The following is a 288,358-nucleotide window of genomic DNA, read 5'->3' on the forward strand; positions in this document are numbered from 1 at the left end:
CAGCCATCCCTGTTGTTAGGCCAGGTGGATGACCTAGCTGCACATCCACTGTGAGATGCTCCCTGCCCACGGAGATCCCATGGGTTGTTGTAAGCAAGTCTGTGAAGCCTGATAATGGCCTGTGCCCCTCCACCTCCCCTGGATTCTGTCCTTCAACAACCTCACGTGGCTGGACAAGGAGAGCCTGGCCAAGCTGGGCAGTTTGAGCATCCTGTGCCTCAGCCACAACTCCATCAGCCACATCACCAAAGGTGCCTTCAAGGGACTCAAGAACCTGCGCATCTTGTATGGCATTCACTGTGGGAGTGACCAAGTGATTGGGTCCTGGGCAGGAGAGCAGAAGAGGGCAGAGCCGGCCCCTAAAGGCCAGTGCAGTGCCAGAACCTTGAGCAACTGGTGACCAACGAGCATGCAGGAGGGGTGTGGTCTTAGTCAAGAACAGGGACACAGCACAGTTTGGGAACAGGAACCTTTATGACCAGAGATCAGCCATCTTCTGAAAAGCTTGCCACGCTGATGGAAGCCCTCAGGTGGGATTATGCCATGTCTAGAGAACCAAGCAGACCACAGCACTGAGGCCCCAGAGTGAGTGTGCTGTCTCTTGATCTCTTGCAGAGACCCTGTCCTTGGTGGTACCCTTGGAAGACCTCGTGGTGTCTGTGGGGGAGATGGTGGCCCTCCAGTGCAGTGACTGGCAGCCCCTCCCCCCACATCACCTGGCTCAAGGGGAACTGCCTCCTGAGCCTCACCGACAGGCACCACTTCACCTCCGACAACCAGCTGCTGGTGGTCCAGAACGTGGTGGTGGAGGACGCGGGCCAGTACACCTGCGAGATGTCCAACACCCTGGGCACGGAGCCCGTTCACAGCCAGCTGAGCATCTTGCCCACGCCTGGCTGCAGGAAGGACCACCATGGCATCTTCACCATTACCGTGGTGTGCAGCATTGTTCTTATGTCGCTGGTGTGGGTGTGCATCATCTACCAAACCAGGAAGAAGAGCGAGGAGTACAGTGTCACCAACACAGGTGAGCACGGTGGCCGTTCATTTCCAGGGCAGGAGAAGCCAGGTCCACACTCTTCAAGAGCTCTCATGCTCTGGGAACACCAGGACCTCTGGGAATGTGGTTCTGGAGAACTGAACCCTTGGTCTTGCGGACACTGGGTTCATAGTCAGGGCAGAGCCAGAAATGGAGCTGCCTTGGGGCTAGGGCTGGGGCTCAGTGGTAGTGCACTTGCCTGGCATGAGTGAGGCACTGGGTTTGATCCTCAGCATAGCATATAAATAGATAAACTAAAGGTCTATTGACAAGTAAAAAAAAAAAAAAAAAAAAGAACTTCCTGCTGATGTCCTCCTCATAAACGGAGGTGGATTGTCCTTGAAGCATCACAGTGCTGTGGATTTATTAGTTCTGTCTCCCTTCCTGTCACTCGTCCCCGTCTTTTGTGGTCTCACATGCTTTTGACCTGGGCTCAGGTTCAGCTCGGGTCTGGGAGGGCCTCCTACCTGCACCAACTCCTGGTCTCTGCGCAGCCTCGATGGCTGTTGCCAGGGGATCCTGTTCGGGGCCTGACAGTGAATGCGCATCTGCATCTGTTGTCACCGCAATCCTGAATATTTCATTGTCTTATCTCCTTGAAGATGAAACTATTATGCCACCAGATGTTCCAAGCTACCTCTCTTCTCAGGGGACCCTTTCTGACTGGTGAGAAACCTCAATCAGGACTGAGGGTGGCCATTGGGCCAACAAGCACATCGAGAGCAACAGTAAGGCCTCTGACACAGTGAGATGGAGCTCTATCTAGGTGACTGTCCTCCGTAGGTGGAGATGGCCTCTAGCTCCCTATTCAGGTGTCTGGCGTTAGGTAGGAGGGAGCATCAGGTGAACGAGGCAGCTGCTGGCCCAGGCCTCTGTTGTTCAGCTCAGTCCTGGTCTGTGCAAGCTCTGCAGAGGTTTCAACATCCTGTCTCTCCAGAAGGTCACCATCTGGGCTTAGCAGTAAGCCTCCCAGTTCGATAAGTTAGGATCACTGTCAGAAACAGCTGAAGGGAAACCCCAGGCCCTGAAACCAAGCCCTGCTTCCACAGTTGGCCCTTGGTATCTGTGGGTTCGATTCTCTACACACTAGAAATATCCAGGGCGGAGAAGGTGATGCACATGGCAGCCTTCTTTTCCTTGTCATTATTCCCCCAAAACACAGTCCAATAGCTGTGCACACAAAGTTACATTCTACTAGTCACAATGCTTAATCTAGGGTGACTTACATGGGACAGTGTATTCAGGTTATGTGCAAATGGTGTGTTGTTATATACAAGGGACTTGAGCATCCCTGGATTTTGGGATCTGTGTGGGGGCTCTGGCACCATGAAGGTACCAAGGGATGCGAGTGCAGCGGCAGTGCCAAGACCTGCTCTGTATTCCATACTCACAGGGAAAGCTCTCTGCAGGGGGCGCTGTTTCAGTTGGTGGGAGATTGTGAGCGCTTGCTGAGCTGAAGGCCGGGCCTGAGAGAGCTGGTCCTCTAACATGGCTGCAGATGCTCAAAGAGTGCTTGCTGGGAAAATGGTACTAGAAAACAGGCCCATTGCCAGCTTCGTGGTGGCACAGTAGTAACTCACACTGATAGAGAGACTACAGCAGCAGCCCCACCTGTCCTGCTCCTCAAACTCACTGAGACCTCCTCTGCAGTTTCTAACCTGGGGAGTCTGTTGCAGGTGTGTGTCTGAGAGATGCGGGCCTCTTCCCAAAGGTTACATCCACATCATCATGCAGAGGCAGCCCAAGCTCTGTGTTAGATACAGTAAAGAGCCCTGGAAAGTGTCAGAAAAAGCCACTGGGACACCTGGTCCACCTACGATGGGCAGGTGATGCTTCCACCAGGAAAAGTAGTGTCTTTTTGAAATCAAGATCTGGGTTGACCCACTCACTAAATGAAGAGGGGAGATGCCTACATTTCAATTTAGCACTCTCTAAATTGGGTATTTAGTATATAAACAGGAAGCTCTTGCCTGGTGCCCTTTTAATTCTAGAGGAGTGTGTCTCTTAGTTACTATTTATGGTACAGTAAACCTGAGCAAGAATTTTCCAGAATAATAAGCAACATAGGGGGTTTTAGTATCTGTTCACCAGGGCTGTTTTGAGGTTAAATTTCTAATACTTCAGTAAACTCTTAACCCTGCATGGTACCTAATTGTTGGGGTTTTTCTTTTTTCTTTTTTTTTCCTCTGATCACAGTAGCGTGACTACAGTCACTAAGTACAAGATTAGCTTAATCTGGGGCATGTGAGCAAGAAGGACCCCATCTCCACTAACGGTGTGGCATGTGCCCAGCCTTTTCTGTGAAGGTCTTTTGGGAAGGGGCGTTTGCAGGCCGGGGGCAGGACCCCCACTTGGGTGCAGGTGGGTGGCCTGTTCTGTGGGGGTGGCTCTGACCTGGCCCATCTCTCCTTCAGAACCCAGTGGCCCTCTTGGGTGCAGTGACTGCAATGCTGATGTGGACAGTTACTCCAAGGAACAGGCCCCCCACCCTCAGCCCACATGCAGGGACAGCACAGAGCCAAGTGCACTATGTGGCCAGGATTCCAGCCAGGGCGACCAAGGAGTCTCTCCACATCATCCTCGCAGTGGGGCCAGGGACAGGTCCCTCTACCCCAGCAAACAATAGAATGCCGACATCCTTGAGGAAGCCGGCGGTGTCCCTAGATGGAAAAGGTGATCCCTTACTGTCCTCCTGGCCTCCCTGGCAGCTACACTAGCTGCCACAGCTGGTCATGCTGGAACTTGGCTCTGACGGCCTTCTCTTTCCCCAGGGGGCTTTGCCTGTACTCTATAGTGAGGCTGTGTGACGCGGACCCTGCAGACCTTCAGCCCTGCCCTGTGTGCCCTTCAGGCAGCACGGAGCTCCCAGACGCCTCCTTGGCCTTTCCTGCAGGTTGCTGTTTCCTTGGAGGGGGGTTAGGAATAGTTCTGGTACCTTAGTGCATGGTGGGAATTTAGAGACAAAAAAGACATTTGTTTTCTGGGGTTCCTGGTGGGTTAGGAAGGACGGGGAGTCCTTGGTGTTGTGTGCTCTTCGCAGTTACATTTAGCCTGCGTTGGTGGCTCCTGCAATGTGTCTTTGCCATGAGGGGCTTTTCCCTGGAGGCTTGCTTCTTTGAGGGATGAAGTGAAGGTTGCTAATCCACCACAAGCCATGAGTTAGGACGGTAGGCCTTTCTCCCTTCTCTGAAGCTCACTTTTTCTTAAAAGCAAATGTCATCTTGTCCATGTCGCCGGATTGTTAGCTGAGGCTTTTTATTAAGGCAAAGACTGCTGGTGTTGGTACCTGTGGATTTTTCAATAGTGACGTTTTAATTCTGCCAATATAATAGTACATTGGGGGTAAAAAAGATCAAGTTCTCACCTTCCAGGGCTAGCTCATGTCTACTGAGGAGCCTGAGCAGGCCCATCCATGCCCTCCCTTCACATAGACGGGACTGGGTGTGGACTACATAAGATTTAGCCCTAGACCTGGGTGTGTTTGCACTTTTGAGACCTGTAGTTAACTGTCTTGTGAGTGCCAATGTGTAATTCACTGAAAATTACATTGAAACAAATAAGGTCCTTAAAAAAATCTCAAAGTACATTTCTTTAGCCAAAAAGCTGAAGGGAGATATTAGCCAAATGGCTACCTATGTCAGATGTTCCTGTCAGAGGTCATCATTGTTCCAGAGGTCATCATTGATCCATTGTTTTGTCCTCAACAGTTAACTGATATATGTTACTTCCACAAAATATGTGAATTTGCTGCTTCTGAGAGGCAATGTGAAAGAGGAAGTATTACTTTTATGTACAAATTTATTTATTTATAGAAATTTTTGTACAATGTACATTGAAAACATGTAAAATATTGAAGTGTCTAACAAACGGCACTGAAGTGTCTTTAATAAAGGTTCATTTATAAGTGTTGAGCAAATGGCAGGAATGAAAATTGTGATATATGGTGTCCTTAGGGAGACAACAAATGGCTTCTTTTGGCTAGAAAATGTATGTGCAAAGCAGGTTTGCAGGTTAGAATCATGCAACTTATTCAGTAAATATTTATTAAGCATTTGCTAGACACTTAAGCATAGGATACCATGGTAAGCATGATAGAAAAGTTCTCTTAGGGAAACTGTTAGTCTATTAGGGCAGGGATATTAGTTAAGAGCTATGATAAGGACCACATGGTAAGATCTAGATCAAGTTTCAAGATAAATTGTCTTTGAGGAAATACTGTTTAAGCTGAAACCTGATGGTTGAATACATATCAACTAAGCACTGCTTGGAAAACAGTCTACCTTCTCTAATCCTCTAATGTCCAAATCCTGTTAACCAAATTGTGCATTATGTGTTCAATTGTCAATACAAATGAGTTACTGGTACTCTAAGCAATTGAAATTGGCATGAAAAAGAAGTATATTTTCCATTCTTGGTCTAGAAGATACCATGCCAAATATAGCATGACATTTCTTCATTTATAAATGCAAAAAAAGATAATGATTTTAAACATCTTACAACAGCAATTTGTTTCTTCACTCAAGCTTAACCAAATTTTGATAGAATAAGTTCAGTTTTTAACATAATATATGTCACTTGGATGGTAAAATAGTATCCAATTATATGTTCAGTATCTGATGAGAGTCCAGAGGTAGGATGGTATATATTTTAAGTTGTGGGTTTCTGTAGCAAGATTTGCCAACTGGAGTATATAATGAAATATATAATGAGATAAGCCTAATGGATTTACAGGAAAAGTAGAATTGATGAAGAGGTCTAGGCTCAATAGAAAAAAGATGAAAGGTCAGAGAATTGCTGATAGAGTGTGCAAAAAGGGAGATGCCCAAAAACTGAAGAGAAGACAATGAGTGACAAACATCACCAAAGAAAGTGGGTAAGGAATGAGGTACTGAAATATAAAGCATCAGAAAAGGGATAGTTTGGGGGATGGCAGGTTTTAGGGTGTGGCCATAGGAGTAGATGGATGAAAGAAATGGAGAAAAGCAAGTAACTGTGATTGTATCTTGACATGGGTGGAAGATGGTGAGGTTTAGTGGTGCTGTCAAAGCTTTAAGTCATGTGTGAATATTTTCAAAAATCTGAAAATTACCCCAGTTGGGGATCAAATGGGAAGTAAATCTCAGTAACAGGGTATATGCAAGAATCTGATTTAATAATCAGCCTACAATCCCCTATAGAAGGAGGAAGGAGGAATTGCTTAGAAGTGATGGAATGCAGACAGGATGCAGCTCTGGCTTAATCAAAAAGAGGTGGCCATACTTCAGGCAAGGACTTGTGAGCCTGGGGTGGACAGATTGAGTATGAGGTGGAGTTCAGTGGAATAAAATGGGAAGAAATAGCTAGGTGCTCAAAAGAACAAAGATTTGGAAACACAAGTCCTTGGTTGAGAATAATAGAAATGGAAAAGGAACTGCACAGGCTCAGGCTAATGAAAATGGTGATTAAAGCCAGGGATAAAGGTCTTGATGGTAGTTGATTTTCAAACTCTTTCTAGAGCTTGAATGTTAAAATGTTTCCCTATTGATGCAGACAGGAGTACTCAGCTCTATAAGCCAGACAATGATCTCTGCCCAGTGGCCCGGGTTCGATCCTCAGCACCACATACAAACAAAGATGTTGTGTCCGCCGAGAACTAAAAAATAAATATTAAAAAATTCTCTCTCTTTCTCCCTCCCCCACTCTCTCTCTCTCCCACTCTCTCTTTAAAAAAAAAGTTACACACTCTTATTAAATATTTTTTAAGAGAGAGTGAGAGAGGAGAGAGAGAGAGACAGAGAGAGAGAGAATTTTTTTAATATTTATTTTTTTTAGTTCTTGGCGGACACAACATCTTTGTTTGTATGTGGTGCTGAGGATCGAACCCAGGCCGCACGCATGCCAGGCGAGCGCGCTACCGCCTGAGCCACATCCCCAGCCCACACACTCTTATTAAAGTACATCTACTATGTTTCATAGGCTAAAACAGTATTTAGGTATCCAACTACCTTTTATTACTTATTCACACTTGGAGAAATTATTATCAAATATTATCTACATCATTCCTTATATGCTTCTTTTGAAATTATATTTGATAAATTCTTATCAAATATTATCTACATTATTTTTTATATGCTGCTTTTGAAATTATATTTATCTACACATTGTATTACATATATGATATTATTATTTTTGTTGTATCATGTATTGGATTTATATATTTGTGAATTGTAAAGACTCAGAACACAAGATCTACATTTTCAAAATTGTTCAAGACACTTCTAATACTAAAACTTATCATTAGACATAATTTAAATAAAGCATGTGTTTCTGAGATCAAACTATTTTCAAAATCACCAGATTATATTTATCATAAAATGTTGAAAAGACATGGAAATGCCAAATCAAAAGTTTAAGATCACCCTCAATTCTTCCCTTCAAATAAAACCTTTATAAAACTTTGGTTTTACTCAATGTTTTGCCTAGTAAAGAGCAGCTTTTTGCACATACTAAGAATCAATGGACATTAGAAAATGAATGAATGATGGGTGTCAATCCATGTGAATTCTAAACGAAAATTAGATCAATGTATATGTATTTCTTTTTAACTTGTCCTTTTTTCACTTAAAATATCCCTAGCAATTACATATATTCAGTATCTTCATGCAACACAATTTTTATAGCTGAATCATGTTCAAGTCATTCAATTGAATGAGTTACCTCATTTTAAATCTATGAGAAGAGATTAACATTTTTTGAATTAGTATGACATACCTCTACTGGATCTTTAAAAGTCCAGGAGTCTTCACAATTGGAGATGATGTGTCCATCTGGCCCTATTGCCTCTTCACTTTGTCTGTTGACCCCAACCCAATTTCTTCCAGAGAAATTATGTACCATTTCCCAGGAGTGACACCACGCTCTCAATTTGTGGGCCCTAAAGCACCCTCCTCCTTCCACCAGGAATGCTAGTCCTACTCCTCATCTGAGAACACATGTGTAGCCTTCCAAATCCAAATCCAAGATTTTACTACTAAATCCTGTATCACAGTGATCCTCAGGAATCAGCATAAACCACACAGAACAAGAAGTTGAGTAGAGATGAGGAGAACTGAAATTTTAGGTTAATTCAGGAGAAAGAAAAGAACATTTTGGTTTGAGTGAGCAGCCAACCCTCTAGACAGGGTTATTTTCCTGTTGTCCATGAACAAGAAAAAGCCATCTAAAGCAGCACATTCTTTTCTTCTCTTAAGGAAACAGTGGAATTCAGTTCCTCTCTTCTGAGGCCCCCAGTGATTGGAGAATGGATTGGTAGAGAAGAAAACGATGCTGATCCACTAGCTGCTGGAATTCTGCAGCCCCCAGTTTCAAGAAGTAAAAATGACCAATGGGAAAGTGAAGACAGTGGCTCTAGCCCTGCAGGAAGGTAAGCAGAGATGCCTTCCGGGATTCTATGACTGGTCACTAAAAGATGAATGGAAAATAAACCCAAGTGCAGGATTTTGATGAGATACCTCATAGTAATTTTATATAGAAAAACTGGTAAGCTTTGTGTGGGATAAAACATTTAGCTAGATTTAATTTTACCATGATATGTGTGTGTGTGTGTGTGTGTGTGTGTGTGTGTGTGTGTATGCTTCAAAACATCACATCACACATAATAAGTACATAGTTTTACATGTCAACTTAGAGTGTCATTAGGCTTGCTCTTAGTTTGGGTGTTTTTCTTCACATCTAGGTGGTTACCATCTTTTTGCTACTAAAACCAAAAGGGAAAATAGTTTCAAGGTTATAAGCTGTTAGTCAAGACCAACTATAACACTGGGCAGCAAGTGGCTGGCTGTTAAGACTTGGAGAGGGGATTCCTGAGGTATTAGAATGATGTAATTCATCATCAGGAAGAAAAAAAAACTTAAATGCATAATATAGTGTAAGAAGTAGATTTAATGTGAAATATAAGAAAATAGAAATCTTGCTTTAGAACTATTTAGGTTTATAGTTGAAAACTATGATTCAATATAATTATCCATAATATATTTAATTTTTAAAACTATTCTAAACTTGCAAGTACATATAACTCTTACTCAGAGCCCTGATGCCCAAATGGTGGCAGATTTGCCTTAAGCATCCTTATTCTGGTACAAGTGAAGTAATGTTGAAATGTCCAGATCATATTTATTAGGTAGAGCATATTCAAGATTATCTTGTTTTTGTTGTTGTTGTTTTTGTAATATCATTTTGAGAGTGCAACTCAAAGCAAAATGAAAACTTCAAGGAAGTTGAGGTGGAAAGCATTATGGGAAGCGTGGCTGACACCAAATTGAGAAAACACTTAAAAATTCATAATTAAAATGTACCAGAAACTTGTAATAGGAACTTTCTATGTCATTAGCTGACCACCACAAAAACCTTGCTCCTATGCATAAATCAGCCACACTAAATTTGTATTGCCTCTGTTAAATTTAGCAGCAGCCCATAAATACTTTTTTCCTCAAAGAGAAAACCATTTTCTACATGTAATAGCTTTCAGAGTTTCTTTGCTTTGACTTATAACTTGGGTGGAGGGAAAGAAGTTCAAAATACTCATTAATGTGCTTCAGACATATATAAAATTGATTCTATTTCCATGAGAAATAACTTTTAAATAATATAAATAGTTGAAGTGTCTTATGTAACAAGGAGAAAAACATTTTTAAAAATCCATTTATCTTCTTCTGTGAAACGCCAGATCAATTTCACCTATCAATGAGGGTAATTTTATTTTTAATATAAGACTTATAACACCCACTAGACCTTTATCTTTATTCATTGGTAGATATTTAGTTCTTAAATGTAAAATAGAGAAATGTCAGCTTTCATTTTATTTTTATTTAATCATAATAATAATCATGGCTATCTTACTGCTTCTATGTTCTTCCTTGCTTCAGTGAGGAAGCTCTTATTCTCTTTGGAATGCTGAATAAAGGGGAATCCTAATTGAATCATTTTCTGCAATCCTAATTGAATACCTTCCTCTGAAACTCATTATTATTAGTAGTAGTATTAGGGATTGAAACCAGGGGTGCTTATCCACTGAGGCTCATCCCCATTCTTCTTTTATTTATTTATTTTTTTAAAATTTTGAGACAGGGTCTCCTGAAGTGGCTCAGGGCCTTATTAAGTTACTGAGGTTGGCTTTGAACTTGCAACCCTCCTGTCTCAGCCTCCTGAGTCATTGAGATTACAGGCATGCAGTCTATGAAGAGCTTTCAAATATTTGTCTTGGAAAGTTGCTTTCACTTTTATTTTTCTTTGTGTTTAAGTTATGGGTTCAGACATACTTATGAATATAAGAAAGTGGTGAAATTCTACCTTGATGTTCCATTAGAGCAGAAAAAAATATCTGAAATACATGTAGAGAACAGTGGTAAATTCTGTTAGAAACTACATTTCTCCCTTTTTTCTAATTCAAGACAGAATTCCTATGTTTTTGCTACTAGCTCACACAGAATTCAGCTTGATTTGGATGAATAAGAAAGTGATGTAGATAAATTTTTAATGCATGTAGAGTCTGTACCTATAATATTAGTCTTTCCCCTTAAATAGTAATGAACATGTACAATAATTTAGCCTTATTAAACATTAGCAGACTGAATGATATTCTAGACTCCTCAAAGAAAATTTGATTTTCAAGCCTGACTTCATCCATTTTTCTTTCTCCCACTGGGGCTTGCATATGGTTGTTGTCGATAAGCTTCTGTTAAAGGAGTGATGGAGGTAAGGACTGTTACTAGACATCTGCAAGGTAAAACTTATTCACCAGCTTATTAACTTATTGTCTATCTTTAGTTGTTGCCCATATCCCTTGCACATTTTTTCCTACATCTATTGTTCATATTTTTCTCTGAATTGTTGTTATTACAATACTCCATATTTAGCAAGTAGCCAACTTTCCCTTTCATGCAGAATGATAGAAACATAACAGGCTGAATTGTCACTCTTAAATTTAAGAGAATTAAATAGATGTTATACTAAACCTTGAGAGTCTTATGGTTAGAAACTTACCTGAAATATTTTCCTAGAGAATTTTTTAAAATAATGTATTTCAATTAAACTTTTTTCCTTAGCCCCCCTCCCCCAAGTATGGCATTGTACAAAAAGGTTCAACAATTTTGAAATGTGTAACTGACACCTCTAATGGTTTAGTGCTGGTTAAAGTGAAGGCAGTTGCAAGGGTACTATGGGGAAACTAACAGAAAAGAACAGGAGACACTAATATGACATCCATGACCCCTAGCCAGTCTCTGGATGGGACTTAAGAGCTCTGTAAATCTCTTAAATTCCATGCAAAATTTTGTATTTTGTGTTGATGGACATTTTTCCACCTATTCTTTCTTTGACTTTCAAATTCATAATTGAGAGAGCTTTAAAAAAAGAAATTAAAAAACCCCTAAACAAGAGAAGAAAGGGTGTTTATAAAAGTGAGGGGGATGTGTTGGGGAATGCTTCAAGACTTCCTGTGTTTGTCAGATACCACCTATTACAGACAAGCTGTAGCTTGTCTGGACAGTTAGTCGGAAAGCATATATACCTACTGCACATGAAGAGTTATAAAAAATAATCACATGTTAACAAAAATAAATGTAAACAAAAATTTTCATAATCTTATATAATCTTACTTTAAACCATCTTAATTAGCCATTGCAATAGCTATGTAATGAATTTCCTAAAATAACTTGTTAAATCTTAATGTTAATTTGTAAATAGGCTCATCAAGCCTTGAAAACCTAATGAGGCTCCTTTGAAGCTGAACCACCTTACTAAAACAAGAATAATATCCATAAATATTATAGATCTGGTGAAATGGCTTTGTAACTTAGCACTGCTATTTGATTTTAAACATGCCATATAATTAATCTAAATCTTATTATTTAAAAATATAGGTTAAATGTCTCTATAGAAACTAAATTTTCTTCCTGTTAAGAAGTTTCCCTTTCTTTAAAGTTCAAAATGACTTCTGATATGCCAGTGAATAAAGCTAGGAAATGCTCCCTTTCCAGAGAAATAGACCAGGCAACTTACAAATGTGTGACATAAATTTAAGAGGTATTAGGTCATATGATGGGAAATGAAGCAGGATAAGAAGAACAAAGCAGATCAAAGAGAGGGTACTCTTTTACATGCAAAGACCGAGAGCAAAGAAATTGCCCTACTACTGTCATATTTTGATTATTGTGGACATCATACAAAAAATGTAAAAAACAACAAAGAAAAGTCAAACTTAAGTAATTTAGATATACTCTAACATGAAAACTTTAAGGGTATAAAATATTGATTAATAGTGGTAAATCTGTCAAAGAAATCCAAAAGAGAAGCCTTAATATCCAAAATATACAAAATTTGTACCTCATGACTAATAAATTTGTTTTAAAACTAGAAATATAAAGCACACACTTATTCCAGAATATCAATGAATTTATTTTCATATGGCTTAAAATTTATTTTAAGGTGTTTAGCAATACATTAATTTATTTGAGTAGAAAAACATGTTATTTTGCAAAACACAGTACTAGTTATCCATAGACTTCATGTGTGTTAAGCAACATTTGAGGCTTACTCCATATCTAGGTCTTCCAGACCTGTGCTATATTAATGTCAACACCATGTGTTTTCATGAGATTAAAAAAATACTTGCTTCAACCCTCCTGAAATCATCTTGATAATTGCAGGTTGATGCATAGAAGTTATGCATTTATAATCTAACTTTTATTCTTCATCTTCAACATTACTATCTATGTGTTTTTTTTTCTTCTTTTTAGTATCAATCTTCCTATTTACCTGGATTTTCTTATCTCTCATGTTGAAGACATATGGATCCCTTTAATTTTGAATTTATTTAATGTGTTTGTAAGAGGGAAAAAAGTAGTTCAAAAAGAAAAAAGTCAACTTGCTAAATATTTATTGAACATTAATAGCAGATAATGTGCTAGATACTGGGTAAGAGTAATGTGAAAGAAAAAAAATACTGTATTCAAAACATTTGCTTCTTTAACATTCAGGAAATGAGAAAGAAAGAGGGAAAGAAAGTAAGGAAAAGAAAAAGAAGAGTCTTACTTCTGCAATTCAGCTCCCACACTCTAGGCACATAATAAGCATTTAATAAGTGAACATTCACTAAATTGATTATAAAACATAGTATTTAGCTTTTTTAAGCTCTTCTACATAAAAACCTAAGTACAACAGCTAAGCATGAAACTTTATGATCTCTTCAACTCCCTGGGCTTTAATATGAAGGCAGCCACTTAATTTCTAATTGTAGTTAAGAAAAGAGATAGATTCTTTCTCAAATGCCATGAAGGTGCACTCTACAAGCTCAAGATTTAGTTCTCGAGAGACATCATCCAGATTTCTACCACACAGAGACACTGGGCCAGATTAAATGAATTTTACCAATCTGTGCTCAGAGACAGAGCATGATGCAGAGTGGAGCAAGGTTGGAAACACGGGAGAGACTGGAGACAGGAGGTGGGATATGTGGAGGAGCTGGAAGGGGTTTCACCAGGACTGATAGGCCCACGAGGGCTGAGGTAGGGGAGGTTGGCCACTAAATTTAAACTTTTATGTTTCCATTTAATCCAGTTTAGAAGTTACCCTTCTAAACCAAAGCAAAATGATTCTTTGAATATATTAACACCAAATGGAAATATTGACTGCTGCTTTTTTTCATAAGGTCTCCCAAAATGTTCCCTTTCATGTTATGTTGGAAGCCATGCAAATCTTCAGGATGCCACCTGGTGTTCTTTGAACACATGATCTATTAAATTACCACTTAGAGACTGCTCTGTGCATTCTATCTTGATTCACTTTATCTTTTTTTATAATCAACTTTTTAATTTATATATGACAGTGGAATGCATTACAATTCTTATTACACATATATAGCACAGTTTTTCATTTCTCTGATTGTATACAAAGCATATTCACACCAATTCATGTCTTCATACATGTACTTTGCATAATAACATCCATCACATTTCACCATTGTTTCTAACCTCCTATTGCCTCCTTTCCCCTCCCACCCCTCTGCCCTATCTAGAATTTGTCTATTCCTCCCATGCTTCCTCTCCCTATCCCACTATGATCAGCTTCCTTATATCAGAGAAAACATTCAACATTTGGTTTCTTGGGATTGGCTAACTTCACTTAGCATAATCTTCTCTAACTCCATCCATTTACCTGAAAATGCAATGATTTTATTCTCTTTTATTGCTGAGTAATATTCCGTTTTGTATGTATGCCACATTTTTTAATCCATTCATCTACTGAAGGATATTTAATTTGGTTCCACAGTTTAGCTATTGTGAATTGTGCTGATGTAACATTGATGTGGCTGTGTCCCTTTAGTATACTGTTTTTAAGTCCTTTGGGAATAGACTGAGGAGAGGGATAGCTGGGTCAAATTGTGGTTCCATTCCCAATTTTCCAAGAAATCTCCATATTACTTTCCATATTGGCTATACCAGTTTGCAGTCCCACCAGCAGTGTATGAGTGTATCATTTTTTCCCACATCCTCACCAACACTTATTGTTCTTTGTCTTCACAATAGCTGACATTCTGACTGGAATGAGATGAAATCTAAGATTTGCTTTATCTTTATGAAAGCATTATTATTATCCTTATTGTAGCAATGAGGAAACCAAGTCCCAGAGTGTTTGTTTCTCTGTTCCAAGGTTGGTTACCGGACTCTCTTGGTCCAAATTCTGTGCCCTTAAATGATTTACAGCCTCTCTCTGCACAAGAGTTCCAGGACTGAGAGCTGGAAAAGGGAGGGCCAGATGAAGGCTCTGAGAACCCTTAGATGCTCTTCGAAAGACCTCAGTCCTCTCTTCCTTTTATTTCACTCAACACTGCTCTCTGCATTCTGGCTGCCCACAACATTGTGCTCTCGCGCTCTCTCGCTCGCTCGCTCTCTCTCTCTCTCTCTCTCTCTCTTATTAATTACTTAATTAAATCTTAATTAGGTATATATGATAGCAGAACACATTTTGATTCATTGTATATAATTGCATCACAACTTTTCATTTCTCTGGTTGTACACAATATAGCATTGCACCTTATATGCAGTCATACATGCACTTAGGGTAGTGATGTCCATCTCATTCCAACATCTTTCCTTCCCCCATACCCCCACCCTACCCCACCTTCCCTGTGCCCAAAGTTTCTCCATTTTTATCATGCTCTCTCCTCCATTATGCATCAGCATCCACTCATCAGAGAGAACATTTGGCCTTTAGTTTTTTGGGATTGGCTTATTTTGCTTAGCATGATATTCTCCAACTTCATCCATTTACCTGCAAATGCCATTATTTTATTTTTTAATGCTGAGTACTATTCCGTTGTGTATATATGTACCACACTTTATCCATTCATCTATTGAAGGACATCTAGGTTAGTTCCATAGTTCAGCTGTTGTGAATTGAGCTGCTGTAAACATTAATGTGGCCACATTACCATAGTATGCCATTTGTAAGTCCTTTGGGTATAAGCCAAGAGTGGGATACCTGGTGAAATGCTGGTTCCATTCCAAGTTTTCTAAGGAATCTCCAAACTGCTTTCCAGTTTGGTAGCACCAATGTGCAGTCCCACCAGCAATGTATGAGTGTGTCTTTTCCTCCACATCCTCACCAACACTGTTGTTTGTATTCTTGATAACTGCCATTCTGACTGGCGCGAGATGAAATCTTAGAGTAGTTTTGATTTCCATTTCTCTAGCTGCTAGAGATGTTAAACTTTTTTATATATTTATTGATCAATTATGTATCATCTTCTGAGAAGTGTCTGTTCAGCTCTTTAGCTCATTTATTGATTGGGTTGTTTGCTTTTTTGAGTTCTGATCCTGGAGATTAATGCTCTATCAGACTTGCATGTGGCAAAAATTTGCTCCCAAAAGGTAGGCTCCCTATTCACCTTGTTGATTGTTTCTTTTGCTGAGAAGAAGGTTTTTATTTTGAGGCTATTTTCTTGTAATTATGCTATTTTTTGCTTCTTTGATCTTCAGCCTGTGGGGCCAGAGAAGAGGCAGGACCAGTCTTTGCTTCTCTGCTGCTTACAGATTTTGATCTATCAATTTACCTGCCACACCACCACCCCTCAAAAAAATTCTCCCTAGAATTGTGGCTTCCAGAATATCATGTTTTCAGCCTGATCATCATCCACATGTTCTTGAAGCCATGCTTGACCATCCTCTGGTCTTTTCCCCTTCCCACTTAGGCACTTTCCCTAAATCCTTATCTTCCTGGTGAAATCAATATAAACATCAGTGATTCTTTCCCAAATCTGATCCATCCTTTCCTTCACCTGCTCTTTATTATTGGTTTTGAATTCCACCTTGTCTGACCCACTCATTCGCTCTATCATATCCTGGACCCTCTCATTATCATTATCTGCCATTGCTATTGTCAATTTTAGGTATCTCACCCTCTCTCAGCCTTTGTCCTTGTTCATTCCTTCTGGCACCCAACTTTTGGGTGTGCCAAGTTTCCATCCTGATAATTTTTGATTGTGTTAAATTTCCATTGCTCCTGACCCACCACCTGGTTCCTTGTTTTTCTCCTTATTCAGCTTTTGTCCATGGCCCACTATTGTAGTCAGTCTCTTAAAGATACCTTCAACTCACTAGACTCTCGTTTCCTTTGTCTTAGTTTCCTTTTAACAATCCAATTCTTCTTTCTGTGGTGAAACCAGCAAAGGCTGGAGAACCTGTGGCTCCACTGGCTGGCGTCACTGAACTCATGACCTCCCAAATGCAGGTGCACGCTGGAGCTGCTTGGCGAAGTTGTTGCCAGTGGCTGAACAATCCACATATCCACTTTCCTCAGAAATGATTTCACGTCTTCACTTCTCTCCTCAAATCCCAAACTCTTCTCCTCCTCTTCTTCTCTAATGATGATGCTGCTTTCTGTTTCATGGAGGAAATAGGTTCAAAGACTCTTCCTCCACAATCACCCTCCCAGCACCATGGGTGGGCTTATTTCACCTGTGCCCAAATGGGTGCAGCACACACTCCCACCCAAAACAAGCCCCTCACTTAGTTCTAGATGCGTAGTCTCAGCCACTATGCAAGCTGCTTATTCCCTGTGTCTGCCTCTATTCTCCCTGCTAGAGCATTCCCATCACCATAAAACTCTGATGGGATGCCTCTCTACAAAAGGAAGCCTCCTCCCTGGCCACAGCTGTCAATGCTCTGTTTTTCATTGTTCTTACAGCCAGGCTCCTCACTGCCATTATTTTCTGTTCACTATCCCCCTCTACTTGTAATCTTTTCCCAAAAGAATTTTATTTCCACCACCTGTTGAAACCACCTTTATCAATGTCAACCAGAAGGCTTTTAATGTCTCCCATTGTCATTCCAATGACTTAACTTCTGCCTTCTGAAATTCCAGCATCAAGACTCATCAATGCTCATCAAGGCTCAGCCCCCACCTAACAGCAGCATTTGGGAACCTATCAATTGTGTGTTCTGATGTGTTCCTCACAGTCCTTATCTGTAATTATGAAATTCAAGCTGCTCAGAAAACTGAAATGGTTTTCATAACTCATGACAGCAAAACCAGATCTGAACACCGTAGATTCTTTATTTAACCTACTCAGTGGTGATGCTGATACATAACGACATAGAGAACTACTGTAATTGATAGCAAAGTCAAGCCTCAGACCCTCCTTGGAGGTGTCACATAAAATACAGTTTATGCAGCTGAGCACATCCAGCCCCAAGGAATCTAGAAAAACAGTTATGGACCTGGAGTAGAAATCTAAGATTACATTCAGGAAGATAAATTTATTTGTAACTAGGCATGTTTTGATCATATATTAGCTTTACAAAACAATGTTATTTTATGGGAATGAAAATAAACATTGGTGTTATGTTTATTTGTATCAAATAACATCTTTAAGATAGTATATATCTTAATTTTGCATAAAACATGTAATTTCTAGTTATTGTATATAATTTAGGTAGATAATAATAAATTATCTTGTCAGAATCTTCATAAAACACCTGCTTCAAACAGTATTACTTGGAGAATTATTATTTATTAATAAAGGGGAAAATATCTATAGAACTATAATTGAATTTTTGCATAAAAACAAAGTAATTTTATTAAGCATATGATATTATTCAATAAAATATTTTGTTGTCATTTAAGTTTACAGTATAAAATGCAAAATCAAAATGAGATCTTCAGTTGCTCTATTCAACAAGCATATTAATCTAGCTACTTTCCATAGTGCTACAAATATTAGCCCTTTTAAATTGTCAAATTGTCTATATAATAGGCAATACTATAATCTACATTACAGACAATGAAAGCAAGAAAAGAAATCTTGTATATATAGAATATCTTTTCATATGTCTTAGTGAAGCATATTTATGTTTTGCTCCTGTATAAATTTCTCTTATTTATTCATTTATTGTGGCATAAGGGATTGAACCCAGGGCCTTGTGCATGCTAGGCAAATGCTGTACCACTGAAATACACCCCTAACTCCCCAACACATAGGTAGTTTTTAAATTGAGCCTCACTTTGGAAAATCATGTTTTCAAAAGAAGAAAATGAAATTTTATTTTAGAGAGTTAGCCATCTGTAACACCATGTGTTTTTAATTCAGTGATATCAGTTTTTCCATATAAATATTTTAAATAATTTCTGATTTTTTTTGTGACAAGATACTACTATATTTAACTGGAAAGAGAAAAATAATGTAATACTTTGAAAGCTTCACATAAGTTTTACATATAAAATATGGAGTCCCAGGGAGAAAAAGAAATGTTCTAAAAATAGTTTTTTTCTAAATCACATATCTTGATTTAAAGTGTCAATGGTAGTAAAGTACTTTCATTATAATAAATGATGCATGTCTCCATATTTATACTTCAGAGGTGTTACATAGTCAATAATGGTAGGTTCAAAATGGTTCCTGGTGTAATAACTGCTTTAGTTCCACCATTAGGGAAACTGTATAGTGGCATTTTTACTACATGCAATTAATAATCTTTCTCTTTTTTTGCATTTTAAAGCAATTAACTCTTTCTCCTTCCCTCTAAATCATTAGTGTTGTAGATGTGCCAGATGTAGTCACAGTATCTACATTCAACTTCCATTCAACATTCAATAAACATTTACTGAGCATTTATGTGCTAGGCTGGGTTTGGTCCCAGGGATATAAAAATAAAATAATAATTGTCTGTTTGCAGGAAATTTGCACTCAAAGCACTCAAAATAAAAATGTAAATACATCACTCTAGTGGTGTTTTCTACCTGCAATAATTGGGCTAACACCCACTTGCATATAAAGGTGACATTTAATCCAGAAGTGAGGGACAGTGATCAGAGAATGTGTCTTAGACATGCTGATGCCCCTGGTTAGTCCTGAAGGACAAGTAGGAATAAGATTATTGGGTGTCGTGTTGTCATTACTCCTGTAGGTTTGTTCACAGAGATATGGGCTCTTCTGTGACGGGTCCTCTGTTTTGGTCAGTAACAGTGAGGGGGGATGAGACCAAGGGATTCTTAAATGAGACACAGGTTACTTCTCAGTGCTGGTATCCCCTACATCTCAACTGCTCTGTTATGACATTTCTTGTTTTCCAACTAGAGGATTGGGTTTTGGAGAATATGTAATGATAAGCAATTCATAATTGTCCTTTGTTAATTCTTTTTTTTTTTTTCATTTAGACAGTTTAGTCTGTGTACTGAGCAAGTTTAATATTTCAGTTTGGACTTTCTCTTTGTAATTCCACACATCTCAGCATAGGTTTGTGGTGGAATAATAATGTTGGTTTCTAAGTTATAAAGTTTCCCTGTGATGTACATTTTCTTAGTTTTGAAACTGTTTGTAGAGTAACATGCAAAATACAAATGTTAAGTTCTTGAAAATTTATGTGATATCAAATTTTAGGTCATAGGACTATTGTAAGATGCAAGAGAGACATTTGGTATTTCAAATATCTTCTTGAATCTATGATATGTTGTAGAATGAGTATGCTAAAACTTATGTGTTTTTAAGGGTTTAACTTGTTATGTATATCAGGCTATAACTGGCTAAAATTTAATTTATCATGCATGGGAAGCACTCTGTAAACCTTATGAGGTAATGCATAAGTCAAAGGTATAATTATTACCCAATATTAATATAAACAATGATTATTCCTCAATAAAATAGGTTGATATAAAGGGAAACATTTTTTACTTGTACTAGTAGATATTAGTAAAAGTGGTGATTCTTATTTCAGCCATGAAAATATCTAGCATTGTTAATATATTATTGATTAATAGTTAATTACTCAGTTGTTTAATTGTATATATGTGGATTTCTTTTTTAACTGTTTTAGGTATATGAAAATATTATATATGGCATCTCTAATTTTTAAAATAGAATAAGTGTTCTCTGTAAGATTGTTTTAAATACTGTCTATAAATGCATAGTACAAAAGTAGGTTAATGTAATATTAATGCTACCTATCAGGTAATAAAATAGCCAAACTTGTAGAATTTTAATACACAACAGTTTTAAACACCTTGGAAATTGATTCTGTAATTATGAGACATTGAATAATATATCTGACATGTAACATCAAACCATGTAGTTCTCAACCACAAATGCAAAACATTCTTAAATATTTATGTTGGCAATTAATGGCCAAAATGAGTAAAATATTTTACTAAGAATTTTTCTTAAAAATTATTAAAATCTAGACAGGCATGGTGGTGCATGCCCATAATCCCAGTGATTCAAGAGGCTGAGGTAGGACAATCACAAGTTCAAAGACATCCTCAGCAACTTAGAAAGACCCTAAGCAACTTAGTGAGACCTTATCTCAAACTATAAAAAAAATAGAAAGGGCTAGGGATGTGGCTCAGTGGTTAAGTGCCTCTGGGTTCAATGCCTGGTACCATTTTTTTAAAAAAGATGTATTGAAATCAGTTTTTTTTTGAAAATATGGTGAAAAGGTGTCATGATAGTAAAAAAGTAATTTATAAAAATTATATTTATTCCATTCTTCTTAAAGAAAATTTTGAGGGGCTTTATTAGTTTAAAAGATTTTTCAGTTTGTAAATATGAGCCCATTTTTATTACATTGCATGAATTTATCATCTTATTCTAGTTGAAACTCAAATAGCTATTATGTGTTTGATTTTTTCCATGTGATTTATTCTGATTTTTATTCATTTTTTAAATCCTCAGAATTATATTGGACAGATAACTAGCTTTCTACAGATTTTATTATGAAAGATTACTTGTAAAAATTTTTAGGCTTTCTTATAATTGGTGCTGAGGCATATATCTAATAGTCACATTCCAGAGATGTGTAAAAATTAAAACATTAGTCATGCTTTATGCTTTCCATCCTTAGCTCATAATTATATAAAACTAAAATTATATTGCCAACCCAAATAAAGTTATTACAAACAGATATCACTTGTTTTAAAATGAGTAATCATGAACAGTTTATAATTATACTGATTATTTTGCTGAATGTCGTCATTGAATTTCTGTAACCTCAATATCATGCCAAATTTTGTAAAATAAAAACTTAATTTGTTAGAGGGACTCAGTACCTTAAGGCATTCTTTTGGCAAATTGTTTTACATCCTGATCAACCTTCTAGAAAAAGGATATTCACTGTTGTTTTTTTTAAATCAAAGACCCCTGAAAACAAAAAGCTCCCCATCCTTGCAAATTAAGAACACACGTTTCACCTAGTGAAAAATGAATGCTTTTTCTCAATGATATCAAAATACAAAAAGGAAGGGGACCCTAAATGTTTTCTGAAAAATTATCTATGTATGTATGTATGTATCTATCTATCTATGTGTGTATCTATCTATCTACGTATCTATCTATCTATCTGTCTATAATTTAAGGTATATAGAACACTCTGAAATACAGAGTACCATACAAATGCACTTTTGTCAATTTTTTTTTCTTTTGAGTATTGATGAATAGAACTCTCGGGATGACAAAAAATTGTCACTTTAAAATGAGGATTAAAAGATTCTTGACAAAAGTCTGAAAATTTTAAAAAATTAAATCTGTGTATCCTTCAATATTGTCCATAAGATTGCTTAAAATACTATATGTAAAGTTATTCAATACAATACAAAAATGATTTAATATAGAATTAGTACATAGTGGAGAATAACATACCCCAACATGTGTTGTTTTAAGATATAACAATTTTTTTAAGAACCACTGAAGTTAGTGCTCTAAATCTCAGATACTGATAAAATAACTTCCCAATTACCTCAATCTGAGTAGGTCTCATCTTGAAATATATGATATTCTAAAAAATTCCAGTAATTATTGTGACTGTTGATGACCACATGTATTTTTTTTTTACTTTTCACTAAATCTACACATGTATTTTTTTTTTACTTTTCACTAAATCAATCTGCATAGTTGAAAAAAATAGGACTTTATGATGATGTATGAAAACATCTTTCACATGCTAAATACTGTTTTATCCTGGTAAGCCTGTGTTTTACAGTAACAGTCCTGTGAAATGTTCCTCACTACACAGTTTTCACTTATGTTTCTGAATCCTAACTTCAGCTGTTTTTTGTGCCATCTCTGCCTGCACAAATTCCAAATGAGTGCAGGTTGAAGTGTGGCCTTTGAGGAGCTGAACATGGCCCTGTGTTTGCCTTGCTATAATCCAATGATGACATTTGAGAAAATCCATTCAAACACATTCATTCAGCAAGTATAATGCACCTGGACTGAATCTTCTAAATCTATGAGGCAAAATACATCTTTTTTTTTCCTTTAAAAATTAATTACCAGGGCTGGGGTTGTGGCTCAGAGGTAGAGCATTTGCCTAGCATGCGTGAGGCACTGGATTTGATCCTCAGCTCCACACAAATATAAAATGTGTCCACCTATAACTAAAAAAATAAATATTAAAAAATTAATTCTCAGGTATCTCATTATAATGACAGGAAACTAATACATATCCTGCATCTCCAAGAGTTTCTTCTGCAAAACACACATGATTGTTATCCATCCTCTGGTCACTGACTTCAACTCTGAACTCAACTGCTTACTATATGATATTCACCAAGTTAATTACATATATTTGCCTTGGGTTTCCCATCTATAAAATACAAATAATAATATCTATTGCATGGTGTTGCTCTTAGGAATAAATAAGTTCATAAGGATTCAAACTTAAATAACTGCCTGTCACCTAGCACAATACTCTATTATCATTTATAATTATAACCACTTGAGGTCACAATTTTCTATTCACAAGAAAAAAAAATCCTTGTTTTTAAGTTGGCAAAGTTCTATACAAGCCAGTCTCTCTACTTCTCATTAAAAGAAAACATATTTGACCTTGAACCATCAAGAACTGAAAAGCAGGAACCAATCCAAGTTAAAGCAAAATGCAGGAATGAACCAGATCCATGACATGAATCATTCATTTATTGAAAATTTAAGATGGCAGCATTTAAAAAGATTTCATGTGACTCCTAAAGGTTCAAAATTCTCTGTAATTTTTTCCCCCTGTGGTCCAGGACTGGTCAAGCATGAAGTTTCCTGGAAGCTTCTTAGTTTTCTTTTGCCCACACCATCCCACCTCAGTGCCTGGGAATAAGTTAGCATCCAGCCACCATGGTGAGATCCATGTAATACAATAATGCAGCCAGTGGAAAAGTTAAGAACCCATCAAGTCCTGAAGATATTTTCTTGTGTTTCAGCATCTATTCGGTAACATTTTGTTATCGAGTGTTATGGGAACCCAAACAATGTTCTAAGCCACGTGCCAAATGCAGTTCAAGTTCCTAAGATGTTATAAGTAATAGTAAATGCATTTACTAAGTTTTTGAAAGTTTTTTATTCTCTATAATGTGAAAAAATATTTTCACGATCATTAGATTAGTCAGAGTTTATTTAAGTGCATATTTGTGCACAATGTACTATTTAAGCTAGAAGAATTACTGTAGACTCAGAACATAAATCTCTAAAACTAAACATAGAAGATAATATGGATTTTCCTTTTTAGACTGTCAAAAGGCCTGCACATTTTCTGGTTTTATTTTTCTTCTTCTTCTCCTCCTTTCTTAAAGAAAACCTTCCTTGGTTTTGCTTCAAACTATTATATTTGGTTGTTGACATAGTTTCAACTTGAGTTCGAACTTCATTATTTAGATGGGAATATCCAGAAATCATTTGCAGAGAATTATAATACATGAACATTAAAACATTCCAGTGATCCTTTGCAAATCTCCTACAAAGGAACTTTTAGTTATATTTTTAGTAGACATATTGAAGGGGAGTGTCTCTAATATGCTTTTGGTCATCTCTTCATTTGCATTAATATAAGCAAAAATTTCCTATTCCCTAGAATAATAAACAACAACAAAAAAAAACCTTCAGGGGTCCAGAGATCTAACAGTCAGATGTATCACTGCCATGCTGGGTACTTTGTGTTGGGGGGCATATGTGATACTATTTTTTGACAAAAAATAGTATAATATATGTTATTCTATGTTGCAGATGTTGGGGAAGAATCCTGAAGCTATAATACACACCATGAAGGAGTTGGAACATCCTTTGAGGTATTTATAGTCAAGTAAGAAATACAGTATGCAGTGTGTGTGTGTGTGTGTGTGTGTGTGTAGACACATATATACAAATATAATAGAAAGTAACCAATGTGATTCTGCAATCTGTACACATGGTAAAAATGGGAGTTCATAGCCCACTTGAATCAAATGTATTAAATATGATGTGTCAACAGCATTGTAATGTTTTGAACAACCAATAAAAAAACAAATATATTAGAAAGTTTTACAGAATACAACTTGAGAGTGTGAATTAGATTGATGGAGACAGGTAGTTAATGTCTGTGCAAGAAGGAAAGAATCGGAGAAAAGGAAAATAAAGTAACATTTATTAGGCAGTGCAGTAACTATGATTTCACATGGCTCATCTCATTTATTTTGCATATCGACTCTGCATAGTCAGTATTATTTTTGATATGAGTTGAAAGAGATTTGAACCAAGGTCAGTATATTCCAAAACACCAGATTTTGTGCACTATGATAAATTAACTCACCATGCCTCACTCCTTGAAATTAGTTATAAAAACTATTTAAATTTTTTTTCTGCTAATCCTAACATCTGTGTCAGCTCACGGAACTTTTTTTATATGTGATATTTTCTCTTGTGGTTCTCATTTTTCTATCTGCTTTGCATTCTGGCAAAATTTAATGATATTCTACATGCCTATAATCCCAGCAACTCAGGAGTTGCTGAGGCAAGAGGATCAAGAGTTCAAAGCTAGCCTCTGCAACTAAGGGATGCACTTAGCAACTCAATGAGACCCTGTATCTAAATAAAATGCAAAAAAGGGCTGAGGTTCTGGCTCAATGGTTAAGCACCCCTGGGTTCAATCCCTTGTAGCAAAAAAAAATTTTTTAATTATATTCTGGTCATTTATAGATGATACATCATAGGAAGTCTGGATTATGTTGTCTTCCTATAAAGGATATTCTGTTTTATGTGTCATGCAGGCTAATTACTGGTGAATTGTTTTGATCATATTATATTTGGTATTATTATTATTATTACTATTATTATTATTATTATTATTATTATTATGTACCAGAGATTGAACTCAGGGTACTCAAGTACTGAGCCACATCCCCAGACCTATTTTGTATTTTGAGAGACAGGGTCTTACTGACCTGCTTTAGCACCTTGATTTACTAAGGCTGGCTTTGAGCTCATGATCCTCTTGCTTCAACCACCTGAGTCACTGGGATTATAGGCATATTCCACCGCGCCCGGCTAGGTTTGGTATTTTTCTTTTTTTTCCATATTTCATGGTGCATTATACTTGTACATAATGGTGGGATTTGTTGTTATGTTTTCATACATATGTACAATATAGTGATAAAACTTAGCCAATATTATTCTTGAGTATTTCTCTTTTACCTGCTTTCCTCTCTCCCCTGATCCCTTTCCTCTATTCTACTGATCTCCCTTTGATTGTTGTGAGATTCCTTTCACACACACACACCTTTCTTTTCCTTTTTCCTTTCTGGCTGCCACATACATTTTTAGCATGAGTCAATTTTGGTTTCAAATGTAGGTCTACCATTTTCCCTTTACTCTTTTGTGTGTGGTTCTTTTTGCTAAGGCTTATTTCTGAACTCTTAATTAATTACCTGATATATTAGTGAAGCTGCTGCAACCTGACTCTGCTGGAAACCTAATTTCTTCCAACATTGCCATTTAGCATCATCTTCAGTCTTTATAGCAGTCAAACTCTGCTAAGCCTTAAAGAGTCTCATCTGGTACATTCATTTCAAAAATGAATTTCCTCCAGGCTTTTAGTATTCTCTCTCTAACACACACACATAATCACATTGCACCCACCATACATAACTCAAGACATTCTTGTCCACAAAATTCCAACCACTATGATAATCTTGCACTTTGATAATTTTCTCCTTAACTCAGTATGACCACCATCTTACTTGAGCTTCATCTCCCTGTATAAGTGTGTTTTGTGCACCAGGCCTACAGTCATGTCTGAAATTAATACCTGAAAATGTTTAGTTTTTCTAGTTTTATACTCTTTTGTGTCAGGAAAACAAATCCAGTACAGTAGATCTATAACAGTTTCAAGTAAAAGTACTAAATTACTTATATCCTTGCCCATCAATAGTGGTAGAGGCACTTAGGTGAACTTACATAGAAACTGCAACATCTTACATACTCAACAACAATTTCATTGCCCAGGGAACCCAAAATTAATTGAAAGAGTAAACCCCAAAATGGATATCTGAATAATAAACTGGTCAAAATTAGTAAGGCAGTCAGACTTAAGTAATCATATATTTTACCAATAGCACTAGCTTAAAAGTATGGGTCTACATTAACTAGAAAAATACAAGTTAATGTCTAGAGTCATAAAAGTTTCTATTACAATCCAATAGGCAGTCTCATATGATGCTTTAATATTATATGATAGTTGTGAAATGATTACAAATTAATAATGAACATAATCTATTTGCAGATTAAAATGTTCTTCCCTGTATTATCTACAAAGTTTAGATACACCTCAAAATGTCCTGGAAAAGAAATTTCTTAACTCTCATCAAAATGAACTGCCTGGTTTTTTCCTACATTTGACATGACACAGTGTCAAGATTTCTAGTCCTGAATACACACTTTCTATAGGGAAGAGACATTTATCTTGGCAATTAACAGATCATTTATCTCATTTCATACAGCCAGTTTTCTTCGTAAGAAAAGAAATGTTTATGTATTTGTTCTGCTGACTTTAATCTATAATCTAATCAGGGATCAACAAACTTTTCCTGAAAAGAGACTGATAATAAATATATTAGACTTTGTAGGCAAGTCTTCATTGCTACTCAAGTGCCAGTGTAGCACAAAAACAGCCTAGACTGTGGGTAAATAATATAAGCTTCTGTGTTCTAATAAAACATTGTTTACAAAAGCAAGTGTTATTGTTGGACACCGTGGTGTACTCCAACAGTCGCAACTACTCAGAAAGCTGAGGCAGGAAGATTACTTGAGCCTAGGAGTTCAGGCCAGCCTGGGAAATATGAAAGAAAGAGAGAGAGAGAGAGAGGGAGGGAGGGAGGGAGGGTGAGAGAGAAGAATGAAAAATAGAAAGAGAAAAAAGGAAAAAAGAGAACAATTAAAAAAACAGTGTCAGGCTGACAGCTATGATTTGCTCATCACTGTTCCAGAGTATTAATTAATGTTTATGCTCACAACAAATGTTTGGCTAAGCTGTGTATATACATACATACATACATGAAAGCAATTTTGTTCTTTTTGTTTGCTTTCTTTTATTTTTTCCATTTTTTTGGTGATACATTATAGTCGTAAATCATGGCAGTATTTGTCGTTACATATTTCCACATGCACAATATAACACTACAGTTTGGCCAATATCATTCCCCAGTATTTTCCCTTCACTCCTCCCTCTCCTGGTCCCTTTCCTACACTCTACTGATCTCCTTTTTATTTTCACTTTTCTTTTCCCTTTTCCTCTCTTGCTTTCACATACGAGAGAAAACATATGCTCCCTTGACCTTAGGAGTTTAGCTTATTTTGTGTAACAGAATGTTCTCAAGTTTCATCCATTTTCCAGCAAATGACATAATTCACCTTTATGGCTGAATAAAGCTCCATTGTGTGTATATGCCAAATTTTCTTTATTTATTCATCCTTGATAAGCACCTAGTTTGTTCCATAGTTTGGCAACTGTGAACTGTGCTGCTATAAACATGGGTATGCATGTACTACTCTAGTATTATGACTTTAATACTTTAGGATAAACATTGAGTAGTTGTATAGCTTGGTTATATGGTGGTTTCCTGCCTAGTCTTTTGAGGAACCTCCATACTGATTTCAATAGGGGTTATATTCATTTACAATCCTATCAACAGAAAAAAAACTGTCCCTTCTTCTCCACATTCTCTCTAGCATTTATTATTGTTCATATTCTTTTTTTTAAGTAGTTGGACACAATACCTTTATTTTTATTTATTTATTTTTAATATGGTGCTGAGGATCGAACCCAGAGCACGTGCTAGACAAGCCATCTGCTGCTGAGCCACAACCCCAGCCCCATATCTTTCGCATTTTTGATGGCTGCTATTCTGACTAGAGTGAGATGAAGGCTCACTGTAGTTTTGATTTGCATTTTCCTAATTGCTAATGATGCTGAACATTTTCATAGATGTGTTGCCCATTTTTATTTCTTCTTTTGAGAAGTATCTGTTTAATTCATTTGCCCAATTAAGCTAGGTTATTTGAGGTTTTGATGTTAAGTTTTTTAAAGTTTCTTATATAGTCTGGATATTAATCCTGTGTCAAAAGAGTAGTTAGCGGGCCTGGGGATGTGGCTCAAGTGGTAGCGCGCTTGCCTGGCATGCATGCAGTCCAGGTTCGATCCTCAGCACCACATACAAACAAAGATGTTGTGTCTGCCAAAAACTAAAAAATAAATATTAAAAAATTCTCTCTCTCTCTTTAAAAAAAAAGAGTAGTTAGCAAATATTTTCTCCCATTCCATAGGTTCTTTCTTCATGTTACTAATTGTTTCCTTTGCTGTGCAGAAGCTTTTTAATTTGATGCCATTCTGTTTATTAACTTTTGTCATTATTTTCTGAGCTTTAGGAGTTCTAATAAGAAAGTCATTGCCTGTACCTATATGCTGGAGTCTCAAACCTATATTTTCTTCCAAGGATTTGCATAGTTTCTGGTCTAATTCCTGGGCTTTTGATCTCTTTCAAGTTTGTACAGGGTCTAGTCTTATTTTTCTACATATGGATAACCAATTTTTCTGGCACCATTTGTTTAAAAGCCTGTCTTTTCTCCCAATATGTTTTGGCACCTTTGTCAAGGATCAGATGACTATGAACTGTGTTGGATCTTTTTCTGTGTCTTCTCTTCTCTCCCATTGGTCTATGTATCTGGTTTTATGTCGGAGCCATGCAATGGTTATTTCAATAGCTTTGTAGTATAATTTGAAGTCAGGTATTGTGATGATGCCTCCAGCTTGCTTTATTGACTTAGAATCGTTTTGGCTATTCTGAATATTTTATTCTTCCAAATGGATTTCAGGACTGTTTTTTCTAGTTCTGGAAAAATGACATTTTTTATTATTATTATTATTATTATTTTAAATATATGTATGACAACAGAATGCATTACAATTCATATTACATATATAGAGCACAGTTTTTCATATCTCTGGTTGTATACAAAGTATGTTCACACCAATTCGTGGGTATTTTGATGGGAATTGCATCAAATCTGTATGTTGCTCATAAAACCAATTTCAAACATATACAATCATATTAGTAGTGATTTTAGTGTCCAAAAAGAGATCTACTAAACAATAATTACTGGGCTGGTTTGGTGACTTGTAGTCCTAACTACTCAGAAGGCCAAGCCAGGAGGATTGCTTGAGTCCAGGAGCTAGAGATCAGGTTAGGCAACATAGCAAAACACCCATCTTAAAAATAATAATAATTACTGATGTCAAAACACATCTCAATCATTATGATAGTCACTAACTCTTCAGTGTTTTCCTTGAAATTCTAATATACAATTAGTGAATGTCAATTTAGGACTAATTGTGCTGTTTTATAGAGGAGAAAGTTGATTATAATGGTAAATGAAATCAGCTATCATGAACTGATTTGTGTTTATTTAATTACAATTATCATGCTGATGACTCTACATATTAAGTCTCCACCTGTAGTCCCCTAGGTGCTAATTTTAAAAACATGAGTTTTCATTAAAAATAATAAAATAAACCCCTCCATATGCATTTCAATAATTCAAATTATATCATAATTTGACTATTAACACAAAGGAAAATCAGTGCAACTAATTCAGATTTAGATTTAAGATTACACAGTGCAAAAGAGGGAATAGTCTTGGAAAGGGAAGTAGAAAAATGTAAGATCCCTCTTAGATGTCAGAAAAACTAAATTCAAAAATGTGATTTTTTTTAAAGGTAGTGTTAACTTGAAGTGGAAAACAAAAAGCAAAAAACCTTTGAAGCAAAGTCAGTTGTGTTTACAAGGGCCTTTGGGTTTCTTTTTTGTTTTAGTGCTTCTGGTTTTTAAAATGTTGATTTGTGGAGGATGGGCAGAGGGGATTGAATCTAGGTGCCTAACCACTGATCCACATCACCAGCCCTTTTTTACATTTTTTTAATTTTGAGATAGGGAATCCATAATTACTAAAGGCCTTGCTAAATTGCTGAGGGTGACTTTGAACTCAAGATCCTCCTGCCTCAGCCTCCAGAGCCACTGGGATTACAGTGTGCATCATGAAGCCCGGCCTTAAATGTTGATTTTAGAATCCTTTCTTTTTAGCTGATAAGAGAAATTACAAAATACAGAATACTTGCAAACTACAAAATATAGGATACTTGCAACTAAAGGTGCTTTGTTAAATGATCAGAGTTTAACTTAAGTTTCAAGCAGTGACTCTCAAACTGGGAGAGTGATACTATTTTATCAAGAGAAATTTAGAAATGCCTGGGGGCATTTTGTTGTTGTTTCACCATGACTGAGGAAACTACTAACATTTTTTGGCCAGGCCCATAGATAGTATATAACCTTCAGATAGAAGGAAGAGTTCAAACCAAAGTACCAATAGAGTTCTATCAAGAAACCCTGGTGCAAAGAAGTAATCTACCAAGGTCTCTTACTTAACTGCAAGGAAAACACAGTTGCAGTTAAGTAAGAGAACAGAGCAGGTACTGGGTGCAGTGCTGCATGCCTGTAATCCCAGTGGCTCTGGAGGCTGAGGCAGGAGGATCCTGTGTTCAAAGCCAGCCTCAGCAAAAGTAAGGCCCTAAACAATTCAGTGAGACCCTATCTCTAAATAAAATACAAAATAGGGCTGGAGATGTGGCTCAGTGGTCTAGAGCCCTTGAGTTCAATCCCTGTTACCAAAGAAAAATAGACCACCCAGGTGACTTGTTTGTACCAGTAGGTCTACCTAAAACGAAAAGGGATTTTATGCAGTCAAATTGTTTTATTATCCATTTAAATATAATTCTTTATTTCTTTATGTTTGTCAAGAAGTAAATATATTTAAGATAAAAATGAAAAATAATAAAAGAATGACAAGTGTAGGAACCTAATGATGACTTACACTTTTTGATTACAGACTTGAGATTCATCTGAAATGACAATGCAATCCCTAGCTATTGCAACAGAAATCTTAACCTCTGAGTGAAAAAAAAAAAAAAAAGAGGGATGTTGAGATACCTTCAATCATCTTTTCTCACTTCTGTGTAAGTACCAAGAGAGGTTGGCCAAAAATATTTTAAAACCTTAAACATACTTTTAAACTTGGCTTTTCTTTAAAATAAGTGCAAATATATGATATGGCCTCGTGTTAATTTACAATCCCTACTTTCTTATGCTGCGACTATCTTTAAATGTGCCCAGTTTGAACTGAGATGTGCCATAAGTCAGATATCAAAGACTTATTATGAAGAGTGTAAAATAACAGTTATATTTTTATTTTGATTACAAGTTAAAAGGATGACATTTTGAATATATTGAATTATGTAAAATGTATTATTAAATGAAGCTCATCTCTCTTACTTTTTAAAATATGACTTCTAGAAAATTTAATTTACATGTAGAGTTAATATTATATTTCTATTGGTGGTTCTAAGGGATCAGTGAGAAATAAGAGAAAGATCATGTTCAGATTCTCTATGTCATCATTTGGGTTTGATGTCATTCACTGATCCTCTTATGTATTCCAAACCATTTCAAATTTCATGTGGATTTGGGTAAGACTGAGCTTTCATACTGTCGCAGAGAACTTACTTTCCCATATGTTTGATCAGTGTCCCCCGCTGAGTATAGTCTTCATAATAGTGTTTATGATCCTGTTTCTAATTTTATACTGCATGCATCAGTTAAAATGCTGAAGATTCAGGAGGGCTTGCTTTGCTTCAGTGTGTGCTCTGGTAGACTATATGTTATCCCAAAGAACATATTTTCTCCTCCACTCTCCCTGTCTCCTCCAAGAGGTGCTTGTGATCTTCCAAGCACACTTTGGGAGGATGGTATCAGCCTTACTTTGTTTCAGTGAGAAGAGAACAGTTTCCAGAGTAGGCACTATCTAAAAATGGCTCCTTAGTGATGAAAGCATTTATTGCCAAGACTTTTGTTGCTTTGTCAATTGTCTATATTGGCTGTAACAGCCAGGATTTTGCTGTTTAATTATTTAAATCACATAAATGGGCAATCTTTCATATATTATCTCATTTTCTTCTTAAAAAATGAACTATACAATTTTAACTTTGACCCATATTTGTATAGATGAAATATCTGAGACTCAGAAAAGTTAATGATTTGCCTATAGTCACACAATTAGACTTCTGACTCTTACTACAATCCTTTTGGCTATATTCCTTACTTCTGCTGTTATTCTGGTAAGGAAGTAACTTGTATTTCTGAAAACTAAATGTATCAATCCAAACAGTGCGGGGCTGGGGATGTGGCTCAAGTGGTAGCATGCTCGCCTGGCATATGTGCAGCCCGGGTTCGATCCTCAGCACCACATACAAAGATGTTTTGTCTGCTGAAAACTAAAAAATAAATATTAAAAAAAGCCAAACAGTGCACTGTGGAAATTGAGATGTATAGGCCACATGTCCCCAATATCTGTTCTGCATTTATTTCAACACACCAAATATTTGACCTCCATGAAAAGAATGCCAAGGTAAATTAGGGAGAACCAGAAACAGGAACTCATATACATGCCATATATTAGTGGCAATTTCAGATGTTTGAGTTTCTTTCTTTGTACAATTGAAAGTGGAATAATATTTGTCAGGGCTAGACAAACAGTAGATGCTGGCAGAAGACCTTGCCTTGTATATGACTCACTCCCATTAGTACAGTACACTTCGACATGACTTTTTAATTGTGGGTAATGCCTCAGCCCTACTGGTCATGCCCAGCCTAAACCTCCATCTTCCCTGGATTTAAGGACAAGATACTTGTTTAAATTCCACTGAAGTTATATGATCCCTTTACTTAAAGTCTAATATTTTCTGCATTTTTATTCTATTAAGTCTAAATCCTTATGCTTGATTTTCAAGGAATTTCATAATCTGACCTAAGCACACAAATATGTCATCCTTTATAGAATCCTTTCCTCTTAGCAAAATGATTTGTCTTTACTGTCCTTTAAACATATTTCTTTCTGCTGAGTCTTTCTTATGCTGTTTAATTCACTCGCTTTTTATTTTCTTTTTAGAATCTGATTCTTATGTACTTATCCAGGTCTAACTCAAATCCCAAGACTCATCTCTTACTTTTAACTCTTTAGTGTTTATGATTTGTATCAAAATGCATTTTAGCATTTATTTTGTGGCAGGGTAGGGCCCTTGCCACCCTCCCACTGCACTAACTTTTACCAAAGAGGAAACTGGTGTTACCAATAAAGACCTGTTTATTTTTTAGGAGTTCCCACTTTCGAGATTATAATGAGGATCTAGAGTCACCTCCACCCTTGGAGATAGATCCAAGATTGGGGTCCTTAGGCACAGGTGTAAAGGTTGATCCATTGCCTAAACCTCTTACACTGGCACAGAAGATGAAGTACATACACACACACACACACACACACACACACACACACACACACGCCAAAACTCAGGAAGGAAGGAAGGAAGGGAGGGAGGGAGGGCAAGGAAAGAAGGAAGGAGACCCTTTGAAATCCATTGAGAAATGATATTGTTCTGGTCAACCTGAGAGAAAATGGATATTTGTTGTCATTTTCTGACTTACCATATTGTGACCAAGCATCGTGCTCTTATTTTTATTAAGTTTTTACTAAGACCTTTACTAGGATTCACCTGGTTTATAACTTTCTACCTTTAAATATAACTGAATCTGCTGGGAGGTGGTGGCAGATATTTAGGAGGCTGAGGCTGGAGGATCGAAAGTTTGAGGTAAACTTGGGGAACTGAGCCAGACTCTCTTTCAAAATAAAAACTAAACTGGGCATGGTGGCACACACCTGTAATCCCAGCGGCTCAGAATGGTGAAACAGGAGAATTGGGAGTTCAAAGCCAACCTTAGCAACTTAATGAGGCCCTGAGTAACTCAGTGGGACCTATCTCTAAATAAAATACAAAAGAGGGCTGGGGATGTGGCTCAGTGCTTGAGTTCCCAAGAGTTCCATCTCTGATAGCAAAAAAAAAATAAATAAATAAAAAAATAAAAAAATAAATAATAATAATAATAAAAGAATAAATAAAATAAAAAGGGCTGGGGATGTAGCTCAGCAGTAGAGCACCCTTGGATATTTGTACTAGGGAGTACAAAAAAAAAAGAATTTTTCAATGCATATTACTTTTTGTCTAGTTTATTTCATTCAGAATCTCCCTGTTTTTGCTATTATCAATAGTTCTTTATTCTTGCTAAGTATGTTTCCAAAATTTATTATCTATTTTCCTATTGATATACATTGGGGATTTTTTTTAAGAAAACCAGGTTATATTTATACAGTGGAAAATTATTAAGCAATGAAAATAAGAAGTACATTCATATTCAACAACTTGGATAAATCTTATAAAAATACATATGGAGCTAAAAAAGCCACACACCAAAGAACACATGTGTATGATTACACTGAATAAAGTAACAAAACAGGCAAAACTAATCCTTGTTATTAGAAGTTAAAATAGTGCCTAACTCTGGGGGAGCGGAGGGAATAATTAGGGGAGCAATGAGAGAGGGCTCATGAAGGTGCATTTGATGTCCAATCTCTTGACCTGGGTTAGGGTTTAATGGATATGTTTACTTTGTGATAATTCATTGTGCTATACGTGATTTTCTTTTGGCTGTTATGTTTAATAAAAGAGAAGTTCTATTAACAGTAAAAAAATCAATCTCTACATTCATGGAATAGTTAATAATCAAATGCCTACTATATGGTTAATATGAGTATAAGGATTCTGAGGCATGACATGTTCCCACAGTCCAACATTGGGGATTTTTTGACTATTACAAATAAAACCACCATGAATAGTTGTGCACAAGTCTCAGTGTGGATGTATGCTTTTATTTCTCTGGAGTAAATATCTCGACAGATGTGATTTAATTTTTAAAGCAACTGCCAAACAGTTTTCTAACAGTTTGCCATTGTTTGTACTACATGGTATAGTCTGCAGTTCTAAGAGAGATACCATAGTCTTCATCTTTGTCAACATTTGTTATGATCAGTCTTAAATTTTGTCCATCCTACTGTATGTGTAATAACACTGCAGTTTTGATTTACATTTCAAATTATGTTGGATATCCTTTCATGTGCACATTCACCATATTTGTATCTACTTTGGTGAAGAAAAAAATCTTCTGCCCATCCTTTCAAATTGGCTCATTTTTCTTATTAATAAGTTGCAAGAATCATTTGCATATCCTAGATATCATTCTCTTGAGAGATATATGTTTTGCCAATACTTTGTCCTAGTCTGTCAGCTTACCTTTCCATTTCCATAACAATGAATATAGAATAGACAGTTTGTTGTTGTTGTTGTTTTTAGTACTGGGGATTGAACTCAGGGGCATACCACCACTGAGCCACATCCCCAGTCCTATTTTGTATTTTATTTAGAGACAGGGTCTCACTGAGTTGCTTAGTGCCTCACTTTTGCTGAGGCTGGCTTTGAATTTGCAATCCCCCTGCCTCAGCCTCTTGAGCCACTGGTATTACAGGTATGTACCACCACGCCCAGCATGAGACAAAGTTTTTAAGTCTGATCTATTTCTGAGAGGAGAGAGAGAAAAAAGAGAGCATGAGGCAGAGAGAGTCTCTGCCAAGCAGCTTTTTATATTTTCTTCCAGAAGTTGTATAGGTTTAGCTGCTACATTTAGGTCTGTAGTCTATCCCTACCAGTAGTGTGTGAGGGTTCCCATTGATCCACATCCTTTCCAACTTATTATTATCTTTTTGATTATAACCATCTTAATAGATGTGAAGTAGTATCTCACTGAGGTTGTACATTTCCCTAATGGTGCTGGGTATCCTTTCATTTGCTTATTGGCTTTTGCTTATTTTCTTCGGAGAAATGTCTATTCTAATTTCTTGCCATTTGTCTTTTCATATTGAACAATAAGAATTGCTTATGTATTCTCGGTAGTTATATTCTAACTACATGAATTGTAAATATTTTCTTCTATAATTGTATTTTCACTTTCTTCGATGGTAGCCTTTAAAAGTTTTAAATTTGATGAAGTTTATTACTTTATTATTTTTTCTTTTGGTGCTTGGGCCTTTGGTGTCTTAACTACGAAGTAATGACTTCGTAGTTAAGTTCTTCTCCAAGTTTTACTTATGTTTTCTTACATTTGGTTTTGGTTCTTACATATATATGTGTTGTCCATTTTGAGTTCTTACATTTATGTCTGTGGTCCATTTTGAGGTAATTTTTATGTGGGGTAGGGTTTAACTTAATTCTTTTGCATTGGGGCTGGGGATGTGGCTCAAGCGGTAGCGCGCTCGCCTGGCATGGGTGCGGCCCGGGTTGGATCCTCAGTACCACATACAAACAAACATGTTGTGTCCGCCGAGAACTAAAAAATAAAAATTAAAAAAATTCAAAAAAAAAATCTTTTGCATTAAAGACTACATCATTTTGAAATATATTTTCATTTGGAATGCAATTCTAGGATGTCAGTGTTTTTTTCTTTCAGAACTTGAAAATATTGATGTACTGTTTTCTGGTTTGCATGGTTCTTGAATGAATTTTGACATTTTACTCTCACTCCTTTGTACATAATGGTATCTGTTTTCTGTAGATGCTTTTCAATTTTTTTCTTAGCACTGGTTTTAAGCATTTAGTGTATATTTGTGTCATCTTTATCATTTTTCTTGTTCATTGAGCTTTTTGAATCTGAGTGTTCATCAGATATGGAACATTTTTATTTATTATTTCTTCAAATGTGTTTTTCTCACCTCTTTTAGGAACTACCATAACACATATATTGGACTGGTTGAAGCTGTGCATACTGATGCTCTGTTCAGTTCAGTCTCTTTCTCCGTGTTTCATTTTGGAGAGTCTTTATCACTGCATATTCAGTTTGCTGATATTGACTTCTTCAATGTAGAATTTGCTGTTAATCTCATTCAGTGTAATTTTCACCTTAGCCATTGTTTTATCTGAGTTTGAATTAGATCATTTTTATATCTTCTTTTTTCTCCTTTACATGCTTATGTTTTTCCATAGCATCTTGAACATATGGTATACAACTGTATTAATGTCCTTGTATAATAACTCTATCACAGTGTAATTAATGATCATTTCTATTAATTTTCTTTTCAACATGGGTTATATTTCGCTACCTCTTTGCATGCCTCATACATTTTTATTGGATTCCAAACATTGTGAATTTACCTTGTTGAGTATTGGATATTTTGTATTCTTTTAAATATTCTTGAGCTGTGTACAGCTTTTTTCTGAACTATCTTGGAAACATTTTTATCTTTTTAAGATTCTGCTAGACAGGAGTTACCTTCAATTTTGGGCTGATTTTTGCCCTTTACTGACTATGTTACTTGATGCCTTTTTATTATAGATTTTCCATTCCAGCTGGTGATTACAAAAATTGATCTCCATGCCAACAATCACCACCACCTTCCATCCTGTTCCTTTTTGAAGATTCTTTCTCTGGCCTTACATGTGTGCCCATTGTTACTTAATCACAGACTTCAGGGGAACCCTCCATAGATGTCTAGAGAGCTAGTACATGTACACACTCTCTCTCCCTCTGCAGTTCTCTACTCTCTCCTTTACTCTGATCTGTGACTTCTAGCTGCATCGGTCTCTTCAGACTTTAAAATCCATCTCTTCAACTCAGGAGATTTTCTATTTGAGTTTCCCTTCTCTGAATGTGGCCTGAAAAATTCTTTCCAGGGAGTAAATTGGGATAATCCTAGCACTCATCTCTCATGCTTAACTTTATCTTAGAGGTCACTCTTATGCTGCTTACTATCTAATATCTGAAAACTGTTGTTGTTTGTATTTTGTCCACTTTTTTCCAATGTTTCATATGCGAGGGTAAATCTGTTGCTCCTCTTGGAGAGATTTAGTCCTCCATAATGTTTAACACTATTCTCTGGCACATCATTTACAATAGATGAGGTTCTTCCTGGTAACGGCAGCGTTAGGCCTTCTGAATGCTCCTAGGCAAGTGCCTTCACAAGTTTCCAATGGTATATGTTATTATGCTGCCAATTATTTGTTTCAGATATGTTTTTCTTGTCTCATTTAGATTGTACTCTGACATTAGGAACCCTCATACTTAGAATTTTATGTCCCCTCCACCCAAACTGGATACATTTACCTTTAACAATTACTCAACCCTTACCCCGTAAGAATTCCCTTTGAGGTATTAAAGAATAATGCACTTGAGATTATTTATCTCCATGCCAACAATCACCACCACATTCTATCCTGTTACTTTTCTGAAGGTTTTTAACATAACCTTATATTAAACATCAATGCCACATATTTAAATGCTATGAGTAAAAGTGAATGCTGATTCATCCACTAATTGTATGTATCCTGGTAGAAAGAACTACCACTACCTTATTGTGGCCAGTTGAGAAATTTTCTTCTCATTATCCACCAGACTAGTTAATATGTCTTTAAGGCAATAATTTTAAAAAATAATACTGATAAATCAAAATATTGAAAACTCTACAAACTAAGCAGCTAGTTCTTCAGTAACTGGAAGCACTAACTATGCATATAAAATTATATCTGATTATGAGTCAAAGTAAATATCAAGAAGATAATATGCAATTAGATCATTTTGCTATTCTGATTTTTCCACCAATGAATTATCATTAATCTCTATTCTATAATAAGAAAAATTCTACAACATACCATATTATATAATAAGAAAAATAAGAAAAAATTAAAACTAGTTTTTAAAGAACTGCTTAAATATTCCAGTATCATTTAACCGAACAACTACTCTCCACAACAACTATGTTTTTATTCAACACAAACATTCAGGGGTCCATTCCTGGAGTTGAGATCATTGGAACCATGAGTTTATTCAACAAATCATTTGTTAACTCTCTCATACATTCTAGGCATTTCCCTAGTCACTGATGTAACAGTAGTGATCAAAACAACTAATTTCCTGCTCGTGTTGGAAATTGTGTTTGAGGTTGGGTTGGAGCACTCAAATAGATAAACAAATGTAAGGCAAGTAGTAAGAGAAGTCTAAAGTGGTAAGGCAAGTCTGAAGAGAAAGAAAGGCAGGGTGATGGGCTTGATAGTCATGGCAAGAGGCTCTATTTTGTGTAGGGTGGCCAGGGAAGGCCTTTATCACATGAAATGCCACTGTTGCAAAGACATGATAAAGTGAGGGGGGTAGTTAGCTAGTCAGATGATTTGGGGAGTTAAGGTTGAGGCAAAGTTGCAAGTGTAAATGCTCTGAAGCAGGGGTGGGCTTGGTGTATTTAAATGGAACTAACAGAGCAAGAGAAGAATGTTAGGAAATGGGGAGAAAAGGATGAGGGGAGTCACATTGATTAAGAGCAGTCCATTATAAGGCAGGGCAGTCCATAATAAAGTCATGGCTTTTTTTCCTTTTTTTTCCTGATACCAGAGATTGAACCTCCAGGGGCACTTAAACACTGAGCAACACCCACAGTCCTTTTTAAAATATTTTATTTAGAGGTAGGATCTCACTGAGTTGCTTAGGGACTCACTACATTTCTGAGGCTGGCTTTGAACTCAGGATCCTCCTGGCAGCCTCCTGAGCTTCTGGGATTACAGATGAGTACGACCAGGCCTGGCTAAAGTCATTGCCTTTTATTTGGAAATGGGAAGCTATAGGAAGATTTTGAACAGAGAGACACAATCAAATTTATATTTAAAAATATCAGTCTAGTTGCCATCAGGACAATAGATATTGGGGAAAATGAGGGCAGAAGCAAGGACAGAAGAAGGCTATGGAAATCATTCAGGTGACTTATGATGTGGGTTTGGCCTGTATATTGGCTTAGCAGATGCAGAGGAGTGGTCAGATTCTGGGCATGTTTCAAATGCTTACTTGGAAAGAAGGAAGTCAGAAAAATAAATAAATAAAATGCTGTATAATTTATATCAAATTCTAGAAAATGCAAAACAATCTATAATGACAGGAGATGTTTGGAGACAGCCAGAAAAGGAGAGGGGAGGGATTACAAAGAAGGATGAAAGACTCTTTTGATTTTGGTGATAGTCTCATGGGTATATTCATGTCAAAACTTATCAAATTTTACACCTTAAACATTTGCAATTTATTGTAGGTCAACTATATCTCAATAAAATTATAAAAATAAAGTCATAATATTGTCTAATGGACTGGAGTTGGAATGTGAGAGAAAAGAGATCAAAGATGGTTTGTAAGTTTTGGGCTTTGAGCACCTGGATAATGGGAATTAAATTGTCATTCTTATTTCTGAGATAGGGAAGACTGAAAGGAGCAGATTTTGAGAGAAAAATGAGTTCAGTTTTCAACATATTGTTAGAGATGCCTAGTAGATACATTTTATAACATAGTAAATACATGGTAGAAAAGAAATGAAGAATGACTCAGACAGTTTCTCTCTATGATCCACTGGTTCTCCAGAAAGCGCAGAAGTACACTGGACCAACGGGGACCTCTCATGGCCCCTGTAGACAAATGTTTGTGCACACCTTTTTTCCATTGTTTTCTTTATTTAACATTATGTACATGGTGGACTACATTCTTTTCTCTAAGTTTTAAAGATTCAGTTAATTTGGGGAAACAACTGATGGGTTCAGTGTTGGAGGTTGATGAATAACTTTAGCAGAGACTATAGTAACAAGCCCTTGGTCACAGACAAATGAGAATGGCTCCACCAAGGATGAGAGCATTGCAGACACTCTTCCTTGGGCTGGCTAGCTTGTGCCTTCCCCCCCCTTAACTGTACATATCAGTAATTCAGCTATATTATGATTTAAATCATATTTTGCTCCTCTTGTCAGAAAGTACAACATTTGCTTGTTAGTTGATGGGTTGTGATGAAAAGGAGTCTACTCCTTGGGTTTGAAACTTAGCTCCATTACTCACTGTGTAAAGGTCAGGCGAGCGTCGGAGGAAGAGACCACCAAGAGACTATCTCATGCAATGGCAAAGGGTTTATTGACCAGCATGCTGGGGCTCAGAGCTCTCTTGAACAGAGCAAAGAGAGAGCAAAGAGCCCTGACAACAGCTTAAGTAGAGCTTATATACCTTCCTTGAAGAGGGCAGGGAGGGAAGTTACATTCTGCAGTTTGGCAGTTGGGGACAGCACATTCTGGGAACAAGATTAGCAAACAGTTCGGCAGTTGGGGACAGCACATTCTGGGAACAAGATTAGCAGACAGTTTTTTAAGATTTCAACGGTGTTTTGTTGAGCATACAGAAAAACAGAGTAACAAGTACCTGTTTTATTAACCTTTCAACTGGATGTGTGACTGCCTCAATTTACTCTAAAATAAGGATTGGAATAGGAGCTACTACTACTGTAAGGTATTATTGTTATGAAGATTAAATGAATTGATATGTATAAAACCTTCAGAATAACAACTGGACATAAAGAAAGTGTTCAAGAAATGTTAGCTAATTGCTTTCTTCTCTGACAACCGGTTTTGACAGTTGGTTCCCACGAAGTTGTGGACTTTTTCAGACCAGGACCAGATATCTTGTCTTTTGATTTTCATCCACTCCCACACCGTGCTAGGGCTTTGTCCAGCATCTGGCATGAATGGTAGCACAAAATGAAAGTTAAAAATATGCTGTTGAATTAAATGATTTCTTCCCTTATGGATAAAGATAAGAATCTCAAGATCTTAGCCCGAAGACTACTGTCCATCTCTCTGCCCTCACTTGTCCCCGCCTTAAAAAAAAGCAGGCCATAGTCTCCAGTTTACACCCTCACTCACAGTTCCATTCACTTTCCCACTTTCCCCTTTCCTAATCAGAGGGATTGGGGTGGGGCTTCAAGGAACCTCTAGGAGTTTGAAGGGGAGGGAGCTTGGAACCATAGACTAGCTGTGACAAGTCATGGGTGGGATTTGGTAGTTCAGAAAAGGTGGTACCAGACCAGGAATGGGGGATGGGAGTGATGGTGAAGTGGAGTAGGCTAGTTCAGGATGGACCACAAATGAGAAGTTGAGGAAAGCCAGAAAAGACCGGTTGGCGGAGTGGCGGGGGATGGTGGGTGGCAAATGGAATCATGCGGAGGGTCGCTTGTGAGGGCACCGAAGCAAAGGCAGGTGATTGGACGAGAAAGAGAGTCCTAGTTGCCACGGCAGCGACTAGAGGAGAAGGTCTTCAGTTGAGGAGCAGGTCTCCACTAGAGAAGGACGGGGAGCTCTGGCTCCCTGCATTCCCCAGTAGAGCCAGTGCATCGACCCCAATATATCCCTGCTGACGTGTCAACCGGGAAAGGCTGAAGCCTTCCCGGGTGCCGCCCCTCCGCGCCTTGCTACCCACCCTGCCCCCTGAGCCCCGATGCCCGCCGCAGCCTACTCCACCGCGTCACCGGCTCCCCGAGGTGACCACAACATGGCTGCGGCACCGGGGCTGCTCTTCTGGCTGTTCGTGCTCTGTCCGACCTGGCGAGTACTGGGCCAACCGGACCCGAGCACTGGCCAGCGCTTCTGGAAGCACAAACTCTGTGCAGACGACGAATGCAGCAGTGAGTGTGCAGGCGGGCGGGCGGCCCGGGGTCTCCGCGGTGGCTCTTCAGGGCTGCATGGGGCTCTGATCTCCCGGTCCCCAGCCCCGCGGGCTGGGCTAGGGGGTCGAAGGACGACGGGTGGGGTGCAGGAGTGACAAGAGCCTCGGGACCCTGCGTGTGCCCACTCCGGCTCTGCCTGCGCCCCCGCCAGCCCGCTCGGGTTGCGGGGGTTTGGACTCCCACTTGTTGCCAGCATTTTATTTTTCTCTACTGACTGAGGTGGGGGTTGGGAAACACGATTCCCCAGGGACAGCTCTCAGTTTATTCCCTTCCAGGATTTGCCTAGGATCTCAATGGGTGATGGGGTTGCGCGCCACGCGCCCGGGGCTCCCCACACTGTAGCAGAGCGCTTTTCTGCCCCCGCCACAGGGACCTGGGCCGGTGCGGTATCAGGGCAGATGCTCTCCAGGGCTCGGTGGCCTTAATCCCAGTGGCAGGTTGATGGTGGGGCTCCTTGGGAAAGGCTCACTGGCCCCTTCCTTTTTTTTTGCTGCACTGGGGATTGGGCTGGTTTTGCCTTTTAACAGGGACTAGAGTTTAGGCTTGGGAAGAGCACCAAGTCCAGGCACGCAATGTGTTCCGAGGTCTCGGCCCCGACTCTGCTTCAACCTGTCATTTCTGTGCATAGAAGCCTCCCTTCATATTTGAGGTAGGGTAGCAGGTGGGCCAGTAATCTTTTGCTTTTGAAAGAGGCCAAGGATCTGCACTGGCCACCTGGGAACTGCAGCCTCTTCTGTGTGCAGGAAGCGGACAGAATTGCTTCCCAGTCCTGGATTGGAGGTGGGCGGTGGGGAGGATGTAGCCATTCAGATTCAGATGAAGAGGTTTGTTGCAATAACAATAATAAATACTCCAAGATTTTTATAAGCCAATTCAGTTTTAGACTCAGTTGCTAGTGTTGTTGGAACCTCTTTCCTCTATATATTTACTGGCCCAGAATTCTTCTTTTGGCCTCCTGCTTGGTTTCTAGTAACCTTGTAACTTGATGACCATGTTGTCCATAAATTGTAAGCAGTACATATTTTAAAATATTCATGCTGAAAAGGCCAAGAAGTTTACCATTGAGCTCTTTATGCCTAAATTGGTGTTACCAAAAACAAATTTTATAATTTGAATTGTTTGTTCCACTCCCATAAAGAAAAAAGATGTTTCCAATATATGTTAAGCTGTTCCTAGAGGTAACCCTAAGGCTGGAGTAAATAAACACTCAGAAAAGCAAAGCAGCTGCCATGATATTTCCTTTCAGTTTTGGGTGAACAAAATCAGGCTTCCAGCATGGTAGAATGTTTGCTATTCTTTGCTGTCAAGTGCTATCCTATGTGGGCTACCTGGACAATCTCATCACTGATGCTTCCTCAGTACTAAGACATGGTGTTGGTAAGGTTCAGTGGGGTAACATAACTTGAGAAATGGCCTGTGTCCAAACAGATGTGACCAAACACAACAGGTGGGTCTGTATTGTGTTGTAGGAAGTAGTGAGGTGTGTATGTCAGGTGTCCTTGTGTGCCTTCCAAATAAGTGCTCCAAAAAAAAAATAACTAAATAGGTGCTCCATAGTATGCATTATGTTGTCACCTAATATATTACTGATTTGTAAATCCTCTATGACCTAAGGGGGAACAAGAGAAACATTGCCATTTCCACTTGTGATGAGAATTCCCCACCTTAAAGTGTCTCTCACCTTCAACTTGGCCTCTTAATTATCTATGAATTAGGATGCTGACAGTTTTGAAAATAGTCCTATTTTAGCTTCAAAATAACAAGTTACCCTCTCCAAATCTGTGTTTGTTCCTCAGACATATATTTTTATAAAACACACATTCTTGTGTATTTTACTGCTAATTGGCCTTTAGAAAAAGTGTTATTTCCATTTCTTCTTTGTGCTTTTTACATACATCTATTGTCCATTTCATCTTAAATCAGAAACTGTGTATTTGGTCAACCAAAAGAAAAATGTTGCTTCTACCAGTTTCTAGATCAATTGTGATTCTAGTCCTGCATTTTAAGCATGAAGGTATTGCCTGACCTTTTCTCATGGTTAAACTTGTTCCTTGTCAGATAGGATACCCACTTTTGATTTTTGATATGAATGAGGATGTTTTGAAACAATCTTAATGTTGGATATAGTCAACAATATTTGCTCAGAGAAAATACATTTCCTGGTAATTTACCCAGATCCTGAACACAGAGACAGCAACTCTGCTGCAAATGAAATTGACAGTGTTTATGGCTGCATGGTAGCACTTGCAGCCACTTAAAGGTAATGTCTTTTAGCGGTTAGTTCAAGTTAATTAACCCCTTGGAGGTTCCTGGATATTCTTCCCTCTTCCCTCCCTATTACCTCTGCATGAAGCCATACTTAAGCCTGTCCGTGTCTACACTTGGATTTACATATTTGCAAAATGAAGCTTTTTATGATTATGAAACAGAAAAAAATTGAGGCCTGCAAGAACCAAGAGTTTCACTGAAACCAGCCATGATTGGTGGTAGCCACATTGCTTTTTATTTCTCAGCACAGAGAAAAATAGAGAAGCTTCCTTTTCCCTTGTCTAATTGCAGGGAATATTGTATTTTATAGCAATAAAATCTCGAAGAATTTTAGATACTTTGAGCAGGTGAATTAAAAGTGATTCCAGAGAGTACTGGAAAAACTTGATTTTTGTTCATAGTGGGATTCATATTTCCTGATGGGTCAATGTGGATCGTGAAAAATCAAATTCTAATGTTTGTTTTTCTTTTTTCAATGTTCATATACAGTGTTAATGTACCGAGGTGAAGCTCTTGAAGATTTCAGAGGCCCAGATTGTCGTTTTGTGAATTTTAAAAAAGGTGACCCTGTATATGTCTACTATAAACTGGCAGAGGTATCACCAGAACTTTGGGCCAGAAGTGTAAGTAAAAGTTTGACAGGTGTTATATTCTTACTTTTGATGGGTTTTTCAGCAGTGTAGATTTAAATGACTGATTTCTTGGGGTCTTTGTAGAGTTAACCTAACCTCTCTGCCAGGCCCTGTGCTCCTAACATGCCTTAGGCCTGGCACAGCATAGAAAGTCAGTAGACTTTCTGAAACAGAACTGAACTGGTTGTGGTTGCTACCCCTCACATCAAGTTCCAGAAGGCTCTACACATCATAAAGGTTGTCATGGTGAAAACCTGACAATTCTTAGCTTTGCTGTTTCAAAAGGGAAGGATTCAAGGACATTAGAGTTAATCCTGTAAATTAAGTCTGAGATAGTAACTCAGGCATGCATATTTAAAGTTGATTTTTTGTGTATTTTACCTAATCATTTGTGCTGTTTTTACTCTAAAAAAGCAGAATATTATGTTCATTATGTGCTTTTTTTTTCTTTTTTGCAACTTCTGGGTCATCCATTTCCTGCTTTTCCTATAATCTATGCCTGAAGGTTCCCCCAGGGGTTCTACTTCTAGCCAGTTGTATGGATCTTCTGATGAAAGACATGACATTGTTTATATCATGCTTTGATATTTTAAATGGGGAGATTCACAAGGAGTGACCTCATTGAGAGACTTATGAGTATTGTCCTTTTCATTTAAATGTGATATGTGGATTGTTTACTTAAAATAGTAGCAAGGGTCTTTGATGACTGTAGGAATGTTCCAGTTTAGAGACATTCTGGGTTGCATCCCTGAAAGTTCTCACCCTAAATAAAATACCACACAGCAGAAAATAAGAGTAATCCCTATGGGAAAACTAGTTTCATTTTGTTGCCATTTCTGATTCTTAGGGAATGATCTTGAAACTTGGTGCCTTTAGGTACAAACTTTATATTTAGACAGAGTCCCAGTTGCAGTACTCCATATAAAGAACCATCTATTGTTTCTTTCAAGTATACCAAATAGGATTCGTAATCTTTAAACTTGGAACTGTTTTTCCATGTACCTAAGTGGCATTTTTCATACAGTAGTCGTCTTTCTCCCCTTCTTTGAACTTTTGGATAAATGGGCTTGATTTACATTTTCTCCTGTCACATTGTAGCCTGTTAACTATGTTCATCCCTAGGACTCTTGCCATTCTGGGTGGCAGCACTCATCCTGTCTTCCTGAGGAGCCCTGCTTTCAGCACCTGACCAGAAAGGATCTTTGCCGACTGATGAGTGTTTGGGTGGCACTTTCTTTGCATTGCTCCTGTGGCATTCATTTGTCTTCTTTGCCTTCAGTCAGGTTGTGTTTTATCTTAGCTCCCTATAAAGTGAAAAACTCCGTTAGGAAAAAAACCCTGTCTAATCCATCTTCCTTTTGAATATTTCCTTTCAGGGCAGTGGCACTTAAGTAAATTTGTTCTGATAGTAGCTTATGCAGAATTTGTTCTCTTCTGGCAGTTCTTTGCTCCCCACCCACAAATCAAATCAGCAGCACCTCAGCAGGGATGATGTATGGAAGCAAAATTAGGTATAAAAATTATTTCCAGTCATGAGCCTCCATGATTCTGCATCATTTTTTTTTCATATCACAAGAAATGGGATACCACCCAGTGTGTAATTATGGAGCTTTATATAATCTATGGTCTCAATTGACACAGATTAATAAGAGATAAATGTGTTTCCTTTCTCCATACATCTCTGGTTTTTTTTCCTTTTCCAAATTTAACCTTAATAGAATTTTCATCAGAAGGGAAAAGTGTATTTCCCCTCAGACTCGCCTCTCATGTCATGAATGTTATACTTAGGAAATTAAAAACTCTTTAGTTTTCAAAATGATTCTCCTTTTGAGTTTTTAGCTTTCATTCTGCAATGTTGTTGATTTTCTAGAGTCTCAGACTTTATCTGCCAGTGATGAAGCTTTTAATTGCTCCGTCTTATCTAATCTTCATGGCAGTATTCTACCACTAATACTGGCTCTCAGATGGTTTCTAGATATAACAAGAACATTCATGAATGGGGATATTTTAGAGTTAGTGATAAGATGCCTTTTTTAATTTTCTTTTTTGGGCGTTTGATTTGCCTATCAGTTTCCTTTAATTATTGGCAAGAATCTTCTGTTCCTTTTAGTCAGTAGTTAGTAATAAGAGTGTCTTTCTCAAGGGGAACTTTATATACTTTTTGTACACTTTATGTAACTTCATATAATTTAGCTGTTGGTGCTGAAAATAAATGGGGTTCTTTTCTGCAGAGGATTTATTTTGGGTGAAACTGAAGCTTGATATGTGGTTTAGTATGCATTATATTGTAATTTTATTTTCTCCCCAAGTACTTGTAAAAGTAGATTTGGAAAAAGCTAGGAAAGCATATACTATCAATACATTTGCTATAGTGGTAATACATTTTAGAGATTTTGTATTGTTTTTACTTATTACTTTTCATGACTGTTATGTATTGGTTAAGAAAGACATAAATATTGGTTTATGAGCAATGCTACAAAATGTACAGGTAAATTCTTGCTAGAGGTTATTTGGAATTGCATTTATAACCAGCTTTGATTTATATACTTTTAACCATATAATATACAATAATCTCCTATGCAAATCTTTTATTTACTTCAGAAGTCTTAACTTTATATGCTCTGTGTTGAGAATTAAGCTAAATGTAAAAAAGAAAACTTCAGTGGTTGGAAATGTTGTTTTAACAGTTCTGTATTTGGAATAATAATCTCAGTGTAATTGTTATAGCAACTTTCTTTCTTGGTTATACCATATACCTATCTATTATGTGTATATTTCCTGCCACTTCTGAGAATCTCTTATTTATATTTCTTGTACAGAATTTATTTTATATTTGTCTCCTTTGCACTATAGGTTGGCCATATTTTTGGTTATTTTCCGAAAGATTTCATCAAAGTAGTTCGTGAATATACTAAAGAAGAGCTACAAATTTCAACAGATGTAAGTTATGGATTTCTTTTTTGTTCTCAATTGTAAACTGGCTTATAAATCCACCCATTATATTCAGTTAACTGCTTCTGAAAGTTTTATAATGTGTTTATAACATTTGTGTATCAGATTTTCATTTGAAATCAGACTACCTATAAAAAAAAGTTTGAAAGGCATTCAAGGGTGATTATATTATAATCTGAGAGTTTTCTAATATATTGAAACAGATATTCTTATAGAAGGCTGTTTACTCAACTATAGGGCTTTTCTCTTCTGTTTTATATGTGAAAAATAAATAATGTAATATATTTGTACTTGGCTATTAAATTTAAGAGGTAAATAATTTCATTTTACAGGCAAAAGGAGGTATTCCAACTTGAAAACTACTCATTGGATAGTTATTAGACATTTTAAGTATATTTAGGTTAAATTAATAAACTCTAACTTTAATACTAGGCTAGAAATACGTACTTACAAAGGTTTTCTTATTCTTAGTCATATATGGGATCGTAGTCATGTTATAGATTTGGAAAAGGGGACCTGAGTGTTTCAGGTGATGTTCAGTCTCAGATCTTTTAAGGCCCCAACTGCTTCCTTTATACAGCATTCCTGTATTGTGCTCTGACTTAAATTGATTTTGTGACTGAAAGGATTTCGTGTTCTAGAATTCTCACTTCAGCTGATTATTTTCTAGAGTTTTAAATTGTGTAGTAATTGATGCCCACCAACATTGAAACATCTTTGGGCAGCTCTTTGTAGTGGCTGTAGAATATGCAAGCTGCTAGGCTAGGATAGTTCTTGGATTAGATGGGGTGAATGGATAAAGTCATCCTGTTTGTTGTTGCTGTTCCTAAAATTTCTTCATAATCTCAGGGGCCATAAAGTCACTTCTGTTGCTTGTTGGACTTCATTGTTGGTAAAGAGAGTTAGTTCTTGGGATTTAAGCTGTGACAGCAGTTCACTGATTACAGAGAACTCATTTATTTTGAACTCTGCCTTTTCATTATGTTTCCCATTACATGCATCCCTCATGGCTTAGAAATGCATGTGATGGGGAGAGGAAATCACTCATCCCTACTACATTGAACTGCCTCCCCCACCCCCAGAACCCCCACAGAATATTATGAAGATTTAATTAGGAGATGGAAATTTTTAAAAAAATTTCCATTCATACTATGGCTCCTTTTATATGTCAATTTGCTTACTAGTGGCAAGAAGGAAGACTAAATAAATATATAGATAGTCCTGAGAGAGGTCTTAGTGACTGTGAAACCCTGATAAAGAGGAAGGTGTATAACTTGTGGAATCTTGTTTTCAGTTTGTTCTTGTGGTAATAATAATGTGAGGAGCCTCCTTAATATCATTCTTTATTTCATCAAATGTACTTGTATCTCAGTAAGATACTTTAAAACTGATTCATCTTTCTCAATGCTGCAGGATCTTCCAGCTTCTCCTGAGCAAATGATTAAGAATTAAATTCCTGAAACATAGGTGTAGATTTTAGAGCTTGAGGATCCTACAAGTGATACCTTGCCTTTCCCTACTTATGCTCAGAGCAAATTGAGAGAGACCCAAGAGTCAGGCTGTTGGAGACCAAATTGTCACCATTTTTACTCATTATGCTTTTTAAAGAATATGACCCATGTTAAAAAAAAAAGAAAGAAAGAATAGACTTTCTAACACTGTAGTCTAGAAAAAGACAGATTTACTCAGCCATAGAAGGAGTTAGCCAATGGGGGTTGGAGGAGGGTAATCTGGTTGACCCCAAAGATTCTTTAGAACCAATCCTGAATTTGGGAGCATGGATGAGTTTGCTTTTGTGACACTTTGTTATTGACACACTAATGTTTTCCTTTTCCTTACAGGAGACAGATTTTGTCTGTTTTGATGGTGGAAGAGATGATTTTGATAATTATAGTGTAGAAGAACTTCTAGGATTTTTGGAATTGTATGATTCTGCAAATGAAGATTCTGAGAAAGCTATAGAAAAAGTGGAACAATTTCCTGAAGTCTACCAGGATGTTGAACCTGAACCTAAACCAGTAGTAGCAAACTCAGAGCAAATTGAAAGTGCATTCTCAGAAAACACTATGGATCTTGAGGAACAATTTCTGGCTCAGAAGAACCATCCTCATGCAGATAGTCAAACAGATAATGCTCAAGGTGAACAAACTTCATTTGAACCCTTTGAAGAAATACTACAAGATGAATTGAAAGTGCCAGAAAGTGAAAACAACAAAACCAGCAACAGTTCTCAGGTCTCAAATGAACAGAAGACTAATGCTTATACACTTTTGAAAAAAGAAATGACATTAGACTTGAAAACCAAATTTGGTTATACTGCTGATGCACTTGTGTCTGATTATGAGACGACCAGACTGGTGACTTCATTAGACGAAGATTTTGATGATGAGGAATTGGATGCTGATTATTATGCATTTGATAAGGAAGAAGAGGAGAATGAGGAAAGCTTTGGGGAGCTCCCATTACTAACCTCTATAAGTGAAGAAGGCATGAAATTCCCAGTAGAGTTTGGAGTGGAGAAATATTCAATAGGTGAAGAGCAGAATTCAAATGAAGAAGATAAGGTTGAGGTAACTCTGCCCCCAGGCATCAAGGATGATGACAAAAATATACTGACAACCTTGGAGGATACTTTATTTATTGGCACAGGTGGTGACGAGAAAACAGATATGATGGATTTGGGGAATTCTTATTCAGAAGAAGAAAAAGAAGATGAGGAAGCTTTAGTTCCAGAAAGAAAACAGAAGAAACCACAAGCAGCAACAGATTATATTTATCCTGAAAGTGCAGAATATGGTCTTTTTGTGGAAACCTCTAAGACAGATAATGATGAAGAGCCAAAAGTGGACATCGAACTTCATATTAAAGGAAAAGAGACAGATGTTCAGGAGCCTAAGAAGCACCTGATGCAAGATGTTTCAGAATTAGAGGATGAGAAGATAGAAGGGATGATTGCATATACTTCTCCCCAAAGCAATAAGCTCAGCTCATTGCCAGCTGTTGAAAAGGGCAAGGACACATTAAAATCAGCCTTTGAAAACAAAGAGAATGACCTAAAAGAAGCAGTTATCCATATCTCAAAAGACTCAAAAGAAGTGAATGAAGAACTCTCTTCACCTGGAGAGAAGATTTTGGAAGATAGCTCAGAGAATAAATCTCTACATAAAGCTGTAGGGAGTCTGATGACCCAAGAACAGAGTAAACCACCAGAATCCTTGGGCATTGCAACATTCCTGGGAGATAATCAAAATGATACATCCAAAGATGGAATGGAGGAGCCAGGTTCAGTAAATACACCAACCCTGCACATAGACTCAGTGGAGCATCAACCTCAGGAAATTAAAGAGGGACTAGTTCTGAAAACTGAAAATCAATCTGGATTCTCCTCTCCAGATGGAATTGGTTTGTTAAGAGAACCGGAAGAAGAGGTCCACAGTCCCAGAAAAAATTTTTCTTGGCAACAAGAAAGAGATGTGATTGTTACAGTTAGTCATGTAAATGAGAAGATAGGGCTTTCCAAGGTCAAGGGTAAAGAGCAGTCCTTGGCTGAAGAATTGATTCAGCATAAGGCAACACAGGGGACACAGGAAATTAAAAAAACAGAGCAAACTGACGAGGTAGAAGTACCGGGTCTCCATACCGAAAGGCCAGCATCAGTAGAGGAGGATTATTATCCCCCTGAAGAGCTACTGGAGGATGAAAATGCTGTAAGTGCAAAACAGTCAAAAGAAAAACATTCTGGGATTCAGAATGTTAACCAGCACGTTCTTGAGAAAGCAATTTTAGAGACTATCAATCCTGATCTAGAAACCAAAGAAAACAAACAAGAAATGAGTATAATTTGGGAGATTTTTAAGAAAAGTGAAACCACAGCCAAAAGGGTAGACATGATGGACAAGGAACGAGGTGATATGGAAATGGGAAAGGAGGAAAGTCCTCTGGTAGATGAGGAAGCCCAGGGACTCTTTGACGGAAGTGATGAGGAAAACACTCAGACTTCAGGGATAAGTGAAGTATTTCAGGATAAAAATTCTGATGATCTTGAAAAAGACAACCCTAAGGAACATCTGAACACTTCAGGGTCTACAGAAAAGGCTACTGGAAAAGAAATCTCAAAAGAGGACCTTGAGGACATAGGGCATATCACGGATGCAGAAAGCCAGGGTCCTGCTTATGCAGATCTTGAAGATGATATACTCCCACAGAGTCCACATATAGCCCTAAAGCCAGAGCTTAGCGATCAGGAGGAAGACTTGCCCATAATCCGCAGCTTCTTTACAGAACAAAAGTCCTTGCAACGCTTCCTGAAGTACTTTGATGTCCAAGAACTGGAAGCCATGTTGCAGGAAATGTCATTAAAGCTGAAGTCGGCACAGCAGGAGAGCCTGCCCTATAACGTGGAAAAAGTTCTAGATAAGGTCTTCCATGTCTCTGAGTCACACATTTTGAGCGTAGCAGAGCAAATGCTTGATAATTGTGTGAATGATATTAGAGACATAGGAATAAAGGAAAGTAACATATTTGAAGAGGCTGCAGTGCTTGATGATATCCAATACTTGATCTATTTTGTGAGGTACAAGCACTCCACAGTGGAGGAGACTGCTCCATTGATAACAGTGCCTCCTCTACAGGAAATCTGGACTAAAGCTGAAGGTAAATACCTGCTTGCGGCTTGAGCTGGAGAAAAGGAGTTGTTCCATCCAGGTGTTTTTGTGTATTATTGTAAAGTTCTGTTCAGTTTCCATGTGCCTAAAGGAGAAAGAAGGCTGACTCAGGAGCCCCATATATTCCTTTATTCATTCTTTTGGGCTAGAGCATGAAAGGACATTGCTTATTCTTTTTTTCCTTTAGGACAGTTGGGATTGGTTAGCATGTTCAAAGAGAAATTTTATAAAAAGTTAGAGAAAGATATAAATGAGAAACTAATGCACAAAAGTAGACCTGTTAACAGTACAGATTTTATGTTAAAATTATAAAAGGGCTTTATTAAACATAATTTCTTAATCATAAAATATCTGTACTAGATCATGTGGGTGTGGAGTTACTAGCATAACTTTTTTTATTTTAGAATTTAATCTCTTTTTATGTGGTGCTGAGGATCGAACCCAGTGCCTCACCTGCACTAGGCAAGTGCTCTGTCACTCAAGCCTAGCCCTAGAATAACTTTTAATGGATAGCTTGCCTGAATTCCCCTCCCCAGCATTTATCTTTTGTGGATACCATGCTATTTCCAGTCTCTTGGGGGAGAGGTCACTTATTCTGGTTTTACTCCTCTGGGTTCTAAGGTCCTTGCATTCATATTAATCAAGGATGGAACCAGGATGACAAGCCTTATAATGTAGTGCTTGACACATAGAAGCCTTTCAATTAAATATTCGTCAAACTGACAATGAGCCCCAATATCCTGATAAAAGCTTTCTGTTTCCTGGTTTCATATTTGATCATCTCTATCCATTGTTTTTCAAAATGAAATATTTCAACTGAGAGTATATGATAAGAATTCCAGAAGGACATAAAGCCATTGGAAAATTTACATCCCAAGAATGCTAATTTTACCTGATAATTTGGGGAAGAAAACAGTTGTACATTTAATCAAAGCAGATATATTTTGGATAAGAATGCAAAGTACAAGTGAATGTTCAGGGTAGAATATGAAGCTGTGAAGAGATAATCTTTGCTCTGGATCCTATTGGTCTATGTCCTGAGCTCAGGAAGGAGATAGGTTCACCATTTGGCTCCTAGGTTACTTGGAACATATTTGAAAGTCACATTAGCAAGCTAGACTTACGGAATTCCCTTCTCTATACTGGCTCGGTGAGACCAGCACACTTGTAGATGAAAGAGTTCCTGTTATTTCTGAGCAGAATAGACATTTCACATTTTTGTTCTGGACCAGAATTCTCTTCTGCACATTTATTCATGTGGGTGTATGTTGGTTTGCCAAGGGAAGTTAAGTTATTGAAGCCTCTATCATAAATGTATTTGTTTATGAAATACTTTGGATTAAAGGCTTCTTTATAAATTTGACTGTATAGTTCAGTCATCCTTTAAATGGGATGAAAACAATGAACCCTCCCGTATCCTTGCCCAGTTGTTCTCATGGGCGCATGCCAGGACAAGGAGGGCAGTGTTGAGGTATCTGGAGCTGTGTGCTGAGGGGGAATGCTGATCATTGGGCTTAAGTGGGGGTAGATAGTGTCATCCAGCTGGCTCAATGCATTCTTCTCCCCTGTAGAGATGCAGCCACCCCATGAAGATGATTTTCCTAAAGAGAACACAAATCATCTTAATAGAAATCTTCATGAAGAGCCTCGCCTCCTGAGTCATCATTTAAATATGAACCATCCTGAAGAGTCCAGCCTCTTGAGTCAACCTGTGACTGAGGACATGGGTGTCTTAGAAGTGTCTCAGATCCCAAATACTGAGAAAGTAGACCCAGGTAAAGCTTGCCAATTTTTCTCTACAAAGTAGAGGCATTATCATAATGAAGGCTTTCAAGGATATTTGTTGCCAAAGGTACAAAATAGAGCAGAGAGTAATATAGGTACATGTGAGTTCAAAAAACAAAATCTCTTAAGTGAGAGAAAATCAAGAATAAAGATGACTAGAAATCAAAAATAGGCCAGAGACTGTAACTCACCTAAAAGCAAATGTTTAGCTATGACTAGCTTGTGTAAACCATTTACAACTAAAATATTATTCTTCAAAGGCCTTATGCTCTAAAACTGTAATTTTCAACCAGACCAACAGCATCAGAAACTCTGGGGGTGGGACCCACAATCTGTGTTTAGCAGGCCTTCCAGGAAAGTCTGGCCTGGTACAAGTTAGCTTGAGAATCACTGTTCATAGTCTCTTAAATTCTGTGTTTTTTCCCTTTTCTTCTAAATGGAATGTACTATACCTCAAGTCCTGTTTTGACTTGCTTCCTGGACATGGTAATTAAACTTTTTCAAATGCAGTCAATCGTCCAGATATTTATACTATATACTTACAGGAAGCAGTACAGAACTGCAATCCATTTTAGACTGACACTTATGAATACTTCATCATAGTGCACAGTATCCAGTGGGAGATGAGAAACAATTTTTCAAAAAAAATCCCCAATAATGGCATCAATAGCATTCTACTTTTGTGTTGCTCACTCTCATTTTATCAGTAAATTACATTATGACTAATTGTTTTATTTTATCCATCAAGTATGGTGCTATGAAGCCATAATTACTGTATTTTGTGTTTTTAAAGGTTTTGGTCTGTAAGCATAGCTATAGCATTATCCTGCACCAGTGCAGGGCTTAGCAGAACTGATCCTGACCCCGCCCCCATCTGCACACACAGAGTGTAGGAGAACTCATGGCAGGGGGGATTCAGTTAATTTGAGAAGGAATAACATATCAGTTCTTCCATTTTCCAGAAGACATTTCATTCATATATGAACACTACTGACTTCTGAACTGTGTTTAACTCCATAAGGTTCTGAAAATGAATCACGCACCATTAAGATTTGTTATTTTCATGCTCCAAAACTTTCAAGATTAGGGAAAACTTGGCTTACAAAATTAAGCATGAATTATTTCCCTGGCCTTTTAGGTTCCACCACAAAATGATGTCAATCACCTTTATATGTAAAATCTTCCCAAATGTCATTTAATGTGTCTCAAGTGCTGAGATGCTGAGCCAATGGGCAGACTTCACCAGCAGTCAAATTCATAGACCAATAGTGATTGGAGGGCCTGGGGTTGTAGCTCAGTGGTAGAGTGCTTGTCTAACATGTGAGGCACTGGGTTTGATTCTCAGCACTGCATACAAATAAATAAAATAAAGGTCTATCAAAAACTAAAAAAAAAAATTTAAAAAATTAGGCAAAAGCTTAAAAAAATAGTAGTGAATGGAATCTCAGGGTTGAGAAAGACCTTAGAGGCAACTGGTCCAACTTCCTTTTTTTTAGAGAGAGGGAGAGAGAGAGAGAGAGATAGTGATAGTTTTAATATTTATTTTTTAGTTATCTGCGGACACAACATCTTTTTTTTTTTTTTTTTTTTTTTTTATGTGGTGCTGAAGATCGAACCCTGGCCGCACGGCCAGACGAGCGCACTACCGCTTGAGCCACATCCCCAGCCCAACTGGTCCAACTTCTTAATAACTGCACGTTGGACTCCTAGCTGTTTAATCAAACGTACCCCAGGCTCATGTAACTCATACTGAAATTCCACCCCTACAAGCTCTCAGGTCTAATTGGAATTCTACCTCATTCACAGAGCCTCAATGCAGGTCTGTACCCAATATCCTTTAGTCTCTCTTGATATTACTGTGTTCTTTTTAAATAGCTGTCATCTGTGCACTCAATAAATAGTTGTTGAGTATCTCTGCCAGGTGCCAGATGCTGTGTTAAGCCTTGGCTCATTCCACCTGTAAATCTGCAAACCAAGACTCCCTCTCTTTCAGCTTTCCTAAAATTTTTAACACAAAGTTTCACCAGCACTAAATCCATGTTTGTTGAATGTCACCCTGTCTATATATCTCTGGTTTTAAAAATTTTCCTTTAGTAAATATTGTTCTGATAGCAGTTGTATGGCCATGGAAGTAGTGGAGAGTAGACTGGAAATTGTTCATTTTATAATTGAAGGGTCTGACAGCTCTAATTAGGATTTTGAAGTTTTCTTCTCTGTGTTAATTGTCTTTAGGAGAGCCACATATTCCAGGCACTGTGATTCATATATTTAGTGAAACACTGATGAATATTGAAACTGAAGAGAGACAATTCTTATTCTATAGCATAAAATAAAATAGCCATTTCCCCTTTCAATTTTAGAGCTACTTATAACAGAAGGTACTCCTGTTGATGATGCTGATACAGAAAAACAACTAAAGGACATAAAGTTAGAAGAGCCAGCAGATGCCACCCTTTTGGACAACGTGCTTTCCTTGTTATATTCATACTTGCTTTATTTCACTAAGATGGTAAGTTTGACATAGTTTCTTCAATTAGAATGTTGATTATTTATTAGTTTTTAAGTGGCTTCTGGTCATGAAGTGAAGAACTTAAAATGTCTTTATGAAAATGACTCCTGACCCTTTGAGTAGATAGCTCCTAAAACAAAAGCCATAGGGGTGTGGCTTAATGGCTACTTAGTTTAGCATATGAGGAAGATTTGCTGTCTACCAAGGCTGGACATTTGTACACCTGTAAAAACTTGGTTCTTCCCCTCAGAACCTTTCATTCTGGCAGGGAGATAATAGCATTCACTTGAAACACAGTAAGATAATGGCAGAAAGAGAGGTATTTATTTGATGGTAGAATATTATTGTCCATAAATGCATTTATTATGGTTGGAAGGGTGATCAATAAGGTCAGAAAGTAGTTGAGATGTGTTTGAAGCACAGGCCAAGGGCAAACAGTAGTGTGACATGTGGTTTGTTGTTGATTAGAGAGGCTGGGGTGGAGGATGGTGGGGGAAGCTGGCAGTCAGAAGAAATGTGTTCAGAGAAATGGAAACATGAAGAAAAGGATATTTGGGGAGGCCAGGAGAATGTGAATAGTTGGTGTTGTATAACGTGTGAAGTTGGAGGGGGATGGTCAGTTGGAGAGGCCAGCAAATCTTAAAGGAAGTCATGAGCCAAAGTAGCATTAGACCATTAATAGTGGGGATCCTTAGAAAGTTTTAAGAATGAAAGGAATTAGGTTAGATCTGTTTCTTAGAAAGAGTCACTTAAGGCTGACCTTTCTAAAGAAAATCATGATCCAAACAAGACATTTAATCTGTCTAGAAGCTTATCTAAGCATTTTAGGACTTACCTCCCCGTCATGGTATTTGTTGATGTTGGACTTTTAGAGTTTAATTATAGGAATGAGAAAGCTTTTAGAGCTTGGAGGATAAGATGGTCCTAGGGCCATTGTGACAGTAATCCTTCTCAACTGAAGTTGTTTCCTGTAAGTTGTGTTATTTCAAGACTTGTTTAAGAAAAGTGATGTTGTTGTTTTCCTTGTAAAATGTATAGATTTTGAAGCCAGGTACATCTGGTTTCAAATCCCAAGGTTATCATTTAGAAGTTTGGGCAAATAACTAAACTTTTGAATATCAGATTCCCCATCTGAAAAATGTAGATAATGCTTACTCCAATCATAAGAATTAAATGATTTGACAAGGTAAAGTGTCTGGTGAGATGTCTGGCATTTTGTAGGGTTTTACCCCCACGCACCCCCTAATTCTCATGTAGGCAGTCAGAGGTGGTATAAAGACAATGAATACCTGGGGAGGAGAGACCACCAGGGTGGAAAAGATGTGATGGGGAGAAATTAATCAGTTTTCAGTTGGCTCCATGTTTGTTCATGGTGGTGGCAGCCACCTGGGTAAGGAGTATGTACAAGCCAGGCAGTTAGAATAATGATATTTCCAGTGATTAAAGCCCAGTCTTCCACAGTCATAATTTGATTATCAGAATGAATCAACATCACTTGGAAAGTTTACAGCCTCATGATATGGGAAGGATTTCTTTATTCATATTTTTAGGTATGCACAGAGCCCTCCTCTAGGTCTAGGTCTGGGTACACGAATGTGGTGCAGGTATGGTCAGTGATTTTGCGGTGATAGGTAAGACATTGACGTGAGTGGCAAAGAAGAGGCACAATGTTACGAGACTGATTTGAAAGGAGCCTTCAAAAAGGCATTTTGATGGCCTAGTATGTACAGGACATTGTGCGAGGACTAAAAGAGTCTAACAGGTGTAAGGCATGATTGTGATTTTTGAAAGCCTTAAGAAAAGGACTTAACAAATATTTGCAAAAATTATGAACAAGTCAATGTAAAATCTTAAACAAGTAGTGTGATATCTGATAGGACTGGAGAGTAATAGGCTCTGATGTGTTTGGGAGATGTGCACCAATCAGATTCATTGATCAATGGAATCTTAGTAGAATCTTAGTGTTAGAAGAAACCTTGGAAGGCTGTTAGTCTAGTTTCTCACTCATTGCTGTAATTTTCTTTACTGTGGCCCTGACGAGTAGTTATGAGGCCTGTACACCAGTATTTCCTAGCAGGAGTCACTCTCTTACAAGGCTATATGTTCTTCTGTTGTCTAGTTCATCCTTGTATTGACTCCAAATTTTCCTCCACATGATTTCCTCTATAAAATTGAATTCTTTTCTACATAGAAATCCTTTAAATATTTGAAGTTATATCTTAATTTAAAAATTATTTTTAGTATTTTTATCATGGAAACTTTCAAATAAGAGCAGAGAGAATAGTAGGGGACTATAGGTAATCATAACATACTGTACATTTCAGAATACTAGAAGAAAAGATTGTGAAAGTTTTACCATAAATGATGTTTGAGGAGGTAGATATATTTAACCTGATTTAAACGTTACATAGTGTATACATGCATCAAAATGTCATGTTACCTACTTCAATAATTATAATGTTTATTTCTATGTACTAATTAAAAAATAAATTTAATTAGGAAAGCTTTAAAGAAAAGCATAGAGAATAGTATAATGAACCCATGGGCCATCACCCAACTTAACAGTAATTCCTTGATAGCCAATATCAGTGAGTTTTTTTTTAATTTGTTCTAATTGGTTATACATGATAGCAGAATGCATTTTGATTCATTGTACATAAATGGAACAAAACTTTTCCTAGTTGTACACAACACGTGTAGTAGTCCTACATGTACCTCGGGTAATGAGGTTCATCTCATTCCACCATCTTTCCTATCCCTATGCCCTCTCGCCTGTCCTACCTCCCCTTTGCCCAATCACAGTTCCTCCATTCTTTCCATGCCCCTTGCCACCCACCTCACCCCCATTATGGGTCAGCATCCACTTTCAGAGAGAACATACAGCTTTTGGTTTTTGGGATTGGCTTACTTCCCTTAGCCTGATATTCCCATTCACCCGCAGATGCCATAATTTTTTTCTCTTTTAATGCTATAAGTAACATTTCATTTTGTATATGTACCACAGTTTCTTTATCCATTCATCTGTTGAAGGGTTGTTTCCACAAAACTAAGGAATGCTTCACAAATGTGGGTGTCATCCTTGCTCAGGGACCATGCTAATTTTTTCTGTATTGTCCCAATTTTAGTATATGTGCTGCCAAAGCAATCACACTCTGAGTTTTAACAAATGTAGATACCCATGTAAAAACTACCATAATCAAGATATAGAACAGTTTTTTCACTAGAAAAGGGGTTTCCTTGGGATCCATCCCAGTGAGTTCCTTCACCACCTGTTCCAGGCAACCACTGATAACTTTTTTTTTAAAACTATAGATTCATTTTTCCTACAGTACTATTTCATATATATGCCCCTATAAGTGGACTCATATCTAGGAGTGCAATTGCCTCCTATGTTTAATGTATGTTTTTATCTTATGTGATACTGTCAAGCCATGCTAATAAATGACCACAATCATTTTATACTTCCACCAGCAATTTAGGAGACTTCCACTTGACTTCACCTTCACTAGCACTTGGGCCATTCTAGTGGGTATGTCTTTGTGAGTTTATTTCCTGATAACTAATGATATTGAGTGAACTTTTTTTTTTTTGAGATAGGGTCTTACTAACTTGCTTAGGCTCAAACTAACTTGCCAGCCTCAAACTTGGTATCCTCCTACCTCAACCTTCTGAGCTGCTGGGATTACAGACATGTGCTATCATGCCTGGATCAAATACTTCTTCATGAGCTTGTTGACCATACTGTTCTTGTATGTCAACTCTCTCTGGTTAGCTGGAATCCAGACTTCTCCCAGCTCAGTGCCAACTGTGGGATTGGTTAGCTTATAGTTGTTCTTGGCCCTCGCAGGTACTGCTTAGAATGTAGCCCCAAACTGAAGACCACCTCCATGCAGATTTCTGGAACTCTTTTTCTTTGTGGCTCCCATCTTTCTGGTAGTTTTCTCTACATGTTTTTGGCTGCTTAATCTCCTGGAACTCTGGTCTCTTTCTCCTCAGTGAGACTGTTAGGCCCCATTTGGGTTCCCCTTCCCAAACTGAGGTCTAGAGGGTGCCTCAAGGTAGAATGCTCACCTATTTGTTCTCCTTCTCTTAGGGGTGACAGTTGCATGTCCCTTGTGGCTTTCTATCTGAAAAATAGCTCTTTAAAAATATATTTTGACTGTGCATGGTGGCACATGCCTTAATATCCTAGTGGCTCGGGAAGCTGAGAGAGAATCATGAGTTCAAAGCCAGCCTTAGCAAAAGTGAGGTTCTAAGTAACTCAGTGAGACCCTGTCTCTAAATAAAATACAAAATGGGGCTGAGACTGGGGATGTGGCTCAGTGATCAAGTGCTCCTGAGTTCAATCCCTGGTACCAAAAATATATATATTCCAACTTTCTGGTTGCTTTCAGTGGGAGAACAAGTCTCATATAAGTTAATTGATTTCTCCTTTTGTTGTAACTTTTTGCAATAATTGAAAAAAATACGTTTGTGGGACTTCTAGGATATATTGTAGTTTTGGTGAATAAATGACATCCCCCTGGTACAACAATTTAACCTGTTTTCTCTATTGCCTTTTTTTTTTTTTTTTGGTGGTGCTGGGATTGAACCTCGGGCTCCATGCATTCTAGGCAAGTGCTGAGCTAACAACCTCAGCTTCTCTCTGTTGCTTTATATTTCTTGGAAATTAATAGTCAGGTTTAGGTTCAATTCTTTTTCTTATGAAAACTTAATAGGAAATATTGCATTGACATATGCATATCCTCTCCTTTGATGTTGACTACTAGTCAACAGTGACGTTGGTGAGATTTGCTAATATATTATAGGTTGCAAAATAGCAATGGTCTGAGTTGCTGGATTTTTCTTTCTTCATTTAAAGGATGGGATGCCTACACAAATAAAAATTTGATTATTCTTTTTTTTGGTGGGGGGGGTATTGGGAATTAAACTCAGGGGCATTTGGCTAGTGAGCCATATCCCCAGCCCTATTTTGTATTTTATTTATATACAGTGTTTCACTGAGTTGCTTAGCAATTCCCTTTTGCTGAGGCTGACTTTGAACTTGCTATTTTCCCTCCTCAGCCTCCCTAGCTACTGGGATTACAAGTGTGTGCCACGGCGCCTGGCTATGATTGATTATTCTTTACACAGATATTTGGTTTGTATAGTTAAGGCAGGAGATAAATATTTGATTCCTTTTCTTTATTTAAACACTTTTCAGAATAGTAAGGTATTCTTCTAGCTTATCAAATGATACCCAAAGGGGCTTGAAATCTTTTTATTGTTTCATTGTTTTTATTTGTTGCCATAAAATTAATTAGTTCTTTCATATATTTAAGTTTTTGTCTTAAATGAATTTTTTAAATTATAAAAACCAGGTTATCTAAGACAAAAGATTGATCCAGAGGGATTCTAGCCAGGTGTTAGACAATGTGATGATATAGGGCCTGTTACAAACTGGAAAATTTAAAGTATGCTCAATTTAAAGTATTTAGATTCAGGCTGGAGTTGTGGTTCAGTGGTAGAGCGCTTGCCTAGCATGCATGAGGCACAGGGTTAGGGTTAGGGTTAGGGTTAGGGTTAGATGGTTAGGGTTAGATGGTTAGATGGTTAGGGGTTCGATCCTTAGCACCATATAAAAACAAAATAATGTGTCCACCTGAAACTAAAGATACATAAATAAATTTTTTAAAAAAGTATTTAGATTCATTATACTTGAAAACACTGCAAGTGAACAAAAAATATAAGACTGTCAGTATCCTTTCTCTTGAAGAAACTATTGGAAAATATTGAGGAGGTGGATTTCTCACGAGGAGGTTGGTTTAGAATTGCCATGATTCTTTGTGACTGTTTTGTTATAAATTTAAGGTTTCCCATTTCTTCTAATTTGTCTGTTTCAGCTGTTTACTACATTGCCTGATGAGTATCAACCTGGGCCTGATTTTTATGGACTACCATGGGAGCCTGTAGTTTTCACTGTTTTCTTTGGATTGGTATCCTTTGTCATTTTCTTTTGGAGAACTGTTCTTGTTGTGAGTAAATTAACTTACTTATACCTTAGCACATAAGCACAAGGATTATTTTATATAGTCACTGCCCCCCCACTTTTTTTCCTTTTCAGTTGCTAAAACACAAATTAGTGGTTTAAGTCAAACTAACCTTATAAAATAATTTAGTGTGGGTGCAGTTGGTAGAACTGGTAATTCTTACAGCCATCCTGACCAGTAGTTTCATACGTATCAGAAGTCTTAAAAGTGGGATAAAAGATGGGATAGGTTAGATAAATATCCTTTTATGTAGCATATATGTCTAGTAATCTATATTAAAGAAATAACTATGCTTTGAAGATTTTGGTAATGTTTTTCAGTGGAACAGTGTATTAGATTGAAGACTTAGCACAACATAATTCATTTAGGGGATATTGTATGTTCGCTTAATGGAATAGTAGGCAGATTTATCTATTTCAAAGCTTTGAGGTACAGAAAATGCTCACAATTAAATGTGAAGTGGAAAAAAAAGCAGAAACTAAGATTTAAATGTTGATGAACTGTATGTTAATATAAACACATATAAACAGGGGGAAATGCTACAAAGAAATACAGTAATATGAGAAAAAGGAAATAAGATAATTTTTCCAGTCTTTTATATATATTTTTCCCAGATTTTATGATTTGATCATATGTTCAGAAAATACCTTTTTATTTGGAAGTATAGATTATGTGTTGTCCAAAAATCCATTAAATGTTTTGTTCATTAAGTCTTTTTTTTCTGAGCAGAAATAGTCTATCTCTGTGTATGTGTGTACATATATGTATAAGCGTATATATATAAGCTTATACATACATATGTTTGTACTGTAGGTCATTCTGTTTCATAGTTATTTAACATAATTGGAAGAAAATTATTTTAGGTAAATGGACTTTGCATATGAAAAGCCTAACAGTTAAAGAGGCCAAAAGCATTGGATACAAATCTTTTCAAATCTGAGTGTTCTTTTTCTGATTTCTTAATTATATCAGACATATCATTGTTAAGGTAAGTTTCCTCTCCTTGTACAATTGAGTGTAAAATCTCTTAAAAAGCATTCCCTTCTTAAATAGAAGAATCATTTGCCTGGATTCCTGTGAGGAATTTTCACAGTTGAATCTCATTGAACTTTTTCTCAGCTAAAAGGAAAAAGGAAATAGAAGGATAAAGAGAAGGGAAAAACATGAAAACACTTTATATTTCTCTCTTGTTTCTTTCATTTCAAGAAAGAAACAATACCTGTTTCTCTTTTCACTAGGTTTTTTGGGATCTGGTTCCTAGCTGTTGCTCCTCAGTTTCAGCATTTAACTTTGGAGCTTTAGTCTCTTCCTTAGATGACTGCTTTTATGCTACTTCCCATTTTCTTCTGTTGTCATTTTGAGTAAAAGGTTAGCAAGGCTATGACATTAAAGAAATGCCATTTCTTTCTGTGTTGGAGTTTTCTGAATGCAATTTCCTATTACGAAGATCCCATGGATGATCCATGGACACATCTGAGTATTCCATCACCATTTATAACATTTGAAAGGACAAGTATATGCTAAGTTACAAAGAAATTTAGTGATGTTTTTAAAAAAAATTCTGCTTAGGTTTTATTTTCAGGCAGTTTATTGCTGTCTTTAGGAAATGATTGTTTTTGTCCTTTCCAGAATATGTTAATTGTCATTTCTCTTGTTGCTTGTGCATTTTCTTCTAGCAGTCTTCCCTTTCAGATTTCTTGCTATATATTTAGTGGTTTGTAGAAATAAGATGATGTAGCCTATTAGTTTCTAAATTCAGCCAATAGGCAAATTTAAATTGGAGTTCTAAGATGTTTTCTGGTGAGTGAAAGTGGCATATCTTAGTACAAAGATTATGCCTTAATATCGTTTCCTCAGATTCCTTTTGATTGTTTCTAGACTTTATCCTGGTTATTTAGAATTCTCAAGTAAATGATTTTGAGTACACACACACACACACATACACACACACATCTTTACTGTGAAATAAGGTACATATCTTAGTGTGTTTATGTCAGAGCCTATTTATGAAATATAACTACCAATTAAATTTAAAATGCTTGTTAACCTTTACTTATTTTTAATCCTATAAATTTATTATTCTGAACCAGAATGTTATTAAATTCTCACTTGGTTATGATTCTGACTGCTGTTTTAGGAATGCTGTTTCTATTGAGCAGATGTTTGACATCAAATTTAATCTTTTTTCTCTCTTCTAGGTAAAAGATAGAGTATATCAAGGTAAATTTTTAGGTTTCTTAAACTTGTATTGTATTGGTGTTTGATGTGTGTTTTATGTATGTTAGAAGTAGATACAGTGACTTTTAATGTCTATTACTTTTTTTTACCTCCTGAAAATTTTACTATTCCTAGGTTGCTAGCATGGATAACTGAGTAGATGATGCTGGTTCCAACTCTGAGATAGGAGATAAAGAGGAGGAACAAATTGTGGATAGGGAGATGATAAGTTTTAATTTGGGGCAGATTAACTTTGAATATTGATGTAATGCAGATGTATTACATTTGAAGGGTATTTCTATGCTAATGATTTAATCATGCATTAAGTAATTGAGTAGATAATTTAAAGAATGGTAATGTGAATCAGTATGCTTTCATTTCTGTTTTTCTTTGCAAAGAATTAAATGATTCCATTTTCTGAAAAGAAAGTGTTTTGAGAAGGGAGGAATATCAAGCTACAACACTTTACTGTATTTCCCATCTGTGAAATAAGCTTAAATTGAAATATCATTTTGGATGGGAAGGGTACCTGGAATTGAACTCTGGGGCACTCTACTGAGCCACATCCCAAACCCCCTATATTTAGAGACCAAGTCTCACTTAGTTGCTTAGTGTCTCGCTCTTGCTGAGGCTGGCTTTGAACTTGGGATCCTTCTAGCTCAGCCTCCTGAGCCACTGGGATTACAGATGTGCACCACCACACCCAGCAAAATATCATTGTTCTTATATTTTTCTTAAATTTTAATAATTTTATACTCTTATTGCTAATAAGCATAGATTGCTTTTTAAAAGCATACTAGTTATGCTAAGAAGTATTTCCTCATAGTACCATATAACATGTCTTTACTTTTAGTAGATTGAGTAATTGGATTTCATTTAGTGATTGTAATAATCTTGTGTATTTCCCCCTTTTAGTCACTGAACAGCAAATTGCCCAAAAGATAATCAATTTCATGAAAGAAGATGAAGAACTGATTCAGAAATTTTCAAAGTATGAAGAGAAGGTATAATTATTTTTTTGTTTCTTTCTCCCTTGGTTCTAGCTTGAATCATTTCTACCTGTTTTAATTTAAAAATCATATTTTAAAGTTTTTACTTCATTATTTCCTACAAATCATCCAAATTCTAAGCAGTCATATGTATTAAGTACTGCTTTCTTCTGGAAAGGGTCACTTGTCTGGAAGTAACTTGTATAGTAGCACTATAATTTGTGTATCTTAATTCTGAATGCTTTATTTACATAGATAAAGGAATCAGAGAAACAGATCCAAGAAACCATGAAACAAAATATGATTCTTTCTGATGAAGCAACTAAATATAAGGTAAAAATCCCTTCTTTGGGGGGAATTACATTCTAAACTCAAAAGTAAATGTAATGAGTGAGTAATCTTGACACCTTTTTTCCCAGGATAAAATAAAGCTTCTTGAAAAAGCTAAAGAATTTCTGGATGAGAGAGCTAAAAGTCTTCATGTTATGTTAGAATCTGAAAGAGAACAGAATGCTAAGAATCATGACTTGGTAAGAGTTTTGCTGCTAAGTGTTGCTTTAATTTGGCTTTTGAAATATTTTGTAAAATTGGTTAAGTTGAACTTAGTCCAGCTGTTAACTAAAGTAAGATTAGGAGTCAAGGAAGTTGAACCCACATCTGTGCCCATTTTGTGGAACTTTTAAGTACTGATACAACAAATTATTTTTATGGGCCTAGGAAATATTTTTATTCTCAACCTTGGATAATTTTCATATTGCTTTGCTCTGCCCTTGGAAACATGCAGATCAACTAAAAAACTATTGTCCAATTGAACAGTATTTGTTTACTTTTTACTTGAAAGAGTAATGAATTAATCAATTTTCTGTACTTAAAAAAATTTTACTTACATATTTCATTTTCAATTTCTATAAGTTTCTGTAATTACATAAAAGTTGCAAAAGATAGTAGAGAGTGTGTTCTGAAATATCCTAGCCCCAGGTAAGCTTGATCACCTAGCTGAGGTAGTATTTATCAGATTTCGTCACTGTAAAAATTCTTTCCAATCCTTTTCATATTATATTCTTTGGAAGTTACCATGCACAACCCACAGTTAAAGTATGAAGAGTTATGAGCTCAGGATGCAGCTCATGGTAGAGCACTTGCCTAGCATGCATGAGGCCCAGGATTCAATCCCAGGCATTGCAAACAAAGATTGGGGAGTTATGTCCACTTCCTTAAGGAGCTAATATCTTTATAAATTTTTGGGAATTCTTCTGTATGTGAGATTAGTCTATTCTCCCTTAAATTTTATCATTTTTTACTTCAGATAAGAAAATTTTAAAAATGATCTTGGGAAATTTTTTTTCTCTATCACTAGAAAAAAAATTACTAATTTGAACTGATTTATTTAAAACAGTAATTAATTAATTTTCTATGCCTTAAAACATTTTATTATTGCATTATGATTTTCTATACTTTGACCTCTTTTTCTGGTTATCTCATAAACAGTAAGGTTGTGGATGCCATGAAATATTTATGACTTCATTTTCCCTCATCTCTTTCAGTTCTTTATTTTTTGCTTAGTCCAAAGCTGGATCCCCTGCATTACTGAAATGTAATGGGATGGCTTGACAAATATTTTGTTGTGTTTATCTTTTTTAGTATATATATGTGTGTACACACACGCACACACGCACACACACACACACACACACATATCACTATTTCTACTGAAATCCTAATGCATATTTTGTGTTCTGTTTTCACCTGGCAGATAATTGAAAATAAGAAATCTATAGAGAAGCTTGAAGATGTCATTTCAGTGAATACTTCTGAATTTTCAGAGGTAAAGCTGCCAACTCTTGCTAATGGGATAGTTGGCATAATGGGATATTAATACTATATCTTAGTTTTGTTGCGGACCAAAAATTTGAAGTGTGCTAAAATGTGCAAAAAATGAGAACTATATGATGTCTGGTTTGGGAAAGTATAACTTTGTTTTTTCTTTGGAATTAATTCACTAACTCTAGTGTTTTGCATTAGCTTCAAATTGTCTTTAATGAAGCTAAGCTTCGTGAAGAGAAGGTGAAGTTGGAATGCTGTCAGCTTCAGAAAGAAAATACCATACTTAAGACGACGAAAGAGCAGGTAAAGAAAATTTGATGTCATACATAATGTAAACTAGAGAAGTGAATATCATTATCTTGTATCTTTCTTGGATCTGTTTCTGAGGTAAGGAATATTCATGTAGGACCTTTTCTAGATATGCAAAGTTTAAACATGCTCCCTAAATTGAGTGCATATATATGTTCTCCATCTGTTTTGGATTTTTGGATTATTGCTTTTCTTATCAAATGTCAATCAGTTATTATCTTGCATAGCCTCAATGAAACGTTTTAAACCAGAAAATTAAGTATTTTATGATCCTCTTTTGAGTAGTTACTGATTCACTGGCCAAGGGAAGATTACATAATAAGGAATCTAAATTTAGGAGACAGTCATATGTGCCCAGCCATTCCTGCTGGAGGTAAATTATTTGAATTGGCAGCAATTTTCTGGGGAATGCAATAAACAGGGTCAACTTCCTGAGAACTCTGATGTTCTTACTGCAGCTGTGAGAGTTGGGGCCACTCTGCCCTCTTCCTTAACCAAGGTCTCAACCCCCTCCATTGAGGCAGGCCACCGAGGAGTATGGTTCTCTATTTCTTTGTCTAAGTCTTGTAGTCCTGATGTATCCAGTGCAGAAACCCCTCCCTAACCCACAGGAATTCATGTGTTTTGACTTTTCAGTTGCAGCAGGAAGTCAAAGACTGGTGTACATCACACGCTGAGCTCAGTGAACACATCAAATCATTTGAGAAGTCCCAGAAAGATTTACTTGTATTTCTTAATCACAAAGATGATACTATTAATGTAAGTTTATACTCCAAATACATGTTTCATCTCATGATTTCTCCTGAAATCTTCTGAATTAAAATCGAGAGTCTTCCAACCTTTTGCTTCTTTTCTAGGCTTTGACTAATTATATCACACAGTTGAATCGGTTACAATGTGAATCTGAATCTGAGGATCAAAATAGAGAAGATGAGTCAGATGAATTAACCAACGGAGAGGTAGCAGGTAAGATCAGTCTCAGGGAGGTTGAATCCTTTTTTTGCTTTCCTGTCTTTAATTAAGTATTTATACAGATGCCACTTTTCAGCTAGCTGATTTTCTTCTTAAGCTTCAGGGTTGTAGACACATATCACTGGATCTATAGATATGTCTGTTGCATTGGCAGAGGTGGGTTGCTGGGGTATAATGTAGCAATAGGCATGTGAAGAACACTGACCTTTTCTATCCCATTGAAAACTAGTAAGTACACTGCAGCTACAATAGTAACATCCTGTACAATACTTAGAGTATTGAACATTGTACAGTAAGAGAAATTTAATTCTTATGCAGATGATAGTTGATTTTGATACTCATCATCTCTATGGCTCTGTGGTTTTAAGGTCCACAGTCAGTCTTAAGAGTCCAGAGGTAGTTGGAACCATAAACTAAGGCTGTGAGAACAGAGTCTAGAGACTATCAGAAAGCTAGAGAGAGGGAGTGTAACAGTGTTTACTGATGAGGAAAATATTTCCAGATGTTTTCTCCCAAGTTGGATATTGCTTACATAGCAAGTATTTCAAACCACACCTGGTAGTAGATTCAGGGAGAAAATAGAGGATTGAATCTTTCTAAATAAGACACTTACTTGCCCAGGTGAAGATAGATCTGAGAGAGAAGAAAAGCTTTTATCTTACAAGAATAGCATAGATAACATTTTAGTTGTGCAAACTAGAAATTCACCTTTTTTTGTTTTGTTTTTAAGACAGACAGTACTTTTATTTATTTTTATGCTGAGGATCAAACTCAGTGCCTCACACATGCTAGGTGAGCACTCTACCACTGAGCCACAACCCCAGCCTGAAATTCACCTCTCTCTCTCTTTTTTTTAAATCTAAGCTTGCAATTCTCTTAAAAGTCATTAGTCTAATCAGTTTAGTTATTTAATTGATTTTTTTTCTTCTGGTGTTTGAACACAATCATTATTTAGTTTGGGGAAGTTAGGAGAATATAGAGTTAAAAGTAAGGAAAGAAAAAGCAAAAGTCTTTTGTTTTTTAGGTGATCGGAATGAGAAGATCAAAGATCAAATTAAGCAGATGATGGATGTCTCTCGGGTATAGTTCTTTGTAAGAGTCCCATAGTGCCTGTGAATTCTTCCTGTGCCTCACTTTTAAGAATACCTCTATTTTCTGCAATTTTTAGACACAAACTACAATATCAGTAGTTGAAGAGGATCTAAAACTTTTACAACTTATGCTAAGAGCCTCGATGCCCACAAAATGTAATCTAAAAGGTGGGTTCTTTTTGAGAAGAAATTGCCATGTTGGAAAGACTTAAAATTTTATTGGAAAGATAAAGAATGGCTTCTTGCTTTCATGCTTCTTACTTTTCTTGGCACTACTCCCTCAAACAAGTTCTTAAGTCCTTGTACACATATAGAGATAAGCTGTTTTATCCTTTACAGACCAAATAAAGAAATTAGAAGGTGACTGCAATTCACTACAGTCTTCTAAAGTTGGACTGGAAGAGGAATGCAAAACTCTAAGGCAGAAAGTGGAGATTTTAAATGAACTCTACCAGAAAAATGAGATGGCACTACAAAAGTAAGATTTTCATTGTTTGTTATTGTTATCACTGTGTGAACTAATAGATAATTTTATGTTTTCTTAAGATTATTTACAATTTCTTCTAGTTGTAATAAGTAGAGATTTGTCTTTTTTCCTTTGTGTTTTGTTTCCTATAAGTTGCATTTTTCTTTCCATTGTCAGTCTTAAGAGTCCTGAGGTAGTTGGAACCATAAACTAAGGCTGTGAGGACATCGTAATCAATTGTCAAATTCATATGAAGGCAGGAAGTGGTAAAATGGTATTAACAGTCACTGATGTGGAAATACCTCTCAAAGTTCTAGACCCTTTCTATGATCTCCCTATTTATTTTAATTACCTTTCATTGTGATCAGTTATGTAATTCTAATGTTTTGAACTTGTATCTCTAACTCTGGACCTTTAAAAATACTGAGTGATTTGGAATGACATGTTTTAGTAGAATAAAAACTTCAAAAAGGGATAATATTTACTTATTGATGGTACAAGTTTTGGACTTGAATATCTCAGATGTTCACACAAAATTGAACTGTGGCAAGGACCTTAGGAGTTATGATTACAGAAGTACTTGTTTGTAGAATATATTTATATATTAATCTTCTTAGTGTGGAGCTAGTTATTTTTTGAAAGTTCATTTGAAGTTTTTAATCCACAAAAATACTTGGATTCTCTAAAAATAGGTTGTGTCAGATTTTATTTGTTTGCACCTGATTTTACTCTTCGGTATATATATATATATCTTGTAAAGCAAAGACAGACCTTCTTACAGACCTAACTATTTTTAGGTATTTTGACTTCTGTTGCCTAATTAATGCATTAAATATTGAAACCTTTCCATTAACTTTTCTAAAATTCTGTGATCTCCAATCGACCTTTTTAGAATCTCAAATTTTTGTTCAGGCCAGTTCTAAATTCCTGGCCTGTTTCAAAGAAACATTTCTCATTTTATCACTTTTTTTTTTTAAAGAACACTTGTTTTCTCTGTCCCTACTAGTAATCTGAATGACCTAAATGGCAATTAATTTTTTTGTAATGCAGTTAAATTGTAGCACTATTTTTCTCAACTCCTCCAAAATTCATTCAGTCATCATCTGTGGTTTTTACTCTTTTTACTCATCCCCAGGTACTATGTTAGTTCATGCCTGTGTCATCTTTTCTGTTTCTAACCTAGATCATCTGTCTTCATTCTACATTTTTTATATTTGTATATAACTTATTTCAAATTCTTAGTAGTTTTCTCTATAGCCGCTTGAGTGGACTTTCTAAAATATAAGTCTGTCCATGTCAATATGTGCGTGTGGTTTATGAAGAATTTGCTTTCTATTTGATGACCTGTTCTTTTTTTCTTCCTTGTATCTTTTTAATAGTTTAAATATTTTTAATTATTTTCCTCATCCCCTGTATAAGCTTGATGTAATCATAAATTATAATGGAATTATAATTATATAATTATAATTTTATTCATCTTCTCATAATTTAAAGGCCATGGTATATATTCTGGATTTAATAAAAACCTGACATAGATTAATAGGTTTATTATTTTTTTTATGGGCTTTAAGTAGCTCCTGAATCAGATAACTGTTGTGGCATTGTATGTTAGTACTTCATATACTGTGAACTCCACAAGACATTCATTCAATTTATACACATATTTAAAGTTTCTGTAGTTCTGCATTCTACACTGTTGGTTTCTTATTTGAAATTATTTTCATTCTATTTGAACATTGTCCTTTAATGATAGATTTGATTAGTGTATCAAAGGTAATACAGGATAAACAGAGAATAGTATTTTATTCACTAAATATTGCTACCTTTATAATCTGTATTAGGTTGACATGAACTTCATGATTAGAGTTAAAACCAGTTTCCATTTTTAAAGGATCTTTCTTTTGGCTACTGAATTTTGACTGTTACTTAGTTTTAGCAATTTAAAAATATCCAATTAATTACCATCTGTTTTAAATTTTTTCTTTAAGGAGTCCATTATCATTGTTGTTTGGTCTTATCCCTCTTCTAGTTTCTGTAGTCCTTTCTCTTTTTTTAACAGTTGTATTGGGAAGTGCCTAGGTGTAGTTTTCCCCACCCCACCCACTTTTCCTCTTGCAGTTATGTTGCTTGGGACCATTAAACACTTCTTGAATTTTCGAGTCTTTTTCTAAATGTTGATTTTACCTCATTCTCTCTTCTGATTATAATAATGTATATTAGAATTTGATTTCCCCTGCCTCCTACATTCTGGATTTACTTCTTCTGGATATTTTCTTCTGACCTATGTTAAAAGCTCTAGGATTTATTTCACTTCCCAAATCTGCTGTTAAAATCATTCATTGAGTTTAGGATTTTAAAAAATTCAGGGTTTAAAATATTATTTTAGTTGTAGATGGACACAATATTTTATTTTTTATAGGATTTTTTAAGAGAGAGAGAAAGAATTTTAATATTTATTTTTTAGTTTTTGGCAGACACAACATCTTTGTTTGCATGGGGTGCTGAGGATTGAACCCGGGGCCGCACGCATGCCAGGCAAGCACGCTACCGCTTGAGCCACATCCCCAGCCCGACACAATATTTTATTTATTTTATGTGGTGTTGAGGACTGATCCCTGTGCCCCACACATGTGGGGCCTGTGCTTCACCACTGAGCCACAACCCCAGTCCTATTTCAGTACTACAGCTCAAACCCAGGACCTTGAGCCATGTGCTCTACTATTGAGCTACCTCCCCAGACTCCTTGCTCTTTCTCATAAGGGACTAGGGTCTTACTGCTTTCCAAGCTATCTTTAATCTCATAATTCTGCCTCTGCCTCCTGAGTATCTTCGACTGTAGGTAGGTCACCACACCCAACTATTTCTTTGTTTTATAGTTTCTAATCCTTTGACAAAATTCATAATCTTTTTTTTCCTCTTTTGTGGTGCTTGGGTTTGAACCCCAGAGCCTTGTGCATGCAAGGCAGCACTCTACCAACTAAACTATATTCCCAGCCCTGAAATTCATAATCTTGACTTTACTTTTTTGACTATATAAAGCACAGTGATTTTAAAACATGTGCGGATAACCCCATTAGCTGGTTTCCTTTTCTGTGGGATTTTTTCTCACAGAATTTTGTCTTATGGAGTGCCTGGTCAGTTTTGATTGGCCAACATTGTTGTGATAATTATAGATGAAATTTGAGGACTAAGACGAAGTTATCTTCTTATAGAAAAGTGTTGAGGTTACTTGAGTAAGATTGTCACTTTAAACTTAGTCAGCAATTAAGATAATTAAAAAATGACTTGTCTTTTCAATGTTTTTCAGTATTGTTCCTTTTGGATTTTTTTGCCTGTTCATCACTTAAGTGTGCAGTACTTTCTAATCTAAACTCAAAGGCTAGGGCTTTTATTAAGGGTCCCTTTATTGGTAGCCTCATTTTTCCTCTAAGCCCAGGAATTTAATGAAGGCTTGGTTCAGACTCATATCTTTGTGTTATCTTCAATAGGAGAAAAGTATCTTAAAGTGCCAGCCTTACTTGTAATTCTCAGATTCCTTTTTCTAATGGATCTTGGCCACATACATATATCTTCACTGACTTTTTAGCTTGGATCTCTTCAAACACAATTTTATATTCTTATAAAGATGTTTTGATTGTTCTTAGTGCTCTCAGACTAACTCTTTGATAATTGGAAACAAAATTCTCTCTGTCCTTCAAGATTCAGTTTTCTCCATATTCCTTCTTAAGCCAGTGGGGAAAATTATTATATTCCTTTAGGCATCATTTATACCTGAAACAGTGAGCTCTTTTATTCTTTAGCATCTTACAAGGTAACTAGTATATTATAGCCACTCATAAAATACTTGCTGAAGAATTAAATGAGAAGCTATATAAGAATATATTATCCCCTTTTTCTATTTGGTACCAGTAATCCTTTTTTACTGTAGTTCTTCTGATTTATGGAAAATTAAGTTTCAAGTTAATTATCTTTTGAATTGGAAATATGGCTAAAGTAGTACAAAGATAGCAGAAAATAGTATTTTTTAAATCATTAAATGTGGCTACCTTTGTGTCAGTAGATGAACATCTTGAGTTTCATGATCAGAGTTAAAACTTGTCAGTAGATAATACTCTGATAGTGGGTCACTTTGGCTTCTTTTTCTGGTTGATAGACATTATCAAAACTCAGATTTGTCTTTTTGCTTAATTTACAGTTCTTTTGAAATAAATATCTAAAGTGTGAAAAATGTTCTGTGGTTAATTGCATAGCTAAAAGATATATTCTAGAAGATTTTTTTCTTTGACTGACTATATGGTACCAGTCTTGGATTGAGAAAAGAGTTCCTCCATGACAAAGATATACTTAGTGTCCTACCCATGGCAGAAACGAGAAAAGAATTATCCCCTGCTTTATCCTAATATGTTTAATTATGTTAGGTTGATCAGTCCTGATCTTCCACATTGAAGTAAAGTGAGTTTTTATTATCTTACACACAGGAGACTTGCCCTTGGGGCACATGTTGTTTTCACATTTATTTTATTTACTGGTAAGTAGAGAATTAAGAGGATAAGTTAGAAAATGTAAGTGATTTGCCAGAGTTTGATTTATGAAATTGCAGGTTTGAATTCCTATTTTATGTGCCTAAGCATTTTATAGAATTGTGGGAAGTGATATTCACAAAGAGAAACTTTTGATTTGATAACTGGTTTTCTTTTAGGAAACAGAGTCAAGAAGAATGTGAGAGACTAGAAAAAGAGCAGCAGCTGTCAGCTGCAGATGAAAAGGTGTTTTCCGCTGTACAGGAAGTTAAAAATTACAAGTGAGTTCAGTTTCTAAAGGAGGGTGTCAATGTCTCATGAATTAGTGTTAGCTTTCTTTTTAATTTTTTTTTACATTATGTAGATAGAAGAAAATAGCATGGAAGTATAAATAACGAGAGGATATGAACACATTCAATTCACACAGGAGAAAAAATAAATTTCAACTTAACAAATGAAAAATGTTAACAAAAATTTACTTGTACCCAATGGGCAAGACCATAGGGAACTTGGTCAATGCAAACAGTTCTGGGGGTTTTGTATGTTGTAGTAATTTTTTAAGAAATCAGTTTGCTGTGTGTTGTATCAAGACCCACAAAAGTGTGGCATTTGATAGACCTTGGAAATCTTCTATGGATATAATTTGAAAAAAAGAAAAAGTTTTAAGGAGGAAGATATTTCTAGCAGAATTACTTGAGAACACACTGATGAACAGTTAAGGAAATTATAATTTATCAATTCAGAATCTCTAGCAATTAAATGATAAAGAAGTTATTAGTATTAGGTTTTTATTTTATTTATTTATTTATTTATTTATTTATTTTTGGTGCTTTACTACTAAGCTACATCCTTAGACCTTTTTTTCACTTTGAGACAGCGTCTCAGTTGCATAGGTTCCCACTTAATTGCTGAGACTGACCTCGAACTTGTGATCCTCCAGCCTCAGCTTCCCAATCATTGGGATTACTGGCATGTGGCATTGCACCTGGTCTGTAGTATTAGTTTTGAACACACTGGATTCATATAACTTTAGAAATGTTTTTCTTATGTATGATAAAAGTCTTTAAAAGTATAGCTGATGGAATAAAGAGAAAATGGTCAGAATGTTTCAAATTTTATTCAATTGTTGTAATTCTTAGGCGGAGAATTGAAGAGATGGAAGAAGAATTACAGAAAACCGAGCGCTCATTTAAAAACCAGGTAGTAATTAATACTGTCCTGTAGTTGCAGAATTCTTTGATATCTAATACAGACAATTATAGGCTATAATAATGAATCCCTAAAAACATTTTTTTAATGTGTTGTCTTTTTCAGATTGCTATGCATGTGAAGAAAGCTCATGATAATTGGGTAAGATTTTTTTCCCCTTTTCTTTATTTTTTGCATAGCCTACCGCAACTGAATTTGAATATTTTCTCTTTAATAGCTCAAAGCTCGTTCTGCAGAAAGAGCTATAGCTGAAGAGAAAAGGGAAGCTGCTAATTTGAGACAGAAGTATGTGATTTTTGGTATCTTACTGTATGTTTTATAGTGTTTTAAGGTTATGCTAGATATTATCTATGATTGCTGTTTCATAATTCAGCCCATTCTTTCTCAATATTCAAGACTATTGGAAATGACCCAAAAGATGGCAATGTGGCAAGATGAACCTGTGATTGTAAAACCAATGCCGGGGAGACCAAATTTACAAAATCCTCCTCGGAGAGGTAGGGGGCACTTTGTAAAAGGAGCTATTTTATTTCTTGGTGCAGAATGTATGTAAATTACTTTTTATTTCTGTGTGTAATGGTTATGAAATAATCTGAATGATTTGCTAAAGCGGGAGGTGTGGGGGTTGTTGTCAGGGAGAAGGCTGCCTTAAAGTAGTAACACGGCATTGTTGTCTTTAGGTCCACTGAGCCATAATGGCTCTTTTGGTCCATCCCCCGTGAGTGGTGGAGACTGTTCCCCTTCACTGACAGCAGAGCCAGCTGGGAGACCTCCTTCTGCTACTCTTAATCAAAGAGATATGCCTAGAAATGGATTTGGTGAGCATTCACATGTTGCTTTATAGTAAACTGCTTCAAGGTTTTGTTTTTTTTTTTCCCTTTTGAATATTCTAATGAAAACATAGAATTTGGGCCTGTACAATATATAGAAGATAATTTCTTACTTTATCTTAGTGAATGTTTTCTGTAAAATCTGTTCTAGAATAGAAAACATTTTTTTTCCTGGAGGTCCCTGTATTGTTTTTTTCTTTTAAATTTTACACTGTGAAGTGTAAACCTTTATCTTTAAATTAAATCTCTATGGTGTTCCTTTTCCACATATTATAAAAGTAGCCTTAAACTTTATGTAGCATACATATTTCCAATATGAAATACTTAGTCTTATTTCCAATTCTAAATAGGACTGTAGTCTTGGTAAGATTGGAAGTCAGGTTATACAGACTAAAGAAAAGCCAACTTACACATACTTCAAGTCTGTAGCTTAAAGTTTAGGACCAGTACGTATTAATTTGCTGTTCTATCAACCCAAGGCAGTTCTTTTATTTTACTTAAGTCTCTTCATAAATTGTGATTTATGTATTGGGCAACCCATTTTTTTAAAATATTTTTAATTGTAGATGGTGTGGTGCTGAGAATCAAACCCAGTGCCTCACACATGCTAGGCAAACACTCTGCAACTGAGCTACAACCCCAACCCCTGAGCAACCCATTTTAATGTTGCTTTCTAGTTATTGTTGAACCCTGACCTGTCCACCAGTGGTTTATTTCTTCTGAAAAATACATACAAGGGCTCTGATCTTTTTTTCCCAAGGGTCAATGGATGGACCTTTACCTCGTACTCAATGGTCTTCTGAGGCATCTGGGAAACCCGTTGCCTCTGGTAAAGAGACCAAGTAATTACAAAGAATCTGTAATTGTGGATGCAGGATTTTTATTCTCTTCATGTTAGAATAAGTCTGAATCCATTCTTTGATCTCTAACAGACCCAGGATATGGTCCAGCTCACATGAACAGCAGCTCCAAAAGTTCTTCTCCAGCTAAGGTGACGGATGAGGGCAACGTAAGTTCTGTAGTTACTGTGAATCACGTGGTCGTGCAGGAACATGTTGCTTTCCTACAGTACTTGCTCTTTGCTTTATCCTTCTTTGTGTTCTATTTGTACCATCCCATTTGTTTTTTAAAAAGCAAACTGTTCCCCAAGAACCTGAGACCCCCTCAGTTTCTACCATTACTTCTTTAACTGAGCATCCAGTTGGAGTAAGTACTTAGAGGTTGAGAACTGAATTGCGTTTTATTCTGTGCATTTCTGGGAAGGATATTCAGAGCATGACACTGATCTTGTTTGCTTTAAACTGCATGCAATATTGAGCTTACTTTTCTCCTTGGAAATGTGGCTTAAGTGTGTACAACTATAATGAACTACAGAATGTGAAAAGTTATCACTCTAACTTTATATGGTGTTTTGTGTTGAATGTTCTAAGGCAAAGTAAATTCATTATAAATTATATAATTCATCATTTTTATTTTTGTTTGGAAGAATGCTATTTAAGAATTCCTCCATTTGTGCAAACCCTATTTTGAGTGATTTGAATTAGATTGGTATCAGATTTTCTGAAAGTGAAATACTGTTTCAGTGCAACAATGATAATCTGAAATGACCTCTTGAGCCAGTCCCAAGCAATGGTCTCATTTGTTCACATAAGTGCATTTTCTTGTAACTGTGTTGCTATTATATCTGGTAGGTCTTCTGCAGCTCTATAATAAAATAAATTTTTAATTGTTTAGTTTCAAACTCACTACTCATAGGAAATGATAAATCAATATCTCAAATGGTGTACAGTAAATGAAAGTAAATATTAAAGCCTTGTCTTCCTAATTTGTGTATATAGCATTGTGTTGGAAAATACTTCTCAAGTTCCAGTGTATACATATTCCAGGAATATACATCTCTGGAGCAATCTAAGGGCAGCTTAGATAAGACCCCCAAACCCCTTTGTAGTAGAAGATTTAAAAGAGAGCAAAGACCCGTTGTTATAGAGGAGTAGAGGTGGGAAAAGCATGGCTTGCAGGCAAACCTGGGATTGAAACCCTTTAATATGCAGTGTGGCCTTCAACAAATTATCATAATCCATTTGCTTTTGTTCCCTCTTATTTAAAACAAAACAGTCTACTTAAAGATCTCAGAGGTTGAATAATTATGAAAGACTTACTGAAGATACTCTGAATAGTAGCTATTATTACATGGGTAAAGAATGTATTTTTCATTTTATTCTGTTCATTCTTAATATGGAAGTAATGAGCTATTGTGATGAAAGGGAAGTGATGGGGAGGAGGGGGACTCCCTTTGAAATAGGTTGTAGTGAATACAGCATGACATACTGGTCAGAAATCACCTCTGTTAATAACCTCTGCCAGTCCTCTTGCCTTTCCCTTTCCTGAGCAGATATAATCACTAACAAACTGCTCCCTCTTGTGGAATCCTTCTAACTTCTGTAAGCTGTCAGTGGGAATACACAGGAGGGGTGGGTAGAGTTTTGTTGCACTGATGGTGTTCTCTGGACAGGTGCCTGTTTTGGTTTTAGCTTTTATCGGTGTTGGTACTTTGTCTTAATACATAGGAATTTTAAAACTTTTAACTTCTTTAAAATCTTAAATTGCAGGTTAATATGGCTATGAAAGGGCCCCCTCCTTTCTCAGGGGTACCCTTCATGGGCCCCCCTATGGAACCCCCGATGCGACGGCCTCCACCACCTCCCTTTTGGTATGGACCGCCATTTCAGCTCGGTGGGCCTTTTGGGCCTCGGCCAATTCCTCCACCATTTGGTATGATGATCTGAACAGTAGTGATTGACTTATAAATCACATTCATCTTTCATTTCTATTGCTTGCTAAAACAGTTGGTTGCTATCTCAGGTCTTAACAATGAAAGGATACAGCTGAGTACATTTTAACTTTTCCTCCAGTTTTTTGGGACATATGGGACACTACATAATCTTATACTGAGATAGGCAATAGCTATCTCATAGACAAGGATAAGGGGCTATATAGAGAAAAGCCAGAAATATTACTTCTGCAGATGTTTGTTGAAAATATGTTGATATGCACTGCAATAGATGAAAAGGTGGATGAGACACATGCCATAACTTAAAATTTTGTCACAGATATGAAAATCCTATAACATAAAGTTTGTAATCACCCATAATGGAATCATAGGCAGTAGGTTATAGAATATAGAAAAGGAAAAGTCAAACCCTCCTTACCTTGAGAAAAGTCAGAGGGAAGTGTTAAAGAGGAGGATTTAACAGTGACCTAATAAATGTTGCTGATTTAATTAGGTGGCTGTGGAAGGCCTTTTCCAGGGGGGCATGCACCTTGATTCTGATGGCATGTGTAAAGTCCATGCTGAAATACTTCATGAATTTTTAATGGATACAGTAATAAATAGTGGGATTTCCTTTTATCAAAATTTCTTTGATGTAGTAAAGTTCTTATTTCATAATCTATCATCTTGTCATGGTAATATAGTACTTCCAAATATAAATGGAGCTCTTGTGAGATAGAAATAATTCTGCAATTATATAGTAGGGAAAGATAAAAGATAAGCCTGGAGCTAGGTAGAGCCATGTTTAAATCCTTAATATGTTGCTTCATGGCTGGTTGGCCAGGCTATAACCTAAACTTGTTCCATTTCAGTTTGCCTCATCTGGCAAGTCAGGATGTTCACCAGTTGATGTTCTAGGCTTGGGAGAAATTAAAGACTATATTAACATACTTGAAATCACCCAAGTTCAGAAATTTCTGGGTATTTACATAACTTCCTTTTTATTTTCCAGGTCCTAGTATCCGTCCACCAATAGACTTCAGAGAATATGCACCAGGTGTTCCACCTGGACAATGGGATTTGCCTTTTGACCCTCGTGATTTTTTTCCAGGACCTGCACCATTTAGACCTTTAGGCTCATTTGGCCCAAGAGAGTACTTCATTCCTGGTGCCCCATTACCACCTCCAACTCATGGTCCCCAAGACTATGGGCCACCACCTGCTGCAAAAGACTTAATGTCTTCAGGCTTTAAAGATGAACCTCCACCTACACCCGATTCTCAGAGTAGTGAGGGCTGTTCACAGGCCTTAAAACAGGGCCCATAAAATTAACCTCTGACACTTAGTCAGAAAGTGGACTATGAACTATTCATTGTGTTGAAGGATTATTGGCTTCAAAATATAAAAGTTTATTTTAAATGGTTTATGTTTTTAGAATGAAGCTGCCTTGGTGCAGTATACATTTGGAGCCAAAATATTTTCCCCCTAAATATCCCCCACTTAAACTAGAGTATCCTTCCAACATTAAAATGTGCAATAAGGAATACCTTTGTTTTAGTTAATGTAGCATATACAATTGCTAAATGGTTTAGAATGTCATAATTATGGACATTTCTTGTGGAAATGCTTTAAGAACATGTATTTCCAGTATCCTATTTTTAGTGTATTCCAGTTGATAACAGAGAAATGGTGTTTTATAAGCTTGATTTTTCTCTTTAAATATCTGGTCGCAGAGACTGTTACGCTAAAAATGTTTACTCAAAGATCATAAACTTCATTTTCCTTCTTGCTGAAGTTCTTTGTTGTAATTGTTCATAAAAAATTGTTTATTAATATTTCCCAAGTGTCTGTTGATTCATTGGATCGTCATGAGACTTTGTGCCATTGGGGAAGCATGTAAACTCACTCTCAGAACTGAAGATGGTGACTTGGCAACATATTTCCTGTTGCTCACTGTTAAGGAGGCTGGACCTTGGTCAACTGTGGACTTATACAGAGGAATTTCTTTTACTTGTGAGAAGTCTTGTGGCTCTATTTTTGTAGCACATTCATGTACTTTTTTCTAACCACTGTCCATGTGAGAATGGTTTTCTGAGAATGAGTTTACATTAGTAGCAAGAGTTGTTTGACCTGAAGTTCTACTGCTTTTGCCAGTATTGCATTAAAACAGTAAAATATAGGGTGGTATGTTGTGTCTATAAAAAATAAGGAAATTTCTTTTAAAAAAAATGTGCACACACACTCTTCTCTTTCCCATACCTTGCCACTGATTTTCAAGGAATATGATAAAAAAAATTAGAAAAGTATAATCCTCTAAGAATGAATGAAACCCTAAGGCTTATAATGTCCTTAATCAGCAACTATGGGCTGAATTAAATTCTTTTTTTTTACAGATACTCAAATATATTTTATTTAAAAATCAATTAAAGCAAGTCCTGAATCTGTAACTACTGTCTTTAAAACAATGTTCCTAAGAACTAGCTCTCCAGAGCTGTAATTTAAATTACAGCAATTTTAACAGTACATTTTAAGAGGTTTAAGATTTAAATAAAATTATAAAAGCCTGGTACTTTTGTTTACTGCGAGACCATATTCTTCCATTCTTTAAAGTTCTAGAAAGTAATAGGATTGTTGGAACCTAGAACATATCATTGTTCTTTTTATGTCCCCTAAGTATTCTCAAAATAGGGGCAAAAGCTTCAGTGTGAAACAAAATCTCTGTGAAACAAAATCTCTAAACTACTGAAGATGACTCAGAATCAAAAAGAATTTGAGTCCGTTAGGAAGAATTCAATCTACATAGCTTCCATTTAATATCAGAAGCAGCAGCTGTGTGTAAGAGAAAAACCATATAATACCTTATGCCATTTTTAGCCATGTAAAATAAAATTTAAGTCACAAACACCAATTTTGAATGTATCTTTCAACCTCTACAGGACACATGGCAATGCTGAAGTTACTATAACTTCTAATTTTAAAATAGCATTTAAATAAAGGTGATGTCAGCTAGGAAGATAGATTTTCAAGGAAAGGCAGATTTATTTTTTTATTCAAAGCAACAGTAGTTTTCCCTCTAAAGCCTTTTTTGTATTTATTCTATTAGTAAGCTATAATGCGTTCTACGTAGTTTATCTGAGCAGTTCTGAGCCCACCCATAATTTCCTCTCCTTACATCCATCTGATTGTACCACTTCTGTAGCAAAGCCCAAGGTAGCTGCCCATATACCGGTTGTGAGAGAATACTGTCCCTTGATTCAATTATACTTTTGTATCTCAAAAGTTTTAGAAGTCCTCTCCAGCAAATTGTGTTTGAGTTTAGTTACTAAAATCATTTCATTTGTGAAGCAGTAGTGTTTCAACCTGAAAGTATTACTGCTATAGTTGTAATTATTGTCCAGTGACTCATCCCCTCCCACACTAGAAAGTAAATTTAAACAACTAATTTGTGAGATACAGATTGTTTTGTGTTAATTGCTTCAAGATAAAACCACCTTTTTTGGCAGGGGATGTTTGGTCATTCAGGTCTGAATTAAAGCTAAGCTAATGACAATATTCAATTTAAGTTTGTTTAATGCTGATGAAAGACATTCATACAAAGCATCCTCTTTTTTTTCATATAACCCCATTCTTTGGTGGCAGCTGGGGTTGTGGCTCAGTGGTAGAGTACTTGCCTAGCACAGGCAAGGCCCTGGGTTTAATCCTCAGCATCACATAAATAAATAGAGGTTAAAAAAAGCATTCTTATGTGAAGGATGCTAAATGTTTCTTCATATAAATTATCACTTTGAGGGGCTGGGGTTGCGTGTGAGGCACTGGGTTTGATCCTCAGCACCACATATAAATATAAAGGTACTGTGTCCATCTACAACCAAAAAAAAGTTTTTTTTTTTAATTATCACTTTGATATACATGTTTTATAGTCTATGAAAAAACAGAAAGAACAATGTATCAGTTTTGCTACATTTTAATAGTAGATTTTAAGGGAGCAACTTCAACATCAGTAACATCAAACAAAAAGGTACTGAGTACTCCACAGGGTACAGAGTGCTGCCAAGCACCTTGGAAAGTTTACATGACATGGAACAAGATGAGGCCCTTCTCTTGAGAAGTTTACAGTCTGGAAATTTTGACTACTCAGCGTTTCAGTTGAGTGAACATTTTATTAAGGCAAATTCTTCATTTCCTAGAACTACTGTAGACTGAACTATTTTTGCACTTGTGAAATTAACCCAATCCAGATGAAAGAAAAGACTAAATTTGGTTGAGAATTCTTTCAGGCTCATATAGTTTTATTAACATTCATCTAGTAAACAAAATTGACCTAACAGACAACTGAAAAATTAAAGACTAGATCACTTGAAGTACAAGGGCTAAAATTACTGTTATTCATTTTAAAAAGCAAACAGATGGTATGATTAGGGTTTACACTAGTTTAAAAATAGGCCAAGTATTGCATTCCTTTCATGCATTGTTCATTTAAAATAGTGAATATTAAAATACATGGGTTCTACATGTAACCCACAAAAAAGCTCCTCACAAATCTTTATGTTCTGTGTATCAAATATCCACCTTGTGTACTATGAAAGTTTTATTTATGTCTCATCATTAAGTTAAAAGTAATGTAAATGGTGAAATTATAATAGGCTAATGACCTGCATATTTTCATATGAATGTCAATATATCTAAATAGGAAATAAATGGCAGTTGTATCTACCTATATTAAAAAATAGAATATCTTTCCAGATTTTGCATACTCATCACTTTATAAAGACAAGGTATGCAGGTTTTAAGGTTTCACAATCAGTTGTCAGAAAAACAGCAGTTGTTCCTGCAGTATCTCATTAGCATCTGACTCAATTATTTTTAGATGACATGATTTAAACCCACCGAAAAATTTGTAATTATTCTGAGAGAGATGGTTTTAATGTTAACCCTATAATCATTAATGTTAACCCTAGAAACAATAGCAATGTGATGTAGAACAACTAATCAACATGACTAAAAATATGCTCACTTTCAGAAAAACAATCTGGTCATCTGGAAAAAAATCACAGCTACAATCTGGGGGGCACTCCCATATAAGATATTGATCTGGTCAAGGCACACTATTTCTAAGTAGAACTATCAGATGATGGTGAATTTAGGCCAGCTCTAAGGAACAGCCTATAAGACAGACCATAACTGATCCAATTTCCTTTCAAAGCAATCTGGTACTATCCTACCCAATTCAATTCAAAAGTGTGAACTTAATTCAAATCAAAAGACCATATTGGAGCAAAAGTGAGCAAAGGTGTAAACTCTAGCATATTCTTATTGCTGTATTTTAAAGTTTGAAGATGAGCATACCTACCACAGCAGTATTGTTCCAGGAAGCAGGGTAGGAACAGTGGTAAATTAGGAAAAAGACTATTAATTGCACAATTAATAGAAAAGTAAAAACATGTTTCAAAATCTACAATAAACCTTGTATCCAAAGGAGTCATAACAATGAGGTGCTGGACTTTAGTTCTGTGGTACAGCTTTGCAAAGGACTCACTGGCCTATAGGTACGGCTCACTTCCTGCCTCCTGAAGGATGAATATGCTACCCAGAGCTATGATGGTTTCTACTGAGTGGAAAAATTCACAGAAATTCCACATTACTCATGTCAGAATCATTCCTTGTGCAAAGTTTGATGTAGATGAAGATAAAGTGGTTTCTTGGTCAATAACTGCAATTTCTTTCTTTTAAAGTCAGTGGGTTTCTTGTATCTGTAACCACAATAGAAAGATGATTGTTTAAAATACTTTGATGATTGATTTACTCCAATGTTACATTCTAGATAAGAGGGACTAAGAAGAAACATGAACTAGTAACCATTAGTACAGTATGAATCCTATATGTATATCACTTACAGTTCTATTACAATTGGCCCAGGTTTAATCTCATCCATCTCCATGAAAGCAAAACACTTGGTGCTGGTAAACCTTTTTTAGGCTTGTAGTGTTTGAATTCAAAGAAGATAGCTGCACCTAAGGAATTAAAACAAACCACATAAGCCAGAGACCACACATTTCTTATGTGTCACCAGAAGCCTATGATTTTACAAAGTAACATGTGTCAAACAGTCTGATGACACAACTGTTGATAACTCACTGTGGCTGTCACTCCAAGCTCATCTACCATGTCTGAGTGACATTTCTCCATATCATTTAATTCTACAAAGTACAACAAAATTGTATAGCAAGAATGTAAGTTATGTACACAGGTAGAATCATAAACTACCAAAGAATATAAAATATTAAATACCACAAGAAAAACAGAAGTTACTTAAGTATCAGCAGTACCTATAAAAATGGTTTCAATAAGCACCTATATTAGAATAGAAATTTAAAAGAGTTCCTTTGATATTTTATTTCTCTCCCTCCTGAAACCACCATGCCCAGATTGTCCTTTCCATATTCTTACAAACTAACTGCCAGTTATAGTATCTTTTTACCCAAAGCATCTTATTGAAAGAAAAAAAATAATTCCTTAACTGTTAGAAAGTAATCATTAGGTTCCTAAAAGGACTTAAGGTAATTATTAGAGAACCTGCTTCCTTAACTCTGTATTATGAGAAATACTTCCCTGTCAAATAATATTTAACCACATTATTACACAACTAGATAATGCAACTGCTAATTCTCATAATTAAAAAAAAATGTTGATTTGACTTTCTTTAAGTCAATATTCATAACTATGTGACATAAGATCTTGTTTTAAGTACACTATCAACACAAACCCAGATAAGTACTGTCCTTAAGAAGTCCTTAAGAAGTCAGTAACTGATAATTACAAACCTTTGGTTAATTTTTCAATATGCTTCTGGAGCTCAATGTCCACATTAAAATGAACATATGTATCTTCTTTTCTTGAAGCCACAGGAGTATCTTGCACAGGAGTTAAATCTATGCCATTCAGATCTGGAGAAACAAATAAGTTTCTGCTTATGAGCATTCACATATACAGACAGAAAATCTAGAAACTGCAAAGGTTTCAGTTCCTAAAGAGGCATGGAAAGAGCTGAGAGGAGATTCTCAGGCTAAGAGATTCCTATTTGGTGTGAGCAAGTATGTGAGAGTTGTTGAAGTTCATGGAGTATGTGGAGAGAAATGAATATAGACTGGATAGGAGACCTCATGAAGGGGACAAGGAAGCCTTTACATGGCCAAGTGGACAAAACTTGATCTTCATAGTGAAGTGGTAAAAAGAACAAACATGTTTTCCTTAGGGAATAGTCCACTATATTTTTCTATGCAAAAAAAAAAAAATCTGGAGTATATAATTTGCCACAATGGAGCTCTGCCACCAATTTCTAACTTTGATCAAGTATATGGCTTATTTAGAAAAGCCTTTAAACCTAACCTTATCCTAATTTCCCTGTTAAGAACCAAAAATGGATGAGAACAGCCAACAAAAACCCTTTGGTTAATGAATAATTTTTCATATATATTATCTAAATTCTGGTTATACTGTTTACAACATACCCTGAATTTACAACAACCAGATGGTACATTATATATAGTTTTAATTTTCTGGGTTTTAAAATCTCAGTTTAATCAAATTCAACATGGACTCATTTAATAACTCCTCAGTGTTTATGTGTTATTCATTTATGTGTCTCAAAAAGCTCAAAAACAATTTAGTACATTTAATAATTAAAAAATATTTACATAAAAATATTTCAGTTTAACATATGCAAAGGTAACTTAACATTTACAACATCATTAAATATTTTTGTGTTTTAAGTATACTTTCTGAATGAGTATGCAGTTTTACAAATGGTCTATCAAACAATGTAAATATTTTCCAGTATACTATATATTTGATAACTAGTAACATCGGAATTTAAAAGTGTACCAGTATTAGTGCTGTGGATTAGGTTCTTTAAATAAATCTTTTTCTTTGTGGTCATATTTTTCTTTTAATTAGCTCTAATGAACCCATGGATCTGACTTTATTTCTGCAATTGATAAAAGTTCCTCCATTTAATTTCAGCACCGATCTGTTCCTTTGGTGCAAAACTACAGATTAAAATAAGCCATTTGTACTAACTATAGTTATTTCTGTAAAATGGTATCATTTATTCCTTAATCACATCTTCATCCCACGGGATTGCTCTCAGGGCATGGATGTTATGGACGCACCCTACTTCCCTGTCCCCTGATTTTCATCTGCCTCTGTAGGACTCACCTATGTAGATACCTCAGTAGCACAGGAAGAAGAGGGGCTGAAGCAGGAGAGATGGGAAAACAGGACATGGGGCTTTGTGTAGAAAACTACACACCCATGGAAGGTGAGGAGTGCTATTGTTAATCTACATCCTGAAGGCTGTAGCTGCTGTTAAGGACAATGTGTATGTTTAGTCCGCACGTTAGCTGGAATCTGAAGAGCAAAAATCTATACAAACTCAAAAGCAAGTAGGAAATATATTTTGTAAGTCTTTCAGAACTATGTTCTGTTATGATCTCTTCTAGGATTTTGCCTCATTATAGAATGCATTAAAGTAAGTTGTCACATATACAAGACCATCCCCTGTCAAAAACTTTGTCCCATATGAGAAAAAACATAATGCAATTTGCCAGTTATTTACCCTTTACACTAACTGTAATATAGGGATCAATGCACTGTCCAGGGTCTTTCAGACCAATTTTCTCAATCCTGATAGTGAGTAATGTCATTCCTGGTTCTGATGGCAACCTTGGTAATAAAGTACCTGGCAACAGAGAAACCTCAATAAAAGATAGCTCCACCAATATTTCAGAGTAAATACTTTGACAAACAGAAGATATAGCCTACCTCTTAAGAACTAGCTAGGCATTATGTATTTTTATGTCCAAAATTCATGAACATCTGATTTATACTTTTTTAGAAAAATATTTAATTTTACACATAATATATCTGCATTTCCCAACCATACAATCACCTTTAAGCAGAAATAATAATTTCTATAATAATAGTGTATAGTATGTACAATAAAAGTTTGTTAAAAACATCACTTGAGGAAGCCCAATTATACATAATAGTACAATATGCTCACATAATATTTATATTCCATATGTACTTCTATATTATACTCAGCATCTTAATATGAAGTGGTAGAACAAAGACAAGAAAAGCTTTTAAAATACTTGTTATTCTGTTCTAAAGTCTGAGACATTTAATATCAGAGTTGATCAATACATTCTTTCCTTTAGTTACTCCTAATAAAGAATAATTTACAATTTGATATTTATGTTTTAATTTAACTATATAGTCTAACTTCTATTCTTCATTCTATTTTGTATGATTTATTCTAAGAAAGTAGTAATATACAGACTGCCATATAAAAGGGCCATTTGTATAACTGAACATTTTCCCCAAAACCAAGTAAAATTTTTAAAACTAAAACCCACCCAGAACAACATGACAACATTCACCCACCAAGAACATATGAAGGAAGAAATCAACTGTTCAGTATGTTCCCTTTTTTGAAACTACCAGTAGAGAACAGATGCAAATAAGCTGATTTTAATCAAGTATGTATACAGAACCTCAAAATACATTTAACAAAAGATTTTGGTTGATGGTTTTCAAGTTTCTATTCATCAATGTGTTATGCTATTTTTAATGATGAGTTATTTGAAATACATGAAGCAATCAACACACTATATTTGAAAATACACATTTGATTGATGGCAAATGTGGCTTGAGGAAATTTTGAGAGGCGATGGGAATGTTCTGAACTTGTATAGTGGTGACAGATGCAAAACTCTATAGAGGTGTCAAAAATCAATGAATTTTATTCTTACAGAAGGGAAATGTTATGATATACAAATTATACCTCAACAATGCTGTTAAAAATGTATTACTTTCTAATTTAAACAAATATGAAGACAATACAGACAAATGTAAGAATGGGAAGGCCTGGAGGCTGCATTCCACTGTTGCATTAACAAACCTAACTGGGCTCAGGCTGATATCATTAAATATATACATAATACCTTTTTTATGCATCTTCTTTGATTGACAAATGAGGGTACTTTTAGAAGAGGGGCTTGTACCTGGACATCTGGGATGAACTTCAGAGAGCTAAGAAACACCTCTGAAATTTTATGAAAAATGTGAATATGTATACATTGATATTTATATACATACATATTCACATGTATGTATATCATATATGAATTTTTCTGCAGAAAAGTTCATTCTATTATGTAGTACATGGCTGTATAAATATGCTACAGTTTATGTACAAATTCTTGTGTTGATAGATATTTGAATTACTCCAAGTGTTTGGATATAGTTAACAAGGCTATTATAAATACTCTTCTGAACATCTTCTGGTGCCCATAAGCACCCATTTCTGAAACAGAGGAATCACTAAGTCACCTGGCATGTTACCTCTGCTGGAAGCCATCAGCCAAGTAGGTATGACAATTTCCTTGCCAGCTACTCCCATGCTGTCTAGTGGAAGGACTCCTGAAAGGTGACCTTGCTCAAGGACCAGGGTGGATCCGTGTTTAGGGTGTCCCCGGTTTAGCATAATAGGAGATTAGAGTGTTCCCCCTTTAGAATAGGGCATATCCTGCTGCCTGAGTTCCTCTTGAGTTCTTAGGGTCAGACAGTATATTTGGGAGACAGAAGCCCAGTGGAGTGGTGGATTTGGGCAGAGAACCTGGACTCCCCCAGAACGTGTTTGTAGATGGCCGGTGTGAGTTCAGGAATAAAGAATTGCTGTTTGAATATACAAGCTGTGTGGTGGCTCGTGATTTTGTGCCCAGCCAGAGACTGCAGCAACCTCCATACCTACTATGTAATGACAATCCATTTCCCAAGGTGGTTGTGCCAATTTTTATTCCTAGCCCAAGTGCAGTAGTGTTCTCATTGCTCCACTTCCTCATTAGGTACTGTTTTCTCAGATTCTTCATGTTAGCCAATTTTGGTATAAAGAGATCAATCATTTTAATTTGCATTCCTCTGAAGATTAATAAGGTTGAGCACCTTTTCAAATAAATCAAATAAATGATTTCCTCTTTCTGAAGTGTGTTCAAATATTTTGCTCGATTTTTTATTGAGATGTCTATCTTATTGAGCTGTAGGAGGTCTCTATTATTTTGCTGGACAAATGTTTTACAAATAGCTTCTTAGTTTTCTTTTATAAAGACTTTTTGTTGAAGTAGAGCATATACATTTTAAAATGTACAAATTGTTAGCACAGTTTGCTGAACTTTCACAAAGTGAATACACCTGTATAACTAGCATCAGATCTAGGAAAGATATGATCAGCCTCCTGGGAGTGTCCTTCCCCACACCCTATCCAATGCACTCTTCCAAAAGATAGCAACCGTTGCTAACTTCTAACACCAAGTATTAGTTTTGAATATTAAGAATGACTTTTGTCTGCCATGGTGTCTTCTGATTATGATAAATACTTACTGCTAGTAATATCAAATTTCTTAATATCTTCCTTTACAATCAGTGCTTTTTATGTTATATTTAAGAAAACTTACCCCACTCCAAAATCATAAAGGTATTATCTTGAAAGCATTTTATTGTTTTGCCATTCACACTTAATTCTTTTTTTTTTTTTTAAGAAAGAGTGAGAGAGAGTGAGAGATTGGGAGAGAGAGAGAGAGTTTTAATATTTATTTTTTAGTATTTGGCGGACACAACATCTTTGTCTGTATGTGGCGCTGAGGATCGAACCCGGGCCACACGCATGCCAGGCGAGCATGCTAATGCTTGAGCCACATTCCCAGCCCCACACACTTAATTCTATATGTCACACAGAATTATTGTCTATGGTGTATAGTAGGAGCTTTAATTTCATTCAATTTCACATAAATACTCAATTGTCTCAGCACTACTTATTAAAAAGACTGACATTTTCCACCACTGATCTGCAGTCCCACCTCAATCATAAATCATGTGGCAATCACTTTCTGAGTTTTCTGTCTTACCGAACTGTTTATCCTCTTATCACTAATACAGTATCTTAATTCTATAGCTGTATAAAAGGTCCAGGAACTGCAATAAAAATTCAGATGAGTTTCAGAAATAGTCTATCTATATAATTTGCTTCTTCTAATTTATGAACTAGTATATATCTTTACATTTTAAAAATCATAACATTTATTTAATAGAACTTTATTTGACCTAAAAGCCTTCAGAAATAAAGACCTACAGATCCAGGGAAAACTCCTGTTTTTATGTTTATGTTCCATGAAGAATGGACGGCCATGTAGAAATGACTGGAAAGGGGGTGTGAGCTAATGGTAAAAGGCTGCCAGGATCCTAGCAAGCCCTGTCTGGTCAGATTCTTCTTGGCCTCTCTGTATAGCCTTCTGTCCTTCTGGACCTAAGGCAGGTCCTGTCTGAAATGAGGGTTTTTAAGGGAGTGGGTAAGGGAGGGTAAGGGGACAGGAAGGGAATAGCAGGGAGGGTAGAGGAGAGAGAGAGAGAGAGAGAGGGAGAGAGAGAGAGAGAGAGAGAGAGAGAGAGAGAGAGAGAGAGAGCTTTCTAGGTTTTATGAGAGAAGGCTTTGGGAGAGAAGGGTGAAGGACAGGAGGGCAGGAGGAGGGCAGAGGCTTTGCTGCCTAGGTTGCTTTCGGGATTCCAATCTCCTTCAGTTAGAAGTTCTCAGCAGGCCAAAACCCCACCCTTTGGGCTATCATATTCTGATCTGACCCTGCCCACCTTTCCCCTCTCCCTCCCTCTTCCTCCCTTTCTCCTTTTAAGAAAGGAATGTGTAGATCTTTCCATATTCTAAGATCTTCTTTGATTTCTCTGTTTAGGGTTCTGTAGTTTTCATTGTATAGATCTTTGACTTCTTTCGTTGATTCTCAAGTATCTTATTTTTTTTGAGGTTATTGTAAATGGGGCAGTTTTCCTCATTTCCTTCTCAGAGGCTTTGTCACTGATATACAGAAATGCCTTTGATTTATGGGTGTTGATTTATATCCTGCTCCTTTGCTGAATTCATTTACTATTTCTGGAAAGATCTACCTCACTCTTGGGATAGGCAGAATTAATATAATCAAAATGACCATACTACCAAAAGCACTATATAGATTTAATGCAATTCCAAACAAAATCTCAATGGCATTCCTCATAAAAATAGAAAAAGCAATCATGAAATTCATCTGGAAAAATAAGAGATCAAGAATAGCTAAAGAAATCCTTAGCAAGAAGAGTGAAACAGGGAGTATCGGTATATGAGACCTTAAACTATACTACAGAGCAATAGTAACAAAAACAGCATGGTATTGGCACTAAAACAGACTGGTAGACCAATGGTACAGAATAGAGGACACAGAGACTAACCCACAAAATTACAATCAGCTTATTTTAGAAAAAGGTGTCAAAAACATGCACTGGAGAAAAGGTAGCATTTTCAACAAATGGTGCTGGGAAAACTGGAAATCCATATGCAACAAAATGAAATTAAACTCATAACTCTCACCATGCACAAAACTTAACTTAAAATGGATCAAGGACCTAGGAATTAAGCCAGAGACTCTGTGTCTAACAGAAGAAAAAGGTAGGCCCTAATCTTCATCATATGGGTTAGGCCCCAACTTCCTTAATAAGACTCCTATGGCACAAGAATTAAAACCAGGAATCAATAAATGGGATGGATTCAAACTAAAAAGATTTTTCTCAGCAAAAGAAACAATCTGTGAGGTGAACAGAGAGCCTACATCCTGGGACAAAATCTTTACCCCTCACACATCAGATAGAGCACTAATCTCTAGGGTATATAAAGAACTCAAAAAGCTAAGCACTGAAAAAACAAGTAACCCAATCAAAAAATGGGCCAAGGACTTGAACAAACACTTCTCAGAAGAGGATATACAATCAATCAACAAATATATGAAAAAATTTTCAACATCTCTAGCAATCAGAGAAATGCAAATCAAAACTAAGATACAACTCTAATCGGAATGGCAGCTGTTATGAAGACAAACAACAATAAGTGTTGGCAAGAATGTGGGGAAAAAGGTACACTCATACATTGCTGGTGGGACTGCAAATTGGTGTAGCCAATCTGGAAAGCAGTATGGAGATTCTTTGGAAATCTGGGAATGGAACCACCATTTGACCGAGCTATTGCTCTCCTTGGACTATACTCAAAGGACTTAAAAACAACATACTACAGGGACACAGCCACATCAATGTTTATAGCAGCACTATTCACAATAGCTAAACTGTGGAGCCAACCTACATGCCCTTCAGTGGATGAATGGATTTTTAAAAATGTGGCATATATACACAATGAACTTTTTAAAAAGAGAATAAAATCATGGCATTTGCAGGTAAATGGATGGCATTGGAGAAGATAATGCTAAGTGAAGTTAGCCAATCCCCAAAAAACAAATGCCAAATGTTTTCTCTGATATAAGGAGGCTGACTCATAATAGGGTAGGGAGGAGGAACATGGGATGAATAGATGGATTCTAGATAGGGAAGAGGGGAGTGAGGGAAAGGGAGGAGGCAGGGGATTAGCCTCCTAATGAATGTGGAATGAATGTGATGGACATCATTATCCAAAGTACATGTCTGAAGACACAAATTGGCTGTCAACCTACTTTATATACAAACAGAGATATGAAAAATTGTGGTATATATGTGTAATAAGAATTGTAATGCAAAAAAAAAACCAAGTACATGTATAACGTGAATTGGCGTGAATATGCTTTATACAAAGATATAAAAAATTGTGCTCTATATGTGTAATAAGAATTGTAATACACTCCATTGTCCTGTATTTTAAAAAAAAATAAAATCAATAAAAGAAAAAGAAGGGAATGGGGAGTGGGTAGGGAAAAACTGTGGAATGAACCCAAACTAACTTTCCAATGCACATATGTGAATATACTATAATGAAACTCATCACTTTGAATATCTATAAGATACTAATTTTAAAAAATGTAAATAAATAGATCAGTAAAGTGGATCAAAGGGAACAGTGGGAGGGAGGATGGGGAGGGTGAAGGGACTGAATTGGAGCAAATTATATTCCATGCATTTATAATTAGTCCAAATGAATCTAATGTCAAGAATAACTATTATGAACAAATGAAAAAAAGAATAATGACTTCACTGCTTTTATAAAATGCATTCTCATAAACAATTCAATCAAGAGAAATGAAAAAAGTAAAAGAGAACGTACAATTCAACATCTCACCAACCATAACAATTATTAAGTCACTCTTCCATCTTTTTCCCTAATTTCAAGATTACTCCAGTTTCCTTTTCCTTTTGATATTCTTTTCTTTCTTTCAACAAAGGTTTATTTTCTACATAAAATTCATATATTTCTTTTGTTGAATTTATAATAAGGTCCTTGATATTATTTAATACTACTATATATATTATAATAGTTCATTTTCTAACAACTATTACTTGTTTGAGATAGAATTGATTTGTCTGTACAGATTTTATATCCAGAAACCGCATTATCTTATTAATGAGTTATGAATAGGTTTTTTTGCATATTCTCTATATATTCATAAATATGCAAATAAAGAACATCCCCCCTTTTATATTTCATTTTTCTTATCCTAGTGCAGTAGCTAGGGCTTCCAAAACAATTCTGATGAAAAGAAGTAATAGACACTCTTGTTTTGTTCAAATTCATCATTAAATGATTTTGGGTTGTAAATGTCATGTAGCCATGTTTTATCAAGTTAAGGATGTTTTTCTGTTCTTTGCCAAGAATGGTTTAAAATCAAGGCTGTATTTCAAACTTAACTGAGAACTTTTTCTGCATTGTTGACAACATTATGAAATCTTTCCCCTTAATCTGCTAATGTGAACTACCTTGATAAATTCTGCTAATAATATATTTTTAAAAATCACTCATTAGTTCATGGAGATTTTCTGAATTATTTTCTACACCATCCTATGTATCATAGTTTATTCAGTCAATCTTCATATGGCTACATTATTTCTAACTTTTTATCATTATAAAAAACACCTCAACAGAGAATCTGGTATATATGCAAGTGTTTCCCCCTCTTTTTCCTGCATTTTGCGGGTGCACCTTCAGAGTAAATTCTCAGGAATGGGATTGCTAAGGCAAAAAAATGTACTTATATGTTGTTAGAGAATGCTCAATTTCCCTCCAAAGGAACTCTACCATTTTTCTATTCCCACCAGTGATTAATAAGTACCTATTTCCCCTAAGACTCACCAACAGTAGCTTTAATTTAGGTTTTTTATTAAAAATAAAGTTGAGTATCTTTTTATATGTTTAACGGGTATTTTTAAATGTGTGTGTGTGTGTGTATGTGTGTGTGTGTGTGTGTGTGTGTGTGTGTTCGCACGTGCGCACACTCGCTCATGTTGTCTGTTCCTCTCATGTATTCTGCTTTGGTTATTACAATTAAAATTTTTCTTTATATATTATGAATGTTGGGTTGGGATGTAACTCAGTGGCAAAGTGTCTGCCTTGCATTTGCAAAATCCTGGATTCGATGCCTAGTTCCAAAAAAGACAAAAAAAAGAACCCACCCTACCCCACCCCCCCAAACCCCCAAGAATGTTACCTCTTTTATGTCTTACCTCTTTACTACCCTTTTTTTGACAGTCAAAAGACGATTGCTTTACAACTTTCAAAGTCTTTTTGATGTTAAGATTATTTTTTTCCAAGTTGATATTAAACTTGTTGTTACTTTGGGGTGAGTCAATTTTATAACCTGTCATCATCTAGATCTTTCAGTTGAAATGGTAGGGCTGATGCTACATTCCTTAACAACAATCTTTTTGCCTGAGATTACACAGTAAGTTTAATGTAATCATTATGCTTCAAATAATTTAATATGGAGGCAGTGATTGCAAGTCTGAATTTCTTGTTTAATTCAAGGTAGAATGTCAAACATTGTGCTCCATGATGAAGGAAGCTGACTGTAATTAAGATCATAGATTACATAGAAAGGTGCCTATTTAAGGTGTTTCAGAATGGTCTATGATGTGCTCTCTCTCTGCATGGTCAACTCCTACATACTCAGTGAGTCCTAAATCTGGCTGGATTTATTGAACTCCCTCAGCCCTTCTTTTTGCCAACCTATGACATTGGTGCACATCTCTAATTATAATCATGTGCTTTTGGCTCTGTCTTGCTGACTACACAATAAGCATCCTGAAAGGTGTGGGAACTGTTCCTTTTGTAGTATGCACAAGGAATAAACAGATCTTTATTGAAGAAATATTTTATTGAATGAATGACTGAATTTCCAGTTCTAGAGGTTATCATGCTTTAGTAAACAAATGGCTAGAGAATCTATATCAATGAGTGAAGAAATAATAAACATAAAAGAAGATCAAATACTAAAATAATACCATACCATCTATAGCTCCCAGGTAAGATGAAAAAGGTTGCATGTTTTTGCATCAAAGATAAAACCATGATAGTTGTAAATTGAGCCAATGCATTAAAAGGAAGATTTATAAGTGAAGAATTAACATATCCAATTTCATAGGGTAATATGAGAACAAGTCAAGTACATTCATAAAATCTGAAGACTAACAAGGATAAGAAAGAAATCACTACACACAATCCAGTGTAAACTGTGCTATTCCAGCTAAATCATGTGCTCTCAGATCTAGAACAGAGATCAGAAGAAATGTTCTTCCACATGGAATTGCTATGTAAATAAGAAATAGCTAACACTTGTGAGTATTTGTGATGTGCCACGTACTGTCCTAATCCTCTCATCTAATCCTCACAACAATAGTTTAGTTCTATTTTTCAGAGGTGAAAAGTGAGGCATAGAAAAACAAATTATCCATAATCACACAGTAGTTTGGCTACAGAGTCCATGCTTTTAACCATCATGTCCCATTTTAACATCTTTATTTTAATTGTCCCTAAAGCCTTAAAAGGAACTGCAGGAGAACCTCCCCATCTCAAGCTTCTGCAAAGTTCCTTTTGCCATGTAACATAACAGTCACAGGTTCCCAGGATTAGAATATAGACATTTTTGTGAGGCCACTATTTATGCCTTATACTTTTAAATATGGAAAACTCTAAATGGCTACAGCTGTCCAAACCAAGTTTTCAATAACATCCCAGGAATGTTATTGAGCTGTCACTAAGAACTCCAAGTAAGGGAGTGATTAAAAAAGAGTAACATTTGAACTTTGTACACTGGGCAATGCACATTCACAGGAATGGACAGAGACTGAGTAGCCCAGATAGCAATATGATAGGTCTTTAACACTCAAATAGCAGTGAGCAGCAGGACTGTGTTCATTTGGTTAATTCCACTTTCAGTTTTTACTGCAAGACAAAGAAAGCCATTGGTAGCTGGTGAGCCCCAAGTTGTACTGAACACAGAAAGCACGTCTTTTTCTGACTTATCTGCCCCAACCACCTCTTATGCACCAACCAGAGCAAGCATGCTCTCACTGGTGTCAAAAAGAGTTGGAAGAAATTACTCAATTCAGTGGGAGTTTTTGTGAGAGGAAGATTCTAAGCCTAAACCTAAAGACAACTCTGATAAAGTAATGACAATGAATTAGAAGGTTTGGAACCATTTCACCACATTACTGTAATAGGGGACACCAAAAAGTTCATTTTGTTGATGGAAACTATTTATTAACAGGTAGTACTTGGGTAAAAACTCAAGTTGCTCTATTTCATTGTGCTTCATCTGTGGAAAACAATTTATGAAGGTAGCTATGGATCCCCCAAATGGCTGTTTGTTAAACACAGACGAGTTCTCTCAAGAATGTTTTAAAAACTGTGTAAAAGCGCCTGACCTAGCCAAGAATGTTACAGCCACTTCCACTGTGGAGAGGAAAGGGAATTGTGCAAGTAAGGCCTCTGCCTCTGCTGGGCACCCCACAGCACTGACACAGACCAAACAATGAAGCACCACTCTACCTGCAACAGGTACAGAAAAACAATGGGAGAGCATCTGAAGCCCCCCACCCCCCGACCGCAACTTCTTTGTTCCAAGAGAATGCTGAGAAAAATGAAGGTCTGAGTATCAAGTAGGATGGCCTCACATTCAATAGTCTCTCTGTAGCCATAGAGATCATGGAGAATCAGACAATGAAAGGACCACCAGCCTGAAGATGAATCTGGAGTGACATGGATATGAAGGTCAGTGGGATTCTTAAGACCCTGTCCTCACATGCAGAAGGGGAAGTCATTTTTTTCTTTCAACTTTTTATTTTTCCTTTTTAAAAATTGCTATTGTTTATATCTCATATCATACCATAAGGACAATTTCTAGTCCAAAATTGAAAATGGCATGACAGTCTTTGTCCAAAATAGTACATTATTGTCTAGGTCAGAACATTAAAAGAGGAAAATTACCAAAGATTATATTTTTTTAAAACACTGATTTGAGTTTGCTTATTGAGTAATTTCATTTGCTTGGCTGTTTACATAATATTGTACAAATGTTTGTCACAGGCATTTACTTCAGTAAGAGGTGAGTCAGTGTTAATTTTGCCTTGGTGCTTGGTGAATTAAATGTCATGAATAAGAAGTACAAAATTTTTATCCATACTTTTAGGACAGAGATGTACCTGATATCTAAAATGTAAACTAAGCATTATCATATGTATATGATTATATATGTCTTCTTTGTTTTAGATTTATCATACTTGTAATTAAATTCAGATGTCTGATACTACCAATTCAAAGTCTGTCACACACTTTTTTTAAATGCACATTTCTTTGTAATTTTAAAATGCAATAAAAAGGATATATATAAAATAATATTTTCTAATATTTTGGGATAATTTTAACATAATTTAAAATAATGGTATTGTCAAATCATTATTTGGTCATAACATTTTGTAGATGGCACAAAACATGAAATGGGTCTTAAAAATCTAGCAAGAGAAAAATTTTGCAATTTGTACTGCACATCTGCAATTTGTACACACATAAAAATTGTGTGAAAATATGAAAACACATGCACAATTTCTTTTGGGTGGTAACTGATTAGTAGTTGAGGAACTGCTCCAACCTTTCAAAATAAAGAGTAAAATCATAAGAAGTTTGTTCACTTTGAAATTACATTAAAAGTTTGATAAAAATCTTAGGGGTCATTAGCTTCAAATAATAATATTTCTAAGTCTGTCAAAAATTATACCTGATTAAAGTTGTTTGTATATAGGTTATATGAGTATGTTCTTGTTTTTATTTTCTTTATTAACTGGTACTAGAAATATGTATTTTTCTGTGTTCAGAAATATGTGATTTGGATAATGGCTGAATTCTTAAGTGTCACCATCATATCTGGAAAAAAATAATAAATACTCTCACAAAACCTACGATTAATCAGTGGGTATATGTTTCATACACAGATGCTATTTAGCATGCAAGGAAGAGTTACTACAGGTGCTGGGTTAAAAATTTGAGTGGCCAGAGCACTTTCAAGAAAAAGCAGGCCAGATGTTGCTTAGAGCCTTGATGAAGAGCCTACTCAATAGACATTTCCTATGAACCAATTTCTGCAAAGCTCTGGAGAAAACCTTTTTTGAATTCAAGTGACAAGATTCATGGATTAAAAAAAAAAACTGAGCCAGACATAGTGGTGCATGCCTGTAATCCCAGCAACTTGGCAAGTTAAGGCAGGAGAGGCCAGCTGGGCAACTTAGCAAAATCCTGGTTTCAAACTAAAAAAATAAATCAAAGAGCTGGGGATGTAGCTAGGTGCTAGAGTACCCCCAACTTCAATCCCCAGTACTACAAACAAACAAGAAACAAATTATAAAAAAGAAATCTTAAAATGTTTCCAAAACTGCTTGAGAGTGATAGAATATTAACAAGCCTTAAAACTATTGAAAAACAGCTAGGAGAACTACCAGATAACATTGAATGGTATTTTCCTTTCCTTTCAACATAAGTACATGACTGGATGAGGGACTCTGGCTCTGACTGTTTGGCTCAGTCTGAGAATTTGAGACTTTGAGAGGAAGGAAGTCCTCAGAGAGCCAGAGTCTAACTGCACACTTTGGTGGTATTTACTGATTAACCCTAGATATATTCTGAAATTCTGTGAAATAAGGATGCCTTAATATTCATGGAACAGCAATGAATATTTTGTTGCAGTGTTCAACTTCCTATATGCATGGGTAAGAAAAAAACTGCACTTTAGCTGAAAATGAAATCCATATTTGCTTAACTCTCAAGTTCAACTCAGGATTGAATATTTATGCAGGAAAGAAACAAGTACAGGTTTGATATTAAAGAAGTAAGATTCACTCTTCATTTTGAGTTTCAAAAAAACATTTTTTGTACATATCTAAGACTATATAAAAGATGAATAACAAATACAAATCTAGAATAATGTTGAAATTGCTAGGCTTATGTTTAGGTCACTCAGAAATGTTTTTTAAAATTTTGTCTAAAATTGTGTCATGGCTATTTGTGCATGTGGTACTAGGAAACGAATGTAGGGCTTCACACAAGTGAGGCAAGCACCCTACCACTGAGCTACATCCATAGTTCTTTCTATTTCGAGACAAATTCTCTCTAAGTTGTCCCCACTGGTCTCAAACTTGCAATCCTCCTGCCTCAATTTCTCAAGTAGCTAGGATTATAAGCATGTAATCCTGGCCAGCTATTTTTTTTTTAATTTCTATTACTTTGGTTTATCATTTAGAAGCTTTAATATTCAACATGATAAATAAATTTTCAGGTAATAAATGATAAGTTATAAATTTATATCCTCTATTTAAATGAAATCTACTGAGATTACCTTAAGAAAATTAAACTACTATTTGGACTTAAGCCAGTTAGTGTTTAAAGCAGTACACAAAAGTTACTGTTTGTCTTATGAGAATTGAAGGCTTTGAAAATGATATTAATGTCAAAGAAAGGTTTAACAATTTTTATTCTTTTCAAGAAACGTTGGATAAAAATCCATTTTTAATTTTAAAAGGGAATAAACTACTTTTGGTCATACCATATTTATATATTATACTTCATCTCATTAGCTTAACAGTAGTAGTGTTTAGCATGTGTGTTTGTCAAAACTCATAAAGCTGCACACTAAAAAAGATGCCTTTTATATATGGAAGGGGCACCTTAATAAATCTTTTTTTAAAAAGAGCACAATAAGCTAGATGCTATGGCACAAGCCTGGAATCCAGGTGACTTGGGAGGCTGAGGCAGGAGGATCCCAAGTTTAAGACTAATCTCAGCAACTCAGTGAGGCCCTCAGCAACTAAGTGAAATCCTATCTCAAAATAAAAAATAAAAAGGGCTGAGGATGTGGTTCACTGGTAAAGTAACCCTGTGTTAAATCCTCAGTACCAAAAAAAAGTACAACAAACTTACAATTATATAAATTACATAAAATAAACGTAATAAAAATGTTATAATTCTTAGAAGCACCCTGCCATGATAATGTAGACACAACAGCCTTATCACGACTGAAATCTTGGATGTCCACAGTATAACAATTTTTTCCCATTCTACAATTAAGTTAAAGGTTAAATTGTCCTTCAATGACATTTTCAATTTTATAATGACACAGGCCCTTGAAAATATCATCGCAAATCAAATATAGCCAATTGAACTATATGTACTCTTTCTTACTTTGAGGAAAATAATTCAGGGAATAGAAGGGTTTAGTGAGCTTTCTGTATCTCTGAAATAAAATACCAAAATGCTATATCAGAATACAAAAATCTGATTACTTTGGGCTTAATCTTTCATAGCAAATAGACTTAATTTACAGAGTTTCTTTTCAACTCAGCAACTTGAACCCCATAAAGACCTTAATCTGTCCATTTCATGACTTATATCATCTGCTTCAAGGATCTTGTTTGCTACAGAAGTATAGCTAGTGAACAAATAACCAAACCAGAAATTTATAGAACTGGAATCTATTTCAATTATAGCATGTGGTTTGAAAAGGAAATAAAAAATACAGAAAAATTTTAGCAAATTTATTTACCTCATCATCTCAGCAATCTTGAAATTTCCTACAAATATGACAAGTAAAATATAGCTCTTTCTTCATAAGGATAAGCAGATTGGAAATACTTACCTTGTACCAAAGAAACACTAACAATAACATTTTATAGTGACTGTAATTTTTCCAATAATCCTATGGTGTAGGACATTAGCACCATTTAGAGGTGATAATGAAAATACAGTAGCCACCACTACACCAGCAAATGAAAAGTATCATGCCAAATGCTTTGTATGTGGTGCCTTAATTTTCACTGTAACCCTACAAATTAGGCATTGTCAACATCTCCTTTTATAAAGAATTAAGTACAGTCACTTAACTACTGATTGGCAGATGTTAGACTCAAAAGCGCAGGTATCTTTTTTGTCTAAGCCTATACTGTTTATATTTCAAACGTCTTCTACCAAAGAGTATTTAAATTACTGGAATCTGACTTTAATTATGAAGTTTTCTGGATGATAAGTATATTATATTTAATTATACCATAAAGCATAGAGTCTTTTAAAAAATGCATCACAATAGTACAGTGTTATTTCTACACTTCCAAAAATGAACTAGTTCATCAGAAGTAAAAACTGTGCACTGTATAAGAACAGAAGAAAGTATAGAAGTGGAAGAGTCAAAAAATTTACTCAGGGTGCTTGACTAGGGTATTTTACAACCTTGTCAAGATCTTCCACAAATAAAAAGGACTTGCTATGTATTCTTTATTTCCCTGTTAAGGGCAACTGTTTAGTATCTGTTCCTCCAGGTCCAGGTTTCACAATCATATATGATTATTTAAAGAACAGCTAGATATATAAAGAAAATAAATAACATAGCAAACAGTTACTCTAGAAAGCCTTCTTACAATGTTGGTCCATGGCTAGCATCTGGGAACCTGGATTTCAGCAGGATTCCCATCGTGCCCTGTTAAGAAGATCACTGTGCCTAAACGGACGATGCACACAATATGGTTTGTGCTGAACACTTGCTTTCTTCCTGGAGTCTGTAGTTTTGGTTAATGCTAACCCCAATAAGTGTCTTGTGCACTGAATCTCTACAGTGCTTCCCCAATAGACAATATTTTTCATTTCACAGGTGTGAAAAAATGTTGAGAGAATCGAGTACATATTTGACTCTGCTGGGAGAGGACTCTTAGAAGTTTGGTTTCCTCTGGAATTTGTCTGTGTGCCTTTACCCTTTGCTGATTTTGTTCTTGTGTTTTCTTGTTGTAATGACTCAGAATACAACTGTGAGTACAGCTATATGCTGAGTCCTGTGGGTCTTCCTAGTCAATCACTAAACATGGGATGTTTTGAGGATCCCTGACACAAATAGTAAGATACTTTCACAATAAACCGATAGCTACCGCTAACAGAATGGCCGTGATAATTTGCTTAAGATTGGCAAACTTGGAGATGTTTTACCTGCCACTAACAAGTACAAAAGTAAGTTCCAAACACCTGACCTTGAATTATATAATGTACATTTTTTGTACCCACCAGGCACTCTAGCAGGAAAAGAATCAGGAGACCCTGCTCCAGCACCACCTTATTCTTCATCTTCTTCAAATTCTAAATGCTCTTCCTCACCAGGGGCTAAAATTCTCCCATATAAAAAAGGACAGAAAAATTAGTGAGCTACTCCACTTAATACACCAGCTAACCCTCAAAGCCACTAACTTCCCAGATAAGATGCTGATTATTAGGTTAATGTTGATATAAATGTCAATGTCAATCATTTCATTGCTACCAATGGTATCAGTCATATCACCAATCCAAATTTGATAGGGAAAAAAATCCAGAAATATTTAAAAAACAGGCATAAAATAGATAATAAAATCAGAAGACAAAATATGGATGCTTATTTATTTACCTTAATGGGACAGGCTGAACACCAAATGGAAATTCTTTATTAGATGTGAGAATATTCTTTAGGACTAGAATAAAGACATAGACAAACATTAGTCTTATATCTTATATCTTAGTCCTACATGTTATGTAAGTCTTATATATTAGTTAGTCTTATATGTTATATCTTAAATTGATACTTTTAATCGTATTTTATAGTGTATTAACCACACATTAATATATGTATTTTAAATTCCGAGCTTCACTATCATTTCAAGACTATGCAATTGACTACTGAGTGTCTTAGCAAAATAAAAATGTCCATAGTGGACTGCAGGTACCAGTATTTTCAGAGTACTGTAAGATCTCCAAGGAAAATCTCAGAGCCCTCATAGAAAATGAACCATAAAATAGTTCTCCAATGTACAAGGTCCTAGGTGATATGGGGTGAAAGAGAATACCTCTTCTCCTGAAGTATTTTAACTAAAAGATTGATACTGAAGATGACTAATTAAAGAGAAATAGATAATCACATCTTATTCTTTATCCTAAGTAGATTTCCCTCAATACTTATCACACTGGTAAGGTTTGTAGCAACAAGGTTATAATTATAATATTCCTTTTATGATGAAATTTATTATATATGTGTACACACATATATACATGCATATATGTGTGTGTGTGTGTGTGTGTGTGTGTGTATATATATATTTACACATGTGTACACACACACACACACACACACACACACACAGCAGACTCTCTCCTCAGGGAAGTCATCAAACAACATAATGCTATCACCTCTTGTGTCCTGGTTGATTACTTTCTGGAATGTAAGCCTACAGACAGATGTTATACAATTCTATCTGTATCTGGAAAAGTATTTTATGAAATTTATTGTTTCATTTCCCAATTTATGGGTTCCTAGTGACTACCTGCAATTATTTCAAGGTGAATATTTAGGATTATTAATTGGGCAAGCCATGATTTTTACTCTAATTACTCAGACTTTAATTTTGGAGTCTTGCAGATTTGAGTTAAAAGGAGTATGGCATATTGGATTCCTAAATAAGGAAATTCAAAAAGAACAGGTTGTAATTACATAACTTATTCCAATAGGAGTCAATCATCCAGTGAAAAAGAAGTTGGAAACTTGTATCTAGATTCTCATTACTCACTCTTAATTCTCTCTCCCTTTAGCTCTTCCTCATCCTTTATCTCTTTCTTCTTCTCAACAAATGCATACCGAGTACTCACAATGTTCCAATCACTGCTTTAGGTGTTAAAGATACACAGTAATCAAGAACTCATATTTGGAGTTTAGACTTTACTAAGGAAAAGTAGACAATAAATATGCCAATAAATAAACTAGATAATGTAAGATGTGATTAGTGGTATGAAGGATACAAACAGGATGCTGTGTAAAAGCAGAGAGAACTTGTAGAGTAGCTAAGGTAGACAGGGTGCCTTTCGAAACTAAACTGTAAGAAGACATTTGAGCCAAGACCTGAGATGAGAGGAATCATCCACAAGTGGCTCTAGCATAAGGGCTTCCCAGGTATTAGAGAACAGGCTGGAGCAACAACAAAGGTTCCAAGTAGGAAAGAGTTTGCCTTATTCAAGGCATAGAAAGGACTGTGAGAACTTAAGTCTGACAAGCAAAGGGGAAGCAGCAGGAGATCAAAGTAGAAGGTTTAAATCAAAACCTAGCCCTACAATTACAACAATAACTTGAACATTTACATAAATACTCTAATCTCCCCAGTTCTAAAATGAGAATGCTACTTCCTTTACAGGCTATTGAGAGAATTACAGCCTAAATAAATGTATACAAAATGGCAAGGGAAAATCTAAAATGGACATTCACTCTCTCCATGACCTTTTTGATCTAGTTGACTAGAATCCTAATATTTCTTATCTTACTAAGAAGTACTGTTTATTTTTTAATACAAGAACATCTTTTCTATACTTCTGCATGTTCATTGTTACTAAACTATTAAATCAACTCAATATTAATAAGTAGTATTAATAAATATTGATCACTTACACAACAATGGAATAGATACCCAAGAATGGGGAGCAGGTAACAAAAAGATCATGTCTCACTTATATCAGAAACAAAAACACAGAAAAGATCATATTGTAATAAGAGTTTAATAAAATGGGCAAAAAATCAACCATTAAAAATGTATATAACAATAATTTTTAAAAGTTGATCCTGTGATGGTGGCATGTGTCTGTAATCCTAGGTACCAAAAGCCTGAGACAGGAGGACTAGAAGTTCATCTGCCTAAGCAATGTAGGGAGACCCTGTCTCAAAATAAAAATAAAACAATAAAAGAGCTGGGGTTGTAGTTAAGTGGTAGAGTGCTTGCCTTGCACATGTGGCACTGGGTTCGATCCTTAGCACTACATGAAATGAATAAAGAAAATAAAGGTATTGTGTCCATCTACAACTAAAAAAGTTTTAAAAAATAAAAAGGACTGGAAATATAGCTCAGTAGTAGAGCACCCCTGGGTTCAATCCCCAGTACATCAAAAACAAACAAAAAAGTTGAAAAATATCTTGGTTATTAAGAATATCTTGGCTGAGTGTGGTAGTGCACACCTGTAATCCCAGAGGCTTAGGAGGATTAAGAATTCAAAGCCAGCCTCAGCAAAAGTGAGGCATAAGCAACTCAGTGAGACCCTGTCTCTAAATAAAATACAAAATAGGGCTGGGGATGTGGCTCAGTGGTTATCTTGCATTTGTATTGTAACAGAATAATTAAATAGTATTTTCTTTTCTTTAGTATCAAAGCTCTGAAGAGGAAGTATTTGCTTTAGAATAATAGCTTTGTTATATTATTTTTACAAGTTAAAGTATTATCAAACATTTAATTTATGTGAATAGCTTTAGAACTAAAAAAACAAATTATATTTTACTTTCTATAACTGTAGTATAGGTTTACATTTTCAACAACTATGGAATAACAGCTTCTATTGTTCTTTTAAAATAGCTTAAACTTTACATAGAGTTTTCTTTCTACCAATACTAGCAATGATGTCTTAGGAGGATCTGAAGAGGAGCTTAAATTTTACAAAAGATATTATCATAAGTATGAAGCATGTCATGGGTTGGAGATTCATGGGCTGATTTGGTAGGACTTACACACTTTGGATCACTACATGGCAGACATCTGATGCTACTCCACCATGGAAAATTCAGCACTCCCAGCCTTTCTCTTGGAGGATGGACCTACCAACCTCCTGAAGCTAACCCTCAAAAGATGACACACAGGCAAATATCAAAATGCATTCTGCTTTTGTGACTGACGTGTTTCATTTTTGTGGTAGGAAAAATGGGCAGCTGCCTCAATTTTGAAAGGGTATTTTTTAAATTATAGGAAAAGGTTCCTTCAAAACATTCAAATCTATTTAACTCAACACAATCTTGCCAAGTTCATACTACACTTAAAGCATTCAATAGGCACTGGGGTGGGGGAAGAGTCCATTCATAATCTCTTTGAGGACTGAAACAAATACAAGTGAAAAATAACACATGTGAGAGTCTGACAATGGATAGTTAAAATGATCCTATACAGGAGAGGAGGCAGAGTTTAATTATGCCTCTATAGAGACAGCAGAGAAAGCTTTCAGGGAGAGGTGGGATTCTGTGAAGCCTTGAAGGGTGGCTTAATAGAAGGGAATTTTGCAGGGTGGTGGTGGGGAGATATGCTTGAGTAAGCAGCAGTACATTACTGCAATTACATAAGAAAAATGGCTCAGACTTTCACAATCATAGTTTTAGTATTTTCAGACAGAATTTAAAAGATTTCAAAATGTTGAAGTAAAGAATACATCAGCCTAATAAACCAGCCAAGAGCTAGGGATGTAGCTCAGTGGCAGAGCATTTGCCTTATATGGGCAATGCCCTGGGTTTGATCCCCAGCACCACACACACGCACAAAATTAAATTTTAAAAAAACTTTTTTTTTAAAAGAAAGGAAACCAGCTAAGTTCAACATATTAAAAGTTAGAATTCACTATTTTTCCTTAGAAGAGGCTTAATTTTTTAAAAAGTAAGCTTGAATAAGTATACTTAATCTGAAATATTACTAAATACCAATTTGTAGAAAATATTTAATTCCAACTCAATAATTAACTCACAACAAGTGCCCTGCTTGGATAAATTCCAAATTACAGAGTCTACCCTACTGAAATACTCGTTTATGTTTCTTTCAGAAGCAACAGCAAATTAAAATCATCTAAAAGGATAACTATCAAGAAGGGAAAAGTACAAATGAAAAACATTATAAAAAATATAATAAAGTGAATCTCCAAAATTCTCTTTCCATTTCTACTCCAAATCTTTTTTAAAAAGCCGAAAAAGTAATAGATTTTAACCTGATCTTCGACTAATACATGGATCAATAATTTCTTAGGAATTTGAACTGGAGAGCTGTACTTAGGAATGATGTAGTACAGCACCACTACAGGTATTAATAACAGCATAGTGAAAGAACCGGTCCAGGTGACCCTAAAACTCATTCCTGGGATTTACAAGCTAATGTCGGTGTTGTCCTTAGCAAAATGAAACTGAGAGGATTCAAGTGCTTAGCATATAGATGCTATTCTAAAAAAAAAGGCAATTAATGAAAGATCTTGTGAGGCAATAGAAGTACTTGAGCATGCTCAGAGGAAGAGATAATAAATATATGAAATAAACATCCACAGTCTTTACAGCCACTCTGTGTATCTATAAGATTCTTAAATTTTGTTTGGAAACAAACTAATAGGAAATAGTGACTGAATAAGAAGCCAAAATTCTAATTATTTTTATCATAAAAAACTGAGGGCTGGTGACGTAGTTTACTGGTAAAGCACTTGTCTAACATGCCCAAAGCCCTTGGTTCAATCCCCAGCATCATCTCTCTCTCTCTCTCTCTCTCTCTCTCTCTCTCTCTATCTCTCTCTCTCTCTCTCTCACACACACACACACACACACACACACACACACACATACGCACACACTCACACACAAACATAATTTTCAGTAGAACCACTGTATAAACAACTGTTGCAACATTTTATTTAAAGCCATCAATGTGTTTTTCTCAAAATAATCTTATATGTAGCCAGTCATAAAAGATTATATATCATATGAGTCCATTTAAATAAAATGTCTTCAATAGGACAATTTATAGACAGAAATCAAACTAATGGTTTCCTAGGGCTGGGAATTGGAAGGGATTTTAGGGGGATGGCAAGAAGTGAATGACTGCTCATGGGAATAGGGTTTCTTCTTGTGGTGATGAAAATGTCCTAAAATTGATTGTGGTGATGTCTGCATAACTCTTCCAATTTACTAAAAAATTGACTATGATATGGTAAATTGGTGAACTGTGCTTTATATAAATTATATCTCAATCATATACAAAGTATTTATTAATGCTTTTGAAAAATAAAGTTTTAGGTACAAAAAAACCCAAAAAATTGTGAGAAATATTACATTGATTAGTATCCTTATATACATTGGATATAGGCATAAGAACTATTTCTGAATATAAGTGTGTCTCTTATAACATCTCCAACTCTTATGATCTATGGCTGAGGATGTAGCTCAGTGGTAAAATGCTTGCCTAGCATGTGTGAGGTCATGGGTTTGATCCCCAGAACCACAAAGAAAAAAAAACTTTATGATCTGGATTACATAAAGTAACCAAAACTATTAAAATGACAGAGTTCATCAGAATTCTTGCCATATTCAGAAGGATGGTGTTCTGAAGAAACGAAATATGATCATCTAAAACTGTGGAAAAGCCACCAGAATCACAACAAATCTGTTATGCATTCCTTTGTTGTTGTCTGTTGTTGTTAACTTCTCTTTTCCAACCCAAACAACAGAAAATCAGATACCCTTCAGTATACTCTGAGAATCCTTTTTCTACCCTGGATTTGCAATACAATCACATTTCAGCTATCTCAATAATATATGTCTTTGTTAGAATTGCTATGAATGAATTAGATATTGGCAGTTTGTGGAATTTATAGGAACATTCTATTTAGTTCTTTTTTGGCAGGGGATACTGGGACTGAACTCAGGGGCACTTGACCACTGAGCCACATCCCCAGCCCTATTTCATATTTTATTTAGAGACAGGGTCTCACTAAGTTGCTTAGTGCCTTGCTTTGCTAGGGCTGGCTTTGAATTTGATATCCTTCTGCCTCAGCCTCCCGAGCGGCTAGGATTACAGGCATGCGCCACTGTGCAAGGCCCTCTTTAGTTCTTAAATTAATTTTTTACCTCTTACTCAAAGCATGTTTACATTAAAAGGATTGCACTAGTGTGAACTGAGATAGACTGACAAATGTTCTGAAATCTAGACCCTACTCAGTTACTGGGGATTTAAATGAAACAGGGCAAACAAATCATTTCATTTCTTTCCTCAATAGAGAATGTGACCACAAGTCTGAGACTCCTTTTTGTTTGAAAATGCTTTGATTTTATGATTCCCTACTTAAAAATCTTACTTAGTTGGATAAATAAAATCTACTATTCCCTAGTCACATAAATGCACTGAGATGTGCAATCTTATCTCAATAAAAAAAAGAGTACAGGAGCTGGGTTATAGTTCTGTTTGTAGAGCATTTGCCTTGCATGTGTGAGGCACTGGATTTGATCCTCAACACCACATAAAAACAAATAAATAAAACAAAGATATTGTATCTGTTTACAACTAAAAAAATTTTTTAAAAAGGCTACATTAACTTACATTCATTCAGTTATTCACACTGTGCCTTTGCCCATACTGCAAGATGAAATCCAAATGGTAATTAAAAATGCAAATATTGTAGGAGTTTAAAAGCACCAAAAAATAAGAGAAATAAATCCAATCACTTTCTGTGCTAAACAATCTTAATATTCACAACAGATAAAACTCTTTCTAAAGGAATATCACTAAAAATATAAAACAAAACTTACTTGGTTCTAGCTTCTTCAGGTCCTCCAGTTTAAATTCTTCCTGGGACTGTGTGGACTAAATTTAAAATATGCATGTTATATCTTTTCATTACAAAGATTTCACTACACCCTATGTCTTTTAAGTGGCAAGAATCAAATATTAAAATAAATATATTTCTTGCTTTAAAGGTAGAAAATGAAAAGTTCCAAACTGATTTTTGGAATATTCAAGCTAATAGAAACAGAAAAAATTAAAATCATATCTTTTATTTCTACAGTGTACAAAGTATGAACTAAATCATTTAAGTGTGAGTTCAACTGATCAATTCCAATTGTTATAAAACCCTTCTGAGATAATATTGCTTTGGGCATGAATGTCTAATATCTTATTAGAGCAATTTAGAATAATTCATTAAAAAAATCCATTTACCTGTAAAGCTGCGCTTCGCAATTCCAAGCATGTTGCAATTTTGCCTATGGTTTTCTGTAGGGAAAAAATGCTATACATCCCAAGATAATTTTAACTGTCAGTTACTAAAATCAAGAATTTTTATTTATAAGAGATCTATAGGGACTGGGATTTTAGCTCAGTGGTTGAAAACTTGCCTCACATGTGTGAGGCACTGGGCTCGATCATCAGTACTACATTAAAAAAAAAATAAAACAAAGATATAATGTCCATCTACAATTTAAAAAAATTACAAAAGAGATCTATACTTCTTTAAATAAATTATTATTCCTTTTCTAGCACCTTGCAGATTTTAGAGAAGAAAATCTGAAGACAAAAGGCTGAGAAGTGGGAGAGAGATGAGTATATATTCTCCTCTAAACTAATATGCCATAACCAATTCTAAATCAAGTTTGGTTTGGTGATAGGTCTAGATATGATTTAAAGGGCAACAAAGATAGCCATTATGGAAAGCAGTGTGGAGGTTCCTCAAAAGATTAAAAATTGAACTACGATATGATCCAACAATTCCACTCCAGGATATATGGCCAAAGGAAAGGAAATCAGTAAGCTGCAGAGACACCTGCACTCCCATACTCATAGCAGCACTATTCCTATTAGCCATGAAATGGAAACCTAAGAGTCCATCAACTGATACGTGGATAAAAAAATGTTATATATACACAATGGAATACTATTCAGTCATAAAAATAAAGAAATCCTATCCTTTGCAACAACATGATGGAACAAGATCATTATATTAATGAAGTAAGCCAGGCACAGAGACAAGACCCAAAAAATCTTATTCATGTGGAATACAAAAAAGTTGATTTCATAGAAGTTGAAAGTAGAATAGTAGTTACCAGGGGTTGGAGCCAGTAGGGGTGGGTGGAGGGATAAATAAATGCATCCTACATTTCAAAAGAAAAAAGAAAAATTTGAAAGTTTTTAAACATAAGAAATGATAAGTGAGTAGAAAATGTTAACTGGATTTAAATATCACACAATATATACATGTATCAAAACATGTTACCCCATTTATATGTACTATCTTTGTTATCTGTAAGTTAAAATATTGACTTTATTTGTTTTAAAAATAGCTCTTTTTTAGTTGTAGATGGACATAATACCTTTATTTTATTAATTTGTTTTTATGTGGTGCTGAGGATTGAACCCAGTGCCTCACACATGCTGGGCAAGCAAGCACCCTACCATTGAGCTACAACTCTAGCCCCCAAATACTAACTTTAAAAAAGAAAACAGAAAATTAAAAAGGGGGAGGGCAATGAAAAGGGATTTTTTACATCTTCCCTTCCAATCATCTTCTCATAAAGCCTGAAATTTACTAAAAGATATCTGAAAGATAGCACAATGGTCTAATTTAATTCTGATTAAAGCTCAATTCTGACTTGTTTAAAAACGTAGGCAATATTAACAAAATCAGTATTTGTGATGAATGGTGCAGATTTTACAGTATACCTGTTTTATAAAATAAGCTATAAAACAGATGTGATAGGGCACAGTCCTTGCTTTTAATATGCTCATGTTCTATTATGTGTGATAAAACATATACAAAATCACTATATTAAAAAGAGAGACACTCAATCTATAAGCTTCAGCAAAATAAGTTCCTTTTATGTCCTAAAGGAAAAGAACAAGATCTATATTAGGAATCCAGTCCCAAAGACTAGGGAGGATTTCCAAATCAAAGAGTTTGGAAAATTGTCATGGTTCAATTACTTAAAATCCCCAACTGAAAGCAGAGGGATAGGTTTGAAAAGTAAAGTGAAGTAGGGCATAGTCATTCTGAAAATGGACCTTCCACAAACTCCTTGCTGAGGAATCTAGGATTTCTTTAACAATAAGTTACACAGAAGTGTGTTTTTATTGTTCTTTTTTTTAACAGACATGCCCTTAAGAACACTGTTGTGAGCTGGGCATAGTTATGTGTACCATCTACTGGGAAGGCTAAGGCAGGAGCCTAAAAGTTTAAGGCCTGTGTGGGCAACACGGTGAGATTCTTTCTAAAAAAACAAACAAAAAACCCCTTGGCTATTGTGATACAGGTATGCAATGTATACATAATTTAAAGGAAAGGGGAAAAACTGAAGGAAAAATCATTTAAGTTATTTCAAACTGTCTAAACAATATTCAGAATAAGAATATGAATAGCTAAGGTGGAAATGAAAAGGGGAGATTCATGAGATTCATAAAAGAAATTATCAGGGCAGGCAGCTGAACAATGACACTGAGACTTCTAGGTCCTTCCAAAAAAGATATTTTTGAAATGTCTTTAGGAATAAATCTAGATCATAAAAGCAAAGAACTGTGTACATCATTTACAATGCTTACAAAATGACATATTTTGGAAAAAAACTGACACATTTTTCTGAACACATTTTATGTATGACTTACAAAATGTTTAGTAAATTGGGGATTTGGTGATTTTGTGTTTGGTTAATGTTCTTTGAAAGGTAAAAGAGGAGTAAAGGGAAGTAACAGTATTGTCCTGGCCCCTGGTGCTTAGGCTAGTGGACACTCTTCAATTACTGTATCTTCAACAAACAGCTAGTATAGCAACTCACAAAAAAAAAAAAAAACTATTATTGAGCAAGATATGCCTCTCAGACACACAAGTAATAATATTTAATTATCTCCATAATCTTTTAAAAATTTCAATATAAAAGCTTAGAAAATATGCAATTTTAATCTGAAAAGAGATTACATTTGAAAATTATATTTATACATAGTTTGAAAAATACTCAGGTTTATTCATCCTCTTAAATAGCTATGTATAGAAACCAGCAGTAAGCAATCTTTTCTACATAAAGTCTAATATCCCCAATCATTGTTGTTCAAATATACCACTCAACTCCAGCAAAACTAGTAAATAATTAAGTATAAATATAATAATCAAATAATTTATTAATAACAAATACTGTTAATTATTAACCACTTATTAATAACTAATGAATACTTTCCGACAGGCTCTCCTAAGTGATTTATAAACATTAATTTAATTAACCCTCCCCACAACTCAGAGTTAGCTATGATCATTTTACAGGTGTGAAAACTGAAGTATGAACAGGTTAAGTAATTTGTCCCAGTCATCAATGCCTTCTATATAACACACAAGATATTCAATAAAACCACACACTTCAATCAATTCCATTTAGCTATATTCTTTACTATATTCTTTCAAAACTGATTTTATAAAAGAATTTTGCTTGTATTGAGATGTATCAATGAGATAATCTTCAAAATAGTGGTTAGCTTTTTTTCCTTCTTGACTTTAAAATCCACTTTATTTCACACTTCAAAGATTTAAGATAAAAATGTTGTACCTGAACAATAAGAAACCACTAACAAACTATTCTCACTTAAACATTTCTTCAAGTTAAGCAAAGGCAATAGCTTTTTATACAGAAATGTACTGAACTATGGTAAAATACCAACAGGCCTTATTCATAACTATTTTAAGGGACCACACCCAGCTTCAGTATTAAAAAAGAAGTGAAACACTATTATTTCAGCTGTGGCAATAACTTTTAAAACATGTAGATTTTATTGATGTCAAAATCAAGTGCTTGCTACTGAAACAGTGTCACCTTCCTTAAAATGAATAGTTCAGAAAAATGATAAAGAAGCACAAGTTCACATATTCCAGAGTATAAGTATTGACTACTTTAATTAATGTACATTAAACCAAGCACTGAAGTGATGTTTGATTTTTAGAAAGACTTAAATCACTAGCATTTTATTCAAATTAATTGCTCATACCTAATATCATAAGAAACAGAAAACAGTATCATTTTTAGAGTATTATCTACTTTAGTTTGTCATTGCTAAGAAAATTGAGAGCCCTAAAGATCAGTTAAAGGAAAACATGGAATAAAAATGGACAATTAATGAGCTAAATTAATTTTGCTAAAATGTATTCAATTTATATAATGAATAAAATCAGTTTGAAAATAAACATAATTCAGTACAGTCTTTCTTAATCCAGACTTAACTTTTAAATATTTAAGCAGCCACTCATCTTCCATCTAGCTGTTGGAGGAGAGATAACACTGGGGTAGAGAAAAAGTGGAAGTAGAAAGGTGGAATCGATAAAACATAAAACAAGTATATAGTGCTGTGATTCTCATTACCACCAAGTTTGACTCAAAACAGGGAAAAACTTTCTAAGTGTCATGAGACAGGATGTTCTATTTTGTCCAGAATCTTACATGAGAAAATCTACTACACCAAAGTAGGGAATTTCATGAAATGAAAGCTTTTGGCAGCTTTTTGTTGGCCACTAAACCCAGTTGTTATAATGACAAAACTATTGAAAACTGAAATGAAAGCTAAGGGAACTAATCGTGAGGGAGGATCAAATAAGAATCATAAACTCTTGTTTTAACTAGAAATCTTTGAGAATATTAAAAATAGGAAATAAATGTGAAGTTTTTATTCTATCACCAATTAATTTGGTTTAGACAGATTAGTAGTTCTGCTTTAGAATTCTTTAGATATAAAATAAACATTGGAAAAATATGTTATTCTCTTAAAAATTAGGATTTATTTTAATAAAACATTTATTCATCAAATATATTTGAGAGCTCACTGTGAACTAGACAGCAAAAAGTTTCATAAAGAAAGCACTTTAGTAATAAGATTGGTTTTTAAAAACCAAAAACATTTTTCAAAGTTCCACTAACTACTGAATGGTTGGCATAATTATATAACTCGTCACTGCTATCAATACATGAAATAGTATAAGCATAAGAAATATAACTCAAAATAAAACAACATTTTTGCAAAGAATAAGGTTAAAAGCATTTTCTATTTTCCTTTTTGGAGAAAAATAAATTCAGTTTTCTCTCCAGCTTATGTAGAGGCATAGTATTTAATGCAGATCTAACAGTATGTGTCAAAATTTCCTGTATTATGTTCTTTAGAACACTATATCCAATGAAATATTCTGTAAAGAAAGGAGGGGAGCTTTTCAAAAGCAAATAATTTTTAAAATACTGCACAACCAAACTCTTTAAAATATCCAACATACACATTAGAATATTAAAAGTCCAGAGAAGTCACAAACTGTGTGCAAGTAATGCCTATTGGGCTGGGGATGTAGCTTACTAATATACAGAGTGCTTGCTTGCCTAGCATGAGGACCTGGGTTCTATTCTTAGCACAACACACAGACACACACACAGACACACAGACACAATCTATTAATTTTTAAGAGCCAGTGTTTCCCAGAACATGTCTTGAAGACCTCTCTTTTCTAATCATTATTAACTGAAGACTTTGATAATTTTTTTCTTATGGAACAATCATATAAGGCCTATACATCAATATGAGTGTTTCTGTCTGTTGTGAATATTTCACTTGCATTTTCACAGAAATTTAAACATTTAAATGCATATAACTTGCCTTATATAGTAGAACAGAATGACTTGGGGTCCTTCTTCAAGACCAAGGAATAGACAGGCAGACAGAAGCTCTGTCTGCAGTTACACCTGGCAGCCAGAAATGCCTCCTGGGCAGGTATTATAAATAATATGTTCCTCAGAAATCAGGCTTCCAGGAGAGGAGGAGGTACAGACCACTTTACATGTAGAGGTCACTGGAGTTTTAGGAAGGAAAGACCTTTTAAAGTCACTTAAGAGTTCTCTAATCTCTCATGTCTTATATAAAGAAAATCAGGCCCAGAGCCAAAGCCAGGATGCAAGACTTCAGTCTTCTGACTCTAGGTCTCAGCTCTCTCCTCTAGGACCTGCAGCCTCCTGGATCTTTTGGAGTACAAGATCTGGGGGTCTTTATAACCAAAGACAAGCTAAACAGCTATAAATTAAAGAATCAATAGCATTATCAACACCAACTCTTGTCTCAGAATACTAAAAAAAATCAAGAAAAAGTTAATTTTTTTCTCATCACTTAACAAGGTTCATTTTTTGATATTAACCTGTTTGTTTTGTAATTTTAGAATGTTTTAGGAGGTCAAAAGACTTTAATCTCAGGCCATGTGGCTCACAGGTTCTACTCCTGAGCAACAAATGCTGGAGAAATCTAACTAACTGAAGGCAAACAGGTGACTAAAATATGGGATCATTAAAACTTTTTTACATTTTTTTATTTTGTCTTCATATTTATAACATACTTCATTAACTATTAATTTATGTACCTGGATATCTAAGATTCTATTCATCAAGATTTAGATATTTTAAGTCTTAATTCAATGATGCCTGCTGATCATTTCATAAACAACTCCTAGACAGACTTCACAAATTTTATAGAAGTGGTATAGTGTACAGTCTTTGTTCCTTTCCCTAAGCATATCAGCTATTTCCTTTGTGATAATTATTTTCCAGGACTAAGATCCTAAGTCTCTTAAATCTATTGTGGATATTAGCACTTATTAAGGAAAAAAGAAAAACACCCTTTTAAATTGCAGTAACATAATTTTTTTGAAGTAGATTTTAAATATTTTAAAAATACAAATATATTTGGGCAAGAAATACAGCTAACCCTCTGGGGGCTTTTTCTCCCCAAACTCCTGTAACTAAGAATTAATAAACACAGGCCTATGGACTAAAAACTTGCTTAGGTTTAATTAAAAAGTTATGCAAAAAATTACTCCCATTTCCCCTTGTGCAAAAAAAGAAAAGTATTAATAAGAGTGAATTAGGTCACCAGGATTTTCACACTGCCTTTTCTTAAGAGATGAGGAAAAGACTAACACATATTTTTCACTATCTACAGGATTAAAAATTGACTTAAAACTAGTTACTCTGAGCCAGGAGAAAATGGGAGTTGTTTCCTCCCATTTCTTCTCTTCTTTTAGAATGAAGTTACTTTAAAGTATCCCCTTTTACATAATCTCTATCAGGGAATCAACTTGATATACAAAAATTTTAATTCAAGTAAGAAAGAACAGTACTGAAACATTTTGCAATCTTATATATTTATTTAGCTGACAGATCTGTACGCCAACTTCTTGACTTAATCTAATTTTTTCCATTTGTTTTTTGGTTTGGGGGGGTTTGTGTGTGTTTTCTGTTTTGCTTTGAGAGGTGATACATAAAGAGTTATGAAAATTCAGAGTTAAGCATTGAGGTGGAATGCACTTATTCCCAATCCTTCTGTTTTTCCAAGTGACTCGGAACAAACTCCAGTCTTTGGGTTACCCACGCTTTTCAACTAAAAGTGTGGATGACTTCCATTAGAGTTAAATAAGGCCTAAATAGTTAACTAAAGTAATTCATTAAGTGATAAGTTATATATCTGTATAAATGTTCACTTAATGTTAGGCAAAGCATAATCAATCTGATTTTTTTTTACTTAAATATAACAGTTTTTTGTTTATTTTTCTGCTTAATGGACTCAAGAGCAATTTCATTTGGAATTGAATATATCTAGATATTATTTGATGGTACCTTTTGCTCTTCTGTGAATTCAGAATTGTTGTGTTGAGCTTGGGCCTCTTTTTGTAGATGTCTTGCTAATCTGTAAGAAGAAAACTTTTTTTTAGAACTGAAAGCAAACTATCTCAACTGCAACAAAGTAAAACAAATTAAATCTCTTAAAAACAATAAAGTGCATAATACTTTGTTATGTTATTGAAGTAATTCCACATTTTCAAGGCAAATCTACATTACCCTGAGAATCAAACTTTTTACAAAAAAAAAAGTTTGTACAAAATAATGATGAAATAAGATACTTTTTATACCATTTCACTGGGACAAATTTCAGAATCTTAGAGCTGCAAAGAATCTCAAAAAGCACATAATTCAACTTTCTTTACTATGCACTAATTTCTTCTATAAACAACCAATAAATAGTTGTCCAGATTCTACTTTAACACTTCCAGTGAGCACCAATAATATATCAACCATAGATACGTTATCATTCTATCATAATTCATTTCCCAATGAGATTTTCCCAAATCCAAATTACAGCCATGACAATAACTCCATCAAAATATGCTTTTGAAACATTTTTAAATGGAAAATAAAGAAAAGCCGTCCACCAATCAAAAACAGAAAATACTGCTTGCCCAGTTATCATCATATCTAAAAATGGCAGGTAGGCCTTGAGTGAGTTTTCCAGGATGAATTTATGATGCTAGTCCAAGCTCAATCGTGAAGATCCAAAGCTATTTCTGAGACAGCAAAAGGCAAAGACTTACTCTTATGAAGAAAGAGAGGAAAAAAAAGAGACCAATTTTAGACACAGTATATGATTAGACATATTTCTAAACAAGTTATAAAAATGGCCAATAAACACATGAAAAGATATTATGTATCATTAGACATCAGGGAAATGCATATCAGAATCATAAAATAATTACTTAGCACCCATGGAGATGGACATAATTTAAAGAGATGAAGAAAATAATAGGCGTAGGGAGAGTACGGAAAAAACTGGAACCCCCATACATTGCTGATGGGAATGTAAATTGGTGCCAGCCATTGTGGAAAAGTTTAATATAGTTAAATACAGAGGAACTGTATGCTCCATCAAACTCCTGAATGGATATATCCAAAAGAACTAAAAATAAATGTTCACACAAAGCACATGTACACAAATGTTTACAGCAGCATTATTGTAATAATCAAAAAGTCATAAAACCAAAATTTCCATCAACAAAACATGGTACATACATTCAGTAGACTATTATTTAGTCATAAAGAGGAATGAAACTCACATAATATGCTAGCTACAGTTATGAATGAACTTCAAAAAGATTATGGTATATAAAAAGAAGTCATATGTAAATGGTCATGTTATATGATTCCATTTACACGAAATGTCCAGGAAAGGTAAATTCATAGAGAAAGAAAGCAGATGAGTGGTTTCCAGGATATGGAAAAATTTAGAATGACTGATACCAGGTATGAAGTTTCTTCTTGGAGTGGGAGAAATTTTTAGGAATTACAATAGTGATGGTTATAACACATTGTGAATACATTAAAGACCACTTCACTGTACACGTTAAAATAGTGAGTTTTATGGTATATGTAAAAAAAAGCTAGCAAAATATTTTGAAAATAAGATTGCTATTCTGGTTGAGGTCTGGGAGTAGGAATGACAGCAAGTGCTAGGTAGAAAAGGCAATTAAAGAAGAAGTTCATCACAGTTCCAAAAAACAAGAACTAGATAGGAGTTCTATTCTATGCAATCATATCCTTAAAGATCAAGTAGTATTCTCAATGGCCTCTATCCTCTTTATGAAAAGTCTGCATCCTTTATCATTAAGCAAGAAATTCTTACAAAAAAATCTTAACATTTGCTAAGATAGCTCCACCATGTTACTCAGTCAAATTTTCATCCATTTACTTACTTGCTTCCAAAGCTGGAAACCACACAATATATTTCCTAAAATGTCATTCACTGACTCATAGTCTCACATTTTTATGAATTCTTATGCAGGAGAAGGTACAAATAAATATGGCCCATTGTCCTTTTTCTGTATTTGCTTTCTTTTTTTTAACTCTTGCTGACCTATGTGGACTCTTACAGGAATTCACGGTCTATACACCCTTAGCAATGTCAACTATACATCCCTGAGTTCAGGGAAGTTATAGTGTAATAGTTTCTTTATTTGAATATTTCTACATATAATTTGCTAGGAGTGGCTATCAACCTAAGCAGGATTCTTTTTTTTCTCTTTAAATAGTTTTTGTTTTGTTATTTTTTTAGTTTTAGTTGGAACCAATACCTTTTATTTTATGTATTTATTTTATGTGGTACTGAGGATGGAACCCAGTGCCTTGCACGTGCTAGGCAAGCACTCTACCAATAAGCCCAAGCTCCAGCCCCAGCCCCTAAGCAGGATTCTTGTCAGGAAAAAAAAGTATAGCTTTCAACTCCTGGTTAAATACTTATAATCAGGGCTGGGGTTGTGGCTCAGTGGTAGAGTGCTCGCCTAGCATGCACAAGGCACTGGGTTCGATCCTCAGCACCACATAAATGTAAAATAAAGATATTGTGTTCATCTAAAACTTAAGAATAAATATTTTAAACTAAATAAATAAATACTAATAATCAGAATAAAGGAGACTAAATTAAAATAATCCTGTTTTCAAAAATTAGGCAACAGATTGGGAGAAAATATTGTAAAAATAAAGAACTTTTATCTGTAGTACATAAAGAACACCTACAACTCAATAGGTAAGAGATAATTCAATTTAAAAATAGGTAAAAGCCTCTACTCAAAATGTCATGTGTCCGCGAAGTTTTCCCTGATACCAGATTTAAAATGGTGGTCTCCTAATTTCTACCCCATATTCCTGTATTTCTCTTCCCTACTTCATTCTTCTTCAAAGTATTGACCATCATCTAAAATATAGGCAAGATGTTTTGCCAAAATGTGACAATAAGGCAAGAATCCAAGTTTCTATAGCTTAAGAGTCATTTTCTAAGAATGACAATAGACTCAATCTAAAAATTAGACCTATTCAACAGTAACCAAAAAGCATAAACATGTGACATGGCAATAGCTGATGAGGCAAATCAACTATTTAGAATAACTTGATGGTAAAGAAAGATCAGGCTTAAGCTAAAACCTATTAGTGTCACACAAATTCAACTAATTACCTACAATAATTAGCAAGCTTTGTCCTGCTTTAGTCAAACCAATTTTTAAAAAATGAAGTTACAGGTGATAATATAGTTTATACACAGTCATCAGTTGTGTCCATCGAAGGGGAACACTGTCCAGGTGTACCCTGGATATTTTTTGAAATCTCTGGGCTGATTCTGCACCTGATAAAAAAGATAGTGCAATGATAGACAACAAATGAGAAAAAGGACAATCATCTGGTCCAAAAACTTAAGACATGAAATTAAGAAGCAGACAAAACAGAAGACAAACAACCATATCACTTGGAATGTATTACTCTGAAGGCAAGTGCAGTAGAGAGAAACACAAATTATTTTAAGCAAAGTAAGAAAAGACCATAGCAATAAGTTATTTTTAGAGAAAACCAACTGGAGAAAAAATATGTATGTTAAGATATGTCAACTTGACACAAAGATAAAGTAGAACAGGAATCTGAACCCATTTACAAGCTAAACAGAGCTGAATAATGAAAGCTAGTGTCATAAACTTGGCTGCTTGACTGGCTTTGTGTAAGAAAATATCTCAGAACTTTGAACTTAGGAAATTCCAACTTGTCTTGCACCAGGTCACGAGCTCCACAGAGCAGGAACCTATTTCAACAAGCAGGTTTAAAAAACATTTAAAAAATATTTTCATTGCTATTAATGATACACTTAAAAATGCAGTAAGTGCTAAAATCCATCAAAGTAAAATGCACTGAAAAAAATTAAACTTACTCAGAAAGATGTTCAGAATTTGGGATAAAGACAGAAACTGAAATTAGAACAAAAGTTTTATATTTACAACAGCATATGAACTATGATGAGAGTAACAATTTAGTAAAGAGTTCATATTGTGGTTGACCAAAAATAATGGAATAAATAACAAAATCCACAAGTGCACAGTTATATATACGTACCTTTCTCTACTACAACTTGGCAAGTATGGGTTTCATGTTGACTTAAGTGTGCAGCCATATTATCTAAGCCAGAAACATCAGTTAGGAAATCACAATTAAGGCACACTAGAGTAATGCCCCTATTAAAAAATAGCATAAAAGAAAAGTTTTATCTGTTGTTAAATCTATATACAAGTTCAATGATTATTTTTCCACAAATTATCTTTTTGTGTAATAAATGTAACTTGTTATTTGTTATATAAATTTGATGTAACTGAAATGATTCTCTATAAAATGGTACAGCTATGTCCAAATTTTGCTACTACTTATTTACATAGAGTATTTATGTTTTATAAATATTTATCTTTTGTACCAGTCAAAAGACCTACAACCAGTCTAGGTTCCATTAACAATTTGCAATAATATAGGCAAGTCACATTCTATTTGTTCCTCTGCCCATCTGCAAAGTGAGAATAGCATTCATTCACTCAATATATATTTACTGAGGTTGTCTATACAACTGTATCACTGTTATTATGAACAACAACAACAAAAAAAGCCAGTCAGTACTTGAATGAAATTTATAATCTAGTGTTTTATTTAGTTGAGGACAAAATTAGAAGAAAATTATAAAGTATTTAGAAGTATAGTATGATACCTGCCACTACATGCCAAGGTTTTAGCATGATCTTCCAAGGGTGGTTATTATTTAACATGGAATTAACTGACGTAGTTAATAAATATGTTGGAGTCCACAAATTTGGAATCCTCATCATCCCAGCACTGTGAATGCTATTGCCTACCTGATGGGGCCTATACTACTCATTCTCTTTAACAAAACTTGTGAGTGCTGTACAGAGAAAGGAGAAAGAAACTCAAGTCCAGAGAAAATAAAGACAGCATCATGCTGCCTTAGCAGGTCAAAGCAGGGAGAACTCCAACATGTTCTTGATTCTTAAATAACACATGAAATGATTAAGGAATTTCAAAGGAAGTTAGGAAACAAGTCCCAAAATCATGAAAAACTTTTTTTGAGTCTAGAATAGTTCTTACACTCACTGAATTAAACTGAATAACATTTGCTATCTGAAGTATTTAAACATAATTGGCATGTTAAAGTTATGTGTCAATGGCCTTAAGATTCATATTTAAAATGTGTTTGATCTCGTGACTTTTAGTTGAAAAGTATCTTAAATATTATTAAGACTGTAAAAATATTGAGATGGTTCAGAGAACTTAGAAAGCCACTATATAATCGAACTTATTAGATTTATTAAAATGTTAAGCAATTGGGAGCTAGTTGGGTCAAGCATTTGAAGTGCCATTTAAAAGAAAATCATGTATATTTAATGGATAAATGACACTAAATTGTTTAAAGTAATTTGAACTTAAATGTCACTGTTGAAAAAAATTCAGTCTGTTCAATTTAAATGAACTTTATCTTACATTAAATTAAAGTTCCTCTAGAAAGTGATTACTAAAAAGTACTCAAATTCTAAATGGAGTATTTCTAAAATTCTAAATGGAGTATGGAGACTTAAAAGCTTAAAGAAAGTTAAAATGTAAAATACTTAGCTTAAATAACTAACTACAATTTTTTCTATGAACAAACTGCCCTCATAGATACTAAAAAGAGTTTCACTGGTAAAGAACAGGCTACTGCCTATTCCACTGGATATAGATAATTTAAAAAGGGATGGCATGACTAACTCAATCTGTTTTTAAACAGGGATTTGTAATTGGAATTTTTAATCAAATTTCTTGATTTGGGAAAATATGTGAGTCTGGGAATATTATAGTTGGGTCATTAGTAGAGAAAAGATGGTCTGTACAGAGAAAGCAGAAAGAAACCCAAGTCCAGAGAAAATAAGACAGCATTGTGCTGCCTTAGCAGATCAAAGCAGAGAGAACTAAAGTAAGTTCTTGATGACTTTTTGTTTTCCTTATTTGCTCTGCCTGTTGCTCCTCTACTTAAGGGTCTATAAGAGTCTTTGGAATCTCTCTAATAAATCAAAGTTTCACCTAAATTTTGTTTAGGTGAAAAAATTGATCATTTAACTGATCACTGTTATTATCAGTTTAATACAAAGTATATACATTCAACGTTCATATATTTGATGTTCATTACATAATATATATGTTACACCAGTATATGAATACAAACAAACAGGATACTTCAGACTGAGTTCTCCTCCTTAAGTTCTATTCTAATAGCATGATATATGTGTGCACTGAGAGAATTCACTGGCACATCAAATCTAAAATCATCTGCTTTCTGCCCAAATCATCTCCTCCTGACTTTCTTATGGTCCCATTTCACTTGACACTAAAGCTCAAACCATAGACACCTATGACTTTCTCCTTTCTTAAAACATTTAATATGTCAAGCATTTTATAATATTAACAACTTATTGAGTACTTATCTGTGCCAGGCTGCTTTTAAACATATCATCTCATCTAAATCTTACAACAACCTGAAGAGTTCAGTGTTATAATTATTACCCTTTTATACAGTACAGAGTTAGCTTAGTAGCCTACCAAGGACATAGAGCTGGTAAAGGTCAAAATCAGGTGTAAAATTATGCACTTTGATTCCAGAGCCCATATTACATCATAAACACAATGTAATACCACCTCACCACCTTAATTCAGATCCCTAATCTAAATGATTTATGCACCTACAACTCACCTTGTATGTCCCTGAATTCAACTTTCCTTCAGTATCACTTTAATCTACACAAAACACTAATGGTTCTCCAGTGCCCTCTGAATTAAGTCCAAATTTCCTAAGTTTAATTTTCAATGCATTCCAATATGATTGTAAGCTCAAAATTGTTGCTACAGACTTTAATCCATTACTATCACACAAACATCATGTTCCATCCATTTACTACTAGCCATACTTTCTGTATGTCTTCTCTTTTTCATTTCTGCACTTTTGTGCTATTTTCGCCAACTAGAAGATCCCTCTGCTTCTTCTGCCAGTTTAAAAAAAAACACTCATCCTTAAAAACAAAGTAAACCTAATTCCTATCCAGATCATTCCAAGTAATCTCTCACTTCTCTGAAATAACTTATTGCACTTATTAAAATCCATAGTTACTTCTGTTCATACTTTATTTCCCACCTAATGAACAACATTCCCTGAAGGCTAGTTCCAAGATTGCTTTATCCCTATCATCTACACAGAACCTGCTACAATACATACATGATAAATGCATAATACACATAATATACACAATAAAAAGTATTCCATTTCAATAAGTAATTACAAAGATTGGGGGATATGGAATTTTATAAATATGCTAAGTTCCACTCACAGAAATTGACCAATTCCAATGTGAGACATAATGGTAGTTGAGAGAAAAACACTCCAGACCTTTAAAAAATCAGATAATTTGTTTAAAAAACTAACACACAACTGAGCTAGACAACAATGAGGTAAAAATCAAATTAAAATCTAATTTTTAAAATGCAATAAATCCTATTCATTCTTATAAAAGTCTTTATTAAGGCAGTACCTCAAGTAACAATCAATTTCTCTGAATACAATAAACACTCTAATGAGACTAAAAGTTTTAATATTGAACCATTATTTTTTATCTTCCTGTGAGCTACTGGCTCAGCATCATAAATGGGACCTTTTGTCCAAATACATATTTTTTCCATATACATTAATTTATTCAACAAATATTTACTGAATGCCTACTATATGCTAGGCTTAAAAAAACAAAAACAAATGAACAACAACAACAACAACAACAAAAAAAAACCACAAGCCACATAGAATGTAGTAAGAGAACACAGACCACAGACAAACAAAAAGTAAAATATACAGTATTGCAAATGCACTATGAAAAAAAAATATTAAAAGGAGGTAAAAGTGCTAGAGTGAAGCATGGGGGGAGTGGATACAATTTCAAATGCAGTAATTAAGGAAAGGATCACTGTCAGAGTGGAGATAAAGGAGTAACCATATAATATCTGGGAAAGAGTAAACTATGCATAGGAGATAATAAACACAAAGATCCTAAGATATAATGCCATTCCCTCTTCCTCCTTTTCCATGAACCCAAAGCATCAAACAAGTCTTTGGCTATACCTATCAATAAATTAGTTTGGTGGAACAAAGATATTGTTATTTCAAGGAGAATAGCAACATAAGCAGAAAATAAACAAAGAAAAAGAAACAAAGGAAATCAGAATTTTAAAAAATGGTGCTCAATGGATTTTGAATTCAGTGTGTGGTATAACCAATGCTAATTATCAACATTCATCCATAGTTTCTTTACAGAAGCTAAGATGTATACTTCTATTTGAAAAAGAAACAAACAAAAAAGAATTATGAAGACTACTGATTTCAAGAATTTCAGTGGTTTCATATATGTGCTTCAAAAATTAACAGCGTCACTTTAATAGGTATCTTAAGTAACTTTTTGATATTCAAATATTGTTGGTGGGCCTGATTTTTCCTTTCATTTTACAATGCAAATGCATGAGAATTTCATCTTGACACCATTTGTCACCAATGAAATAAATTTACCAAGAGATTAATGGCATATCTCAGGTCTTATAAGGAACAATATAATATCCATTAGGAATCACTCAGATTTCCAAACTGGCACTCCCAGACAGTTTAATTTAAAAGTGCAAACCACAATGATACAGCACTTCCTAGCAACTAGGATGACTATAACAAAAAAGATATAATACTGAATGTTACAAAAGATTGTGAAGAAACTAGAACCCTCATACACTGCTGGTGGGAATGTAAATAATGAGGCTACTTTGAAAAGCAATTTAGCAGTTCCTCAAAAGGATCAATGTACTATAAAATCCAGCAAATTTAATGTTAAGTATATACTAAAGAAAAATAAAAAGACATGTCCTTAAATAATTAATATGTAAATGTTCACAATGTAGCATTATAACAACCTAAAGTGAAAATGAACTGAATGAATGGCTAAACTATGACATATTCATAATATGGAATATCATTCAGCACTTTGAAAAATGAAGCATTCATACATGCATGCTACAATATACATAAACCTTTATAGGCAGTTGGAAAAGACTACATACACAGTCTATCATTCCATTTGTAGAAAATATCTAGAATGAACTAATCTACATAGGCACAAAGTAGATTCATGATTGCTTAGTAATGGGGAGAGTTGAAAAGAAATGGGGATAACCACTAATGAATGGGGAAAGGGTTTCTGTTTGGAATGACCAATATGTACTAAAATTAATTGTGGTCATTGCTGTACAGCAGCAGTACAGTATAATATTATAACCTATTATAGGTTTGGATGCTATACTATACTGTATAGTATAATATAGCACAATACCATAACCTATTAATTTTATTGTTAAATGCATATTGTACAGCATGTGAATTATATTTCAATAAATTTCTTATGCAAGAAAGAATGTAAATTATAACCATTGTTTAGTAGAAAGAATTAAAAAAAATCAACTAGTTACCTGAGATCTTCAGAATGCTCCTTAAATATACAAAACCTTTTACTTGGAAGACTACTGTGAAAGCTGGAGAGACAGAAGACATTTTAATAATTTTAGTATAGAATTATATTATTTCATAATAATAATTATATTAATTTATAAACATATTTCAAGTCTGTACTTAAGTTTCTAGTTTTTAAAAGACTACAGAATAAATACTGAACCATTAACTCTGTTTAATTTAACATTTGATCTGATATTCCATTTTGCTTTTAATTCCTAATGACACATACTTTTTTCCCTAAGCATATACTTAGATGATCAATACCTCACCATTATGTAAAAAGGAAATGCTCAAAGAGTTAAAAAACAAACTAAATTTTTCATTTATTATACATTTAAAACAATTCTAAATTTTTATTAACAAATTAATTTTGCTACAATCTGAATTATTATTAGAAATCAACTTTTTGAAAATAACTTTTTAATAATCTTAGCATGCTGGTATAGAGACAGGGGAACAGAATTCAATTGATCTGGAAAGTACACACTATTTCAGCTAAATATTACTCTTTACCATCTGTAAATTCAAACATCTAGACAGTTCTTTGTAATTGTTAGTAGAGGTTTAAGAAAAAAAGCAGAACTCATAACTTAATGCTTCCTCTAATCACAGAACAAAAAACCATTAACCAAACATTGTAGCCAATAAGGAAAGCTTTCTGTACTAGAAAACCAGAAGTAGTTTAGCACACTATATCTGAAAGTCACAGAAAACCGTATCACCATCACCTGAGAGTTTATTTAGAAATGCAAAATCTTAGGCTCTTCACAAACCTACTGAATTAATCTCTGGCAGTGGGATCCAGGAAACTGCCTTAACAAGTTTTTCAGTGGTTCTTACATAAATTAAAGTTTGAAAAGCAGTAGCCAACAAACTAGATAAATGGCTACTCACATCAGTGATGCCTGTATGTAAAGGAACAGAAATGTTCTGGCTAAATATAATCCCTAGAAAACAGCCTCAGAAGATTTCAAATATCATTTCTTCAAGCTAGGGTAACTATTATTTGGAGATTTATGAATTTAAGATATTATCACAAAAACACAGTTTTTAGAGAGATCAGGGGGTTGGGAAGCCCTGAAATTGTGTGCAAAAAATTATATAAATCATTGTTTTTTTAGAGGAATGAGTCCAAGACTGGGAGGCAGGTTTACTGGGGATTGAACCCCAGCGTGCTCTACCAGTGAAATATACCTCCAGCCCTTTTTATTTTTAGACTAGGTCTCTCATAAATTGATGAGCTGGCCTCCAACTTGGAATCCTCTAGCCTCAACCTCCTAAGTCACTGGGATTACAAGTATGTACCACCAGGTTCAGTTCAAAATAAGTTATTTTTTAATGACATTTAAAGTTTTTTCTCTTCAAATAAATATACTGTTTTTATTTATTCTTTGATAAGGAGAAAAATTATATTTTAGGGTCTTTTTGATGGCTTCCACATCTATCTATAACTTGAACCAAATATCTACAAATGTTCCTAATTAAATTTTTAGTTGTCTGAATCCAGTTATGATTTAGAGTTCCCTATCTTTGGGGAAAAAAAAGCATTTATACTGCCTCTTTGACTCATCTGTATTTACTACATAACTTCTACAACTGCAATTTTTTGTAATGTAAGAATGGAAAAATGAATCACAACTCACAAATAAAAAGGAGGAAAAAGCTACCTTTCTTCCCTATTTCCACAAAGTTGATAGAAATACAGAAACACACCTAAGAAAATAGAAAAGGCTAAGACTTTTATTCAATACAGTAAAAATACAGTGTTAAGACGTAGGTCTAAAAAACCTGCTACCCAACTGCATGACTATAATTACCAAAAGCTCATTGAATTGTTCTTCACAAATAGGTAAATTTTATTAGGTATAAATTATACCTCAAGGAAATTGAGGACAAAATCCCTCTTTGACCATATTTTCCTTAATAATCTTGATTCCATGCAAGAAACAACTTAACTTTCTGAGAAACACAAAAGGAATGACTTCCTTAACATCCAACAATATTGATGGTATACCTACTATTTAAGACAGTAAACTGTAGAATGATGATATAATAACTAGAGTGGTAAGTCGCCTGCCCTAGAATTCATGGTTGAGTGAAAGAGAAGAAGATGGTTTGACACAGAATAAATGCTATTAAATAAATGTGGAATGAATATATATTCATAAATTAATGCAAGAAAAAAATCAACAGTGACACAGAACTCTGTGTACAGGAACAAATCATTACAACAGCTTTTGTTTTACTTGGAAATGTTTAACATCTTTCTTCAAAGCCTAAGAGAAATGTCATTTATAGAAAGTCTTCTCTACTTCTTATTTAAAGAATTTATTCTTACCTTCTCTGTGCTCGCATAGTCATCTGCTTATCACATTAACCTAGGTAAACATATTTCTCCTACTAATTAGCAAAAATTAACAGCAAGGACTTGACCCCCAATACTACCTGCCTATCACACTTTCTAGAAAACTGTATGGTTTCATATGCCTCCCAAAGCTCATGTGTGAGCAATGCAAGAAAGTTTAGAGATGACTCAACTAGTTTATGAGAGCCTTAACATAATCAGTGCATTGATCCCAGATAGGGATTAACTGGGTGGTAGCTGTAGGCAGGTAGGGTGTGACTGGAGGCTCGTCTTTGGATATATATTTTGTGATCATGAGAGTGCTCTGCCTCTCCTTCCTGATGCCATGTTCCCAGTTGCTTTCCTCCACCATTTGCTTCCACCATGATATTCTGCCTCATCTCAGGCCCAGGCCCATGGAGTCAACCATCTACAGACGGAGACCTCTAAAACTATGAGCTCCAAAATAAACTTTTCCTTCTCTAATTGTTCTTGTCAGGTCTTTTGACTAAAACACAAACTGTACCTTCCTAGTATGTAATAATCAGTATTTGTGAAAATGAATCTGGGTGATATAAATACTATTAAAAAGAGATATTAGTAATGTCCATTAACTTAATTCTCTTACATGTAGAAAAAAAAGTTGTCTCATATATCTTTTTTGAGGAATAACAGTAAGATTATATAGTAGTTAATTTTTACTTTCTCAGGTGATTTCGATTACCACTTACAAGCTATTAGCAAAGTACAATAATTCAAAAAACTGACCCCAGTAATACTATTTTTAAAAAATAATTTATAATTATGAAGTTAATGATCTGTTTCCTTCAAAGAGTCTGACTTTAAAGATGTTTCAACAGCTTCAAGATTTTTTAATCTCTTCTTTGAGATTATGTTTGGGGCCTCTTCTAATTATAAATAATGATTATCATTTATAGTTTATAAAGTAGTAAGTGATATGATAAATACAAAGACCACTTCTCAAGGAGATTCTACATACACAAACAAAATGAAAGGCAGATCAGATGAATGGTACACAATTCAAAAGAATTGACCAGACATTTGAAAGATGAACTGAGAGGGAAGGACAGGGTGTCATGGGGACTAATAAAGAATAAGAAAAAACTACTATATAAAATAAGTATGGGAAGAAAAATACTTTAGAAAAGATTAGCCAACTTATGAGGATCAGTGTCTCTTTATAGAAGACTGGGCAGGTATGAGACCAGAAAGAAAAAGACTACTTGAAAGGCTACAGAGTTGGTATGGTATAGGGTAAGAACTGAATGTACACATCTTTTGGAGAAATGAAGCTTCCCTTCATAAAAACTTCAAACCTAGATCAAGTATCTGCAATAAGTAGAAATAAGGGTGTGCTACTCAGTGAGAAGGCAAAGGAAACAACAGTATCAATAAAGGAAAAACAAAACAAAAAAAAAGAGAAAGGAGCTAACAATGAATAAGGAGTATATGTGATGACAATAAAATGTAGGTTTGGGTGGTTTGCAAAAGGGTAAGAAGAATGTCTTGAGCCAACTGCAAATGGTTGGAGATATAATGGATTTGGAAGTTCTTCAGGACAGGAAGGAAACCTATGATAAATGGGATAAGGAAGGCCAGATGAACCTTAGTTTAAGAAACACAAAATACTTTCCAATTTGATCCTTTAGAAATTAAGGGCAAAATAAAAGACATCCTTAGGTAGCTTTGTGTTTTGAACAGAATAAGAGATTAGCATTCTACCCAGAAGTATACTAGGGGAAAATATAATGGGGCCTGGTTTAGAGCAATAGGAGTATCAGATATTGCAGTGGTTGGGAGGCAATCTCAGGAAGCCATGATGCACAGTGAATCCAAAGAACTTCTTGAGTTTCAGAAACTTGGAGCAGTAAATTATTTCTAGCTGGAGCTAAACATTCACACAAAATGGTGCCCTGAAAGAGATGGAACTTAAAAAGTTGGGATGGTAGTAATGTGAATCTGAGACAGATAATAATATTTGGCTTTTGTTGTTGTTGTTGTTGTTGTTCTATTGAGGTGCCAGTGGGTCTAGGGTAAAAGCATCTACAAAATAATTAGAAACACAGATTTGGATCTTAGAAAAACAAAAGATTGAAATTCTAAGATTTCAAGTTGAAAGCTGAAAGTGCAAGTGCTAAAATTACTAAGAAAGGGACTATAAACAGTTGGAGACAGGCAATGAAAGAGAGGTGTTACCTAAAAAGAAGAAAAATTGTATTAACCTCTTAATAGAGACTAAAGAGAAACGTTTCAAAAGTGAGTGGCAACAACGTTAAAAATAAAGTTAAGGAGTAAAGAATGAAAAAAGAGGAAAAGTGTGGTGATAAGTACATGATACAATAATCTTTAAAGGGTCAGTGTTAGTTGATAGGTAGGGATGATACTCAAAATGGTAAAGGAATGAGTCACAATTAAGCTGGTAACAAACATTTTGAAAAATGTTGATGGAAAAAGGCAGACAAGAAATAAAGAAAATATGCAGGAAGGACACAGCTCCCTCATCCTAAAATTAATGAAACAAAACCTTGAAAGTTTTTATAAGCAGAAGACCAATAGTGAGATAGGGATGAAGATACAATTTAAGTGAATTAGTTTATGATGAATTGAAGGAGATAAAAGATAGAACTGGCTATGGAGAAATGGGACAAGCTTAATTTCTGAGATTAATATCTGGATGAAGAAAAATATTTGGAGTTGAAAAGAGCTAGCTTTTAGGAAAAATGAAAAAGATGACCTTCAATTGAGCAATTAATAAGTTGGGTTAACAACTGAAAGATGAAAATAAAATCTTTAGGGTACTGAAAAAGGATTAAACAAACACTGTAGGTAAAAATAAGGAGGTCTTTAAAAAGAAAAATAAAGAGATAGGTCTAATGAAAGTTAAAGATTATAAAGTCAGAATGAATAAATAAACTCTTGTATTCTAGAATTGAGCATACATAAAGATAGAAAGGGGAAGAGGCTGAAAACTTAAACTGGCTTTTATTCTAGGTGAGCATGAATAAAAATGTAGAAGACAAAGAAAAGAACAGGATTTGAAACAGAGGACCACGATGACTATAAATTTAGATGAATGCTGCTAGACTGGCAAAAAGAGTCAAAACTCTGAACATCATGGAGTAATAAGAATTCAGAAGGAATGAAGAGTATATAGGATGAGACTAGAAATGAAGAGGACCCAAAACTTAAAAGCTGATGTGAAGTGCTGGCACTAAAGAAGCCAAAACACCAGGAGGTAGGCCAATCATCAAGGCAGAAAAACTGAGAGAGAAGGGCTAAAGTTGCCATGAAAGGTAGGAGAATTCTGGAAAAGCAGTATCTCATAATGATAAGAAAGTAAAACAGAGGTTATGTCATGCTCTCCAAGAAACTCAGTTATACATTAATTCTAATGTTTATTTAAATGGAACAAACTCACTATGAATAAGCAGTATATCACATTTATAATGGAATAACTATTTTTTTTTAAAGAGAGAGTGAGAGAGGGAGAGAGAGAGAGAGAGAATCTTAATATTTATTTTTTAGTCATTGGCGGACACAACATCTTTGTTGGTATGTGGTGCTGAGGATCGAACCCGGGCCACACGCATGCTAGGTGAGCGCGCCACCGCTTGAGCCACATCCCCAGCCCCTGGAATAACTATTTTTAAAGATAAAAATCCACCCTGATAGAATAAAATATTCTCCTATTAAAGAAATACAAATGAAAATAATGTGGGTTCTGAAGGGGTTTCTTAGCATAGTATAATGATAGGTACTTAAACAACATAAATTAAATGAATTAATGAAAAAGAATTCCAATGGTGGCATCATAACCAGAATAGTCTCTCCTTTTTACTGAACAAATGTATGTATAGATGGCCTGACAGATGAAGGACCATAGAAAGAAAACCAGATTCAATGAAGTTCCTAACATCACTGAAAATCCTCCAATAATGTTAGCTATTAATTAAAAAGCTACAGCTACTAGTTGAATAAAAGGTTAATAGTTTCAACTATCAATAAATTTAGGTACAGCTATTCCTCTATGAGCAGAAGCAGTAATCACTGGATTTCATCACAAAACGACAGCTTCTCTCAAAGTGACTAATTTGAAGAGGATATTCCTAATGAGGACATTTATTTGTATGCTAAATAAGCTTAAAACACTTAAAGTTTTATTTGAAAATCACCATTTTTAAATACCTATAGGGAAAAATAAAAAAACAGAATAATTATTTTTCCAACAAACCTATCCTAATTTTATTAGTTTAATTAACCGTTCTTACAATTTAAGACCAGTAATTACTTGAGTTACTATGTTGGAAAATAACATCAGATAGTATCTTAGAAGTTCCTTACTGCTAGGTCCTTTTGGCTCTTTGAGGAGAAAAACTAGTTTCTAATAGGGATAACTTTGCTTCAAAACAAAAACTTCCTGTACTATAATTTTAGTTGTCAATTTACAGGTTTAACTCTTCTTACCTCATCATACGATTTACATAGGCTTTACTACAGCTAGTATTGTATCTGCAAAAGCTACAGTGGACATATGTAGGAAAATGGTTTGCAAAATCTTTTATTTCAGAACAGCACTCAATGCACTTGTGAATGCCTCGACAACACCTTGTGGAGACACAAAGAAAATGGTATAAATATATTTTAAAACAAAAGTAATCAGTAAGAGCCATATTACTATTCTAATTAACTAAAGTATAATGTTTTTATACTTAAATTTAAATTGGTATTGTATATTAGGAATAAAACATCACCTTAAGTTCCTCAATGCAGTATTAACTTTGATTTTTTTTATTGCTATTAGCCAATGTACTTTGTTTCTTTTGCATATTAGAGATTTTTTATTTGTATTTAGATTTACTTCCATTAGGCTTATTTCCATTAGGTTTATTTGCATTGTATTTGGTTGTATTAGGTTTACTTGTATTCGATTTTGTGGGATTTTTAGCAGTTATATTTTTAGTCCTTGGAGGTGAGAGCTGAAGGGTAGAAGTGCTTGCATTAATGGAAGGTTTAGGTGAAGATCCTGACTGAAGAGGTTCAACTGAAGCTCGAATAGTAACCTACAAGAATGCAGAATATATTTACTTCAAAAAAAAATCACTATATTACTATTAAAATATCACTGTACAAAAACCATTTAAACTTCAAGTATTTTGAAAGAGTACACATAAACTGCAATTGTATTTAGTCTTATTTACTCCAAATGTTCAAAACAAATAAATAAAGTTAAATTTGATATTTATTCACTTAATGTAAAATCAGTTATGTCTAAACACAGTTATTAATGAGTAATTAGGAGTTAATAAAAATTGTATGACTATCAAAAGAGCACATTTCATAGCTATTTTTATGCTGTGACATAATTTTTAAAAAATTCATATATATGTCTAAGTTTCACAAAGCTTGAAAAATAACTCTAGAAAGGCCGACTGATCTCACCCTTTCATAACTACAAAACAAATAGATCTATAGTAAATGTGACCTCTCCTTTATGGGCTCATTATCCTGGATTTATACTTATAAAATGTTATAAGAAAGAGTTAAATCAACTTTTTCCACTGTGTGAAGAATTTAATATTGAGACTTCTCTTAAAGGAAACTAACACAAAATTTATCATTTAGTGTTCAAAATAGAAAATATTCAATTATATCTCTTAGTTGACAATAGAAAGGTCAATTGCCTACCAACATTCTCATTGATCACTTGACTATACTCTCCTCATGCATGTGAGGAACAGATTATGATGAAGTCCTATGAAACATGTGCTTAGGTATTATACAAAAGCACTAGGTCAGGAATCAAAAGAACTGAGGTTGAATCTCACATTATGCCTTCCAAGCCATGTAATCTTGAGTAAATAAGATATCCTCTTTAAACTTCTTCATATCTAAAATACAGGGCACTATTTGCCTTTTCTACTCACTGAATGATTGTATGGATTAAATAATACAATGTATGAAAAGTACACTCAAAGCCTCATTCTAAGATGTTGTAACAACATTTAGTATCATTATCATTAATATTATTATTATTATTAAGGGGAAAAATGAGAGAGGACTGCACTGCTTACATTAGTGTTCTGCATGTCTAGTTCCAGCATGAAATGAATGGTTTGCAGGGAAGAATGCTGGATAGCTTCTCTTGCTCTAAGTCTTCAGAGCATGGCTTTATATTATTTTATTTAATTCAAGTACCAGACATACCCACATTCAAAGGTAAGTACCCAAAGCCAAATATAAATGTTTTGGGGGTTATTTCACTTTGGATTATCCATGCCTCTGTTTCCCTCCACTGGAGCAAATATTTAAGAGCTGACTGTACATAAAGAAGTTAGAGAAAACAGATGTATATAAGGCAAAAAGGGAAAAGCAAATTACAATCATCAGTATGCAGTCAGACATGTGTTTGCTCACTTAAAATACAATGCTGTCCAGCAGCAGTACTTGCTTCTCTGAGAGTAGACTAAATGATAACAATTTCAACAAACATCTGAGAACCTTTGGCATTCAAGGCACTATGCCACACACTGGGAATACAAAGATAAATAAAATAAGATTCCTGATATCAAGTCTCTTAGAGTTTAGCTTCTAAAACTGACATAGTTCAAAAATAGCCTATATAATATTGAAACAACCCCCTGATCCAAGGAACAGTTAAACTAGGTACACTTTTAATGAAGGAATGCCATTTCAACATAGTACCCACCACTGAACTCAATGGTTAAAGCTTTCCTTTCTAAGCATAAAAACAATGAAATCTAAAATTAGTCAATAAAAATATGAAGTCATTTTTAAAAAGTCATATTTAATAGATAAAACCAGGTTAGAGCTAATTTTTATTATACAAAATGTTAAAATATAACATATTTGAACTCACTTTTGTTCCAGGAGGCAATCCTTTTAGTTGTTTAGGTTTTATAAATGTTCGATGATGCTGTGTCTTATGATCCATTTTCTCCTTGCATGTCAAAAATTGCAGTCTACATTTTGTACAACGATGTATTCCTTTTTTCTATTGAGAAACAGAAAAAAGGAAAAATAACTTTTATAACCACAAAATTCTGTGTCCTGGAACTACTCTAACTTAATTTTAATTAAAGTTTATAATTTCTTATCATAGATAGTATTTTTAAAAACTTATATTACTATCAAATGTATTTGTTACTATATAGAGTCAAACATAAAAGTTCTATTAACAGGTTCAAATAGAAGTTATACCAAATGTATGAAAGCTTTTAATTATAAACTTAAATTATTTAAAAACATGATACTATGAAAATGAGCTAAACATGTTTTAATTTTAGAAAATATCAAAATCATTTTAAAATTTTGCTATTTTCAATCATTTGACAAGTTGGTAAAGTAAATTACACCCTCTAAACTCAAGTAAATCTAACTAGATATTTCAAAGGTTAAGTTACAAAAATGGTTATATAAAGCAATGTTGTCCAATAAAACTTCCTGCAATAACGAAATGCTCTAGAGCTTTCCTGTTCAACATGGTAATTACTAGCCATATAATGGTTACTGAGCACTTGAAACGTGTCAAATGAAAGTGAGGAGCTAAATATTTTAAATTTTATTTAATTAATTTACACAGGTAATTGTGGTCAGTGGCTACTACACTGGACAACATAGATATGGAGGCATAAAATATAACTGATCATTACCTATGTTTCAGTTGAAAACTCCCTGAGTTCCTCCTAATATCCTGGTCCTATCACATTCTACAGATGGGAAATAGAACCCAAGAGAAATCTAAGTCCCTCTCCCATAGCTAGATAATAACAATGCTAGACTCCCTGATCCAGTGTTCTTCCTACTGTATAATATCAACTGAAACCTTTACACATTTATTCTCAATAATATAAAAATATATTTCATATACATATGCTTATAGTATATAGAAATTTAGAATAGCACATGCAAAATATCTTCTTCAAAGCTGTATCTCTGCCAGATACATCACTATTTCCCTTTAAATACAACCAACTCTTCATAAAATTTAAGGTAATACTTCTCTGAGGTAATATACAGAGAAGTATCTAGCAAAGTTACTAGCACACAGCAAACATTTCATTAAAAAAAAAAGCCAGACATAGAAATACAATATCACATATTCAGCTGGGTGTAATGCTCATTCCTGTATTCCCAGAATTTGGAAGGCTAAGGCAAGAGGATTTCAAGTTTGAGACCAGCCTCAGCTACTTAGCAAGACCCTGTCTCAAAAAATGAAAAGGGCTGGGGATATAGCTCAGTGGTGAAGTTTACTTGGGTTTAATTCCCAGTACCCTCCCCCCGCAAAAATCATATGTTCTCACTCATACATTCAAGATAAAAAAGTTGATCTCATGGGAAGTATATAAAGTGGTCACTAGAGGCTAGGAAGGGTGCAGGGATAGGGATGAGGGAGATCAGACACTGGAAAACAAAACACTTTGATAGGAAGAATAAGTTCTAGTGTCCAACAGCACGGCAGGGTGACTATGTTTATAATAATTTATATATTATTATAAAGAGCTAGAAGAGAGTTATGTGAATGTTCCCAACACAAATGATAAAACTGTTTGAGGGAAATGCTAATTACCTTAATTTGAACTTATACATTGTAAACATGTATTGAATTATAACTCTATTTCCAATAAATATGTATAATTGTTATATGTCAATTAAAATTTAAAAAATAGAAAATAGTTCTTCACAATGTCCAAAGCAATATGTAAGAACAACATGTTTGAATAATTTTAGCTGTATCTTAAGACTAGCAGTGTAGTGCACTATCTTATATCATAGATATAAGCAACTTAACACAAATTCACTTATAAAGTATTCAAAGAGAGGAGGAAAAAAGAGAGAAAAACTTGGCTAAGAAACAGATACCAGACAACAGGACAGAACAAAAGTTCACTAGAATTCATTTCCCAGAACTCTTTACTAGAATCACTTACTAGGTTACCTCATCCAGCTTCATGATTTGAAATACCACCTACCCAAATGCTTATGTGGCAATATTACTTGACATCTTATATGCTTCTCTATGGACAAACTAAACTCTAGGTTTCCTATATCTCTCTCCTACCATCCTAAATCTGTTCCTTGCTCAGTTTTCTCCATAGCTTAGAATATTAAAACTCCATTCTTATAAATGCTTAAGACAAAAAACTCAGTGTCCCCTCCTGCCCCCCCCCCTCTTTAACACATTAATAAAACTGCCAACTTCACTTTCAAGACTACTGATAACATTCCTATTTGTCATTACCTCCAACCACTGCTACCATACTGGGGCAAGTTCCCCAGACTATGGTTTAAAAAAAAAACAATAAAACTTCTATCTTTCTTTCATGTCTTTTTCTGCCCTGTGATCTATTCTCTCCATGGTTGTCGGTAATTCTTGAAATATGCTAGGTCTCTCACTTAAAACCTTCCAGGAGCTTTCCAAAGTCCTGACTCTGGGTCCACACAAATTGGCCTGCATTCTATTGCTACAACCTTATCTCCTACAATTCATCCTTCTATTAGTTAACTCTGCTCCAGCTTCAATGGCCTCCTTGCCAATCTTATTAGTAACTCTGGTTTATAATCACTTCATTGCCTACATAATGTTACCTCTCCCACATGGCTTACTCCTTAATTTCCTTTGAAGAGGCCCTTTAATGCCCATGCTGTATATAAAAGAGCAAACCCTCCTCCCCAGTGCTTGGCACTCCTTATTTTCCACATTTATTTCCTACCCACAATACTTATCACCAGCATATACAAACACACATTCACACAAATTTATTGTCTTTCTCCATTACAGTACCAATTCCTAAATCACACTGCTATATAATACCTAAAACAGTTCCTGACATACAGTAAGGCATCCTAAATAAATATATGTTGGATGACTAAATAGTGAAGCAGAAAGCAAGAGACTAATGCAGAAAAATACATGAGCGGCAGGTACAATTTAACTAGTTCAAATGACTGCTACTTCATTAAATGCATATTTATCCAAAATCCTGAGACAGGAAACATCAATCTATAATTCCCTGAGGTGGACTCAAGTCTTATACATCTCTGATGTTATGTACATATGCATTTTAATGTGCTAAGGGTGATGAAGATACGGTATCACAGTTTTTAATAACAACAATGTTCAATCAAAGATATAATGATCTATTCAGAGTATAGAAAAATAACTGTACTGAATTTTTTGATAGTCTTGAGGGATTTAAGGGTAATTCTTACTATATGTAATTTCTACCTTTAGATCTAATGCCAATGTAAAATCAACTCTGTGACAGCAGTAAAAACTAGTGCTCTAAAGTCATGTTCTGTCTTTGCCTTTTATGAGACAATGCAACATTAGGCAAGTTACTTTCACTAAAACCCTGTTTCCTCATTTATAAAACATATATAGGTTGTGAGGATTAAGTACCCTGATACCATATGGTGATTACTATATGTTAACTGCTTATTGTTTTATCTAATAAGCTTTTTTAATATATCAGAAATTCTTAAATTATTTTATAAAAGTCATATAAACTCGGTTGTTTGCTCTAAAATTACTCAAGACATAACAATATAATCTTTTAAAGAAACAATTACAAGTGAGGTCTTCAACATAATAAAATGAGACACAGAATCAACAATTTTTATTACCTGATATTGTACTGTCATCTGTTAAAAGTTTATAATTCTACTCAGTGAAGGTTTCCCAGTCTTTCATAAATAAGTATACATATTATAAATACATTGGAGGATGCCTGATGATCCTTCTTTCTTACTAATAGATTGCCCTATCTTTACTGCTGGCTATCTACTTCCCAGTCACACCCAAACAAAAAAAAATTTAAAAGTTAGGAACCCATGGCAAGTCAAGATGGCTCCAGGCATGAAGGTTTGATTTTAAATAACATAGCCTAGGCTTGTGACACAACTTAGTAGCACATGCTCAGCATGTGCAAAGTCCTGCATTCAATGCCCTACACCACAAAAAATAAATAGAATACATTGTACACCCCACACACTGGATCCACACATCTTATCATTATTTTCATGTCTATAACTCAATGTAGAGCTTAGTAAAGCATCTGGGGAAAGTTACATTAAAAAGCCTCAAAATAAAATAGTTTATACCTTACTCTCCCTTTTAAAATTAAAGGCTAAAGATGAAATACAGAATACGAAGGACAATGTTTCCCAAACTCTTTATCAAGAAATGTTAATAGGTATGTTCAAATAAAGTGTTCAGTGGTCAAATAAGTTTGGGAAATGATACATACTATATCTTTTGCTTGGAGATTTACAATGTCCATTAGCATATTAAAAGCTCTGAGAAGTCCTGTTTTAATAAACAGACAAACAAAACTGTTTAATTTTTTAAATCCAGGCATTTACCAAATTGATTTACCAGTGACAATACTGGGAGAACCCCTATTAACACCTGTTGGAATACTGTTGGGGGACCATTAAATAAAAGATCTTTCCAGAACGTCTCAAGGATGAGTGGTATCCCAGTCACAACACCAGCGATCCCAAATTCATTTGGAAATGCTACTTTTATCATCTTTCCCAATTAAAAATTACTACCTGATTTCATGATTATCTAACAACTGCATCTCATAGCAAGGTGAGTACCAATGGTGAATAAATTGGTGTGCCAGTTTAATTCATAATACGGAAATGCTTAATGAGTTGGAAAAACCTGATTATATGATCAGGTGCAATAAATCCATTAGGTTCTGATTTTGACAAAAACACTGGTGTATCAACATTTTTAGCATAAACAGGGATAATTTAAGTGCTTCAGGAAAAAAAAAACACAATAAGCATAACATCAGAATTCCAAGCACTAATGCTGAGTTCCAAAAATTACACAGCAGAACTGGCAGAAGTAATCCAGGAAAGAAGTTAGGATCTAAACACAGTTCTCTGGCAGAATTCATACATCAATCCATCAACAGCTTCCTTTGCCTTGTAGCTGTGAAGGATGAACCTAGGTCAATGAAAACACATTTTCTCATAATAACAGAGCTTTAGAAAGTGGAAATAAAGTTTGAAAAGGAATAGGAAAACAAGGTATGTATCCACAATCTTTTTTTTTCCTCAGTTCATTCCCCCCATCCTGTTTCTTGAAAACTCCTTCAAAATCATTCCCAGATCTACTCTTAGGACCTTACTATCTGCCACTTGCTTATTTCACTCACCTTCTCTCTTGTTTTTTTTCCCCCTCAATCCTTGGTTGCCTATTTCTAATCATTTTTCACAATTTTATTTATGGTCTTTATTTATGGTCTACACCATCACTGGAAAGGAGATAAGGAAAGAACTGGAAGTTTCACAAATAATTCAACATAAATTATAAATTTAATTGGGTTATTTGGAACAACTCTGCTTCATTTGCAGAATAAAACTAATCAGTGTTTCAATACTTAACCTGTTTTTTCACTAAGATAATATGAACAAACGGGAATTAGAAAATCTCACCTGATGTTTCATATAATGATGCATATAGGGTGTTGCGATTTTAATAATTTTGAGGCAGAAAGGACACAGCAAGTTCTTAGTGTTTTCATGGGATGTTCTAAAGTGAGTTTCCACATCAGAAAATGATGATGATCTATAATTGCAAACCTAGAAATAGAAAGAAGGTTTTGTTTGATTCAAAAATTTATAACTGATGTGCAATTACAAAGCAAATTATGGATCATTTGTTTAGAAGAACACTGTGTACTACTACTCTTGCTGATGCCTATACACCCAAAAATTCCACTAACAGAAGCACCAAAAAAAAAAAAAAAACCAGAAATTATCTTTCAAAATTAAAGAATTCTTCTCAAAACATAACTAGGTTATGTGCTTTTTAGCAGATCGTTCATCTATCACTGCCTTGACTGAAATTTTCAAATTTTGGCACCTCCTGTCCTATAAAGTGCTTTTTCTGCTACAAAAACAGCACTCTTCTTTAGATTGTAAATGGACCCCACACTATGGTGGTGGCAATCAATCTTTTATTTTTTTGTCTTCCTATTCCTTCAAATTCTGGAAAAATACTGGTCACAAAACATTAGCTAGGGTTCTTTATAACTAACAGCATTTCAAATTTCCCTTGTATACACCTACATTCTTCCCTATATGGTAAGACATGTCCATCTGTATTTCTAGCTGGGCTCTTCTTTGACTACCACAGATGTAAGCAAGCAACAGTCTGTGGGCCAAATGCAGCTCACTGCCTACCCCTCATATAATGAATGAGTTATGCCTTCCACTAATAAATTATTTATAAGAGGGACTTTAATTTTGGTAACCAATTTACCTAAATGATTAAAGAATAAAACACTGATATATTTTATGACACATGAAAGTTCTATGGAATCAAATTTCAATGTCTATATATAAAATTTTACTGGAACATGCCCTTGTACTACTATGGCAGAGTTGCTAATTTCCAACAATGACAGTAAACCATCAAAACCTGAAATATTTCCTGAAAAAAATGTATTGACCTCTGGGTTAATGGGCTTAAATCTTGTAGTTAAAACACAAACACACCACTTAAAAGAACACAATAAAAATGTGTATGTACCTGGCAGATATATGGCATTTCACCGGGTTTATGATTATCCTTCATATGTTGTAAAAGAACATGTTCTGTTTCAAATGATAATTCACAGATTTTACAAATGGCTAAAAGTGAGAGGGGGGAAACGGTATTACATTTTAAGATATAAAAAATTATTTTACAAATTTATATAAATAGTGGTAGTAACAGCAGCAGCAGCAGAAGTGATCAATCATATAGTTTGTTAACTGGTTGCCAAGCACATTCCTAAACACTTCACCTCAATTAACTCACTTGATTCCTATAACAGCATATGAGGAAGGCATTTCTATTATCCTCATTTTTCAAGAGTTCATGTCTCAATTCTTATAGCTATAACAAAAGGAGGATCTGGTATTTAAACTCAAGCTACTTAGCTTCAAAATCTGATTTTAACTACAACCGTAGTTACTTAAAGTTTAAATGAAGAACACTGATTTTGCATTTGATATATATGATTTGAGGCTTCTGAATCCCCAATATGTATTGCCCAGATTATGCCAAGGAAATTACTATAATGAATTACTTGCCAGAGGGACTTTAATTTTAGTAACGAATTTTATTTCAAAATTTCTAAAAGTTAAAACTTAATTTTTCCATTTTGCCCCCAAATTCCAGAGTCTATTTCTTATTTTTCTTACAGAGTTACTCAGGTTTTCTCAGAGTTTCTATCTTCAAATTCAATAATATTCAACATTTAAATGAAACTGCAACTTACTAGAAAATTCATGGGGCGTATGTGTACTTTCAATGTGACACTGCAGCTGAAATGGTGTGGGAAACTGATGGTAGCAGTGCTGGCAGGTGGTGTGGTTTTCCCAGCTTTCACTGCTCTGCTTCTCAAGTTCCAAATGATGTTTCATGTGGTTCATAAACCTATAAATGATTGTCAACAGGTGCAAAAATTCAGATTTAAAAACAAAATCTCACCAATCTCTGAGTCTTAATCTCAAAAATACCAAGTATTACTCAAAATCCAAAATGTCTTAAAAGTCCTCTAGAAAAGAGTATATTTTAAATATTGCCTTTTCAGTGAATTTTTTCAAATTTATTTCAAAATAATCAAAATATCACTCATTTTCTAACTCAATCATTACTTCAGATTATTTTTAAAAATTTAAGGTAAAAGAGCAGGCTTGTTTTTTATACCTTAAATACTATTTTTAGTTTAAAATAAAACACTGAAAGAAAGGAAACCCTAGCACCAAAAGCAGCTAGAGTCATGAGAGAAATCTTTTAAGACTGTGAAGACATATAATAGATTCCAGCTGCTTAAAAGACAAATTACTGGTATTTTTACTTGTGTCTTGGTTTCTAAATGCATGTAATAGCAATTTTAATGCTTAAAATTACAAGAACTTTTTTTTTAATGATACTGGCTTACTGTTAGCACATACTGTTCATTTTAACTTGCAGACTGTGCCCTTTATAAAAAAGCTCCATTTTTCAGTTTTACATTCTGCTATTTCAGCTTCCCTAAAAGGCTCCTTATGAAAAGAAACTATGACCTTCAACAGCAGAGAGTGTGTATAAATGAGAATACTTATTTAGAAGAGCTTACTGAAGCTTTTTGCTGAATTTGAAAATAAAAGTTATTCAATCAAAACAACAATTTTTGGACTGGTCAGCTATTTACAATTACTCATTTTGAAGCCATATAAGAAATAATCTTGCAACTATTAACATTGATGATAATGTCATCAATCTGGATAACTATCATCAAGAAGGTTATAACATATATCTCTTTTTTTACACCTCTACCACACTACTCTTTACAGCAAGTTATGATACACCTTAAAATATCTTTCTTCTTTGGCTTTAACACAAGCTCTACAACACCTACCAGAAAAGTCCTAGTCTTGGTTAAGTATTTACATATGCAAAGCCAATATCTTTTAGCTCAAAATCATAAGCACTTAAGTATATTTATATAAAGGATCCTTTAATCAGCTAGTTATTTTTCTCAATTATTAAATAAGCCCAATCTGGAGTTCATATTTTTCAAATGAACAGATGGAAATGGGAGAAACTAAAAGGGCAAATTTTTTGGAATCATGTTCACAGAATGAAATATACCTATTTTTATTGATGAGTAAGGGGTAAAATACTAATATCACAGTATGATAATAACAGAACAGAGTAGAAATCTTGAGCTGTTTGTTTCTTACCATCCTTGAAAAATAATTTGCCTTCCCAGCTTTACTGGAAAAATTAAAAGCAATGTTATATAATACACATAATTTTGGTTATGAGGTACTTTACTTTAAGGTTACATTTATCAGATAACCAATATATTTTAAATGTTTAATCACTGGATGTTATCAAACGGAGCATGCTGAAAATTTCTAAATATTCTGATAACATAGACCTATGTCTCCTGAAATAATTCCTGAAAAAAGGAATTTCCCATTTTCATGTTTGATATGAAATGGAAATGGCTAATCTTAAAAGCAAAAAAAAAACAACTTGTTGCTCAAATAATTTGTAATATGATATGTGTCATATTTAATTTGAACAAGGAGCTTAAATCAGTTAATCACACTTCCATGCTTATCATTGCATCTATTTTTTAAATATATATATTTTTAGTTGTAGTTGGACACAATACTTTTTATTTATTTATTTATTTTTATGTGGTGCTGAGGACAGAACCCAGGGCCTCACAGGTGCTAGGCAAGCACTCTACCACTGAGCCACAACCCCAGCCCTCATTGCATCTATTAACATGATTTCTGACATATTTTACTATTAAAATGGTAAAAATATGTAAATAGGTGGTAGAGTTCTATTATAGTACTGTTTCAGTGTTATATGTCAAAGCACAACTTCCCCTTTGTTAAAGAATGGGGACCACTAGTTCTTGATGGCAGTTAACAGTGTCACAAAGGAGGTAAAACAATGAGAAAATTCATATGATATAAGATATGGGAAAGAACTTGGAAAAAGTTCTACCATAAAGCAACCATTAATGATTATTATAGGAGCATATCATAGAAGACAAGAAAACAAATAAATGCTGGGCCCAGACGTGTAAGTACATGCTTAAAAATGCTACAGGTGATAGTTATAAAGAGTAAATGGAATATACACATATATATGTATGTTTGTATACACAAACACACACATATCTTGTCTAAGTACACTGATATCTGCAACTTACTTTGAAATTAATTTAAAAGTCAGATAGTCCAAAGGAAGAAAAATATGATAAAGCAAGTACAGTAAAATATTAAGAATAAAATAAAAGTTGTAAGTGTAGAAGTGTCCAATAAGACTTAAATTTTTGATAAGTATTTGAAAATTTTTATAATGAAATTGTAGAAAGTAACCTTATATACTATAAATGTCATGCCATATAATCAATGAAAAATACCATTCAATATATCTTGTTATTTTATTCTTGTTACTCACGTACATAAGATATCTTTATAGTATATCATGTAATGCAAAAATTCCAAAGTAAGTTTCTAAAATTTAAAACATTTGTGTACACCTCTTCAAAATTTCATTGTGAATGAAATCTCTAATTGTTAAAGGTGTCAAATTATAAAATCAAAGCAGACACATCTCCTAGAAATGGTATATCTTTAAAACACATTGCTTTTGGCTGGGCTTGGTGGCACATGCCTATCATCCCAGAGGCTTGGGAGGCTGAAGCAGGAGGATCCCGAGTTCAGAGCCAGGCTCAGCAAAAGCGAGGTGTTAAGCAACTCAGTGAGACACTATCTCTAAATAAAATACAAAATAGGGCTGGGGATGTGGCTCAGTGGTTGAGTGTCCCTGAATTGAATCCCTAGTAACCCCATCCCCTCAAATAGATCACTTTTCCCACTAGGTAAATGTTCTTAATATGAATTGAAAGCTTTGAGCATTAAGATTAGCATAAAGAAGTTCAAAACTGGACACTTTTGAAGTGCTTTCTCCTATAACTGAAGAAAAATAAAATGTAAACTACCTAAAAGATTCACTGCTAAAACAAAATGAACTTATTTTTTTCTTTTAAGTTAAAATAAACTTTGTACATCTTAAGAAATGTGAAAGAAATACAAATAAGTAGATCCTGGTGTCAAATTCTAAAATACAAGAAATGACAAAAGCTTTTCAACAACGAACAAACAAACAAAAAGTCTGCCTTTGTCTATAGTAGAAAGTATTAGAATTGTTTATCTAGAATAGCAAAGGAAAATGTAACCTAAAGATACAACATTTATATTTGTAGCATTTCAATTTTCAAATAGAAATAAAAATAAATATTTACATACCTAATATTATTTTTTAGAATTTTCAAGCAACTGAAGCGTTTAAAGGTTGTGTGAGTCTTCTGTTCTTCCTGGGCATCTTCTTCATGTTTTCCATAATAAAAGTCATTAACTAATATGATCAATTTTCCTTTCTCTGAATCAATAGTCTTATTTGTATTTGCTGTATTTGAAAATTCTGTTTTAGCCAGTCCCAAAAAGTTATTTATCATTTCTGGACAACAATGCTGAGAAAGAAAAAAATTAGAAGCCTTGTTTAAAAAAAAAAAAAGCAAAAATTATTCTGTGGTTACAAGTAAGGTCAGGCTATGTAAAACTCTGCTTGGTAATACATCTGGAAAAATAGTCACCAAAAATTTGTGGTGCATATACATATTCTAAAAATGTCAAATGACAAACACTATTGTCTTAATAAACAAAAAAAAAATTTTTTCAAAAAGAAATGAAAACCCTTAAACAGGACTTGGCTATAGATGTAATAACCACTCCTTTGCAATTTATCTACTCAGGTGTAACTATTTAATAATAATTTGTTGCTTGGTCCAAAATTATTCATTTCACATCTATTTCGAGAGTACATAAAGAAATATTTCATTTGCCTTGATGTATATTTTTAATTATCAAGTAACACAAAAAAATTTTGTAAGACCTTAATGGAACTAGACTTTGACCCTACTAACCTGCTATTTCTTAGACTCAAGGTACTAGAAAAAGTATTGAATGCAAAGATATATAAGACTAATCTTCCTTCTTAAAAAAAAAAAAGAAAGAAAGAAAAGAAAAAAATCCACTTTTTTACATTAGGTATAAAAGAAAAGTGTTTTTACATCTTAAAACCTAGAATGCTAAATATCTGAAGAGGAAACTTATCTCTTCGGGAGTAAAATCACAATGTCACATAAAATGATTTTAATATGGAATTTGTTCATATGTGAGCTTTTCCTTTTCTTTTTCAACAAGATAGAACTAATTCTATCTTTTATTTATTTATTGCACATAACATTCAGTTGTATAGTTTTTACTTAAAGGGCAAGCTCAGGAAGATGTGCATTATAATATTTGTTAAAATGCTAATTCCTGGGCCTCACTTCAGAACAACTAAGCTACAATGTCCAGAGATAGGGCCTAGAAGTTAATATATTATCTATTTTTTTTTGATAGTTGTAGATGGACAGCATGCCTTTATTTTTTGTTTATTTTTACGTGGTGCTAAGGATCGAACCAAGTGCCTCATACATGCTATGCAAGAGATCTGCCACTGAGTTAGAGCCCCAGACCTAGAAGTTATATTTTTTAACAAGCGGTAATTCTTTTACAACTTAAGTGTTTTCTATATGTGTTATGTGTTAAACTGGCATCAACATAAGAAAATTTTAAACTCTTAATACACCTATTTCATTTCTAAGATAACAACACCCACTTATACCACATGTGAAATGTTAGACAACTGGTGGAACACTCTGTATTACAAGGGACAGAGGGCCTTTCTGGTCCAAGACAGACTTATAACATTTCTTTCAAGGTTGCATTTTACTTATTTTGTTTTACTTATCAATTTATAAATCTGAAAAGAAAACACACACACACACACACACACACACACACACAATCTAAAATAGATACAAAGAAAAAAAATACTAAGTAAAATGGGCCACAAATAAGTGGTATAACTAACTTATGTTAAGGAGTTGAGGTTTCACCCACATGCAAAATTAGGACAAATAGATTAGTTCTCTAATACAACATGAATCTCTGTAGTCTTCCATTCAGAATAAATTATAATTGAAATAGAAATACAACATAAAAAGGGAGGTAAGAAAGGTTTTGCTATTTATGTTCCTATATTCTTCTTGCAATATTACATAATATCTGAGAGCTCAAACTTAGGAAATTCAGACTATTTCTAAGGAGTTTTACAAGACTAAGTTCCTTCTTTTTAAAAAATGCTACTTTCTACTTTAAGGATAAATGAAGAAAAACATGGTAGGGAATAAAACAACTAGCATTATTAGAAAAATTACTCAAAATGTGTATCTTCTTACTACTACTAATATGTATCACTGGCACCATTTTGACAAACAAAACTCTTCACTTATTTGAAGGATTCCTTGGAGAAAGATCTCAAACAATGAGAAGTTATAATGCACAAAAATAAATAAAAGAGAAAAGTCTTCCTAATAAGAAATGCAGATTATTTTGTGTCCCAAACACAAAATCTGGCATTTAGTAGAAGTTATTCTGAGTCATATTTAGCACCTGATTATTTTCTGAAATCTACAAAATAGTTTATGAGAGAGTATGTTGCAAGGTTTATATTCTCCAGAAATGTCTAATTTGAAATTAAAGTTGACCTAGAGTAATAAATTACAATATATATATATATATATATATATATATATATATATATATATATATATCATATAATCAATTACTTGCTGTTCTTTTTTTTTTCTTTTACACAAAAGACAGGATCAGATTTTTAAAAATTAACATACAAATCTTGTTCACAACAACTTTAAAAATTTGTTTTTAAATTGTAGTTGGAAACTATACCTTTTTTTAAATTTATTTTTATGTGGTGCTGAGGATCGAACCCAGTGCTTCATACGTGATATATGAGTGCTCTACAGTGAGCCACAACCCCAGCCCTCACAGTAACCCCTCACCAACAACAGGTCATCTCTTAGACCTGGAAATCTGTCATCTCTACCATGAAGCCTGGATGACTTTAAACAATTGTTGACCAGTCTGACACTTCATGATCCTAACATCTCTGGTCCCAGTAAGAATGCTAAAGCACTGCATGATGTTGCTGAAAACTTAGAGACTGGGTTCTGAGAAGGGGAAAAAAAGAGGCTGAATACCTAGTTTTCCTCTTCCTCTTCCCTGTGCACAAACACAAAACATGCCCTTTCTACAGAAATAAAATTGCTTTAGAATCCCACCTTATCCCAGAGAGAGATTAAAAAGTAGGACATCAAGGGAAAAGGAGAATGGAAAAGGAGAGGGAAAAATGAATAACAGAGAGGTAAGATAAATTAGAGACAAGGATAGTAGTAAACAGATACTGCAAAATAAAAGAAGGGAAAGAGAGGCCAGTAATGAGAAGAGCAAGGTTTAAAAAAAGAGAGATTAGGATTAGAGAGAAAATGACAGATATAGCATGCAAAGGAAAATTCATTTTGGACATACAACTGTATGGAATAAATATTTTAAAATATAATTCAGGAAAACTGTGCTAAAACAAAGGAAGACACAAATATAAAGGCAAAAGAATACACTGTACACTAGAGAAGACTGACTCAAACTTTCTATAGTAAGTTATGTCACTATAAAATTATTAATGTTAAAAATATTAGTCTAATATAGATAGATAGATAGATAGATAGATAGATAGATAGATAGATAGATAGACTGGGATGTAGCTCAGAGGTAAAGTGCCCCTAAATCCCCAGTATCAAAAAAAAAAGAAAAAGAAAAAGAAACTTATTACTTTCTAGATGAGACCCTCTGTAATTTAGTGAGACCTTGTTGCAAAAAAAAAAAAAAAAAAAAAAAGAACTGGAATGTAGTTCAGTGGTAAAGAGCCCCTGAGATCAATTCCCAGTATCAAAACACAAAGTAACAAAAACCAAACAACAACAAACACTGAACACTAAAATCAAAAACAAAACACTTTTTGAACATTTTAAAATGTTAAGGATACATTCATGATACAGTTATGAAAGCTAGATTCTTCTGTATCACAAATATCAGCTAAGTAATGAAAGATATGGATTGAGATGTGATTATATATCTAGGACAGAATAAGTGAAGATAAGGATATGTAAAAAGTTTTATCAGTGGATACTAAACTACAGTTAGATAGGAATACAAGTTCTGGTATGCTATTATTACATAGTAGGGTGTCTATAGATAACAATAATGCACTGTACACTTTAAAAAGCCAGAAAAAGGGAGTGGAGATTATGGATCAGTGGTAGAGTGCTCACCTGGTGCGGGTGAGGCACTGGGTTCAATCCTCAGCACCACATAAAAATAAATAAATAAAAATAAAGACATTGTGTCCACCTACAGCTAAAATTAAAAAAAAAAGCCAGAAAATTTAAAGTTTTCACCATAAAGAATTGATAAGTGTTTGCAGAGTAAAACATTAAACAATGGACACATATCAAAGCATCGTACCCCATTAATATGAAAAATTTTATGCTTTATGTACCAGTCAAAACTAATGTAAATAAAGACTAAAATTATAATGAATACTCTGGAAAAGTTTATATGACAAGCAAATAATTTACTTATTATTTTTAGTGTACCTCACTATCTATAGTATATCTTACTATATCATACACGTATTTTCAAATTTCTACCTAATAGTAAAGAAAACAACCTACAGACATTTTTGCTAAAGAAAAAAAAGTATTCATCAGCACTTGGGCTTTACTATAAGAGGTATGGTTAGAATACCAATTAACTAATAATACAATGAGAAAAATGTCTAGCTTTAAGAAATTCCTAAAGAATAAATGAAATAATGTATTTATTCAAAGCTTAGTTTTATGTTTGACACATGGAATCAAATAAATTATTATAGGATATTTTAATATTTTTCCATTGGAAAAAATCATTAACTGTGATATAATGAACTTTGATTTATCAAAAACTTCTATTTAAGTTTTTTTAAATTATTGATCTAAAAATTACAATATTTTATGGAAATTATATTAAATTTTAACTAAAATATAAAAATATAAAAGCTAAAAAGTAAAAAAAAAGTCCCCAGTTTTCTATTTTTTAATTTTTATGATCAACACATTATATTTATACATTTTTGAAACAATGTGATTTTTACATTTTTATGATGCAATTGTGTGAACACAATCAAAATCCTCTTCTAATATGAGATATAGAATGCATTACTGTTAATTATACTCACCCTATTATGCCATAGAACATAAGAATTTGCTGTGCCTATCAAACTATAACACTGTACCTGGTGACCAACCAATTTCTATTCCATTCCCCCTCTACTTGTCCCCATCTCTGATGACATCTAGTCTATTTGATTTCTATGAGATCAACTTTTTAAAACTGCCCACTGCCTGAGATCATGTAGTATTTGTCTTTCTGTGCCTGAAACTCTCCAGTTTTAAACATTTCCTTCCTAGATTTGTGACTATGCTTTGAGACTTCATTATTATAAACACATACATTATTCAATTGCATTCAATTTAGTTAAATAGTATTTCTTACACATTGTCCCATTTTATCTATCATAGAGATACCCTCCTTTCATAAAATTTTACAGTGTTCCATTACATAAATCTTTTAATATTTTGGTTATTTCCAGTACAAGTAATCACAAATAATGCTATAACATGTAAAAGTCACACATGGAATAAGGTTGCCAATCTCTCCAGGCCCAGAAATGTGTACGTTTTGCATGTTTAACTGATTCTATTTTGTATACAGACTGTATGCAAAATAGAGGGGAAATAAGAACATTCATGCCTACTTCTATATGTGGAAAGAAAATCAGGAAGGATATAAAACTGGCAACCAGGTCATAAGAGTCTGAGGTAAAGATTCTTCCCATACACACCTTCCTATTTTTAATTTTTAATAATGTGACTTTGCTACCTAGTAAAAATAAATAAATAAATAAATAAATAAATAAATAAATAAATAAATAAATATGACTAAGAGAACATAGTAGCAAGAGATCTTCCAAAAATGGTAGATTAGAGGCATTATACACTTGCCTGCATCTCCTTGAAACCAAATTAAAATAACTGTAACATAGTTGCTCACTGAGATGAATGTCTATGAGAAAATACCAGGTTTCAACTGTGGATAGAGCCTTGGAGAAGCCCAAATAAAATCGACTGTGGAAGACAGAATGAAACAAAATGCACCAGTGCCAATCCCAGGGAAGTATGCCCCAGAGGTAGAGAAGAAACAGAGTCCCAACAAACATGACTGGCACAGGATCCAGCCTCCTGCAGAAATATAGGCTAAGCAAACAACAGTACAGTTTGCATGTTAAATTGGCTCTGTAGAAGACACCTGTACTTCTTTGCATATTCTCAGTTTTATAATTTGGAGCCATCTTAGAAAAGGTCCTATTGTCTGAGGTTACTTACTGCTTCAGCAATCAGCATATGTAGTAACAGATGGTGCTTCTCATTAAACCTGGCAGTTTGCCAGACGCAGCTCTCAGAGTCTGGGGAATGAGCAGTCACATGTAGCCAGGACTGGAAACACCAGAAAAATGGACTGTGGATTATGCAGAACTCACCACCATCCCTTCCACCACAGATCTTTGAGACTCTATATCCTCTCTCCATCCTTGGGAGGGGGGGCATACAGGGACACTCCACAGAGCTAGTATTAGCTCTACCCTCCAAGTACTAAGCTCTGAAGAGAAGATTTGGGGAGTTCCACATTCTGACATGCCATGATGTCAGCATCAGCTCTGCTCTAGAAGTGCATAACACAAATAGCTCCAGAGAGAATTTGTTTCTAGGGAACTCTGCATTCCACACTAGCTCATTCTGGTGTACAAAGCAGCTGAGAGGTATTCCAACTGAATCAAGCCACAAATTGCTACCATCAGTCAACTGACTAGTACCACAAAAGAAAGGAGTAAGCCCCAGTCTTTTCTCTGTCCAAGCAGCACACAGACTAAAGACAAAGAAATTCTCTGATCAGTACAGTCAAAGAGTTTCTATCCTTCCTTCTCACTTGGGCACTCGAGGGAAAAGAAAATTTTCATTTTTTTTATTCATAGTTTTACTTTTTTTTTTTTTTTTAAACTCAGGGGTACTTTCAAAACTGCACTACATCCCCAGCCCTTTTCATTTTTTCAGACAGGTTCTCTTCAATACTGGCTTTGAACCTGTGATCCTCCTGCCTCAACTTCCTGAATAACTGGGATTACAGGCATATACCACCACACCTGGCTTAAGTTTTTGTTGTTGTTCTTATTTTTATGTGCTGTTTTGTGCTTATTTCCCTTTTTTCCTCTTATTTTTTTGATATTGGGGACTGAACTCGGGGACACTCGACCCCTTGGCCACATTCCCAGCCCTTGTTTGTGTTTTATTTAGAGACAAGGTCTTACTGAGTTACTTAGCACCTTGCTAAATTGCTGAAGCTGGCTTTGAAATCTTGGTCCTCCTACCTCTGCCTCCCAAGTCACTGGTATTACAGGCATGTGCCACCATGCCTGTATTTTTCTCCTCTTTTTAATATGAAATATTTTTCTTCTCTTCCTTTCTCCCTTTTCTATTTTACTTTTCTCCAACTATATTTTATCCCTTTGATTAATTCTATTTTTATTATTTAACTGTTTGTTATTTAATATTATTTTTCTTCTTTCTTTTAATTTATTGTGGTATTACTGTTTTTAGTTTTTGGATTTTACTTTATTTATCTACCTCATTTTTTCTTTCTTCTTTGTTCCTCTTCTTCTTTTTCAGTGATTGAGATTGAGTCTGATTGTGTTGAACACATCAGCTGGGTGCTCTGCCACTGAGCTACACTCCCAACCCAGCTGAGGGGAATTATGCCTTGCTTGGGCCACACTTAAACCTTGGCAGATACTTCAACTTAGGGAATAGGAGGAATAAAAGCCCACAGACTATAACCTGTCCCCAAGCAAGCATGGCAAGGTGGGTGAATCTGAAGTCCCTCTTGGGAACCCTCACTACTATAACAAGAACAGAAGAAATAGCATAACTGTTATAGGCACCATAAGTATGGTATATGGTGCCTCAATATCTGTCATTCCCATACCCTATCAGACAGCATATTGCTGATAGGGTTGGAGGTGAGTGTGACAGTAGAGGGAGCTGTAACTGGCCATTGTTTCTCCCCATGAAACAACTAGAGATGCCCTGAATGTCTAAACAAAAGATAAAGGCTCCAGGACATCACCACAATTGGAACAGCCAGTAGCAGAACTGCTTCCAAGTTAACAACCAAGATCAACAAAGCCCAGGGGAAACCCCCAACACATACCTGATAGGGGCTTCGATTCCCACTATAGGAGTAATCACAGAGGGTACACTCTATATCTATTGCTGTCTATAGCAAAATTGCCTGAAATACCAGACAGACTACCCTCTTGCAAGTCCTATAAAGAAAATAAATCACTTAGGCTCTGACATATTATATATTGTGTAAAAATCTTTAACCACAGCCAAAGAAGCCACAGGAAAGTACACAAGGAAGTACAAATTGAATTAAATTCAATACTAAATAGAAACCCAGTAACCCAGGGCTCACCAAGAAATAGTGGAAAAGAGTGAAAGATATCCATCCCAGTGGATGAGCAAATCTCAACATACAAACACAAGAAATATGAAAGCACAAGGCAGTAGAATAGCTCCTGAGGTTTATAAATCTCTAATAAATCTGTAATCCAAAGATATAAAAGTAGATGAACTACTTGACAGAGAAATTAAAAGAATAATTTTTTTAAAAACAGTTCAATGAATTCCAAGAGGATATAAGAGCTGAATGAATTAAGGAAACCAATGCAGGATATGAATGAGAAATTTGATAGACAGGGATTTTGAAACAGAACCAACCAGAATTCTTGGAAATGAAAAGCTCAATAAGTCAGATTTTTAAAAACTCACTTGAAAGCCCCACCAAAACATTAGATAGACCAAAAGAAAGAATAACAAGACTTAAAGAAAAAGTTGAGGAGTTATCAGATTCAGAAACTAATTTTAAAAAATCAGTAAAAATGAACATAATATACAAGATCTCTAGGATACCATTAAAGAACCAAATACAGGTATGATCAGAAAGGATGAGGGAGAAGAGCTACAGATTGAAGGCATAGAAAGTCTATTCAGCGAAATGTCAGAAGATAGCTTCCCAAATCCTGGAAAAGACATGGATATCCAGGTCAAAGAGACATAAAGAGTCCCAACTAGCCAAGCGCCATGGTGCTTGCCTGTAATCCCAGCAACTTGGGAGGCTGAGATAGGAGGATCATGAGTTCAAAGCCAGAATCAGCAACTGCCAAGGCACTAAGCAACTCAGTGAGACCCTATCTCTAATAAAATACAAAATTGGGCTGGGGGTGTGGCTCAGTGGTTGAGTGACTCTGAGTTCAATCCCCCGTATCAAAACAAAACAAAATAAAACAAAAAAAACCCCAAGTAGACATAACAAAAAGAAAAAAGAAAAGAAAAAAAAGCTTACCCACAACATATTATATTTAAACTCCCAAAAGTACCTAACAAAAAATATTTATAAAGCTGCAAAAAAGAAGGGTCAAGTCATATTTTAAGACAAAGACATTAGAGTAACAGTGGATTTCTCAGAAGAAACTCAAAAAGGCCAGAAGGGCAAGGAATGATGTATTTCAAGGCCTAAAAAAAAATAAATGTCAAACTCAATTACCATACCCAGCAAAGTTTCCCAAATCAAAGGAAAAATAAAGAACTTTCATGATAAGCATACATTAAAGGAATTCCTGACCACTAAATCAGCATTATAGAATATACATAAGGGAATTCTACACAGAAGTGAGGAAGAAAGACTAACACAAAAATAATGACACAGGAAAAAATAAATTTCAGTAGACGAGATTACAACAGCTAATAAGAAAAAAAAAGGAGAGAACCAAACAGTATTAATAAAATCATCAAATTTCTAAGATCAATAAAAGAGCAAGACACAACATAGAACATTCGAAACAACTAGGAAAAAACTTCAGCCTCGGCTGGGGATGTGGCTCAAGCAGTAGCACGCTCGCCTAGAATGCGTTCGGCCTGGGTTCCATCCTTAGCACCACATACAAAGATGGTGTGTCCTCCAAAAACTAAAAAATAAATATAAAAAATTCTCTCTCTCTCTCTCTCTCTCTCTCTCTCTCTCTCTCTCAAAAAAAAAAAAAAAAGAAAAAAAAAACTTTAGCCATGTATGGTGGCACATGCCTGTAATCCCAGCACCTGGGCAGCCTGAGGCAGGAGGGTTGTGTGTTCAAAGTCAGGTTTAGCAACTTACCAAGACTCTAAGCAAATCAGTGAGACTCTGTCTCTAATAAAATACAAACAGGGCTTGGGATATGACTCAGTGGTTGAATGCCCCTGAGTTCAATCTTTGGCACAAATAAAATAATTTTAAAAATTACAGAATAACAAGAAAAAAGTGCACACACACCTTTTAATAAGAATTCTCAACATAAATGGTCTTAATTCTTCAATTAAAAGGTGCAGATTAGCTCATTAGATTAAAAAAGAAGACCAAATAATATACATTCTAAAAAACTCACTGGCAACAACATACACAAACTGAAAGTGAAAGGGTGGAAAATGATACTGTAAGCAAACCAAATCCAAAAGCAAGCAGCAATAGCTATACTCATAGATGACAAAACAGAAAAAAACAAAGGAGGTTATTACATATTGATAAAGGAAATTATTCATCAAGACACATTAACAATTACAAACATATGCACCAAACATAAGAGCACCAATTTTATAAAACACCACAGGACACAAAGGGAGAGATGGGCCTAATAATGAGTAACCGCAGTTCCCACTTTCACCCTACAGACCAAATAAAATCAACCAAAAAATCATCAGGGGTGAATTATACCATAGTTCAAATAACTTAACAGACATATACATCTAAGGGCTGCAAAACGTGTATTCTTTTCATCAGTGCATGAAACTTTTTACACAATAGATCATATTTCTGACCATAAAGCAAGAGTTAACTAATTCAGAAAAACTGAAATGATTACTTGTATCATATTGTATCATGATGGAATGAAACCAGAAATTTGTAACAAGAAAAACTGCAGTAATTATATCAAAACATTGAGACTAAAAATACACTGGTGAACAAACAGTAGGTTATGGAAAAAATCAGGAAGGAAATTTAAAAATTCCAAGAATCAAATAAAAATGAAAACATAATATAGTAGAACCTGTGGGATACAGTGAAAACAGTACTTTGGGGGAAGTTTATAGATATGAATGGCTATATTGAGGGAGGTAGGGGGAGGAGATCCCAAATAATAACCTAAGATAAATCTCAAGGTCTTTGAAAAACAAGAATAAACTAAGGGGCCAGGTGCAGAGGCTCACACCTATAACCCCAGTGGCGTGGGAGGCTGAGGCAGGAGCATCACAAGTTCAAAGCCAGCCTCAGCAACAGTGAGACCCTGTCTCTAAAGAAAATACAAAACAGGGCTAGGGATGTGGCTCAGTGATTGAGTGCCCATGAGTTCAATCCCTGGTACCAAAAAAAGAAAAGAAAAAATAAATGAAACAAAGAGCTGTTTCTTTGAAAAGAAAAATAAAATTGAAAAACTTTTACCAAATTTAACCAAAAGAAAGAGAAGACCCAAATTAACAAAAATAGAGATGAAAAAGGTATACTACAAAAGACAACAATCAGAAGATCCTTCAGGAAAATCTGGGAAAACTACATACCCAAAAAAAATGGAATATCTAGAAGAAATGGAGGAGATTCTGAACACATATTTTAAAAATCCAATTAGATCAGTAATGAGCAATGTGACTGAAGCAGGAGAAAAGTCTCCAAACAAGGAAAAGCCCACGCCTAGACAGATTCAATGCTGAAATTTACCAGACTTTTAAAGAACAGCAATGCTTCTTAAGCTATTTAGAAAAAAAAGGAAGAAAATGTTTCCAAACTCAGCTTACCAAGCTAGAATTACCCTGCAACCAAGACCTGATAATGACACAACAAAAAGGAGAAAACTATATACTAATATCCTTGATAAACATAAATGCAAATAAATGCAAAATCCTCAATAAAATACAAATCAAATTCAATGGCACATTAAAAAGCTTGTCCACAAGTTGGCTTCATGAAAGGGATGCAAGGATGGTTTAACACACACATTTCAATAAATGTAATATAGCACATTAATACAAAAATTAATAGAGGATAAAAAAACTTGATCTCATAGATAAGAGAAAAAAACCTTTGATAAAATTCAGTAAAGCTTCATGATAAAATGCTCTGAATAAACTATATATAACACAATCATACTTTAACATAATAAAGGATATATATCATAGCCAACATCATACTGAATACAGAAAAATTGAAAGTGTCCTTTCTAAACTCAGCAACAAGGACCTGGAGTTGTGGCTCAGCAGTAGAACGCTCTCGTAGTGCATGCGGGGCACTGGGTTTGATCCTCAGCACCACGTAAAAATGAATAAATAAAATAGAGGTATTGTGTTCAGCTACAACTAAAAAATAAACACTAAAATAAATAAATAAATAAACTCAGCAATAAGACAAGCATACCTATTCTCACCAATCTTTTTTTTAATTGAATATGACAGTGGAATGCAATACAATTATAATTTTTTATAAATACAACAGTGAAATGCATTACAATTTTTTTTATAAATGACAGTGGAATGCCTTACAATTCATATTACACATATAGAGTACACTTTTTCATACCTCTGGTTATATATAAAGTGTATTGACACCAATTCGTGCCTTCATACATGTTCCACCACTCTTATTCAATATAGTAGTACTTAAAACCTTAGCCAGGCCAATCAGGCAACAGAAAGAAATAAAAGGGATAAAGATAGGATAGGAGGAAGTTAATGTATCCCTTGATTACAGACACAATTCTATATTCAGAAAATTCTAGACTCCACCAAAATACTCTTATAACTGACAAATTCAGCAGATTTGTAAGATTTTACAAAATGCACACACAAAAATCAGTAGCTTTTCTAGACACCAATATCAAACTCACTGAGAAAGAAATCAAAAAGCAATCCTATTCACAGTAGTCTCAGAAAACAAAAACTAAAATACCTAGGAATAAATAAAACCAGAACTGTGAAAGACTTCTATAATAAAAATGACCCCAAAGAGGTATAAACATAAAGAACTTGAGGAAAAAAAGAAAAAACTAATGGAACATGGGAAGGCTTCCCATGTTCATATTAGGAGAATATAATTTAAATGGCTATAACACCAAAAGTGATCTACATGTACCATGCAATCCTTATGAAAATATCAATGACATTATTCATAGAACTTGAAAAAAATTCTAAAATTTGTATAGAATCATAAAAGACCTAGAATAGTCAAAGCAATCCTCAGCAGAATGCACAATGTAGGAGCCATCACAATACCTGACTTAAAAATACACTACACAGCTATAGTAACAAAGATATGTACTGACGTAAAAACAGACATGAAGGCTATGAATAGAATAGAAAAACAAGAATAAAGCCACAAATCTGTACCGTTGAAATAGTGAGCAAGAACTTTTCCTTACTTCTTTGCCACAGAACCCTTCTTTTTCTTATATAATCTAAAAAATTCCTTAAAATCTGAATTTCAGAGCCTCCTAAAATAATAAAATGCTCAAACTAGTTTAAGAGAATTATATAAACTATGCTCTGAACTGTGTGTTAAAACAATTATTTCATATGAAACACTTCACCATTTGAAGTTTATGTCTGACATTTAAAAATTAAAATGTGGCATGTACATGTTGGCGATTATGAAAATAAGGTAACAAAATTTCTAAGTTATTAAAAAATTAAACAAATGTTTTCTAAATTTGAAAAACAATGTGACCAATAAAATATTGATTTTTTAAAATAAAATAAGAATAAGCATCCATTATAAATATATGAACTTAATTTCTTAAATCTGATGATTAAGGAATGCCAGTCTTACATAATTACTATGAAAGCAGATTTTTATCTAAGCTAAATAGAAATTCCATTATGAGAAGATTTCTTATCTAAATATTGAGATAGACCATAGTGACTGTAAATCTCAAAAAATTCCTTTTTGAGAGGGGGAGTCTCACTATGTTGCCCGACTGGCCTTGAACTTGTAATCCTCTATCCTCATCTTCCCAAGTAGTTGCAAATATAATCATGTGCCACCATGCCTGGCTTCAACCTTTATAAAAATTAAATTCTGAAAGTTTTACCTTCATGTGATTTTTCAAAGGATCCAAAAGATTGAAATGAATATTGCACTTTGGACAAGCTCTTGGAAAAGGTGTTTCATTTTTAGATTGATTTGATGAGGTGTTTGCACCTAAAATAAATTCAGAACATTTATGATTCAAAACTCATCACTTTTGAACATTAAATAATCACTAATAGTTTCAAAATTTATAATAATTTCTAAAATTTATGTATAAATACTATAGTAATTTTTATAGTATAGAATGTCAGATTTCATATTTACCTTTTGATGGCATAGCCTGGGAAGATGTCAGTGAAGGAGGTTTAACTGAAGGGAATTCAGCTGGAGAATTTGTTCCAGAAACAACCTCACAGGGCTTTGGCTTTTTTGGATTAGCACTGTTTACTTCAGAAGCAGAAGGATGTTTTGATAAAAATGAACATTCATTCACACCTACAATGATTTAAACAGTGGAAAAAATATTTTAGAACACCTAGAATACTACTCATAACTAAGTACAAATACTTTGGAGTTAATTTACAGATAATATAATTAATTACCATATCACACAAATAACAACAAAAATTAAGTGATCCAAACTCAGGGCATATACAGAAATAGTATAAACATTTATTATAAACTCCAAGAATTAAGATAATTTGTAAAATAACCTTTCTATGCAAGAAATTCTAAATGTGGCTTCAAACAGAAATACATAAACTGCTATTATAAAAGAAGCCAGACCAAAAATTTTAAAGCAGAAAACACTGAACCAAGTTCCCAGAAGTAAATTACTTTTGGATACTTAAATGTGTTAAAATTTGTTAAAAAAAAAGAAAGAAAATCTGACAATAACTTTTTTTTGTTCCAAAAATTGATACCCTCATATGCTTTTTTATTTTGCAACTTAAAATGTCTACTGCAATGTTAGCTCTTTTCTCACCTAACAAACTGAAGAGTGGTCTACTGACAGCTTTAGGTGATTTTAACCACTTATTGCCATGTACAAAGTGGAAACAACTAAGTTTGAATAATATTTTACTCATTCATATGAAAGGGCACATAATGCAGGGAGTTAGTATAAGGATTTTCATACTATGTTCCCCAGAATTTAATGGGGTCATTTTAGGGAATATATTGGGCATGTCTGACAAAAAAACACTTTTACATTTTATTTATTTGATATTCACATAAAATTTTGTTTGTACAGGGATTTCATTAAAAAAAAACCTCTTCCATTTAAAAACCATTGCCTTAAGGATAAAGAATTTAGACCTATTTAGAGCATTACTAAGAAAAATGGGGATATTTAGACTATAACCAAGCCAGGCAAAGTCCTTTTAGAAAATAATACACAATGGGCTTAGTAAAAATGGATTCTAAAACTGTACATCATATTTTAATAATGCCAACTATACACTAAAAGTAAAAGCAGTGAATAAACTACAAATATTCTTGGCTTTTAAGTCAGACAAGATAAGTTCAAATCCAGACTACGACGTCAGTCTCTAGTTATGCACTCTTAAGCTTATTTAATTAATTTTTCTGAGTTTAAGCTTCCTTTTTTGTAAAATAAGTTATAATGCCTTATTTTATAGAGCTATTTAAGAAAAAGATAATATACTTAAAATATCCCAAGAAAATATTTGGTACATAAAAAGCACTCAGTAGAAAGTGAAAGCTACTATCATTACTAACTAAATATTTCCCATCTTTATTTTAGGGGGAAAAATTATTCCAACAGATATAATAGTAAGAGCAAATATGCCATAAAAAAGTATTATAGTAGTTAGCTTCTTTCTTACATCCTTTGAGATAACATAAAAATGATCTCCCACTAATGAAGCACTCTATTACAAACTGCAGGTCCATAAGACAGATTCCATGAGATCCCTTTAGCATTCTTGTGAGAGGTTTAGGTTACCTGAAAAACCACTAAGTGCTAGCATTTCAAATGAATCAATTGATTTTACAACAGGCTAAATAGTAGAAATAGATTGCTTTAATGGAGGAATTTAACAGAAGAAATCTCAATGTTAAAAAAAGTCACTTGCATTTGATTGAACTTCTGATTCTTTAACTTATCTCCGTTCTATTAGGCTGTGCTATTCCCTACTTTTAAGAAATTCTATCTCTGCCAGTATAAATCCTATACTCACTCAAGATCAAACTCAAATTCAGTCTTCTCTGAACCCTCATAATTTCTACCGTGTGTTACTGAACATCATAGTACATATAATTATTAATATTTATCATACATAACTGCTGTCATGTCATTTAAACCTTATAAATGCATTTTCAAATTTACTTATCTTATTTGGCCATCAGAAAAGCCCTGAATAGAATGGCAATCATCAAGAATACGACAACAATAAATGTTGACGAGGATGTGGGGAAAAAGGTATACTCAAATATTGTTGGTGGGATTGAAAATTGGTACAACCACGATGGAAAGCAGTATGGAGATTCTTCAGAAAACTTGGAAGGGAACCACCATTTGACCCAGTTATCCCACTCCTCAGTTTATACCCAAAGGACTTAAAATCTGCATATTAGAGTAATGCAGCCATGTCAATGTTTATAGAAGCTCAATTCACAATAGCTAAAGTATGGAACTAATCTAGGTGTTCTTCAATAGATGAATGGGTAAAGAAAATGTGATATATATATATATATATATATATATATATATATATATATATATATATATATAATGGATTATTACTCAGCTTTAAAGAAGAATGAAATTATGGCATTTGCCAGTAAATGGATGGAGTTGGAGAATATCATGCTAAGAGAAATAAGCCAACCCCGAAAAATCAAAGGCCAAATGCTTTCTCCAATACCTGGATGCTAATTCACAATAAGATGGGAGGCACCAGAGAAGAATAGCATTACCTTAAATTAGGTAGAGGGAAGTGAAGGGAGGGGAGAGGAGGGAAGGTGATGTGGGATAGGAAGAATCATAGAATGAAACAGACATTATTACTTTATGTATATGTGATTGCATGAGATATATGTTTCTACAATATGTACACTAAGAAAAATGAGAAATTATATCCCACTATGTATATCAAAGTGCATAAATGCATTCTTCTGTCATGTATAGCTAATTAAAACAAATTTTAAAATTAAAAAAAGCCTGGAATAAACTATATTAAAAATTAAAATAAAGGGCTGAGGTTGTGGCTCAGTGGTAGACTGCTCACCTAGCATGCGTGAGGCATTGGGTTCAATCCTCAGCACTACATAAAAATGAAATAGATACTGTGTGTCCACCTACAACTAAAAAAAAATATTTTTTAAAAAAGAATTTAAGTAAGTCTCCAAATGGCTGATTCAGGTATGGTGAATGAATTCATAATATAAGAAAAATAAGTACCTCTACTTTGAATAATATCAGAAAACAAAAGTGGAAAGAGGTAAACTGACTAAACATTCTCCAGATTAGAGGTTCAAACTTACTTCTTTCAAATTACCTTATTTACTGCTCAGACTAAAGTTTCATTCTTTATATCAGAAAACCTGGCTAGAGAATAGGTGTCATAATCCTTACTTTTAAGAAGTTTCAAGAATTCTTATCTTCTATGAATAAAAGTCCATGCGTTTGTAAAACCAGATTTAGCACAAATACATCCCCATTTCTCTTTGGGTCTTACCTACTTTATTAACTAGAAGTTTACTAGGTATGTAGTGACACCAAGAGAAGTGAGTATCAAATATTGTGGAAAAGAAAAACAGTGGTGTACATCTAAAATCACAATGACTCATGAGGCTGAGGTAAGAGGATTGAAAGTTTGAGGGCAACTCAACAACAGCTAGTCTCAAGTAAAAATATTTTTAATAAAGTTCTAGATCAGTGGTAGAATGCTTGCTTAGCACATGTAATGCCCTAGATTCAAATCCTCTATACCACACACACAAAAAAGAAAAAACATTAAGCATTATTACTATGGAAAAAGAATGGACAGAAGTTGAGTTTGGTAGATTCTTCACACTGATCTGTTTAGTAAACAACCTAAAAACTCCAAAAAAATCATATACATCTCTACTTCATCAAATATTTGAAACACATATAAATTGCCAGTACATAATGATTAAGTACTTTGATTACAGAAAATTTTCAATAAGACAAAATTTATACTATACAAATGTATTTTGATTAATGAAGAATTTTGTTATACCCTCAATGAACTTAAAATCTTCTTCAATAGGTAAATTTCATTACTTTTTCAAATAGCATTTATTGAGTACTTACTATGTACAAATCATTTCTTTAATGTGGTTACTTTACACTAACACTTTAAAATCATGTTTTACTATCATATTGAGATCATTTATTGGACTAGAGTGACACTAACCTAATGAAGAAATCAATAATAACAAACACTTTTTCCCCTAACTGGTCATAGAAACTAATTTTTAAAATAGAATATTTAGGGCATATGAGGACCTCTATAATTCATATAAATTACTTTAAGGTGTTAAGTTTGGCTCCAAGTGAGAATGAGTTCAAAGAAGTTTAGCCAAGATTTTATATAAAGTTACCCAAAAAGGCATTCAAAAACTATTAGCACAACTCCATGTTACAATATATGAAAGACTTCACAAGAGGATTTGAGCTTCAAAATAGAAAGTTAATTCCATAAGCAAATTCATCAAGTTTTTCTTTTATAACTTTTTGGAAAAAGTACTAATACCAACCTGCTATAGAAAGTGTTGGTCCCCCTTGGTAATGTGATAATCCTGTCTCCTGGGTCAAGTCAAATAGTAATTCTGAAGAATTATTAGATACAACTTGTGATGAGCTCATTATGTAATCCTGTTAAAATATTTCAGAGAAAGAATATTACATTTATTTATTATAGTTATAATTATTTTTCATAAAATTTATAAATGCAAATTAATTATATGCCAATATTATAAGAATAACCTTTGATGCCTCAATTATTAATAAGCTTAAAAACACAAAGATGATTTCTAATTTGCCAAAATTATAATTTACTAAAACTTTGAAAGCAAGCTAAGAGAGCTGGTTTATTCCTGAATAGCCAATTAATTTGAAGGAAAAATTATAGTCCAACATTTTCAAGATAAAAGAAAAGTAAATCCATTTTACATTAATAACAGTGATACACTCTGAGAGGGATTCTAAAAATGCTGTATCACCATCAAAAAGCAAATAATAGAACTGGGCAAAATCTTGGGCTAAACAAGGAGACAAGTATAAAACATATTAACATGGTTATAAAAGTTAAAAGTTCTTGTGCCTCTAAAAAATTCTGCATCCTGGTGTCTGGGGTGTGGCTCAGTGGTAAAGCACTTGCCTCCCACGTGTGAGGCACTGGGTTTGAGCCTCAGCACCACATAAAAGTAAATAAACAAAATAAAGATACTGCATCCATGTACAACTAAAAAATATATATTTTTAAATCCTGCTTTCAAAATATCAATACAAACAAACAGAAACATTAAGGACGAATATATCAGATAATATGAATTTTGGAACCATGTTTCTTAGAGAATGTTATAAATCAGAAAAGACTGGTCCCCTCACTCTTCCTATCATCCCACAGAAAGCTGTGGTAGGCCAACCTCTCCTTTAATAAGGCAAATATAAAAGCAACCTGGCCAGTAGGCTGAATAAGTAAGAATGCCAAGCAGACAGGGAACAGAATAGAAGTTACTTACAGAAGTGATCTGGGTCAGCAGCCCTGCTCCTAGAGACCAGAGCCTCAAAGGAAATTTCAGCCCTTCCATGAGGAAAAAGGGTGGTTCAAACTAGCAGGAAGATCTCAAGAAAAGAGAAGTAAAAAGTATGAGATGAACTATGCTGTGGTCAAATATACAGTAATAAATACATTTATGTGAAAATATACACATATATTTATTATAAATAATTATGAGAATTGTGGTCAATAAATTTAGGAATATTCAAATAGCTTTGTATATTAAAAATACTGACACATACACAAAACACACACCACAATATTATGCTCCAATGCCATTTTCATAAAAGACAATCATTGTTGAGAGTAAGCCAGACCACTCTACATGTTGTAATATATAGCAAGCAAGTTTTAAGATTAACAATGCTTAAAAATCAAACTGGAAAAAAAGACAGCTACTTTTAGGAAAAAAAATGGGCAAAGGACATAAACTGAGATAATTCAAACTAAAATGCAATGGCCAATATATTCAAAATACCTTTTTTTCCAACATACTAGTCAAAGAAATGCAAATAATAGTGTTTACTGTATTGGCATTCTTCAATACTGCAAAATATATAATTAGCAGCTACTCTTAAGAGTATCAAGATCAAAAAAAGAATTAATAACTGCAGAAAACATAAGACTAAGAATAAACTACAAGGTGAGATCATGAATAGGATCCTGGAAAGAAAAGAAACATTAATGAAAAAACTGGTGAAATTCTAATAAGTTCTGAGGTTTAGTTCATATTAATTGCCTGTGATAAAAAGTTAACATTGGGGGAAAATGGGTAAGAGAAATATAGGAACTGTTTGAATTATTTTTTTCTTGTAAGACTAATGATAGAACTGTTATGTCTTATTGATATATGGTTTTCTTAAGCAGTGGGAGGGAGGGGAAGAAAGGGAGCAAGGGCGTAGGAATGATGTGGAATGAGTTAGACATCATTACCCTAAGTATATGTATGAAGACATGAATGGTGTGAAAATACTTTGTGCACAATCAGTGACTTGAAAAATTGTGCTCTATATGTGTAATATGAAATCAACTGCATTCTGCCATTGTGTATAACTAATTAGAATAAATAAATAATTTAATTAAAAAGACTAATGATAGTTTGAATTAAGTTAAAGTTTGAAAATGATGACTGGGGATGTGGCTCAAGCAGTAGCGTGCTCGCCTGGCATGCATGGGGCGCTAGGTTCCATCCCCAACACCACATAAAAATAACAAATAAAAATATTATATCCACCTAAAAACTAAAAAAATAAATAAATTTTTTAAAAAATGATGAAACATTCACTACTGGCAAAGTAGAGATTATATTTTGGTATTATCTGCATAAAAATGTTAGCAGTAGTTACCAAAGCCTTTAAAATAAGGTTCACATGACTAAATTATTCTACATTCAAGGATTCATCATGATAAGGAAATGAAAGTGTAATGGAAAATTATTTATAATAGCAGAAACATTAAAACCTATATATCTAATAATAGAGGAGTGGTAAAATAAATTGATGGATAATCATGCAGTCATTAACATCAAGATTTTGAGAAATAATCAATGATATGATCCAAGTAGAATGTTTAGTAAGAAGTGAAATACATATTGACATATACAACATGATCCGGATATATTCTTCTCTCTTTTCTAAACTTTCCTCACAAAATACATATTATTTTATAACAAAATTTGAAGTATTTTGTTTATAAATTGAGGGCTGATCAAGTTTAAGAATTTTGCTTTGTTACTAACTTTCCAATTGACACAGGACTGTTAAGAAGTTATAGAAATAAGTTATTACTGTAACACAAATAACATCTAGAATTTAGTACCAAAAAGAGAGATATGGATATTTGAGCCTTAAAATGTAGTTTAAAAAAATCAATAATGCCATACTGAACTATAACTAAGCAAAATTTTACTTCAATTTAAATATTTTTTCTAAATATATGCACTTTAAGAATTGAAAATTTCATTTTCTAAAATAGTTCTTTTAACATAAGTATAATAAAGTTAATGCTGTTAAACACTTTTCTAGAAGAAAACTCTGGTTAATTATCACAATTTCAGAGAGCAGGCAATCCACTAATCAACAATAACTAATTAAAATAATTCTCCAATTGAGAATTATTTTATCTCCAATTGAGTCATTTTCCTTGAGATGGCAGGTACACTGTGTTCAATTTTGAGGAAGTGATTGCCAACTACCCAAAATAAAAGAACCGTGCCTGGCAGATATATACTAAAGTGGCCACCACATCCCACCTCCTGTTAATCATATCCTGTGTGATTCCCTCCCTTTGTATTGGACCTCTGACTTGCTTCGAACCAGTAGAATACAGCAAAAGTAATAGGATAAACATGATTTTCTATTAGTAATTACATTAATTCAGACTCTAATGACATTTTGCTAAGGATTCTCCCTTAATACCTTTGAGAAAGCAAGTAGCCAACCTGGGAAGACCCATCTGACAAAGAATGAACCAAAAAACAGTCAGATACTGAGACTCAGTTTGACAACCTGTAAGGAAATGAATGCTACAAACAACCATGTGAACTTGAAGCAGATACTTCCCCCACAAAGCTTCAGATAAGACTGCAACTTCAGGAACCACATACTGAAAGTGGCCTTGTGAGACCCTAAAGCAGAGGAGCCAGCTAAACCATCATCCGACCCACAGTAATATTACATAAGACTGTGAGATAATGCATGTGTTGTTTTAAATACATACATGTGTGATAATGTTGATACAAAAAAACAAATAAATAATACACCATGGTTTGTCAGTCATTGTTTCAAGTAAAAATGGTGTTCTAATTTTTGTTGTAATTAATCTTGGAATTTTATTCCTTTACAATTGCCAAAAAATAAAGATAAACAATAAAAACAGCACAATGAGGAAGTCTCGAGTCATCCAATGTACACAAATGGGCATATATTTTTCAAATTAAATCCATTACTATATTTCTTATAAAGAATTATTTATTAGTTCTTAGGGATTACCTGAAAAATGTAGTCCTGGTCAAAAGGAAAGAAAAGATCAGATGCGGAGAATTTCTGAAGTGTGAAAGATACAATATACTTAGTTGTATAAGTACAAGTCCCTGAACAAAGGACTGCAATCTCGTGCAAAGGACCTATAGTTTCCTCTACCAAAAGTTATCCTTTACCAGTAAAACCATCAACAGCTGCTTGAGGATAGGGTAGAAACCACTCAAACTTGATTAGGCACATTGTAGGAAAAATTTGAGCCCAGGTTTGTATATCTATACACAGAATGGGTCTGATTATCTATGTTTGGTGTAATGATTCCCTTTCTGCATTTTTGGAATACTATTCCTAAGTATAGGATGGTCTATCTCCAAATCACTTGAAATGGAGAACTTGTGTAAAGATATGGTAAGGGACCAGCAAGAACAACAGAAACATAGGAGCACAATACCATCTATTATGTGTAAAACTGGATACCCAGGGAATAGAGTGAAATGTCAAAGAAATTTCCTGGTACACAGGAAAGACAACCAAAAACCAAAAAAACAGCCTTCTTCTATCCATGTGTTATCCAGTAAAACTCTATGCCTGTAGCCATTAAATTACCACGTAAGGGTTTCATATACCATTCCATAAATAAGGAAAGAAAATTTAGACTAAAAAGACTATAAGACAATAAGAAAAAGATAACTCTTTTGATTCTGGGCTTAAGGAATGAGAATTTCATAAGATATAAGTAAAACAAACTCAAACTTTCAAATTTCCATACCCCAATTCCATTTATAGTTTAGGTAAGGCATGACCAATATTGCAAGGTAATTAAAATGAAGCAGAAAAATAACTGTTGGTTTCAAAATCCAAAAGGTCATGACCTGGAAACTCACCTGGATCCCTAACCCTTAGACCATCTGGTGCCATCTACCGATTTCATGAAACTTTCAATGAAGGGCTCTGAAAAGGACTTGGCACACTGCTTGAACTTTTAGGCTTAGAAAAGAGCTAATTCTTCTGTAAGTATCTACAGTCTTTTAACAAAAAGATTATATATAATTTGGGATTAGTAATATCTAGGGAAAAAACATTCCAGTATGATGGATTAAACAGATGTCTTACACATAGTCTCCGCCTTATGGGAGAAAACAGGGGAGGCTCATAATGGTCACCTTTTTCAGGTTTAATGAGACGAGAAAAAAACCTATATGCCCTACATAGGGATCACTTACATTATAAAGCTATAATTAAATATTTAGTTCAAGAATAAATTTGGGAAATGTCTATTTAGATAAAATGTTCTATTTTTAAAAAACAGATAGTGTAGCTCATAATTCAATCACACAAGCACCAAACTTCAGACACAGAAGTACTTTATGTATACTATTTCATCATGCAAAATATTTTAAAAGACAAATATTAATGGGTAGAGTTTAAAAATTAATAACATTAATGTTTTATACTTAAACTGGTGTTAATAGATCTTAGTAGTTTCATCAAGGAAACAAATATAACTGGAATCTACAACCCATCTAGGACTTAAGCCAGAGACTCTGAATCATTCACTGCCTACATACAGTTTTAGCCATGTATGAATGACAATGCAATGAGGCCTAGATGTGAGAACTTCCATCTGATACTAATATACACTTAGTATATTTCAAAATTTTAATCTAAGCATTCCAAATCTTTCCTTATGTAACTGCTAAATGAGAAAAGACAGAAATAAACAGATAAACAGTTCACTCGGATAAACAGTTTCACTAGAAAATTTTTCCAATCTCAGAAGACCTCCAATGCAACAAGCCAATCTAAGCCTACTTCTTTCTCACACATCTGATATTTAACCTTTGGCTTCCTTCTAGTCTCCAATCACATCCCCATTTTGATTCTCAAGTTCTTACTGGCCTCCCCCTCATCTCTCATCCCTAACTCCTTACAGTAGAATAAGTAAACTGAGTCCCATAAGACATTCACAAGTTTTTCTTTAAAAATAATATCTTATAAAATTTGGCTTTAGTAAAAGTAAATGCTTACTGGAAATTGCTGGTTTTAAACTCGATATCTCTCCAACAAAGATGGGCTCATCATCATCATCATCCTCAACTTCTTTTACTTTCTTCTGCCATGGTTCCAGTTCTTCTTCACATTCCATAAAGAGTTCTGCCATTTTTAAATTATCTAATTTTCAAAAGGAGAGAAGTAACCTTATTTTCAAAAAGAAAAGTAAAAACATTTTGCAGGGTGAGTACCAGGGATTGAACTAGTGGGCACTAGACCACTGAGCCATATCCCAACCCTATTTTATATTTTATTTAGAGACAGGGTCTCACTGAGTTGCTTAACACCTCGATTTTGCTGAGATTGGCTTTAAACTTGTGATCCTCCTGTCTCGGCCTCCCAAGCTGCTGAGATTGCTGGGATTACAGGCTTGCACCACCATGCCTGGCAGTAAAAACATTTTTGTAATACCTGATATTGAAGATCTACTTTAAAAATTCTAATAGCAATTTCTGAATTGATATTCGTAGTCACTACCCTGTAATAACAGTAAGAAATTCAGATCTCACTAGGATAAAAACTAGTACAATTAAGATAGATTAAAAGGTAGATAGGAAGACAGAAAATGAAAGATATTAGTTATTTACCATAGATAGAAAACTTAGAGATAATAAAATCCAAAGTGAGCTGCAGTAGTATACCTAGATAAACATATTCTATCTAATCATTATCTTTTTAAAGAGATATTAACCACAGGTAGACTAAGACTAAGAAATAACAGGTAGGAAACAAACTAGAGTTACTACCAAATTCAGGAACATTAGGCACAGAGCAAAGAAGAGATAGGTGCTAAATTAAAATACAGGAAATGAGGGAGGCTTATATCAGCCAGGTTATATTACATTTTCTCACCTGAAGAAACCGATCAAAACAATACATACAGTAAATACTACTTCTCAGAAATTATGACCAAGTATACTGAGCTCCTAAGAAGCACATAGATATAGGTAGAACACCAGTAGCATCAGGATTTTAGGAAAACCTCCTATCCACAAAAGAAATAAAAATTTCCAGGGTTCTGGCATTATCTTTAATACATCATTTTTAAAAGGTAATTTTTTATTACACTAAAATAATATCATTTCTACTTTTAACTCAAAATTCAAGCAATATTCTACCATAAAACTGAAAGATATCAACTGAAATTATGCTCTGGAGATGGCATGCAAAGCAAATATTTTAACAAATTAGATGCCATTTTTTTATAAATATATAGAAAAGTATGTCACAAACCATTCCCTGGTCTAATATTTAAATGTTTAGTAATCTACCTATCAAAGGCCTTCCTATTTTTTCAAATGTCATTGACATCACAAACTGACCCCTTTCTTTTATAATTGTACTATTTTAATAGTTAGATAAGAGTTCTTTAAGTTTTTCAACTCAGATCATTAAAAATACTAAAATCTATATCACTTCTGCACAGAGTACCTTACCTTAATAGTCTATATCATTCCAGTCTACAACATAAAAAGGACATGGACTTGAAATCAAATTGAATGGTTTAAATCTTCACTGCCTTGTAATTGTATGACTGAAGAAATTACTTGGAGCTATTTATGATATCTACCTAAGTTTTATATACATTCAAGAAAATGGAAAACACCATGTAAAACATCCATTTTCAACTAGAAACTCAAACAATTAATTGCCTGCTTGCACTAATCCTTGGTTCAATTATAAATTCCTCAATAAACCATTACATTTTTATTTTCCTTTGAATTTTGAACTACATTGACAGTCAATATCATTCAATTAAAATGTTAAAACACATGATCTCAAACTACTCTCTTTCTTCATGTATTAATTTTACATAGCCACAGTCAAATTTAATTCACTGAGAATACATTTCCCCCAGAACATTAGATAACCAACATACCCACAGCATGAGGTAACGTATAGATAAGGTGAAGTAAGATAGTACCTAATTTTGAAAAATTAGGAAAGATCCACTGTGAACTGATAATAAAAGTACTATTTATTTCCAGCTGATATATGTAATGAGTTAAATTGTGTTATCTCAAAAGCCATATGCTAAATTCCTAACCCTCACTACCTCAGACTTTGGCTATATTTATAGATAGACCTTTAGAAATAAGGTCACTAGGGGCTGGGTGATAGCTCAGTGGTAGAGCACATGCCTTGCATGCATGAGGCACTAGGTTTGAGCCTGAGCACCATATATAAATAAGTAAATAAATAAATGAATAAATAATATTTTTTAAAAAGGTCACATGGGTGGCAATAAAATCCATATAACTGGTGTCTTTTAACAGAAGTGAAAATTGGGATGCAGGCATATGCACACAGAGAGGACCATGTGAAAACCTAATGAGAACATGGCTATCTACAAGCCCAAGAGAGAAGCCAGGCCCTCCCCTTGTGGCCCTCTGAAGAAACCAACCCTACCAACAAGTTAATCTTGGCTTTTTAGCCTCAAAAATTATGAGAAAACAAACTTCCATCCTATAAACCACCTAGTCTGTGGTACTTTGTTGTGGCAGCCCTAGAGAACTGATAAGAGTATGCAAAGATCTTTCTTGTTCTTTCTCACAGGACTCTGCCATTGTTAAAATATCCAGAATACACTGCAGAGAGAAATGTTAAGGTCACATAGCACTTTTTTAATGTTTTCTAGAAATATTTTTTTGTCTATGCATAGAAGAAACACATGAATATACTAAATTGATATTTATCTCTTTTAACAAAAAGAATAAAGTTCACTTCTACTTTACTTTTTTATATGAACATTTGCTACTCCAACAATTTTAAGTTTTTAAGAAAAAGTCCTCCACCTTCTCTTGAAGCAGTTAAACAAAAACCATACACACTGTCATCTGTTGTGGCCACAACACTTACCTTTTGGTTGAAAAGGGTTTTCGCCCATCAAGTTGCAGAGCTAATTTTCTGTAAATTGTCACCTAAGTACTGATACATGAGATCAGTCAATTTTATGAATCACTTTAAGGAAGACTAAATATTAAAACATGGGACTTGGAATTAAGAAATTATTGGGGAGAATTTTGATCTTAAAACTCACCATGTGCCTCCAAACAAGACAGCAAATTATATCTGTTTTCCCTCCTGTAAAATAAAGATATATTATCATTAGGATGGGGAAATTAAACTGCAATAAACTCTTTTTTCCTATAAAAAGCTCAATTTTTAAGTTGGATATGTTTGATATATACATAACTCATATAACTGATTCATCCCTAAATAAACCCAATTAAATAAATAAAATGGTGGTTGAAGTAAGCACTTAATAATTGAATAAATACAATGAATTACTAAATAAAAACAATTTTTAAACAATATTCTTTCATAAAAACTAGTAATCAATCACCTCATGATGTATTGTTTTAGTAAATCTGACTTTTCAAATGCCAATTGGCATTCATCTTTATTACCTACTTTTCACGTTTCAGAAATGTAATAATTTCTGTAAGAAAACAAAAGTTAAAATAAATTCTAGTTTATTATTCTATTTTTTTAGCAACTGAAAAGGAACAAAAACTTGGTTGGATACATTTCATCATAGACTGATACATTCAAAATATAACTACTGAGATCCACCCAGACTGGCCTCTGCCGCACAGGGCCCAGGCGCGCAGGGCCCAGGTGCACAGCCCTTTCCCAGCGGGGCAGACACTCGCCATAGCCTAGCCTCTGGTGCAGGACCACCCCGTCTGACCATTCGACTACTGAGGAGCCCAGATCCAGCCCAGACTGCCACTCCAGCACCCTGGGTTTATGCTCTGAGTAGGTCGGGTTCATCCCTCCCCCAGCGGGGCAGACACCTCCAGAGCCTAGCCTTTGGCACAAGACCACCTCTTCCTACCAGCAGACTACCACAGGAGGTCAATCCCAGTGGCCCAGATCCACCCACATCAGCTTCTGCAGGGCCCAGATCCAGAATGCAGTAGCATCCATTGAGGGTCTGAAAGCCCAACATCAAGGTGAGGTACAGACAATCTGCACAGATACCACAAGAATATAGGGAAGAAACTGTAATGTCTCAGATCCACACTGCAAGAAAGGAAGACACATAGACAACATGAAAAAACAAGAGAGGAAAGTGCCCCAAACAAGACAGGACACTATAATAACAGAACGTATGAACACCAAAGTTGATGAAATGTCAGAGAAGGAGTTCAGAAGGTTCATAATCAAAATGATTTGTGAATTAAAGAATGACCTAAATGAGCAAATACAAGCACAAATTGATCACTCCAACAAAGAAATAGGAGAGCAAATACAGGTAGCAAAAGATTACTTCAAAATAGAGATAGAGACTCTGAAAAAAAAAAACAGTCAGAAATCCTTTAAATGAAGGATAGCTTAAATCAAATAAAAAACTCAATAGAAAGCAAAACCAACAGACTAGATCACTTGGAAGAAAGAATGTCAGATAATGAAGACAAAGTGTACAATCTGGAAAATAAAGTTGACCACACAGTGAAGAAAGTTAGAAACCATGAACAGAACATCCAAGAATTATGGGACAGCATCAAAAGAACAAATCTAAGAGTTATTGAGATAGAGAAAGGCATAGAGTTTCAAGTGAAAGGAATGCACAATCTCTTGAATGAGATAATATGAGAAAATTTCCCAAGCATGAAGAACAAATTGGAAAACCAAATACAAGAGGCTTACAGGACACCAAATGTACAAAATTACAACAGATGTACACCAAGGCACATTATACTGAAAATGCCTAACATAAAAAAAGAATAAGGATAGAATCTTAAAAGCCACAAGAGAGAGGAATCAGATCACATATAGGGAGAGACCAATTCATTATCTCAGCAGATTTTTCAACCCAGACCTTCCAAGCCAGGAGATTGTGGAACAACAAATACCAAGCTCTGAAAGAAAATGGATGCCAACCAAGAATCTTATATCAGCAAAACTAAGCTTTAGATTTAATGATGAAATAAAAACCTTCCATGATAAAAAAAAAAGTTAAAAGAATTTACAACTAGAAAGCCTACACTACAGAGCATCTTCAGCAAAATAGTTAAAGAAGGGGAAATGAAAAATAATGATGAAAATCAGCAGAGGGAGGGATTACACTATTGGAAAATCTCATCAAAGAGAAACCAAGTCATGTTAAATATCAGAAATAAACAAAAATGGCTGGGAATACAAATCAGGTCTCAATAACAATGTTAATGGCCTAAACTCACCAATCAAAAGAAATAGACTAGCAGATTGGACCAAAAAAAAAAAGACCCAACAATATGCTGCCTCCAAGAGACTCATAGAAAAAGACATTCACAGACTGAGGTTATGGGTTAGGAAAAAGCATACCACTCACATGGACTGCAGGAGCAAGCAGGGGTTTCTATCATCATTTCAAATAAAGTAGACTTCAAACTAAAGTCAATCAAAAAGGATAAAGAAGGACACTACATTCTGCTCAAGGGAACCATACACCAACAAGACTTAACAATTATAAATATATATGCCCCGAACAATGGAGCGGCTATGTTCATCAAACAAACTTTTCTCAAGTTCAAGAGTCAAATAGACCACAACACAATAATTTTGGGTGACCTTAACACACCTCTTTAATCACTAGATAGATCTTCAAACAAAAGCCGAACAAAGAAACTATAGAACTCAATAATATAATAAAAAACTTAGACTTAACTGAGTTAAGAATATTCCAACCTTCAATGAGAGAATATAATTCCTTCTCAGCAGCACATGGATTCTTCTCTAAAATAGATCATACACTATGCCACAAAGCAACTCTTATCAAATATAAAAAAGTAGAGATACTACCCTGCATTCTATCAGATCATAATGGAATAAAATTAGAAATCAATGATAAAATAAGAAATAAAATACACTCTAACACCTGGAGACTAAATAATATGCTACTGAATGATCAATGGGTTACAGAACATCAAGGAAGAGATTAAAAAGTTTTTAGTGGTACCCAGATAGAATATATCAAAATTTCTGGGACACTATGAAAGCAGTTCTAAGAGGAAAGTTCACTTCATGGAGTTCATTCCTTAAAAGAAGAAAAAGTCAACAAATAAATTACTTACCACTACATATCAAAACCCTAGAAAAAGAACAAAAAATCAACACCAAAAGCAGCAGACAACAGGAAATAATTAGAATCAGAGCTGAAATCAATGACATTGAAACAAAAGAAACAATTGAAAAAACTGACAGAACAAAAAGGTTGTTCTTTGAAAAAATAAATAAAATTGACAGATCCTTAGCCATGCTAATAAAGAGAAGGAGAGAGAAAACTCAAATCACTAACATACATGATGAAAAAGGAAATATCACAATAGACACTACGGAAATACAGAAGATAATTAGAAATTATTTTGAAAACGTATACTCCAATAAAATAGAAAATATTGAAGGCATCGACAAATTTCTAGAGTCATATAATTTGCCCAAATTTAAGTAGGATGATATACACAATTTAAACAGATCAATTTCAAGTGACAAAATAGCAGACACCATCAAAATCTACCAACCGAGAAAAGCCCAGGACTGGATGGATTCACAGCCGAGTTCTACAAGACCTTTAAAGAAGAACTAATACCAATAGTCTCCAATTTATTTCAGGAAATAGAAATTGCTGATGATATGATTCTATACCTGGAACACTCTAACTAGTTTTCTAGTTTTCCACCAGAAAACTCCTAGAACTAGTAAATGAATTCAGCAAAATAGAAAGGTATAAAATCAACACCCATAAATCAAAGGCATTTCTGTATATCAGTGAGAAATCCTCAGAAAGTGAAATGAGGACAACTACCCCCTTCTTGATAGCCTCAAAACTAAATGAATAAATACATAAATAAAATACTTGGGAATCAACTTAATGAAAATGATGAAAGAACTATATAATGAAAATTACAGAACTCTAAAGAAAGAATTCAAAGAAGATCTTAGAAGATGGAAAGATCTACCTTGCTCTTGGATAGGCAGAATTAATATTATCAAAATGACCATACTTCCAAAAGCACTAAACAGATTTAATGCGATTCTGATCAAAATCTCAATGGCATTCCTCATAGAAATAGAAAAAGCAATCATGAAATTCATCTGGAAAAATAAGAGACCCAGAATAGCTAAAGCAATCCTTAGCAGGAAGAGAGAAGCAGGTGGCATCACTGTACCAGACCTTAAATTATACTACAGAGTAATAGTAACAAAAACAGCATAGTATTGCCAACAAAACAGACTGGTATTACAATGGTACAGAATAGAAGACACAAAGACTAACCTCCAAAACTACAATTACCTTATATTAGACAAAGGTGCCAAGAACATCATTGGAGAAAAGATAGTCTTTTCAACAAATGGTGCTGGGAAAACTGGAAATCCATATGCAACAAAATGAAATTAAACCCCTATCTCTCACCATGCACAAAACTCAACTCAAAATGGATCAAGGATTTAGGAATACAACCAGAGACCCTATATCTAACAGAAGAAAAAGTTGACTCTAATCTCCATCATGTGGGATTAGGCCTCAACTTCCTTAATAAGTCTTCTATGACATAAGAATTAAAATCAAGAATCAATAAATGGGATGGAATCAAACTAAAAAGTTTCTTCTCAGCAAAAGAAACAATCTGTGAGGTGAATGGAGAGCCTACATCTTAGAAGCAAATCTTTAACCTTTACACATAAGATAGAGCACTAATCTCTGTTATATAAAGAACTCAAAAAACTAAACACCAAAAATACAAATAAACCAATCAATAAATGGGCCAAGGTCCTGAAGGGACACTTCTCAGAAGATGATGTACGATCAATCAACAAATACATGAAAAAATGTTCATCATCACTAGCAATTAGAGAAATGCAAATCAAAACCACTCTAAGATTTCATCTCACTCCAGTCAGAATGGCACTTATTATGCATAAAAACAACAATAAGTGTTGGCAAGGATGCAGGGGGAAAAGGTACATTCATACATTGCTGGTGGGACTGCAAATTGGTGCAGCCAATATGGAAAGCAGTATGGTGATTTCTTGGAAAATTGGGAATGGAACCACCATTTGACCCAGCTATCCCTCTCCTTGGTCTATATCCAAACAACTTAAAAATAGCATACTACAGGGACACAGCCACATCAATGTTTATTCACAATAGCTGAACTGTGGAACCAACCTAGATGCCCTTCAATAGATGAATGAATTAAAAAAATGTGGCACATATACACAATGGAATATTACTCAGCAATAAAAGAGAATAAAATCATAGCATTTGTAGGTAAATGCATGAAGTTAGAGAAGACAATGATAAGTGAAGTTAGCCAATCCCAAAAAGCCAAATGCCTAATATTTTCTTTGATATAAGGAGGCTGATTCATAGTGGGATAGGGAGAGGGAGTATGGGAGGAATAGATGAACTCTAGATAGGGCAGAAGGGTTGGAGGGGAAGGGAGGGGGCATGGGGCAATTAACTATGGTTGAATGTGATGAACATTATTATCCAAAGTACAGGTATAAGGACACGAATTGGTGTGAATTACTATATATACAACCAGAGATAGGAAAAATTGTGTTCTATATATGTAATAAGAATTGTAATGCATTCTGCTGTCATATATAAATTAAACACACACACACACGCATGCACACACACACACACACACACACACACACTCATGGTCTTCTGTAAACAAGGTGTTATGCTAAATTCTAAAGGGAAATACATGAATAAATCTCAGCCACAGTCTTCAGAAATTTATGACTGAATGTCTGTCATTCATTGGACTTAAAAAATTCTGTTACAAAAAAAAACATTATCATAAAAATCACAATTAAACTGCTTTATTTGAACCAAGAATTTATTATCTGTGGGGGGCTGAAGATAGAGTTCAGTGGCAGTGTTTGCCAAACAAGTACAATGTTCTGGGTTAAATATCCTAACACACACAAAAAAGAATTTGTTATCTGTATTTTTATGTATACAGAACAACATAAATTTTATAGAAATTCATTTCCCCTTACATTCCTATAAATATCCCAGTTGCCCAATACCCGTATTCATCCAGCAGGATGACTTTTAACCCAAATTGAACATGATATGACCCTTAACCATACTCTGTTCCCTCAATCTATTTTCACATAACAGCAGGTCCTGAGTTGATCTTGCCATGCAGGTATGTAGGGAATCCTCCAGCTGCTGAGAAGCTCAAAGGTAGATGCAGAAATGATCCCTGGAGCAAATGTAGGCAGCTAGGTAGAACCTGTGAGGTCTAAAGTCATCTTCCATGGCCAACAACCCAGTCAGGATGAAGGGATGAGGCTGAATCAGCCTCTTTCTTCTCAATACAGGGAAGATGGACACAATCAGGTCTGTGTGGATTGCTGATTCCGGGCTCCTAGGGTATATAGACCTTTATGTCTTGTGAAAATGTAACAGGAAGGTGGGGCAGCCTCCATCTCATGGGACCCTTGGAAACAACTGTTAGGACAAAGTGGTTGCCAAGGCAGTGACCTCATTCACTTCCCTGAAGGAAGTGACCTCACCTCACTTCCTTGGTGATGGAACTCTCTGAACTTGGGATCCAGGAGGCGAGGCATCCAGAGGCAGTTCCACTTCCAGTGGGCTCACTTGATTGTCTGTACCAAGGCCAGAGTCATTCTTTGTTGGTACCTAGTGATGTGTGGATAGCCAAATGCCTTGAATGGTCTCAACAGGGGCTTTTCCTGAGAAAGAAGTGTTGGCTCATTGCTGGCTCCTGACAACTACACAGAGATGGCCAAGGAGACCAGAGCTGAGACAGGACAGGCCACTGCTGAGTAACATATTTTCACCCACCAGTCAGAGGACAGAGTGGATAGATGCAGACCAAATACAGGGGTGGTTTTTGTGTCTCAGTGGGTGTGGGTTTCAATTTGTCATTTTGTCTCATGTTCTGAGAACATGAAGAAAAAATGTTTTGTTGGGTTTTTTTTTTTGTTGTTGTTGTTGGTTTGAAATGGACTGTTAACTAGTTAGCCTTTTTATGTTGGTGAATCCCACTGGGGTTGTGGTTAAAGAGAGTAGAGAGAAGAATGTAGCCGTGAATGTGTCTTCTCTAGTGGAAATCTTTGCAGGACTCCTCATGGCCAATTTATGAATGGAGTGCCGCTTGCCTTGCAGATGGGCAACACCTACCAAGATCCTAAGTTCCTGTATTCTTCCTGAATTTTGGCCACTCTCTGAAGGGGTTCGTGGTTTTGTGTCCAAGATGTGTACCACATTCAAGCTCTGTGACATGGCCATGGACTGGATTGCTGAAGGGCATGCCAAGCATCTCAGAAAACTCAAAAATTAGCATGACTGGTAAGGATCTCTCTGGAGAATCCCTGCTTGGATAGATAGTAACCCAAGTTGCATGATTAGGAGCTGTCAGTGCCACAGTGTTCAATTAAAGAAAAGTTTTTCTCCAGGCTTCTTTCTTCCCTATTGTTCTGTTCCCCTGAATTTCAGGGAGGTGTTTGCCTTAGGGCACTCCTTTGGGACTCCTCAAGAAAACAGTTTCAAATGGAAATGAAGAGGCCTAATCTGTGCCTTTTAAGTAAAGTGCTTTGTAAAAGCTGTGTCTGAATCAGACTCTTGGCCCTGTGTGTGGCTGTGAATTACATTCTCAGCACCCAAGGAAACTCAAGAAAACTCCCATGTGTCCATCCCAATCTAAAAGGATGAAAACGAAGTGTACTATTGGATGAAGTCTCTTACCGTCCTCTGGTCAGGCTCCTGACACCTATGAAGTCAGAACAGGGATCCTCTGGGTCAAATGAGTTGTTGCAAGCCCTCCAGTAACTAGCACACAGGTGTTTGGGTTTTTCATGAGTCCAGTACACATAAAGAATCTACCCCTGGCAGGCAGGAAGCCTCTAATTTGACAAGCAGAGCAGTATGAACTACAGGCCGATTTTATCTATCCTGTTTCTCAGGAAGGGTGTCCAGGCCACCATGACATTTGGCATATGATGGGCATGAGAGCTTACTTTGCACACCATCTAAGACTGCTCACCCTATAGAAACCCCCAGCCAGAATGTTATGATGAGTGTCTGTATGGAAGAAGATGAGGGCCATGTGGGAGTGTTTTTGTTAGAATAGTGGTCTTTTGTGTGGTGGTTGGAAATGATGACTGGGTCCACCTCAGGTTGAACTCTGGTGTGATGCCATTAGAGACTGAGTACTGAAACTGATCTCAGAGAACTATTGCCATGAATTGTGTTGGGATTTTAGAAGGCCAGGCATTAGAGGAGCCTTTGGAAACTGGGATCTAGAACGAGGGTGTCTTTCTCCACAATACTGGGAATCTCAGCCAGGATTTTACATGATTTTTCTGTTAAAGCCTTCTCAGCTATAGTTGAGATCCAAAACTCACAGGAACCTCATATTTTAGACCCCAATGGGCCTGGATTTCTGTGACCTTTCGCCACTCCTTGGGAACCTTGCCTGCATGCGATCTCCAGAGGTTTTACTGAAAGGAGATTCCTCAACACTTAATGGCTCCTGAATGAATCAAAACCCACAGTGTCAACTTCTTCATTCTTGAAATATGGCTAGGCCAATACCATGAAGTTTTTGAGAATCATATGACCAGAAATCCCTGGAGAACTTTAGATCTCCTGTTGCTCATCATGACTGAACCAGCGATTGCCATTTTTGACTGAGTGGAATTCATGACCATGGTGAAGAACAGAGATGCCAGTGAGTAGGATCCAGAAGGGAACTGGGCCTGGAGCAATGGAGTGCAGGTGTGTGATCCAACATCTGTGGTGGGCCCCTGTGGTTCTGTCATTGGCTTCCAAATGACATGTGACTGACAAGGTGCAGCCAGGAGACCCGAAAATGTAAAGGCATGTGGTTGTGGGGAGAGGATTTGGTGCGATGCTCAGAAACAAGTTGCTATGCTCAAGTGGGAAAGATATATGGGGTAGCAGCCCAGTTTGTGTTTTTGCCTTCAGACCCTGACTCACCCCATGCGGCAGATCTCCCTCCAGCACTGTGTTCTGGATGACCTCTTTTATTTCAAAAACAAACACCAATTTTCCATGGAAGATGTAAAAAATGCCATTAAAACTGGGCGGTGAGCCAAAGACTTCACAATGCACCCATAGAGACATTCATACCCCAAAGGCCACAGTTACCTGCATAGAGAGGACTCAGCTCTGCTGCCTCGTGTTCCTATGGGAAAATATGAACCCATGTCCTCCTGTTCACATAGACTCAGACCAAGCTTTCATGATCTCACTACAAAGGAAGCTAAAACACAAAGCTATATTTCTAGTGCATGAATGTCAGAGGCAGATAGTCAAGAAGTCATTAGGCCAACAAAGTTCCATGTTTGTGGAATGTTTACCCTGTCCTCTACTTTTGGGATCTCTTCTGCCACACCCAAGTTTGTGAGCTCCTCAGAATTTCCAATTCCAGGTATGTATTCACAGATTTTTTTCCTCTTCTCCTCTAATTGTGTCTTCTTTGGGGTGATAGTAATGTCCAGGCATTGTGGTGGATGACAGTGGAAGCTTTTTATGTGCCACGTGTTCCCATATGTATTAGAGTCATTTTCCGTTTTGCCATTTGAAATATTGAATCTCTGACACTAACCCATAACCTTCTAGACTCTGACTACTTATCCTAACATCGATAAAAATAATCCTAAAGGAATAGAAGTAGAGGCATTTGATAGGAGGCATGGTGTATACTTGGACTTGCCTTTTGCTTCATCAGAGATACATATTATAAAACCTGTGACACATTTTTCTCATTTTACTTCTCCAAGAATTTTCAAAATCAACAAATATGTAACTTCCTGACTCCCTGTCTCTGTCGCCTGGGTCACAATATATATTTTTATATACATATATATAATCCTACTGCCATCACAGGTATATTTTTGAGAGTACTCTCACTTTGGTAAATATGAATTTCATGAAGAGATCACTGCTCCCCAATACACTGAGGTAACTGAAAATTCAAGCTGTGGTGAGCTTTATACTTCAACAAGTTTAGACATGAAACAATGTAGAGGAAAATGAATATTTTGGGTACATATGTGAAGGATATATATATCGTCTTATGAATTTCGATCGGCATATATACTATTACATTTTAGTGTATTAAATATATATATATATATATATATATATATATATATATTTATATATAGTATGAATTTGCAAACATGAACTATATGTGTCATATACTTATACTACCTTGATTCTTTCATGTCCATCTGTGTGGATTTATAATCAACTTTTCAGAAGATATTTTTCAGAAATATTCATTTTCTTGGCATACATATTCATTTTGGAATACTCAAAATGAACTTCAGTGAATATTGAGTACTAACCCTAATATTTCTACAGTAAGTGACCCAGGTTAAGATCAATGAAAGTATATTCATATGGGACATGATGTGTATTTTGAATTAAATTTTTATTCAAAATTGTTATATTCCTATTTCTTCAGTATATATACATCATAGGATGTATCATTTCATCCACAATTCACAAATTGATATGCATATGATTCACTTTCATTCAATCCCTGTATCAGATCCCATGTATTTCTCCATGTTGCTTTACTTGCTTTTTCATGTGATTTCTTTTATATCACATAACTTTTGAATTCCATCATCATTTTCAAAGCAAAACTCAAACACAGTTTGTTATAATTAGTAACCCTAATATTACCACTACATGTATAACTACTTGGATTGAATGTTTGTATGTGAATACCAGACTTTATGTGTTTAAAATATCAATTCAATCCATTATTTAAAATAGTAACCTGTTATATTTTTTATTCCCCATATGGTCTATTCATGCATCATCTTTATATACATAAACCCAGGGTACACCTATTTTTATCCCCAAACTCTAAATGATAGGGTTTCAAAACATGCTCCCAGAAATGATGGAAGAAATACACATGTCACCTGCTCCATATATTCCTTTCATCACATCATGTTCTGGACACAAAATGCAAAACTCACACTTATCTAATTCTTCTCCCAAAGCCTCATTTTAAAGAGAGCATGGATTACTAAAATCATCTATGTCTGCATTGCCTATTGTTTTCAAATTTCACTTCTATGGTGAGTATACACTTGATTCTTTCAAGGATAGTGTGTTCAACTACCCCTCTGTTGAAATTATCCCTGATCTTATCACTCATTTTGTACTTTGCCTGATCTCCTAACATCCTTATAGATATCTATTTCCCCAAGTGCCTTGTTGTGACTGACTCTTCATGTGTGCTGACATTCCCATTTACACTTCTTCTCTGCATGGTCAGACAGATTTGCAGGGAATTGTTGGGCGGTGTGCTAGGTAGGACTTTTGGGTGCAGGTGGATGTGGGGCAGCTATTTTCCTGCGGACAGTGGCTGCTTCATCCACAAAAGAAGCCTGTTGTCCCCCAGTGGAGCTGTCCAGAGTGATGACCTTTTAATTTTATTATCAGGACCATGAGGCTTCTAGCTGGAATCACACCTCCCTAAGAGGTTGTAAGGAAACTCTGTGAATTGAAATACACATAGTGGTGGAAAGATCTCAGACCAGCCATCCCTTGGGAGGTGGTAGTTAAAGGTTAGTTTCACTCAGTTGGCAGAAAAGTTTTGAGGGAAAAGTTCATTTTCATAACGTTTCTTTTGGCTGGAGATAGGATAAATGGGGCAAAGATGGATGTGCTTTTGTACATTGGGCTAATTGGGTTAGATTGATGAATGTGGTTACATATCCAGGGCACAATATGAGCTAGTTTTGTATGTACAGATTCTTTTACTTCCCACTATAATCTCAGAGGGTAGACATCATCACTCCCCAGTTCTTACAGATGGGGAACTGAGATGTGGATACATTGAGGAGCCGCCCAGATCACCCAGATGGTAAATGGCAGAGCTAAGATTTGAACTGCAGTCTTGTGACACAGTCTCTGGTTGTGGCCAGTATACTGCATTACCTGGACATGCAGGGAGGGTCTAGATAGTATGGCTGGATATGTTCCTGAGCTCTATGGCATTCTGTGAAGCAGTGTCCCATTGGGTGTAAATAAGCTGTGTGTATTGTATATATACTCCTCCTGTCCTACAATAAACGGCTCCCACTCCTCCTGTATCAATGTACACAAGTTGTTCGTCACCCCCTGGTTATTTTGCTGCAGCCGGACTGTGGCAAAACAATCCATCACATCAACAGACTTAAAGATATAAATCACAAAATCATATCAATGGATGAAGAAAAAGCATTTGACAAAATAATCCACCCATTAATTTTCAAAGCACTAGAAAACCTATGGATAACAGGAACATACCTCAACATTTTAAAAGCTATCTATGCTAGGCCCCAGGCCAACATCATTCTAAATGGGGGAAAACTTCAAAGCATTCTCTGTAAAAACTGGAACAAGAAAAGCATGCTCTCTTTCACTACTTCTATTTAGCATAGTTCTTGAAAATCCAGTCATGGCAATTAGACAGAAAAATAAACAAAAAGGATATAGATACATAAAAGAAGAACTTAAATTATCACTATTTGCTGACAATAAGATTGTATACCTAGAAGTCCCAAAAAATTTCACCAGAAAATTATTAGAAGTAATAAATGGATTCAGACAAGTAGCAGGATATAAAATCAACACCTATAAATCAAATGCATTTCTGTATATCAGTGACAAATCATCTGAAACAGAAGATAGGAAAACTACCCAATTTACAATAGATTAAAAAAAATCTGTGAATCAACTTAACAAAAGAGGTGGAAGACCTATACAATGAAAATTACAGAATGCTAAAAGAAGACCTTAGAAGATAGAATGATCCCCCTTGTTCTTAGATAAGAATTAATATTGTTAAAATGACCATGCTATCAAAAGGTCAATACATATTTAATGCAATTTCAATCAAAATCCCAATGACATTCCTCATAGAAATAGAATAAGCAGTCATGAAATTCATCTGGGAAAATGAAAAACCCAAAGCAACAGCCAAAGTAATCCTTAGCAAGAAGAGTGACACCACTATTCCAGAACATAAGCTATACTACAGAGTATTAGTAACAAAAACAGCATATTATTGGCACCAAGATAGACTTGTAGACCAATGGTACAGAATAGAGCTCACAAAGACAAATGCACTTAATTATAGTTATCTCATATTCAACAAATGTGCCAGAAATATACATTGAAGAAAGCATAACCTCTTCAACAAATGTTTCTCGGAAAATTGGAAACCCACATGTAGCAAAATAAAATTAAACTACTATCTCTCACCATGCACAAAACTCAATTCAAAGAGGATCAAGGATCTAGGAATTAAACCAAAGAAGAAAGAAGAAGAAAACGGAGGTATACCTAAAGAAGAAAAAGTAGGGTCAAATCTTCATCTTGTTGGATTAGGCCCTGACTTTGTTCAATAAATGGGATGTATTCAAACTGATAAGCTTTTTCTCAGCAAAAGAAACAATCAGTGAATTGAATAGGGAGCCATCAAAATGGGAACAAATTTTTATCACACACATATCAGAGCATTAATCGCTAATCTCTAGGATATATAAAGAACTCAAGAAGCTAAGCACTAAAAAAAAAAAAAATCAATAAATGGGCCAAGGACCAGAACTTCTCAGAAGAAGATATACAATCAATATAATCAATCAATAAATATATGAAAAAATGTTCATCATCACTAGCAATTGGAGAAATGCAAATCCAAACTACTCTAAGATTTCATCTATCTCCTATCAGAATGACAACTAATATGAAAACAAACAAAAATAAGTGTTGGCGAGGATGTGGGGGAAAAGGTACACTCATACACTGATGGTGGGACTGCAAATTGGCACAGCCAATATGGAAAGCAGTATGGAGATTCCTTGGAAAACTGGGAATGGAACCACCATTTGACCCAGCTATTCCTCTCCTAGGTCTATATCCAAAGAACTTAAAAACAGCATACTATAGAGACACGACCACATCAATGTTTATAGCAGCACAATTCACAATAGCTAAATTGTGGGACGAACTTAGATGCCTTTCAATAGATAAATGGATAAAAATAAATGTGTCATATATATACAATGGAATATATATATATATATATACATATATATATATATATACAATGAAAAAGAATAAAATCATGACATTTGCAGGTAAATGGATGGCATAGAGAAGATAATGCTAAGTAAAGTTTTCCAATCCCCCCAAAACATATTCCAGATGTTTTCTGTTATAAAGATGCTAATTCATAAGGGTGTTGAAGGGGGGAAGAAAAGGAGATGGAGGCAAAAGGAAAAGTATGGGTGTAGGAAAGATGGTGGAATGAGATGAACATCATTACTCTTAAGTATATGTATGAAGATACAAATAGTGTGACTCTATTTTGTGTACAACCAGAGATATAAAAAATTGTGGTCTGTGTGTATAATATGAACTGTAATGCATTCTGCTATCATATACAACATATTAGAAGAAAATAATAAGCACACACATACACACACGCACGCACACAAAAAAAGAATGGAGGGGCCAAGATTGGAATATATCGTAGTTGGTAGTGGGAAGGGAGGGGCGGGAACATGAGGGTAGGAAAGACATTAAAATGAGATGGATATCATTACCCTAAGCACATGTATAAAGGCAGGAAAAGTGTGACTCTGTGTACAGAGACATAAAAATTGTGCACTATATGTGTAATATGAATTGAAATGCATTCTACTGTCATATATAATGAATTAGAATAAATAAGAAAATAATAATTATGCTATTCACATTACATATTAGCTCTTTGATTTTGAAATGGCATCTGTTTTTTAAAGGGAAGAGCATATGTCTATACATGTATTGTATCATTATGTTAAGAACATTTTCTATTTATTTATTTATTTATACTGGGGATTGATCCCACAGTCACTGAACCACTGAGCCATATTCCCAGCACACTTTTTATGTTTTACTAGAAACAGGGTCCTGCTGAGGCTGGCTTTGAACCTAAGATCCTGTTGCCTCAGCTTCCAGAGTAACTGTGATTACAGGTTTGTTTACCATGCCCAGCCATTTTCCATTTTATTGAAATTTTTTGAAAGCTTGCTGCTTAATAACTATAAACATATTTGATTATGTGTAAATACATTAATTTAGACAGTTGTTTGCTGGCTTCATATTAAGTTTCTAATATTTCCTATTTCAAAACATTTTGTGGTAACATTATTATGTATTCCTTTGAATTGTTTTATTTCTTTAAAATAAATGTTAAAAAGTTTATAAATACAGTAAGCTATGGCACAGCTTAATGCTTTAAGAAGCAGCATGCGGGGAGGATTTTAAGAACAAGTTTAGAGACAACCAGGTATTATGTTCTACTTTATTAAATTAATAGAAATTATAGTGCTTTACTTATGAAGTACTCTTATGGAAAAATCAATATGTAATCTAATCGAAATCCTAGTTTGCAATCACCAACTAAGAAGAATAACAAAAATCAAAGAAACAAGCTGGGTGTGGTGGTGTAGGATTGTAATCCTAGCTACTCAGGAGACTGAGAAGTATCACACGTTCAAGTTCAAAACCTGCTGAGGCATTGTAGTAAAACCTTGTTTCATAATTATATATATATATATATATATATATATATATATATATATATATATATATATATATATATTAGGGATATAATAGGTATATAGCTCAGTGTAGAATGCTTCTGCGATAAATCTCTAATACCACACACACACACACACACACACACACACACACCCCAAAAAGTAAATAAAGAACTTTAACGAAATACAATAAAAATAAAATATATAGGAATACAATCATAAACCTGTCTAGAATTTGTGAATTTTTCAATAAACATGATCTTCCATATAGGAATAATATTATGGAAAAAAATGAGAAAGGGAAAGTTATATAGATTAGAGGACAATAGAATCATTTACCAAGATGGCAATATTTTGTGCCCTACTGGGGATCCTAATTTCAACAAAATAACTTTGAAATAAATTAGGAGAAATCATGGAAATAAACATAGATGAATAAATATTAAATGACTGTATTAGTTAATTCAGTCTACTATAACAAAAATATCATAGTTTGGTGGCTTATAAACCCCCAATATATATATATTTCTCTCAGTTCTGGTGGCTGAGAAATCCAATATTGAGCATTGGTAGATTTTGCTTCTCATTAAGATTCAGCTTGTTTTTGGTTTGTAGTTGATTGCCTTCTGCCTATGTCCTCATATGGTAGAGAGTGAAAGCCCCTGGTGTAAGGTCACTAATCCTGTTTATGACGGCTCCACTCTCAAAGGTAAACTTCCTTTTAATATCACTTTGGGCGTTAGGATTACCATATTTGAATTTGAAGGAGACATAGAGCTTGAGCCCACTACACAATCTAATTTTTGATAAAATTAAACACATATTTTTCAATTTGTAGGTGAAAGCTGGAAAATGGTTTGTTTTATGTTTTTTTATATTTTCATTCCCAATGTCAATTTTTCTTTCCAGGACATATATGATGTATAGAATTTGTATTCATAGTTCGTTGCAGATAAAAGAAACCCATGGGAAGAAATCAAACATGATTGGCTCTGTGTTGATATTTGCTAATGTTGATGATGATCTTCTCTTGGTTTTTCTTTTTGTGAATGTCCATTGAAAAATATTACCTACCAAGTCCTGAAAAGCAGAAATAAAAAGAAATTTAATATTTAGGTGGGGAACAAATACATAGAGCCTTATGCAGTGTGTGTGTGTGTGTGTGTGTGTGTGTGTGTGTGTGTGTGTTTATGAGTGTGTGTAGACAGCATTTATCTTGCAGATATTTGAGGAAGAAAAGTGAATCAACAGCTTTACAAATTAGAAAATACTGTTACCAACAATGTACATGTGTATTGGTTTAGTTTCAAACAGACCATCATAACCTTCTTTCATTCTGTCATTCCATAATTGTACACATTCCTGTGCTGAATTTCCCTTCATAATGTTAATAGGATGAGAAAGAAAATAATAAGCAACTAAAAATGAAGTATAAAAAAGCCAAAGGGACTCCTTGGTTTAGTGGCCAAAAAAACCCTCAAGTCTTGCATTGGCAGTGAAGAGAAAGTCAAGCACAAAGCTTGCTCTTTATTAGCCTATGTGATTAACTTTAAAAAGAAGATTAAGCCCTCAAGGAAGGTATGTTTATAGCATCCAAAGAAAGAGTTTCACCAGAAAACCTGTGACCTTAACACAGGTATGAAAAATGTGGTAGCTGCTCCTCAGGATTTTCATTGCTATAACTCCTTTGAGACATCTAAATCTACCAAAATGTCCTGTTCCTTTCTATTAAGAATAATTGACTCAATAATTCTGAAAGGTAAAATACCATTTGAGATCTGTCTATACTTCTCTTCTGGCTGCTTGGACTATATCTAGGCTTAAATGAGAACATCAACCATCTCAGGGGCCACAGGGCTTGATAAAGAAAGAAATGAACTACAATTTAAAGAAGCTATGAACCTAAATGACATATGGTAGCAGTAGCTTGTGGTGTATGTGTGGCAATGGATTAGAAGATTCTTCATCAAAGAGACTAGAACATAAAATTGGAAAGCAGAGGCTTTATTTATCTGATAATATCATCTGAAGAGGAAGGATTTAATACATAAGGAGATCTTGCAAACTCATAAGATGGCTTCCAGCACCATGATATGCACAATGTCTAAGAGAAATGCGTCAATTATATCAGATGATAGAGTAAAAAGTTCAGGGAAGTGGGCATGCTAGAGTAGATAAAAGACAAGCAAGGTAAATTTTTTTTCTGATGGTCCAGAAAACACACAATTTATTAAGGCCACAAGAATGCACTGATGTGAAAGGCAGCAACATCACCAAAAATTCAATGTAGAATGCTTCTGGGATCAATCTCCAATAATTGCCCCCCACCCCCCACCCCACACATACTCATACAAACACATATCCAAGTAAGATAAATGAAGAACTTTAAAGAAATACACTAAAAATAAAACTCATATGAGTGAAAGCAGGAACATGTCCAGAATTTGTTAATTTTTCAAGATACATGATCGCCCATATGGGAAAAATATTATGTAAAAAAATGAGAAAGGAAAAATCCTATAGATTAGAGTACAATAGATCATTTACCAAGCTAGCATTATCTTTTAGTTTCAAGGCTGGAGGTAGAAAGACTCATAAAACTTGACTAATTGAAAACAGTAGGCATGAATTAATTTTGAAATATGACAATCCAGATGGTGACATTTAAATGACAACAACTAGAAAGCATTTAACCACAGCACTGTTGGAGTTGCAACCCCATGGACCCAATTCATAAAGACTCACAATGGTGGTCAATAGATCTCCAAGGAACAAATAGATTGGTGCAAGACAAATGCACTATTTGGCTTAAACTAGAAGGATAAATCAAAGTTTGGTCACAGCAAATCTGAGGGAGATTATCTTAATAAAAATATTCCAAGCCCTTGCATAGTTTCCAGAATTGACCCGTATTAAGATCCAGAAGTTTTCAAGCAGAACAAACCTTCAGTACAATAACATACGTATACATTAATGATTTCTTCATTCTTTATCTAAAGGGAATCATAGGTTCAGTTAGGTAGCATATTGGGGAATGAGGTTTATTCACATATTTTTAGCACTATTGATACAGGTTCTATGTGATATTAAAATACAGACACATTGAGGCTGGGGTTATGGCTCAGTGGTAATGCACCTGACTCGCATGTATGAAGCACTGGATTCAATTCTCAGGACCACATATGAATATAATACAAGATTTAAAAAAATATGGCTATATTGGGAAATAGTATCATAGCCCTCTTACTTGTTGAGGGTATGAGGAAGTCAGGTAATAAATGGCTTATATGAACCACCTTGGTGGTCACTAACAATGAACCTGAATATTTAATAGGTATTAACATACTTGGAAATTGACACACATTCAAATTGGATTCCTGATTGTGATTAATAACTGCCATGATGGAGAAAGCCAAGCAGAAAACTCTAAAACTGCTCCTTCATAACCTAAAATTTCCTAAAAAGTAATTATGCAAAATTTGTGTCTAGTGAGCATGTCAAAGATGCGGAGATTCATTCTAGCCTGACACATCTAAGAAATCCATGGATGGTGTTCCTTTTCCAATCTCTACTTGCCTTGCTTGCCAAGGAATTTTATTAGTTCATAAACTTGGGTTCAAGTGTTTGCCAACCAGAGGTAGAGATATATGGCGAAAGCTGATAGTTCTAATTGGGCTGCTTTTACTCTCAGCTTTGGTTTTGTTTATCTTGAAGAAACTTTCTCACAATGAATCGTTCTGATGTTTAAACCTATATAATAAATGTGCTGATCTTCCTCTTGGTCAGTCTTCTCCTACCAGAGGCAAGTTGAACTACCAAGCCCTGGCCTTTTGTGTCTACTTTTCTGTCTGATTTTCCTTTTCCTTAATCCCTCAGCAGGGTGCTTGCATCCCTGAATAAATGGTCTTGCAGGATGTGACAACTTGGAAAGCTGAGGCATGAGGATTGTGAGTTCAACTGAGCAAGGCTCTAAGAAACTTGCAAGACCCTGTCTCAATAAATAAAATTAAAAAAATAATTAGATTTGGAGTTCAGTGGTTAAGTACTGCCCCTTTGTTCAATTTCTGGTCCCTCCAAAAAACTGAGGATTTAACTCAGAGGCACTCAAGCACTGAGCTACATCCCACCCTATTTTGTATTTTATTTTATTTTTTAAAGAGAGAGAGAGACAATTTTAATATTTATTTTTTAGTTTTCAGCGGACTCCACATCTTTGTTTGTATGTGGTGCTGAGGATCAAACCTAGGCCGCACACATGCCAGGAGAACGTGCTACCACTTAAGCCACATCCCCAGCCCTATTTTGTATTTTATTTAGAGATAGGATCTCACTGAATTGCTTAGTGCCTCTCCTCTGCTTAGGCTGGCTTTGAACTCACAATCCTCCTGTCTCAGCCTCTTGAGTTGCCTAGATTACAAGAGTGCAGCACTGTGGCTGGCCTCTTTGTATTTCAAAGAAATCATATCCCTTTTCAAAGGAGTGAGGGTTAAATTTACATGTCAACTTGACTGAGGCATGTGACCAAACTTTGTGCTGAGCCTACCTATGAAGATATTTGATAGCATAATAGATTAACATTTGAACAAGTAAATGAGCAATGAAGATTGCTGCCCATAATTGTGGGTCTCATTGAATTAATTGAAGACCTGATTAGAACAAAGTTAGAGTAACAGGGGTCCCCTGCTGCATGGCTCCTGATAGTACAAATCTTTCCCACTATCAAAAAAACCTGAACCTTCTACTGTTCTTAAGCCTGCTGATTTTGGGTGTGCAAATTATACCATTGGTTCTCTTGAGAGTTTGTACCTTGCCTTCTGCAAGTCTTGGGACTTGTCATAATCATTTGAGCCAATTCTTGTGACTTGTCATAATCATATGAGCCAATCACAAATGTTTATTCTCCTACTATTTTTTTTCTCTTCAGAAACCTAAAACAGTAGGATATTATCTGATGAGGAGATTCTTTTATAAAGAGCTGCTGTAGGGTTTTTCTTAGGAATGATGTTCCCTTCTCTTCAATATGCAAAATATGGTCTCTTTACATACTCCTCACCTTAAGACATCTGATTCAGGAAAAGCAATACATAGACAATTGATTGATTGATTGACAGATTTATTGATTCAGGAAACCTCTGTGTTTCTAACTGTATATCACACATACAATAGACCTCACCTACAAAAGCAATTATTCACTTTAAATGCTGTATAATATTGTATTTTGATATCTGCACTCCCTAGTATCTAAGCAATATTTCTCCAGGATTCACACTGTTTTTATTTTATCAGTCTCAGCCTGGGCTATGTTCCAACAGTTTTCCTTCAGGGTAGGTCTTTGTCGTTCTGAAAAAGCACATTTGTTTTACTTTCCCTGAAACCTAGGTATGTATGCTGTCATATTTTGATCTTCACTTTGATCACTGTGTTCTCTGGTACTTTTTTAGAAACATCTGAACCCTGCACATTTATTATGGCATTTCAGATTGCTCTAGATCTTTTGGAGGGCAAGTTTTTGTCTGTCATTCCTGAGTCTTCTTATCTTTTAGACTTTCTGTTTATTGTTTCTCTTCTTATCTGCTGCTGTGTAGCAGGCAGCCCAAATCTAAAGTCATGGAATGCGTTAGCCATACCAGCTACTCTCAGAAGCTCTTTCGAGATTTAAGAACCTCTCATGTAGCTTCAGTGTAAGGATTCTGACTGTGGAAATATACAGGGGAGCATTCCTCTGGTGAGCAAACTCTTGGGGGGTAACTGGCACTCTGTTTCCCACCCTTAGAATGCCCTGCATTTTCTCTTAAGAACGTGTAAGATAACTAATACATGTGCTGTGTCTAACTGCTGGGCAATGCCACTAGAGTCTTATTCACCTCAAACTTGATTTTAGGCACACAGCTCCTGGGAATAAAGGAACTCTCTTGTTAGACACCACAATGTTTCACTAAGCCTAAACCTGTCCACATAACAGAACTTAATACAATGGAATTTCTTGAGAGCTACACAAATCTCCTAACATCTCACATTGCAACTTAGTAATGTAACTGAGGGATCAGCTGCATAATGTTGCTGAGACTGATCCTGCCTAGTAATACAGTGAACAATATGTACTAATGATGCCAATGACCTAAATAGTGATTGATATAAATAAAGCTTGGCAGCTTGGCCTCTCTGCCATCTTTCCTGCCTCTGCAACTTGTCTCAGTGTCTCCTTTTTATTTTCCTTAGGCTTTGGGGAATGTGTCACCCATTAATTACCTTTTTGTGCTAACTTATTTTGTCTTTTTGGTACTTATTATAGGATCTAGAGAAATTTTAAAAATTGCTATACTCATGACTTTTGTAGTTTAGATTTAATTTTAATCTTAATTGGTAATATTAAAATTGTATATCTCTTTATCTCTTCTAAAAATCTAGTTTTTTAAATGTGTGTTTGTAAAAGGAAAATTTCATATTAATGAATTACATCATATAATAGTTGTATATTCTGCATTATATAATGCATAATATGCATCATTCATTATATATTTAATATACTACTAGATTAAATAGTCTTCAATAATTTCCAACAGAAAATGTATAAAATTTATTTTTACTTTAATGACATTTTTTAAATTTTCTTATTAGTTATAGATGGAATTTTTTTTAAATGTGGTGCTGAGAATCGAACCTGATGCCTCAAACATGGGAGGCAAGCGCCCTATTACTGAGCCACAACCCCAGCCCCTAATGCATATTTAATTAGTTCAATATTCTCCCTAATTAGACCATAAGGCAATTAATTTGAAGTAATATTTTATTTATTTTTATAATACAAGTGACTAAAAATAATAACATATAAATCAGTAAACAAAAGCAGCTAAGGGTCTTGGCTTTCAAGAAATATTTATTTTCATGGACTCCATTTTAAATGTAATGACAGAGCCAATCAATTGCACATAGGCTTACTGAGTAGCAGAATTAGAAGAGGTTTTCATGTGTAAAACATGAGATTACATTTCACACTAATGTGTCTCTATTTAACCTCTGCCTGAGTACAGCTAAACAGAAAATAGTTGCTACTTAAAGACAATCATTAAAAGTTTGCCCATATTCAGCTATAAAATCTTCTTTAATGCCAAGATTGAGATTTTCTTCTTAAAATTTTTACTCAAGTTTATCTTTTGTTTTGGAACCACTTAAAACAATCATTTAACTTTTTTTCACTGCAGAGAGAGTTAAAGAACATAAACAGTTTTATCACAACAAAATCATTCTCATTATCTTAAGTGTTTTGTAAAAATTTTATCATGCAACAGTCACAAAAGTTTATTCAGATAGATCTTTTCATTCTACAATTTTGAGGGGAAAAAAAAGAAGGGCACATATTCTACTATTAAAATCCAACCACCATGAATCTATTCTTTATGAAAAATAGCATTGAGTTTGTTCAAAATTAGATAATTAAAATTCTTCCTTAAGACCTTGTTTATTCTTTTTAGAGATACAGGATAGTAGAGTGTAATGTGTATTGTGACATATTATATATACATGGAGTATAACTTCTTTTCTTTGATCCCATTCAAGTGGTTGTACATGATTTGGAATTTCTCTGGTTGTGGACTCATATTTGAACATGGGAAAAGTTACCAAGGTTCTCTTTAACAGATGAATGGTAAAGAAAATATGGTATACACGCACAAGGGAATATTATTCTTCCTTAATGTCTTGATACACATGCATTGGCAATGTTGTCTACCTTTATTTTCTTCTAAATTTGTCTTTAAAAATAATTTCTAGTGGAAGAAGTTGGGGGGAAGGGAAGGGAGAGAAAGAGAGAGAGAGAGAGAGAGAGAGAGAGAGAGAGAGAGAGAGAGAGAGAGAAAGAAGAGAGAGAGAGAAAGGAAGGGGAGGAAGAAAAAGGAAGACTTGCTGTGAAAAATGGTTTCCCTCATTACTGTTTGTAACTGTCTACACAATACAATGTGCAACTTTGAGTTTCCAAGTTCAAATTAAAATATTTTTGATGCACTTATGGTTCCTGTTTCTAAGAGTGTAACAATATTCAATATCATTCTAAGCACAGTAGGTGAATTGTAAATACCTACATTTACAATCTTAATCTTGTCATCTGTAAAACTGACTATCATAGAGTTGGAAAAAAAAGATAACTTTAACTTTTACAATCATTACTCTTGAGTCATTTTTTCATGAGTTAAAATAAAATTCTAATTTTTTATCTAATTAAATTGTACGTTACACTATCTAATAATAATTTGTATCTCATTAACGTATTTTGACCACAGATAATATACATTGCTTATATTACTAAAGGTTGATTCTCAAATTTACATGGCCCTTGCTCTTTTCATTTTGGATTTTTTTTTTATACTTAGAGAACAGCAGTATTTATTACCATGCAGCAAATGTTGTCTGGCACAAGTATTCACACTTTACCTATGATTAATTCGTGTAACTCCCATAAAAACCTAATGCAAATACACATTGCAATTTCTCCTCTAGTGACAGTGCTGCGGTCATAGGGAGGTTAAGTGACATAATCAAAATGAAGAAGTTCGTGGATGGCAGTGCCTGGGTTTGAATCCAGGCAATTTGGCTCTAGACTCCATGCTCAATGATCAGTTCTCATGTAAGAATTCATTATTTTAAATATTCACAGTCCCTAAAAAGGCAGCTTACATTAAGTACCATTTGTTTAAGAACTTATGGCACATGACACCATCTATCATGACTATTGATTCTACTAGCACTCACCTCGTGAACATATACAGTGTCTTCAGTGGCACATATTTATACACACATAAAAAAATCACTGTTTGTGCCCTGTCTAAATTTCAATTTATTAACTTTAGGGAGAAAGTGGCTTGACAGTCTGTAGTAAGACAATTCTGAGAGCTTATTTATGTATGTTTGTATAATATATGTGGGTGTGTGCATGTGTATGTGTATTAACATTATATATATATATATATATATATATATATATATATATATATACACATTTTTAAATCACCTAAAATCATCATGTTTCATACCCTTGCTTAGAATTCTTGAAAATAACATTTTAAAATTTTTTTATTCAGGATTTGTATTAAAATTATTTTAAGGGATAAAAACATAAAAATTGGACATATTTGTAGAATACTTTGTTATATTGTTATATACGTATGTACTACATAATGTTTAAATCAGATTAATCACAGCTATCTTTTCAAACATGTGTCATTTCTTTATTGTGAAAATTTTCCAAGCTCTTTCTTCTAGCTTTTCAGAGCACACAGTGCATTATAATTATCTGTAGTCACCACTACTGTGCAGTAGCACACTTTAGCTTCTTACTCCTATTCTGCCTTTGCCCTCCAAGGATAATCTGAACCTCAGCATCAGCAACATTGCATGCAACTTCTAAAAAATACAGACTTTGAAATCTCATCCCAGATCTATGAAATCCTTATTTTACCAAGATCCCAGACAATTCATATGTACTTTAAAATTTTAACAACTGCTTTAAAAGTGTTGAATGGATTCTAATATCTAGTAGCCTACATTCTTCTGTGTTGTACAATGTGATAGCCTCTAGTCATAGTGGTGTTTACAGTTAAGTGTGAATTATTGAAAATGGAGCAACACTGAACATTCAGTTCTTCATTAATACCAGCATAGTTGTGTTCATTAGTTCCTCATGTTGAACTAATGTGTTCATTAATTATTCACATGGAAATGGGTATAATCTAGATATCAATCATAGAGAATATCCCCATCACTGCTGAAAAATGTATTAAAGGCACTACTCTGGATCAAAGATGAACACTTTATTTCGTGAAAATCAAGAAATAAACATTATAGTTTTGTGGTCTATGTATAATCTCTGTTGATGCTCCTTCTCCCCCTTCTTCTATTTCTTTCTCTTTCTCTTCTTTCTCATTTTTTGAATAATCCTTTAATAAATGTGAAAGTACTTGCTAGATCGTGAATAACACCTGGGCCATAAGATGAACCTGGTCTACAAGTCATAGTTTATAGGTACCAAATATTTGTGATACCTTAGCAGATAAAATATGTGCTTGGGTAAGAATATGGAAAAAAGTACAAAATATCATGTATGTCTCAAGAATATAGAAAATCGAATGATAAACTAAACTTGTAATTTGTTTCTTACTTGTGAGATTTTTAATTTAAAATTTTATATAAATAATTCTAATAAACCAGGGGTGATAAAAATATATTTTGAGTTCTACCCAATCCCAGAATAATCCTATAATCAAGCATAGCTGCACCAAGAAGGGAGTAGAGAGGATCACTCTAAATTGACAGCCACTAGACATTTGTCCATGGAGATACAGTATAGCTATATCAAGGTACAATAATGATTATATAAATTTGAAACAACTGTTCACTTTATTCCTTATCCTTCCTTACAAGGACTTCAGAATCTTATAAAATGTTATATATCCAATACTTGAAATATTTTTTTTTTAAGAAAAGGTATGCTATTCTCCTGTGAGCATGTACATTCTGCCTCTTTCTATCATAGCTCCATAGTCCTAAAAAATCCATTTCATGGTTAATTCTTCTTGAGGTTACACTAAAGTATAGTGTTCACTAGGCAATGAACTAGATGTTTTAACATAACCTGTTTGCTTAAGTTTTGAAGATATACATAGCAGTTCCACCCTATTGAACCTCATAATTATATGTGTGTGCCTATCCATGCACTGGACTGTAGTGAGGATTCTTTGCATTCAAAATGTAGAGTCTCTTACTGAAACTAGCTTTCAGGGGTTAATCTAATCTCCTCTTTGAAATATTTTCTTTAAGAACGTCTTCTGCTCTACTAGAAGAGGTTTCTGCTGAAACTAAATACTCTGCTTTCCAATGTTCCTATACATTTCTGATTCTTAAAATGAAAATAGCCCAGAATGAGCTGACATCTTGCAACATTAACATTAAGCAAACAATTGAAATTATTTAAAAAATTGTTTCCAAATTCTTGAAAACTTACACATTTAAAACAAAAGCACTTTTATGAGATGTGCATTATTTAAAAAATAAATATAATATTACTTAATGGTTAATACAAAATACATAAAGTTCAAATAGTGAAACAATAAAGCTTTTTATTTTATCATCTTGTTGACAATCTTTCAGAATAGTGGGGAATGGATAATGCTTTAATACTAAAAATACACTTTTCTATCTCCTTTGGATTCATCATCTCATTCAGGTATATTGTGTTCAAACTAATCCCTGCTATTAAAAACTGGCCATAATGTCTAAATAGGAATAGAATTTTACTGCATGTAGGAAAAACTCTTCTATCTCAGCCTCATTAAATTATTTGTCTCATTACGTAAATTGTAAATGTTTTAATAGTAGAGTTACTTGAAATACATAATGCTACGGACAAGTAATTATATTGTAAATTGTATTATAGCATGTTTGCTGTTTCAATTTTACTCCTTAGCCAGGAGGTATAAAATTTATGGCTAAGTAGTCAAAGTGTAATCACTTTAATAAATGTGCCATACCTTGCATACATTTTCAAGCTTCTAGTCATTCTAAGAATTGTAACTATATTCCAAAAAATAATTTGACTTTTAAATATCAAAAGTTAATTGAATTTTAAGATTATAATATTTAAATAGAAAGGTAGTAACAGTTTGGAAGCATATGGGAGAACACACAGATGCAAGTTAACTAAACTAGTTTTTTAAAGAGAGAGAGAGAGAGAGAGAGAGAATTTTCACATTTATTTTTCAGTTGTGGGTGGACACAACATCTTTGTTTTTGTATGTGGTGCTGAGGATCGAACCCAGGCCACAGGCATGCCAGGCGAGCGCGCTACCGCTTGAGCCACATCCCCAGCCCAACTAAACTATTTTCATGTTATACTTGTTTGCTTTAAAACATTCATTATCACCAAAGGACACTAAATATGGAAAATAATATTGTATGGATATATTATATATAAATATAAGTATATATAATATTAGTATGTATATTTACATGTATAGAGGGGAGAGCTCTTTGGTCAGAGAACATGAACAAAAATGAGATCGTACATGAAAATAACTACAAATACCTCTCAGAATAGATAGAGACACAGGGCAAAATCTATTGCACACCCTCATTGCTTGCTTGCTAACAAAGACATTATGCTTTGGCAATAAAGGAGTTCTACTTCCTGTAAGAGCAGCTCATTATTTGACAGAATAGTTATACTGTATAATTACAAAGATGGAAGCAAGGTGTTCAAAACAGCAATATTGCTGATAGAGATATATCCCAGAATGTAAATAAAGAAATTATTGTGTTTATCACACTAAGAATTGCCTATTTTTTGTCTTCTCTACCTTTCATTATTCCCACATGAGTGTGAACTGATAGCTGCATGTTTCAGAAGAAGCACACAACTGGGAAACAAATCCGGTTACAATTTTATCACAAAACCTATGATCTCAATGTGTCCAGGTAATCCCCATGAACTTCAGTGTTTTCATGTGAAGAAAAGAATTAACTTTGCAAGTCTGAGACTGCATTCTTAGGAAGGCTAGCTGCTCAAGCTGGCCCTTGGCTAATTTTGCCTGGGGATTTCATGGGCAAACGGTTTGTTATAGGACTATAAAACTTTCCTCAATGATAAGAATGGTTTACTGGGCTAAACGTATGGTTCATGCTGATCATTTATTTTCACTCTAGGAGTCTGGAATTGTGGTATGTGTTAGTCAGGATGTTGGATGTATTCTGACTCTGTATGTCTGTATTTGCCAGGACAGTTTTTAAGCATTTTCTTCCCCCTTCTCCTTCTGTACCACATTTGGGAAAAGACAATAAGAAAGCATGGATTTTCCTTTCACTTTTAGCATGCCAAAGGTTTGAATAATGCAACCCTTACCCCAGACTCATCCCAAACCATCATAAGAACCCCAAGACTTTTCTCCTTTCTAGGAACTGCTAGGGTGCCACCCTCCTGTCCTCCCCAGAAAAACTCTTATGTCAGTATAAATCTCTTTATATACACCCACCCCCTGTGTGTGTGTGTGTGTGTGTGTGTGTGTGTGTGTGTGTGTGTGTTTGGCGTCATCATTTTCTATATCCAATCCAATTTTAGGGCAGTAGTCCATTCTGCTCTTTAGGTTGACCACATGATAGTGAGTACCTACAACACTAGCCCAGCACTCACTTTAGAACTGATTCTTTAATGAACTTTTCTTATGGACATTTTACACCTGTCATGTGTTCTTGCTGAAGAACTGTCTGTCATCCATAAATTCACTGGGAGACAGCTTTTAGAAGCTTGACCTTGTTCTTATATACTTTTCCCATAATATTTCCCTCTGTGAACATCAATATCTGCAATTTTACTAAAATAATCCCATAACTTCAATTAAAACACGTTTTGAGTGCTGTGAAACCTGAGGGTGTATAACAAGACCTAGGGTTGTCTTAGCGATATCTTTATAGCACATGGATATGATTTCAGTGGAATGAATTAGACTCAGAATTGTACATAGTCCTTCTCTTTCATGTCAAATGCACACTCTGGAGCCCATTGCTGAAACTGATTGTGACATCACATCTGTCTACCAAGGGATATTTCACAAGGAGGATCTATTGGTGTTTTTCCTTAGACTTTCCCAACAAGATCCATTTTATTTATAAAAACACATTACAATTGTGAGAAACACCAACATATATTTGTCATCTCACTGTAAATACGTGTTCTTAAATATTTTTCTAATAAAAATAAATGTTAGAGAAAAAGTTAACAAGGATTTAGAGAAGTATTTCTGTATTCTTCTGAAAAAAACATGGAAATAAAAGCCCAAACACACCTTCAGAAGGCCTTTAAACACACACAATTTTTGCATTTGTGAAGATAATTATGAATGTGATTTAGAAAAGTAAATTCATATGAGACTGATCTTGAAAAATGCACAGCCTCCTGTTTCCATTTGCAACATTGTTTTCATTATGAAAGCAATATATGTTCATCTTATCCATGTAAATTTTAGGGAAAAAATCTTTTAAAAACAAAATGACAGGTTTATAGTCAATATTCTGGGATAACTTGGTCAGGATTTGAGTACATTCTGCATGTGCAAGCCTTCCTTTATTTTCTTCTTCCTCTCTATATGCAAATTAACTCATTAGTAATGATTGTTAAATACTAATCACTTAAAAAGTATGTTATGAACATTTCAAAGTTTTGTTTTCAAAACATGATTTTTTAATGATGTAATGTCATAGTTAATGCTGATAGTCTCTTTTATTATTCTGGAAAAAGTAGGTACAAACATTCAAAAGGTAAAGGCTATCAGAAATAATTTCATGCCAATGCATTTGACAGCTTTTGTGAAACTGATAATTTTTGAAAAATACAATGTAAAAAACAAAAAAGCAACAAACAATCTATAAATCTGATGTCTGTTAAATAATAAAATAAACTATAAAACATTCTACAGAAATAATCCCTAAATTTAAGCCCAAATGGTTTCCTTAGATTTTTCCAAATATTTATGAAAGGAATGAACTAATTGTGTGCAAAATTATACAGATAATGAAAAAAGAGCATCCATAGATCAATTATTTTATTAGGCCACATAACCTTGATCACAGTAACAAATAAGTATATTTTTTAAAAAGAAAAAAATACATAAATATTGCTCTCTTGAACATAGACTTAATAGCCATTCACAAAATATTAGCAAAAGAAGTTAGAGTATAAAGACATGGATAAAGTCATTTAAGAAAGTGTCTTAATTAACAGAGTTGAAAAAAAATATTTAGAATTCATAAAATACTCACTTTAATTTACATCATTATTTCCCACCCAAAAATGTCAAGGGTCCTATGATTTCAATAGATACAGAAAGATCATTTTATAAATAATGAATGCATTTGTGATATTAACAGTTAGTAAACTAGAGAGGGTGACCTTTTGTCCAAATAAAGATTAATAGCATGTGACACCTATGATATATAATAATGAAATATGAACAGTTAACTGAAGTCTGATGAGAAAAGGAGGCCTGGAAATGTAAATGCTATAAAACATTTTACAGAAGCGGGTCACACCAAGCCTAAGGGCCAAAAAAATTCTACCAATGCACCAGACAGCAAGATCCAATGCAGGCCAATACAATTGACTGCAAGACAATACCAAGTACAAAACAATCTGTAAAAAATAAAAAGCATTTTCTTTGGAAAGGAAGAAGTAGTTGTTATTTTTCTTAAATGTCAACATGTACCCACCAGAATGGAATATATCAAAGAAAGGCAGAAGAAAATATAAGGGAGGACCTGAACTGCTTGATATAATCAGCTGTTGAAAGAGAAAATTGGTAAACTTTGTCAAAAATGACCTTATGTATACCTTATAACTATGCCTTGCCTTTCCAGTTAAACGCTTAACAGAAATGTGTTGACACTTTTACAAGATGATGAGCACATGAAGGTGCTATTTATTTCTACTCCAAACTAGAGATTCTGTATGTGCTCATTAACTTTAGAATGGAGATTTTTTTATTACAAATATTAATTCGTTATTAGGGAGAACAAATTTTAAATGCAATAACAGTACATAAGAATCACAGAAACATAATTCATATTAAAAATGCAAAAAAAAAATCCAAAAATATTTTCTGTAGGAAAAAAAATCATACCAAAGAAAACTCAACTTTGACATTGGAAATCATTGTGGTAGTTGGGTTTATGGCAAGAAAGAAACAAACAGAAAGAGGACTTTAGGATGCTATTAAAATTTTGATTCTTGAATTAATAAGATCCTGGTAATTTCTTCCTGATTGAGATTTTTAGTGAAATTATTTTCTGTACATTTTTATCAAAGCAATGAGACTATGTATGCTAGTCCTTATTGTGGCCTCTTCTCTCCAAAATTCTTGATGAACATTGATTTCCCAATGTAATGATGTTGAGAGCTGATGATTGAGTCATTAAGAGTGATTGATGCTGCTAAATAAAAATTACAAGAAATCATGGCTTTGAACTAAATTTCTACACTGAGTCCCAAGAGGCCAGATGAAAAATCAAAAAGGCAGAATCATGCTGAAGTTCCATGTTGTCAAATCAAGACTCAGTTATATCTGACCTTCCAAGAAATGAGGATATTGAAATGTAACCAATTTCTCAAAGAGGCCAATAAAAAATGACAATGGTGTCCCACTATTTTAATTTTTACAGACTTTTACTTTCTTAATCCTTACACAATTTAACTGAAATAACATGACATTAAGCAATCATTTATTGTTGTGTTGACCCATCTTTTTATCTTCACTTTATAAGGAAAGTAACCTTAAAATGATCCATCTGCTTTTCATTCTTTGTTTGTGAACATTTTAACTCTTCTCTGTGACAAATACTACCTCTTCTACTCAGCTCATTGGAACACTTATTTTATTTTTCAACAAATAGTTTGGGACTGGGACTGTGGCTCAGTGGTAGCGCACTTGCCTAGCATGTGTGAGGCACTGGGTTTCATTCTCAGCACCGCATATAAATAAATAAAATAGAGGTCCACCAAATAATTTAAAAATATATATTAAAAAAAAAACAAATAGTTCACTGATTCATGAATTGAAAATAAACTATATTGTAGTTTTGTTGTTGTTGCTTTCCTCCCATTGACAGTGCCTTTCTGGTGGCAGTGAGTTCTGGCTCTCATGCGTCAGGAGCCCTCACTGTGAGAGGGGGTTCTCATAAAAAAATGACCAGCTTCCCTAGCTCATGCTCTTGCTTCCTCTTTTTCCATATACTCTCTTTTGCAAGTGCCTGCTGCCCTCTGCCATGAGGATTTTAGCAGAAGCTAAACAGATGCCAGAATTATTATTTATTTGGAACTACACAACAATGAACTAAATAAGCCTATTTGCTGTATAATTTATCCAGCTTTAAGTATTTTGTTATCATCAGAAAATGGACTTAGAAAGGTCTTTATTTAAAATTTTGATGAATATTTATTAAAAATAAAATTTTGTTGTGTACAAATCTCCTAATTTGATAGAAGAGACTTATTTTAAATTGATTATTATTGATTCAGATAAACACTAATATCTCCTGGAGTGAAACAGAGTTCAATAGTTTTAATTTTCATACATAAATAACTTGAGAAAATTTTTCTACCAAAAAAAGAAAGAAAGAAAGAAAGATAAATGGAAGAGGCAATGTTTTCTTTTCACAGTGGTGTCTGTCAAACCCTGGCTATTTCTTCTGATTTTTGACATCATCAATAAATATTTTTCATAATCTTTTCAGGTGGAAATGATTTTTATTTCTCATTCAATGTATTGAGAACAAAGAAATTGAACTGATTTTTTTTTTATATTTTCCAATTGTTATCAGTTAAGTAATATATTTTGAAATGTTAATTTGTTTGTTATGATGAATCCTCTCCCAGGACTTTAATATTTTTAATTTTAAATATGTGAGAGAAAAAAGAGAGTGGAAAATTATTAAAATGTAGGTGAGAAAATATTGGCAGAGGAATTCCTATAGTGATCAGCTTTAAGAGAGAGTGTCAAGGATGAGATTAAGAAAATTAATTATTTTAAGACACTTTGTGGTCTCATGAACTTTGGAAAGGTTCATAATTCCCGACATAATCATACATCATTTTAAAGACTGCTGTACTGTTCTGACTTTCAAGTTGATGACTATCCATAAATCCAATGGTTAAACATTCTGTAGCAGTAAAGATTGTTCCATGAAAGAGGAGATTCACACCATAGGGGGCTGAAGAAGAGATAAAAGGGACAAGCAGTGGACTTTGTAGAGGAATGGAGAGTCAAGTGGGATAGAGTGTGAATATAGTGCTTGACTGTTCTGCAGTGACAAGAGAGGGTTGGGCAAAGGGAGGGAAAAACACATTAAAACAATATAACTAACTACATTGAAAATATATTCAGTGACTGTCCATGGGACTTATTTTAAATAAAATTATTATTTCATTTTACCAAATCAAGAGAATAGTTTATATAAAAGTTGGAGAAAACAATTAAAATGGCAAATATGCTTATCTCAAGATTGCTTTCCATTATCACAAATCATTTGCATTCTTAATGTAGACATAATTTTAATTTTAGGTAATTACTTTAATTACTGTTTCTATAATGCATTTAGTAATTTCTATAATGCATTTAGTATTTCTATAATGCATTTATCTATTATATATATCTGTATATATATATGTATGTATAACAAATTGTTTATTATTCTATATATGGTTTAATATGAACAAATTCATTAATCTTTTCTTCCATTGTGATATACATCCTTCTTACATAAAGTAATAGTATTAATTTTTTGACATATTGCTTTCAAGTGTAAAAATAATACTTTATCTGCCATGATTAATTATTTTTTTCATGTTTTCTTTAACTAGACACTTAGCTTTATTTGGATAACATTTTAAAAGAATGTTTTAGAACTATTTTCTAAAACCAAAGAAGTTGTTTAAAAAGTTTATCCATGTTGCCATTCTTATTTTATAATTCTTCTCAAGGATTTTGAATATCATCATGGATATATAATACTTGATAACACTTTGTTGTGTAGACTAAATGTTTGTGTCTTCCCAACGTTTAGATATTGAAATTCTGAGCTCATTATGATAGTGTTAGGAGGTAAGGCCTTTGGAAACATGTATGGAACCCCCAGGAAAGGGATTAGTATCCTTAAAAGATCCCCATCCTGCCTTCTTCTTCTTCTTCATGTTAGGAAACAGGAAGAAAATCACCATCACAATTCAGGAAAAGATACTGTCTGCTGAAGCCTTAACCTTAAACTTCCCATCATCCAGAACTGTGCCATGTAAATGTTATTTAAACCACCCCATCTACTGTATTGTGCACCTGGATTCATTGAGAGATTTATTTTTTTTGATATACACAAGCCCTTAAATAGTGTAAATAATGATACCATTGTTGCTTAGCTCAATCTTTCTTTGCATGGAGGCCATGCATATACAGGTTACTGAATAAATCCCCAACAATATGGCTCCTACTGTAAACTCCTAAGAATTTCCACATAGGAAATTCAGATATGGGGAGAGGTTTCTCTTTCACATTGGTTCTTGCTACTTTTTAGTGTGTTTTCCTCTATATTCTCTAAATTATTCTGTCTTTCTATTCTGGTAAACTAAGGTTACTTAAGGAAAATTTTACCTTTACTTTGCCTTGGTATAGGAGTTGCTATAATGTCTATTCCCTGTAATCTGAGAGAGATAAAATAGAGAAAAAAATAAGAACAAAACACACAAACAAAACAGAAAGAGGGATGTTTGCCCTTAGCTTTGGATATCAGCTTGCAGAGACACAATTTGAAGTGTTCCATTATGTAAAGGAATAGAAAAGAGATGATATTGTACTGTTTAACTATGAATAGTTTCCCCTAATTTGGAAATAATTGTCTTCTATCCAAACAGCAACAATTAGATCATTTTCTTGAAGAACTCTATTTATTTTCTTTTTCTTTCTTATTTACAGTCATGTTTCAGCCTTGACAGAGAAGAAACTTGTAGCAAAAGTCGAACAGTGATTTATTAAACAATTCACTAATAAAGGAAAATCTTAATTCCTTTATTAATGTTATTATTTGCTAAACAACAGGTATCAAATATTGTAGCTGAATTTGTTTGGCTGCCCAAATCAACCCTTTAAAAGTTAACTTTATACTTTGTGCTAACTTGCAAAATGAGATTCTAATGAAGCTATGCTTATTGTCTAAAATTGGTTTGCTAAATAATTGGCCACAGTAGGTTCAAGTTCAAACATAGGTCACTATGCGTTTAGCATTTTTCCATGATTACATACTTAAATATGAATATTAAGTTAATATTGAAAACCTAGCCAACAAAAACAATACTAAATAACAAATAAATATGTAACCATTAGAAATAACAGTATAATGAAAAACAATAAGTAATTAAAGCTATTACCACTTACAAAACTTATATGTACTTAATTTTCAATACTATCTCTATGTTTATGTAAGTAAAAGCTATAAGGCATGGAATTGGCCATCATAGAAGAAGATCAGGGTTGTCTCTCAGTAGTAGAGTGCTTGCTAACAGCTTACAAAAAATGGTGCAAATTAATGTTGAATTTTCTGAAAGTCTTCACTTTGATCTCACACTGTTTAGCTGTTAACTTACCAAAGCCCAGTAACTGTTTTAAGAGACAGATTTGTTCACTCATTCATGTGTCTTTATTTGTTTTTGTAAGTGTATAAACCCTAAGGTGTGGGGCACTAGTCTTGATCCTCAGCACCATATAAAAATAAATAAAGATATTGTGTCTATCTACAACTAAAAAATAACAATAGGGATACTCTGGATGTAGTGGCACACACCTGTAATCCTGTGACAATGGCTTGGGAGGCTGAGGTAGGAGGATCATGACTTCAAAGATAGCCTCAGCAATTTGGAGATGCCCTAAGCAATTTAGTGAGACCAAGTCTCAAAATAAAATAAAAACGTCTGGGGATGTGTTTCAGTGGTTAAGTGCCCTTGGGTTCAATCCTTGGTGCCATTAAAAACAAAAAAAAGAATAGACATGCATTATCGCATTATCTTTTGGTTTGAACAAAAACAGAATTATTAATCATTTATTACTTTGTAATACATTTCTGAATATGCATTATTATTATTAGCTGCATATAATTTCTGCTTTAATCATAAATTGAAATGATTTTACATTTATCATAAAAAAATACCACCCCCTGCCCAATTATTTCTCTTTGTTAATTATCAGTTGTATACGTTCAAAATTTGAAACTAAGGCTAAAGTGTGCACAGTAATAATTTCAATACCACATCACACTTTATTTTAGAATCTCACCTTGCAATTATTTAATAAACTAGGGGAATGTGCCTGTGTTGGTATTAAGTATTTAATCTGAGCCCAGACTATGTGAAGTATGTGGTAACATTATGATTTTTGTCCTATAGAAAAGATAGTCCCAGAGTATCTGGCTTAATTACCTGTAATAATTCACTACTTTACTGCCAACTTGGCCACATTATTTTAATATCCTTTATTAATATTTCTTTCACAACGACCATCAATGTATAGTTTTCCTAATTGCTCTTTGAATTGTCATGGTCATTTTACTGGTTCTATTATTAATGTGTAAATAAATGCTTGACACATTTTTCATGTCATACTTGTACAAGAGTCATGTTTTTTTTTTATTTTATTTTAGAGAGAGGGAGAGAGAGAGAGAGAATTTTTTTGATATTTATATTTCAGTTTTTGGTGGACACAACATCTTTATTTATTTTTATGTGGTGCTGAGGATCAAACCCAGCGCCCTGCGCATGCCAGGCGAGCGCCTTACCACTTGCTCCACATCCCCAGCCCCATGTTTTTGATTTTTAAAGATTATATTTTACTAGTATAAGACCTGGTGATTTCTGCCTAATATTTCCTACATTGTATTACTGAGTTAATTTTTATATTCTGCATCCATAATTGGGGTTGATAAATCAAAGTGTCCATTGCAGGTTTTCAAAATGTGTAGCTTTTTGTGGTTGACCAAAAAAGAAAATAAAGAAAATTTTTTTTAAGATCAGCTTTTATTCCCATATGATTTTACAGCTCACAAAAATAGTGCAAATTAATGTTGAATTTTCTGAAACTCTTCACTTTGATCTCACACTGTTTAGCTCTTAACTTACCAAAGCTCAATAACTGTTTTAAGAGACAGATCTGTTCACTCATTCATGTGTCTTTATTTCTTTTTTATAAGTGTACAAACCCTAAACCCATTTTTATCCTGTCCCTCTGGCTTAGTTCTTTATTCTCTCTAATTGGAAGTTCTTTCTTCCTCTCCGCTGTCCTAGCTTAGTTTGCAAAAGAATTCTGCATCAAACTGCATCTTCTTATACTTAAAATTCAACTTAGCTCATAAGAATTCAGCCGTGAGCTTCTCTTATCTGTTAGAAACCAAGCTACTTGTCCTCAATGATATCTATTGAGACCCTATACACATATTTAAGTAAAAGACAACAATAAATGAAAATTTTAAATTGAAGTAGTTCATCTCATTTATAAAGCACAATAAACAGAGCATATTTCCTAAAGCTTTTTCTATTGAAAGAAGTGTAAACATGAGGGAAAAAAATATGCAGGTTTTACTTGGATTAAGGAGCCAGTGTCAGGAAATGATGTCATTTGCACTGTGAAATATTCATTACAGTTGATATAATAGTATGCTCTCTCCTTTATTGAGAAGATCACATTTCTATTGCATGGAGGCAGTTTTTTGACATTTCACAATAGAAAAAGAGTAATGTTCTGAAACTACCTTAATTGATGTGAGCACATGTTTTTTTTTTCATATATGCACTGGAAGTTCTGAGGTTTGACAACTGGCAGCAGGTGAATTGTTACACTTGGAAATCATTTGTCCATCACAACAAATATGTCTTGCAGACACTCCATGAATATAAACCAGAAGATCTTATTTCTTATCATTAAAATAATACAAGAACATTTTGGGCTAACAGGAGCCTTTTTTTCTTCTGCAAATTACTATGTGGAAGTGTTTGCTCATTTAAGAACTAGTACAAAATTTGTGAAGACTTCTTCATGTTTTCACTTGCAAAGTAGATTGTACTTTCTGAAAATTCTTATAAGGTTAATTATTGAGAATATTATTTCTAATATATATTATCCTTTTCTATACTCTATCATATAAATTCTATCCTTTTCTTTATGTATATATGTGTGTGTGTGTATATATCATATTTTATATGTATATATGTATATATACATATATAAATTTAATAATATAAAATCAAACATATATACACATTATTCTTATCTCTTACAAAAAGTGAGGAAAATAGTTATTTTAGATATTTCTACTATATTCGCTCACATCATGTGATTTCAGAGAGTTTATTCTGAAAATGGGGATAGAATTAATTATTTTTAAATATTACATTCTTTGTATTCCAAAACAGTTACATTGCTATTTTATTTCAAGAAAATATATCATGTGGTGTTTGGTCAAGGGAGCAGAACCACTGAGGGAGATAAAAGGGATTTATTATGGCAATATGATATCATAATTATGAGACTGAGTTAAGCAGACTGCGTAAATCTGTTATCCAAGCATCTGGTGCATTTCCTGAAGTCAGCTGGGCTTGCTGTGAGAGAGCAAAGAGGAGCATGGAAAGGGGGTTTCCAGGCAAAATGTAATAGTGAGTTGGAACCCAGGGAAATGAACTGGAACTTGTGTTTTTCCCTAACAACTTCTATTCTCCAGCTCCAGCAATGCCAGCAACTTGCAGATTTGGTAGACTTTACCACAGAACTGCATATGAAGCATGCATAGCAGCTGAAGTTGAAAAACAAAAGGAACTGATGGAATAAAATTCAGCTGCTACACTAAGGAGATCAGCAGAATTTAGAGGAAATGGGACCTTTGAAGCCACAGTCCCCAAGAGAGTGAACCAGCTGAATTGTGACAATGTGCTCCAGCTGCAGCAGCACCTGAACTTTCTGTGCTTCACTCTTGCCTACAAAGAGTGTGCAAATTTCTCTTATAGCCTAACTAAGAAGTATGCCACCATGGCTTTCTGGTATCTATTTTTTTCCCATTTTTTATTACCTTTATTCATCTATCATTTGGCCAGAATATGGCTGGATAATAATTTTCAGAAAATTAATACATACTTGTGCATCATTTCTCTTTAAATATTTGGACCCTTGAGCAGGTTGCTGTGATTGTTGTTGATGGCATCATTGTTTATGCTGCGGTTGTAATGTCATATTGTCATTGTTTTTGTTGTTGATTTTAGGAAAATCTAACTTCAGACTGGGCCTTATGATATCACTTTTTTTTCCCTTATAAAGATAGTTGTGGGCATTAAGTTGATATTTGATTCAAAATTTTCATTTGATATAGTTTGATGTTGTCTCTTTCCATTTTTACTGAAGTGAATTAGCTATTTTCAGAAGATTCATCTGTATTTCACATCATAATATTTTTATTCCCCTCAATAAATGAGAGTTTCCATATGTGCTAGAAGCTTATTCATTTAAAAAAAAATATTAGGAGTCAATATTCAGTCCTATGCAGCTGTTACTTTTTTATAATTTTGTTTACAATTTTTAAGAAAATTTTAAATTTGTCATTATCTATTAAGGAAATATTTGGCATTTCAACGTGTCTTTTACCAATATTATTATTTATGTAGCTTTTCTGGATGAGTTTACACATTTCTGTTTTGGGCGATTGTTTAAATTTGTCTCTAAAATTTTTTAAAATCATTTGATATTTTCATTAATCTGATGACATGCTTACATAAATATTCATATAAATACTTTTACTCTGTCTTCCATTTTTTTCTCAATTCTTAAAAATGTTTTGTTCGGCACATAATATTTATACATATTTATGAGGTATGAGTGATATATTGATTCTGGTTACATTGGGAAATAACCGATTCAATTCACAGGGCCCAAACTTCTTTTATACATTTGTGTATTTGTGTATGTATGTATAGCTAAAGAACCCTTCATCTATTCTTAAAATTTTTCATTATACAAGATATTATGATTAACTATAATTGTGCTGCTATAAACCTACAGAATTATTCCTCCTACAGAGCTGGATATCTGTATCCTTTGGCCTACATCTCCTCACTTCCTTCTCCTCTCCACTCCTGGTACTACTACTTTCTGTTTTTCCGTATATCACCTTTTAAAATCTTATATGTAAGTATATAATACAGTATTTTCCTTTAAGTGCCTGACTTATTCACCATGTGTAGTGTCCTGCAGGTTAATCCATGTTGTCACAAATGACAGTGCTTCCTTCTGTTTAAAGGATGAAGAGCTTTCCATTGTTTCTATTCCACACGTTTTTATCAATTAATCCATTTGCATCAGATAGTTTCTGAGGAACCTATACAATATTTTCCATAATGGTGAAACATTTCTTACTCCTATCAATAGTATACAAGTGTTCTTTTTATCCTCACTGCCAAAAACATTTCCTTTTTGATAATAGCTACACCAACAGGGGTAGGGTGATATCTCATTGTGGTTTTGATGGACACTTCTCTGATGATTAGTGATGTTGGAGACCATTTCCTATAGCTGTTGGCCCCTTTCATGTATCCTTTGAAACAATGTCTTTTCGCTTCCTTTTCACAAGTTTTAATCAGGTTGTTTGTAATTGTATGATTTCCTTACCAGGTACTTGATTTATAGGAGTTTTCTCCCAGTTCAGACTGCTTTTTCATCTTGTTTATTGTTTCCTTGACTGTGCAAAGGTTTTACCTTTAACTAGTTCCACTTGTTTATTTTGTTTTGCTGTCTAAGTTTTGGATCATATATTTTTTTAAAGAAATCATTGCTAATGCCAAAAAATGAAATATTTCCCTCTGTTTTCTTTCAGGAGTTTTATGGTTTTACATCTCTATTTGAATCTTAGTAAATTATTCTGTATTGTTTGTTAAGGGTCAATTTTCATTGCTTTGTCTATGGATAGACATTTTCTCCAGCATTGTTTTTCAAAAAGACTATGTTTGTTTGTTTGTGTGTGTGTGTGTGTGTGTGTGTGTGTGTGTGTTTGTGTCTTATGGAGAATATGTTAAAAGCTACTTTACAATATATGTGATTTTATTTATTGCATTTATCTCTAAGTTCTGTGTTCTACTTCATTGCTGTATGTGTCTTTTGATTCCACTACCACATTCTTTCAATTAACATAGCTTTGTAATACAGTTTGAAATCAGCAATGTGATAGCTTTGCCTTTCTATCTCAAGACTGTTTGACTATTAAAATTTATTATACTCCCTTTTAAATTTAGAATTTTTTTCTATTTTTTTTAAATTCTGAGAAAAAATCCAAGAGAATTTTATTACTTAGATCATATTGGATGGCAGAGAAATTTTAATGATACTAAATTTTACAATGCACAAATAATATCTTTCCATTCATTTTTGTCTTTTTAATTTCTTTTATTAGTGTTTTATCATTTCTAGTGTTAGGCTCTTTCACTTATTTGTTAAATTTATTGCTAAGTATATTATTATTATTGATGCTCTCATAAATGGATTTTTTAAAAATTTCTATTTGAAAAATCACTATTTGCATAAAGAAATGTAATTACTTTTTGCATTTTTATTTTTAATATGATATTTCACAGAATTCATGAGCATATAAACAAAATTCCATAACAAAGCATTAATAAGTATTATCCAATACTATATCAAATTAATGGCATAGTAAAACCTAGTTTTACTTATTCTGAAAAAGCAAGTCTGGTTCAATAATTGAAAACCAATTAAATTTATACCATCACACCATGAGTCTAGGGAAGAAAAAACATGATTATATCAATCATTGCAGAACAAGAATTTGAAACAGATATTATGTATTCATGAAATAAAATCTTAACAAGAAGTAGAAGGGAATATACTTGACTAGAAAGTAATCTACAAAAAGTTAATTGCTAACAGCGGCTAATGATGAATGGCTGCAGACAGAAAGAAGACAAGGGTGACTACTCTTAGCACCAGTATGCAATATGGTACTGAAGTGCTACCAGGAAATGTACGGAGAGAGGAAAAAAGAGAAAGGGAGGGAGAAGAAAGGCAAAAATATCCACTGTGAAGGAAAAAAATCTGTAAGAAGTAGCACAGAAGTTTGATAGGCAATTTAAACAAGGAAAGTAAAGCAAGGACACTTAATAGCTACTCAACACACACACACACACACACACACACACACACACACACACACACTGAACTGCTAGTGTAGTTGAGGGTTAGAGCAGTTGCCTAGGCCTATGTTCAATCTTCAGGACACTTATATACATATGTACATCTATATTCACATGCAGGCATACATATGTATATTCCCAATTTGTGTTTTTATGAAAATGACTGTTTTCTTGAAATTAAGAAATATATCACTAACCTTTGTTACATTGTCAATGATAAGAAAATACTGTATGCTTATTTTAATAGATACAGAAAATTAACTTTGTAAAAGCCAATACCTTTTACAGAAAATTAGTAGCAAAAATTAAAAATAGAAGCTAGCTTTCTTGAACAAATGAAAGTATTTACACACACACACACAAAAAAACTAAGCTAATATATTGAAAGCTTTACTCCAGAGACTGGAAACAAAAATGGATTTTCTATACAATTACTTGACTGAACCTTTTTAACAGCAATTCTAGCTAACTTATTAATGTGTGAAAACATACGTTCTTCAAAAACAAGAGGAAAAAAAGGCTGTCTTATTTTTAGCTAATATGATTTCATAACAAGAAAAAAAGAATATTTTACATGGAATCATTAATAAGACAATTCAGAAAGTTATTGAAAACAAATTCAAGATAAAAACAATTGTGTAATAATTAGGAAGACCTAGCAATTCACTTCTGAATATATACCCAAAAGTTGAAAATAAGATCTTGAATACATTGTGTATAGCAATGGTCATAGCAGCATCATTTGCAATAGTGAAAAATAGAAGCAACATAGGTGTGTTTGAATGAAGAGGATGACTGGATAAACAAAAGGTGATATTTACATAAAATGAAATATTATTCATCATTTAGCAAGAACAAACTTTCATCACTTGATATACCATGAATGAACATCATGGGTGTCATACTAAGTAAAATAATCTAGTCACACAAAGACAAACATTTCATGATTGCATTTATATGAGTTTTGCAAGGCAGTCAAATTGAAAAAGGCAGGAAGTAGAATGGTGATTCTCAAGCACAAGAGAAATGGGGCATGCGGTGTGGAGTTGTTAATAGGTATAGATTCAGTTTCTCAAAATGAAGACAGTTCTGGATATTGCAATTGAAACAATATGAATGTAGTTAACACTATTAAACTGTTTGCTTAAAAGTGGCTATGAAGTAAAAAGTCATGCTCTTTTTATTTTAACAAATTTTAAAAATCAGGGGAATTTTTATAAACCAGGGGTGAAAATACACCTTTTTAGGAAGATACGTTTTTTTTTTTTTTAAAGTCATAGTTCCTCAAATCTTCTAGGAATACCTTTCAGAAAGTCACTCAGTGTGGTATCTCCTAAATTTATACAAGTTGAATCCTTAGGTAAAGCTTTTTATATATTTTTTTCAGAATTATCAATTTTCTATGAATAAATCTAACAAAAAACATGTAACACCATATATATGTATATAAACTATAAATTTCATCATATTAAAAAAAATCTAAATATGTGATGATTGAAGTCTTTTTCATATCATGTATTGAAAAACTAAATTTATGAATTTTCTCCAAATTGATGTACAGATAAGCACAATTCATAACTTTTCTGTGTATGTGTATATTAACTGATACTGCTTTTAATAGTGTAAATAGAAATTTGAGTTAGAATGGTTAAGAAGAAAATAATATGACAAAGTCACCCTTTCAGATACTAAAACATATCATTTACCTATATCACTTAGAAAAAATTTAGTGCCTGTTCTGAGATATAAAAGAAAAGTCCTAAAGAAGAATAATGAACCATCAAAAGATCCGTACACAGAGGGACATCGCTATGTAGGAGAAACTATGTATTGACCTAGAAAAGGCTGACTTCTGTAACTGAGTAATGTAAGGAATATATAAATATATTTCAATACTGGGCATTGACTTCAGGGGTGCTGTACCCCTGAGCTGCATCTTCAGCCCTTTTTGTTTTCTGTTTTCAGACAGGTCTTGCAAAATTATTGATATTGGCCTTGAATTTTACTATCCTCCTGCCTCAGCCTCTCAAGTCTGTGAGACTAAATTCATACACCACAGTGCCTGGCTGAGTACAATTTTAATAATAGGATATTGCCCTATACAGTTATCTCAATGTATTAGAGTAGTAAAATGAGATCGGGGAATTGGGAAAGGGAAGATTAAGGGAGGTACTTGGAAGTGAAATTGAGTAATATGGTTGTTCTTAAATGCCACAGTGAAAACCATTGTTCTGCAAAATTACTATTATCAATAAAAAGTTGCACTATTACTGTATAAAAATTGATTTTCCTTGATTTTTCAGAATTGATAATTTTTCTTTTTGGAGGACCAGAAAGAAATCAGATTATTTCACAGTTAATTAGGTTGGTCTTACGAAATTATCATAAATAGGACTTCATAGATGTAGGAATATAAATTGTTGGTAGAAAGAAAATAATGAAAACATTCTATAAGTTAAGAAAAAGAAAAAGAAGAAATGAAAAAAATAATAAAAAACAACTGCAATTACCACAAATCACAAATGTTAAGTTTTAATCTTTATAAACTTTTTTGCTTACTCCAAATTACCTTTGAATCTAACATAACCCTTAATGGAGCATATATATTTCAATCCCATTGTGTTAGTTCTCCTCTTCAGATTTTTCCTTTTCTTGAGTGCTTGCTTTCTTGTCTTCCTTACAAAACTAATGTACATGCTGTAAGCACAAAACTTGACATGCTAGGCACTCTATCACTGAGCTCCATTCCCTATCCCACAAAGCAACATTTTTTTCCCCTAGTGTCATAAATAACAATTATATTAAATAATAGTTTTCATGTTGGAATATTCATATTTGTTGTATAATTTCATTCCCTAATGTATTTCATCACCCCTCTTCCCACCCTTGACTACTTAATAATTTTTCTTCTGCTTTCATGACATTCTTTTTCATTGATATTTTTCCCCTGTAGCTTCCTCTTATGAGAGAAAATTTTCAATAATTGTCTGTCTCATTACACTTAACATGGTACTGACTGGGCCAACATTCTTCTAGAGATGATATAATTTTGTTCTTTATGACCCAACAAAACTCCATTATGCATATTTGTAATGTTTTCTTTATCTATACATTGATGGACAGCTGGGTTGATTCCATAACTTCACAACTGCGAATTGTGCTCCAATATACATGGGCATGCATGTATCATTAAAATATGCTGACTTTAGTCATTTTGTAAAAATACATAGGATAACATAGTTGAGACATAAGGTTGCCCTATTTTTAAAACTTTTTTTGAAGATTCTCCTTGTTAATTTTCATCATAGCTTTTCTAATTTACATTCCTACCAACAGTGAATATTATGGTTTAGATATTAGATGGCTCCAAAAACTCCATGTGACACAATGCAAGAAAATTTAAATGTGAAATGATTGGGTTATGAGAGTTTTAACCCGATCAGTGCATTAGTCCCCTGATAAGGATTGACTGGATGGCAACTGTAGACAGCTAGAATGTGGCTGGGGGAGGTCGGTTACTGGGCATGTATCTTTGAAATATATTTTTTATCCCTGGAATTTGGAGCTGTCTTCCTCTGCTACCTGGTTCTATTTTTGAGCTACTTTTCTCCCTCACATTTTTCTTCCATGTTATTCTGCTGATCCTTGGGCCCAAAGCAGTGGACTGAGACCTCTGAAACTGAGCACCAAGTAAACTTTTCATTGTCTAAAATCACTCTTGTCAGGTCTTTTGGTCACAGTGTTGAAAAAGCTGACTAAAACAGTGCATAAGGGAAGATCATATCTCTCATTTATTACTACAAGTACAATTTAGAGAAAAACTAAAATGTTAACAAATTATAATTATGTCATCTGATCCAAGTTAAAAAAAATTCCATTGTTACCTGTGATATCAATGTGCATATCTTAAAATTGCTTGCAAGGCACTAGTTTCCTCGTATATACATAATAAAATGTCACAGACGTGGTGACATGAACCAGAAAAAGAATTATCTCACAGATGTGGAGGCTGTAAATGCCAGTTAAAAGCACCAGCATTCTTCTAAAGTCCTTCTTCTTGACTCAGAGATGCATGTCTCCATGACCTCCTATGCCCTTACTTTTGTACCCTGGAAACCTACTAAATTAGGAAACCAACCTGATGAACTAATTATAACCCAATTAGTTTTTCAAAGGCCCTGTCTGCACATGTACTCATATTCTGAGGCACTGGGTTAGAGATTCAGCATATGAATATTTTAGGGGAAAAAATTCTGTACACAAAATATGATTATTTTAAGCTCAAATTCACTTCAATATTTTCAAAGTTTTAAACCCCATATCTTATTATAGCCTTTCCCTTTCCATCAGCATAGTTTGATATTTAAATTAAAGATTATAAAATTTTGTATAATAAACAAACATAATAATAATTTTTATATATAAACAAAAATAATAATTATAAAATCTTTTGCTCATTGGTTTACTCAATATAATCTGGACTGCCAAGAAAAGTTTTAGTATCGTAGCAAAATGGAAAATTCGATAAAGCTGTTTAACAATCTACATACTCTTTGTAGTACCATTTACCCCGTCTCCTTTTAATATCTGGTTTCTTCTCAACTATGCTATTTCCTAACAGTGAATTTTGGCCAGATGTTACACTTTTCTCTGATCTGTAAGAATCCCTAACAATTTGTCAATTTATTCCTGCAATTATCACTGGAATTCTAGTCACTTCTAGAGAAATAAGGAAACAGATATAAAAAATGGCCAAGTTTCATGGCAAAAAATTAACTGGTAAATAAAACTTAGAAATAAATAGATACAATGTGGGAACTTTCGAATTTAAATAAATATTATTTAAAATAGTTCAGTAAACTTTAAAGATAGAGATTTTCTAGGAAAATTTTCAAATATGAATATAAATTGCTAGTAGAAACTTACTGTGTGTAGAAATGTAGAAATCTTTCAAGGGAGGTAGAATAAAAATAAATAAATAAATTCTAGGAGATAAAAACTTGTCCAGGTTTTTTCAAGGACTATATTAATAAGAGTAATGCAAGTGAAATATTTAATGATATGAGGAAATTTTGTCATAGTGATAGAAGAAAGCTTTTTAAATTTTGATAAGGACTTAAGATTTATTTTACTAACAAAAGAATTTTTTAAAAAATAATATAATACAACATGTTCTTGTGGTATTTTATATGGTCAACAATAGAAGGAATAGTGGAAGATGTCATTTATTTCTCTCACTATAGGGAATACAGACAACTGAAGAAGCCAAATCCATAAGTGGATGTAAAATAGAATCCAGCCTGAATGACATAAGTTAGATGAGAGCTGAGTTGTTGTGTTTTTTCTCCGTGGATAAATAGGGGATAGAAGCAAAAGATGGTTCACCAAGTAAGCAATAAATATTAAACTTTATTAAGATCATTCTCCCTAAAGAGAAATGAAATTATGCCATTTGCTGGAAAATGGATTAAATGAAAGACTATTATGTTAAGTGAAATAAGACAAATTCAAAAGGTCATGTATCTTCTCTTATGTGCAGAATCTAGAGAGAATAAAAAGGAAAAGAAAGGTGGAGGTAGATCTCAGGAAATGAAAGGAAGATTTGTAGAGGAAAGAGATCAAAATTGGAAGATGAGGCGGGAGTGTGAAAAAAGGATCACTCCCTCTCATGGGCCCATGAGGCACTCTTTCTTTCTCTCAGTATTCCTCCCCCTACAAAATTAATCTTGGTGTCAGATTGTGTTGGAATGGCCACAGCCATTTGTGCCTCTGTATAAGGTATGGTTTGCCAAATGACATATGGAATTTGGCTTTAGTATGATAAGTCTATGTGGTTCACATCCTCTTCTGATTTCCAGCTATACTTCTCTGCACTGTACTGATCTAGATCCAGAAAGGATTTTTCTCAGTAAATGTGTTATAGAGTCATGGGTACCCTCTGTTACATTGAAAGGTATTCTAAACACGGTGTATGCTAGGAACACACATTGAGTTGCTTTGGAAAAAATAACAGAAATGTTGCATGTTGAGCTATTGGAATGATAAAAACCTAAGTATATATATGAGAGAAATGACAGTGATATAGTTCACAAGAGTGATGTGGCATTGAATTTTTATTATCATTATTATTAATAAAGAAATTCAAGTTTAATAAGAAATTGGTGTTATTCCCTTAGAGTGTAGAAGAAAGGAAACAGATGTTAGAGATCTATTGAAATATGTGAATATTTCAACATATGATTTAATTTAATAAATTATATATACCTTTATTATAGGACAATCTCTATTGTGTCATTATCCTTTTGTAGATAAACCTATTAGAAAAATATAGTTATACCCAGTTCTTACCTTTGGAAAACCTGAAAAGAAAATCAGTGCTTGTGGATACTTAATTGATCCTTCTAGAAGTCCCTCCAAACACATCAGAGTTATATAATATAGCATGAAAACACATCATACGAAGCAGAATGAGGTATCCCTTCTCTGATCTCAATAAATTATAATATTTTTGCTTCTTGAGTACTACTTGGGGCAATAAAAATGAAAAAAAAAATAAGTAGCCAGGCGCTATGGATCACTATATGTGCAATCACATGAAGCTTTTTGGTTCTTTCCCCTTACTGATGGATTACTCCTTGGAGCCCATAAATTAGGCAAACTGCCATCAATATATTTTATAAAAGGCAACATTAATGAAAATATTTTTTTTGTTTTGGACAGAGAAGTGGTTCTATACTTTGGTAATGCAGAGTGATGTAGGAAGAAATATGACCCAGACTTATGAACTTGCATATTTAGTTAGTAAGTATTTACGTCCTTTTGCCCAAGTAGTTAATCTTTGTAAGCCTCAGTTTACTAATCTGTGTAGTAACTTATCCAGATTTATATTAACTAGATTTATTTATAGTTGAAAAGCTTATGATTCGATAAACATACTAGGACTTAATTATTAGGGTTTCTAAATGGGATTTCAGTAAACTAAATGATTTTGTTTGTTTGTCTTATGTACCAAGAATTGAACCCAGGGGCATTCAATCACTGAGCCACATATTTAGACAGGTCCCTTTTTAATTTATTTATTTATTTTAAATTTTAAGACAGTCTCTTTCTAAGTTGCTTAGGGCCTTGCTAAGTTGCTGAGGCTGGCTTTGAACTTGCAATCCTCCTGCTTAGCTTCCTGAGCGACTGGGATTACATGCTGTCATTAGGGACCTTACTTGTCCTCATTTGAGTACAATGGAATGTTCTGTACAATCGAACATAACCCTTCACCTAGAACTGAAGTAGAAAGTTGAAAGTGTCACATAGGAAGATGGAAACCACTTTCCAAGTGAGTTAAATAAGATTCCGAGTTCCATCTACTGCAGGACTCAGAGCAACAATCATTCACATAGGGATCCAGCAATGAATAAATGTGAAAATCTGGTATTATGTGATGTTTGAAAATCAACAAATGCTTTTCAATTAAGATATTTCAACATGTTTTGAAATCTCATGATAAATTAATAATCTCAGGAATAGTGTCATACCATTCATTGCAGAAATACATTTCAGCAAAACAATATAACTAGTGAAAATTATAAGTACAATTTACAGACCTCTGGAAATTAAAAAGGAGTATAATAAATTCAGAAGTTTGTCTTTGAGTAAGTAAATGATCTTTTTTTTTTAATAAGTCTACAGTGTTTGAGCCATAACTACCTTCTTATACCATAAGCTCCACACAAAAAATCTTCATTATTCAGATACAGCTAAGAACACAAGGCTTCCTATTCATTGCTGAACCAGCCAGTGACTAAAGTATCTTTCCAGAAAAAACAAACAGATAAACCCCTGTGACCAGCTGTTTTCATCCATACTACTTTAAATCTCAGAAGTTTTAATTCCGAAAAGAACAACTAAGAAGCTTGAGATTCTGTTTGTCCATCTAGCCCAACATGCAGGGTGGAAGCTCCATCTCAGGAATGGCAGACTACGTGTATGGGATCCAAACAGACATCACTGCACTTTGATAGTGGGGTTGCAGTTAGATGCTCACAAAGAAAAGTGCAGAAGACCATAGACTCCTCTATTTTGGGGTACCCCACACATACAGAAAAATTATCATTGCAAGAGAAGAAGCCTACTATAACTGTGCCCCCAATTTGGAGAAATGGCAGAGTATTTGTCCAGAGGGAAGCCTCTGAAACTATTCCCAACTTCACCCCCAAAATACTGTCTTTATTTAAAACAGAGATTGGGGAAGATTAATTCTGAAGCCCATTTAGAATATAAGAAAGTTAGAGCAGGATGGTTAACTTCAAGAAGTAACAAGCTAAATTTCATGTAACACGTGTATCAGAGAAAGTCAGGTGAAGGATTTCTATAAAAAAAATGTGTTAGATCAGAATAAATCTCAAAGATTAGGCAGAAACAATAGCCATGAAGAGGTGCCTAAATTTAATTTGATCAGACTATGGAACAATTCATAACTGAAGGAATTAACAAAATAATTGATGAGTCCAGTAGAAATTAGTAGAGGATAATTCAATACACACAGAAAGCAAAGAGCATTAAAAAGGTAATTAGATTTTTTTAAGGGATTTATCCACTAGAGAATCAAAACAAGATCCTTCTCTGTGCTTTGCACTAGAGACATACTTTAAATAAAAAATAGCAGTAGGGACTGGGGATGTGGCTCGATGGCAGATCACCTGCTATGTTAGTCAGCTTTTCATTACTGTGACCAAAATACCCAAAAAGAACATCTAGAGGAGGAAAAGTTTATTTAGAGCTCATGGTTCCAGAGATCTCCCTCCATACATGGCCAACTTCTTTGGTCTAGGCCCAAGGTAGGGCATTATGGTGGGGTCAGGATGCAGAGAGAGGGTGAGGAAGGGGCCACAGGGAAGTTGAACCCTTCCAGGGCTAAACTTCAGTGATCCACCTCCACCAGTCATGCCCCAGGTGCCTGCACTTATGACCCAGTCTGTTCAAACTAAGAAGGATGGACTAGGTTGACTAGGTTATAGCTCTCATGATCTAACCATTTTACTTCTGAATGTTCCTTCATTATTCAGAACTTTTGAGGGGGATACATCATATCCAAACCATAACACTTGCTTACAATTTATAATACCCTCGATTTCATGCATAGATTAAAAAAAGTTAAGTATAATAGAAAAAGATTTAATATGCAAAGAACATTATGGAAGGACCAATAATATGATTCAGTTTTAGAATACTTGTCTAAACAGACCCTGGTTTCAATCTCTAGCACCATAATAAAATTAAAAAGGAAGATTGAGTGAAGATAACTATTTATTTAAAAAGTTGTGAATTTAAGTTTAAAATTTTACTGGGGATGGACTATTATTGGCCATAAAATGAATTAAATACCAATTTATGCTACAATACAGATTAATCTTGAAAATAATATGCTAAGTATAAGAAATTAATCCCAGTTCTGCAGGCAGCTAGCTTAAATCACAGTCCAGGTAAGTTCTGCAGGCAGCTAGCCTAAGCTGTAGCAGCAGAAACAGCAACAGCTTTGACGTCTCCTCCGTTTCCCAGCCGAAGTTTCATGCAGTTCTCAACAACACTGTAAATTCTTCCACCTTTGTTTTCACCGGCACTGGGATGAAGGCAGGAACTCCGGAAGGCTAAAGAAAATTCTGTGGACCAATTTGGAAAGCAGTATGGAGATTCCTGGGAAAGCTGGGAATGGAACCACCATTTGACCCAGCTATTGCCCTTCTCAGACTATTCCCTGAAGACCTTAAAAGAGCATACTACAGGGATACTGCCACATCGATGTTCATAGCAGCACAATTCACAATAGCTAGACTGTGGAACCAACCCAGATGCCCTTCTATAGATGAATGGATAAAAAAATGTGGCATTTATACACCATGGAATATTATGTAGAACTAAAAAATGACAAAATCATGGAATTTGCAGGGAAATGAATGGCACTAGAGCAGATTATGCTTAGTGAAGCTAGCCAATCCCTAAAAAACAAATACCAAATGTCTTCTTTGATATAATGAGAGCAACTAAGAACAGAGCAGGGAGGAAGAGCAGGAAGAAAAGATTAACATTAAACAGAAACATGAGGTGGGAGGGAAAGGGAGAGAAAAGGGAAATTGGATGGAAATGGAGGGAGACCCTCATTGTTATACAAAATTACATATAAGAGGTTGTGAGGGGAATGGGAAAATAAACAAGGAGATAAATGAATTACAGTAGATGGGGTAGAGAGAGAAGATGGGAGGGGAGGGGAGGGGGGATAGTAGAGGATAGGAAAGGTAGCAGAATACAACAGTTACTAATAGGGCATTATGTAAAAATGTGGATGTGTAACCAATGTGATTCTGCAATCTGTATTTGGGGTAAAAGTGGGAGTTCATAACCCACTTGAATCTAATGTATGAAATATGATATGTCAAGAGCTTTTTAATGTTTTGAACAACCAATAAAAAAAAAAGAAAAGAAAATCCTGTAGTATTCCAGCAGGCACCAAGAAAGCAACCTTCTAAACAATTTAGTACATTATCTCATTTTTTTTTACATTTGAAATAAGCCTTAATGGTGCTCATTACTCATTAGCTTCCAGGTGTGGGAGAACCATTGTAGTTACTGGCCTTGGAAATGATTAAACTTCAGGGATGTGGGCCCTCTTCTGCCTGTAGCTTCCCTGGGCAGCCCCAGATGGCCCAGGGGAGAGTCCTGGACTCAAACTGCTTCCGGGCACAGGGAGCAAAAGCTTGCAAGATTGTGCCTCCAGGTCAGGTCTAGATTTGGGCTCTCTCAGTGGCGTCCAGTTCCCCCAAACAGGGGGGCAGGGAAGAGCCGGCTGCACCACTTGGAAAATCCTTGTTGCCCTATGACCGGCTCCCGCATGTGGCAGCCGCCATTGAGCCGATTTATGCACCATCTGGTATTGAAAAGTATTTAGTAATAGCCTTTTGCTGTAACTTTTTTCCTGATAATCCTTCTTCTTCTGAACTTTCTTTTTCTTTCTGACTAGAGTTCCTGGGCTTTTATCAACACATGCCCTAATTGCTCTTGGTTCCACTGGGGTGTTCTCTTTCTTTAGTAATTTACTTCTCACCCCTTCCATATTTTCGTCACAAAGACAATACAATACACGGAGACAAAACAAGACACAAACATACTGTATCAATCTTCTCCATTTTCTCAAAATGGCCATTTTTCCTCTTACCCTATCTGCCTAGGGACAAGTAGATTGTTTCCGTCCTATCTATGGATGGGCAGCTTTTTTTCTTTTTTCTGTCACTTACCCCTGAGTGTCCCGGGGCTCTCCATATGGGCCACCATCTGTCCAGTCTGGCTGCAGCAAAATAAGAGGGGGGTGACGGGTGATGAACAACTTGTGTAGATTGATACAGTGGGAATAGAAGCCATTTATTGTAGGACAGGAGGGGTATTTATACATTCCACACAGCTTATCTACTTAGCATAAAATAGATACAGCAGTCAACCAATAAGAAATCTCCACACTTAATGGCTCACTTTTGTTACTTCACAAACCCCTCCCTCTGGCATTTTGCCAGGCACCATCCTTACTTGTTTACAGACTCTAACACCTTGGGTCCACAGCTATCTATGGATGGAGACTTCTGAAACTGTAAGCCCAAATTGCAAATTTTCCTCCTTTAAGGTGTTCTTTGTTAGGTGTTTTATTCATAGCAACTTAAAAATTAATGATAATAGAGTATAATACAATTAAATAATTCTTATTTCTTTGCTTATAGAATTTCTATTTTAATAATAATTGAAGAATTCACCTAGAAGTAAAATTAATTCACCTAATCAGATACTATTTTTGAAATATGTTCAATATGCTGATAAGAAATAGGAGGTATTTCAGAGAGCCAAATAAAAATACTACTTTTAAAATAATTAGACAGCATAGTATACAACAGAAGTGCTATTGAGTTTTCATATTTTATCAAATATCATATGCTTAAGGGTAAATATTTAGTTAGCTTCATATATTTTTCTTGCCTCAACAGGACAATACTAAGTTAAATGGCTTTCTATTTTTAACTGCATTGATGTCATTCTTGTCCTGATTTGTGGTAAGATTCACACAGCTTTACCCACAATCTCCATTACACCATAGATACATGGGCAGTGAAAAAGATAAATTACACAATGTATTGGTATTATTATTAATGTAGTGTAACCTGTATGGAAGTTCTTTGAAACCCCTCCTATCCTCCTAAAGAGTTTTGGGAACACCTCCCCTGGGTTTCAGTGGACCAAACTTTGAGACTTACTGGTCTAAATCACAGCCCATAACAAAAGAAAGAGATCATTGTAAAATGCTAAAATAGCATTAATTAACACAGGAAACTATTCTATATGGGAGAACTTAAGAGAGTGTTGGAGAACCCAGTACTTCTCTCTGGTTTTTGTTGTTGTTGTTGTTGTTTGTTTGTTTGTTTTTTTAGGAGTCCAGAGCTATGCTCGATGTATCAAAATGCATATTGGAAGGTGAAAGGAGGGAAAATAAAAATATATCTTGGGGGAAAAAGTTAGACAGAAGTAAACAAAATAATTGTCTATGACTCAACCACTTCCTTAATCATGGGTAAAATAAATTTATTGCATTGTCACAATCATTTCAATAGGTACTATACCACTTCAAGTATTTGTATGGTATAAGCTATCTCTGCAAACATGAACTGCTAAGCTATAAAATATGTAGATGGCAGCATTTTAATATATTTATAATAATCAAAGGAAGTTATAAAACATGATTGACAATTTTTTTTTGGATTTCATGTACTGTTAGTTATTTTAGATTTAGTTAAATTTAAATGTAACTTGTGTTTTTTTTATCTTTATGTGTCCCAACCAAATCATTTTATTACACACAATAAAACAACACAATAGTTGATTTGATACAATGTGCTTTTATTTTGCTATATCATTTTACAAGAATGAGTCAAATTAGAAGTGCTTCTGTCAGTTTCTAAATCAAGAGCATAATACAAAGCTTAGTTTTTCCCCACAATACTTGTGGTATTTCTTCAGTTTCCTTGAAAGTATAATTTTTCCCATTTTACTCTCCTAATATCTTTTTTCAAAGTATACAGTTTGTCCCTAGAGTGCTGTTTTTCTAACTAATTGTGTATAATCCTCATACTTCTTTTAAGAGGTTGACTCACTTTCTTGACCTACTGAACTCTAAGCACATAGTTCTATTCAAGCATGCCATTGTGAAATCCTGATATGAATGCATTTTTAAAATTTATTTTTTTCTTATTTGTGTACTTGACATTTCTTTCCTAAAATTAAAAATGAGTCTCTTGAAGATAGCATATTATTGGGTCTTGCTTTTTGATACAATCTGCGAGTCCATGTCTTTTGATTGATGAGTTTAGGCTGTTAACATTCAAAGTTATTGAGATATGATTTGTATTCCCAGTATTTCTGAATTATTTCTAGCTTTTAATTTGACTTAGTTTCTCCTTTGCTTGAATACTCCTTTAGTATAGATCTTCCTTTTACTGGTTTTCACTTTTTTTTCCACTCTTCCTCATGAAATATTTTGTTGAGAATGTTCTGTAGAGTATGCATGATAGTTATAAATTCTTTTAAATTTTTGTTTATCATGGAAGGTTTTAATTTCATCTTCAAATCTGAAACTTAATTTTGCTGTATATAAAGTTCTTATTTGGCATCAATTTTATTTCAGAGCTTGAAATATATTATTTCAGGTCCTTCCAGCTTTGAGGATCTGGGTTGAGAAATCCATTGAGATCCAACTGGGTTTCCCCTATACAAAATTTTATTTTTTCTCTCATGGTCTTTAAGAGTTTGTCTTTATTTTTTGTGTTAGTAATTCTCATTATAATGTATCTTGATGTGGATCTGCTGTAATTTTGTACGTTTAGGGTCCTGTAGGCCTTTTGTATTTGATTTTTCATTTCATTCTTTGAGTTTGGGTAATTTTCTGCTATTATATCATTGAAAAGATTGTGTATTTCTTTGGTTTGTTTCTCTGTTCCTTCATCTACTTTGATAACTCTTAAATTTGAACTTTTCATGTTATCCCATCATTCTTGAATATTCTGTTCATGGTTTCTTATCATCTTCTCTACATGGTCAACTCTATTTTCAAGATTATATATTTTGACTTTATTGACTGAGGTTCTGTCATCCAAGTGGTCTAGTCTGTTGGTGATGTTCTGTTGAATTTATAATTTGGTTTATTGATTTCTTCATTTCAAGGATTTCTGCTTGTTTTTTTTTTTTTGAAAAAAAATATCTGTTTATTGAAGTGATCTTTCACTTCCTGTATTTTTTTGATTGATTTTAGTCCTCATACTATCATTTATTCACAGATCAATTTAACTATGTATATTCTGAACTCCTTTTGGACATTTCTTCTACTATGGAAACAGTGGCTTCTGTCATTGGAGCATCTTATTTTGTTTGGGGCACTTTATTCCTTCTTTTTTTTCATGTTGTTCATGTGGTTTCTCATTTAGCACTATGTATCTAAGGCAGCACAAATTCTACCCTGTAGACCCTGAAGGTTTCTGGCACCTCACCTTTAATGGTGAGACCAATAGGACTAGCATCCAGTATAAACAATATATAGCCTTAAGCTTAGTAGGTCCCATTAAGGCATCTACTGCTTTCTCACATTAAACAAAAATTACGAGTTCAATAACTATTTACAGTATAAACAAAATTTGCTAAAACAATTTACAATTTCAAATGGTGGACGAGAGAATAGACATAGCATAATATGCGATGTTTTCAAGGGAGGAAGACAGAAATTAGAAGCAAAGATTTACCGAAAAAGAAGAAGAGAGGCCAACAGAGATTGGCAGTTCATTGGAGAAAAGTTGGAAAGAGACTCAAAAACAAAACAAAACAAAACAAACAAACAAAAAACAGACAAGTGATAGGAAGAATACAAAGAGAAAAAAAGTGTAAAAATTCAATAAAAATGCAAAACACCATAAATATATCATTGTCTTCCATATATTGATGCATAAAACACACCCTGATCCAAATATGGTAGAGATGTTAGCAAATAGAAAAATAAAATAAAATAAATCTTTATGGAAAGTCAAACTGTCTCCATCAGCATTCAAAAGTTTCTCAGTTATGTCTCTGATGTCTCATGGGATCACCAGGCCCAGATCTGCCCTCACAAACCCAGTCACTATCCCACCAATCTGGGCTCCAGATACCACTGGCTTCAGATACCACATGCAGCCAAACCTGGAGTCTCTCTCGCAGTAGTCCTCTAGTTAGTGGTAGCAGTCGTAGAGGTGGTGGGTGGTGGCAGCATGCGGAGGGTCAGTAGCAGTGGTACTAAAACAGTGTCTGCTATGGAGACTGCAATGGTCGCTGTGGGGGCAGCATAAACAGGCAATCTCTGATAGGCAGCAGCAATATGTGTTGGGGACAGCAGTGTCTGCAGTCCAGTAGTGGGTGGCTGCAGCTACATGGGCAGGAGCACCGAGAAAGAAGACTTCCAGGCGACCTCGGGTGGCAGCACTGGTATCAGAGGCAGCTGTGATGATGGCAGTGGTGCAGGTGGAATTTGATTGGAGAAGAGACCTTCAGGCATCAGCAGCATCGACCTCAAAGGTAGAGTTGGATACCTAGCATCAACCATGCCCAAGAAAAGACATTTGGGCATGGCTGCAGTGTCTGAGACAGTAGCAAGGGACTCACCTCATGGGCAAAGACATCCACAGTTTCAAGGTGAAAGGATGGGAAAAAAAGTAACTTTCATATGGATTGCATAAATAAGTAGCAGTTTCCATGCTTATCTCAGATAAAGTATTTTTCAAGCAAAAGTTAATTAGAAGAGACAAAATGGACATTTTATACTTCTTAAGGGAAGTATATATCAGCAGAACATTACAATTATGAATATTTATACCCCAAACAATGGAGCATCTACCTACATCAAACAAACCCTTCTTAATTTCAAGAATCAAATAGACAACAACACAATAATACTGAGTGACTTTAACACAGCTCTCTCAGCACTGGACAGATCTTTCAAACAAAAATTAAATAAAAAAATACAATCACCAATTTAGACTATATATATATATATTATTTCATCTATCAACAAGTGAATATACTTTCTTCTCAGCAGCACATAGCTCCTTGTCTAAAATAGGCAATATAATATGGCACAAATGAACTCTTAGTAAGCACAAGAAAACAAATATAATATCCTGCATTCTGTTGGATCACAATGGAATTAAATTAGAAATTAATGATAAAGGAAAAAAATAGAAGCTACTCTAACAAATGGAGACTAAATAAAACACTGTTGAATGATGAATGGATAGTAGAAGAAATCAAGATGAAATAAAAAACAAACTCCTAGAAGTAAATAAGAACACTGATAGAACATATTATAGCCTCTGGGACAGTCTGAAGGCACTACTAAGAGGAAAGTTTATTGTACTGAGCACATTAATTAAAAGAATAAAAATTCAATAAATAAATGACCTAATACTGCATCTTAAATGACTAGAAAAAGAAGAACAAATCAATACACAAAGCAGTAGAAGACAGGAAATAATGAAAATCAGAACTGAAATCAATGAAATTAAAACAAAAGAAACAATTGAAAAAAATTGACAAAACAAAAACTTGTCTCTTTGAAAAAATAAATAAAATAGATAAACCCCAGACCATGCTAAAAAAGAGAAATAGAGAGAAAACTCAAGTTGCTAAAATATAAGATCAGGACAAAAATATCACAACGGACATGTCTGGAATACATAAGAAAATTAGAAACAATTTTAAAAATTTACACTCCAATACAATAGAAAATATAGAAGACATTGACAAATTTCTAGAGACATATGACCTACCCAAATTGAATGAGAAGGTCATACATGATTTAAACAGATCAATTGTAAGTAATGAAGTAGAAAATTCCATCAAAAGCCTATCAACCAAGAAAATCCCAGGACCAGACAGATTCTCAGTCAAGTTCTAAAAGACTTTCAAAGAAGAATTCACAGGAATACTCCTCAAAGAATTCCATGAAATAGAAAAGGAGGTAACCCTTCCAAAGTCTTTCTATGATGATAAAATTACCCTGATACCAAAAGCAGACGAAGACACATCAAGGAAAGAAAACTTCAAACCAATTGAACATAGATGCAAAAATTCTCAGTAAAAATTCTGGCAAATCACATATAAAAACATATTATAAAGGTAGTGTACCATGATCAAATGAGGTTCATCCCAGGGATGAAGGGTTTGTTCAACATACGGAAATCAATAAACATAATTCATCATATTAATAGACTTAAAACAAGAATTGTATGATCATCTCAATAGATGCAGAAAAAAACACTTGACAAAATAGAGCACATCTTCATGTTCAAAATACTAGAAAAACTAGGGATAGTAGAAACATACCTTGACATTGTAAAAGCTATATATGCTAAACTCAAGGCCAGCACCATTCTAAATGGAGAAAAATTGAAAGCATTTTCTTTAAAAACTGGAACAAGGCAAGAATGTCCTCTTTCACCACTTCTATTCAACATCATCCTTGAAATTCTAGCCAGAACAATTAGATAGAAGAAAAAAATTAAAGGGATACAAATAGGTAAAGAAGAACTCAAATTATTACTATTTGCTGATGACATTATTCTATATGTAGAAGATCAAAAAAATTCCACCAGAAAAATTCTAAAACTAATAAATGAATTCAGCAAAGTAACAGGATATAAAATCAATATTCATAAATAAAATGCATTACTATACATTAGTTATGAATCTACTGAGAGAGAAATTAGATAAACTACCCCATTCACAATAGCCTCAAATGAAATAAAATACCTAGGAATCAATCTAACAAATGAGGTGAAAGACCTCTACAATAAAAACTACAGAACACTAAAGAAAGAAATTAAAGAAAACCTCAGAAGATGAAAAAATCTCTCATGCTCCTTATTAAACAGAATTAATATTGTGAAAATTGCCATACTACCTAAAATATTATACAGATTTAGTGCAATTCCTCTTAAACTCCCAGTGACATTCTTCATAGAAATAGAAAAGGCAACCATGAAATTCATTTGGAAAAATAAGAGATCCAGGATAGCCAAAACAATATTTAGCAAGAAAATTGAAGCATGAGGCATCACTATACCAGAAATTATACTAAAATACACAGCAATATTACAAAAATGTCATGATATTGGCACCAAATTAGACATGTAAACCAATGGTACACAAGAGACGACCAAGAAAAAAAAAACCCACGTGTGTATGGATATCTCATACTACACAAAGGTGCTAAAAATATTCACTGCAGAAAAGATAGCCTCTTCAACAAATTATACTGGCAAAACTGGAAATTCAAATGTAGCAAAATGAATTAAAATCTCTATCTCTCACCCTGCACAAAAATCAACTCAAAGTGGATCAAACACTTAGGCACTAGAACAGAGACCTTGCGCCTAATAAAAGAAAAATTAGGACCAAATCTTCACCATGTCAGCCCAGGATCTGACTTCCTTAACAAGACCCTAAAGGGCAAGAATTAAAATCAAGGATAAATAAATGGGTTGGATTCAAATAAAAAGCTTCTTCTCAGAAAGAAAAAAAAATCAATAATGTGAGACAATAGCCTACAGATTGGGATAAAATTTTACCAATGCATCTCTGATAAAGTGTAAATCTCTAGGATATATAAAGAACTCAAAGCCTTAATACCAAATAATCAAACAACCCAATAAATAATTGGGCTAGGGAACTGAACAGACACATTTCATAGAAGAAAAAATATAATCTATCAACAAATACATGAAAAAGTATTCCACATCTCTGGCAATTAAAGAAATGAAAATCAAAACTACACAAAGATTGATCTCATTCCAGTCATAATGGCAATCAAAAATACAGGCAACAATAAATGTTGGTGAGGATGTGGGGGGAAAGGTATACTCATACATTGCTGATTGGACTGCAAATTTGCACAACCATTATGGAAAGCAGTATGAAGATTCCTCAAAAAACCTGGAATGGAACCACCATTTGACCCAGCTATGGAACCACCATTTGATCCAGCTACCCCACTCCCAAAGGACTTAAAATAAGCATAATACAGTAATGCAGCCATTTCAGTTTATAGCAGCTCAATTTACAATAGCCAAACTATGGAACCAACCTTGGTGTCCCTCAATAGGTGAATGGATAAAGAAAATATGGCATATATATTCAATGGACTATTACTCAGCTTTAAAGAAGAATGAAGTTATGGCATTGCCAGTAAATGGATGGAGTTGAAGAATATTATGCTAATTGAATAAGCCAATCTTAAAAAAAAAGTCCAAATGTTTTCTCTAATATGTGGATGTTAATTCACAGTAAGGGGTAGGTGGGTGGGTGCTTGAGAAGAATCGAGTTACTTTAGATTAGGTAGAAGAAAGTGAAGGGAGGGAAGGGTAGGGGATGTGGAGATAGGAATGATAGTAGAATGAAACAGACATTATTACTATATTTATTGATGTGACTGTGTGACCAATATGATTCTGCAATATGTACACTCAGAAAAATGAGAAATTATATCCCATCTATGTATGATATATCAAAATGCATAAATGCATTCTACTGTCATGTATAACTAATTAAAACAATTGAAAAGTTAAAAAAGTTTGTCTACTCTGTTAAATTTTGTAATTCCTTATTCATTTCTGTCTGTTTTTTGTCTTTGTAGCATGACCAGACTATATGTCCAAATGCTTTTAACTCATCTGAAAATAATAGAGATTTTCAAAGCTTTCCTTTCAGTTCTACATCATGTTTAAATATTAAAATACATGTAAGAGTTAAGTGCACATGTCATCTTCGTGTTTTCTTCAAATCATCCCGTAGTTTTCTTTTATATGATATAAAGTTGTTATTATTCCCCATCTCCATGTACATGAATGTTTGTTTTTGTACATGGATGAATATATTACTTTCAGAATATTTTCAAAAAGAGCACTTAGCTTGCATTAGTGGCACATTTTTATTAAGAAAATTTCTCTTGATATTAATAGACAAACATCTAATACTAGATGAATACTTCTGCATAATATCTTTAAAGGAACATATTTCCAAAGTGATCCAAATCTGGGTAATGATGGCAAAAAACACCAACAAAAACAATCAAATCAAAACAAGAAAAAAATGAGCATCTAATTTATCTACCTCCAAAAACTACTAACACCAGAATCAGATTTAACAAAAACTTAGTTAATCTTGACTTTAGGGTGTTTAATTGCCTGGAATGCTTTCAAGATCCCTTGTCTAATTCTGTATTTTATTCAGAGTTTTAAAATATCTTTAAAAAGAATATTTAATTTAAAACCACAGTTTTCTTTTAGAGTGAAATAAATTTTACTCTTTAAGGCAAAACCCTCAGGAGCAAACAAAAAAGGAAAGAACTGCATTAAAATGGTAAGAAATAAAAACCAAAAAATGAGGGACAACTAACTCAGGATAAAAAAAAAGATAAATTTCAAATAAAAGATAAATTTCAAATAGGCAATAGGGAAAGCCATAGATCAAATAATTGTATGAGCCAACTCCTTATGATGAATCTCCTTGTAAGTGTCCTTGTTTTTATTTGTTAAATAACTGATATGTATGAGCATCTAAAGAGAAGATTAAGTAAAAGTGAAAGTATGGGCTAAATTACTGATTCATAACAACTTAAGCAAATATAAGGTAAAGCAACTCCAAAGAAAATTAAACGTATGAAGATACAAATAAGAAAATCATATGTATGATGTGGCTTATAAGTGAAGATAATTTACTAAATTTATAGCAATATCAGCATTTAATATTGACCTCAGCAACATAACAATATATTCATATTTGCAGAATTTTTAGATGGACAATGTATATCTGTGATTTGGGGTTAAGGGGGAAAAAGAAAATTAAGTCTTCAATTTATATGATGGGAAGTCAATAGACAATGCCTGCAGAATCAATTTAAGCACATTCTCTAAACCCTGACCAATATATCATTAATCAGAAATTTACCCTGTATCAATTATAAGGATATTTTAGGGAAAAAAACTAATAAAACTTTTAAAAAACTTGCAACTAATTCACATGTATAATGAAAGAATGATTATTCAATGAGAAAGACAGTTGATAAATCAGAGAGAACTGAATATGCTTGTAAATTCCTTGATGATACATGGGTATTGCAGTTAGCCTGAAGTGGTGTTAATAAGACCACTAGAGAAATGTGCTGTGTAGAATTCCCTTTCAAGTATCAGTGAATTTACATTTAATATTTTTTATTCAGTCAATTCTTTGTTCTTTTCACAGAATGAATCAATTTTTCTCAAATAAGGCTTAATGTACTTTTATAGAGTGTAAGCTTGTTTTGGGAATTTGTTTCTCTTACTCTGTCCTTTGGCTTTTTAAAATTTTAATATATGGAAATTTTTATTTTATTTTCTGTTTTTAACTTTATGGAATCTGTATTAAAGGATTTTGCAAGTCAAATATTAGCACTTTCATAAGAATGTTCATTGCTAAGATATGAAATTAGTGAATATATCACAAGGCAATGAATTTAGAGGATTATTCACATATTTATCAGAAAGAAATTATTTATATCTCTATCAGATGAATAATATATACTATACACTAACATATGACTTCCCTAAATTCAAGTTCTTTAACCAGTGGTCTATCATTGAATTGATTCTGTCATCAGAGAGGAGGAAGTTTAGGATCCTGATAAAATTTTTATAAACATATATTTTAATCCCAACATAAATTCTCTCCAACATAAATTCTCTCCATATTGAGTTGGGTGCATTTTCAAAGTGGCTACATCTGAGCTATTTCAGTTCTATTGTAAAAAAAAAAGAAGAAGAAGAAGAAGAAAGAAAAAGAAAAAATAAGAAAAGAAAGAGAAAAGAAAAGTTTAAAAGCCTAGTTTTTCAGAATTTTATGGTTCAATACTATGATTAACATATTTTTATTTTTGGACAATGTATATATGTGAGTTGGGATTAAGGGGGAGAGAGAAAATCTCTGATCTTTAATGAGGCAAAAAGTCTTACATGTCATACAAGACATACAAGTCTTACAAGTCAAACATGTGGGATGTGGCTGATATGTGACATAAAGAAATTCCTCGTCTTTTAATTTTTCTGCTCAATATTTTCTGACTTCAGAAAAAAATTTCTTTATTACAGAACAAAACAATAGATAACTCAACAAAACTTAAAAATCCACAAAGAGTAAAAAAAATTGTAGATGTTATCGCTTAACTCTGAAAGTTTATTTAGTAATCATATTTAGACTGAACTCCTTGGTTGCTGGTTTTAGATAAACCTTTGTCTTATTTTCTTCATACAAATTCATCATATAGATTATTCCAATAAATTTTTTTCCTTAGGAATAATGTTATGATTTAGATAGTAGGTGTTCCCCAAAAGCTCAAGTAAGAGACAATGAAAGAAAAAAAGTTTAAATATGAATAGGTGTAGTGATGCATGCCTATAATACCAGTGGCTCAGGAGTCTGAGGCAGGAGGATCCCAAGACTGTTAACTTTCCCTCACCCCTTTATCACACTGTACATATGCCTATGCTATTATTCTATTCCACTGTCTCCACATTGTTCTTTCTTTTTGAAATGCTCTTCAACATCTATCCTTCTAATTAATTTTATTTACCTTACAAAAATCAATAGCAACTTCACATTGCATGGAAAATTTACTAGACTTTCTAGGCGAATTTGAATACTTTCTACAATGTATTCACACACTTGGAAATATCTCTTTTAATGTTTTTATTGCATTCTGCTGTAATTTTTATTCACTTAACTAACTATTGAAACATGGCTTATTATTTTTCTACCCCCAAACTTCACACAATACTTAAAATATCAAATGAATAAATAAATAAACCATGTTAGAACTGGTCCAAACTCTAAAACATGAAGATTTTAAATAATTATAATTCAATGAATGAAGGTAAACTCTTGTACAACTAAAGAGTACTTCTACTCCTTTACAATTCATTTCAATTGGGTTTTCATAAGTTAAACACCTCAAATATTTCTCTAATAGTTATCATTGTCTTGTGCTGCAAATTATAGTTCAGTAGAAGCTAGAATTAATTGTATGCTTTATGAGTACCAGGTTTTTTCCTAAGAACAATATATTTAATTGTATTTTACAACTCAAGAAGAAACATATTATCTTCACTTTACAAAGTACAATAATATGTAAGATAATATTATCTTCACATTATATATGAATCAGAAGTTAGTAATGGATTTGAGATCAAATAGCTGTAAAGTGGTATAACTAATTCAAACCTGTCAGTCAACTCCTTAGCTCACATTCTTAACCAATATGTAATATTTACTACCCCAAAGATTACGCTCTCTTGAGCACACTGAAAATTTGGTTTATTTTTATTACTCACAAATTCAGGTTCCTTTCACAATGTACATGTAAAACTCTTAAAATGCTAATGCTGCATGTTCATTTCTTTACATGTAAAATAAGCTGAAATGACTCCTACTCCAATCACACCTAAAAATTAAAATTAAAATTAAAAAAACAAGAAGCATTTTATACAGTCTGGCATTGTTTCATGAGGACTTTTGTTCATATCTGATATCCCCAGGTTTCCTTTCCTGTCTTTATAATCATCTTGCTACTTCCCTGTCATAATTTCTCAAGCATCTTTCTTTGTATTAGTAAATGCAGTCTTAATCATACTAAGTTTTTTCCAAATTCTGCCTTCATAAAAGGAAGAAGCAAGCCTGCCTTATAAGGATAGTTTATGCAACTGAATAATGAACATTGATTTATTGGACTTTAGTTTTCTCATCTTAATATAATGTACTTTTATTCCCTTAAAATCCAAGGGAAGGGCAGGAATCAGAGCAAGTGAAGAGCCTGGCCTCTCATCACTGCTCTCAATCAAAGCAGATCTGGTTTCATCTGATTTACATACTTATCTTTCCAGAAATACAGTCTGAGCAAGGCACAGAGAATAGACTGATGCACAAATGGCACCATCATTCCAGGTTACTTGCAGGTTACTCAAAGTCTGGGGTAGGTGGAGACAATCATAAATTAATACACTGGTACACACTTTTTCCTTGATATTTTGCCTTACCTCAAACTCAGAGCAATGATACCAAGAGACCATGGACTGAAATTTCTGATATTGTGAGACAAAATAAATCATTCCTTCACTGAGTTGATTTTATCAAGTATTTTGTCACAGCAATAAAAAGCTAACACAATATATAAATTATGGCCTGTATTAAAATATAAACATAATAAAATATATGATATCTAATTATAAAACTTTGCCAATTATAGAAATAGAAAAAGAATGAGGAAAAGGTGAATGTAATATTAATTATTTTCTTTTTTGAAAATAATTTTCAAAATTTCCCATTAGTAGAAAACTTTCTCATTAGATTTTAATAATTATATTTTAGTCAATATCAATACTATTAATGAACATGACTATATTAGACCTCATGGAAGTATTATTGATTTTAACTTATAAGTGTCTGATAAAAAATGAAGAAGAATCAAGATCTTAGCACTATCAGTTTCTAACTATTTAGTTATACTTATATTAAGACAATTGCCTGCTGTTTGTGGACTACTTTGTAAAAATCTTTTAAGATTTCTTCCTCATTTTTGGTGTGTGTTTTATTAAAACTGGACAATGTGAGCTGTCGAGATACTTAACTAGTGTGCTTAACTTACAACAGTTCAAATTGGAGCAAGATCACCTGTCTTATTGAACTCCCACAGTTTCATCAGGTTATCTCAAGAAGCTATACAGCACATATGAGGTCTTGCATTTGGGCTCAAAAAGGAATTTCATGCCAATTTGTACATTAAATATTAGTATAGCTTTATATTTTTATTATTTATAAGTGAGAATTTAAAGAGAAATTGTAGTATTTAACTTCCAACCCTAGTGAATTATCTCATTTCCCATCAACTTTAATGTCTATTATCTTATTCAGTCCAATTCATGAGAAAATCAATATTTCTTTTTCATTGTTCTAATTTCCAGTCTATTCTAGGAACTAACATGTTTTCTGTGTTTATTAATATTTGGTGAATAAATAAATCAATATTGTCCCCTGATTTAAAATCAGGAAACTGTTTGCAGTATTTGGCTATATTTTATCTTCCATGATTTCTCGTAGCAGTTATAAAATTATATCTTCTTATCATCATTCTAAAATAGAATAGGTCTAGATCCAATCCCATACAGAAATTCTCCATATTGGAAAATATATGATCATCCACCAATACAAATGGTCTTTTCCTATCTGCAATGGCTAGTTACCCTTCTGTTGTTTTCTGTTAGTTCTAAAATATTTTCCTTGTAAAGTTTTTATAGTAATGTATGTTCAGGATACATATGAAATAACATGATAAATATCTGTTTACCTATCATGATTCCATGGATCAAGTTCAGATACTTTTTTCCTTAATAACTTCCCATATCCTCATCCTCAACTTGAAGGATTTCTAGAGCTCTCTGAGAAATGGGCAACCATGCAATGACAACTTTCTTGCTGGCACTACTTTTCCATCACAGAAAAGGAATTTAGTTTACATAGAGCACATCTTCTGAAATTCCTCAAGACCCTGGAGTAATTTCATTCCTTGGTACATGTCTCCCATGGTACTTATTTGATAAAGATGTAAAGAATTCCTTGGAATTATTTCTTCACTCATGTTACTGTACTTCTCACTTCCATTTCCTTCAATACTTAGAAATATCTATAGTCTGCCATTAATTAAAAGAATTTGTCTTAGATAATTTTGAAAACTCTTACTCAGTTAAAAAATTAGTAAAGGGAATAGGAAATAAAAAACAGAGGATGTGTTTAGTTGATTCTAGCGTTTCCCTCTTCATCATGCTATTGCATTTTTTCCCCTAGTTTTTCTCCTGTAACGATAGTGATTCTTAGGCTAAGGATATAGCTCAGTCGGTAGAGTGCTTGCCTCACATGTACAAGGCCCTGGATTCAATTCTCAGCAGCACACACACACAAAAGATTCTTACCTTCTTCACTGTTACTTTGCCATCACTGTACAGACCCATAGAGAAGTGTTGGTTGTGTCATGTATGTTACTGTGCCACGCCCTCAATGACAAGTAGGGACTTTCTTTCAGCATGCATAGCACATGTGTAGCAGTATCTTTCCTTTACACGTTCATGATGTTTAGAGGAAAAAAATAAATTTCCCATTGCCTTGTCAGAATGTGAGTCAACAGTTGAAGTTGCTTCCTGCTGAAATGGCTAGTTTAGGAGCACTGGGCCCAAGGTCTACTTAGCTGCCCCTGGAACTACAAGAGATCAGCATCCCTGATACACCTGTAACATCCACTTGGAAGGGCAGTGGGAATTTATGCTTTAGGAGACTGTCAAGACCACTTTTTTCATATTTTATGTAATTGTTTATTTTCCTCAGGCAATATCTAAAGTCCGAAACTCTACATTTTTAATATTAAGATATTGCATCTTAATATTGAAGAACCAATAAATTAAGAGTTTAGGACTAGTATTAAAACTCATGTTGGGTTAAAAAGATAAAAATACATATTCTTGAAATGAGAAAAAACTGCAAAAATATTTAACTTACATATAAAAAGAGGTTTCCTTTTACTGTACAGTTTTATGAGACTTGATGAACACATAGAGCCATGTAAGCATCACCACAATCAAAAGGTAAAACAATTTCATCAATTATAAGAAATGCCCAAGAATGCCCCTGTAGCCTACTCCATTATCATCCCTGGGCCATAAGTCATTACTGGTTTATTTTCTATAGGTTATCATTTTGCATATTTTAGAACTTCAAATAGATGAATTTCTGCATTTTGCATTGTTTCAAGTCTGCCTTCCTCCACTTAACAAAAAACATTTTAGATTCCATGTTGCTGCATGTTTCAGAACTTTGTTTCTTCCTCTTTGCAGGGGAGTAGTGTTCCATTGTATGAATGTATCTAATCTAATAGTTGAAACACATTTGACATGTTTGAGTAATTAAATCTGTTGTAATGATTTCTATACAGTGTTCTGAGTAAACATAGTTTCAATTTCTCTCAGATAAATGCAAAACATACACTGCTACCTAATTAACAATAATTTATGTACATCCATGAATATTCCATATTTTATTACAAATTCATTCTGTACTGCCACAATAGCACAGAAATCTTACTATGTTCTTCTAAAAAGTTAACTTTCCAACTCTTCAGGCTTCTCGATTTCTCCAGACTAAATTTAATGTGAAGACCTTAGCTTCATTCCCATTTAAAAAAATAGAAGCCAACCAATGCAAAATCTGCCATCTCTCCCCACAGTCCCAAACCTTACATTTGCATCCCTTTCCTCCTGGTTTTGTCCTGCTATAATAGAAACACTTCTTGTATCTATCTCCTCAAAGAGTTTATTGCTAGGCTGTTTTTATTTATTCACTGTTTATTTACACCTATCTACTTATAATTCATTTCCACCCTCAGTGCCCATGGAGACTGCTTCCCTGTAAGTTACAAATGACCTTCAGGATGCTAAATTCAATTGAGTTTTATTCTGTCATTATCTTACTCTAATCTCTTGCATATTTGTCAGCATTTACCACTTCCTTTTGTTTCATTTTAAAACCATTGATTGCTATGGCTAGAATATTTAATACAATCAAATTTAATTATTTCAAGTCATTTGGAGAAGTGTTATAAAGCAGTTTTTTGTTTTGTTTTGTTTTGGTACTGAGGTGCTTTAGCTCTGAGAAGCATCTACAATCCATTTATTTTTAATTTTTTTTGAGGCAGGTCCCTGTAGCTGTGACTCTGGCCTACACCCTGTGATCCCCGTCTCAGCCTCCTGAGTTGCAGGAAATACAGGCTGTGTCACTGCACCCAGCAGTGCAGCCTTTATTATTCTCTGTTTGACTCTATTATTATATTCTCCCCCCAAAGATTTAGTTTTCAAAACTTTCAGACATACAGATAAGTTTCAAAAATAGTGAAAAGAATGCTCATAGGTCACTTTGTTTTTTCAATAGTTAAAAATGGCATTTGATTTCTCTCTATACATGTCTCTAAAGTGTATTTATCTACTTTTCTATAAACACAAACAAAATTTTTTTTGTATTATGTGTGTGTGGATATCCAACTCTTCCATTTCCATTTGTTAAAAAACCCTTTCTTCATTGAATTACCTTATTAAGTTTGCTGAAAATCAATTGATCATATTAATGTGAGTATATTTCTAGACCATGCATTTATTCCATAACCCTATGTGTCTCTTAATGCTGACACCAGTCTTTATTACCATAGTTTAGCAATGTTTGTTAATTTCAATTCACATACTGTAAATTTTCCAAACTCCCTCCCTTTAAAATTCAACTTTCTATTTTAATGCAGTTTTACATCTACACAAGTATTGAGAACATGGCAGAGGTTACCATATAATCCATATTCAGGTTTCCTCATTATGAACACCTGGTACATTGTCACAATTAGCACTACACTGTTAATACATTATCTTTAAATGCTGTCCATACATCATTCATATTCCTTAATTTTCCCTTAATGCCATTTCTTCCTGGTACAAATCTTATCCAGCAAATGGCAGAACATTTAGTAGGCATGTCTTCTCAGACTCCTCTTGGCTATAAATGACAGTTTTTCAGATTTTCCTCTTTTCAATGACCTTGACAGTTTTGAAGAGTACTCATCAGGTCTTTTATAGAATATATTTTGGCTTGGATTTGTTTGATGTTTTTCTGATGATCACATTGAAGGAATGTATTTTCAGGAAGAAGACACAGAAGTAAAGTGCCTCTTCCAACACATCAAAGTTATATAATGGGTGTGTGCTATGCATACCTTGATGTTTATGAAGGGTATATACTATCACTGTGATTTACCACATGATTGATGTTTACCTTGATTACCTGGTTTGTGTTAGGGACCACCTCCTTGAGAACAGAGTATTATATAAATTATTTGGAATTTATCTACACAGAATATTCTCTCATTTGTCAATTTATGAAATCTTTTATATCAATAAATAAAATGTATTTATTTATGGATATGTTGTTTATACATTGGTTAATAATGAAATGTTAATTTGTTTATTTTGTTGCTCCAGGTTTGGCCAATGGGAACTTTCAGTTGGCGTCTATTCCCATTAACTATTCCATCATACTAGTATACTTTAGTTTGCTTTTTTGGGAGAGGAGTTTTACTACAGCATGCTCCAAATTAGTCATGTATATTTACTGCTCAGTTCTAAAATCCAGAATTTCTTTAAGAATCCTAGGAGAATCTTAAAAGAAATTACTATTTGAGTCCTAAGCATGTTTGTTACTCTAGTGATATTATTGCTTCCAGGTCCTATTAGCAAATTGAGCAAGGAGACATGAATATGTATTTACATATCTATAAACATTTCTATAACTTCTATCACTTTATTAAGCTAAACTTGAGTTCATAAACCAACTGCAATCCATTTCCACATAGTTCATTCTAGCCTCCTTCCTTTATCCTCTATAATCTCTCATTTCAACAATGAGAAAACTGACTTAATGCTGTCTGCCATCCACTTACTTATGTGTTCAGTTTCTGTATTTATACAAAGTAATTCTAGAATTGTAAGCTTATACCTTCAGGGAAGCAGTTTTGTCAATTAAAGTATAGTACTTTTGCATAGTTCCTTCTACCATTAGTCTTACAGATTCTATCATTTCCCACGTTACTAAGGTAAGCTCACCCCCTACCCCCAATCCCTTCAGTGAATTGGCTTCAGATACCTGTAATACAGTTACATTGTTTTGTCACATTTTTATTCTATCCTGGAACCCTGTGACTTCTATTTCCTTTTTTTAAAATAAGTGACTATGTTAAGCTTCTCTCTTGTTCTCTTGGTTTTGACAGATGCATTGTATCATGTATCCACTATAATCTTACCATACAGAATAAGTTCATGACCTACAAAATCCCCTGGCATCACTCATTAAGCCCTCCCTCTCCAAACCTTGGTAGAGTAACCATAGTTTTTTCTTTACCAGATGTCATATGTTGGAACAATACAATATAGAAGTTTTTCAGTCGATCTTTTTTTTCCCTTTACAACATACTAGTAAGATTCACCATATCTTCAAATGGTTGAAGGGATCATTCCTTTTTTTTTAGTCACTGGATGATTGTATTGGTCTCTGGGCTGCTATAACAAAATACCTTAAAATGGGAGGCTTATAAACCACATAAATTTATTTCTCATGTTCTAAAAACTGAAAAGTTCAGAACAGGACACTAGCAGATTTAATGTGAGTTCTTGCTTCCTAGATGACCATCTTTTTTGCCACAAACTTACATGGTGAAAGGGGCAAGCAGCTCTCTCAGGCCTTTTCTTAGGGCATTAGTCCCATTCACGATGCTCCCCACCTTCATGATTTAATTGCCTCCCAAGAGCCTTAGTTTCTAATACAATCAATTCAGGGTTAAAATTGAAAAATATGAATTTTGGAAAGGCACTCAGACCGTAGCAATAGTATTGCATTGTATGAATGTATCCAAATAGTTTATATAGCCCCAATGAAGCTCCTCTTGGTTGCTTTCAGTTATGTGATTATGAATAAATCCATTACAAATGTTCACAGGCATGTTCTGTGTATGTGAGTTTTCAGATTCATCAGGTAAACACCTAAGCATGTGATTGCTGGATCAGGTAATAAAACTGTGTTTAGCTTTGTATAAAACTGCCAAATTGGGGTTATTTTATTTTTATTTTTTATTTTTAATGGATATTCAATTCTTTCAGTGCATTTTGTTGCAAAGACTATCATATCTTCATTGAAATGTTTTTAAGACTTTATGAAAAAAATTAGATGAGCCAGGCACAGGTGGCAAATACCTGTATTCCCACCTACTCAGGTGGCAGACACAGGAAGATCACATGAGCTCAGCAGCTCAGAACTAGCCTGGGAAACATAATGAAACACATTCTCTCAAAGAAAATTAGTTGAGTACTTTTGAGAGTCTATTTATAGGTTGTGTATTCTTTTACCTTACTGTATATATCTATATTGCATATGTATATGTGGATTTATTTTAGCTTTAAAGTAGGTCTTGAAATCAATTAATTAGTTATTACTATTTTTCTTCTACAGTATTTTATTGGTAACTCTGGGTCTTTTGATTCTGTATTTAAGGTTTAAAATCAGTTTGTTGATATCTCCAAAGAAGTTGCATGTGTTTTGAGAAAGATTCAGATAAATTTAAAGATAAAATTTTGAAGAATTGATAATTTAATAATATTGAGTCTTTTAATCCATGATCATGGAATATCTTTTAATTTTTAGACATTCTTTGATATAAGTTATCAGTGTTTTATAGTTTTTACATACAAACCCTATATGTAGTTTTTTTTTCAGTTTGTACCAATATATTGCCTTTTTTGGTGATATTGGATATGATATTGTTTTGTAATTTCTTATATTAACTATTTATTGTTGGCTTATAAGAAAGTAATAATTAGCCTGTGATTGGATTCTGAGAAGTTGGTTTACTTATTAATAAGTCCCATTTTAATTTTTTGCTGGTTCTTTGGGAGTTTTCAATGTGGAAATTGTTATTTTATTTTTTACTTTGTCAAATGTATAATTATTGTTTCTTTTTCTTATTATACTAGCTAGAATTTTCAGTGTGATCTTGAATAGAAATAGTAAGACATGATATCATTGTCTTGTTTCCAATCATAGAGGGAAAATATCTAATCTTTTCAGTGCTAGATACAATATACTTGCTGTAGACTATTTGTGCACATTTTTTTATTTTATTGAGTTGAAGGAGTTTTCTGAGTTTAAATAGGCCTAGTGTCATTTATATTGAATTATATTGGTTAAATAATAATACAGTCTGCTTAATTCAAAGAGAAGGATGATAGGTCCACTCTTATCATGAGAGGTATTTCAAATATGCAGCCATCTTTACCCATAATGGTTTGCTTTGAATTGTAAATAGTTTATATTTGTTCTACATGGAAAATATACTCACTTCTAAATCTCACTGTCTCATCCTCTTTCAGTATTATTATGAATTCCAAAATTTCAGTCCACTTGAAATGAGGACTGCTATGTATTACACAGCTTTATGTATGGCTTCTCTGGAGCTTAAACTGTGATTAAGAGCTAAATTATCTTTTTTTTTCTCCACACACAATATACAATGATGATATAGTCATTAAAAACAGCAAAAGACATGTTTGTTAAAAAAGGAGGGGAAAAACAGGAAGCATATGGGAATGTATGGCCCATAGCAATTATGAAATCTAGTTAGGTACATGTGGCCATTTTAATTATTGAAGTCCAGTGCTGTTGAAGGATAAGATTCTCATCTGGGACATTGGATTTATTTTTCCATTCTATAAAACATGGTTTATGTTTGTAGCTGAGTAGTTTTCTCAGCTTTATGTTTATCTACAGAAAATTAGAGAATCAACTGCCTTTTCATTCTGTAATGTAACTATATTTTTCCAGTCCAATGGTATAAATCTTTTAAAAGTTTTGTAAACTTTTTGTGTATTAATTTACAATTCATTCCAACAAACAACACTACATCCACAAATATTTTCAAAATAGATTCTTCTACACTTAGAGCACTCTGTGAAGTTAAAAAAATGACCTCAAGATTTTTGTAAGCCTACTATTTTAACAAATATATTCTACAGGTTTTTCCTAAGAAGATTTTTTTTCTTTTTATCCTTTGTAGTCATTTGGTCCAAATAAAAGAAACCATGAAAAAACACCTTTAGTCTTGCTGAGGTCTTAAAAAAGGGTTTGACATGTTCACTCTTGGCTTCACTTTCACCCTCAGACCATGCATTACTAAGAGGGACCTGCATGTGACATCTTCTCTGAGTCTATTTCTTACTTTTTAGTTTGGAAAAGATGTCCTGAGATGTTAGTATTTTTTCCAGGAGTTTTTCAGCAGTTTGGCTCTTTAATCTTTCATTTTGGCTCTTTAATCTTTCATTTTCATAGGAAGTTAGGAAAATTTGAGCCTGCAAATCTTAGCAAGATTTCTGAGATCACAAAGTTCTTTTATGTTTTCCATACTATTGTAAACAATAGTTTTGCTAGCTGCTCTCTCTGTAAATAACTCAACTGTACTTTATAATTGGCCTTTAATAAAGTTTTCCTCATCATCCATAATGTTTCAGTAGTCTCCCTAAGGCCATTCAAAGGTTCATCAATAGTTCCATCCAGTTCCTGTCTACCATACAACTTGAGTTTCAAATATTCTGTTTTAAAAACTTTTTTTATAATAGCAACACGTTTACAGGTATCAAATTTTGACCTAGCTATCTATTTCTGAATAACAAATTACCCTAGGACTTAGATGCTTATAACAAGATATGATTTATTATATTTCATGATTTTCTGACTCACTAATTTGATAGGGCTTATATAGCCCATACTTCTCTTTATAATGTTGAACAGTGCCATTTTCTAAGATTCATCTGGTAGATGGGATAGTCTGCAAAGTCAATATTACTTTACAAACATGCCTGGTCCCTAAGTCTTTGATTTGACTCCTGGTCTGGTCTGAGTTCTCTGAGACTTTTGAACATAACACATTTATCTTAGCACTGAGTTCTTCTAGTAGATGGATTTAACATTGCAGTTCAAAGTTCCCAAAGTATTTCAAGAGACAAAGAATTCAAGAGAGTCTTCTAAGGCCTTTGGCTGGAAACTGACTTGAGTATACATCCAGTATATTCTATTACTCAGAACAGTCACAAAACCCAGGCAGATTCAAGTTTAGTGAACATAGAGCCACTTCTTTTGGGGAAGAGTCTCAAAGACTCTTTTTGGTCATTTCTAATTTATCATACCTTCTATTTTCTATTTTTAATCAACTGTAAAAAATTGAATCTTGAAATATGAATTTCTTTTTGTCATAGTAACTGTATACTTTTACAAGTCTTGAAACTCGGTTACCAATTAGTAGTCATTCTGTTAGGAAAAAATCTATTTAAAAATAAAAATACATGTTAGAAATTATCTAGCCCTGTTTCTTGGAAGAACATACCTTTAAAAATGGAGGATCAGAAGCTTCCTGGTCAATGCCAGTTCTATTATCTATTACACTTATAAGAACTTTGGTTTCCTCTTTTATAAAGTAGGAATTTATATCCATAGTATTCATATAATTTAGTCTAAATTGCAGCATGTTGGGGAATACTAAAATTAAAATGGGCATGTTTCATTTGTAGTAGTCTAAACTTGAGATATCTCAGTCAAATTTCAGGTTGTCTTTCTATTTCTCAAGACTTTTTGATGGCCAATGTTATGATTTAAATGTAAAATATTCCCCCAAAGCTTATGTGTGAGACAATGTGAGAAAGTTTAGAGGTGAGATGACTGGGCTATGAAAGCCTTAATTAAATTAGTGCACTAATCCCCTGATAGGGATCAATTAGGTAGTAACTCTAGGCAGGTAGAGTGTACCTGGAGGTGGGTCACTAGAAGTTTGCCTTTGGGGTATATATTTTGTCTGTGGTAAGGGGAGTCTTTCACTGTCTATGTTTTCCGATGCCATGCCCTGATTGCCCTAGTCTGCTTTTCTCTGCTATATCTTTCCTCCATGATGTCCTGACTTAAATCATGTCCTGTGAAATGGAGCCAGCCATCTCTGGACTGAGACCTCTGAACCCCCAAATAAACTTTTCCTTGTCTAAAATTGTTCTTCTCATGCATTTTTGGTTACAGTGGTAAAAAGGCTGACCAAAAGAATCAAATATATCAATGAATATTCAAAAATATCAAACAAAATAGGAGTAAGGTAATGATACACATCCAAAACTTTGGGGAATTATTCTTATCATTTATTTAGTAATTCTAAATCTGTTCAAATCATTTTCACAATAATAAGTGTCTACTGCTGATCTTTAATTGAAAAATTGTCATAATATATTTTAAGGTAGTCTTTCCTGATCTTTTACAGCAACTCATGTCTTTTTAGTTGAACAATTGTCAGATTAAGTAATACTGGGTCCTTTATGTCCCATGTTTCTTCTTATTAATATAGTTTTAATTACAAATCTCAGGACAATTTTCAAACTCATCACTCATTAAATAAAGCTATCCTTTTACTTAACTACAAATGAAAATCTTTAGCTTAGCACTTGCAAATTGAAACCATTCTAAAACACTCTAATTCAAAATAGTTTATTATAGACAATAGTCAATATTCATTCTGATTTTCCAGGTCCAGAATATAAGGCTCCACTCTGGCATTATATTTTGTGAATTCTCTCCTCACTCCTGCATTGTTCGTCTTGATGTTTGATTCTGATACAGTAGGATCAGCATATGGAGAGCTGTATTCTTGATAATCCTGGGGTAATAAAGACATGGAAGAATGACTCTGAACAAAAACTTGAAGCCAACTGCTTGCAAATATAAAAGTGCTCTTCAAAGACAGTACATTTCTTCTTTGTGGGAAATGGAGGTACTCAGTGACTGTCTGGAACTCAGGTGTGAGGGAACTGAGAGAACAAGATCAGATCGTGCCTAGAAACAATTTTGACCCAATTAGCTGTCCAAAGAGTAATGATTAATCTATGGCCTCACACCATTCCAGTATTGGACCTTGGGTTTTTATTTGAAGAGAGTTTTATCTTACAAAAAAACCAAAAACAATTGTGATCTCTGTGTTTAGAATCTATGTAATATATGTGAGATTTGATTAACTTTGCTAAATGTACAATAATAAAAATGAGTGCTTACAAAATTTAACAAGAACATGGAAGACAAAGGTGAGTTTGGAGGTTTGAAAAGTTCCAGGGAACTTCTCTTAACAGGGGATAATCATCTATTAGAGTGCTTATTTCATGTTTGGGTTCAGATTGGGGAGTGTCACCAAGGTGTTATGAAAGGAAGCTCAGGAAGTGCTATCATGTACACATACACAAAACTAGAAAACTGCTTCAAAGTGAAGTTTTAAAAACAACTACCATAACCCAATTCATCCAAGATTTGATACACTCATATCATTTGTAATTTAATGTTGTATTTGTTTAATTTCTCATATATTTTGCAGTATTTTATAGACTTTGCTTAGAAATGTTATTTTAGTGTATATTTTTCTTCTATTCTAGGCTTTTTCTAATGTTAGATTACAAATAATTTCTTGTAGATTAATAAAAAGTATCAATGGTGCCTGCTTAAGTGTCCTCAATCTGAGAAGAAATATCAGCTTTGGACATATTGTCAACAACAGACTTAAGCATAGTGTGAATCATGAGTTCCCACTGTAGTATTAAGAAGAAAACTACATGACTCTTTTCCCCTTTTAAAGTATGACATTTTATTCTTCTGTCCAAAGAATAATAATTATAGAAACACTCCACGGTGCATGGTGTCATGGCAATATTTGGGAGAAGTTTACTTGTTTTGATAATTTATTTCACCAGTAGTTTTATGTGTAAGAATCACTTACTTAAAAGTAACTGTAATATTCACAGAAAACAGTTCTATTGTTTTCATTTTGAAGAAGTTGCATTACATGGGATGAAAGAGACTTTTCTTTCTTTGATCTCCTTGTCCTTACATTTCTTTATATCGGCAACAAATTTTTATATAACCACTTTTTAACTATATAAGATATTCAAAGTTGATAAAATGAATATTCAAAGTTTTCAAAGGTTTTTAACAAATAAGACTTTAAAATTCTAGCTAGTAATCTTTGACATTAGGAAAATATCCAAAACAATAGTGTTCTTTGAATTGATATGATTAAACTGTGAACTAGATACATTTTATTCATTAAAGATAATGCTATTTAGCATTTAGTTCTTAGATGATAAAGCTAATGTTATTTGCTTTAACAATCCTCTCAATGAAAATATACACTATGATTGAATTATTGCCAGTTACATAAGTCTTTGTGCTTTTTGTAAGTTTTTCATTTTTAATATTAAATATAAAAATCAACTATTTTCTAATTATATTTGTCTTCATCATACTCATATCCAAAGTTCATATTAACCCTGTTACATCTTTCTTGGAAGATTTTGTGTATGTGTATGGTACTGGTGATTGAGTCCAGAGCATACTAGACAAATGTGTTATCATTAAGTCACACAAAGGCCCCATAATTTCTTAGAATGTTTCAAAATGAGGAAGTCCTAATTTTTATGTATTTATATCAAGGGTTAAACTACTTTATATCTCAAATGTTGAGTTTTGATTATATTTAGTTTAGATAATGTTACTAATTATTATACACCACAGAAACATTTTTGTTCAGATATTTGCTTTTTGCCTATGTAGTTGTATTATCCATTTTACCTTTTTCTTAATGAACATCATAGCCCCATGATCATATTATATTTTATTTTTTTTTTCTTTTTGCAGTGCTGGGAATCAAACCCAAGACCTCGAATATGCTAGGCAAGTGCTCTATCAATGATTCATGCTTCTAGCCTTTTTAAAATAGTTTTTAAGTTGATTTTTTATTAATATGATCTTTATATTTTTAGTATATTTGATGAAACAGTTCTTATTTTTCCATTTTAATTTTTCCTATCAAATTACTCACAATTCAGCTAATACTAGTAGATTAAAATTTATTAAAATATTATTTGGACCTAATTAATTCTTAAACTAACATGGTCATTATGATAGAGTGGACACAGCATTGCAAAACCACACAGGAGAGGAAGGATGGTTTTTCCTCACCTGATACCACCTCTCAGATATTTTTTTTTATTTAGTATTTGGGAAGTGTGGTGGTTACATTTGTAAAATAGGTAAATCAGAATTAAACTATTGGAAAGCAGGAATGTCTCTTGCATTTCATTCTCATTCTATGATCCCAGATTCCCTGATCTTTGATTTCCTTGTTGGTGTGGAGCATTTGAATTTCTTATGTTTGTTGATATAAACAGAATTTTTCCTATAACCCTTGGTTTTTAACTTCCATTTAGAAAAGCTTAGACAATGTCCTTACTCTTTCCCATCTCACATTATGTATATTACATGCTTACACAATATCAGGTGTAAAATTATTGGGATGTGACTTGATATGATTCCAATAAGGAAACTGAGTGTGAACAGGTGTTGAAAGCAATATAAAAAGAAGCGTATGTCATACATAGAAGAGAAGAGAATGAAAGTCTGATATTTCTATGACACTTTCAGAAGAAGAATGGAAACAACTATCTCAATATCTATACTGGCCTTTGAGTTATTTGGTGAGGATAGGGTAAGAGTGGGGAAAGGAGGAGATGGAAAGAGATAGTAACACGTGCTGGGGTTGTGGCTCAGTGGTAGAGCACTTGCCTTGCATGAGTGAGGCATTGGTTTTGATCCTCAGCACCACATAAAAATAAATAAATAAGGATATTGTGTTCATCTACAACTTAAAAAATATTTTTTTTTAAAAAAAAGGAGGTAGTAACACAGCTCAAAGGATGGATGTGGCTTTTGTCAGAACATTAAAGAATATCTTCAGTTTCACAGTACAGATAATATTTTAAAATAGCTTATAAATTAATGATTGATGCTGACCACTACTATGAAATATGGTGCTATAACTTCAAGGTTTGTAGTGAGTCACTATTGACATCTCTGTTAGTTCCCGCAAGTCTTACTTTAAGTTTGTGAAGTTTTTAAGGGAGTTTCATGATTCATGGGTACCCATTAAATGATCATTTTTTCTTTATTAGATTTTTTTCTGCAATATTGCTTAATAAAATAACATCAGGATTATTACATAAAACCTTATACTGAGATTATCTTTAAGAAGATTTTTTAATAACTTATTACAGTCTAAGCCTATCTCCCAAAGATCCACGTGTTAAAGGCTTGATCTCAGGGATGTGCGTTTAGATGGTTTTGTAGACTTTTGGGAGGTGTGTACCCTTAAAGGAGGTTTTTAGATCACTGGGAGTATGCCCTCAAAGGGGACTGAGGGACCCCAATTTAATTTTTCTCTGTTTTCTGGCTCCTGATGTGAGAAGTTTACTCTGTAATGTGACTTGAACCATTACCATCTGGTATCCCCACTAATGGCCCAAAGTGACAGAGCCAAACTTTCTTGGAGTGGAAACTCAAGGACTGTTGAGTTAAATAAACCTTTTCTTTTTTATAAGTTGCCTCAAGCATTTCATTACAGCAATGAAAAGCTGTAGTCTGAAGTTGTAGTCTTCAGTTGGTCTCAAGTGTCTTGTAGAGAAATAAAAATTTAGAGTTCTAGAAATTAGATATGAAAAAATAGATTTTTCCCTACGTTTATATTGGTGCATTATAGTGGTACATAATGGTGGTATTTGTTGTTACATATTCATAAATGCACACAATATAATAATATAATTTGGCCAATAACACACCCCAGTACTTTCCCCCTCCATCCCACGAACCTTTCACATCCCACCTGTTGGTCCATTTCCTCTACTGATCTCCGTTCAATTTTCATGAGATCCACCGCCATCTTTCTTTTCCTTTTTCCTCTCTTGCTCCCACTAGAGAAATGAGAGAGAACATACCACCCATAACCTTCTGATTTTGACTTATTTCACTTAACATGATGGCCTTTACATTCACCGTTTTTCTGCAAATGATGTAATTTCATTTTTCTTTATGACTGAATAAAACTCCATGGTGTATATATACCACATTTTCTTGATCCATTTATCCATTGACAAAAATCTAGGCTAGTTCCATAGTTTGGCTATTGTGCATTGTGCTGCTATAAGCTGGGTATGCATTTATCACTATAGAATAATCACTTTAATTCTTCAGGATAAATATGAAGAAGAGGTATAGCTGGGTCATATGGTAGTTCTATGCCTAGTCTTTTGAGGAACCTCTATATTGATTCCATAGTAGTTGTACTAATTTATAATCCAACCAACAGTATAAACGTGTTCCCTTTCTCCATATTCTCTTCATCATTTATTGTTATCTGTATTTTTGATGACTGCCATTGTGACTGTCATGAGATGAAATCTCAGTGTAGTTATGATTTTTATTTTCTCTAATTGCTAATGATGCTGAACACTTTTTTCTATATTCATTGATCATTTGTAATTCTTCTTTTGAGAAGTATCTGTTTAATTCACTCCCATTTATTAATCGGATTACTTCAGTTTTTGGTGTAAAGTTTTTTGAGTTCTTCATATATTCTAGATATTAACCCTCTGTCAGAAGAGTAGCTAGCAAAGATTTTTCTCCCTTTCTATAGGTTACTTCTTCACATTCTGAACTTAGTTCTTTACTGTGCAGAGCTTTTCAATTTGATGCCATCTCATTTATTAACTCTTAAAAGTATTTCCTGAGCTTTAAGGGTCCTATTGAGAAAATCATTGCTTGTTTCTACACCCTAGAGTTTTGAACCAATGTTTTCCTCTATGGGTTGTATCGTTTCTGATCTAATTCCTAGTTCTCATTCTTCTACATATGGATAACCAGGTTTTCTAGCACTATTTGTTTAACAGGCTGTATTTTCTCCAGTGTATGTTTTTTGGCATCTCTGTCAAGGGTTAGATAACAAGATGCATGGGTTTGTCTCTTTGTCTTCTATTCTGTACCATTAGTATATATGTCTGTATTTATGCAAGTTCCATGATATTTTTGTTACTATAGCTCTATAGTATAATTTGAAGGATTTGTGATGCCTCTATTATTGCTTTTTTTTTGGCTTAAAATTGCTTTGACTATCCTGGGTGTCTTTTTTCCTTCAAAATGAATTTTAGGCATTTTTTGTAGTTCTATGAAGAATATCATTGTTATTTTGATAAAGGATTGCTTTGGAATATATATATATATATATATATATATATATATATATATATATATACACATTATAATGGTACATAATGGTGGTATCTGTTGTTACATATACATTTTACATATTTGTTGTTATATATATATATAAATATTTAGTTTTGTTACATATATATATATATATATATATATATATATATATAGTTTTGATAGTATGACCATGTTGATGCTATTATTTCTGCCTCTCCATGAACTTGAGAAGTCTTTCCATTGTCTGAGTTCTTCTTAAAATTCTTTGTACAATATTCTATAGTTTTCATTGTCAAGTTCTTTCACCTCCTTGGTTAGATTTATTCCTATGATTTTTTAAAGGTTATTGTCAATAGAATTGTTTTCCTGATTTATTTCTCAGCAGATTCATTGTTGATATATAGGAAAGTTGTTGATCTTTGTCTGTGATTTTGTAATCTGCTACTTTGCCAAATTAGTTTATCAGCTCTAGCAGTCTTCTGGTGGAATTTTTTTTTATCTTCTAGGTATAGGATTGTCTCAGGCTTTTCATTATAGTAATGCAAAGCTGACTAATATATCCTACAGTTAGCCTTAAGATTCTTGTAGAGAAATAAAACTTTAGAGCTCTAGAGATTAGACATGAAAGATATCTCTATGGAGAAAAATAAACAAAAATTATGTGGATAAATGAGACTTTACCAGGAAATGAGGAACAATAAATGAATGGAGTTGGAAAATATCATGCTAAGTGAAATAAGCCAGTCCCAAACTAATTTTCAGGAAAGGAGGAATTCCATAAGTAGAGTCTTGGAAATGAGAAAACAAAGTATGGTCAGAGCATGTTCTTTTTCAAAGTTGGAATGGGGGAAAGAGACAGATCATGAGGTGGAAATTATGTATCAAGACTTTAGCAACAGTAACTAGGAAATATCAACAATTCATCACTATTAATCTAATATTTTAGAAAAGATGAAAAGAAATAATGTTCCTTGGCTTAAATATAATGTTGTACTTAGATAGTTTATATTTAATATTTTAAAAAATATTTAAATATAATCTATATTTATTATATTATAAGTACATTTATAAATTACCACATTTTCTATGTGGTGATTGGAACTTTTGTGAAATATGTCTAGTATCATACACAGAAAGCAAATGTTTTAATAGATACTATTTGATAATCTACTGAATAGGGACAACATTGTGTACCATTTTGATCTATTAACTTTTATGATATTAAAATATTGGCACAATTTTCCAAATTCACATATTTTATTTATGCATTCATCTGTTGAGTTGTGGAAAGAGTGATTATTTTAAGCTAATTTTGTATTCAAACTTCTTTCGAAGTACCACAAAATGTTAGATCTTTCACTTCTTATAGTTTGAAATGTAAATCAATTAACATTCTGACTCTCTAATAATTCTTCTAATAAAAGATTTTTAATTGCCTTTATTTTAGTTGAGTACTAATGCTCTATTACTTGGCATTTCATGATTCTTCTAAGATAATGGCTGAATCCCAAAGTCATGTCTTTTCACAAAGTCTCCAAGAAACCATGAAGAAAGAGAAAAGGAAATAGCATTAGCCATAGCTAATGTTTAGATATAACTAGGGGGAGATGACTGCAAGTTTCAACTCACACAAATTGAGTAAATCAACACTCAAAATAAGAACAATATTCTGAACCTTTCAAGAAAGCAAAGAATTATCAAAGATTGAACAGAGGAAAGGAGGTTGAGAGGGGAATACCACTGTGAATGCAGTTTGAATCATGTCAGTCAGTGCTGTGTGAAGCTGATTATGAAAAAAATCTGATAAAGAGTGCAATTAAATGAAAGGTAGGAACTTAGAATGTGCTTTGGACCAGAGAATGTGTCATTTTTGAGGAGAATAGTACCTCTATGAGATCAAGTAGTAGCATAGAAATAGGAGGTACTAACCAGAGGTTTTCTTGCAAGAAAAAAAGAGGAAGAATTTGATGAAAAAGAGCCAATGAAACAGGAAAATGCTCAGTTATTAATTAGACCATCTGTGAATATACATCCAAACCATAAGATTCAAAACAGACTCATATATAAAACCAAAAAACCTAATCAATAAATGGACTAAGGAACTGAACAGATAATTCACAGAAGAATATATATAATCTATAACAAATATGTGAAAAAAAATGTTCAACATCTCTAGCAATTAGAGCAACTTTGATTTGTATTTCTGTAAGATTTCATCTCATTCTAGTAAGAATGACAATTATCAAGTATACTAGCAACAATAAGTGTTGGCAAGGAAGTGGGGATTGTTGTTGGGATTGCAAATTAGTGCAACCACTCTGGAAAGCAGTATGGAGATTCCCTAGAAAACTTGGAATAGAAGCACCATTTATCCAGCTATCCCACTCCTCAGTCTGTACCCAAAGGACTTAAAATCAACATACAGTAGTGACACAACCACATCAACATTTGTATCAGCTCAATCACAATAGCTAAAATATGGAACCAACAGAGATGCCCTTCAATAAATGAATGGATAAATAAACTGTAGAATGAATATATGAATATATGGATACACACACACACACACACACACACACACACACACGATGGAATATTCAGCCTTAAAGAAAAGTGAATTATGGCATTTTCAATTAAATGAATGGAGTTGGAAAATATCATGCTAAGTGAAATAAGCCAGTCCCAAAAAACCAAAGGCCAAATTATCTCTCTGATATGTTGATGCTAATCCCTAATGGGATGGGGTGGCAAGGGAAGATTGGAAGAACTTTGGATTGAGCAGAATGGTGTGAGGGTAGGGAAGTGTGTATTGGGGTGGAAAGATGGTGAGTGAAATGGACATTATTATCCTGTGTACATGTAAGATTGCATGAATGGTGTGAATCTGCATCCTGTATAGCCAAAGAAATGAAAAGCTGTGCTTCATTTGTATATAATGAGTCATAATGCATTCTGCTGTCATGTATAACTAATTGCAACAAATTTAAAAAATAAAAGTTTTAAAAATAAGAGCTGACCAAACTAAGGAAATAATTTAAGGAAAGAATAACCATATCAATGATTCAGATTCATTACAATGTGCCCACAGGAAAGTAGGTACATTTGATAAAAGCAAAAAAAAAAAAATAGTAATGAGAACAAAAAAGCTGAAAGAATTTAATGATCAAGAGCAATGCAGACAATCATGGAGAAAGGGACTGTTGTAATTGGAGTCCAAGAACAAGAACATCAAAAAATGTGATGATGGAAGTGAACTACAATTTAAATTGATGATCTAAGAAAATATCCCAGAAATAAAAGAAGACATGATTATACACACTGATAAATGTCTTCCATACACTGAAAAACTTGTTTTTGAAATGTATTCTAGTAAAATTAGTGTACTATAAGGATTAATTTTTTTCTCCAGGTTTTTAAGACTTAAAAGGTCACTTAAAAAGAAAGGAGTACCAGCTCACCTCTGGAATTCTTGATAGCAATATACAAATCAAGACAATTGAAAAATGGATAAATGTTTTCAAGAAACACTAGGGTAGAATGACTAAGATTTCATATCTAGTCAAATTTTCTTCAAAAAGTTATGCTTAGGGAGCGATATTGGCCAAATTAAATTGTTATATTGTGTGCATGTATTAATGCATAACAACAAATTTCCATCATTATTCACAACTATAATGCACCAATAAAAACTCTGGAAAGAGAACAAAAGTTATGCTTAAGAACTGGATATGGAGATTACTGAAACACAGTAGGAATCCCAAGGACTTTGGGAAGCTAAGGAAGAAGGATCATAAGTTATAGGGAAGCCTTAGGATCTTAGTGAGATCTTAAGCAATTTACAAAAACCTGATCCTAAAGTGAAACATAAAAAGGCACTGGGGATATAGCTCAGTGGTAACGTGTCCTGGGTTTAATCTCCAGGACTACACTATACACACACACACACACACACACACACACACATATATATATATATATATATATATATATATATATATACACATATGGTTTGGGGTGTATATATTTGTGTCTGGCAAGTGGAGAGCTATCTCTCTGCTCTCTGATCATAATGTGAGCCACTTCCCTCTGCCACACTCTTCTGTCATGGTGTTCTGCCTCACCTCAAGCCCGGAGGAATGGAGCCTGTTATCTACGGATTGAGACCTCTGAAGCTGTGAGCCAACAAATAAACTTTTTCTCCTCTACAATTGATCTGGTTGGGTCCTTTAGTCACAGTGGTGAAAAAGTTGACTAAAACAGAGCTCAAATATATATATATATATATCACAATATATTCCTGAAAAAGAATCCACACTTTGGAGCTATCTACTAATTTTGCTAAAGGAATTTGTGACAAATACAATAGATAGTGAAAGTTAAAAATGTTCAGATGGATTAAAGTATGGAATAGGAGCATCGACTTTGGAACAGTGCTTGACAAAAAAATAGTACGACTAAAAAGGAAATGAGAGGAGACGGGAGAAAGTGTCAGTAGTAAAAGCTCATGAAATAGTATGTCATTAGGATTTTGGAGTAAAAAATCACTAAATTACTATTTCAAGCTGATAAAACAAGTAGGAGAATCTTAAGTAAAGAAAAAGAAGAATAAGGACAACATAAGCAAATATTATCCCAAAGTAATCATTAGGAAAAATACAAAGCTTTTTATCAAAATAAATAAAAAAAAAGACTCCTGACCTCCATGAAGTGAGAACAGGGATCCTATGGGTTAAATAAGTTGTTCCAAGCCCTGCAGTAGCTATCACAGAGGTGGTTGGGAATTTTTCATGACTCCAGGACACATACTCTACCCCCCACAATCAGTAGGACTCTAATTTGAGAAGCAGGGCAGTATTAACTGCAGACCCATTTTATCTATCCTGGTTCTCAGGAAGGGTGTCCAGGCCACCATGACATTAGGCCAATGAGGTTCATAGGCACATACTTTGGACTCCATCTTGGACTGCTCCCTGTATGGGAACCTCCAGCCAGAAGGTTAGGATGAATTTCTATATGGAAGAAGATGAAGGCCTTGTGGGAGTGTTTTGGTTGGAATTGTGGTCATTTGTGTGGTGGTTGTAAAAGATGACTGGGTCAACCTCAGCTTGAACTCTGTTGTGATTCCCATTAGAGACTCAGTTCTGGAACTGACCTCAGAAAAGTATTTCCATGAATAGTGTTGGGATTTGAGGAGGCCAAGCATAAGAGATGGCCTTGGAACCTAAGATCTAGGCCCAGGGTGGCTTTCTCCACTGCACTGGGAATCTCAGCCATGATGTCACATTATTTTCTTGTGAAAGCCTTGTCAGCCATAGTTGAGAGCCAAAACACACATGGACCTCACATTTTGCACCCCAATGGGCCTGGCTTCCTGTCACCTTTTGGCCACTCTTTCGAAAGACTTCCCTGTGTGAGTTGTACAGAGCTTTCTTTGAAAGAATATTCCTCACCACTTAATGGTTACTGAAAGAATCAAAAACTACAGTGCCACCTCCTTCATTCTTGAATGATGGTTAGACCAATAGCATGAAATATTTGAAATTCCCATGACCAGGAAGCACTGGAGAACCTTTGGATCTCTTTTTGCTCATCATGACTGAACCAGATAGTGCCTTTATTGACTAGAATTCATGAAAAAGGTTTAGAACACAGATTCCATTGAGTTGGATTCTGCTGGGAACTGGGTCTGGAGTAGTGGAGTGCAGGTATGTGATAAAACATCTGTGGTGGGGCCATGTGGATCTGCCTTTGGCCTCCAAATGACATGTGACTGACATGGGGCAGCCATCAGACCCTTATATGTAAAGGCATCTTGTTGTGGGGAGAGATTTTGGGGTGATGCTCAGAATCAGGTTACTATGCTCAAGTGGGAAAGATGTATGGGATAGCAACCCAGTTGGTGTTTTCTCCTTCAGACCATGACTCACCACACGTGACAGAACTTCCTCCAGTGTTGTGTCCCAGTTGATAGTCTTGTATTTCATGAAGCAACTACCAAATTCCCAGTGAAACTGAAAGAAAAGTCATTGGAGGATGACCCAATGGCTTCACAATTCACCCAGGGAAACATTAAACCCCCAGTGGACACCATTTATCTACAAAGAAAGGATTTAGCTCAGCTGCCTCAATTTCACTGGAAAATATTAAACCACGTTCTCCAGTTCACACAGATGCAAACCAGCTTTGATGGTCTCACTACAAAGGAAGCTAATGCTCCTAACACGAACATATATTTCAAGAGCCCAAAGATCAGAGGCAGGTTGTCAAGAAGTCACTAGGACAGCACAGTGCCGTGTTTGTGGAATATTTACCCTTTCCCCTACTTTTGTAATCTCCTCTGCCACCTCCAGTTGTGAGCTCCTGAGGATTTTTCATTCCCGATATGTATTCACAGGTTTTTTTCCTCTTTTGCTCTAATTGTGTCTTGGGGTGATGGTAATGTCAAGGCATTGTTCTGGATGACTGTGGGAAGTTTTTTGTGTAGCACGTATTCGCATACACATTGAATACATTTTCCTATTTTCCATTCAACATATTGAATCTCTGACATTAACCCTTACCCTACTAGACTCTGACTACTAATCCTAACATTATGGATAAAAATAACCTAAATGAAAATAAGTACAGGCAGTTTATAGGAGGCATGTTGTATACTTGGAATTTCCTTTTGCTTTATCAAGGGTATGTGTTATAAAACCAGTCATTTTTTTATTCTAATACTTCTCCATGAATTTTCAAAGTTAACACTGTGTAACTTTATAACTCCCTTTCTCTGTAGCCTGGGTCAGACTATATATATATATATATATATATATATATATATATATATATATATATATATATATATATATATATATTTACTCTTCACGTTTTTCCCAATATTAAATATATGTGTCATATGATACACTACCTTGATTCTTCAATGTTCACGTATGTGGATTTATAATCAACTTTTCACAAGATCATTCTCAGAAATATTCATTTTCCCGAATTATATATTCATTTCCTAGTACTCAAAACTAACTTCAGTGAATATTGAGTATTAATTCTAATATTTCTACTGTAACTGACCCCCGTTTAACATCAATGCAAGCATATTTATATGGGACACGATGTTTATTTTTACATTAATTTTCATTCAACATTGGTACCTTAGGATTTCTTCAGTATATATACTTCATATGATATATCCTTTCATCTACAAGTTCACATATTTTTATGCATATGATTCACATTCAATCACTTCCTGCATTAGAACACGTTTTCCTCCATGTTTCTTTACTTGCTTTTTCATGAGACTTCTTTCATAACACAGTTTTCTATTTCTATATTTTTTTTCAAAGCAAAACTCACACACATTTCAGTATAAATAGTAACCCTAATACTAGCACAAGATGTATAACTAGTTGGAATGAATGTATGAATGTCAATACCAGATTTCCTGTATATTTTAAAATACCAATTCAATTCATTACTTACTACTGGAACCAGTTATATTATTTATTCCCAGTATGGTCTATTCATACATCATGTCTATATTCATAGACACAGGGTATACCTATTTGTATCCCCAAATACTAATTTAAGAGTTTCAAAGCATGCTCCTAGACATAGTGGAAGAAATACTCATGTCACCTTATCTACATATCTCTTTCATCACAGTAATATTCTGGACACAAAATGCAAAGCTCACACTTATCTTATGATTCTACCAAAGCCTAATTTTAATGAGAGCCTGGATAACTAAAACATCCATGTCTACATTGCCTAATGTGTTCCAATTTTAATCCTATTTGCGACTATATATTAGATTCCTTCTAAGATTATATATTCAACTGCCCACATTTGAAAATATTTCTAATCCTATCACTTACTTTATACTTTGCCTTATCTCCTAACTTCTATATTGATATCTATTTTTCTACATGTTTTCCCAAGTTCATTTTTGTGACTGACTCTTCAAGTGTGCTGACATTCACATTCACTCTCTAACAGAAACCCTATTGCAAAAGGACTTTTTGTCCAAATCCTAAACTCACTCATCTTCCTAAACCTACACTTCAATCCTACCTACTAACTATTTCTCAGGATTTCTCTTCTACATTCAATAATCCGAGGTACCAGATTCTTTGCCATTGTATATTGATTAATATGATACATCTGTGCAGAACCTATTTCAAAACTATGTATCCATGTCAAGAGCCCAATGTCCTTCTGTGCTTCAAATCTTACCTAGATTTCTGTTTTTATACTTATATTTCACCTTACATTCTTATAAATATCAAAGTTTCTCAATACCAGTATTCATCCAGCAGAATGACTCCTAATCCATATTGAACATGATATTAACCCTAACCATACTCTGTTCCCTGTATCTCATTTCATTTAAGACCAGGTACAGAGTTTATCTTGAAATTCAGGTATGAAGAAGATCCTACACCTGCTGAAAACCTCAAAGATAGATGCAGAAATGATCCCTGGAGAAGATGTAGGCAACTATGTAGGATCTGAGTGGCCTAAAGTCATCTTTCATGGCAAACAACCTGTCAGGATGATGGGATCTGTCTGAATCAGCCTTTCTCTTCTCAATGCAGGCAAGATGGACCAAACCAGGCCTGTGTGGATAGCTGATCCTGGGGCGCCTATGGTATGTATACCTTTCTAACTTTTGAAAAGGTTACAGGAACATGGGGTAGCCACCATCACATAGAACCCTTGGAAACCTCCGTTAGGACAAAGTGGTTGCCAAGGGAGTGACCTTCCTTGAAAAAGTGACCTCACCTCACTTCCTCTCTAACTTTGGATCCAGGTATCCAGGTACCCAGAGCCAGCCCCACTCCCAGTGGGCTCACTTTTTTGGATTTACCAAGGACAGAGTCATTCTTCCTTGGCACCTACTGATGTGGGGATGGCCAAATGCCAGGAAAGCTCTGAAGAGGGGTCTTTTCTGAGAAATAAGGTACTGGATCATTGTTGGTTCCTGACAACTTCACAGTGTTGTCCAAGGAGACCAGAGCTGAGACAGGATAGGCCACTCCTGGGGAACACAGTGTCACCCATCAGTCAGAGGACACTTTGGATAGATGCAGACCAACTCAAGATGGGGTGTGTGTGTGTGTGTGTGTGTGTGTGTGTGTGTGTCCTTGTGGTTTTGTCTCATGTTCTAAGAATATGGAGGAAATATAAATTGTTCGGTTTGGAGTGGACTGTTTATTAGTGAGTCCTTTTGCTCAAGGCGAGTGTTTCTAGGTTGATGTATCCCAGTGTGTCTGTGGTCATAGAAAGTAGAAAAAAGAATGTATCAGTGGATGTGTCCTGTGTAGTGGAAAGCTTTCCAGCACTCATCCTGGCCAATTTAGGAATGGACTGCTGCTTGCCTTGCAGATAGGCAACACCTACTATGGTCCTTATTTCCTGTATTCTTCCTGAATTTTGGACACTCTCCGGAAGGGGCTTGTGGTTTTGCATCCAAGATATGTACCACCTTCAAGCTCTGTGACATGGCAATGGACTTGATTGCTGAAGAGAATGCCAAGCATCTCAGAAAACTCAGAAATCAGTGTGAGCAGTAAGGCTCTGAGTGGAGAAATCCTGCTTGGCTAGATAGCAACCCAAGTAGCATGATCAAGAGCTGTCAGTGCCCTAGTGTTAACCTTGTGGAAAAGTCTGCCCCAGGGCTTTTATCTTACCTATTGTTCTGTTCCTCTGAATGTCAGGAAAGTCTTTGCCTCAGGCCACCCCTTTGTGAAACCTCAAGAAAACAGTTTCAAAATGAAAATAAAGGGGCCTCACTTTGGCTCTTTGTTAAAGTGCTTTGTAAAGGGATGTGTCTGAATCAAACTCTTGGCCCTGTGTGAGGCTGTGCCTTAGATTCTCAGCACCCCATGAAACTAAATAAAGATGCCATGAGTCTATCCAAAACTAAAATGACCAAAAGAACAGTAATTTTGGATGAAGTCTCTCACCTTCCTCTGGTAAGGCTCCTGACTCCATGAAGTGAGAACAGGGATCCTTTGGATTAAATGAGTTTTTCCAAGCCCTGAAGTAGCTAGCACAAGTGTGGTTGGGTTTTTTCATGACTCCAGGACACAAAGAATTTACCCCCAGCAGTCAGTAGGCCTCTAATTTGAGAAGCAGAGCAGTATTAACTGCAGGCCCATTTTATCTATCCTGGTTCTCAGAAAGGTTGTTTAGGCCACCATGACATTAGGCAAATGAGAGGCATGGGAGCTTACTTTGGACACCATCTAGGACTGCTCCCATATGGGAACTTCCAGAGAGAAGGTTATGATGAGTGTCTATATGGAAGAAGATGAGGGCCATGTAGAAGTCTTTTTGTTGGAATTGTGGTTATTTGTGAGGTGGTTGGAAGAGATAACTGTGTCAATCTCAGCATGAACTCTGGTGTGATTCCCATTAGAGACTCAGTTCTGGAACTGACCTTAGGAAGTATTGCCATGAAGACTGTTGGTATTTGAGGAGGCCAAGCATGAGAGGCACCCTTGGAAACTGAGATCTAGCCCAGGGTGGCTTTCTCCACTGCACTGGGAATCTCAGCCATGATGTCACATGATTTTCTTTGAAAGCCTTGTCAGCCATAGTTGAGAGCCAAAACACACATGGACCTCACATTTTGCACCCCAATGGGCCTGGCTTCCTGTGACATTTTGGTCACTCTTTCAGAAGCCTTGCCTATGTGAGTTGTCCAGAGCTTTCATTGAACGGATATTCCTCACCACTTAATGGTTACTGAAAGAATCAAAACCCACAGTGCCACCTACTTCATCCTTGAATGATAGATGAATAACATGAAATATTTAAAATTCCCATGACCAGGAAGCACTGGAGAACCTTCCAATCTCCTGTTGCTCATCATGACTGAACCAGATATTGCCTTTATTGACTGGAATTCATGAAAATGGTGTATAATAGAGATGTCATTGAGTTGGATTCTGCTGGGAACTGGGCCTGGAGCAGTGGAGTGCAGGTATGTGATAAAACATCTGTGATGGAGCCATGTGGATCTGCCATTGGCTTCCAAATGACATGTGACTGACATGGGGCAGCCATCAGACCCTTATATATAAAGGCATCTTTTTGTGGGGAGAGGTTTTGGGGTGATGCTCAGAATCAGTTGCTATGCTCAAATGGGAAAGATGTATGGGATAGCAGCCCAGTTGGTCTTTTCTCTTGCAGACTCTGACTCACCACATGTGAGAGAACTCCTTCCCGCAATGTGTCCCAGTTTGTTGTAGGGACAAATGAGTCAAGGCATTGAACATAGCAGGAAACAGTTTTATTTGACTGCTGCCAGGTTCAGAGATCACAGCGATTGTTTGTAATCAATCAATTTTCTGAACCCTGGGTTTAGGGAGTTTCAGAGTTTTATACCCAGCATGTAAGGGGAGAGGCTTAAAAGTTCACAGTCTGCAGAAGTTCACATAAAAGCAGCTTTTTCTTTCACTGTTCTGGGCAAGTTAACTCTTTACGGACAACACCTGAGAATAGGAGAGCTTCTTCTCCCCTGCTTTTCTCCCCCTCCCAGCTGTTACCATGGAGCCCATTTGTAACTTATCTCAAAAATGTAGACACCTCTGTGAAGCCCAGCTCAAGGCCAGAGTCCTTGTTTGCACATTTCTTCAAAGTACTATACTGGATATATTTGTGAAAAACTAGTAAAGGGGTGTCCAACACCTCGAGTGCTGGTATCTTCCCAGCCAGTGGCCAAGTAAACAGGGCAAGATGAAAATGGGAAGTTTATCTACATTGATCTCTTTTGCAGAGACTCTTTGGCTGAGGGTCCCCAAATCAGCCATAGAGAAGAGGGAATCTGTGGAGAAAGGGGGTGCCACTCCTTTGGGTCCCCTTCTTTTTCCAGGGAGATGTCTTTTCTGCTGTCCTTTAATAAAGCTTCAACTTTCCACTCTAAATTTGCCTTGGCCTACTTCTCTGGTGTTATACTTCAGCATTGTGGAAGCAAGGCCTCATTACCAGTAAACAGCGGTAACAATAACAGTCAAAGTACAGATATAATGCCAAAAATAAAATCAACATTTAGACAGCTAGAAAGCCTGGCTTGAGGAAGTAACCGCTTGAGCTAAAGCCGACCCTAAAATCAACATTTAGAATTGAAGATAAAAATAATCTTTAGTGATAAGAATTCCTTAATTTGATACTTATAAATAATAACAACTGTCTCCAGGGGGCAAATTTGTGACATATGCAGTCAAGGGGAGAAATAAAGAATGTGCAAAATGTATAAGACTTTACTCAGAAAATCCTGAGATTGCTACTTATTAGCATTTGTTTTATCTCAGTGAAGTTTAAAACATGAGTAAATATAAAATAAGGGAAATAAATGGATCATATGTATTAGGGACAAATACTTACCAGTAACTTATTTCTAAGAACACATTATGGTATGCCACTGTTTCCAAAGTTGTTTTGTACTGAAGTAGGAGATTACTTGAAGCAAAGTGTTTGTTTCTCTTCTCGAAAGTGAGAAAATGATACACAAAACCAGGGTATTTGCTGTCCCCACCTTTCCTCTTTACTTAACAGTGTGAGTAGTAATACACATTAACACAACAAGAGAGTGAAGTCACTTTCCCAAACTATAAGATCTACTATTAGAAGCAAGGGTTTTGAGATCATAGAAAAATCATCTCTTCCTGTGGAAAATATTAAAAGTCTTTTCTCTTTATAAGGCTACTCTGAAAGTCATCATGGGACTGCTTCAGAGAAATAGAGTTGAATTAAGAACTTTACTTAATTCAATGGGACAAACAATGCCACCCTCACCTCCAAAATACGTACATTATGGTTATAAACATATAGATTTAAAACACCCTATACTTTCCCATGATTAATAGAGTTACTCTTTAACCATGTTACACACACACACACACACACACACACACACACACATTTGAAAACAGAAGAAAATAATTGAGGAAACATTTTCTTTCTGCACATATCTATCTCTTTTTGTTTGCCAAAGTGTATTACTGAAATTTCTTTGTATAAATTCTGGCATTCTGGTATCATGGAAATTGTAGGTTTCATTTTGTTCTGCTAAACTCTACAAATTTATTTCAGCAAGGTTTTGGCTGTATATCAGAAGGTAATAGAAGTCTAAAAGCTTAATTTAAGAGTGGTACCTTCAAGGTTAAAAAATAACACAAAAAGACTTATTCTTTATGAATCAGTATCTTAAATTTCAACTGCACAAATGACAGACAAATTTGGGTGAGTGAAAACATTTCTTAAATACAGGCAGATATGTAATTATGAAACCTTTTAAAAAATTTTAAAGCAGTTGGAGAGCTATTTAGTCTGTATCTTAACATAAAAACTCCTAAATTGGGGGCTGGGAATATGGCTTAAGCAGTAGTGCGCTTGCCTTGCATGTGTGCGGCCCAGGTTCGATCCTCAGCATCACAAACAAAACAAAGATGTTGTGTCCACCCAAAAACTAAAAAAAAATATTAAATATCCCTCTCTCTCTCTCTCTCTCTCTCTCTCTCTCTTTAAAAAAAAAAACTCCTAAATTGGTATTTTTTTCAGTAATTAAACTAAATTTCTTCATTCAGAAAACAAATGCTGAACATCTATCAGATGCTAGGATTTGCTGTAACTAGTTTTGTCATAAATGTCATCATTTAATTTTAGAGTCAGATAACATTGTGTTTTAAATTAAAATAGGAGTTCACACCCCACATACCAAAGCTTTGGAAAACGGCAGACTTCATATAAACAGAGGTCCTGTAAGTCTGTATTTCTTGGCATTGTGAGAGATCTGAAGTGTGTGGGTGTTCACACCCATGATGACTGCATGTTTTTTTGAGTTATTGTATGTTCTTTTGAGGTATATCTGAAGTTAAATATGGTTACCTTTAAATTGATTTTTCCTAGAAAACAAAAATGTATTTTTATGTTCTGGCTCTTTGTATACTATTTTAGTATCCTAATGAAAATTCTATATTCTCTGAAGCTTTTCTAGTTTAACACTTTTAATTTCTCCTTTAATCTTGTCTAAAACAAACAAAATTGAAAGTAGATCGTACAGAAAAGGAATTTTGAAATAATTTGGTAAATTTACAAGTTTAAGGTGACTTTTTTGCCCTCTCTTAGATCCTCCCCAGTTAAAAAGATAATTTCAAGTCAAATAAGTTTTAAAGACTTATTGTTTATATACAAATTCATGAATTAAGTAGTAATAGATTTATCTTCATAAAATATGTCGGGTATACCCATAACTGGCTTACAGTGTAAAAGCATATTCAGAAATTCTTCTTTCAATATGTATCTTTTGGGGCTGGGGCTGAAGCTCAGCAGTACAGTCCTTGCCTAGCATGAGTGAGGTGCTGGGTTCAATCCTTGGCACCATTTATAAATAAAATAAAGATGTAAGAAATTTATCTTTTGTATTACTATAACCCCAAACTGGGATAAGAAATCTAAAACCTGTTATACAGTTTTTATGTTTCTTTTATGGTAATACTTTCAGCTTACCTTGGTGATCACTATGTATTTTACAAACAACTTAATATCCACTTTTGAACAAGAAAGGACCTAGTATTTCATCTAATAATGAAGACTAATATCCTTCAACAGATGAATGAAGAATATGTCTGTGTGTGTACACACACACACACACACACACACCCAATAGAGTATTAGCCATAACAATATATAGTCTATTGTCATGTACACCTAAAAAACATAAAAAAGTATATGTCCATTCAATATAGAAATCTGAACAAATTTAACTTATGAACAAGAGTGAATTTGAGTAAAATAACTTATAATCAGTTTCCATTTCATTGTTTAAATGAATGTTATTGTTAAAAGTATAGCTGAGGGTCTAGCTCAGCACTAGCATATCACATTACCACAAAACCCAGGTTTGTTCCCAAGCATCAGAATAAAATCTATAAATGTATTAAAACATGTTTTAGGGCAGTGAAAAATGCCTCATTGGTTTAATACAAACTTTCTTGAGAGCAACTTATAAATCCTGAAATCTTTTTAAAGTTTCCCAACTTTAACCAAATAACTCTATATTAAATTTTTTCAAAAGTAAACAGAAATATAGGAAATTATTTTTTCTTTTGTTCTCATTTCCATCTTTGGTACCAGGAATTGAACCCGCAGAAGCTAAATCACATACCTATATCTCAAAGCCTTTTTCATTTTATTTTTAGTTGAAGACAGGGTCTCACTAATTTTCTAAGGAGCTTGTTAAGTTGACGACACTTGCTTTAAACTTTTGATCCTTTTGTCTCTGTCTCCCAAGCTGCTGAATTATAGGCACATGCCATGGTATCTGAGTAGAAAATGATTTTTTTCTAAATTTCTTGAAACATTAATTGTTTCAAGAAATTTTTTGAAACATTAATTTTAATAAAAAGTTAAAATATAAACAAATAACAAATCCATATTCTGTTTGTTAAATAAGTAGGTTTCTAACAGATGGGGTTCCATGGAGCCATTAAAATTGTGATGGGGAAAAATAAGCACTTAGTTTTTACTAATCACATTTAATAATATGTTATTATATTTGTAAGAATTTTATAATTTATTCAAGTTTTCTCCCTTGCAAAGTGCTAACAGATAAGTCAGCAGTTAAAAAATATCTCCTTTTTTCTACTGGAATAAAGGAAAGATTCCACCCATGCTTTCAATGAAGTATATAATACCCCAAATTGTTTCAATTCTATATTTTCATGCTTAAACTCTGATACCCTTGTTTTTAAGCTCACAAATCTCATTTTCCAGTTGTGAATTTTTTTTAACATGTAGTGAACACTGTGTGCAGTGACTTTTTTGCATTTTATTATTTTTTGAAGTCAAGAAACTGCTTTCTGGGTTTTGACCGGCTAACAAAATCTGTCAGAAATAAAAAAAGATAGAAGTAAAATACTTGACTAATTTTCATATATGAATGCTGTATATTTCACATGCATTATTTATACACTAAACCAATGAGTGCATAAAACATGTGACACAATATGGTGTACTCTGCACATATAGCAGATGAGATTAGTCCCCTTTTATTATTTAAAGTCTAATGGAGAAGACAGACACATAAAAAAGATCATTATAATTTCAGACAGATGATTTTAGAAAAGAGGTTTGTGATCTAATAGAGGAATCTGAGCTACAGAAAAGAATCCCTGAGGAAAATGAGAATAAACTGAGAAATGAATAGAAAACAAGTAGAATATAAAGAAGAGTATTCTTTCAAACATAAAAATTCAAGTTTTCCAACTTCCCTGTGGTCTCTGCATGTATTGTATAGAAATGAAAGGGACACTCCCTCTATAACCTGCTGCAGGACTTTGGTCTTAAGATAGACAACTCCTTATCTTTCTTGATTTTTCATTATCCCCTGTTTATTAGGTTCATTTCTTTTTAGTTCTCTCTCAGAGCAACATTTTGTTTACTCTACCTGGATTCTGTGTGCTAATTTCTGTTAGAGTCTGTAAACAAGTCAGGATGGCGCCTGGCAAATGTTAGAGTCTGTAAACAAGTCTGGATGGCGCCTGGCATTTTGCCAGAGGGAGTGGCTTGTGAAGTAACGCCAGCAAGCCATTAAGTGTGGAGATTCCTTATTGGTTGACCGCTGTATCGAGTTTATGTTAATTAGACAAGCTATGTGGAATGTATAAATACCTCTGTTGTCCTACAATAAACGGCTTCCACTTCTGCTGTATCAATCTACACAAGTTGCTCGTCACCCCCCAGTTCTTTTGCTGCAGCCGGACATTCTTGAGAAATATAATTAATATTATGTTTCATTACATGTTTTAAACAATAGACCTACAGAATTCTTTAGTGTCAAAATATGAAACTTGGTTTGATAAGAGAGTTGGAATTATATGATGTTTAGCAGGAACAAACCCTTGGTGGGCTTACCTCATTTTGATCATCACAGTCTCACAGGATCTAAAGATCTTTTAGTAATTGTTTAACTGAGAGGAAATCCAGTTTAATAAAATGACAATGTAGGGTGAAGAAATGTTTTTATCATACAGTTAGAAAGCAGCACACAGAATTTGGGTAGAGTAAACAACATTTTGCTCCAAGAGAGAACTAAAAAGTACACCAATGAAGAAAGATGACAGCAAAAAAAAAAATGTACAGCACTTCCTGACTATTTTTCAGAGCTTGAGTCATATTGGCTCATGTGTGTTTTCTGGATAAAAAACAGGATCTGTGGGGGGGGGGGACCGGGAGCAGCACTGTAGAAAGCCTCAGACCAAATGAAACCCAGAATTTTGGCTTTTAGAATTGTAAATGAATTTATGGGATGTCACCAGCCATCCATGGGCTTTGTGTGTGAGCTATGCACATTGGAATATATGAGGAAAACTGGTCTGAAATTGCTGCCTGATTGGGCTCTGCAATGTATGTGTGTCTTTTCACTCTCCCTGCCTGAGATCCCCACACAGCACCTGAGATGGGTGTGATTTTCCAAGATTTCAAATGCTGACCAACACATCACCAAGCAAGACTTCACACTCTGCAACCTGACCCCTTGACTTATTTGGGTGAAATATTCTATAACTGGCTTCTCCCCAATAAATAGGTGGATTTCAGGCATGCTCTCTTTTGCATGCCTCTCTTAATTTTGTCTGGCTCCCTTTTATGAGCTGAGGTTGACGAGGAGCCATCCTGACACTCAATGAAAAGTATTTTCTGTGTCTGTGTAGTTATTTAGTGCCAGGACAATTCACCTTAAGTGATAATAATTCTGTCACATGTCAGGACAATAGGAGAAATATTCTGATGCAGTGTTAGAGGAAAATTCCATGGTGTAAACAAAGGGAAGCTCCTCTCTACTAACCTGAGAAGAAGAATTCTACCAACCCCATTAATTATTAGAGGATACAGTAAACACTTACTCACCTACATTGTTGGTGAGTCTGAAAATAAGAACTTCCACTCTGGAAAGCAGTGTGGAGTTTCCTCAAGATATCTAGGAATATAACCACCTCAACCCCAAGTATTACTAAACCTTGATATTTATCATGTGGAACTAAAAATCATTTTATAAGTAATTTAGACACATCAACATCACTGTTTTTAGCAGTGCAATTTACAGTACACAAGTTATACAACAAGCCCAGTGAAGTGAATGGACTAAAAATTTCTGCTAGCAGCATCAGGGTGCTGGAAAGAAGCCATATTTACTCAGGGTCATTTTTCTAGTTATTTATCATAGGAGATAAAAATCCCCAGAATTTTTTAAAAATATTTTCAAGATTTTACTGTATCATTAATTCAGTGGCTTTGGAGGCATATCCCAAAACTATTCTGATTGGTTTTTAGAGAGAAAATGAGAGGCAGAGACACTGAAAGCTCTGGGCAGCCACAGCATGTCTTGTGGTCTGTGGAAGAACTAGAAAAACCCAGGGCACTTTCATTCTGATGTAGGTGTTTGCAGTTATGTAAAAACATTCAGGAATGGATGTTTCTGGTATAAAACTCACACCATGCATCACCATATATGTGAGCAGATATCCCAGGTAAAGTCAACCCACCATGATCAGTGGCTTTGGGAATATTTGCTCCCATTTCTGCCACAGAGGTGGTTCTAAGCTCTTCCCTTAAAAAAAAAGAGTGATTGCAATAGACTCATGTGGTCCACCTCCTTTTGGAAGTATCTCTCTGTGTGAAACATCAAAAATAACTGCCTGTCTTGTTTCACTGAGAGGAAATCCAGTTTAATAAAAATGACAAAGTAGGGTGAAGAAATGTTTCTATCATACTGTTAGAAAGCAGCACACAGAATCCAGGTAAAGTTCTCCTCACAGGATGGCAGCTCTTCTACCTGATACTAGGGGTTTATGACAGAGACTGAAGGGAATGTGCAGAATAGTCTCATTACCAAGAGGTTTGTTGTGCCAACTAGACAATCTATACAGTAGAGGCCAACAGGGACACTGCACATTTCAAATTGGTACTTTGAGAATAGTGGTTGTGAGGTACAAAACCTGTGTAGTAATTCAAGAGACAGAAGGATCCAGGAGACCTGGGGCAAGTTCTGGTGAGAAGATAGTTTCTTGCATTTTCCAGAACAAAGCACAGATTCTATAAACAAACCTCATCTACCATGCTCAAAGAAAGTGTCAGAAAACCCCTCAAGACACTGGGAATCTTGCATACCCCTGAGATAACTGACTGCAGGAGTCTCCAGCTGGGGTATGACAGGCCAGTCCCCAGACACCACTGTGAAAGGGTTTATTAGAGAGACATACTCCATCTCTGAGTGAAAAAAAAAGTACTGAGGGTGAGTTTTCATCTGCACTGGAAATCTTCCCTAAGAGCCCTCTGCAAGTATCTGGGCATAACCGAGAGAAGATCAGCTTGTGTACTTCACCATCACATCACTACCAGATTAGGTGTGTTTCAGGTGGTAAGACCAGGAAAGGGTTGGCCTACATCTGCCTTGAAGCAATCACACCATGGTTTTGGTTTCTATAATTGAAGATTCTGAACAGAAATTCCCCAATTTTATTAACAAGGAAAAAATTTATGCTTTTCTTGCTGCTCTGTCATTGTGTAAGGGGTTTTCTCATTATTTCTTTCTTCATGTTCCATCTCATTTTCTAAGATTTTGTATTATTTATTGTATGTTATCCCCTTAATCTCCTCTTCTTGTCACTTCAAATCCAATACTTTCTCAGTTTTGTTTCTTTTTCTCCTTGTTTCCTCCTATAGCTATTTTTAGTGACATCAGTTTTATTCTTTTTTCTTATTGAATTGCATCCAAATAATTTTATGAACACTATTGCCTATTTTTTTCATCCAGGTGTGTACTGCTATTTTGCACCATAACTCACCAGTTTGTGGACTTATAAAGATCACTTTTAAACAAGCAATTTCTTAATAAGTGATATATGTTCTGCTTTAAATTGTCATTCTTACTGGAGCTTATTCTCTACTCTTAGAAAGGTCCTGGTGGGAAAAACTAGCAACTCAGTCATGTCAAGTTGGGTAGTTGATGCTGAGATATCACCCCTGCCCAGGGTGCTTTCCAAAGGGAAAGCTTTGCATTAAAGGACACACAAATATACTAGGAAGAGAAATACATGACAATTCATAAAATACCTTGACCTTACTAACACAGACAACATTAAAAAATGCAAAAAATCCACATCAAATTTCTTAATTCTCCAATAACAGCATTCAAAGACTTCTTTTCCTATCCTTCACTAAAGAAGTTGGATAAAAATGTTTAATAATATTGACTGCTTTATGGTATGGAAAGAAAAAAAATTAGGGAGTTCCTCCTTTTACCCAAAAGCAATGGCTCATTCTGGGAGGATTTAATTTCCTTAATGGGCCATTGTGTATCTTATTTGAGGGTACTATTTGAATTGAAAGAAACACTGATATTTAGGCTATATGAAAATCTTTCACTTTGGAATGAAAACTTGTTCATATTTAACTAAAACTGAGCCACTGGGATGAATCATCTTTACCATAAATGCATTGAATTACAATTACCACTATATATGTTCATTAATTAAAATCGGTATTCACAGGGCTGGGGATGTGGCTCAAGCGGTAGTGTGCTCGCCTGGCATGCATGCCGCCCGGGTTCGATCCTCAGCACCACATACAAACAAAGATGTTGTGTCTGCCAAAAACTAAAAAATAAATATTAAAAAAAATTCTCTCTCTCTCTCTCTCTCTCTCTCTCTCTCTCTCTCTCTCTCTCCCTCCCTCCCTGTCTCTCTCACTCTCTCTTTAAAAAAAATTTAAAAAAAAGGGTATTCACAAATCCACCTAACTTTAACTTCTTTATCATTTAAGGGGGTTAGAAAAATGGAAGTCCAAACAATATTCAGAAAAAAAAATTCTGCCTCTATCACAAGGATAACGTATACCTACATGTTATGCTGAATTCTAATGCCATTTTCAGATACATAATCAGTTAAATATTTTTAGGCTTGAAAATCATCTTTAGATTTCAAAACACTGTTATGAAAGATAATTGAATTTGCCTGTATTTACTTACTTAAAACAAGGAATACAGGGGGAAATCAGAAATTTAAATATATGTATAAACACACCTGTGGCTGCTTATTTTTGGTGTCATCAAGACCTTCCTTCTCTTCTTCAGATGATGAGAACCAAAGAGGTTCAGCTGTAAAGTGTATGTAGATTTACTTAAACTACTTAGAACATTTAGAGAGAATGATTGTCAAAAATAAAAAGTAATAATCAGCTTGAATTTTAGGTGATATTAGTTTTTAACTCTTTATTGGTGAGGTATACTTGTGTGTACTCAGTGATTTAACCTCAGAATATTGCAACATTGGCAAATGCTCTTCCAAAGTTTTATATTTATTTATTTTTGGACTGTTACACAAGGTTTCAAATAATATTTTCAAAGTGTTTGTACTGGCATGAGACTTTCCATGCTCTTGTCTCAGTCTCCCAGGTAGCTGTGTTTGTGCCTCACTGTACCAAGCAGATACTGAGTATTTCATGGAATGATTTTAGTGATATAAAACTTTAACAGTTTACTTGGCGGGGGGACACTACATATCACCAGGTTTAAGACACAAAAATATCTCAAAGTTATGTGTCCATCTTATAAAATGCTGCAACTCATAAACATCAAACCTGCTGCTGTTTGCAACAATCTTGGTCTCCTGAGTACCTGGCCAGCACCTTGACCTCTGCATGACCTGCCTCCTCTGTGTGACTGAGGAGTGAACAGACAGGTTCCATTATTTAAAATAGTAACCTGTTATATTTTTTATTCACCGTATGGTCTATTCATGCATCATCTCTATATACATAAACCAAGGGTACACCTATTTTTATCCCCAAACTCTAAATGATAGGGTTTCAAAACATGCTCCCAGAAATGGTGGAAGAAATACGCATGCCACCTGCTCTATGTATTCCTTTCATCACATCAACTTCGGGACACAAAATGCAAAACTCACACTTATCTTATTCTTCTACCAAAGCCTCATTTTAATGAGAGCATGAATTACTAAAATCATCTACGTCTGCATTGCCTATTGTTTTCAAATCTCAATCCTATGGTGAGTATACACTTGTTTCTTTCGAGGATAGTGTGTTCATCCACCCCCCTGTTGAAAATATCCCTGATCTTATCACTCATTTTGTACTTTGCATCTTCTCCTAACATCCTTATTGATATCTATTTCCCCAAGTGCCTTGTTGTGACTGACTCTTCATGTGTGCCTACATTCCCATTTACACTTTAATAGAAATTCATTGGATTGCAAAAAGGGCCTTTGGTCCAAATCCTAAACTCACTCTTTTTCCTTACCCTACACTGGAATCCTGCCTGCTATCTCTATTTCACTGCAAGTTCTCTTTTACATTCAGTAGTCCCAGGTACAAGATCTTAGGCCATTGTCTATGGATTTAGAGGATTCATCTCTGCAGAACATAATTCAAAACTATGTATCCAAATCAAGGGCCCAACAAACTTGTGTGCTTCAGATCTTACCTAGTTTTCTATTTTCATACTTACATTTTACCTTACATTCGTATAAATATCCCAGTTGTCCAATACCCGTATTCATCCAGCAGAATGACTCCTAACCCAAATCGAACATGATATGACCCTTAACCATACTCTGTTCCCTCAATCTATTTTCACATAACAGCAGGTCCTGAGTTCATCTTGCCATACAGGTATGTAGGGAATCCTCCAGCTGCTGAAAAGCTCAAGGGTAGATGCAGAAATGATCCCTGGAGCAAATGTAGGCAGCTAGGTAGGACCTGTGAGGTCTAAAGTCATCTTCCATGGCCAACAACCCAGTCAGGACGAAGGGATGAGGCTGAATCAGCCTCTCTCTTCTCAATGCAGGGAAGCTGGGCACAATCAGGTCTGTGTGGATTGCTGATCCCGGGCTCCTAGGGTATATAGACCTTTATGTCTTGTGAAATTGTCACAGGAAGGTGGTGCAGCCTCTATCTCATGGGACCCTTGGAAACAACTGTTAGGACAAAGTGGTTGCCGAGGCAGTGACCTCATTCACTTCCCTGAAGGAAGTGACCTCACCTCACTTCCTTAGTGATGGAACTCTTTGAATTTGGGATCCAGGAGGTGAGGCATCCAGAGGCAGTTCCACTCCCAGTGGGCTCACTTGTTTGTCTGTACCAAGGCCAGAGTCATTCTTTGTAGGTACCTCGTGATGTGTGAATAGCCAAATGCCTTGAATGGTCTCAACAGGGGCCTTTCCTGAGAAAGAAGTGTTGGCTCATTGCTGGCTCCTGACAACTACACAGAAATGGCCAAGGAGAACAGAGCTGAGACAGGACAGGCCACCGCTGGGGAACATATTTTCACCCATCAGTCAGAGGACAGGGTGGATTCAAGCAGACCAAATAGAGGGGTGGTTTGTGTGTCTCAGTGGGTGTGTGTTTCAATTTGTCATTTTTTCTCATGTTGTGAGAACATGAAGGAAAATCGTTTTTTTTGTTGTTGTTGTTCTTGTTGTTGTTGGTTTGAAATGGACTGTTAACTAGTGAGTCTTTTTATGTCAGTGGATCCCACTAGGTTTGTGGTTAAAGAGAGTAGAGAGAAGAATGCAGCCGTTAATGTGTCCTGTCTAGTGGAAATCTTTGCAGGACTCCTCATGGCCAATTTATGAATGGACTGCTGCTTGCCTTGCAGATGGACAACACCTACCAAGATCCTAAGTTTCTGTATTCTTTGTGAATTTTGGCCACTCTCTGAAGGGGTTCCTGGCTTTGTGTCCAAGATGTGTACCACATTCAAGCTCTGTGACATGGCCATGGACTGAATTGCTGAAGAGCATTCCAAGCATCTCAGAAAACTCAAAAAATTAGCATGACTGGTAAGGATCTCTCTGGAGAATCCCTGCTTGGATACATAGTAACCCAAGTTGCATGATTAGGAGCTGTCAGTGCCACAGTGTTCAATTAAAGAAAACTTTTTCTCCAGGCTTCTTTCTTCCCTATTGTTCTGTTCCCCTGAATGTCAGGGAGGTGTTTGCCTTAGGGCACTCCTTTGGGACTCCTCAAGAAAACAGTTTCAAATGGAAATGAAGAGGCCTAATCTGTGCCTTTTAAGTAAAGTGCTTTGTAAAAGCTGTGTCTGAATCAAACTCTTGGCCCTGTGTGTGGCTGTGAATTACATTCTCAGTACCCCAGGAAACTCAAGAAAAATCCCATGTGTCCATCCAAATCCAAAAGGATGAAAAAGAAGTGTACTATTGGATGAAGTCTCTTGCCTTCCTCTGGTCAGGCTCCTGACCCCTATGAAGTCAGAACAGGGATCTTCTGGGTCAAATGAGTTGTTGCAAGCCCTCCAGTAACTAGCAAGAGCTGGGGGTGGGGGGTGGGGTGGGGGCTGCCTGGGAAGAATGTGGCCTCAGTTTAAAGGCAGGAGTTAGGTTTCTTTGGCATTGGTTTCAGAGGGCTCACACACACCTTGGAATTGTAAGCAAGAATCAGTGTGTGTGTGTATTTCTCTGGAATCCACAGTTGCTCATTAAATTCTCAGGTGATTCTCTGATGCCCCGAAGGTGATGTTGCACTTGATATGCAGCTTCACAGATCTTCCAGAGTTTCTCTGCTTGGCGATGATGCACTTATTGCCAGCTACTCTGGCCTCCTTTGTGATCCTCAAGCACACCAAAGCCATTCAGGCTCAGGGTCTTTGCAAGTCTGTCTCCTGTGCCTGGAATGAATCCTTCCCAGTAGCCCCAGTGGCTGTCTTTTTTTTTTAATCTCAGGTTTCAGTTTCCATGTCACCTTTTCAGAGAAGCCTGCCCTGATTCCACAATTATAGGATTCCCTCACCTGTCAGCATGTTCCCCTGTGCTACAGTTTTCACCTGCACTGTCCCCCAGAGGTCCTTGTGTTGAAGGCTTGATTTTCATGCAGCATGGTGTTAATGGGAGGTGGTGGAGCCTTTAAGAGGTGGAGCCTAGGGGAAGGAAATTAGGTCATTGTGAGTGAAGGAGATGGTGGGACCCCATCCCTTTCTTTTCTGTTTCCTAGCCACCATAAGGTGAATAGTTCTCCTCTTTCACATGTTCCTGCCATAATATACTGCACTATCACAGGCCCAAAGCAACAAGACATACTTGTCCAAGTGACCATGAACTGAAACCTCTGACACTGTGAGCCAAAATAAACTTTACCTCCTTGTAAGTTGATTTACCTCAGGCATTTGTTACAGTAACAGAAAGCTGACTAATACACCCTGTTTCATTTCTAACATGGCACTTTGACCATCTCGTCTGTCTTTGCTATGCATCTTTGTCCAGTAGTGTGTAAGCACCATGAAAACAAGAACCATTCTGCCTTTTTCACCATACTATTCCCACTGCCTAGAAGAGTGTCTGGCACATGGCAAATACTCAAAATATTTACTTTAATACATGAATAAGTGCTTGTCTTCCCTACCCATTGCAAAATATTTTCCCTTACATATCCCTCCTACGTCTTCTTTATAGCCTTATAAAATGTAGACAATCCAAACATACAAAAATGTTCAGACAATGGTCTATGTACTTGCCTCTAAGATGAAACAGAGGTTAAAATTTTGCTTCGGTAACTTCAGATTTATCCTATGTTTCTTTTATATTTTGACTAAAATTTCATACCCTGTGTTTAGCTCTGTCCTTTCCTTTCAGTGGTAGCTGCTATCTTGAAGGTAAAGAATGCCATTTTAAAATATGTTTTAATAGTTTAATGATATGTTTGTGTTCATAAAACATAAATGTGATTTTTCTTTGTTCTGAGCTTTTGGATAAATTGTTGCATGCATTATCTTTTGTTCATTTGGTCTCGGGTATTGAACAGTGCTGCTGAACCACAGAATTAAACAATGCTGGGACCAACCTACCTACTTACAGTTATAGGACATAATAAAGCTACTTGTTATTTCAACCACGGAATTGGATTTGCCGTTATGTATAGCTGAAAGCCTCCTAACTGTGATAGTCTCACTCTACTAACATTTCCCAGGGTTGAGTCCTTAAGCTGTGGCCAGGCTAGCAGTTTTGATTTGACCGTGTGTCTACCCAGGCATAGACAATTTTCTTTTCTCTTCTTCCACATTTCCCAGTTCAGAAGCTTTTGTATTTGTAATTGGTTGCTGTGTGCTATGATCTGACAGTTTGTGCCCCTTTACGTGTTGAAGTGGTTTTAATGAGATGGCAGGAGGAGGTGGAGATTTGGGGAAGTGATTAGGTCATGAAGGTGGAGCTCTCATGAGTGGGATTAGTGCCCTTATAAGGAATTGTCTTGTTCCATTTGGACTGATAGAACAAACACACCTTAGGCTGGGTAGTTTCTAAACAACAGAAAAAATTTGTTGTTCAAAGAGCTGAAGGCCGGGAAGTTGATGATCAAAGTGCCAATAGACTCATGGCCTGGTGGGGCCCACTCTCTGCTGAGACAGTGAACAAGCCCCCTCGGCCCTTTTGAGAGGGCACCAATCCATTCAGGAAGGCTCTGCTCTCAAGACCTCATCATGCGCAAAGGCCCCAGCTCTTTATACCACCACCACGTTGGAAATTAGCTATCAACCTAAGAAACCTAATTTAGGAGGAAACAAACACTCAGATCATAACAGGGGTTGAAGAGATCAGACTTCCT

At 34.5% G+C, this 288,358-nt stretch overlaps 1 protein-coding gene, 1 non-coding gene and 2 pseudogenes across 2 annotated transcripts; 1 reads left to right on the forward strand and 3 right to left on the reverse strand.

Moving 5' to 3' along the window:
* The first annotated feature begins 43,177 nt into the window (after window positions 1-43,177).
* Window positions 43,178-82,901, forward strand: LOC143386976 (transport and Golgi organization protein 1 homolog). Its single transcript, XM_077107965.1, has 29 exons — window positions 43,178-43,310; window positions 46,110-46,243; window positions 49,106-49,192; window positions 51,046-53,857; window positions 55,440-55,643; window positions 58,014-58,162; window positions 64,045-64,176; window positions 66,390-66,411; window positions 67,324-67,412; window positions 67,653-67,730; window positions 67,817-67,927; window positions 69,151-69,222; window positions 69,420-69,524; window positions 70,167-70,289; window positions 70,388-70,496; window positions 71,527-71,582; window positions 71,671-71,761; window positions 71,933-72,071; window positions 76,759-76,860; window positions 77,719-77,779; window positions 77,894-77,929; window positions 78,006-78,073; window positions 78,185-78,285; window positions 78,469-78,606; window positions 79,379-79,447; window positions 79,551-79,627; window positions 79,753-79,824; window positions 81,228-81,390; window positions 82,401-82,901. The coding sequence occupies exons 1-29, from the start codon at window positions 43,178-43,180 to the stop codon at window positions 82,712-82,714; spliced, it is 5,847 nt and encodes a 1,948-aa protein (XP_076964080.1). The 3' UTR covers window positions 82,715-82,901.
* LOC143387595 (U6 spliceosomal RNA) lies at window positions 61,205-61,311 on the reverse strand. The gene has a single exon (XR_013089861.1). It is a non-coding gene; the product is annotated as a U6 spliceosomal RNA (small nuclear RNA).
* A 4,140-nt stretch (window positions 82,902-87,041) lies between the features above and the next one.
* Window positions 87,042-123,839, reverse strand: LOC143639942 (axin interactor, dorsalization-associated protein-like; annotated as a pseudogene).
* Window positions 123,840-124,887: 1,048 nt separating this feature from the next.
* Window positions 124,888-179,289, reverse strand: LOC143639943 (zinc finger protein 280D-like; annotated as a pseudogene).
* Between the last annotated feature and the right edge of the window lie 109,069 nt (window positions 179,290-288,358).

This window comes from Callospermophilus lateralis, unplaced genomic scaffold (genome assembly GCF_048772815.1).
Source record: "Callospermophilus lateralis isolate mCalLat2 unplaced genomic scaffold, mCalLat2.hap1 Scaffold_101, whole genome shotgun sequence".
Taxonomy (NCBI): domain Eukaryota; kingdom Metazoa; phylum Chordata; class Mammalia; order Rodentia; family Sciuridae; genus Callospermophilus; species Callospermophilus lateralis.

Excerpts from the sequence above, each read along its gene's own strand:
- LOC143386976 (XM_077107965.1), top strand. The coding sequence starts at position 43,178 with ATGGCTGCGGCACCGGGGCTGCTCTTCTGGCTGTTCGTGCTCTGTCCG. Across the intron at positions 46,244-49,105 it reads CAGAACTTTGGGCCAGAAGT|GTTGGCCATATTTTTGGTTA; the intron begins GTAAGTAAAAGT and ends TTTGCACTATAG. Across the intron at positions 81,391-82,400 it reads GCCAATTCCTCCACCATTTG|GTCCTAGTATCCGTCCACCA; the intron begins GTATGATGATCT and ends TTTATTTTCCAG.